At 40.3% G+C, this 260,326-nt stretch overlaps 3 protein-coding genes and 1 non-coding gene across 7 annotated transcripts in view; 2 read left to right on the plus strand and 2 right to left on the minus strand.

The window, feature by feature from the left end:
• The window catches only part of cdc45 (CDC45 cell division cycle 45 homolog (S. cerevisiae)), a 50,239-nt gene extending 8,385 nt beyond the window's left edge, over positions 1–41,854 (plus strand). The window contains exons 4-18 of one of the 2 annotated variants that reach the window (XM_048611461.1): positions 4,765–4,902; positions 7,904–8,050; positions 10,442–10,500; positions 11,664–11,712; positions 15,420–15,481; positions 15,647–15,697; positions 16,597–16,716; positions 17,879–18,010; positions 20,734–20,832; positions 24,474–24,632; positions 29,701–29,839; positions 34,042–34,125; positions 35,891–36,009; positions 38,767–38,843; positions 40,328–41,854. In XM_048611461.1, the coding sequence (XP_048467418.1) occupies positions 4,765–4,902; positions 7,904–8,050; positions 10,442–10,500; positions 11,664–11,712; positions 15,420–15,481; positions 15,647–15,697; positions 16,597–16,716; positions 17,879–18,010; positions 20,734–20,832; positions 24,474–24,632; positions 29,701–29,839; positions 34,042–34,125; positions 35,891–36,009; positions 38,767–38,843; positions 40,328–40,392 (1,500 nt within the window). In that variant the 3' untranslated portion in view covers positions 40,393–41,854. The remainder of the gene's footprint in view (positions 1–4,764; positions 4,903–7,903; positions 8,051–10,441; positions 10,501–11,663; positions 11,713–15,419; positions 15,482–15,646; positions 15,698–16,596; positions 16,717–17,878; positions 18,011–20,733; positions 20,833–24,473; positions 24,633–29,700; positions 29,840–34,041; positions 34,126–35,890; positions 36,010–38,766; positions 38,844–40,327) is intronic. The other variant, XM_048611462.1, reaches the window with a different exon arrangement.
• A 39,734-nt stretch (positions 41,855–81,588) lies between these two features.
• cldn5a (claudin 5a) lies at positions 81,589–85,714 on the minus strand. The gene has a single exon (XM_020537409.2). The coding sequence runs from the start codon at positions 85,577–85,579 to the stop codon at positions 84,929–84,931; it is 651 nt and encodes a 216-aa protein (XP_020392998.1). The 5' UTR covers positions 85,580–85,714; the 3' UTR covers positions 81,589–84,928.
• A 2,774-nt stretch (positions 85,715–88,488) lies between these two features.
• trnaf-aaa lies at positions 88,489–88,561 on the minus strand. Its single transcript has one exon. It is a non-coding gene; the product is annotated as a tRNA-Phe (tRNA).
• Positions 88,562–119,824: 31,263 nt separating this feature from the next.
• On the plus strand, positions 119,825–242,203 carry zgc:63587 (uncharacterized protein LOC393431 homolog). 3 transcript variants are annotated; one of them, XM_048611242.1, is made up of 15 exons: positions 119,825–119,943; positions 128,069–128,231; positions 130,354–130,405; positions 134,587–134,667; positions 142,394–142,493; positions 145,476–145,562; positions 147,285–147,408; positions 173,294–173,428; positions 176,382–176,499; positions 194,296–194,397; positions 195,375–195,520; positions 205,600–205,683; positions 216,684–216,741; positions 234,482–234,592; positions 239,535–242,203. In XM_048611242.1, exons 3-14 carry the CDS (start codon positions 130,385–130,387, stop codon positions 234,560–234,562), a joined length of 1,137 nt encoding a protein of 378 aa, XP_048467199.1. In that variant the 5' UTR covers positions 119,825–119,943; positions 128,069–128,231; positions 130,354–130,384; the 3' UTR covers positions 234,563–234,592; positions 239,535–242,203. The 3 variants fall into 3 exon arrangements, with proteins under 3 accessions (XP_048467199.1, XP_048467198.1, XP_048467200.1); XM_048611241.1 differs by having other exon boundaries at positions 119,844–120,010; XM_048611243.1 differs by lacking the exon at positions 134,587–134,667 and having other exon boundaries at positions 119,849–120,010.
• The last annotated feature ends 18,123 nt before the right edge of the window (positions 242,204–260,326 follow it).

Below are 260,326 nucleotides of genomic sequence, written 5' to 3' on the forward strand. Positions count from 1 at the left end.
CTTATATCACCTTGGAAGAGATAATTAACGATTACATTTTGGAAAGTTCCTTAGGCTATGGTTAGTGTGATAGCAAGTTAAGGTATTTTAATACAGTAGTTCTCTTATAGTGTGAACGTGGATTATTTTGGAATAACTTCTAGAGAATAGTTTTTTTTAATGTAAAAGGCTTTATAGTCCTACTTAATATACTCTAGTGTATGTTATAATTTAGTATATTAGTAGGAAATAAATATGTAGTGCAACAGGACATCACATAAGAATAGATTCCCTCCATTGTGGAAGCAAGCTATTTGGCCTATCGAGTCCACACCAACCCTCCAAAGAGCATCCTCTTCCCCAAATCCCTGTAACCCTGTATTTTCCATGGCTACCACATCAAACCTGCACAAAAACAAAGTTGCTGGAAAAGCTCAGCAGGTCTGGCAGCATCTGTGAAGGAAAAAACAGAGTTAACGTTTCAGGTCCAGTGACCCTTCCTCAGAACTCGGAGGAACCTGAGACCATCAAAACTGCACATCCCTGCACACTGCGGTCAATTTAGCATGGCCATCCAGTTCCCCTGCACATCTTTGGACTGTGGGAGGAAACCTGAGCACCCCGAGGAAGCCACACATACATGGAGAGAGTATGCAAATTCCACGCAGGTTGTTTGAGGCTAGAATCGAACTGGGTCTCAGGCACTTTGCGGTAGGAGTGCTAACCACTAAGCCACCGTGCCGTCCCAAACTGGGAGCTTTATTCTAGTAAAGAGTGATGTCGCTTGTCCTATGTTATGCTAGCTCATTGTAGGCTAAGGCTGATGAGTGGCAAATCATATATGTACGATGAAAATGTCAAGTATTGACCATCACCAATAAGACAAAATCTGATCGTGTCCCTTTGATATTGCCACAAAATCACCATTGTTAAATTCCCAACCATCATCATTCTGAGTGTTTTCCTTGTCCAGAAGCTAAATCACACACAAATATTGTGGTTAGAAAAGCATTTTAGATGCTGGGAATTCTGCAGGAAGTCACCTACCTTCTGTTTCTGCAAGACCTGCCCACCAACGTCTAAATGAGTCAGGAGTGTAATGTAATACTATCCACTTACTGAATGGGTACATCTGCATCAATGTTTGAGAGGTTCAGCACTCAAAACAAAACACCCTGTTGATCAACATTCCACACACTACCTTAAACAATCAATACCTCCATCACCAACAAACAATGACAAGTGGGTATTATCAAAAAAAAGTGCACAATAGCAACTGGCCAGAATTTTTTGAATGGTACCTTCCAAACCTTGACCTCTGCCACTTAAGCAAAGAGGAACAGGCAGATAGGAATATCACTACCTGCAAAGACCCCCTCCAAGTCCCATGACATCATGGAATTATATTTCCATTCCGCCACTGTTGCTGAATCAATACACTGGTACTCTACCTAACATCATTGAATCTGTATATAATAGTAGCTCAAGTCTAATCTACCTTAAAGGTAATAAGCATTGGACTTTCCAGTGACAATTTTTTTTAAATTCTCACAGGTAATTTGTAAAAATTAACATAATTCTAATTGTAAAAACCAAGAGAACTGTGGATGTTCGAAATCAGAAACAAAAACAAAAATTGCTGGAAAAGCTCAGCAAGTCTGGCAGCATCTGTGGAGAGCAACTGAGTTCTGAGGAAGATTTATTGGACATGAAACATTAACTCTGATTTCTCTTCGCAGCTGCTGCCAGACCTGCTGAGCTTTTCCAGCAGTTTGTTTTTAAATCTAATTATATGCTATTTTGTTCTACCCCTACTGACGGTCTAAATTGAGACAGTATTTCAGCTTCAGATATATTGTTACTTCTTTATATTATGATTTTCAAGATAACTTTAATGAGATGAGTCATAAACTTATAGTTCTAAAATAACTGCATTCTGTTGCTTGGAAATCTTAACAAATAATGAATGTCTCATCACCTGGTATCTATCTTTCATATATATTTGATCTCAATTTCTGATATTGTTTCTATTTCTGTTTCTCTAAGGGCTTTTCGAAGGTCTGATGTTACTTTATCAATGCCTGTAACTTTATCTGTATTTAACATTTCAAAGCATTTATTTTAGGACCCCTTTCAGGCATTTTTAATTTTCTTTTCAATTTAACTACACGCAAGCATGGTTCTTTTCTCTCCCCTTTCTACCATCTGTAAACAAGAATGTTAACACATGCTTTGTAAATTATGAACCAATGTTTGATATGTGTTTATCACCAAATGCTAATAGATGTGCTGTTAAAATGTGACTTCGACAGTAGGGATGTAAGATTTACCCAGTATCTATATTGGGACCAAATAGTGGGCACCAGGCTAGAAGATGGATAAGCAGGTATGTTTCAAGTGAAAGAGGAATATGACAAATCTGTGTACTGTCTCCTAAATTATTCAGTCTGTGTGCATTGAAGAACTATTCAGTAGGTCAGATGTGCCTTCACAAGAAGCAAGAACATAAAAAAGTGCAGTACGTTGATGATATAGCAGTACTTGCAAAATCAGGACAGACCTTATAAAATATCTTGGGTCAAGTAAAATCCAGAAGCTGAGAATATAAATTTTGAGTATAAACACCAAAAGGACAAAAAAAATTTGTTCAAAAGGAACATATTAGAAGAAACTAAGAATGGAAGTTGATGGTCTTACTGTAGATCAAGTAGTTAGTTTTTTCGACATAGGATAAATAATAACAAAAGATCGGAGCTGTGATGTTGATGTCAGAAGAAAGGTAAAGATAACCAGAGTAATTTCATGAAGATTAAGGATGGGTTAGAGAAGAAAACCCAAGCTCGAGAAGGAGTAAGAACTCTTAAAGTGCAACATTTCTTTTCTCTATGCCTCAGAAAGCGGAACAATAAATAAAAGTCTGCGAAAGAAAACAGAGGGTTATGAAATGTGGCTTAAAATTCCATGTATAGACTATAAGACCAATGAAAAGGTGCTTGAAGTTGCAAGACCAAAATAAATATCTTAGTGATATTAGAAAAGAAAGTCAACCATTTGATAAGAGCTGAAAAACAACCCCCACCCCCTCCCCAGGTCAAATTTGAGGGTAGCAGAAAGAGGGGTAGACTGGATGTCAAAGTGGATGTGTGAGAATGGTTCAGGACAAATCATAATCGCAGATCATGCAAAGCAGGGCAGGAGGATACTATTCTGTGAACTACAGTCACCAAGAGCAAGTTAGGTGAAAGGGATTAAAGGACAGAGCTTAGATTGTCCTCCTGAAATCTGTCACTCTTTCGTTGTGGGGACTTCACAGTCAACAAGTGGGTAACCTGTCTTCCCATCAAGGTCTGATACAGGAATAGAGCTTATGATTAAAATTGCAGCCTACCATTCAAATCTCACACTGAATAACGGTTTTGATCAGAGGCATAGAAGTTGCCTCATTAATTGAAACGACTCTTCTGAAATAAGCCCTTCGCGTGACCAAAATTCCTGGTCTTCAAGAGCTCGAATTGTACATTTCTGAATATTTCCCTTAGTTTGCTAGCAATTTTTCTACTTTCGACATCAAGTCAGTCTGCTAAGCATCTAAATGGTGACGCTATGAACTGATTTCAGGCTTAGCCATGTTTGCCTTGAGTCCGAGTAAACCTCTCAACCTTATTTTGAAAGAAACATTGTACTTGATCTGAAAATTAGACAACTTATAAGATTAGACTATTCCTACATCAGTCTCATCAATTGCTACACCTTCTTCAACTTTAAAGGAATCCTGCAACTCCTGAATTAGCTAACTGAACTCCTCTGAATCTGAGCAGTTAGAGAAAAGAGCCTTCACTGGATATTATGTGACTTAATATCCATATCTTTAGATTTTTAAAAAAAATTCATAATTGTAAACTTTTTTCTTTTTTCTTCTTGTATGCATCTGCGTGCGTGTGTCTGTCTGTCTATCTCCTGGATGGTTTCTTTATACAGGGAATGCAAAGTAGATTTTAATAACTGGAGTATGTAACAAAGTAAATAACAGCTTGTATTTATATAGAACCTTTAACTTTGATAAACTATTCCAAGGCACTTAACAGATTGATGTAGAGATACTGGTGCTGGACTGGGGTGGACAAAAGCAGAAGTCACATGACACCAGGTTATTAGTCCTACATGTTTATTTAAAATCACAAGCTTTCGAAGTGCTGCCCCAAAAGCGTATGATCTTAAATAAACCTGTTGGACTATAACTTGATATCATGTGACTTTCTGACTTGGCAGGAATGTAATTGGACAAAAACTCACCAAACTGAAATTAAGACACGAGGACAAGTGACTAATGGTTGTTGGAAGAAAACATTTTTGGATGCGTATTTAAAAATGGATAGCAAGGAGAAGAGTTTTATGGAGGAAATCTGCATTCCTTAAGGAATTTGGGGAATTGTAGGTTCCTGCAGAGCTGGAAATGTCATTAGTTTTGTGAACGTCTTTGGATTGTTTTAAGCTGAGAGATGTATAAACTGATTTATATGTGCAAGTCATTGGACGTTGAATAGAATTTTGCTTCCTGTCCTACCATGTACGTTTGCTTTTTATTGTTTGAGTTTTTGACAAAGTTGAGCGTGTTATGTAGTATGGGTAGGTAAGAACTGGCATAGGGAATAAGAAGTGTAGTTTCTCAAAAAAATAGTTTACTTCCAGATGTAGTTGTGTAAATTTTGTACCGTGCTTCTGGCACCAAATCCACCTTTGCCTGCAGAATCTAGTTATTTTAGTCAGTTATTTTCTTATTTGCAGTTCAAGTACCTTGTGTTAATTAATTGTGGTGCTAATCTGGATTTACTGGAGACACTGCAACCTGATGAGGATACTATCTTCTACATCTGTGACACCCATAGACCCATTGACATTGTTAATGTCTATAATGATACACAGGTATGTCTGCCAATAAATTCATATCTTAACCATGTTATATACTGATTTCTACGTGTAAGTAATTGGACTTGGAATTGAATTTCACTCTCTGCTCTACCTCTGTTTAATGTTTTCTTTTAGTCGTTTACTGAGCTTTATCAAAGTTAAGAATGTTGCTTTTGTTTCCACGTTCTGCAGTAAGAAATTGCAGGTGAGGAATATTTTGGCTCAGGTGCAAGATGAAACCTTTCTCTGTTGACCCATAGAAATGTTCTTTAACCCCAGTAATAGTCATAGAGATCTGCAGCACAGAAAAAGGCCCTTAAACCCACTGTGTCTGTACCAGTTCAAAACAGCCACCTAACCATTCTAATCCCATTTTCCAGCGCTTGGCCCAAAACCTTGTATGCATTGGCATTGCAAGTGCACATCCAAATACTACATAAATGTTATTAGGATTTCTATCTTGTATCATCCATGACGACAGTAAGTTCCAGATTTCCATTACCCTTAGGTGAAAATATATAACCTCCCATCTCTTCCAAACCATCTACCCCTTACTGTAAATCTTTGCCTCCCTGGAAATCTTGGATAAACATCTCAATTTAGTTGATGTTTTGTACATTTTATGCACTGATCTTTCCATTGCAATTTCCAATTCTTGAGTGTTGTTGAGAAAGATACATTTTGTCAAAGCTTTTCATAGTCATACAGCATGGAAACAGACCCTTTGGCCCAACCTGTCCGTGCCAAACATAATCCCAAACTAAACTAGTCCCACCTGCCTGCTCCTGGCCCATATCCCTCCAACCCTTTATCTTGTGCTCAGGCAATTCCCAAGCGTACAAATTTAGAAGGAAACAACCCAGTGTCCCGTCTGTCTCAGTTTACCCTGGAGACAAAGGTAATAAGACTATAAGAAATAGGAACAGGAGTAGGCTGTTTGACCCATTGAGCCTGCTTCACCATTCAATAGGATCATGGCTGATCTGACTTTCCTCAAGTTCACTTTCCTGCATTTTCCCCATGACCCTTGATTCTCCTGCTGATAAAGAATTAAATATACACAAGGACACTGTCCCTACAGCTCTCTGTGGTAAGGACTTCCAAAGACCCTGAATTGTTTGAGAGAAGAAATTAGCTGGTTTGTTGCACAGGGCAATATTCTGAACAGTCAGAGTCAACCTGTCTGGTTTAAAATTTAACCAAGCCTGACAGTTAACTATTGATCAGCATTAATACATTCTTCATGACAATGCCTCTACCAATCAGGGGCCAACAAATTGGTACACTCACAATATAAATGTTGTTTTTTTCCCTTGCATTGTTATTCTTGTAAATTGTCTTGATGAGTGCCAGATGGAAAGCCTCGCAAATATATTTTTTAAGCAGTACTCAAGTTATGTATTACAAAATGTATTACAATATTCCTACACAGCTGTAAGGCTTTAGGTAGCTTGATGTGTTCAGAGAAGCCAGAAAAGGAGTACAAATTGGAATTGTGCACGCAACAAAGGGAATGTGGCCAAAAAGCTCTGCTCACATAGTGCACCCATCTGCATTCACTCATCGAGGGTATTTCCAGCATCAGTCCAAACCAACTTCCTGTGAATTGAGTCCATGTCTGCACTAATATCTGTCAATGATATTGTAAATGCAATGCCCTGGCCAGCATAATCATTTTAAAATGAAAGTTGTGGAAATGTGATTTGTCAAATTTGTCTTGGATATACAAACTGCTCTACTTTTGCTACATTATTCAGAATAACTGAGACAATTGCTCTAAATCTATGAAAGCTAAATATGCCAAACACTAAACACGCAGTTGCTAGTTGTTGCTAGGGAGACATTGTAAACTAACTGTGAACTGTCACTGTAAACTCACTTGCATTGGATTGTATTAAATAGGTGCCAGCTGGGAGCCTAATTTTAGAATGCAAGCACTTAACTGTTGTATGATGACCATCTAATTGAATATGACGTGGCATCATTTTCATTGTTGAATTTTACCTTTTATCTTTAAAATTTGCAGCTTGGATACCCTTTCAGTAGGGCATCCAGGGTAACAGACCGAACAACTTTTCTGTTAATTGTTTTCAGTTGCTGAAGTGTCTGCATGGGTTCTCTCCTTTACAAGAACAATCATGACACTCTGTCACTTGAGCTCCCAGTCATGCGTGTTGATTCTTCTTGGCACATTGACCCCTTCCTCACTGTATTGCCTTCTATCACTCCCACTGCTTACTGCCTCTCCCTCCAGCTGCTCTGTGTCCCTTTTACTTTCTGCGTGTGACTCTCTCACTCTTTGCAGAGTCCTTTTTATATACAATGTGTTTGTTTTCTTCTTGACGATGAATTACCCTGTTCTCTTGGAGTCGTTGAACAAATTTGCAATAGCTACAGATTCATAAATATTTTGGAAAACTGTTGCTGAGACTTCCTGGCTTTTGAATAATTTGATTTACATTTGAAATTACTGGCTGCCATACATATAACTGAAAAAAAACAGTTCAAAAATAGCTTGGCTGCTTCCTTAGAGTTTTGCACACAACCAAAGGAAACTCAATATTAATAGCTCTCAGATTCCAGTCCCCCACCTATCCATTCCTACAGCATTATTAGTATAGAGTTAGGTTTATCCTAATATTCTATTGATAGCTTTTGTCTTGGGTAGTGACACTAATTTTACAAGCAAGGCCTGCTTTATAATCCCATTGACAGCAGTGGAATGGGATATTAACCAGTCTGGGACTTCCTAAGAAGCATTTCTCCCTCTTTTTGTGCAGTGTGATTGGATTTCAAGGGACAACCAAAAAACAAGCAAAATAATTTTTGACACCGGATGATCCTCCTGTTGAGTTGTCCAAATTCCTAAATTAGGAAGAATTCAGGATAACAAACTGGACACAATTTGCTTCTAAAACATAGCCTGTGCACCTCTTATTTTGGGATGGAATTCAATGTTGCCTGACTTATTAACCATTCTAACTGCTGTAAAATTCATATGTTGGGTGTCCTTTAGGTTAAACTGCTGATTAAACAGGATGATGATCTTGGTGTTCCTGCCTATGATGACCTCTTTAGGGATGAAGAAGATGAGAATTCAGAGGATTCAGGAAATGAAAGTGAAGGGTCAGAACCTTCTGAAAAGCGCAGGCGATTTGATGAGGTGAGTGGATATTAGGCATTGTGTGTTTACCACAGAGGTTGTTGTGAGAATATATTGTGCTTTAGTTTAATTGCTAGGGCAAATGAAATGTTTACAACCAGACTGAATTTGGGGTTGTTCTGAAGCTTCAAAAGAAACCGGAGGGATCATGCACAGATATGCATTTTTCAAAGGATATTTAGCCTACCTGACACTTGGCTTGTATTTGTTATGATAAACACAAACATTACAGTTTACTAATCCCAAGTGGAACATATCGTAACATAACATGCACGTAAATTGCCAATGTTGACTCGCAGGCAAGCTTTAATAACATTCAAGAATCCCAACGTTATTATCTAAGGCAAAGCAGTCTCCTAGATTGACAGTCCATACACCACTTTAGGCCTTCCCTCCCTCCAGTGCTGGTGACTATGGTTGTAGTGTATGCCATCTACAAGCTGCACTGCAGCGACTCACTAAGGGTTTCTTCAACAACACTTCCCCAACTCTCTCACCTCGGACATGAGCAGCAGTTGCTTGGGAACACTACCACCTACCTATGAGAAAGTTGTGCACTTTCCTGTTGAAAACATATTCACATTAATTTGTTGTATATTGGTCAAAAGCTTGGCCAAAATGCCTCAAAACACTACATGGCCGACAGTGGTCCAAGGAGGTGGCTCATCACCATCTTTTGAAGGGGCAATTGGGGGTGGGCAATAAATACTGACAACTAATGATGCTTTCATTCTATAAACAAATTTTTAAAAACTGTCAGTCTCATATTTTCAAAATTTTCATATTTTTGCACACCAGCATCTCACTTCTGTTCAGTCACCAGACATTGATTCTTTTTTTTTTTGCCATCAATTTGGTTTGATTTGAATTGAACTGATGTTTATGGAGTTGCTGTCAGAGATTCTCTGCTCCTTTGTATCATGCGCTGATGATTTCTTGCAGACGTGAATCAATTTGAGAACAATTATTAGACGCATGAACCTTTTCGTTTATAATGCTGTTAATCTTGCTGTAAAAAAACTCAGAAGTCTATGTCTGTTCAGTGAGGAAAGTGGCAGTCTTGTGCTGCAAATTATAGTGTCCCTGCCTCTGAGCGAGAAGTTTCAGGTTCAAAGTTCAGCCTAAGTTTCGCATAACCGTTGACCAGAAATTGAACTGGAACCAAGGGTTATGGGGAAAAGGAAGGAAACTGGAGTTGAGTTATTAGATCATTGCTATTGCAGGATACTGGGGATTGATATAACTGGTACCAGAGTAGAATTAACATTAGATAATTGTACAGGTCAGTGGCAAATACTGTCACTTCTCAACTGTCTGCAAAATCAGGCTATTGAATATCCTCTCTACCACCTGGAGTTTCAGAAGCTCCTGCAGTTTCCAGTCTCCATCTGTACCTTCATTAATACACGGAGGAAAATTTGCTGTGTCCTGACTTCCTGTGGACAACACCATCAAAGATCCACTTGGAGATAAAAAAAATGTCCAAAGCAGTAAAGCCCATTTTTGAGCTGCACAATCTAAGCTGTACTGCCTAATAGATCCTCTATATGGGCCTCTATGTGTGCCAGGTAACCAGCTTTGGATGAGCAGGAATTGGAGTGTAACAATTAGCTTCAGCATTTATCTGGAGAGAACACAAGTCAACAAGGATTTTTACTGAGGAATTGAGTATTTACTGCAGAAGTTGTTGTGAGAATATATTGTGCTGTAATTGAATTGCTAGGGCAAATGAAATGTTTACAACTAGACTGAAATTGAGATTGATCTGAAGTGAAAAACCTCAAAAGAAATCGGAGGGATCATACAGCACTATTCATTTTTCACAGGACATTCAGCCTGCCTGACTCTTGGCTTGTGTCTGTAATGTTTGTGCTTGTCAGCACAGTTTACTAATCCCAGTTGGGACATATCAACATGCACATAAGTTGCCAGTGTTGACTCATAGACACAGGACCTATTAAAGATCGGGATCAATCAGATTGGCTATGTTGTTATTTCCTAAACAATGCAAGAGCATTTTAATTCTGGTTATGTCACAAAGAATAATTATTTGAGTGAGTTTCAGAACACTCCTGATTCCTTTTAACAAATTTAAACCCACCAAGACTCAGAGTAAAGCTCATGGAAAAATTAGTAACTGAAATGGAAATTCTGGTTCATAAGCATTCATGAATGCTTATATACATGAAAAAACTCTTCTGCACAGTTTGATCATGACCTGCACACTGAAGCATGGAGAACATTGGGTTCATTCCACTTCTGTAATCAATTAGTTGATGTACCTTTATGAAATTCTTCTGAGTCAGAGGGAGTTGAGCCCTTCTAAATGTCTGCCGATTAGTTTGTACTGCTGACTGTGTTCCATTTCAGAAAATTTATACTGTCTCCTAGGCAGCCTTGGAGAGGAGAATAGATCGAAGACGTCAGCGGCGGGAATGGGAGGAGCGCAGGTATTGATTACTGTGTTTGACTTCATATATCTCTGATGGAATTGTTCAATAGTATGTTCTGTGCATATAGAAGTAAAGAAGTTAAGCTGGAACAGCTTATTCTTTGCTGTCCCCAAAACACGGAGAAAATGGAGATAATTGAGTCGATGACAAGTCACAGTAAACACTGATAGGATTCCTGGGAACACAATCTGGACATAATCTTATGAGGAATTACATTGAATTTTCAACTGCTTTTCTTTTCAGCCTTTCCTTTTTAAGTTTAGGTCTGCATTACCCACTCCATGTTGATAGCTAGTGTTACGCAAATCTTATTATCCAGTGTAACACAGAGATACAGTATCTTCTGCAATCAACTTTTGAAATGATTCTCTAATTCTCATTGTTTTATTTTTGGTAATGTTCACTTGGTTCAGCTGTATAAGGAGTTCCCAGCTGTACTAAGGACTTCTGACCAGTAGTTTATGTAGTTTCCTACTTTGCCGAACTCCGCAGACAGGTGAGTTGGTCTGTGCTAACAAACAAATCCTTTATTCTTATAAAAGGAAAATGAATACTTCAGAGGGCTCTCGTGATATTGAACTACTCCCAACATGAGCCCGGTGGTGCACTGTTGTTCGAGACATTCAGGAGAATTTACTATTGTATAGGAATAAGCGATAGTTTAGAGAAATGATTAACTTTAACAATAACTTCGGAGAAATTGTGGAACTTCCTCTCATGTATATAATGCACGACATTTATGGAACAGTGTACTTAAGGTGATGGGGATATAGGATATACAACATTCATTTTGATATGTGGCTGAGCTTTCTAATTCAAATATCTGGACCTATACTCAGAAAACACACATTTGTTCAATTATGTGGGCCAACATAATGATCATTCGTTGGTTAACTTGAAATTATGTATTGATTTAATGCTTCTCTTTGAAATTTCAAATGACTAGTACTTTATTTGAGCTTCCAATTTGTCACATTGAAGTACAGTCTGGTGGAAAATGGGGCTATGGTTGCGAGTGCAAGTTGTAATGGTGGGGTGAGCATACCGATTTTAGAGTGGCAAAATTAAAGTACATATGCATGTGAGAGAGAGAGATTTAGAGGTGGGAGTAGGGGATAAAGATGTACAGATTGCCAATGATCTGTTTGCTTCTTTTGCAGGAGGGAGATTTTGTTTGAATATGAACAATATGAATACCATGGAACTTCAGTATGTATCTGTAGCTAGTCTGGAAAATATTTTTATGTTTATTGGAACATACTGCTATGAAACAGGAATCTTCTTTCATGCATGTGTGTTATAATCTAACCTTTTCCATCTGAAGCTTGTATATTGGGTAGAATTTGAAAGGGTGCTTTTTGTCTCACTGAATCAACAACAATTTGAATCAATATGGTCTGAAGTTGGAGGCAGAATTGCCTTGTTGAGTTAGCATCATAGATCCGTGTATTTAGTGAAGTTGGTCCTTTTCAGAAAAATGTAACTGAGGCTTGGAGTAATGTCTGGTGTTATGTCACTTTGCTGAAGTCAGTAAGGGGAAAGTGATAAACATATATTTAATCTCAGACTTCCTTTTTCCTTTCATACCTCAGTACATGCTGGTACACTTCATCCGGTTACTGCATGGAAGCCTAACTACTGGAATATATTGTGCTTTACCCTTCATTGTTGTCCTAAAGCATAGCTCAGGGAGTAAACGTTCATGGAAGGAAGTAAATGCTTAACAGTGAAAATTTTTTAGAGAGTTAATTATTTTTCTGTCTTTGACTTGGTAAATCAACTCTGAACTGCTTCTTCTTGGTCTCTGAATTGATTATCAACAGGATGGCACAGTGGCTCAGCGGTTAGCACTGCTGCCTCAAAGTGCCAGGGACCCGGGTTCGATTCCACCCTCTGGTGACTGTTTGTGTGGAGTTTGCATGTTCTCCCTCTGTCTGTGTGGGTCTCCTCCTGGTGTTCTGATTTCCTCCCACAGTCCAAAGCTGTGCAGGTTAGGCCGATTGGCTAAATTGCCCCATAGTGTTCAGGGATGTGCAGAGTGGGTGGGTTAGCCATGGGAAATACAGGGATAGGGTAGCGAGTGGGTATGGGTGGTGTGTTTTTCGGAGGGGCGGTGGGGGCATGATGGACTGAATGGCCTGCTTCCACACTGTAGGGATTCTATGAATTTTGCATCTTAGAGAAGGCTATTAGCTGCTATACTTGCAGGAATTATTAACTTTGATTCACTGGTCATTAATAAAATCTGTTCTTTGTAGTTTATGGTGTGCACTAACCTTGTCTCCTGTGCTTTAGGAGTTGTAGTCAGAATGTATTTAATCATAATAGTTGAATTTCAAATATCATCAAGATAACCTGTGAGCAAGCAAACACACTCTGTTGAAAGGTGAAAGGAATTTGAACTAGCGCTCTATCAGTCTTAGTCTGCCCTGGAACATGTGTGGAGCAGGCACTGTATCCCAAAATTTAAATTATTTTGGGTGGCTAATGAATTTCTTTACTGATTCATCTGAAAGACTTGGTTGAGGCTCTTTCACATCTAATAATTTCCGCAGTTCTTTGTTTGTTGTTTGCAAGAAACTTCCAACATGTTACATTGGAAATAATTTACTGTCAAATCAGGGTTAAATAAAACTTTTTGGAATAACCAAAAACCCTGTCAACTGAGTCTTTCAGGCTTGGTCAACAGTTTGTAAATTCTTAGTTCTCTGTGATTAGCCAATGGTGAAACTGCAGTATTGTTACTATAGACAACTAGAAAACAATGTAAACCCATATTTGCTTACGTTTTTCTTTAAATTATAGCCCCTGAACATCAAAGCTATGTAAAAACCACCAAAGCAATGTATGGACTCTTTAAATTTATATACAGCAAGCTCCTACAAATTGCAGTGTAATAATGTCCAGATAATTTACTTTTCTTTGAGGATTAAATATTAGCCAGGATGTGGGATAAGACTTGAAAGTAAAGTTATGGGACCTTTTGTGTTCACATGTGAAAGCAGATGGGAGTCACTGCACTCGAAACGTTAACCCTGCTTTCTCTCCACAGATGCTGCCAGACATGCTGAGTTTCTCCAGAAATTTCTGTTTTTGTTTAAAGCAGATGGGATCTCTGTTTAATGTCTCAACATCTCATCTGAAAGGCAGCACCTTCAACAGTGCAACACTCCCTCAGTGCTGCTCTGGGGTGTCAACCCAGCTTTGTGTTTTCAAGTCTTGGGAATTGCCTTGAACCCACAACCTTCTAACTCAAGGTGAAAGTGCTATTAACTTGGCTACAGCTGACGCCATTGTAGCCAAGAATTTCCACTTGAGGTCAGTGATTCAGACACAGCTTTTTTTTGTTAGTATTTGTTTTGTTGCTGAGTTTTCTGCTGAAATATATTTGTGTATCAGTGAATATAAAATTTTCCATGGACCAGTGCAATCTGGCAGCATTTTTGGGATCTAATCTTAATAAGAAATTTAAAAGTTTGGGGCAGCATCTAGATAAGAAATAGGAATCATTCTATTGGTGCCCTTTTGCCCAGATTAGAACAGTATTACTTTTAAAAATTTCCTTGAATGGCCATGAATGGTTGCAGTAAATGGAAAAACAGTGATGATTAATACATACAGAGGAGAGATTGATTTTGTTGTGAAGCTGATTTCTAGCACATTGCTTTCTAAAATTGAGCATGTCTTTGCCCACACACTCAGCTTGTTCAGATCATCCTGCAGCCTCCTAGCATCCTCATGTCAACTCACAATCCCAACTAATTTTCATCGGCAAATTTGAAAATATTTCATTTGGTCGCCTCGTTTATGTCAAATATGTCTATTGTGAAATAACTGGCCTAAACACTGATCCTTGCTTTATACCACTAGCCACTGCCTGCCACCCAGAAAAAGCCCATTTATTCCTACTCTCTTTTCATTCCGTCAACTAATTCTCAATCTGCGTCATCATATTATGCCCAATTCCAGTTGCCTTAATTTTATGGCCTGTTATGTGCGACCATATCCAAAGTCTTCTTGACATTTAAATCCACCACATTGACTTATTCTCCCTTATCTATTCTACAAGTTACATCCTCAAAAAAAAACTCCAGTAGATAAGTTGAATATGATTTCTTTTTCCCACATCGACAAGATCTTGATTTAGTGTCTCGCCTGACAGTGCAGCACTTCCTTCAAACAGCGATGAAGTGTCAACCTGAATTCCAGATGGAGTTCAAATCCACAAACTTCTGAGTTACCAATGAGGGCACTATAAGGGAACGGAGCTGATATTCCAGAGAGTGCAGCATTGTTAGAAGTGGCATTCTTTGGAAGAAACATTAAACTCAAGTGCTCAATAATTTGAATCAGAGATAGTAGGAACTGCAGATGCTGGAGAATCCGAGACAACAAGGTGCAGGGCTGGATGAATACAGCAGGCCAAGCAGCATCATAGGAGCAGGAAGGCTGACGTTTCAGGCCTAGACCCTTCATCAGAAAAGCTCAATAATTTGTTCTGTTAAGTATGAAAGTAGTCTTTCCGAGTTATTCAAGAAAGAGCAAGGAATTTGAATGAGCATTGCTCTAATTCTAGCAATTGCACATTCTGTTGTTTGTGAAGTGCAGAATCGTTGCCATGTTTGCTCGTATAATCATCAGTTTACTTCAACATGATTATTTCTGTGAAGCACTTTTGTGATGTTATTGTGTAACATACTATATGACTGCAAAATTGCACGTGTTCTGAAATATGTTTGGCAGTGCTAACGGTTCTTTGTTTCCAAGTAGTATTGTGGGCTACCTTAAATTGCTTAATCAGAGCTTAATGGTGTATATTATATTTGAGATGATGCAAGCCTGAATTCTTCTCAGGTCCTTTACTGACTCTGAGTATCGAGTGCTGATAAATTAGTAATTCTGTTTCTTTCCTCCAGTCTGCCATGGTGATATTTGAGCTGGCCTGGATCATGTCTAAGGATTCAAATGACATGTTGTGGTGAGACATTCCTTCACATAAGATTTATTTAATAGGGCACAATTTTTATTCAATTTCCACATTTCTTGTTACAATTTCCAGAGCTAGGCATTAGAAACTAAGCCATTTGCCCTAGTCCCTCTTGTAATTCTGTGCTTACATATGCATGCATGTCTCAATTTCTAGGTGGGCTATTGTTGGTTTGACGGATCAGTGGGTTCACGACAAAATCACACAGTAAGTGTTCTTGACTACTTCTGTACTTTATCACATCACGGTCAATAGGGAACACTCATAGGTTAAATATAGTATTTATCAAATGCAACATATCGTGACTCTAAGCTGAAAAAAGAATTTCCAACTTCAGTGAAATTTCTATTTCATTCATTTAAATTGTCTTTCTTGATGTTTTGAGCCAGATTGCTAACCTACACTTACTCAGACCTTTGTCAAGTCGTATGCAAAATCTTTCAACCCATCAGACTGCATAGAATTATAACTCAGATGTCAGCAAAGGGTTAATTGTATCTCTTGTTGATCAAATTTCTTTGAATCTAGATCCCTCAGTTTGAACCTTCTTAACGTTTTCTGTTTGAACTTTGCAACAAAGAAAATGTGTATCAATCTACTTTCATGCATTCATGAGAAAATTAGCTGAAGAAATGAGGATGATATAGGATTAATGTTCTGGAAGATACGAAGTTACCAGCACATTTTTTTGTAATCTTTTAAGGGATCCATCTTTTAATTCTGATCATTTAATCCAATTTCAAAATGGATGGTCAAGAAAGTCCATTATTTTGAAAATACTATAGGTAGAGAAAAAGACAACAGAAAGATCACCTGCAATTGCTCATGATTGTGATATGATGCCTCCACATCAGATTCCTCCAGCTCTGGCCTCTTTGTGCATTCCAGTTTGCTTCACCCCATTATTTTAGTGGCCATGCCTTCAATGTCAAGGCTTTGATCTCTGAAATTTCCTCTCTTTACCCTATACCTCTCTATCCCTCTCTCTTAATTATGCTTCCTTAAAGTGTGTTGTGATGATTTACTACATTAAAATTCTAGATAAAGATGAAATTGACTTTTGTTCCTGTTGATCATAGAGCTCAGCACATCTTCTTATATTACAGCATAAAGTATGTAACTGATGTTGGCATTGTGCAGCGACATGTATCCCGACACAACCATCGCAATGAGGATGAGGAGAATACACTTTCTATTGACTGCATGAGGATCTCTTTTGACTATGAGTATCCTTTAATCACAGAATGGAACAAAGCAATTAAATGAAGATAACAAAATTTTTACCATAAGCTATCGTGCAGTGAACATGACAAAAGTATTCCTAATTCAGTAACTGTGCTTTCTTAAGATAGATTCGCTCCATTGCTAAATTAAACATTATTATTTCAGTAGGAATGAAAATCAAACTATTTTGGTTTTCAGTACAGTCAAGAAACATGCATCTTACCTTGGGTTGCAACAAAAGATTGTGTGCCACAATGTGAGCTGATGCTCATGTTATGAAGTTTAATATCTCTTTAATTATTCAGTATTTTTCATTCAAAAGATGCCATCCTTGTTTTCTTAATGTAAGTTGTCCTCAGCATCTCAACTAGTGCAAAGGACAGTACCAAGTAGGATTGGTCTTTTTTTAATAAAGATTTTTGGAATTCACGATGCAAGAATTAATAAGAGCTCATGAGCTAAGTTGTCTGGCTTCTTTGGACTGAAGTGTTCCTTTACAGGAAGTCAGTTGGTGAAGGATGAGCTAGTATCAATCTTGAGACACTTGTTATGTTTATTTACAGATTTACACTTCCAAGCATAAACCACCCAACCCAACAGCTGTAGTTTTAGTTTCTGTTTATGGGATTGATCCCCAGTTAATGCACATCAGTCGGATACAATTAAACAATAACTACACGTTTACATAGAAGATGTATTAGAATTTAGAGCACAGCAAAAAAGAGAACATAGCTGACTGAGAAAAGAAGCTTTCCCCTGTTGGCTACTACACAATGTAATGCCTATAATGATAGATGATACCAATGGATGACATGTAATCTTAAGGACCATTTCTTGGTAGACGCTGTGATAATCCATGGTTCTTTTTCTGACTTTGCATGCTTAGAGCGCGAGAGTGTTCAATGGATGCTCATCATATAATTTATTAATTCTGGGTTTGAATTACAAAGTTTTGGTCAGAGCAAAATTACTTTACACTCATACTGCAACTAAAGCATGAATGCAGCATTCATCTTGCTGAGATACTTCACAGATTTTGTCATTCTACTCTCATTCCAATTCTTTAGTGGGAGATTTTGAGATCTCAGTTTGTAATCCTTTCATTATGAACTAATTTTTCTAAAGGTTAGGATTTTTTTTTCTTTAACTTTAAGCTTGTTGAAGCCTGCGCCTGGCTCTGTATCAGCATTGGTCGCTCTATGAAAGTATGTGCAACTCCAGCTATACCTATTCCAATCTCAAGCTATGGTCCATTCAGGGCTTGAAGAGGTTGCAGGAGTTTCTTGCAGATATGGGGTATGTGAATCCTTCAAATTTCCTTATGCAATTGCGTACTATCCTTTTGCAATTCATCTAGTAATAAACCCAGAATCCGCTGCATCTCTTGGCCATCTCTCTCCATTGAAATAATATGTTTTTTATTCTTCCTGATAAAATTGACTGTTTAACATTTACCACATTGCCAATTGTCAGATCTTTGCCCACTGACCCAATCTATCTATATCCTATGATAGGCTCCTTATATCCTGTTTGCAGCTTGTTTTTCTATCGATAATAAAACAAAGAACTATAAACGATGGAGATCTGAAACAAAAACAAAGCACAGGAGAAACTCAGCAGGTCTGGTAGCATCTGTGGAGAGAAAGACCGAGTTAACATTTTGAGTCAGATCACTGGAGCTCTCAATGATTGCCACCCAGTGAAAGCCATCCCACCACTACTTACCTCTAGCCTGGATCGTGCCATGATTCTAGACCTCCAAAAGGTGTATTTCCCATGATGCCCACCACCTCCTTGATGGCACTGCGAGCAAAAGAGCTGCCAGCCTCAAATTGACTGATTTGTCATGGCAGACAAGAAACAAACATACTCACCACCCTGTCAGGTTTTTGATCTTCTGGAAGGTCTATCAATAGGCTATTAGTTGCTTGATTGGCTCATTATTCAACAGGCCTTCCCCAAAGTCACAACATGGACCTCTTACCAATTTGTCAGCTGACGTTTGACAGTCTGCAAGGGTAAAGCTAGGTTAAAGGGGTCACAGAATTTTGGCAGGAGTATAATGTGGAAAACTGGGATCTTGAATTCTGGCATGTAAAAGAGAAAATCATAATATTATTTAAATTAGCAACAGAAGATTTATTATGGAGATGTGTATTCTACTGGTTGCAAAGTTAGACTAAGCTGTTTCCCACCCAAAATTGCTAATAACATCATTATGTCACATGGTCACGCTCTTAAAGTGACAATCCATCATACTTTTACAAATGCACAACAGAAAGATACTACACAAATCTGTGGTGCAGAAGGATTTGAGTGCCCAGGTGCATGATACGCTAACATGCTGTTACATCAACCTTTAGTTGCCTTGAAAGAAAAAGAAATGAAATATGAAAGTAGGGAAGTGTAGTGCCTTAGTGAGACGACATCTGTAGAATTGTGTGATTAATTAAGAAATGAATCAATTAAGAATTAAGGCCTCCCCATTTATGAGACATTTAAGTCTACTGGAAGCAATTCTGAGTTGGTTCAGTCAGCTGATTCCTTGGATGGAGGAGGAAAGGTTGAAGTTTAGACAGATGAGCAATGATAGTATTGAGGAGACTGATAGAGTAAATGCTTGCTGTTAAGGCAACTAGAATTAGGGGACATAGCCTGAAAATAAGGGATTTCCCAACTAAGACTGAGATGAGGAGCATTTTTTTTTTCATTGCAAGTTGTTAGCGTATATAATTCTCTTCTATGGAGTTTGGGTCATTGAATATATTTAACGTTGAATTGGACAGATTTTTGACTTACAAGAGATACTGACATAAGAGGCAGTCCAGAGAAGGTTCACCAAGTGATTCCAGGTTTGGAAGGATTTTATTATGAGGAGAGGGTTGAGTAGGTTGGGTTTGTACTCATTGGTGCTCAGAAGAATGAGTGGTGACCTTATTGAAACATAAGATCCTTAGAAGCGCTGATAGATTAGATGTAAAAAAAGCTGTTTTCCCCTTGTGGAATAGACTAGGACCTCAGTAAGAGTTATCCATTTTAGGACCAAGATGAGGAGAATTTCTTCCCTCAAAGGTAGTGAATCCGTGGAATGCTTTACAGCAAAAGACTGTAGAGGCTATATTGTTAAGTATATTCAAGGCTGAGATAGACAGATTTTTAATTAGTAGGGGAATTGACTGTTATGGGGAAAAAAAGCAGAAAAGTGGAGTTGATAATATCAGATCAACCATGATCTAATTGAATGGCAGAGTAGACTTGATGCATTGAAAGGCCTACTTCTGCTCCTATGTCTTGTGGCCTTGAAGCAGCCAGGTTATGAAGGGAGGACAGAAAAGTGGAGTTATGGTCACAGTGAGGTCAACCATGATCTTATTGAATGGTGGAGCAGGCTTAAGAGGCTAAACAACTTGTTCCTGCTCTCTAGGACATTATGATATTAACCAATTCAAAACTAAATGAATTGCTAAATCCCAATTTCTTGGTTACAATGTTATTACAATAGAACATTTATCCAAGAAAGATCTCACTTCATAATTAAAATTGATATTCCTAGTATCATGGGTAGTATAAAAGTGCTTGTATAACTTAATTTGAAAACTGAGTAATTCCTAGTTAACCAATTTCAAGGAGATTGGTTGCAAATTTCCAGCATTTCAAAATTCCCAGGGTTCTGAAGAAGGCTCATTGAAACGTTAACTTTACTTACTCTCTACAGATGCTGCCGGACCTGCTAAGTTTTTTTTTTTTTTTTCCCTGTTTTGTTGTTTCTGATTTCAAGCATGTGCAGTTCTTTGGGGGTTTTTTGGTTGATGTTTGAACTATTGCAAAGGTTACAGTTCTTAATTGGTTGAAATCTCAGATTATTCTTTGGTCTGTGTAGCACACTTATTACATGCCTTTGCTAAGAGAGTCAGTGATGTTGTAGTCATTACCCTGTTTATGTTGTGAAGTCCACGTTATTTTAGGTGCTGGATTTATCTAATTAAACCTGACTCTCTGTTTTCTCATTTATGTCATAGGCTCCCTCTGAAAGAAGTCAGGCAGAAGTTTAACTCCATGGACATGTCACTGAAGGAGAATTTACAGGAAATGATTGAGGAATCAGCTAATAAGTTTGGGTATGAACCAGAAAAATCATAAATTTACAGTTATCAGATTACTCTTGCCCAATTTTATAGAAACCAAAGTGACAGCAAATTCCTCGGAAGAACAGAAATTATCCACGTCTCGCTATGGGCAGGTAGTTTCAGAAAGCACAAGTGTGTATCTGTGTTATCTTTGGAATAAAAGACAAGGAGGATTAAAATTTTGATGATCAGTTTGAAGAATGCCTTTTTGAGAGAAGGGTGGATATAATTAGTTCTATAAATAGTCAGAGACTTTGAGTTTTGATTATTTAAGCCATTGCTGAACTGCATACATGATCAGAAACAGAGCTTCTTCATCCTACTCCCATCCTGATGTTAAGGGTCATGATAATCAGAGTAACTTTAAGAGTTGATAATTGTAGGTTAACTGTTGTGGCTACTGTTCTTGATTGATCTTATACTCACTTTTTCCTTGTGTAGTATCTTACTACTTGTATTTTTTTTTATATATTATTTCTTGGCACATGGGTCATTAGCAAGGGCACCATTTATCACCCATCCCCTGATGCTAATGAGAAGGTAATGTCAGCCTTTTTTCTTAAATTAATGGTATCCCTGTGACAATGAAGGAATTAATCTGTACTTTAAGCGAGAATGGTGTATAACATAGAATTGACGGTGTTGCCATGAATTTGCTGTCCTTAACCTCTACCTTTTTAGAATGATGTGTCTGAAACTTTGAGAGGTGCCTTTTGAAGGGTCAGTTACTTAATTGTCAGGTTGGTTTAATTCATAGCACTTAGAATCATAGAGTAATTCAGAAGGAAACAGACCCTTCTGTCCAAATCCTCTATGCTGACCATGTTTTCCAAGCTAAGCTAGTCCTAGTTGCCTGCATCTGGCCCATATTCCTCTAAACCAGGGGTGGGGAAACCTGCGATCTAATGGCTGCATGCGGCCTTTTTGGATACTAGTTGCGGCCTTCTGCTCATTTGTCTGCAAATAGTAAATCCACCTTTTTAAATCTGTGTACCATTTTTAAAATTTTTGCTGGTAACCCAGTCATGTCAAAAACTAAGAAAAGAGCATTAAAGGAAAAGAACAGAGTATTCAATGAAGAATGAGAATTGCAGTATTACGTAGTTGCAGTGAAAGAGAAAATGATGTGTTTGGTCTGCGACTCCATAATTACAACAGTGAAGAAATACAATGCATATCAGCATTTTGTAACTCATAAGGACTGCATATATATGCTAAACTGGAAGGAGACCCCCGAAAGTCTGCACTTAAGAAAATGAAAGATCAAAAGTAGCAGCAGCGGCAAGTATTTAAAACGATGTCAGGACAAGGGACTGATATCACTGAAACAACTAACAAAGTACTTGGAAAAAGAGGTAAGCCATTTAGCGATGTGGAAATCATAACGGAATGCATTGTTGAAGTTGTAGGATGTTTAGATTCAGATTAGGTTAATAAGTACAAACAACTACCTCTTTCAAGAAGGATCCTAACTGATCGGCAACATGAATTAGCCCTCAATGTAACAGAACAACTTCATACAATATGCCAGAGGGAAGGCATTTATTATTCAATTGCCTTGGATGAATTCACTGACATTACTGATTCACTGCAGGTGTTATTTTTTATTCATGTTATAACTGCGGGTTTTCATTGTCACGAGGAGTTACTGGCTTTGGGTAACCTTACGGTGAGGACACATGGAATTGACGTCTTTACTATCTTCAAAGAAAAATGTCGTGAAGCGAAACTGAATTTATGCAGTTTTATAAATGTATGCACAGACAGTGCGCCTTCCATGACAGGAAAACATGAAGGATTTGTTGTGTTACTACAAAAAGAATTGCCAGATCCAGATACTTTGATTTCCTTTCATTGTATTTTGCATCAACAGAATCTCTGTGCCAAACATACTGTTTTAAGTGACACATTAAATAAAGTTGTAGATATTTTAACCTACATTCAGGCAAATGCATCACGGCATCGCCAATTTCGCAACATGCTTCAGCTTGATGACAAAACATTGTGTGGATCTGCCATATCATTCTAAAGTGTGCTGGCTGTCTCAAGGATAAATACTTGTGATCCGTTTTCGCAAAGATAAAAGTTTTACAAGATATTTTGAGGAACTGAATGAACCATGTGAATTGTCAAGAGGATTTCTACAGAAATGCTGTGTTTTTATGTGATATAATGTCAATGCAAAATGATTTGAATTTTGTTTTTGCAAGTTAAAGCTAAACCTATATGTGATACGTGGCTAACCATCCAGGCATTTTTGGAAAAAGCTGACCTTTTTCAAAACTCTACTTACCTGATCGGAACTTTCAGCTGCATACTATCCTGAGCTGGCAAAGGTAATTAATGAAAAGTATACTAGCCAATCATTAATGAAATGCGACGTGAGAGAATACATAGCTGTTCTAAACTCCTTGATTGAAGAATATGATCTCACACTGAAAAACTAGCTTTTCAACCACACCTGGTTGATGTCTCCAAAGCACCTGATGACTTACAGATGGAATTGATTGAGCTCTCAGAAGATAATATTCTGAAGTCTCTATTTGACGCTAAGAAGGATCCCATTGAAATATGGGAAAAATGCCATTGAATAACCACGTGTATCTCAACATGCTCGTCGAATGCTGTCTTGTTTTGGCACAACCTGCTGTTGTGGATCAACATTTTCATACGTGACACAAAACGCGCTTGAGATCTCGGATGACGGATATTCACCTGGAGGACCAATTAAAACTACGGTCAACAAAGTTGGAACCAGATATCCGATTCCTATCTCACAATAAGCAATCACAAAAAAGTCATTAAATGGTTTGTTGTCTACATTTTTCACTTATTAGTTATATTGTCAACTTTGCCAAACAAATAAATGTGTCTGCTGAATTTTTATTTTGTTTAAAGTCCTCATATAATAGCAGGCTTTAATGAAAATTTGTAAATATGTCAACAAAAATATGACATTTTGTTGTATATGTTAGCTTGTCAGCATTTAGCCTAATAGGATCTTGGTTAAATAAAATGTGGCCTTCCAATGTAAAAAGATTCCCCACCCCTGCTCTAAACCTTTCCTATTCATGTATCTGTGCAAATGTCTTTTAAATGTTGTAACTGTACCTGCATCTACCATCTCCAACCTCTGGCAGTTCATTCCGCATACTAACTGCCATCTGTGTGAAAGGTTGCCCCTCCGGTCCCTTTTTAAATCTTTCTCCTCACACCTTAAAATTATGCCCTGTAGCTTTGAACGCCCCTGCCCTAGGGAAAAGACCTTTACTATTCACCTTACCAAAGTTGAAAGATTGTGGCTTGTAGCCTCATAACAGACTTCAGCACAGAGTTGGGCTGATAGGTGCTACGTTATTAGAAGTGCAGTCCGTGGGATGGTGCAATATACAAGTAAGCTCTTTCTGTGCCAACGCAAGGTATTCGTTTAAAGAATGCTTCCCTTTTAGACAGGCTTGTACCATGACTGTAAACTGGGTCGTCCAATAGAGGTCATGTTAGAATTGATAGCAAATAGCAAAAGCAGCATTCGATGCTTTGGAGTAATTGTTCTCTGTCATAGTCATTAGCTGGTTGATAAAAATGACTTGTGATTGTCTCAATGTTGATGAAGGCGTTGTTTTTGTTTTCAGAATGAAGGATATCCGAATGCAGACTTTCAGTGTGCATTTTGGGTTTAAAAACAAGTTCCTTGCCAGTGATGTTGTCTACTCAGCAGCTTCTCTGCTCGAGAATTTAGAGAAAGACAATGGGAATGAAAACTTCATCGAAGCCTTAGACAGTCTTTCCAGGTATTGCTTCTCTTTATTTATGGGCAGGATTTCAGTTGCATTGCAGATACTACTGGGATAGGATGGAACATGTTACTGGAGCAGATTGCTGTTTCTACCAAAAATCAATATGAAATAATTTTCAGGATTTTGTGTTCAATGTAATTGTTTGTCTAGAATATATGGGCAGAGCTTTATGTTCTGAAGAAGAGTCATGTTGGACTCAAAGCATTAACTGTTTTTCTCTCTTCACAGATCTACTGAGTATTTCCAGCAGCATTGTTTCTATGGCAGATTTTCCTGTTCTCTTTCAGCAGCTGTTATATTGTCTGAGCACTGAGAAAACAGGGAAATTTTGCTGAAGTAGAGTTCACAACTGTAAAGGGACCCACCTGACATTGCCTGTATTTGAATTGATGGACTGAATATCGAATAAGTTCTGTTTACGTTGTGCACTTCTCCCAGCCTGATTGTTTCATGCCCTTGCTGTACCCAGAAAGTCAAATGGATCCAGGCACAGAAACAGGTAAAATTGGTGACACCACCCCACCCCCTCCCAGTGTGCGTCATGTTGTTTTGTAGCAGACGTGATGAATTTACAAATAACACTGATTCCATCTGCAACTAGCAGACACAGACTTGGTGGCTAATGCTTCCAGCAAAGGTAGAAAAAATTGGTCTTAGTAAGTAAACATTACAATTACCAAATGTGTGGGAATTTTGCAACCGAGCAGTTGTGATGACAGTTGTTTAAGGTGACAATGTCATATAGTATGAAGTAAGGTGAAGATAAATCGCCAGACCATTAAGCTGCTCTCCCATTAAACTGGTGATGGTTTAACCTGTGGGCACCATGTCTCAGGTAGGAGAGAAGTTGACGGGGTGAACCCTTTGGGTAATCTCAGCCAGTGCAGAATCGAACCCACACTGTTGTATAGCTGAGACAAACAGAACATGTTCAGCATCAGGAAAAATATTCTGAGGTGAATTTACTCTAATTTGGATCCATCCCCAAACAAAGTGAGACTATCATGCTTTTCATTGGAAAAGTTCCCTCAGAAATGCAAGGGAATCAGACAAAAGTAGCATTTTTAGCTGATGAAGGGGAGTTTGAGGGGTAACTAGATGCTTGGTCAAAGAATAGGATTTTAGGAAGCCTGTTAAAGGAGGATAGGTGGAGAATATTAGAGAGAAAATTACAGGGTGTGAATCCAGCACAGTTGTAGATCTGGCTGCAAATGGCGGAGTGCAGTGGTGCACAAGATGCTAGAGCAGATGAAATGTAGAGTTTTAGGAGTTCAAAGGTTGAAGGAGATTAAATGCTTTGAGGCAATTGCAGCATGAAGGCAGGGCTTCCCAAACTGAGAGTTTTGAGATTTGGCAGTGTGAGCTCCCTTGTTAATGGCTTATAGATTATACACCCCTATTCCACAGCTTCACCCATTTTTTTACAGCTCTGTGTCCCCTCTCCTGAGTCCCACACAACTCTCATTGTGGGACCATGAAAATTCAAGCCAATGAGAAAATGTTTGGGAAGCTCTACATGAAAGTAGTTATTTTAAATTGAAGGCATTTGAAATTTGAGGCATAACTTTTCAGAGAAATCTGAAATCAAAAGCAAACTGTCAGTAACTCTGCAAGCTTTTCACATTTTATTTTCAGATAGTGATTTTTCCATATTTAAGATGTATATAACTGTCTCAAGAATAGAAGTGGAGGTTGCTTAATAAGAGTTCAGGTGTTTCATTTGATACCTATGGTTGCTGAGCTATTTGAATGAATAGCTATCTGTTTGAATGAGCAAGCCTGACAGTGAGATAGGCACTCAGTAAAATAATGTTTTATTTTAAGTGTGAGATTTTTTTTTCTTTGTTCTTTCATGGCTGTGGACATCGCTGGCAAAGCCAACATTTCTTGCCCATTCCCTGGTTGCCCATTTAATCTGAGTGGCTTGCTAAGCCATTTCAAAGTCAACTAAGTTGCTCTGTGCCTGAAATCATGTGTAGATCAAACTGGATATGGGTGCCAAAGTCAGATTTCCTTCCTAAAAGGACATTGGTGAACAAAATGAGTTTTTACAACAATAGATAATAGTAGCCATGGTCATCATTGCTGTAACCAGCTTTATATTTCAGATTTATTAATTGAAATTAAATTTCACCATATGACATTATGGGATTTGAACCCATACCCCAGGACTCTAGGCTGGGACAGTGGATTACTATCCTATGACACTACCTGCATAAGATCTCCCTCTAAATATATTAATGAACATTTCTTCTGAAATACTCATTCCTCGTTTTCCACAGAAAAATTGGAACAAAAATGAGATTGAATGGCTGGAAAAGACTAGTCTGTCAAGGCTACCCCAATCTCCTAACCTCTTTCCCCCAGTCCCTCAATCCTATAACTGTAAAATCTCCTGGGAAGTACATATATCTGTGTTACGCATTCATGTCAGTAAGTAATAGAAAATAGTTTATTCTTCAGCCTCAAATTGCAGTCACTATCCCATCTATAGTGGTGTGTTTCAGCAACAATTTCCACTTTTCCCTGGCAAATCTATTTTTTGAGATGGCAGAATAAATTCATGGTTACGACAACAATTTTATGATACCTTGTGCACCTCCATCATAGATGAGCAAGAAAGTTCAACACCTGTGAAATGCTTAACTGTCACACAATTTATGTTGGCTCAGGACAATCCAGTGTAGTGGGAAATCTAGCAAAGGGAGAACATGGTGCAGTGCTGTAATGCCCTGTTTAGCCACCAGATGCTGTCCTCATACTTGCAGATTTTTTAAAAAACTCAACCTGTTCAGACATGTTTTTGTACATCTCTACGGCAGGTGAAACTTGAACCCAGACCTTCTGGCCCTGAGGTACTACTGCCACACCACAACACCCTTTTAAGAGGAAGGTGATACCACTATACCACAGAAACATAGCACTATCCATTTACTTGAACCCTTCTCTAAAAGATGGTGCAGTGATCTTTGAGGTTATCAATCTCCAACCAGGTTGTCATGTGATGCCGTATCCTATCATCTCTTGTGCTTTCAAAAAGAAACCTTCTGATTTCTCCAGATCAGATCATGACTTTGCTTCTTTTAAGAGTCAGTTGTTGGTTTTGCCTGCCATGTACAGCTAGTTTGGTTGGAAAAAAACTACTTGAGAACAGAATTTGTGCATAATTTACATACTACCTATTTGTTGCAACTGACAATACAAGAAATTAGGAATTGACCTTGTAGGAACTTCTTTTCTCTACAATTTTGTTTTGTTGCTTTAAGCACGAGTCGATATAGACATAAGTAGGAACAGCCACAGATCAGCTTCAATCTAATATTGCACAAACCAATGTGAATACTTGGGCAAAATATGCGAGTTTTGTTCATTATGATTAAACAATTCTTCGTTATTGAGTTAATTCACCATTAGAAGTCTGAAATATCATTCTTCATAATCGAGTGTGCTTAGAATTGTGGCTTACTCAAAACTTTGTACCGATTATACCTTTGATCTCTTCATTCCATGGATATCACTGTTAAATCAGACAGTATCAAAAGATGCAAAATGTGACACATAGATCAACATGATATATCTCAATCTATCCCTGTTATCATAACTATAGAGTCTACTTAAACCTTTCAATTGCTTTATCAGTAAAAAGCAAGTGACCACCAGAATAGATGCATGCTCATCACATAATCTGTCAGCTCCACATCCTTGTGCTTAGGCTTCCTTCAGCAAAACTGAAATCTGTTTTAACTCCGTGTATGTCAATCCCACCAGTACTTGAGGTACACAGTGTTAACCCATATTCCACAGAATCCCTATAGTGTGGAAGCAGGCCGTTCAGCCCATCGATCCTCCAAAGAGCATCACACCCAGACCTAGACCCTACCCTGTAACCCTGCATTTCCCATGAGCAATCCACCTAACCGACACATCTTTGGACTGTGGGAGGAAACCCACGCAGACACTGGGAGAATGTGTAAACTCCACACAGACAGTTGCCCAAGGCTGGAATCAGACCTGGGTTCCTGGCACTGTGAGGCAGCAGTACTAACCACTGTGCCGTTCTGATAACTGAGAGGTTTCATGTTGCAATACCTCGCGTTATTATGTTTAAGTGTTATCCATCTGCCAAGTTCTCCTTATAAAGCATTGAGTCTACATGTACTTCAAAACAACATTGTGCAAAAATGAATGGATTCTACAAATAATGAAGTTATGAATCGAGTCCAAACCACCACCACCACCCCCCTACACACACACACACACACACACAATCTGCTCAGATATTGAGTTGGAAATTCTGTGCACTTCTCACCTGTGGGAGACTGTTGTGAAATAATCATTTGGCCTTTTGTCTAGAAGTTCTGTTGGCCTTCCCCTGAGCTTTTAATACAGGACGAGACCAAAAACCGTCCAGAGTTTCACTGCTTATAGCTTTATGTAAATCTCTCTGGCTTCACGTGCCATCACAAGTTGAGAGTAGGATAGAGTAAATTTCAGGCAGCCAATGGGGTGATATTGTGAGATGGTTTTCCATTCATCTGCTGTAACTTGAGTGAGAGAGCTGTGGGTTTCCAATTACATCTCTCTTAAAACACTCTCAACCTTGTTTTCATATCCGTGGTTGTGTCACTCCCTTTCTCTTGAACTTCCTCCAGCTCTGTCATCTTTGTGCTCCAAATGACTGTGCTTTTGCGTGTTCTTCGTTTTACAACTGCTGAACAATTGCTTGATGCCTTCAACTGCCTGGTCCATAAGTTCTAAAATTCCTTCTTGAAGACTCTCTGCTTCTTTACCTCACTGCCCTTTAAGACACTGTTTCAAACCTGTCTCTTTGTCTGCCTTAAAGCTTTGTTTATCTAATAATCCTTTGGTGAAGTGCTTTGGGATGTTTTACTCCATAATAGGGACTATATAATTCTAAGTTGTTGACAGAGTTTGAATTGAATAACCTACAGAAATTCCACCCACCTCACTACCCAGTCCACACAAAATGAGTGTCTATACCTAGAAAAGAATTTATAATGAAGGTGTTGACTACTTTGTGTTACCTCTTTTGGCTGTTTAGGAGTAACCCGGATAAGCTACAACAAGGTTTGGAACTAGCCAAGCAGCAGCTCCGAGCCATTCACCAAACAGTTGCTAGCTGCATTTGCACTAATCTCATCGTCTCGCAAGGACCCTTCCTCTATTGTTATTTACAAGAGGTAAGGATCAACGTGGGACAAACTTGGACATTATTAGGGAATTTGAACTTAAAGTGCAGACTGACTGGAATGTAAACTAAATAACCGGGGAAGTAAAATCAGACTTGGATAAACATATTTTACAATGGGTTCAGCGTCTGGAACAGGATAATGCCACTTTTACAAGGGAGGTATCCTGAGAAGCCAAGGTTTCCCACAGGCCATAACGTAATATATTGAGGGCACTTCCTGTAAAATGAGCACCCGTAAATAAATTAAAGACTATTAAATTTGCAGGGTTTTTTCACCTTTTTTATTCAGGAATAAAAAGCAGCACTGACAAGACTATATTTATTGCCCATCCCAAGATGCTCCGAGTGTCTGTCTTGGTACATTCCTTTCCCTAATCATCATAGAATCCCCACAGTGTGGAAACAGGCTCTTCAGCTCAACAAGTCCACACCAAACCTCAGAGCACCCAGCCAGACCCATCCCCCTATAACCGACCTAATCTACACATCCCTGAACACTATGGGCAATTTAGCATGGCCAACCACCTCGCCTGCACATCTTTGGACTGTGGGTGGAAACCGGAGCACCTAGAGAAAACTGACGTATGCACGGGAGAATGTGCAAACTCTACACAGACAGTCGCCCGAGGGTAGTATCAAACCCGGATCCCTAGCACTGTGAGGCAGCAGTGCTAACCACTGAGCCACCATGCTGACCCATGTTACTTCATTTTCTGTATTTTATTGTGTTTATTCCCCCCCCACCCCGTTGCATCTTATTTCTTTCTCACCTAGTTATTACTTTGCTTTGCTGTAGTTTCTTGTCCCATGTACCACAGTAACAATCATCTGACGCCAAAGATCCATTGCAGAACACTAGAATAGTTATACAATTTAACTGCATATAAAGCTATATACAAGTAAACTATTTACATATCCAATTTGTGTCAGATCCTACAATGTCTTCCATCACTTCAATAGTGAAAATCTCAATTCCAAATCATTTGTTTACTTGGAAAGAACGAACAAAAGCTCAGTAACTAGGCAGAATTCCCCTATAATTACAAGACTGTATATTTATAAAAAATATATGCAGCTATATCAAATAATTAAAAGGGAGTTACATTTTTCCAGTAGAGGTATTAACTTTGCCTTTTTCAAATATTGCTATAATTTACTTTATTCAGATTTACACAATAATTTCCACCAGACATCCTTTTGCACACGCCACCTTCAAAAGGATCAGCCTAAAGATCTAAAGATAAAATCTGGTTTATCAAATGGCTTTGTTTAGTGTGTTTCCCTTGCAAGATGAGATAATCACTTAAACAAACAAATGGAAACTAGGAGATTGTGGTGCCATTTGGTCCTGCGACAGAAGTACAGCCTGTTTTAAAATAAATTATTTCTCCTAAGTTTAACATGCAGCTGAAGATAAAGATGATTTGTGGAATTTTGACACTGACTACAAGCCTGGGAAAATGACATCTGACACTTGTAATTGTCAAAGTTGCATGGCACATGTTATAAAAGAATTACTCGGCAATTTGTTGCCACTGTTTTAAAATCAAAAGGATTGGCATCATTTTACATAGCTCAGTATATTACTTGCACCTTGATCAGTATCAAGCAGCAGATCAAAACTGCTTCAATTACAAGGCCTTGCTAGGAGCAGCATCGGGGACACCTGAGAATAAACTACAAAGCGAATGAGGTTACTGCTACAGCTAGACTAAACACTAAAAGCAGCAGACTACAGATGGTGCTAAATAGTCCCACAATAAATGAATCCAAGCAAGTTGCATCTAGTCAGGACTGCTAGTTCAAAAGTAATCAGAAATGCCATCTCTGTGTGTGTGTGTGTGTGTCAAAAGTGCAAAATCTTGGCTTTTATTGTGCTTCTTTCTGAAAGCCCCACTGTCATAGATGTATATCTTATCAATTGATGCTAAGAACAGTAGGTGGGGAAAGGCTGGGTCCTGTTGATGGCTAATGCCCCAGGATCCAAGTACGTACTGCCAACAAAACTAGAGTTTTCTCTGGCAATCACTACTGATTAAATTGCACAATTTATCTTGGTTATGGAAGCACCAGGCTCTCAGAAATTCAGTGACTCAAGAGAAAAACCTACCACAACTTTAGGGCAACTAGAGATGGACACCAAACCATCATCTCCCAAACCATCCACAACCTCATCACCTCAGGTGACCTCCCGCCCACAGCCTCTAACCTCATTGTCCCCCAACCCCGCACTGCCCGCTTCTATCTCCTTCCCAAAATCTACAAACCTGACTGCCCTGGTCGACCCATTGTCTCCGCCTGCTCCTGCCCCACCGAACTTATCTCCACCTATCTCGACTCCATTTTCTCCCCCTTGGTCCAGGAACTCCCCACCTATGTCCGTGACACCACCCACGCCCTCCACCACCTCCAAAACTTCCAATTCCCTGGTCCCCAACACCTCATCTTTACCATGGACGTCCAGTCCCTATACACCTGCGTTCCCCATGAGATGGCCTAAAGGCCGTCCGCTTCTTCCTGTCCCGCAGGCCTGACCAGTCTCCCTCCACTGACACCCTCATCTGCTTAGCCGAACTCGTCCTCACCCTCAACAACTTCTCTTTCAATTCCTCCCACTTCCTACAGACAAAGGGGGTGGCCATGGGTACCTGCATGGGCCCAAGCTATGCCTGCCTCTTTGTAGGTTACGTGGAACAATCCCTCTTCCGAAGCTACACTGGCACTAAACCCCACCTCTTCGTCCGTTACATTGATGATTGTATCGGCGCCGCCTCCTGCTCGCACGAGGAGCTCGAACAGTTCATCCACTTCACCAACACCTTCCACCCCAACTTTAAGTTCACCTGGACCATCTCTGATACCTCTCTCTCCTTCCTGGACCTCTCTGTTGCCATCTCTGGCAACCACCTGGAAACTGACATCCATTTCAAGCCCACCGACTCCCACAGCTACCTAGAATACACCACCTCCCAGCCACCTTCCTGCAAAAATGCCATCCCCTATTCCGAATTCCTTCGCCTCCGCCGTATCTGCTCCCAGGAAGCAGGAAGTGCTACACCTGCCCCTACACCTCCCCCCTCACCCCCATCCCAGGCCCCAAGAAGACTTTCCACATCAAGCAGATGTTCACCTGCACATCTGCTAATATGGTATACTGTATCCGCTGTTCCCATTGGGGCCTCCTCTACATCGAGGAAACCAAGCGGAGGCTTGGGGACCGCTTTGCGGAACACCTACGCTCAGTTCGCACTAAACAACTGCACCTCCCAGTCGTGAACCATTTCAACTCCCCCTCCCATTCCTCAGACGACATGTCCATCCTGGGCCTCCTGCAGTGCCACAACGATGCCACCCGAAGGTTGCAGGAACAGCACCTCCTATTTCGCTCGGGAACCCTGCAGCCCAATGGTATCAATGTGGACTTCACATGCTTCAAAATCTCCCCTCCCCCTACCGCATCCCAAAACCAGCCCAGCTTGTCTCCGCCTCCCTAACCTGTCCTTCCTCCCACCTCAAACCCCACCCCCATCTCCTACCTACTAGCCTCATCCTGCCTCCTTGACCTGTCCGTCCTCCCTGGACTGACCTATCCCCTCCCTAACTCCCCACCTACACTCACCTTTACTGGCTCCATCCCCGCCTCCTTTGACCTGTCTGTCTCCTCTGCACCTATCTTTTCTCCTCTGTCCATCTTCTATCTGCCTCCCCCTCTCTCCCTATTTATTTCAGAACCCCCTTCCCCTCCCCCATTTCTGAAGAAGGGTCTAGGCCCGAAACGTCAGTCTTCCTGCTCCTCTGATGCTGCTTGGCCTGCTGTGTTCATCCAGCTCTACACCTTGTTATCTCTTGATGGACAAAAAGTGCAGCCTTGTCATGATCACTCTGAGGAATAATATTTTAAAAGCAAGGAGCAAAACAGATATCAGATTTCACAGTATATACCAAACATTATCTAAAGCAGAAATCAAAGAGGTTGTAAGTACTCAACAGGGTCAAGCAATATCTATGGAGGAAACAAACATTGTGCTTTCAGCCTTGACCCCTTTTCCAGACCATATAGATTTGATACACAAAGTTGCCATCTGTTTAATTTCCTTCACTTTAAAGCATTCTTAACCAAGAATTGATTTAGCTAACTTGTACAATCCAGTAATTGTGTTCTTTTGAGTAATTCATTTCTTTCATCTGCAGGGGACCCCAGATGTAAAGATCTATTCAAAGCCCATTTGTTTGAAACTTCTGTGCAAACACTTGCTGAAGTGCTTTGTCCGTTCGGTATGTACGTATTCTAGTCAAAAGGGACACACGTAGAGAGACAGAGACACACGCACTGGCAGACCCAGCTCACAGGGCCCACCTGAGATGGGTGAGGGGAATTTGAGGAAAAATCTTTCTCACCCAGATGGTGGCAGGTGCCTGGAATGCATAGCCCTGAAGGATAGTTGAAGCCAGAAACCTCAACGTTTAAGAAGTAATTAGATGAGCACTTGAAATGTCTTAACATTCAAGGCTATGGGCCTAGTGCAGGAAACTGGAACTAGTGTAGGTAGTGGATTTTTTTTGACAGTCCAGACTTGATAGGCCAAAAGGCAACTTTTGCACTGTATCATTCAGTGATCTCTGACCAGGTTTCTTGCAACATGTCCAAAATAGGGGCTGTTAAGGTGCTCAAGTGACCAGTTATTAGCCATTTAGGAGTTTCAATAGGCTGATAGATGAGTGGATTGCCTAGAACCTCCACTGCCCAAACCAAAATGGGATGCAGGTTGGGACAGGCAGATGAGGCTATGCGCTGCATCTCTCAGCATCTTCAACGCGCCTGTATGGACTGTAAAATTCTGCCTAGTGTTACTGTGGATTAATTAATTATTTTTATTTGTGTTTTTTTAATTCATTCATGGGATGTGGATGTCACTGGCTGGACCAGCCTTTATTGCCCATCCTGAATTGCCCAGAGGACAGTTAAGCGTCAGCCACATTGCTGGGGATCTGGAGCCATATATAGGTAAAGATGGTAGATATCCTTCCCTGAAGGGCATTTGTGAACCAGATGGGCTTTTCCTGGCAATCGGCAATGATTTCATGGTCATCAATGGACTCTTATTTCCAGATTTTTATTGAATTCGAACTTAACTACCCAGAAAAATATCTGGGTCCCTGGATTAATAGTCGATGACTAATATCACTAGGCCATTGCCTGCTCGGATAGTTTGATGCTTTCATCTTATCCTCTTCTCCCACCTCACGTTCTTGTCCTCGTCCTTGTTCTCCTCCTTCAGCCCTCTTCTCTTTTTGGTGTTCTCCTCTCTCTCTCTCTCTCTTCCCCCCCCCTCCTCTCAGCTCTCTCTTACATTCTCTCCCTCCTCATTTTGGTTTCTTGCTGACTCTTGTGTGTGTGTTTCTTGCTCTCTTGTTCTCTCGCGCTCTCTCTTTCTCTATCTCCCCCTCCTCATTCTCTCCTGCAATCCCAATAATCCACTGTAAACAAGTTTTGATCTAAGCACTGCTCTTGACATTGATATCCTGCAAGCAGTGCTGCACGTAATTGACTTGTATTTGAGTGGACGTGTCTTTTCTGGCTGTCCCTTGACAAATGGTTCAGCAGTAACTGCTGGCAATTCTGTACATGGGAAGGCGATAGCCTAGTGGTATTATTTGGTTAATGCAGAGACCCAGATAATGTTCTGGAAAGCTAGGTTCAAATCCCGCCATGGCAAATGATGAAATTTGAATTCAGTATGAAAAAATGTGAAATTAAGAGTTTAATGATGTTCATGAATCCATTGCTGATTGTTGGAAAAGCCCAGCTGGTTCACTAGTGCCCTTGTAGGGAAGGAAACTGCCATCCTTACCCCGTCTGGACTACATGTGATTCTGGACCCACAGCAATATGGTTGACTCTAAACTGCCCTCTGGGCAATAAATGCTGGCCTAGCCAGTAACGCCCTCATCCCATAAATGAATAAGAAAAAGAAACATTGTGTTGTAGGAGAGTATTGAATGAGCAGTGTCTTCTTATCACATCTGTTCTTCTCTGCAGACCAAAAATAAACGATGTAAGGTGCTCCCGCTGGTCATTGCAGCACCAATGGACCTGGAGAAGGGAACAGTGATTGTGATTGGAATCCCACCAGAAACTGAAAGCTCAGACAAAAAAAAGTGAGTGCGTAACTAAGCTCCATGTCTATGGTGTACAAATGAAAGCTCCATTATTTCCCTTGGTGATTATGAAAGCAGCAACTGCTGTTGTACTAAGCCAGGCAGAGGCAGCAGGTTACAAGTTTGATCCTCAACTCTGCTGAATTTGCTGATCTCGGTGGGAGCAGTGTTTCCAATGAATGCAGTTTTTTTTTTTAAAAAAGGCCAAATAGAAAACTGAATAATGTTTTCTTCTTCATATTGTATTTTTTAATTCACCATTAGCTAGAAGAAAGTGCAAGGGAGATTTGCTGTAATGGTAGCAGGAACAAAGCTCTTCATGAGGAAGATGGTGGTGTTGTTGAAATATCACTAGATTAGTAATCCTGAGGCCCAGATTCATGCTGTGGGACACTGGTTCAAATCTCACCAGGACGGTCATGAGAATTTAAACTTGATGAATAAAATCTGGAATTGAAAGCTAGTCTCTTTTACGGTGACTATGAAAATACCGTTAATTGTCAGAAAAATCCATTTGGTTCAGCTTTCCCCTTTCGGGAAGCAAATCTCGTCTTGACTACGTGCAACTCCAGACCCACAGTAATATGGTTGACTCTCAACTGTCGTCTGAAATGCCACTTAATTGAAGGGCCATTAGGAATGGTCAATGAATGCTGGCCTTGCCAGCAATGTCCACGTCCTTTTGAAAGAATAATTGTTTTAAAAATGTACACGTAGAGAGCGTAGAAGCTGAAATTGCTGTCCTTGCAGCAGAAAAGGTTTGGAAACATCTTAGAGATTTTCAAAATCATGAATGATCAGCCAGAATAAGTAGGGAGATCTTTTTCCAGTACCTTAGGTGCCATTAACCAGAGGACATGGATTTAAAGTAATTATGAAATAATTTTGTTTTTAAGCAGCAATTTATGATCTATAATGCTGTACAAATCTGGAATGTGAATGAAGCGGATTAAATAGTAATGTTCAAGAAAGGCAAATACTGGAATGAGAAAGATTTCTGGGGATGTGGTCTCGAAAGATAGCTAAGAACCAGAATTGAGAACTAGGACTGAATGGCTGCCTTCTGTGTGGCACCATTTTAGCATTTAATGAAGAGCTCTATAACAAAAGAAACATAAAATAAAAAGGACTAGGATTTTTAAAATTCCTGAGAATGTTCCTTTGTATAATTTAGTCTTTTTGTACGAATAACACAAATTATGTAAAGCAAAGTAGTTATGCATTGACCTTAGAACATAGAACATAGAACATTAGAGCGCAGTACAGGCCCTTCGGCCCTCGATGTTGCGCCGACCTGTGAAACCAATCTGAAGCCCATCTAACCTAAACTATTCCATTATCATCCATATGTTTATCCAATGACCATTTAAATGCCCTTAAAGTTGGCGAGTCTACTATTTTTGCAGGCAGGGCATTCCACGCCCTTACTACTCTCTGAGTAAAGAACTTACCTCTGACATCTGACCTATATCTATCACCCCTCAATTTAAAGCTATGTCCCCTCGTGCTAGCCATCACCATCCGAGGAAAAAGGCTCCCACTGTCCACCCTATCTAATCCTCTGATCATCTTGTATGTCTCTATCAAGTCACCTCTTAACCTTCTTCTCTCTAACGAAAACAGCCTCAAGACCCTCAGCCTTTCCTCATAAGACCTTCCCTCCATACCAGGCAACATCCTGGTAAATCTCCTCTGCACCCTTTCCAATGCTTCCACATCCTTCCTATAATGCGATGACCAGAACTGTACGCAATACTCCAAGTGCGGCCGCACCAGAGTTTTGTACAGCTGCAACATGACCTCATGGCTCCGAAACTCAATCCCTCTACCAATAAAACCTAACATACCGTACGCCTTCTTAACAACGCTATCAACCTGGGTGGCAACTTTCAGTGATCTATGCACATGGACACCGAGATCTTTCTGCTCATCCACACTACGAAGAATCTTACCATTAGCCCAGTACTCTGTATTCCTGTTACTCCTTCCAAAGTGAATCACCTCACACTTTTCCACATTAAACTCCATTTGCCACCTCTCAGCCCAGCTCTGCAGCTTATCTATGTCCCTCTGTAACCTGCAACATCCTTCCGCACTATCCACAACTCCACCAACTTTGGTGTCATCCGCAAATTTACTAACCCATCCTTCTATGCCCTCATCCAGGTCATTTATAAAAATGACAAACAGCAGTGGCCCCAAAACAGATCCTTGAGGTACACCACTAGTAACTGAAATGTGAATTCAACTTCACCCAAGATTATTGAGATGAAAGCTTTTTCTCACTGTTTTCTACATGATATGGATCTAAATATTGAGCATGGGTTATGAACCAAAACAACCAGCGACAATATTCAATCTTACATCAACAAGTTGTAGGAAGCCAAGATGAGACTAATTGTGAAAATTGCAGTATAACTCTGAAGTTGGTACAGAGCTGAATATGCATTACTCACGTAGCTGCAAGACCATTTGAACATTCATTGCTGCTACTGAATAACAAAATGGCAAGAGTTTGGTACTAACACACTTAACCTTTTAATAAGCACAACATTCACACGAGGGAAATATTTTAAGTGGAATTCCGATGCAGCTGCTGTATAACCAGAACCAGTTGGTTTGCAAGCCAGTCATGGTGTTGTGATCATTTCTGTAACTTCAGGTAGAGTGCTATTACTTCACATTCAGAAGGAGTATGTAAAATTGCTGGTGAGACTGGTGCTTGAAGTTCCGTAAATAATCATTACTCTCTTCCAGCTTCTTTGGTAAAGCATTTGAGAAAGCAGCAGAAAATACAAGCTCAAGGACTCTGCATGATCACTTTGATACTTCCAGTAAGTAACCTTTAAGATAGCTATGGTGCTGTGAGATTGAATTTAGCAATAATGTTAGTGACTCTCCCCAAAGGCCAGTTTGAGGACGAATCTTTCTTCATTTTCCTGTGTAATTGTGATTGATTGCAGGGAGGTAGCCCTTTGAAGCGTGTATGTGAGGAATACGTGTCAAAGATTTTGTGCATCGCTTTGGCCAATTGTTTTAGGACTTCCTTATAATACAGAAGCGGGAAATCATTCCATTCACGAGTATTACAGGATGGAGTTTGTGTGCTAACTAAGTGGGGGAAAGTGCTGAAGTAATTTTAGAAAGGTCAAATTCAATATATAAAGAGTATTCTCGGTAGCTGGTGGTGTGTGATAAATAAAGAGCATATCCTGATAAGTTTTTGATCCCCTAGTGTCTGACATGATGCCTGATATTGTGTTCTTTCGAGATAACATCACTATCTATTGGCATAGTATGAGGTTGTTGACTTGCTCGCCGAGCTGTGTGGTTATAGTTCAGACGTTTCATCACCATGCTAGGTAACATCATCAGTGCGGCCTCCGATGAAACGATATGGTTCTACTCTGCTTAGTAATTATATGATCCGAACTGTTGAGGTGTTTTGTGTCATTTTCGGTTCTTTTCTTCAAGGGTTTGTATGTGGGGTCTAATTCCACATATTTATTGATAGCAATACGGGTGGAGAACCAGGCCTCTAGGAATTCCTGTGCATGTCTGTGGTTGGTTTGAGCTAGGATGGTCACGTCATCCCAGTTAAATTGATGGCCTATGTTGTCTGAGTGTACTGAAATGAGGGAAAGTTCGTCGTGTTGTTTCACAGCTAGCTGGCATTCGCGTATCCTGTTGGCTAGTTTCCTTCCTGTCTGGCTGATGTAATGTTTTTGGCAGTCCTTGCATGGTATTTTCTACATTAGTTGGTTCTACATGTCGTGGGTTTGGGGTCTTTGGTCCTTGAGTGTTTGTCGTAGTGTGGCTGTAGGTTTGTGTGGTATCCTGATTCCTAGTGGTCGCAGGAGTCTGGTCGTCAGTTCCGATATGTTCTTGTGTCTGGCCGAAGAGGCCGCACTGATGATATTACCTAGCATGGTGACGAGACATCTGAACTACAACTAGCCAGCTCGGCAAGCAAGTCAACAACCTCACCTGCACCCTGAGCTACAAATCTTCGCAAGAACCTTTAAATTGGGATATTGTTTGAACTTCAAAACAGCGTTTCCTGAGGAAACACTTCACAACAGCTACGTTTCAGTGGTAATATCTTTACCCACTTACATCTTATGTATATTGACTTATTCCATCCTCCCACAATCGGTGCATCCCTTCCACTGATCATCTGTTTTGAGCTCAAACTGGTTGCCGCAGTTCTTTCGGTTTTTACTTTGGTACAAGTATTAGGGTACTTTAAGGTGTTGGCCAGCCCTGTACACATGCTTAGTGGCAAGATTCCAATTAATTAATCATCTTTTCATTACAGTAATTGAACTGAAAACTGAGGATCGTAGTAAATTTCTGGATGCACTGATCTCTCTGCTGTCATAAATGTGAGTGCAATGTGAAGCTGGAGTACCCAATGTTTCTGGTCTTTCATGGCGATGACACTTCAGAAAACATACTTGGAAAGTCTGACTCCATTTTAGGAATTTTATGACTCGGGTGTTCATGTTGTGCCCGACAAAAGTACAAATACATTTTTGAAGTGGAACAATTTTTGAAACTGGGGGCAGATTACTGGTTGTGAACCTGTCAACTATTCTGTCTCCCTATGACCACGGCACCTGAATGGCAGCTAAAATAAAGTCTAATTTTAAATAGATCCAGTAAATGTACAACAGAATAAAACATATGCACATGAGTTTTATTGCTTAGGAACAATGCAGAATTCAGAGGGGAATAGGAAAGCAAACGGTGAAAAGTTTTGCAATACCTATAGTATGCTGTAGGCCTGATCAAATGGACGTATATAGACTACAAGCAGATGTTTATAATGTAGATGTTTCCCCAGTACTGATTTGTTATGGTCATATAATTGTTGTTGGCCATCCTTTGATGTGAGAGTAGCATCTACTAGTCTTCATGTGACTGAGCAGGCTGATTCTCAACCCTCCGAAAGATCTTTAGGTTTGTGGGATCCTGAGTACAGAATTTGCTTCCTTTCCTTTCTTTCTCTGTTGCTGCTCTACCTCATCAATATGGTGATTGAACATGAGTTGGACAAAAATTAGCATGATGCAATTTTGGTGGACACATTGTCACTATTTGAATGATTGGTAACAAGCTCCTCCTAATAATTTATAGCAATGTTGCTGCACTTCAGCGAAGAGCTTCAGAATGTTTTTGCAGCATTTTTATCCTCCCCTGACGCTGTACAGGCAAGCAATGTGACACTGAAATGACTGTTAGTGTTTTGACATTTTTATTGCAGTTTACAATAAATCTTTTTACGGTGCTCTTTATTTCAAACCCATGTTGTAAGAATGAGGGATCTTTTAGCCTGTTCATCACTTGCAGCTACCTGATTATCCATGAGCATTTTTATGATTCTATTTGGGAACCATTCCCATTCAGTGGTGTTATTAGTATCCTGGTGTAGGAATGGAAGGTCAAACAGTTGCACCTAAAACTGATTTTCTTGTCCGTTCTTCTGAAGAAGCATGCTGTTTTGTAAAAGCAGTGAACTCTAAAACAACATGTTTGAGAGGCTTGATATTTCTTTTAACTAGTGTGTCATTCTGAATTCTTGTTGCCCAAACAAGTATTGTGTAATTTTTACTGTATATTAGCTCCCTTAATCTTATGATGTTCAACTAAAATTTTGTTTCTCATTCTTCGGAAGCATGCCTAGTGATTTTTCACTTTGTAAGAAGATGCAAGATTGTTCTTGTGTATTTAGTTTTGTATTGTGTAAAATGTGTAAATTATCTCCCTGTCATGTTGTCATTTACTGGCTTTTATATTGAGTATTGTAAATTGTATAATAATGTAGGCATGCTATTTACCCAAATTTTACTGCCATATATTTTAAATAAAATCAGTACCAATTTTTCATGACTGAATTGTTGCATGATTTTACCTTGTATATTTCATCTGATTTGAAAGTGCCTAATCGTTGCCTATTCCGAGAGAACACTGAATTTTATTGGTGGAAAGAAAGAAGGTATGGGCAAAGTAGGGCAGGAGGCACAACCAAAGGGCTCCGTTCCACAGTTCCGCTGCCAGGGAATTTCACAGGAAGCAGACCAGAGTGTGGATTGATTATCTACTCCAGAAGTGGCTGGTTGATTGCTTAATGAAAGCTCAAATGGGGCCATGAACCAGAGAGCTGGTTTGTTGCTTGTGACCGTGCAGACTGGCAGGGTCCATTTCAATAAATGTAACACTCAGTAGAAAAAAAAATTGGAATTGAACTCTCACTCCACACCGTTGTCATTAATCTATTAATTAGGAGGCTGCATCCAGTCAAATTGCTGAGGCAGTCAGCTGCTGGGAAGTGCAGGCTCAGGACCTCTATTGGACTCCCTGCTGGGGTCCCAAAGCCAACATCATCACTTTTTGGGTCTGTTATTGAAGTTCCTGCACCTTTCTTTTTTTTTTAAAAGAAACTGTCTGTTGGTGTTGGATAGACATTTTTAAAAAAAAAAGTACAAGCAAATGTGACAGCTTGGACCAACTTGTGGTTTCATTTATGTTATTGATCATTTTCCTCCTGTGTCTTGATCCCTACACTTTACTGATTTCAAGTTGTGGAAAGTTTGCAATACAGGGCTCCATTAAGCCCATCAAGTCTCTGCCAGTTCTTTTCAAGAATAGTTTCCCTGAATATGCCAGTATAGTCTTTCAACAATTTGATATAAATGCTCAATACCTGATTTAAAGAATGAGAACAAAGCTGTAATTCCTTTTGCATCACTGGTAGTGAATATTGCTGAGAATTTTGAAGCACTATTAAGGAACCTGGTGACTGTGTGAAAGACGTGCTCCTGTTCCTATGACAACAAACAATGCCATTTTTTAACACAGTAAGAGGCTTCACAACAAAAAAGTATTGTCAATTATATATGTCTGTGCACCAACCCCACCCCGCAACCTGTTCAGCAAACTTGTCTTTATTGAGGAAAGGTTTTTCCTTCCAAAGGGAATTTGGCACTGCTGATCCCATTTCATCTATCTGCCTTGGCTTTCCACTTCTGTGCTTGTAGTCCTGCATGTTACTGGCACGTAAAGTAGTTGTACAAAATATTCCCGGTTGCTGAGTGTGGAAACAGAAGCTCCCAGACATCTAATTCTCTGCCTCACTCTTTTCAAAGCAGTTTATGCACTGTATAATGGAACTTGACCTTTCACATTTTGTTTTATAAACAATAGACCCATTCTTAGACAGTAGTACCATTTTCCATACGTTTGCCTAGACATGGTGTCATTTTCTGGAATCTAAAAGAAATTTAATGTCCAATTTAGGCAGATGTGAGGGCACCTTAATTCTTCCATAGTATTACCTATAAAAAGGGAACATGGACTGTTGCTATGAAAGGTATATCTAACTAGGCATCATTGAGATAAACCTACCCAGTCTTAAGTTCTTATTGTCACGTGCCCAGACTACAGTTACTAGCAACAAAATACAGATTGTAAGTAATTAGCAAAGCTTAGGAGGTGGAAGTTCAAAATACTTTGCAGTAGCTGGGGACATCCAAATTCAATTAATTAATAAAATCTTGAATTAAGTAACTCATCTCTGTAATGATAATGAAACTACTGGATTGTTGTAAAACCCCATCTGGTTCTCTAATATCCTCAGGCAAATGAATCTGCCATCTCTGTCCATTTTAAGCTCAGTTTGAAAAATAGCAAATCATATTTCTGCCAGGTAATGACCATTTCCTCTTGATCACACCATTAACATACTGGGCTTACCATTGACTATAACTGGATCAGCAGTATAAATACGATGACTACAGGAGCAGGTGCCAGAGACAGAGCGTATGATGAAGACTGACTCTTTCCCTTTGATTTCCCCAAAGCTTGTTCATGCCTACAAGAGGAGAATGATGACATGCTTCCTGCTTGCCTGAATGAGCATTGCTCCAACTGGACTCAAACTCCACACCATCCCGACAAAATAACCTGCTTGATCTGTATCCCTTTTTTGTATTCAACAATAAATGCTGCCTCTAGCCAGTGGTGCTTCCATACCCATGGATTAATATAAATAAATCGTTTTTTTTGCAACCTCCAGGTCTCGAATTTTATGTAACAATGTAATTTTTCTTAAAACATTTAATTCTTCATCTATTTATCCAGAAGGGAAGCAGTCTTCCTTGTTGATGCAATTTAAATGTGCCAACATTTTCTTAAGAACTTCAAAGAGGTGGGAGGACATTTAATGACTTCAAACTACATCAAATTGTGCAGCTGTTTCCTGACTTCCTGATAAGTGGCAGTATGGCAAGCTAATATTCATTTGTGCCGTACAATCTACATTCAGTGTTAACTGAATGTTGAGAATAGATATTCCAATTGCATTGGGCCTTCACACAGTCACTTGACTTGGTGCCCAGAAACGTCTGTACTGTTGAACAGAAGAAATTTAACTCTTTCCACAGACAACTTCAGAGACTTTAGCCTAACCACTTCAGGTAGTACGAATCCATATCAAATTAGACCCATTCTGGATATTTTCACGTGGGGTTAGAAATACAGTTTTGTAAACTTGTTTTGTACTGGAGATGTACAAGTTTGAATTTTATTAGGTGGATTTCTGATTTGTGTTGAGATCCTTGTTGGTATGTGTGGTATTTGAAACACTGCAACAGGCCTCACTATCCTTCGGAAAAATGTGATCCAATGGCTGTCTTGTATGAATCAGGGGCAGGACCAGACTTGGCTGTGAAGCCTCAGTGTTAAACAGCCTGTTAGGGCTCACACAGAGGTTTTTCACTTGAGTGGCCAACCTGGAGTGTGATCAGCACTCGACGAATTATAGTCCAGCTAAAGTCAACACCTTCAACAAGGAAGAGGAAGGATGTCATTTTTATGGGATTTGTTACTATTGATCCAGGAACAAAAGGAACATGTGACAAAAAGGGTCATTCACCCCGTCCCTACCCTTTGCCAAACCTTTATCTTTCATGAACCATATGCAAGTACAGAGAATTTTGCTGCTCAACACATCAGTCTTGTATATTACCTTGGTCTCTGTTGCAATTCTTAATTCAACAACAGCGATGTGTATTTATATGGGAGCTTTAATATAATCAAACCTCCCAAAGCACATCAGAGGGCCATGATGGAACAAAATTTGACATTGAGCCACAAAAGATCAAGACTATATGTTTATGTAATGACTTTAATGCAATAAACTGTTCAAATGTGCTTCATAAACACATTTATAAAAGGAAACATTAGTTCTGAAAGCAAAAATGACTTGCTCTTTTCACGATCCCAGGATGGCCCAAAACCTTTTTGCAGCAATGAAATATTCTTGAAATGTAATCACAATTGTAGGAGCCAATTTGCACAAACAGCAATGTGACAGTAATTTGTTTTGGTGATGTTGATTAAGGAATCAGTACCTTGGCGAGCTCCCCCGCTCCTCTTTAAAACAGTGTTGTGGACTCTTTTGTGTTTACCTAAGAGGGAACACAGGGTTTTGATTTAAATTCTCAGCTGAAAAATGGCACCTCCGCCAATGAAGCACTGCTTCCAAATTGCACTGATTCAGATTTTTCATCAGATTGTAGATCATCATAGATCATAGAATCCCTCCATTGTGGAAACAGGCCCTTCAGCCCAACAAGTCCACACCACCCTCAGAGTATCCCGCCCAGATCCATCCCTCATAATGCACCTAATCTACACATCCCTGAGCATTATGGGCAATTTATGGCCAATCCACCTAACCTGCACATCTTTGGACTGAGAGGAAACCCGCGCAGACACAAGGAGACTGTGCAAACTCTACACTGACAGTTGCCCAAGGGTGGAATCAAACCTGGGTCCCTGGTTCTGTGAGGCAACAGTGCTAACCACTGAGCCACTCATTTTTGGTGAGGTCCTAGAGCTGGAAGATCACCGAGTGCTGGCTCCTCCCATCTAAATCTAACTCTGTCAAGGTCACTACAAACTTGATCAAGGAGATAAATATTAAGGAATGGTTTAAGAGATTTTATTTTATTTTATTTATTATTGTCACTTGTACCTTTACAGTGAAAAGTTTTGTTTTGCGTGCAGCACAGGCAGATCATAACATCCAAATATCAAAAAGTGATTGAACAGAGCAAGTTATGCAAAGTTGTGGCTGCAAAGAAGACACAGAAAAAGCAAGATCAACATTAGATTTGAAATTTGAGAGGTCCATTCAGGAGTCTGATAACAGCAGGGAAGAAGCTGTTCTTGAACCTTTTGGTACGTGTGTTTAAGCTTTTATATCTTCTGCCTGACGGAAGAGGTTGGAAGAGATTATAAGCAGAGTTGGAGGGGTCTTTGATGATGCTGACTGCCTTTCCAAGGCATCAAGAAGTGTAAATAGAGTCAATGGGTGGAATGTTGGCTTGCGTCCTGGGCAGAGCAGTTGCAGCACCAAGTTGTGATGCATCCAGATAGAATGCTTTCTAAGGTGTCACTAAAGAGGTTGGTGAGAATCCTTATGGACATGCTGCATTTGCTTAGCTTCCTGAGGCAGAAGAGGCTTTGTTGTGTCTTCTTGACCGTCCCATCAATGTAGGTGATCCAGGACAGATTGTTGGTGAAGGGAGATGGAGAGCTAGAGTGAGGTAATAGCAGAGTTTATGGTGCTGCTGTCAAAGCTAGAGGGATTGATATCAGGAATGCTCAATAGAAGAATATAGAGGTCTCAAGCAATTGCAGGGCTAGGTCCTGGGATAAGGGATTTGACTTCATAACATCCTTACAGTGTGGAAACAGGCCATTCAACCCAACAAGCCCATACCAACTCTCCAAAGAGCATCCCACTCAGATTAACCCCCATTTTACCCTGCATTTCCATGGCTAATCCACACAGCTGACATAACCCTGGACACTAAAGGGCAATTTAGCATGGCCAATCCACCTAACTGCACATCTTTGGACTGTGGGAGGAAATCAGAACACCAGGAGGAGACCCACACAGACACAGGGAGAATGTGCAAACTCCACACCAGCACTTATCTGAGGCTGGAATTGAACTTGGGTCCCTGGCAATATGAGGCAGCAGTGCTAACCACCGTGCCACGTGTGAGGAAAGACTGTGCTCAATGAGTTTTTCAAGGATTGTAGGTGATCTTATTGAAACAGTTCCACTCACTTAGCAATCTGGAACGAGGGGACACAGCTGAGAAAGGAGTCTTCCATTGAAGGTGGAGAGGAATTTCTTTCTCTAATCAGGTCATTAGTGCTTGGAATTCTCTTTGCCAGAGAGCCCTGGTTATTGAATATATCCTCAGTTCTAAGGAAGGGTCACTGGACCCAAAACATCAACTCTGATTTCTCTCCACAGATATTGCCAGACCTCTGAGCTTTTCCAGCAATTTCTGTTTTTGTTCAAGCCTGAGTTGGACAGATTTTTGACTGACAAAGTAGTCAAAGGTTGTGGCTGAGTGTTCAGGATACAGGCAGAAAAGTGACATTCGGGAGGTCACAATGAAATCAGTCAATATTATTATCTCATTGAATGGCAGAGTAAATTGAGGGTGTCAATTGGCCTACTCCTGCTCCTTTTTATTATGTTCTTATGATCTATAGGATATTTCTTTTCAGGCAAAATAGCGATAGGGAAGCCGTGAAAGAATTTTAAATTTGAGGCAGAGCTTGACTTGCAAATATATAATTATTCATTGACTGTAATTGGATCAAAAGGTTGTGTTGGTGACACCAAGGAACGTCTGTATTGGCAGCAATATCTGTTATAAATATGTTACAATTATTTACAAATACCAATTAATTATACTATTTTAATGAAAGAGTATATTGTGTCTCAGGAATAAACTGGAAAACAAGGTAAAACTTTTATTTCACATTTCAAACATCAGCTTAGTATTGTGCATATGTATGTGCAAATGAGTAGAAAGCAGTGAATAAGTTACAAAATCAACTTAATTCCATTATTTTGATAAAGCAGTATATTTTAGAGTGGTCACATAAATAAAATGTGAAACAAAGTATAGCTTTTCTTTCATAATCACCGTAACATGTGCACATGCAGGATGGTGTCAGTGGGATTGGAGTCAGCAGCATATCCAGGTCATAGAGTAATACAGCATGTAAACAGTTCCTTTGGCTCAAACTAGTCCATGCTGACCGTGGTGCCCACTCAGCTAGTTCCAACTGCCCACATTTGGTCCATATCCCTCTAAACCCTTCTCATCAATGTAACTATCCAAATGTTTTTGAAATGTTGCTGTTGTACCTGCCTCAACCACTTTCTCCAGCAGCCCATTCTGTATATGCACCACTCTCTGCGTGAAGAAGTTGCCCCTGAGGTCCTTCTTAAATCTATCCCCTCTCACTTCAAACCTATGCCCTTTAGTTTTCAATTCCCTATCCCTGGGAAAAAGACTATATGCATTCATCCTATCTGTGCCCCTCAATAAGGCCACCCCTCATTCTCCTATGTTCCACGGAATAAAGTCCTGTCCTAACTTTTCCTATAACTTAGGCCTACTAGTCCTGGCAACATCCTTGTAACTTTTCTTTGCACACTTTCCAGCTTAACTATATCTTTCCTATAACAGGGTGACCAAAACTGTACACAATACTCAAAGTGCAGCCTCACCAACAACTTATACATCTGTAACATAACATCCCAACTCCTATACTCAATGCCTTGACTGATGAAGGCCAGCGTGCTCAACGCCTTCTTCACCACCCTGTCCACCTGTGAAGTCGCTTTCAATGAACTATATGCTTGTACTCCTAGGTCCCTCTGTTCCACAACACTCCTCAGGACCTTATCATTTACTGTATAAATCATAGCTTGGTTTGACTTTCCAAAGTGTAACACCTCACACTTATCTGTATTGAATTGCATTTGCCAATCCTCAGCCCACTTCCCATCTAATCAAAATCTCTCTGTAATTTTTGATAACATTCTTCATTATCAATGATACCTCCTAATTTTGGATCATCTGCAAAATTACTAATCATGCCTTATACATTCACATGCAGATCATTTATGTACATAACAAATAACTAAGGTCCCAACACTGACCCCTGTGGCACACCACTAGTCACAGGCTTCCAGTCCAAGGAACAACATTCAACCATCACCCTCTGCTTCCTACCATCGAACCAATTTTGAATCCAATTAACTAGCTTTCCCTGGATCCCACGCAACCTAGCTTTCATGACTAGCCTGCTGTGCGGGACCTTGTCAAAGGCTTTACTAAAGTCTATATAGACAACATCCACTGCCCTACCCTCATCTATCCTCTTGGTTACTTCTTGAAAAACTGTAAAAGATTTGTCAGACATGACTTCCTGCGCACAAATCCATGCTGACTATCCCTAATCAGACGTTGACTATCCAAATCCTGGATGATCCAGTCCCATCAGTATCCTCTCCAATAACTTGCCTACCACTGAGATCAGGCTTACTGGCCTGTAGTTCCCTGGCTGTCTTTGCTAACTTTCTTAAACAATGGAACAACATTAGCCACCTTCCAGTCATCCGGAACTTCATCAGTGGCTAAAGATGAAGCAAAAATCTCTGCAAGGGCCTCTGCAATTTCTTCACTAGCCTCCCACAATACCCGAGGATGAACTTGACAAGGCCCAGGGGATTTATCCACCTTAATGCACTTTGAGGCGGTAAACACCTTTTCTCTGGTAACGTGTATGCGGCCCATTACATCCACTTATTCCCCTTATTTCCTTTGCATCCATGATTCTCTCCTCTGTAAACACTGAGAAGAAATGTTCATTAAAAATCTCCCCCATCTCCTGTGGCTCCACACATGGACGGCCGTGCTGATCTTTAAGGGGACCTATTCTCTCCCTAGCCGCCATTTTACTCTTAATATAGCTAATAAACCTTTTGGGATTGTCTTTAACCTTATCTGCCAGATCAATCTCATACCCACTTTTTGCTCTTCTGATTGTCCTTTTGAGTGTGCTACTACACTTTCTAGTCATCTAGGGATTCACTTCAGCTCGATAGCTTAAACCCAATGTATAAAAACCAAAAGAACTGCGGATGCTGTAAATCAGGAACAAAAACAGAAGTCGCTGGAAAAGCTCTGCAGGTCTGGCAGCATTTGTGAAGAAAAAAATCAAAGTTAACGTTTCAGGTCTGGCGACCCTTCCTCAGAACTGGGAGAACTTCCCCAGTTCTGAGGAAGGGTCACCACACTCAAAACGTTAACTCTGATTTTTTTCTTCACAGATGCTGCCAGACCTGCAGAGCTTTTCCAGCAACTTCTGTTTTTAAACCCAATGTACGCCTTCTCCTTTTTCCTCACCAGAGCCTCAATACCCCTCGTCAGCCAGGGATCCCTAAACCTGCCAGCTTTTCCCTTCACCCTAACAGGGACATACTGCCCTTGGTCTCTTGATATCACACTCTTAAAAGCCTCCCATTTGCCAGTCATTCCTTTTCCTTCAAATTGACTCACCCAATCAACCTCTGCTAGATCCTGCCTAATGACTCCAAAGTTGGCCCTGCTCTAGTGCAGCACCTTAACCTGTGGACCTGTCCTAGCCTTTTCCATAACTATGTTAAAACTAAGATAGTTATGGTCACTGGGCCCAAAGCACTCTCTGACTGACACTTCATTCATTTGCCCAACTTTGTTTCCTAAGAGGAGGTCCAGTGTTGCACCTTGCCAAGTAGGGCCATCTACATATTGATTTAGGAAACTTTCTTGGAGACATTTAACAAATTCCACCCCATCCAGGTCTTTTTCACCGTTTTTCACAGGGGAAATTAAAATCTCCAACCAAAACTACTCTGTTATTCCTACAGGTATCTGTAATCTTTCTACACATCTGCTCCTCTAGTACCTGTTGGCTATTTGGGGATGTATAATACAGACCCGACAGAGTGACCATCCCCTTCTTGTTTCCAAGTTCTAACCATAAGCCTCATTTGATCACACTTCAAGAATATCCTCTCTAAACACTGTTGTTGTGCCCTCCCTTATCAAAAGGGCAACTCCCCCTCCTCACTTACTTGTACTTCTGTCATGCCTATAGCATCTGTATCCTGGAACACTGAGCTGCCGGTCCTATCCTCCTCTCAGCCATGTTTCTGTTATGGCTATAATATCCCATTCCACAGAGCCAGTCCATGCTCTGAGCTCATCTTCTTTACTAGTCAGGCCTCGTGTGTTGAAATAAATGCACTTTAAACCAGCAGTCTTTTTGTTCCCTTTAGGTCATAAAACCATAAAACTCCCACCCTAACAGCATGCTCTCTGTACCTATGCCATATTGACTGCAGCAATTCAGTCTCAGGGTTGGCTAGGGAAAGGCAACAAACACTGGCCTAGCCAGTAGTGCTCACATCCCATGAACAAATAACTTTAGAAAGGATGCCAGCCATTCAATTAGAAAATTTAGTTGAGGAGTTGAAAGAATGGTGGAAGAGAGGTAGGGCTATGTTATCATCTGGATACATGTAGAAACTGAAGCAATATTTTTGGAGGTTGACCCAATATGAAGCATGTAATTAGCAAAAAGGGGTCAGACGAAGATAGATTCTTGGGGAATACCACAGGAATGAAGTGAGAATGGATCCCTTCCCTGGTGATTCTCTGGCTATGATGGAATAGTTACAAGTGAAAGCAAACCACGTTGACTCACCAAGCTGGATAATGAAGGAGAGGTCTTCAAGTAAAATTTTGCAGTCAACACTGCCAAGGCAGCAGATAAGTTAAGATTGATAGTTTGTTTTAATTCATTCATGGGATGGGGCCATGATTAGCTGGGTCAGCATTTATTGCCCATTCCTATTTTCCCTTGAGAAGGTGGGAGTGAGCTGCCTTTTTAAACTGCTACAGTCCATGTGATGTGGGTACACCTACAATGCCACTGGGGAAGAAGTTCCAGGATTTTGACCCAGTGACGCTGAAGGAATGGCAGTACATTTCTAAGTCAGGATGGTGAGAGGATTGGAGGGGAATCTGCACGTGGTGTTAGTCCCATGCACCTGCTGCTCTAGTCTTTCTAGATGGTAGTTTGCATTTGTCCTGGTCAGCTAAGATGCCATTTGTAACCTTGATAGGAGCAGCATTGTACTATCAAAAGATAGAACCCTAAAAGATTGATGGGATCAGATAAGGAGATCCAAAAAAGATGGATACAGATTTGGGAGGTAACAGCATATTCAAGAGATCTGGGGTGGAGAGATAATGTGAAGTTTGGGAAGGTTTTGTTGGTTTGCAACATCACAACGGTACAAGGTTAGTATTTCAAGAAAAATTGCGATGATAGCCTTGCAGGAATAGGGCACAATCTGAAGGGAGAGATTGTCAGTGATATTAGCTAACATAGGGGCTAGGAAGGGAAGTCAGAAGATAATTGCTGTTGCTTAATGTTGGAATAGTGTTACCTCTGAGGTCAATGGGATTAATACAACTATGGGTATTTGTGCCAAGTTAATAGTTAGATCTGTTGCAAGTTTATTTCAGCAGATACCGGCATGTACAAGACATAAGCTTGTCATTCCATTCTCTTTCCTCCTATCACAATTATTTTATTGGAAATGCCACTCTGGTGGTCCACTGAAATTTCTTACACTGATCTGATGTGAAATAGAGTCAGAAAGTCAGACAGAACGGAAACAGACCCTTCAGTCCATCTCATCCAACTCGTCCATGCTGACCAAGTTTCCCAAACTAAATTAACCCCATTTGCCTCCACATTTAGCTTCCCAAATTCTAGTCTCTTTACCTATGCTGTGATATGTCCCTCATTGCTTGAAGTAGAAACATTGAACACATTGATTTCACATTGGGAACTCTGAACCCAAAATTCAGTAAGAAATCACTTGGGAAATTCTTCATTGTTTAGAGCATCTGACATGATTCATCAGGCTGTGGTCCTTCACCTTTCCTATTTGCTTAATGAGTTCTTTTTAATTCATCTGGTGGATGTGGGTGTTGCTGTCTAGCCGAGCATTTATTGCCCATCACTAAGTGCCCTTGAGAAGGTGATGGTTAAGCCACTTTTAGTGATGCTGTAGTCTGTGAGGATTGGAATATACACAGTGCTGTTAGGAAGACATTCCTAGGATTTAGACCCAGTGAAGGCACTATTATATAATTCCAAGTCAGAAGGCTCAGAGAGATGGTAATGTATTTTAAGGACCTGCTGCCCTTATTCTTCTAGGTTGGAGAGGTCACGGCTTTGGAACGTGCTACTTAAGGAACCAAGGAAAATTGTTGTGGTACATCTTGTATAGATTATACACTCTGATGTCATTATGTATCGGACATGAATATTACTTATCAGTCAACCTTGAATGTTGTCTGTCTGTTTTGTTGTATACTTCATTGATCTAGTGTTGGTTCCCTGGTTTGATAATAAATCATAGATCATAGAATCCCTACAGTGTGGAAACAGGCTATTCGGCCCAACAAGTCCACACCCACCCTCAGAGCATCCCACCCAGACCAATCCCCCCTTTCACCCTCCTAATCTAGGCATCCCTGAACATCACAGGCAATTTAGCACGGCCAATCCACGTAACCTGCACATCTTTGGACTGTGGGAGGAAACTGGAGCAGCCAGAGGAAACCCACGTAGACAGTCGCCCAAGGGTGGAATCAAACCCGGGTCCCTAGCGCTGTGAGGCAGCAGTGCTAATCACTGAGCCACCGTGCCGCCCCAAATGATAGAATGAGGGATGTGACAGCCCATGAGATTAAAGCTGTTGGTGGAACACTTTCTGCTGCTGATGATGATCCATGTCACTTTATGGATGCCCAGTTTCCTTAGAGATGCTAAAGCTGTTCTATCCCATATCAGATGGTGGTAGTGACATACTGCATGATATTGGAAAGTTTACCATGTGAAAGTGGGGTTCTATCTCTAGAAGGACTGCACAGTGGTCACTCCTGCCCAAGTAAGTTGACAAAGTCAAAGTCAACTGTGTTTTTCCCATTATTCCAGTGATTTGAGCCAAGACTGGGGAAATGATTATGGGAAAATCAGGAAATGGCAGAGGAGTTCAATAAATACTTTGTATTACTCTTCACATTAGAGGACATGAACAACATTTCAAAAACACTCAAGAATCAATGGCCTAAAGTACAGGAGGAAATAAACACAATAACTATCACTGGAGAAAAACGTACTAGGGAAAATAAAACAGCTAAAGGCTGCTAAATTCCCACTACCTGATGGCATGCATCCTGGGAGATTAAAAGAAGTTGCCATAAAGATAATGGATACACTGTAGAAATCTTCAAAGAATCCTTAGATTCTAGAAAAATCCCAGAGAACTGGAAAACTGCCAATGTAACTCCATTATTCAAATGGAGAGAGACTGAAAAATGGGTAACTACAGGCCAATTAACTTAATGACGATTACTAGGGAGATGCTAGAATCCATTACAAAGATGTAGTAGCAGAGCATTTAAAAATACATAATATGATCAAGTACAGTCAGCATGGCTTTGAAAAGGGGAAATCATGTCTGACACATTTATTATAGTCCTTTGAGAAGGTAACAAACAGGATAGATAAGGGAACCAGTAGAAATAATATATTTGGATTTCCAAATGGTGCCTGTTAAGGTATAATATGTAAGGCTACTTAATAAGGTAAGGACACATAACGTTTGGATTAGTAAAGTAGCATGGATAGAGCATTGGCTGACTAAGGGAAGACCGTGAATTCGGGTAAAGGGGCATTTTCAAGATGGCAACCTCTAACTAGTGGTGTGACATGGGATTCAGTGCTGGGGCCACATTTATTAACATTTTATGTCAATGCCTTGGATGAGGAAAGTGAATGTGCTTTCGACAAGTTTGCAGATGACACAAAAATAGATGAGAAGTCAAGTGGTGAGGATGACACACAGAGTCTACTGAGGAAAATTGACAGGTTAAATGATTGGGTAAAAACTTGAGAGATGGAATATAATGTATAAAAATGTGTAGTTATGCACTTTGGCGGGAAGAAAAGAAGAACTGGGTACTATTTAAATAGGAAAGACTACAGCACAGAGAGATTTGGAATCATTATGCATAAATCTCAAAATGCTAGCATTCCAGATCAGCAGGTATAGGAATAGGAAATGGAATGTTGGCCTTTATTGCAAAGGGAATGGGCTATAAAAGTAAAGAATTTTTACCAAAACTATACAAGTCATTAGTCACACCACAGCTGTAAATTGTGAACAGTTTTGGTCCTCTTATCTAAGGTAAGACATACTAGCATTGGAAATAGTTCAGAAAAGGTTTACTAGACTATTAACTGGAATAAACAGATTGCCTTATGAGAAAAGGCTAGACAGGTAGGCCTGTATCTTTTGAGGTTTATAAGAGTCAGAGGTAACATAATTGAAACATAAAAGATCTTAAGTGAACTTGACTGGATTGATGTTTAAAGGATGTTTCCTCTTGTTAGAGGATCTAGAACCAGAGGTCGTAGATTAAAAATATGCGGTCCCATTTAAAGCAGAGATGAGGAAATATTTTTTCTGTCAGAGGGTTGTGAGTTTTTGGAATTCACCTTCCTCAAAAGGCAGTGGATGCAGAATTTTTAAATACTTTTAAAGCAGAGTTAGATGGATTCCTTATTCCCGAGGGGATGAAAGATTATTGGGGATATACAGGAATGTAGAATTAAAATCAGATCAACCATGATCTTATTGAATGGAGAAGCAGGATCAAAGGGGTGAGTGGCCTCCTCGAGTTCCTTGTTGATATGTTTGTCGAACGCTGTCAGGGACGTTGATGGAGGAGATTAGGTTGTTAGTTCAAAGAGATGGACTGTGAGAATAACTATATCCGGTTATTGTGTAACTCCTCTGTGGGGCAGTTCTCCTAAATTTGGTAAAATGTCCCAGTTGTTACTGAGGAAGATTTGGCAAGGTTCAAGAGACTGGATATACCTCTACCATGTCCAACATCCGGGTTCGTGATAGGTAATCCTTTCTCTTTCATGTGAGGCATTTTCATAGCAGCTCCTGCATTTCCACAACCTGTTCCAGCATTGTGACTCCCCCTGTGTTCGTCAGTGTTTCCTCTTTTTATACCTGCCGTCTTCCATTTACTCTCCCATTAGCAACTGACCCTTCAGTTGTCCCTTTGCTTGTCTACCCCACCTCATCAGAACAGATCTTTTCAACTAACCTTTTGTCACATTTCCTAATTCACCCATCTGTTTTCTCTCTGTGCTCTGTATGATGCCATGTTTTCTCCATGGAAGATACTACGCAAAAGGAAATTGCTGCTGTTTATTCTTTCAAAACTTGTTCAAATTCCATTCCCTTAACCATGCTTCATTAAACTTCTCCTGTTGTTCTCCGACTGCTAGTACACATTCCATTCTTTAAAGCGCTTTGCCGTCTTTACATTATTGACACCATGTGAATGGTCATGGATGAAGGAGTCAAGGTTTCATGAACTTCAAGGGGCTGTGATATGAGAGCATCTTAGAGTTTCAATAATTCTGTATTAAGAAGAGTTGCCTTAACGGTGCTGTGAAGGCATGTGATTTAACCTATTAAGCTCTTCAGTAAGGAATGCGTAATGTCTAATTTCCAATACGAGTGAGAAGCTAATGAGTAGATGGCATCTGGAAAGGACATAGTTCAGGGTAATAGCAAAACAGGATAAAGCTCAACAATAGGGGATTGGAATAATGGTTTCAGCAGGAAGGATCATTTTGTAGTATTATTTTGTTTTTTCTAGGTGTGGGAGAGTGAAAGATATACAGCTGAACCAGCATCATTTTGCATGAAATTAGAAACATATTATTGCAGATTTAGGTCAGGATGTCAGTATGTTCAGACCCAAGAGTGTAAAGATTTAATGTTATTGCCCAGTCAGATCCAATGTAATTCCAGATGCTTCAATAATCTATTGTCTAAGGAGGCTGACCACAGCAGACTTTATACAATTTTGGGTAATCCTAGTTATTTATAATAGTGTTTAATAGTTAATCAAAATATTTTTGTTAAACTGAATTGTTAACATTGTAGTCCAACAGAACACAGGGATCTAATCAAGCCCATTCAAATTCCTAAATATCTGGTGCAATTTACTGGGACTACAACAGAGACTGCAATATCTCATAACTACAAAATGGCTTAGAGATCAAGGTGATGAGAGATGAGCAAAGTTCCCAGCTACTTTTTTCCACTGATTTCTGTTAGAAAAGACACCAGTACGTGGTGAGTGAGGGCAATGTTGTGTTTGCTAATGGAGCCTGCCATATTTGAACAGTTTTATTTTTAAAAATATATTTGTTCATGGGATGTGAGCATGGCTGGAAAAGTCAGGAGGCACAGCAGACAATTATTCCCAAGGAAGAAAAGACAAATGAAGCAGAGGATGAGACAACCCATCATTGACAAAGGAAGTCAGGAACAGCGTAAAAGCAAAAGAAAAAGCATACAATGTGATGAACGTTAATGGAAAAGGATTGAGAGGCCTTTAAAAACTGACAGAGGTCACCTATAAAAGCAATAAGGAGGGGCGGGGGAGGGAGATGAAATATGAGGAGAAGCTAGCTAGTAATATTAAAGAAGATTGCAAGTGCTTGTTTAGATGTATAAAAAGTAAGAAACAAGAGTGGACATTGGACCACAGGAAAATGAGCCTAGAAAAGTAGTAAGGGGCATCAAAGAAGTGATGGAGGAACTGAAAAGGTACTTTGCATCCATTTTCACAGTGGAAGACATCAGTAGCATACCAGAATGTCAAGGGAATTAGTGGGCAGAGATGAGTGTACTGGAGGAGAAGGTGTTGGTGAAGTTGAAAGGTCTGAAGGTCGATAAATCACCAGGACTAGGTGGACTGCACTCCACAGTTCTGAAGGAGCTGAGGAGATTATAGAGGCATTGGTGGTGATCCATCAGGAATCACTGGACTCAGGGAGGGTCCCAGAAGACTGGAAAATGGTTAATGTAACACCCCATTTTAAGAAGGGAGGGAAGGAGTTAGAAGACAGGAAACTATAGGCTAGTTAGCCTGACCTCACTTGTTGATAAGATTTTAGAGTCGATTATGAAGGATGACATTGCAAAGTATTTGGAAAACCATGGTAAAATAGGGCTGACTTAGTATGGCTTTGAGTTGGCGAGGTCATGCCTGACAATCTGTTAGAATTCTTTGAGGAAGTAACAACCAAGTTAGACAAAGGAGATCCAGTCCATGTGATCTATTTGGGTTTCTGGAAGGCCTTTGACAAGGGGCTGCACAGGAAGCTGCTAAATAAGATAACAGCCTATAGTGTTAGGGGAAAAGTACTGGCACGGATAGAGGATTGGCTGACTGGCAGAAGGCAGAGAGTGGGGATAAAGGTATCTTTTTCAGGATGGCAGCCAGTGACCAGTGGAGTTCCACAGTGGTCTGTGTTAGGAGCAGAAATATTCATGTCATACTTTAACGATCTGGATGAAGAAACTGAGGGCATTGTTGGTAAGTTTGCAAATGACACAAAGATAGGTGGAGGGACAGGTAGTATCGAGGAGGTAGGGCGGCTGCAGAAGGACTGGGACAGGCTAAGAGAGTTGGTAAACAAGTGGCAAATGGAACACAATGTGGGAAAGTGTGAGGTTATGCACTTTGGTAGGAAGAATAGAGGTGTAGACTATTTTCTCAATGGGGAAAGGCTTTGGAAATCTGAAGCACAAAGGGACATACGAGTCCTAGTTCAGGATTCTCTTAAGGTTAACATGCAGGTTCAGTTGGCAGTTTGGAAGGCAAATGCAATTAGCATTCATTTCAAGAGTGCTGGAATACAAGAGCAGAGATGTACTGCTGAGGCTGTATAAGGCTCTGGTCAGGCTGCATTTGGAATATTGTGAGCAGTTTCGGGCCCTGTATCTAAGGAAGGATGTGCTGGCATAGAAGCAGATCCAGAGGAGGTTTACAAGATTGATGTTGGGGATGAAGGGCTTGTCATATGAGGAGCGGTTCAGAACTCTGAGTCTGTACTCGATGGAGTTTAGAAGTTTATGATGGGAGAATCTGATTGAAGTTTACAGTGTACTGAGTGACCTGGATAGAGTGGATGTGGAGAAGACGTTTCCTCTAGTAAGAGAGGGAAGGACCTGAGGGTACATCAGAGTGAATGGACAACCCTTTAGAACTGAGATAAGGAGGAATTTCTTCAGCCAGAGAGTGGACTTTGTGGAATTTATTGCCACACAGAGCACTGGAGGCCAAGTCACTGAGTGTATTTAAGACAGCGACAGATAGGTCCCTGATTCATAAGGGGATCAAGGCTGACGGGGAGAAGGCAGGCAAACGATGTCCAGAAACATATCAGCCATGATCAAATAGGGGAGCAGACTTGATGGGCTGAATGGCCTAATTCTACTCCTCTTTCTTATGACCTTATGGTCTTGTTGCACATTTCTAAATAAAGTTGAGATTGTGTGTGAGTCGCCCTCATGAATTGTTGTATTCCAAGTGGTCCAGGTACACACAGAGTCCTGTTAGGGAAAGAGTTTGAGGATTTTGAATCAGTAACAGTGAAGGAATGAAGGATGAGTGAAGGATCTCACCTGTACACTCTCTCTGTTATCCATTATCTGGCCACATTGACCATCCCATGCACATCTTTCTTGGACTTTCAGGTAACCATTAGAGAGTAACCATTATTCACTTGTGGCCCTGTCATGTCCTCAGACTATAAATGCAATTGTATTTTAAGTAAAAAGGATACATCTTCAAGAGAAACTTGCCAATTTAGAATTCTTAGCCCTTTCTTGAGTTTCACTTGAAAGAATACAGATAGCAAACTGTCGTTATTTTAAATTCATTCACAGGATGTGGGTGTGACTGGCTGGGGTAGTGCGCAACCCAAACTCCAAGAAGGCAATAAACAGTGAACCAGATTACTATGGATCTGGAGTCACAAATAGGCCAGACTGTGTGAGGACAACAGTTTCCTTCACTGAAGGGGATTAGTGAACCAGATAGGTTTCCTTCCCCAAAACAATCAACAATAGTTTCACAATCACCATAAGACTCATAATTCCAGATTTGCTGCTGAATTCAAATGCCAGCATCTGCTGTGATGGGATTCAAACCTGGGTCTATAGTACATTATGTGGGTTTCTGGATTAATAGTCTAGTGATAATGCCACTAAGCCATCACTGCCTCTTCATTCATATCATAGAATCCCTACAGTGTGGAAATAGGCCCTTCAACCCAACAAGTCCACACCAAACCTCAGAGCACCCCACCCAGCCCCATCCTCCTATAACCCACCTAATCTACACATCCCTGAACACTATGAGCAATTTAACATGGCCAATCCACCTTAGCCTGCACATCTTTGGACTGTGGGAGGAAACCAGAGCACCTGGAGGAAACCCACGCAGACACAGGGAGAATGTGCAAACTCCACACAGTTGCACAAGGGAGAATTGAACCTGGGTCCCTAGCAATATGAGGCAGTAGTGCTAACCACTGTGCCACCATGATTTAAATTACTCTCGAATGTTTTATTCCAGTTGAATTCAGAAAATGGTGGTATGATTTTCCTGCCTCTCTTCTGTTCTCATTACCTTTTACAAATCTTATCAATTTCCATTTGATCACATTCATGACAAGGCACTTTGCTGTCTAATGTTATCGTCATAATATTGTTAAGCCAAAGATCAACATTTCCACCCATATTTAAAACATTCTGTTTATGTATTCTTTATTTAATAATTTCAATGTGATCCCAACTTTGAAAGACAGTATTTTTGTCACTGACAGGTTTTAACAATCCTTGAGATAAAATTGAGCATTGATGTTAAATGGCAGTGAAAAAAAAAATCTTTTGGATTTGAGATCATATTGAAATTATAAAATAAATAATAAATAAACAGTCTATTATGAAACCTAGGGCTACGTGGAAATGTTAATAGGTGTTTTAACAATTTATGAGGTCACATCTTAGTTGCTAATATTTTCAAGGTTAAATTCATGCAAGGAAATGCAATGACAATAAAAATTGAGGCAATTCTCTACTATTGTAGTACTGCGAAGATCAACAATTTGTCATGCCCTTAGGCAGCAATTCACAATTCAAACCATTCACCATAAAGATACTGGGTGAAGAAGTACATGTTGTTCCTTTTCATTCACTTCTCTTCCACAGAGAATGCAGCAGATTTGGCAGCATCTGCGGAGAGAGAAACAGGGGTTAATGTTACAAATCTGCTATGACTCTATTTAAGAACATTTCTTAATGTAAGGTATTTAAGAAATCACCCAATATTGCAAAGCAAGGCAGGCAACCTTAATGGTGGAGGATTAGCAGTTTGCAATTAAAAACATTCCAAAAAAATAATATGCTTTAAGTTTACATTTGCAATTTTTAAATGTACTTTTGGGTTCATCTTGTGGTTACTTGTGACCTGCTTGAAGAATTTCTTGTGAAAGTTACATAGATCTATAGTTCTATAGTTGCATAGAACTGGTTCAAGAAATGATTCATTAAGTTAAGTTCCAGCATCTCCTGTGCTAAGGTCAATTCACTAAGACAGTATAAACAGTGCTAACAACTCATTGCTGCTGCTAACCTGAGTTTCTAAATTAATATCTGTTTTTCAGGAAGTGTGGTCATTCATACCAATTTATCCATTCAAACAGTCTAGGTTCACCCCTCAAACAGCTCTATTTCTAAGATTACATATGCTATAAATAAATTAATTAACTAGTAGAGATTGCTGGGCAGGTGATTTCCTGTAGCTGTATGATGTGGGAGCTGATAGATCTCATTGCAAGCTGCAGTGACCACATCTGCAGCAAGTGTTGGTTGCTGGAGGAATTTTGGCTCAGAATTGATCAGCTGGTGTCCGAGCTTCGGCCACTGCAGCACATCTGGGAGGGGGACAGTTACCCAGACGCTTTGTTTCAGGAGATGGTCATGCCCAGTAGATTAAGTACTTCAAATTCGGTCAGTTGTGTTGGATAGCAGGGTGTGACTGCAAGTGAGTCAGGTAGAGGGATCTTGTATTCAGGAACAGAGGAGCCTCAGCTCTTGACCTTGTCCAACAGGTGCTTGGTCCCTGTGTGGATGAGGAAAAGGGGTGCAGGGAGGATGAGCCAAGTGACCACAGCACCGTGACACAGAAGCCTATTCAAGAGGGGGAAGCAAAAAGACAAGTAGTAGTTGTAGGGGATTCTATAATTAGGGGAATAGATTGCAACGTTTATAAGCAGGATCTAGAGTCCCGCATGGTATGTTACCTGCCCAGTGCCAGGGTGAAGGACATCTCTGACTGGCTTGTAAGGATGTTGGAGAGGGGGAGGAAGGGTCACCGGACAATAAACATTAACTTTGATTTCTCTTCACAGATGCTGCCAAACCTGCTGAGCTTTACCAGCAACTTCTGTTTTTTTTTTCTGATTTACAGGATCCGTAGTTCTTTCCGTTTTTACTTGGGAGGATTCAGTTGTTGTGGTCCACATTGGGACAAAGAACAAAGGCAAGACGAGGAAAGAGAACCTGTTTGGGGATTATCAGGAACTAGGAACTAAATTAAAGAACAGGTTCTCAAGGGTTATAGTCTTGGATTACTACCTGAGCCATGTGCAAATTGATACAGGGACGCGAGAATAAGGGAAGTAAACACGTGGCTAAAGGAGTGGTGCGGAAAAGAGGGTTTCCATTTCATGGGGCACAGGTATCAGTATTGGAACAGGAGGGATCTGTACCATTGGGATGGTCTCCACATGAACTGAGCTGGGACCAATGTTCTGGTGAAAAGGGTAAATAGTGTGGTCAACAGGACTTTAAACTAGAAAGTGGGGTGAAGGGAAACAAAGCAGCAGGTTAGCATGTGATTCAATTACATGGAAAAATATGAGAACAATGAAAGGAAAGGAGAACTCAAGCGGGGTTTTTAGAGTCTCCAGAACACAAAATAGGATAGAATGTTTGGAAAGCGTTAGGAATCTAACTTCAAGCACATCAGATAAAGGGATGACAATGAGAAGAGGGAGGGTAAAATACAGGACTGAAGGTTTTGTATCTGAATGCACTCAGTATATGAAATAAGGTAAATGAGCTTGTGGTGCAGATTGAAATTGGCAGGTACGATGTGGTGGGCATCACAGAGATGTGGCTGCAAGAGGATCAGGACTGGGAACTAAATATCCAAGGTTATTCATCCTATTGAAAAGACAGGCAGGTGGGCAGAGGGCGTGGGGTTGCCTTATTAGTAAGAAATAGAATTAAGTCGATAGCAAGAAACGACATAGGGTCAGATGATGTTGAATCTGAATCGGTAGAGTTGAGGAACCGCAAAGGTTAAAAAAACCATAATGGGAGTTATGTACAGGCCTTCAAATTGTAGTCAGGATGCAAGGCACAAGATATACCAGGAGGTAGAAAAGGCACATAAGAAAGACAAGGCTACAGCGATCATGGGGGATTTCAATATGCAGGTGGACTGGAAAAATTAGGTTGGTACTGGATTGCAAGAAAAGGAATTTGGAGATGACTCTTTGGAGAAGCTTGTGGTGGAGCCCACCAGGGAATAGACAATTCTGGATTTAGTGGCGTGCAGTGAGGCAGACTAGATAAGGGACCTTAAAGTGAAGGACTATAATATGATAGAATTTACTCTGCTATTTGGGAGGGAGAAGCTGGAATCAGATGTAACAGTATTATAGTTGAATGAAGGCAACTACAGCAGCATGAGGGAGGAGCTGGCCAGAATTGACTGGGAGAGGAGCTTAACAGGGAAGACAGTGGAACAGCAATGGCAGGCATTTCTGGGAGTAATTTAGGAGACATAACAAAAATCCATCCCTAGGAAAAAGGGAGGACAAGGCAACCATGGCTGACATGGGAAGTCAGGGACAGCATAAAAGCAAAAGACAAAGTATGTAATGCGACAAAGGGCAGTGGGAAACCAGGGGATTGGGCAGCCTACAAAGACCAACAGAAGACAACTAAAAAAGAAATAAGGAGGGAGAAGATTAAATATGAGGGTAAGCTAGCCAGTAACATAAAAGAAGATTGCAAGAGTTTCTTTATATATATAAAGGGTATAAGAGAGGCAAAAGTGGACATTGGGTCGCTGGAAAATGACGCTGGAAAAGTAGTAATGGGGAACAAATAAATGACAGAAGAACTGAGCAAATACTTTTAGTCAGTCTTCACGGTGGAAGACATGAGTAACATTCCCAAAATTGAAGAGAGTCAGAGGTGGGGTTGGGGGATCAGAGGTGAGTGTGGTGGCCATCACCCCAGGAGAAGGTGCTGGAAAAACTGAAAAGTCTGAAGGTAGACAAACCACCTGAATCAGATGGACTACACCCCAGAGTTCTGAAGGAGATCGCTAAAGAGATAGTCAAAGTGTTGGTGGTGATCTTTCAGGAATCACTGGAGTCAGGGAGGGTCTCAGAGGACTGAAAAATCGCTAATGTAACTTCCCTGCTTAAAAAGGGAGTGAGAAAAAGATAGGAAATCATAGGTCAATTAGCCTCACCTCGTCATTGATAACATTTTGGAGTCCCTTATCAAGGATGAGATTTCTGAATACTTGGAAGTGCATGGTAAAATAGGGCAAATAGGGCAAATAGGACAAAGATGGTTTCATCAAGGGAGGTCATGCCTGACAAGTCTGTTAGAATTCTTTGAGGAGGTGATGAGCAGGTTAGACAAAAGAGAGCCAATGGATGTTATCTACTTGGCCTTCCAGAAGGCCTTTGACAAGGTGTCACACAGGAGGCTGCTGAGTAAGATAAGGGCCCATAGTGTTAGAGGCAAGGTGCTAGCATGGATAGAAGATTGGCTCTCTGGCAGAAGGCAGAGAGTGGGGTTAAAAGGGTCTTTCTCAGGATGGCAGCCAGTGAATAGTGGAGTTCTGCAAGGGTCAGTACTGGGACCACAACTTTTCACTTTATACATTAATGATCTAGATGAAGGAACTGAGGGCATTCTGACTGAGTTTGCAGATGATACAATGATTGGCAGAGGGACATGTAGTATTGAGGAGGTGGGGAGGCTCCAGAAGGATTTAGACAGGTGAGGAGAGTAGGCAAAGAAGTGTCAGACAGAATACAACGTGGGAAAGTGTGAGGGGTCATGCACTTCTGTAGGAAGAATAGAGGCATAGACTATTTTCTAAATGGGAGAAAATTCAGAAATCTGAAGTGCAAAGGGACTTTGGAGCCCAGGATTCTCTTAAGGTAAACTTTCAGGTTGAGTCGGTAGTTAGGAAGGCAAATGCAATGTTGGCATTTATTTCAGCCGCAATGTTATTGAATAGAGGAGCAGGCTAAAAGGGCTGAATACTCCTTATTAGTTTGTTTGTATTGGAGTTGTCATTGGGTACGAATTCCTGCGTTCAATGTAGGTTTTGGGATATGATATCTCAAATCCGTAATGGTAACTTGGAAAAGGTGTAATAAAACAAAGAACTGTGGTTGCTGAAGATCTGAAACAAAATCAAATATTGCTGGAAAAACTTAGCAGGTCTAGCAGCATCTGTGAACAGAAAGCAGAGCTAATGTTTTGAATCGAGTTCTGAAGAAAGGTTAGTGGACCTGAAACATTAACTCTGCTTTCTCCCCATAGATGCTGCAGCAATTTCTGTTTTTGTTGAAACAGATGTAACTTCACTGTCACATAGGTAAAGAAAAGGTGAAGCGATCATTATTTTTACTGCCAGTTCTTCGGCATTTTGAATCAGTATTTGTGTGGCTGTAGGCTGGTATGAGGCATTGTGCCTGTATTCCATTTTGTTTGCTTTACCAAATTCTCTGCAATTATTTCTTGCTTGCTCAGTAACCCATGTTTCCTTTCAGGGCCCCTGTTAAACTTTACTTTCCACTCTCTGAATCTTTGGAATTCCCCTCTTGTTTATTAAAACATTTACAGCAGGTCAGCAGAAAAGAAAGAAATCAAAGAAATTCTGCAATGGGCTGAAATTCAACACACTGGGGGGTATTGAACTACCCTGGCATTGAAAATGACGATTCTTCCCGTCAGCAAGGTTCGCACTGGGTCCTATAGACAGACCTCTACAAGGAGACCCTGTAAAATTATTGCATGAAGTTCAATCCACAATACTACACAGCTAAACCTCTTAATTTATTCATTCATGGGACGTAAGCATCACTGACTGGTTCAGCATTTATTGCTGACCGTAATTGCCTTTGAGAAGGAGGTGGTGAGCTGCTTTTTTTTAACATTCACTCACAGGATGTTGGTGTCGCTGGCTAGGCAGCATTTATTGCCCAGCCCTAAATTCCCAGAGGGCAGTTATGAGTCAACCACATTGCTGCGGGTCTGAAGTCAAATGTAGGCCAGATTAGGCAAGGATGGCAGCTTCCTTCCCTAAAGGACATTAGTGAACCACATGGGTTTTTCCTCCAACAGTGGTTTCATGGCCATTGTTAGACTCTTGCTACCAGGGTTTTTTATTAAATTCACAGTCCACCATCTGCCTTGGCAGGATTTGACCTTGCGTCCCCAGAACATTAACTGACTTTCTGAATTGATAGTCTAGTGGTTATACCACCAGGCCATTGCTGCTCCATTGCTGTGTCATTTAGGCATCTAGATTGTTATTAGAAATGAAGTCCAGGTTTTTGATCCAGTAATACTGAAGGAACATACAAACAGTTCCAAGGCAGGCTTTTGCTGTCCGTGTCCTCCTTGGTCGGATAGAGGACATGGATTGAAAATATACAGTCATCACCCCTACAGAAGCCTTGATAAGTTGCTACAATGCACCTTGAGGATAGTAAATACTGTATGGTAGCAGGGGAGGAAGAGAATATGTAAGGCTCTGGGTGGAGTGCTAATCAAACAGGTTGGTTTGTCTTGCCTGGTGTTGAGTTTCTTGAGTTTTGTCAATGCTGCACTAATCCAGTCAAGAGGAGAGTATTCCATCACACTCTTACCTTGTAGATGGTGGTCATGCTTTAGTGAGTCAGGAGGTGAGTCACACATTGTAGAACTCTCAGCTCCTGATCTGATCTTTCGGCCAGGATGGTTACATGACTGCTCCAGTTGCACTTCTGCTCAATGGTCACCTCCAGCATGTCATCCATGAGAGAATTAATTGATGGCAATGATGTTCAACATTAAGGGTAGATGGCTAGATTCTCTCTCATTGGAGATGCTCAGTTATGTGGCACGAATTTTACTTGCAACCATTGGCCCAAGACTGACTGTTATCCAGAACTTGCTACATGCAGATGTGGATTATTTCAGTGTCTGAGAAGTCATGAATGGTGCTGAACATTGTGTAATCATCAGTGAACATCCCCACTTCTGACGTTACGGTACAGAGAAGACCATTGATGAAGCAGCTGAACATGGTTGGACCTAGGACTGAAGACTCCACTGAAGAACTCCTGCACAAATGTCCTGCAGCTGAGATGACTGATGACCAATAATTCCAATTATCTTCCTTTATGCTAAGTATAACTCTAACCAACAGAGTGTTTTCCCCTAATTCTCATTGATTTAAATTTTGAAATGACTTTTTGGTGCCACACTCACTCAAATGCTGCCTTGATACCCAAAGCAGTCACTGTCCCCTCACCTCTTGAATTCAGCTGTTTTGTTCATATTTGGATCTAGGCTGTAATAAGCCGAGAAGCTGAGGGCCCCAATAGAATCTAAACACAGCATCAGTGAACAGATTTTTTTCTTAGTAGGAGCAACTTGATAGCACTCCTATTGACATGTGCCATCATTTTGTTAATGATTAAGGCAAGACTGATGGGGTGGTAATTGATTTGTCTTCCTTTCTCTGGACAGGACATTGCTGGACAATTTCCCAGCGGTTTGATGCCAATGCTGTAGCTGCACTGGAACAATTTGGCTAGGAGTGCAGCTATGAAGTGCAGTGCAGAGACACCCGAGTTGCCATTCAGGGGAGAGTTCCATGTGTTTGACCGAATGATGATGAAGGAATGGGAATAAATTTTCAAAGTAGGATGGTGTGTAACTTGGTGGGAAACCTGTAGGTGGCATTGTTCCCAAGTGTCTTTGCCATTTAACTTCTCCTCAACAGACACACAGGTTTAGAAGATGAGGGCCATATCATTTTAGTTGTATGGGAGATAATGGGAATAATTAAAACTAGTGCAAGTGGGTCAGCTGCCTGTTATACAGTGTTCCAAATTATTATTTCATTAGAGCAGCCGTAGTGTTGTATAGGAGCAGGCTGAGGCTAGACAGAATAGTTCTTTCTGTTTAATTACATTTCAGATACATTATGCTAAACTTATGCACACATTTATATATGAATATGAATATATACATGGTCAGTGCAGAGGATGTTTGTCAAGCATTTCAAAATAGGCACAGCATGCCCTGGTCACCTCAACAGAGACAATTCAGTCACAGGGGCAGCTCAGTGGTTAACACTGTTGCCTCATAGCACCAGGGACCCGGGTTCAATTCCACCCTTTGAAGACTGTCTGTGTGGAGTTTGCATGTTCTCCCCGTGTCTGTGTGGGTTTCCTTTGGGTGCTTTGGTTTCCTTCCACAGTCCAAAGATGCGCAGGCTAGGTGGATTGGTCATGCTCGGTTGCCCATAATGTTTAGGGATGTGTAGATTAGGTGTGTTATAGTGGGATGGGTCTGGGTGGGATGCTCTGAGGGTTGGTGTGGACTTGTTGGGCCAAATGGCCTGTTTCCACATTGTAAGGATTCTATGATATTAGACAATGGTCATGAGAGGCTGAATGATTTTCCGAAGTGCTAAGTTTCCAAGATCCAAGTGACATTATTCTTGGTAACTGAAAAAATATCTATTCTCACCAGATATATTGGCTTTAAAACACATAGTTGAGCATGGTCTTATTAATTTCAACTACGGTAGCCTTGAGATATGGTAGTCAAGAGGCTTTGTCAACTGACTAAAGCAGAATTTTCAAAATCATTGAAAGATTTGGACAGAATATATAGGAAGAAATCATCCTCATTGGCACAAAGGTACAGAATGCAGTATGAAACATTCATAACAAAATGGGTGAATTGTTAGCACAGATAGAAATAAATATGAATTATAGCCATTACAGGAGATATAGTTGCAAGGTGACCAGGGCTGGTCCCTAACTATTGAGGGAAATCTGACATGATGAAATTACAGAAAGCTAGGAAAAGTTGATGAGGTAATCCTGTTAATTAATGATGCTAATTGTACAGCAGTGAGGGATTAATTGTGTTCAAAGGAGCAAGATGTAGAATCAGTTTGGTAGAAATAAGGATTAGGAAAAATAAAAGGCTATGTGTAGAAACAGTTTATAGGGCCCAAACAGTAGTTACACTGTAGGACACATTTTACATGAAGAAATGAATGGGCTATGTAAGAAGGATACCACCATAATAATCATAGACAACTTCAATCGACATGTAGATGGCGCAAACCAGACCAGCAAATGTAATCTAGAAAATGAGTTCATAGAACGCATTTGAGACATTTCTTAGAGCAGTACATTGTAGAACCAACCAGAGAATAGGCTATTTTGGTCTTGGTAATGTGCAATGAGGCAAGATTAATAGCTTCATGGTAATGAAGCCTGCAGTTAACAATTATCATAATATGGTTGAAATTCAAAGTGCAGAAACTTGGGTTTAAGACTAGCATTTTAAATGTAACTTTAATGGTAGGAAAGCAAAACTGGTTAAAATGGAAAGGGAATTCAGGCTAAAAGGCAGGATAGTAAATAAGCAGTTGCAGACCTTTAAAGAAATATTTAACTCTCTTTGGAAGGATGAATCAACTATGGCTAAATAATGAAATTAAGGATAGTATCAATTTTGTGAGGGGTAGAAGTGGGTCAAAAGATTGAACAGATTTTTAGGAACAGCAAAGAATGACTCAAAAATAAAGGTTTGAGAGACAATTAGCAAATAATATGAAAACAGGTTTGAGTTTCTACAAGTATTTAAACAGGAAAAGAGTAACTAAAGCCAGTGTTAGTCTTCTAGTGTGTGAAGTCTGGGGAACTGAAAATCAGGAAACTGCAAAAGTGTTGGACAGGTATTTTCATAGAATCATAGAATCCCTACAGTGTGGAAACAGGCCCTTCGGCCCACAAGTCCACACCACCCCTCGGACCATCCCACCCAGAATCTGTCTGTTTTCTCTGTAGAAGTCTTAGAAACCTTCCTAACGATATTTGAAATTCAAGAAATAAAGGAAAAGGAGGCACTTAAAACAATCACCATCAACAGAGAAAATGTTCTCGGAAAACCATTAGAACACAATCTTGCAAATCCCCAGCATTAAGGGGCCTGCATCCTATGATTATTAAGAAGTAGATGCAGAGGTAGTGGGGGCATTGATTATAATTTCCCAAATCCCTAAGATTCTGGAAATGACTCAGAGAATGGTAAAGTAGCTAATTTAACAGTATTATTCAAGAAAGGAAGTAGACAGAATATGGGAAACCATAGGCCTTTTGGCCTAACATCTGTTACAGGAAAATTGTTAAAATCTATTATTAAGGAAGTTATTACAGGATACTTAGAAAATGAAAACATGATCAAACAGAGTCAATGCAGTTTTGTGAAAGGGAAATTGTGTTTAAGTAAAGGATCAGAGGTTTGTTCTTGAGAAACTGACACACAAAGCAGATAAAAAGTCACCTGTGGGTTTGTTGTACTTAAATTTCCAAAAATCATTTGGTAAACTGCCACATCAAATATGAAAAAACAAAATAAACACTTACAGTGTGTGGGGTAACATATTAGGATGGACAAAGGCCTGGTTCACCAACAGGAAGCAAAAAGCAGGGACAAATAGGCCTTTTTCCAGTTTGCAAGCTGTAATTAGTGGAAAGTCACAGGGATCAGTGCTGGGACCTCAACCACTTAAAATCTACATTCATGACTTGGATGTAGAGATAGCTACATTTGCTGATGACACCAAGATGGGTAAGAAAATAAGTTGTCAACAGGAATATGGAAAGGGATTTAGATAAGTTTGGTGAGAGGGCAGAAATTTGGGTTTGGGAGTATAATGTGGGAAAATGTGAACTTTTCTGCTTTTACAGGAAAGTTGGAAAAGTAGAATGATATTTAAATGGAGAGAGATTGCAGAACCTTGATAGTGCAGAGAAATCTGGGTTTACTGGTACTTTAATATCAAAATGTTAGTTTGCACATACAGCAAGTGATGAGGAAGGCAAATTGTGTTTATTGCAAGAAGTAGTGTAATATAAAAGAGTAGGTTTTTTTGCAGTTGTACACGGCCTCGGTGAGATTGCATCTGCAGTACTATGTGCAATTTTGGTCCCCTGTAATTGTGTGAAAAACAGTTTAGAAAAGATTCACCCAACTCATTCCCGGAATGAAGAAAAGTGTAACAGGCTGGGCCATTGGATTTGAGAAGAATGAGAGGTGATCTTATTGAAACCTGACGGGACTCACCTTGGTGGATTCTGAGAGGATGTTTCACCTTGTAGAAGAAACCAGAACCAGCGGATGCAGTTTAAGATTAAAAGGACGTCTATTTAAGCAAGAGGTGACAATTTCTTTTTTCTCTTACAGGGTTGTAAATCTGTGCACTTTTGTTCCCCAGAAATTAGTGAAGGCTGAGTCATTGAATTTAATCAAACTTGAGCTAGGTTGATTATTTTTGGGCAGGACTAGATAGTTAGGTGGAATTGAGACCACACCCAGATCAGCCATGATTTAATTGAAGAGCAGAGCATCTGTCAGGGGCCAAATGGCCTCCTGCTCCTAGGTCATTTCTTTCTAATGTAACCAGAGGAGTCCAATTTAAGGATATTTGCAAAAGCCAAAAGAGGGAAACTTCATCATACAGTGAGTGGTTAGGATCTGGAATGTGTTGTCCAAGAGTGTGGTATAGGCTGACTCAGTGGAGCCCACAAAGCAGGAGTGGGTCAAACATCAAAAGAAAATAAATTGTAGAGTTATTGGGAAAGAGCAGGTGAGTGGGAGAATTGCATTGGCAAATGCAAAAGCGACATGATGGGCCAAATGGCCTCCTTCTGAGCTGGAATTCAATGATACCATGAAGGTGCTTTCTGGACATTTCAGCTGATAATGTGAATTGAATTCCTCAAGCCATGTTGGTGTAAGGGATGAGGAATGTGCTTGACTCGAAGATAGATATGTGTTCTTCAGGCGGTTCATATTTTTTCCTGTGCATTATGTTTCGTGACTGCATCAGCCTGAGAGTTATTCTGCAATGAGCTGGTTTTAAGCTGTTTAGGGAAGAAACCAGACACAGCCACCAAACTAATTCTGAACAGCAACCATTGTAATTTCCAGAAGCTGCTGCTAATTTATGGGTAGCAAGTACCCACAAAAAAAAATTATGATAAATGAGCAGGAAATCTTATTTTGGTTGTGACTTTGGTTGAGAAATATTGATTAGAGCACTGGGCAAACTCCAACACTGGATCGTTTAGGTACAGTTGAGGAGGGAAAGGCAGGATTTTTGTACAGCGTTCTAAGAAGATGAGGAGCTGCCTCGGCGCTGCAGTGAAAGGGCAGCTGGCGTTAGAGGGCAGACTGATCACTGCTGTAATCTCAGAGGTGACAGTGTTACAGACAACCAGTGGTACCATCTTCTCACGTAGAACACATTCAATTACTCACCGCGATAACAAGGTGTAGAGCTGGATGAACACAGCAGGCCAAGCAGCATCAGAGGAGCAGGAAAGCTGACGTGACCGGCTCCTCTGATGCTGCTCGGCTTGCTGTGTTCACCCAGCTCTACACCTTGTTATCTCAGATTCTCCAGCATCGGCAGTCCCTACTATCTCTGAATCAATTACTCACCGCCACCATTTTCATCTGAAAATGGCTTACTACGTGAATAAATGTGCTTGGTCTTTTAGTCCATTAGGAATTCAAGTTGTATTAGTCAGCAGCTAAAATACCCTGGGCATAGTGTAGATTCCAGAACTAACCAAAAGCAAAATTCTATTGTTTGTCCGCTGCACTTTACTGTGCACACAATTCTCACCAGTTCGTGCGAAATACGGAATCACCTGTGGGAGCCGGCTTTTGTATTCACCACAACGGAATGTTTCTGGGGTGGGGTGGGATGGTGCGCCAGACTCCTGGCTCCGTTACAATGTGCGCAGGGATTATTTTAATGGTGCTGTGACCTTAAAACTGTCTCGTCGCTTTGTTAATGCGGTGGTGGGGTTATTTTTTTTCATTAACTTGTGATCCAGAGGGCATGTGGACCCCGAGTGGCAGGTTTACACCGACACACCCCAACCCTACAGTGAGTAAGATCTCCCCGCTTCGATTGTCCGTGGATTCCATTTTTAATTAGCGATTGTTCCAGATAATCCCCTCCCCCGCTGAGCCTTGGCTACAGTTACACACGAGATAGACATGTAATGGAAGAATATGAAATAGTCAAGTTAGCAAACTCTTACATCACACCTTGTTTCTTTTTATTTGCAATTTAACGGTGCCTTTTATGCTGTTGCAAACTCAACTTCTTGAGTTTAAAATCCTGTCTTTCTGCGTTAACACGGTCGGTGTCTTCCAATGAAGTCATCTCTATATCATTAACAGCCCTCGCATTTGCTGCTTCCTCCCACAAAATCATGCGTTGCAGATGACTGACGCGGTGGAATTAGCGATGGCGATTTATCATTCACCGGATAGACACAAGAAAACACTGGGAAACTTGCGAGGCTGTGTTTGAATAGACTTGTGAAACTGCATTTAAAGCCCTTGTGCTCCCGAGGACCATGTGGGAGAATGATGACAAGGGGAGATTTTTGGTGGAGTTTTTTTCCCCATAAATTCTCCTACATTCCGTATTATGTATCATTGCCCCCCGTCCCTGTTCTCCTTATACATTTCTCATTTTTTATGCCTTTAGCTCTTCCTCCTCTTGTTTACTCCTCTGTCTCTTTCCTAGAATCTACTGTCTTTCACCTCTTTATCCTCTAATGTCCTCTTTCTCTCTATCACTTCCCTTGACTTTTTTTTTAGAAAAAGAGAGATAATTGGCGAACGGGGCTCACTGACTAATCCGCGATCTCTTTGTTCTGATGAAGCCACTTCTACCTTTGCCCTGGGCCTCCTCAGAAGCCACCACGCTGTCATCTGCAGCTGGTATTTCACACCCTTGTAATCGACTTCCCTCTTTCTTTGAGCCTTATTAACTGATATATATATATATAAAAAATTAAATCTAAATGCTTCGCGAAGGTGGTTGGGAACCGATACTCTGATTCTAGCTCAAGTAACTGTTACCCATTTTCTTGACAGTACAATCCGCCAGGTCATGTAGGAACTGACACTTGGAAAATGCATCTGTGAGCAAACTATAAAGCGCTCCCAGTCTCCAGGCAACGGGGCAAGTCTCTACGGTTGTCATGGCATCTCTCCATTTCAATGACGTTTTGAATGAAGTGTTTCTTTATCTCGCTGGAGCCTGAAAAGCTTTTTTAGAAATTGCAGCTTTCAGTGAATCTGGACTGAACCTGACGGAGTGCCAAATTCTCCTTCCCCGGGATAATCCCTCTCTCTTTCTAAAGCCTCCTCCGCTTTACAGCAACCCCCAACCCCCAACGCCATCCCTCCCACCCCCAGCCCAGTTACGGCCAATTCTTTGTCCAGTACATCAGAACTGACACCAATTCAATTTCAGAAGTCACTAGGCGACCGGTGCATGCAAATATCGATTCGGTAATTAACAAGACGCAGCAAAAAAATCCTATTGCAAAAGCAAAATACTCGGACTGCTGGACGTCTGTAATTAAACAGAAAATCGTTCAGCGGGTCTGGGACCATCTGTGGAGCGAGAAATAGAGTTAACTTTCTGAGTTCTGTGATCTTTTAACACAACTGGGAGAAGTTAGGGATGTACAGTCAGAGTCAGACAACTTGGAAACAGACCCTTCGGTCCAACTAGTCCACGCCGACCAGGTTCCCAAACTTAAACTAGTCCCACCTGCCTGCGTTTGGCGCTCTAAACCTTTCGTATTCTTGTACTTATCCAAATATCTTATAAACATTATAACTGTACCTGCATTCATTACCTCGTTTGGCAGTTCATTCCACTCACGAACCACTCTCTGGATAAAAAATAGTTGCCCCTCGTGTCCTTTTTAAATCTTTCACCTGTCATCTTAAATATATGACCTTCTAGTTTTGAATTCCCCCACCTTAAGGAAAAGACCTTTGCCATTCATCTTATCTATGCCCCTCATAATTTTATAAACCTATATAAGGTCACCCCTCAACCTCCTACCCTCCAGTGAAAAATGTCCCAGTTTATCCATCCTATTTTTACGACTCAAATCTTCGATTCCCGGCAACATCTTGGTAAATCTTTTCTGAACCCTCTCTGGCTCAATAATAACCTTCCTACAACAGGGCTACCAGAACTGGACACAGTACTCCAGAAGTGGCCTTGCCAACGTCCTGCGCAACCTCAACATGACATGCCAACTCCTGTGTTCAAAGGCCTAAGCACTGAAGACAAGCATGCCAAACACCTTCTTAACCACCCTGCCTATTTGTGACACAAATTTCAAAGAATTATGTACCTGAACCCCTAGGTCGCTCTGTTCTACAATACTACCCAGGGCCCTACTATTAATTATATAAGTCCTGCCCTTCTTTGACCCAATTGATCAAGATCCCTTTGTAATCTTAGATAACCTCCTTCATTGTTCACTACACCACCAATTTTAATGTCACCCGCAAACTTACTAACCATGCCTCCTATATTTTTGTCCAGATAATTTATATAAATGACAAACAAAACACCCTCTGTTTCCTACATTAAAGCCAATTTTGTATTCAATTGGCAAGCTGACCCTGAATCCCACGTGATCTAACTTCACTAACCAGCCTATCATGCGGAACCTTATCAAAGGCTTTTCCAAATTCCAAGTAAACAACATCTAACACTGTGTTCTCATCATTCTTACTTGCTCAAGAAACTCAAACAAGTTAGTGAGACACAATTTCCCTCTCACAAAGCCACGCTGAATATCCGCAATCATTCCTTGCCTCTCCAAATGCATGTAAATCCTATCTTTCAGAATCACCTCCTACAACTTACCAACATCAGACTCAGGGGTCTATCGTTCCCAGGTTTCTCCTTACAAGCCTTATGATAGGTTGTAAGGAAATACAAAGGTACAGAAAGACAGGAGAGGAGGAAAAGCAAACAGGATAGGGTGGAATGCGAGAGAGATTGATGACGCAAGGCAAAGAAAAGAAGGTAACTGAATAAGGAGGGAATAAAGGATGGGTGTGGACCAGATGGAATTGAGAATAGTGATATCTCCAATGTAGCCAGTCGGGAAACAAATGAGCGCGTTAGCTTTGATTTGGGAATGATCTTTGATCTTAAGTATGAACACGTATTGCATGCTCTTTCTCGCCTCACGACTATCCCTGCATTTTTACACTCAGAACAAAAGGGTGTCGAAATATATCGGAACAAGCATTTCCCCAGAATTTACTTACTAATCAATCTATTCAGAGATGCTATTACACACCAGTGGAACAAGTGGGACTGGAGCCTAGGTCTCCCAGCTCACAGGTAGGGGCACTACCACTGCGCTACAAGTGGCCCTAAGTAGGTCAGGTATTCGGTGCGGGTGATGTTTTTATCTCTCTTCCACCGCCACACATCCCCGTCCAGCTCCTACAGGTTCCTGAAGATATTGACTAATCAGCTGGACCTTGGAAAGATTCGAATGTAAAAGCCGAGTTTCAACTTATTTTTCGCTGCTTGTAAAGAGGAAAATACGACTGCACGCAAACGAAATTTGAACAACTTAACAAACGGTGTTTTTTTAAATCGACTGGCACAGAATCGATGGGCCGAAGGGTCTTTTTCTTTGCTGTCAACCCCTATGACTTTATAATGAGGTTAATAAAGGGAATTAAATAAGTCCCACCTTGAGACTAAATACCATCTGATCCCTCAACTCTAGAGTAGCGCGGTTACCTCAAACAAAGTCAGGCATCATACGCCTAAGTAAACAGTCCAGGGCGACCAAGACTCATAATGCCATAACCTGGGTGATCGTCAGGAACTCTATTAGTATGCGGTATCATAGGGATTCTAAATAAAAAACAACAAAGTGCTGGGGAAGCTCAGTATGTTTGGCAGGATTGCTCGGCAGAGAAGCAGAGTTAACGCTTCGAGTCCAAAATGACTCGTCTTCCTATACGGTATTGTATTCCTTTTACCACCATGGGCTTTTCCAACAAAAATGTGCTCTTTTCAATGTCAACATTACGCTGTCGACATGCATCTATATCTTTTTTCAATATTTAGGTTTCCGGGTAATTTACAATAACAGCTCATTGCTTCAACAGAAAAGCAAAATACGGCATATCCCAGAAATGTGAATTAAAAACAGAAAACCCTGAAAATGCCCAACAGGTCTGGCAGAATCTGTGGAGAGAGAAACACAGTCAACCAATACTGTCAAATACAATATTATGACTAACACTTACAAATTATGTTGATCTTCCGAATTTTGTTTAAGTGGTCAACTCATTTTTTTTTTCTGTTTTGTCTGACGGAAACTTTGTACCTTCTTCCAAAATATGTTATACTGTGCCTGAACTCACATCGTTTCTTCAATGTTATCTCAGCTCCAAAAAACAGCAATGTTGGACTTACTGGTCTTCTCAACGTTTAATTTTACACTGAAATATACCTTTTTCACTTGATACATTACCTTGGGTAGGAACCACTTAAAATGACTTTTAGTCAGAGTCATAAAACGCGGAAACAGACCTTTCTGATCAACCAGTCCATGCCGAATATAATCCCAAACTAAACAAGTCCCACCTGTCTGCTTCTGGCCCATATCACTCCAAACCTTTCCTATTCACGTACCTATCCAAGTATCTTTTAAACGTTGTCATTGTACATACATTCATCATTTCCTCAGGATGTTCATTCCACGTGCAAAGGACCTTCTGCGTTACAAAAGCGTATTCTCTTGAAATCTTAAGGTAACTTATCCTCGACACAGTAGCTTATCTCAATGTATCTTATCATTTTCAATTTCACATTGCCAGAGGATTCCTGACTTAGTTTGATATCAGGGATAAAAGCGTTTATGATTAATTTTGGAGGCCGTTATTATACGTCTTTCCAGTTGTGTTGTTTGTCTTGAGGTTAACAAATATTCCTGAATGGGTTTAAAGGATCTCTAAAAGACAACGCATCTCAAATCCAAATCATTGTTCTGTTGTTGATGTGCTAGTTAATTCTTTGAGTGTGTAAAACTTCTCCACTCCTATTCACCAGCTTTTTTCAAAGGTCATTTTTTAATCCTGTGTAGCAATTCTTGCATCAAATAATTAGCTTTGATTCCCTTAGGCTTGGGGAGTTAGAGTTTGATGGAGAAGGTAACAATTCTTTCAATGGCTTCAGCTGATGCAAGGTGACTGGTTGTGATATCACAAGAATGGACCTCCCAGACCCAATGGTTAGTATGTGGGTGATGGTTTGACAATAGGCACAATTTAAGGTATTCCCTTGTGTTCCACTCGTGGAGGAAGTGGTCACATCTCTTTTCTGTTATGGAATCAGGTTTGCCCTGACTTTCCCCCGAGGGTTAAAAAGTCGGACATCATGACTCAGTCAGTTATCAGGCCTTGGTTGCTGATGTTTACTGCCACCCACCAGACGTACCATCAAGAGCTGAAGTTATTAACTGTATGTAGCGTGTGGACTGTGACCTAATAAGATAAGTGTAGATTATTTTTCTAAGAATTTAAAAACTGCTAATTCATAGAATCCTTACACTGTGGAAGTAGGACACTCGGCCCATCGAGTCCATACTGACACTCCGAAGAGTATCCCAGCCAGACCCACCCATTTCCGGTGGTTAATTCACCTATCCTGCACACTGTAACACGGCCAGTCCACCTAACCTGCACATATTTGGACTGTGAAAGGAAACCGGAGCCACCGTGATGCTCCATTCTCGGGTGTAAGTTTGTGTGTCTGGAACTGGAGACCCCTGCACAGTTTCCAGTAATTAGAATTTCGATGGACACGATGGAAGTTGGATTTTCACAATTTAGTGGGTTAGTTAACCTCAATACTTCCAAATTAATTAAAAGCATTTTTAAAAATAACTAGAGATAATACAGAACAGAATTAACGATCAAAGTAGCACGTCCTTGTGAAAAAAAATTAGCAAATGATAGCATTTTTCTTTGCGTTCTTTGTTTTGTTCCTTTCTTTCAGCAGGAGGAGAAAACACGAACTAAATCGTTGCAATATTCTTACACTGAGATAACAAGGTGTAGAGCTGGATGAACACAGCAGGCCAAGCAACATTAGAGGAGCAGGAAACCTGACGTTTCTGAAGAAGAGCCTTCTTCAGAAACGTCAGCTTTCCTGCTCCTCTGATGCTGATTGGCCTGCTGTGTTCATCGAGCTCTACACCTTGTTATCTCAGATTCTCCAGCATCGGCAGTTCCTACTATCTCTGAATATTCTTACACTGATCTTTTTTCTCTAAACGAATCTGTATTTGAAAACATTGACCTGCAGCTTGTGATCACAGAGAAGGAATTGAATCTTACACCTCTTCTTTAATTCCATTTAGTGCTTTTGCTCTTAAAACCAATTTACAGCCAATTTTTTAAAAGAATTCCTATTTAACCACATTTGGAAAACAGTCAATTGCAACTAAGACTTACTGGGTTACCTTTCAAACAGATTAATGTAATCAATTTGTAACTTCTCCATTGGCTGTGATATGGCTAGAGGGTATTTCAACACTTAGACCAATAACCTACTGCACATATACCACTCAAAGTGAATGAATTGTTTTGTCATCGTTGTTGTAGTGGCTAAGGTGCAACCAGTTTGCCCACAGCAAGGACCTATAGACAGAAATGAGACGAATTACAACTTAATCCATTTTGTTTTGGGCGGCGGTGGTTGAAAGTTAAATCAAATTCAGTTCTTCCATTGCTGTAATGAATGATTAAATCTACAGAGCTAATAGAACAAGGGATCTCACTTTACTTCTTCATGAAAAAAAGTTCCCTTCACAATATTGCATTCACCAGGTCAGTAATATATTGAAGCATTTTATTAGAGTACGTATTCACACTCATTGGGTGCCTTTTAATGACATAATTTTGCAACCACCGAGCGACATCAGCAATTGAGAGAAAGGGGAGCAAACAGTAATATTTTTAAAAAAGTTGGTATGTGGCTGAAGAAGACTAATTCGGTAGGACGTAGGATGCTTTTGAAGGCGACAACTGGAAATTGATCAGTCTTATGTTATCCTAGGAGCAGAATTTCCCCATCTCCTTTAATGCCGCGATGTGAACTAGGGGCAGAGGTAATCTGCAAGTTTTTAAGAGACACATAAAACATCAGAAATTATTCCTTCCGGCCAAAGTAATTAACTGAATGAAACGTATTAACTCATTTGGTAAGCTCCCTTCAGCACAGTAACAAAACAAGCTTGACAGAAAGCAAACCATAGCGATGTCCTTTCAGGAGTGATGTTGGTATCACATTACACTGGAGTTCGGTACCGGGTCCACCTTCCTTTGTCATTTGTATAAACGTTTCGGATAAGAATGTAGGAGGAATGGCAGGAAGTTTGCAGATGACACCAAAATTGGTGGTATAATGGACTGTGAAGGAGGTTATCAAAGATTATAAGGCGATCGTGATCAATTGGGTTAGTGGCAGATGGGGTTTAATTTGGATAAATGCGAGATACAGCATTTTGGCAAAACAAACAAGGGCAGGACTTATACAATTCATGGGTAGTATTGTAGATCATAGAGGCATAGGGGCTCAGGTACATAATTCTTTGAAATTTGCGTCACAGGTAAACAGAAGGTATTTAGCACGCTTGTCTTCATTGCTCAGACATTTGAGTATAGGAGTTGGGACGTCATATTGAGGTTGTATAGGACGTTGGAGTACTGTGTGAAGTTCTGGTCGCCCTGCTATAGGAAGGATATTATAAAATTGGAGAGTGTTCAGAAAAGATTTGCCAGTATGCTGCCGGGAAGGGAGGGTTTGAGTTATAAAGGTAGGCTGAATAGGCTGGGACTTTTTTCACTGCAGCATAGGAGTTTGAGGGGTGACCTTACAGAGGTTTATAAAGTCATGACAGGCATAGATAAGGTGGATAGCGAGAGTCTTTCCCTAGGGTGGAGTATTTCAAAACTAGAGGGCATACTTTTTAAGGTGAGAGGAGAAAGTTTTAAAAAGGACATGGTGGGCAATGTGATCACATAGAGAATGGTTCGTGTGTAGAATGAACTGCCAGAGGAAGTGACGGATGTGGGTACAGTCACAGCATTTAAAGGACGTTTGGATAAGTATATGAATAGGAAAGGTTTGAAGGGATATGGGCCAAACCCAGGCAAATGGGACTAGTTTAGTTTGGGAACATGGTCGGTGTGGACTAGTTGGACCGAAGGGTCTGTTTTCATGCTGTCTGACTCTATGATACTAAACAGAAAATGTAACAATCTCCTGTCTCTTGACGTTTTTGTCAAAACTGCTTCCGTCTCAACCTTTCCAAATGACAGCGCTATGAGCAGGGAACAGTTTTGACGGGGAGATGAAAGGCGTTCAGCGGTTTCTCAACAAACTAAGCAGACAGGCTAAGGAATAGCAATGATTTGTTTTAATGTATATATTGTGAGATTGTACACAGTGGCATAGAAAACATCGAACCTGTACATTAGTCGATCAGCGTCCATTAGCAAAAGTGCAAACGGTGAAGGCAGAGGGTTGCAATTAATTATTAGCCATGTTGCTATAAGGCAGTGTAAAGTTGTTATCGTTGGGTTTAGTGAAGCACCGAGATGCATCTGACCGGGCAACTTCAAGGTGCATACAGGTCATTTTAAACGTTTACAACTCAGTATGACAACGTCCTGCTCAATGTTGGAACCCTACCTTCGAAGTGACATGAATTCATTGGCCCAGGATCAATTCTGTCACTTAATTAGGAAGGAAAACGTAGAGGGTGAATATCTTTTTCAAGTCCCCATTCCCATGTACAGATGATGAAAAATGTAGAAGCACAAATATTCCATCTATATATAAAATAAAGCAAAGGTTCACACCGGCAGGTTTGGTTTTTTCCAGTCTGGTGAACACTCCCACACAGTACAGGCGACCTGTAGCAACAGAATTTTGGTTTGTGGGATGGAATTTACGACCAGCCTGGGAGCGCAATCCAGAAACACATTCTGCAGCAGAATCTCAGCGGCTAGGAGAATTATGTTGGATCAACTTATTTAACCATGAGATGAGACAGCTCTGGAGTAGGAGGGACTTGAGGACGCATCTTCTGGCTCGGAAGTAGGGACACGACTGCGGCGCCTCATGCATTCTAATGGGTTAGGACAGCGCAAATTTACTTAATTTATCGTTGACTTTTTCTCCTCCAGTTTCCCTGAGGAAGATTCCATTACTCGGATAAACATGCCTAACGGTGGAGAGACAGCAATAATTTAATGGCTCCTCGTGCCCCGCATAAATGGACCATCCTGCTACTGAAATAAGGGCAACTCAGTTGGGAGTAAGGGATAATGTAAGACAGATATGATAAAAGAGCCTTGGTGGAGGGTATTTGTTAGCGTCTGGTTTAGGTGGGCAATGTAGGACTTTAGTTGAATAACTTATTCAAATATGTTCTGAAGAAGGGTCAATGGACCTGAAACGTTAATTCTGATTTGTCTCCAAAGATGCTGCCAGACCTGCTGAGCTTTTCCAGCAATTTCTGTTTTTGTGTCTGATTTTCAGCAGCCACAGTTCTCTCAGCTTTTATTGGAATAATTTAATTGGGTACGAGGATTGGCGGCAGGCAAATTGCAACCGCACTTGGGAAAGTGGATTTGGAGCGGTTTGCCGGGACAGGTAGGGATGCCTTGTGTCATATAGAAATTGCATTATTAATGCTAAACCCCTTAAATGGCTGTCTTTAATTTTGGGGCGGCGCTGTACAACGATCGAAAAAGAATTGGCTCCTCTTGCGTACTTTCTTTCTCATTCAGTGCCGTGAGGACAAAATTTGGGCGCTGCTGTATTTGGCTGCCAATTCTGCATGTCCCGCTTTGCACCCGACGTTAAAATGCAGCCCCGAGTCTCAGATGGGAAACTCCGAACGAACCCAAAGCCGGGTTGATGCAGGGGGACAGGATATCTCGGTGGCGGTTCACTCAAGTGCTGCTGGAGCTCGGGGTTTGGATGCGAAGCCGGTTTGCTGGATTGGGCTGGACTGAGCCGGTTCCGGGGCTTCCCTAGTGAGAATTGGCGTCGCTGCTAACCATGGTGACAAGCCCCCGGCGAGCCACTCACTTGGCCACTTCTGCTGGCCATTGTCTGAAGTTGAGTCAAAGACCGAAGCTGCCGGAGGGTGGCTCGTGTAGATGTAGGGAGCCTAATCGAGTAGAATGAGGACGATGGTAGCGCCTTCTCAGCCTCCAGCTCGCAGAGGCAGTGTAAGCGATCATTATTGGAACGGAGATAACAAGGTGTAGAGCTGGATGAACACAGCAGGCCAAGCAGCATCAGAGGAGCAGGAAGGCTGACGTTTCAGGCCTAGACCCTTCATCAGAAAATTATTGGAACGGGGTGGCCGAAACCTTTAGAAAACTGGGGTTTAAAAAAATGTGTCGACGTGGCGCGGTGGCAATGTCCCAAGCCCTAGATCAGAAGGCCCAGGTTCAAGCCCCGCCCCTCCCCCGCTCCAGAGGTGTGTAATAACATCTCTTGAACGGGTTGATTACGAAAAAAAAGGTTATTAATCGCGACATTAAAATTGCTCCAACCATCAACACTTATTTGTCATCTCTCACTCAATGATGACTACAGTCCCAGTATGAACGCCGCCAGCAATAATGACTGTCTCCACCACATTCACTGCCTTGGGAATTTGTCACATCCTCAACATATTCTGCATGTGCCACAGTGCGCTAATGTCGCTCAATGAATAATACTGTCTACATTAATACTGTTCAGGCACCACTACTGGCTACATCTCAAGTTTTGTCTCCATCGCCCATTCTCTCTCTTTCTCGTTAATATTGAGCTCGCCATCTGCAGAGAGAGCTGCTCACTCCGGATTGACCCCAGCCGACAGATGGGTATCTGAAAAAAGGAATCACATATGGGGAGGGAAGTGAATCTGTGAAAATAAACAGCAGCCAGCTCCTTGCTCCGAGGCGGCAAAGAGAAGGGTCGGTGGAATGGATCGCCTAGAAATTGGATTGCGAAATCTAACTGGGACAATCTGACACCAAGCAGCCGCATAAACCAGATGGCGAGCTCACTCTGCGCCGAAATTTGTCTCTTAATGAATGATAAGCCTAACTGCACTCAGCAACCAGCGGACAGTACGAACTGAGTACAGCTAGGTTTAGCAATAAGAGACAGATCTCTACACTTAGTCTGGTTAAAGTGTGAAGAGGAGGGCGGAATGGGAGACCTACATCTATGATCTGATGCCAGGTTTGGGTTGAAGCTGTGATGACCGATAGCTAAAGGCGGTGACGGAGACGCATTCTGTCCCTTTCCACATCGAAACATGCGCATGAATCCAGCCTAAACCCCGCACCTTGCACCCCGCCCCCCACTCCGGCCCAGAATGCGGTCCGGAACCTAGGGAGGGCAGAGGCTCGCTCGCACTTTTCACTCAAGACTTGCTGACAGATAGCCCCATTTGCAAATCAAACCGTACAAAGTCCAAGCGACTGCTCCGACGTTTGTTTTTAACATCTAACTTGTTGCAAAGTCTCTGGGAGGTGCGCGTCTCCAAAGATTAAACCAAAGCTGCAGATGCATAAAGAATACCAGTTTTTGTTTTTTCTCTCTCTCGTTTACAATACAAATCCATTAAATAAAAAAAAGACTGCTTGAAATCAGCAGGAGTAAGGAATCGGGTTGGGAGCTCAGGTTTCCCCTGGTTGTCCGATGCTGGTCTCCCCAGGTCATCTGCGTTTTCACACATAATTCCTCTTGTCGTAGTCCCCGTTCGCCGATGCTCTCCTCGGGGCCGTGTACTTGACGGCGAACGATGACTGGTCTTGCTTCGGGGGGCAGGAGCAACAGAGCAGCGAGCCCCCGATGAAGAGGAGAGCGCTGGCCGTCCAGCCAACATAGAGGGCGGCCCCCATCTCCCGTTTCTTGGAGACCGGCACGACCGGGTCATAGAAATCGCGGACGATGGTGTTGGCCATCCAGCAGACTGGAATGAGGGCGAGAAGGCCGGCCACGATGAAGATAGCCCCCCCGCTGATGACAATCCGGGCTTTGGTGGTGATCCCCTCGGTGCAGTTGGTGCACTGGGCGCCCAGGATAGTGACCAGTAAACCGATGAGGCCCAGGATGGAGGCGATGACTGTCAGCGCCCGGGCGGCCTGTTGATCCTGCTCCAGGGCGAGCAGCGAGTTGTAGACCTTGCACTGCATCTGGCCGGTGCTCTGCACCACGCAGTTCATCCACAGCCCTTCCCAGACGGTCTGAGCCACCACGATATTGCTCTCGATGAAAGCCGTGACTTTCCACATGGGCAGCCCGCACGCCAGCATCACCCCGAGCCAGCCCAGGACGCACAGTCCCAGGCCCACAATCTCCAAGCCGGCCGATGGCATCCCTGCGGGCGACTGAGAGGGTTCCAGGCGAAGGCTGCTCAGTGCCGGCGGCTCTCCGCGCCTCCGCTGCGCTCCTGGTGAATGATGGGCATCGCTCCCGCGCTCCTCAGCAACCTCCCGTCCGTCCCTCCCTCCCTCTCGGCTTCACACTGAGACCCCGCGCCCCCCAGCAACTGGACAAGAAAAGCCAAGAGGGCGGGCCGAGCTCACCAATCGCAGCCAAGCCCCGAGCCCCAGTAACCAATCCATGACCAGAAAACACGGAGCGATGCTGACCGCTGCACAGGGACTGTGAGGAAACGGCACCAAATGCAGCACCAAAACCAGGAGAGAGGTCAGAATTCACACCACTCCCCCCTTACCCCGCCCAAATCAAACTCCGATTGTGAAATTTAAATAAAAATGCAAAGACACGTCCATGGAAAAATCTGTGACGATGAAAACAAAGATCAGCCACTGCAAAAAGACAGGACAATGAGCTGGTGTCATGAGGATGACTCTATCCCCCAATGGGCACTGAGTTAAACCCCGTTCTCCGTTATATACAGCCCCAATGGGCACTGCGTTAAACCCCATTCTCGGTTATATACAGCTCCAATAGGCGCTGCGTTAAATCCCATTCTTGGTTATATACAACTGTCTCGCTTGAGCGTCAAGTTAGCGGGGCCGGATATGTTCAGCTGTCTCGTTTGGATGTGAACATAGAGTGAGCAGAGCATCCGTGGGCAGAAGGGCCAACAATGTACATTTATCTAGCGCAGATGTAGCGCTCGGATAAAAGTCTCATGGCGCTTTACAGAGGAGTAGGGGTGGCCGAGCCACAGGGCAGGAATTTCGGAGGGGCGGTTAACAATCAAAGTGTTTCTTAAAGGAGGAGAGGAAAAGAAGGCACGAACGCTGCCTGATCTGCTCAGCGTTTCTAGTGTGCAGTTTTGCTTTAAATTTTCAATACCCATACGTGTATTCTTCTTGTGTTTATTTATTAATTGACAATGATAGAGAGGGGGTTGGAATCATAAGAGGGGGATCAAAAAGGTGAGCAATTTCAGGTCAGTCAGAAAGTAGCCACAGAAGGAAATAAGTGATAAGAATCTATCTATCGAAATGGATTAACGGTGAGATTGCGCACGCAATCACATACATACAGTCACGTACACATTCTCTCACACACACCTTCATTCATTCACTCACTCAGTTACGCACACTCAGTTACATACACAAACTCCTTCATTTACTCACACACAATTACATACACTCATTCACTCACTCTCATACTATTCGTTCACGCATTCACGCACTCATTCATTCTTACACACATTCACGCACACACTCCTTCATTCACACTCATTTACTCTCAAAATCACACTCTCATTCACTCACTCTACAGCCATTCATTGGCACACACTCAATCATGTTCTTTCGCACACGCACACTCAATCACACCCATTCACTCACTCAAAGACACTCAATCACACAAAGGGGAAAATGATATGAATTCACACTTTACTGAGAGAGATAGCAAACCAGAACACGCACTGACCCCCAGGGGATGAGAGCTGACACCGTACATATTTTAAGAAGAATCAATGATAGGAACATGGATATGGGGAAAGTGACGATGGGGGTGCATTGTTATATGGAGAACAGTGAAAAACAAAACCATTTGGAAATGTTCAAGGTAAAAATTATCAGAATTACCAGAAGCCCTACATTCAAGGTCCAAACATTTGTGTGCGCTGTCTTCAGCACTGCATCTAACAGGATTAGATAAATTCTTGCTAGGGCTACTTTGACGCCATGGCAATACTTTTAGCGCCCAGGGAGAGGTAACTCAAGACAATTACTTCACGTGGAGGAGAAAGCGCCGTGTGCGCTTCTGTTTGAAGCCTTGATTACTACTGGTTAAACTTCGGACTTGGGTGCCTTCCCAAAGAGCGATTACCAAGAATCTGCGCGAACTTTATTCGCCTCCCTTGTTTCCACTTTAACAGGGACCAAATGAGGGAAAAAAAGTAAGGAAACCAGAAATCCCCGCTCCCGGAGAACGAACAGAAACTGGAAACGGAACGGCGCTTCCGGAACTTCACAGCGGCTGCTTGTAATTCTGGTGAAGGAAATCCAAGCGGTGCAGACTGATTCCTGTAACTAAAACAGAAATCTGCTGGAAATACATATTAGGAATGACGAGACCCCCAGCCCCAACCCCTGCTCGCCTCCCAGCTTCAGTCTTTTCTTTGTCAGTGTAGGAACCCGGAGTGAGGTCGAGCAGAAGCCGGCAGTGTCAAAAAAGAGAACACGCTGTAGCTTTATTTTGTTCATTATTAAATAAATCCAGCATAAATTTGTCCCTCTGTGAAGTGGATAGTTAGGATATCCTGCAAAGGCCCTGAGGGTTTTGTGTTTTGCTGACGAGGCGACTTAGTGGACAACAGCGACCATAGTGTAGGGCAAGGTCAATGATTCAGAATTTCCTACAGCGTGGAAGCAGTCCATTCGGCCCATCGATTCCACACTGACCCTCCGAAGACCATCCCACCCCGACCCACCCTATCCCTATAGCCCTGCATTTCCCATGGCTAATCTACTTAGCCAGCACATCCCTGGACACTACTGGTCAAATTAGCATGGGCCTGTCCACCTAATCTGCACATCATAAAAACCGAAAGAACGGCGGGTGCGGTAAATCAGAAACAAAACTAGAAATTGCACGGATACTGCCAGACCTCCTGAGCTATTCCAGCAATTTCTGTTTTTGTTTAACCTGCACATTTTTGGACCGTGGGAGGAAACCGACGCAGACACTGGGAGTATGTGCAAACTCCACACGGACAATCGCTTGAGGCTGTAATCGAACTCGGGTCCCCGTGAGGTAGCAGTGCTAACCACTGAGCCACCCAAAAGGCCTCACCTGCCGAAACCTGGCATTGAACCAGGTACCGTTAGATTTTTAGTCTAATGCTCTCCCAACTGAACTACTTCGGCATTCACCGAAGGAAGATCACTGGACCTGAAAGACACTGTTTCTCTCTCTCCATGACGCTGCCAGACTTGCTGAGTTTCTCCAGCAAATTGTGCTTTTGTGGTCAATGGGGGCAGAAGTTGCTGTGTACAGTTGGGGTCTGGGCCGTTACTCAGACCAAGCTCTTCTGCACATTGCCTTTCACGGCACCATCTCCACACCAACAGCTGGATTTTACGATCCGTCCCATAGTCTAGCCCCCTCCCAATTTCTCCCTCATCCATGCAGCCGTATTTTATGCCTGACCTTCTCGGCCTCTGCCCCAAAACCCTGGAACTGACTCGTGATTACCTTCCCTTCCGGGTTCTTTTGTTTTAAAATCCCTCTTTTTGACGAAATTTCCGCGTTTTGGGGCTTTGTGTCATTATCGTTTGATTGCATTCCTCTGAACCCCTTGGAACATTTTCTGAGGAAGGGTCACTGGACCCGAAACGTTAGTTCTGATTTCTCTCCGCAGATGCTGCCAGACCTGCTGAGCTTTTCCAGCAATTTTTGTTTTTGTTTGGAACATTTTACTATGTTAATTTGCTATATAAATACAAGATGCTGCTTGGCCTGCTGTGTTCATCCAGCTCTACACCTTGTTATCCTATATAAATACAAGCCGGCTTTGCTATTGAATCTGGCGATTTCCCTTGCCATTTTAGCCAATAGGCCGAGGAAAAGGAAATCTATGTCTATAACAGATGCCCAAAATATAAAAAACAGCTCCGAGCTGGGGTAGTGAGAGTAAAACTACGGGCAAAATGTTAAGTCAGCATCAGAGGAGCAGGAAAGTTGACGTTTCGGGTCGGGACCCGTATTCAGAAATGGGGGAGGGGGAAGGGAGCTCAGAAATAAATAGAGGAGGTGTGGAGCTAGGGAAGGTAGGTGGAATGGTGATAGGTGAGTGCAGGTAGGGAGTGGTGGGGATCGGTCACTGAGATGGGAGGAGTGGATAGGTGGGAGAGAAGATGGACAGGTTGTGTCAGGTCAAGGAGGCGAGGATGAGAGGGAGGGTTGGTCATGGGATGAGGCCGGGGGTGGGGAGATTTTGAAACTGGCAATCTCCACCACTCCCTCCTCCAAAAGAATTCTAAACGGAGCTATTAACCACTCAATGCTATAAAAGCTAATACTTTAACTGCTGGTGTCACTGGCTTCATGAGCAAGCGTAAGCAAAACTACTCCCACACTGTTGGATACTGTGTTGAATTATAATCATGATCAGGTTTGTTATTCAGATTGAAGTTTGTGAGTTGCAGTAATCTACGTCTGGTGGACTTCGTTTTTACAATGGAACATCTATGAAATGGTTTTGGCTTCGAGAACATGAACGAAACATTTTATTGCCGAACAACATTTGCAAGTTAGAATTAAATTCGTAACGAAACCAATGTAGAACGCCCTCAAAATAACACCCTCTACCTATAAAGGTGAAGTCGCCGTAGTCCCAGTCTCTCATTAGAGAGAAAGGGCTCGGGAGAGGAGGTGTGGAAACTGGTGATAATTGAATTCGAGGGTCACCACGTGTCAGGCGAGGGTAGAGTCCTGCAATGATAACTCAGCCGGTAGGGGAATTATTGGCGTCAGTCTATGTTGCGGACCATCTGTGATCATCCATGCATCCAACTGAGCTCACCAACCTCTATCCTCTACCTATATATATGAATGGATAGAGAGGTAGGGAAAGGTGTAGAGAGACATCGTTTCCATGATGTTGCAACACATTTCTGTCCACAGAAAGATAAACAGTTCGAAAAACAGCTAGTAGAAGTTCGTTTGAAATTCGTGATACGTTGCCTTATTCAAAATTTCACTTGGGGTAGGGAAGGAAATCGAGTGCACGGTTTGATGAGACCGGAAGTTCCGGTTTAACTAACGTGAATACAAATAACACCATGGAAGTCATTGTTTGATTAATGATACAGATCAGTGCAATATTTCGAGGTTATTGTTTCAAATGTTTCTGAGAACCAGTGGCTGAGTGAGATGCAGTTATTGAGAAACAATTATCCAGTCAGGGGACCGCAAAGTTAGACTCAATCACAGCGACGTCATTAAGACATAAGAGTGGAACCTAATGATCAAGGCATCTTTCGGGAGTAATGGCAACAAAACAAATAGTGAGAGGAGCCGTGAAAATATGATTAGGCAAAGTTACTGGCGTGTGATTTTCGTGCTAGTCAGCGAAGTAACGCTCTCCAGCCAAAGTCATTTCATGGCAACTATGTTCACAGGATTTTCCAAACCTTTCCAAATATTGCTTTTGACGTGCGGCAAGGTTACATTATGAATCCTTTTACAGTTATCAGCTGCAGGATGCACGTGCGGAACGGGGCAGAAAATATCTGGAGGGTCTTTTCATGTTCAACAACGAAATCGTTGTCTCAAATGCAGATGTGAAGCAAATCTCCTCTTCAACAAATTGGCAGGTGACTAGTAAATATGAAGACGGAACAAAATAAGAAGCCAAAAGGCAAAGTTATCCAGATTAAACCATTAGTTGTATAGTATTTGTTTTGAAAAGCGTAAAATACATGAAATATGAACGTACTAGAACATCGAAATCTTTCTAGCATAAGACATGTGAAATTACAAAACGTCCTTTTATGCATAGTGACCAATTATTGATCAGCACAATAAAAAAAATACATGTTTTCAGCTGTAATCAGACACACCGTTTCACATACCTCTGGAAGATCCAGTGCTCAATTCTTTGTCTCTGCAGCTTTAGTTGGTCTAAGCTACCTGTGGCCTCAGTAGAGGTGAAATTCAACGTTAAAGGGAGGACGAATGAGTGGAAACAGATCGATTCGGCGAAGGAAACATATGGACTGGAAAATGACATGAAGCCAACAAAGGGCAACAGATCCACCGCTCTTTGTCACCTTCTCACAGAGCGTCCTAAATCTTTGGAAGTCTCTTGCTTCAAAGGCAGTGGACGCAAAGTCTTTGAATATTTCTGAGGCAGAGATAGATAAATCCCTGATGGGGAAGTGGATGAAAGATTATGTGGAGTGGGTAGGCAGGATTGGGAAGTCATCAGATCAATACTGGTGTTATTGCATGGTGGAACAGGTTCGAAGGATCGAGTGATCTGTTCCATGAATACGGACGTCTGTGAGAGACAAAATAAAAATCAAGCGTTTTGCCTTTGACCAGCGATAACAATCGAATAAAAAAAAGATAATTTGTGACTCTCAGAATGAAATCGACCATTTACACTTCATACAATGTTACACGACAAGCTTGTCGCAGTTCACTGCGCATTGGAATGTTTGCAATGGAATGTGAGGATAACATTCTCACCCGTTTTGATGAAAAGGTGCCTGAAAAATGTCACCCGGCCTGGAACAGCTTCGTGCGAGATGTGGATGCAGAGAAGGGTCAGGAAGCGATTTAAATATGGCGAGAGAAATATTTCGGTCAGATGTGGAACATTGAACAAGTCGTTAGCAATGACTAGCCATTCTGTAATACACCTACATCTCCGGTGTTTGCTAAAACTTTTGAACATTGTGTGGGTTGGCCATTTGTTTTTCAAAATTGAAGATCAGCAGCAGAGAATCGAGGGCTCCGGTTCAGGAGCAGAGTGCAAAAGTAGACTGTGTCTGCAGACATTAGACAACTCTGCATGCGTTTTATTTTTCTGTTGCAATGCACAGTGAACAGGTGCTGTACCTAGAGTGCCACGTGATTGTTTTATTCACTCACCGGATGTCGACGTTACTCTCCGGGCCAGCAATTATTATCCATCCCAACGTGTCCTTGAGAAGGTGGTCGGGAGTCGCCTTCTTGAACCGCTACAATCCACTGTGTGTCCACAATATTGTGAGGAAGGAGTTAAAAGATTTTGACTCAGCAACACTGAATGATTGGAGATATATTTCCAAGTCAGGATAGTGAATGGCTGAGAGAGGAACTTGCAGGTCGTGGTGTTCCCGTGTATCTGCTGCTCTTGTCTTTCTAGCTGGTAGTGGTCATGACTTTGTGAGGTGCTGCCTGAGGAGCCTTGGTGAATTTCTGCAGTGCATTTTGTAGATGGTACACGTTGCTGCTACTGAATGTTGGCAGTGGAGAAATTGCATGCTTGTGGATATGGTGCTAATCAAGCAGCTGCTTTGTCCAGGATGGTGTCAAGGTTCTTAAGTGAGGTTGGTGGCACTCTCTCAGGTAAGTGAGGAGTATTCCATTGAACTCCTGACTTGTGCCTTCGGGAGCTGAGTTACATGCTGCAGGAATCTTAGCCTCTGACCTACGTTTGTAGCCATTGTACTTGTATGACTGGCTAAGTTCAGTTTCTGGTCAATGTTAACCCTCAGGATGTTGATAATGGAGGATTCTTTGATGGTAATATTATTGAATCTCAAGGGACAATGGTTAGATTCTCTCTTGTTGGAATTGGTCAATGCCTTGTGCTGTGTGGCACAGATATTACTTGCTAGTTGTCAGCCCAAGCCTCAATATTGTCCAAATCATATTGCATTTGAACATGGACTGCTTCAGTATTTGAGGAGCTGCAAATGGTGCTAAACATTATGTAGACATCAACAAACATTTCCATTTTAGAACTTTTGATGGAGGGAAGATCACTGATGAAGCATCTGAAGATGGTTGGGCTATGGCGTGAACACTTGAATTCCTGAAAAATTCCAGCAGAGATATCCTGGAGTTTCAACTACCACAATCATCTTCCTTTGTGCCAGACGTGATTTCAACCAGCAGTAAGTTTCACCCCCAATTCCCACTTACTCCAGTTTGCTAAAGGCCCTTGATTCCACATTCGGTCAAATGTAGCCTTCAGTTCAAGGGCATTCCCTCTCATCTCACTTCTGGAGTCCAACTCTTTTGTCCATGATCAAACAAAGGCTGTACGGAGGTCAGAAACGGAGTAACTCTGGAGCCCAAAGTGAATGTCAGTGAGGAGGTTATTGTTCAGCAACTGCTGCTTGATAACTGTTGATGACACTTTCCATCACTTTGATGATCAAGATTAGCCTGATGGGGCAGTTATTGCTTGTGTTAAGTTTTTCCTGCTTTTTGTATACAGGACGTACCTGGGTATTTTACCCACATTGTTGGGTAGATGCCAGTGTTGTAGCTTTACTGGAACAGCTTGGCTAGGGGTGTGGAACGTTCTGGAGTATAGGCTTCAATATTATTTATTAGTATTGGAATGATGTCAGTGCCCATAGCCTTTGCAGTATTCAGTGCCTCAAACCATTTCTTGATATGTAGAGCGAATCAAATTTGCTGAAGACAAGTATTGGTGACACTGGGACCTTAGAAGGAGGCAGAGATGGATTATTTAATTGATATTTCTGGCTGAAAGTTGTTGTGAATGATTCTGCCTTACCTTTTGCACTGATGTGCTGGGTTCCCCACCATCAAAGATGAGTATGTTCGTGGAGCCTCCTCCTCCAGTGAGTTGTTTCTTTATCCATCACCACTCACAATTGAATGTGGCACAACTGCAGAGCCTGCATTTGATCTTTCAGTTGCAGAATTATTTAGCTCTATCTCTTGCTGCTTACTTTGCTTGGTTTGCAAGTAGTCCTGTTCTGTAGCTTCACTAGGTTGACACCTCAATATTAGGTTCATCTGCTCCTGGTATGCCCTCCTGCACTCTTCATTGGACAAGGGTTGATACCCGGCTTGATGGTAAAGACAGACTGGGGGATATGCTGGGCTATGAAGTTGCATATCGTGTTGGAGTACAATTTGGCTGCTGATGATGGCCCACAGTGCCTCATGGATAGCCAGCTCTGTGTTGCTAAATCTATTTGATGTCTATCCCTTTTAGCACAGTGATAGTGCCACTCAACACAATGGAGTGTATTCTCAGTGTGAAGATGGGACTATGTCTTTGTTACGCGTTATAGTTGCGGTGTATATTATGCTGGAAGAGAAAAGTCACATGACCACTGGTGAGTCATCAGCCAGGTTCCCGGGCTTCTGCAGACTGGTCTTGCGCTTTTGAAGAGTACATATCCACAAAATAAAACATTCCATTTCAGTTGCAGCCAATGCACTTTGGAGCCTAGTTATGTGCAGTTTAGAATAGTCTCCATAAGAACTATGCGGTGGTCACTCTTAACAATACAGTAATGGATTGACAATCTGTGACAAGCAGATTGGCAAGGATGAGGTCAACTACATTGTTTCCTCTTGTTGGTTCCCTCACCTTCTACCACAGACCCAATCAGCTTATTCAATTGTGCTTCTACTAAGCCACTCATGGTGACATTCTGTGTGCTTGCCAGCCTCATTGCTTCCTTCAAGTGGAGTTGAACATGGCAGAGTACATTTCCAACAGCAGCCGTTTGGGAGGTGGGGTGTCAAGCAGGGTCAACAAGAGGATTCCTTGGCCATATTTCACTGATGCCATGACTCTATATGATCTGGAAGCAACATGGAGGACTCTTAGGGCAGCCCCACTCATTTCTTATACAGTTCTCATCCTACTCATTTTGATTACTATGAAATAAAATAATTTATGAATCAAAACAATTATTAGGGTGTCTATGTTTGCTTGCTGCTTCTTCTGAGGGAGTGAAGTAATACGCACAACTAAGACACACAGAGAGGCTTCCCTGTTCCAGTCCTAGTTTTCTTCACTGCATTAGAATGTGTAGAACAGTCAAGGCCTAAGGGAAGCAGGTGACCAGACCCTTTAAGGGAGAAACTGACACCAATACATTCAGATAGATATTAGCGGGATACCTGAATTTTAACCCAGATATGTGTATAACTGTAGCCCATCCTGTACCTGAGGAAAAGATAAATGGGAGCGGGGAACTGGTGAGAAAAAAAGTGCCCAAGTAGACTCTTTTTAGACATCTCATTCTTATTTGTATGAGGCACTTTCTATTTTCCTTGCTTTTCTCACACTTATTTAAAAAAAGCCTCTCACAACATGGGCTTCAATGGTAAGGCCCTATTTGTCATTGAAGAATTGGTGATGTGTCTTCATCAGTGTCAGGAGATGGAAGTGCTCCTCCAGTGCTATTAGGGATGGCTGCTGGATTCAATGACCCAGCAACCATGAAGATATTATGTATTCAAATCGGGATGATATGTAACTTGTATGTGAACATGTGAGGGGGTGCTGTCCTTGCTCATAAAACTGATGGATATTGCAGGATTGGGAGATAATGTTAAAGAGGCCTCAGCCAGTTGCTGCAGTGCATCTTGCAGATAGTGTCTCCTATACCTACAGTGTACTGGTACAGCTACTCAACCAAGTGAATGATATCCTTCTCACATATTTGCCTAATTATTTTTGTTCATGTTCGGCAGTCATTTGCAGAGGCTCAGTTTTGGATTTAAGACGGAGATGGATAATTGCAGGATATTAAAGATATCAAGAGGTATGGGTATCATGTGGAAAAATAGCAGAATCAGTCATGATTGTACTAAATGGTGTCATAGAGTTCAACAGCACAGAAAAAGACCCTTCTACCCATCAAGTCTGTGCTGATCAAAATAAAATGCCGAACTATTCTAATCCCATTTTCTAGCATTTGACCTATAGCCTTGTGTGCCTTGATATTTCAAGTGCACATCTAAATACTTTTTACATGTTATGAGGGTTTCTGCCTCAACATCCTTACAGGCAGTGAGTTTCAGATTCCCACCAGCCTTTGGGTGCAAAAGCTTTACCTCACGTTTCCTCTAAATCTACAGCCCCTTTCCTTAAATCCATGTTCCCAGTCATTGATCCATTCACCAAGGGGGAAAAGTATCTTCCTGTCTACCTTATCTACAACTCTCATAATTTTATACATTTCAATCACGTCTCCCCTCAGTCCTCTCTGCTCCAAGGAAAACAACCCTAGAATAACAAATTTCTCTCCATAACAAACTCTCCAGCATCATCCTGGAAAATCTCCTCTGCACCCTCTCCAATGCAATCACATCCATTCTACAATGTGCATTCCAGAAGTACACACAATTAGCAGTGATCTAACCAATGTTTTATACAGTTTTTACGTAATCTCCCTGCTCTCAAACTTCATGCCTCAGCCAATAAAGGAAAATTTCCTTCTTAACCAGATCATCTACCTGTCTCTCTACCTTAAGGGACTGGTGGACATGCACACTAAGGTTTCTTTGATCCTTGATCATTGCCATCCAATGTCCTACTGTTATCATGTATTCCCTTGCTCGTTTGTCCTGCCCACTTCACACTTAGCTGGACTGAATCCCACTTTTCGTTGATCAGCCCATTGACTAGTCCGTCTATATCCTCCTATAGTCTAAGGTTATTCTCCTCACTATGTACCACCCCACCAATTTTTGTATCATCTGCAAACTTACAAATAACGTGCCTAGAATCAAGTCTAAATCATCTTTTTATACCATAAATAGCAAGGGCCTCAGCATTGATCCCTGTGGAACACCACTGGAAACAGGGTTCCAGGTAGACTGGGCTCAAAGCCTACTCAGTTTTCTATGATCATATTTTATTGCAATGCACCCATGGTTTTAAAAGCAACTTTGAAAAAAGAACAAATCACTGACTTTGCAAAACTTACCAATTTTTGTCTTTTTTTGTTTTGTTAGCTAATAGCTACAATGGCTAGCGAAAAAAGCACTAGGGGAAACCAATAAGGCTAAAGACCTACACGTTCCCTGGGCCTGATGGGGTGTTTCCTAGGATATTAAAGGAAGCAACTACAGTGATAGTGGATCCACTTCAAGGAATCTTCCAGAAATACTTGGAATGCGGAAAAGTCCCACAGGATTAAAAAGTTGCCAATGTAACATCTTTATTTAAAAAAAGATGGAGACAAAAAATGTAACTGTAGGCCAGTTAGCTTAGCATATGTTTTGGGAAAATGTTCAAGCCTATTATAAATAATCTAATAGCTGAGGATTTAAAAATACATAAAAAATGATTAAGCAGAGTCAATATGGCTTCATGATGTAAAATCATGTCTGACAAATTTACTACAATTCTTTGAGGAGTTAACAAGCAGGTAACAATTAGATAAAGGGGAAGCAGTGGATGTAATATATTTGGATTTTTGAAAGGTGTTTGTTAAGGCACCACACATTAGGTTACTTAATAAGCGTAAGAGCCCATGGTATTGGAAGTAGTATATTAGCATAGACAGAGGATTGGCTAACTAATAGAAAACAAGGAATCGTGATGGGGGTGGGGGGTACATTTTCAGGATGGCAACATGTAACTACTGATATACCACAGAAATCAGTGCCGGGGCCACAACTATTTTCAATATATATTAATGATTCAGTTGAGCAGGGTGAATGTACTATGGCCAAGTTTGCAGATGACACAAAAAACAGGTGGGAAGGCAAGTGCTGACGATGACACAAAGAGCATGCAGAGGAAAATTGACAGGTTAAGTGAGTGGACAAAAGCTTGACGGATGAAATATAATGAAGGAAAATGTGTGGTAATGCACTTTGTCAGAAAGAACAGAAGGCCTCAATATTATTTAAATGGAAAAACAAAGTTGTTGGAAAAGCTCAACAGGTCCGGCATCATCTGTGAAGGAGAAAACAGAGTTAACATTTTGGGTCCAGTGACCCTTCCTCAGAACTCAGATAGATATTCCGGCATTGGAGGCAGTCTAGAAGGTTCGCTCGGCTGATATTAGATTTGGAGGGACTGTCTTATGTGGAGAGATAGAATAGACTGGGCCTATAGTTATTTCAATATAGAAGAATGAAAGGCAACCTTATTGAAACATGCAAGATTTTTCGGGGATTTGACAGGGTAGATGTGGAAAGGTTATTTCCCCTTATGAGAGTCCAGGATCAGATGGCATCATCTCAGAATAAGCAGTCATACATTTAAGACAGAGATGAGGAAGATTTTCTTTTCTCAGAAGGTAGTGACTGTATGGAATTCCTTGTCATGGAGGGCTCTTGAAGCTGGGTTATTAAGTATATTGAAGGCTGAGATAGACAGATTTTTAATCTGTAAGGGACTCAAGGGTGCTGTTTTATTCATTAATTTATTGCTCATCCTTAAATGCTCAGGGGGCAGTTAAGGGTCAACCACCTTACTGTGGGTCTGGAGTCATATGTAGGCCAGACTGGGTAAGGTGGCAGATTACTTTTCTAAAGGGCATTAGTGAACCAAATGGGGTTTTCCTGGCAATTGACTACAGTTTCATTCTGGTCATCATTAGACTCTTACTTCCAGAGTTTTATTGAATTCAAATTCCACTTTGGCTGGATTTGAACCTGGTCCCCCAGAACATTTCATGAGTCACTGGATCAGTAATCTAATGATAATACCACTGGACCTTCGCGTCTGCCTAATTGTTATGGGGAAAAGATAGGAAAGTGGAGTTCAGGCTTTTCGATCAGCCATAATGTCATTGAATGGTGCAGCAGATTTGTTGGGCTGAATGGCCTGTTTCTGCTTCTACATTTTATTACTTACCCTCTCAAATGGTTTTATAAAATCTTTAGTGAGTCACCATTAGCTTTTTCTGTTTAATAATGAATCCCAATTTCTTTAGCATTTCTTCTTAAATCTTATTCCTTGCATTTTGCCAATGAATTTCTATGCTATTTATAGATCTAATATACTTCCAATAATGACATACACAGTACTATGTGGAATATTTTAGATGAGACTAAATGAATGCTTTACATATGTTCAATGTGACTTCCTTGCTTTAATAAGACATAGAATTCTGTTTAGAATTTGATGGGCTGCTCCAGCTGTTCTTCCAGCTTTAAGGAAATTTTTACATCTGCATTCTTCCATCTCTTTGATCTTTTCACTTATAGCACACGTCCTATTATTGTTCCTTTTCTGTACCATGTATTACTTGACATTCCACCACCATCCCGTCATCTACACACACTATAATTCCCTCAAAAGGTTCAATTAAATTAATCAAGCTTGATATGCTCTTTATAAAACCACGCTGACTCTCTCTGATTAGCCCATACTTTTCTAAGTGTTCACCAATTTCATCCTGTACAACAGATTGTGGAAATCCACCCACAACAAAATTGACACTAGTTGGCCTAAAGGTTTTCAGCTTCTCTTTTCTGAATAGAAAAATGAGTTGACATCAAGTGTGAGTCAAGCTATTTGAAACAACATTTCATTGATCATAGCTTACATCTGCGACTTTGGTGGAAGTTTGCCCAATTATTTTAATGAAGGCTGTGAACCTCAAATGCATTCCAAATTCAAGCCTACATACTTCCCAGGGCCAGTCTGGCAGTATTTGACCTTTCTACATTAGCAAATGGGGAATGCTGCAGGCTTGAAAAATAGGTGTGCAGTGTCCACAAGGAGCAGCCCACAACTGATTGAGAATATACATTTATACCACTGAGAAGATACAGGATTTGATATCCAGTCATGGCTGATCAACTGGGAGAGCAGTAAAGGAAGTCTTGTAGTGCCTTTCTAAGGTATCTCAAGGTGCTTCACAGCCAATGCAATAATATTGAAATGTTTTAATATTGGAAATACAGCAGTCATTTCCCACAACTTAAATGTGATCATGACCTGCTAAAATTTTAGTGATGTTGGTTTGAGCTATAAATAAATAGCTATGTCACCAGAGAAAACCAATTTGCTCTTCTTCTTCTTCAAAAAACTCACAATTATATTTTGGTACAAATGTGCCAAATGCCCTAAGGCTCAATTGGGGAAAAATCCAGGCTTCTCGCTCCTGATGCTGCATGCCATGGTGACATCAAGTAGACAATTATAATATTAATTGCCCATGCATTTAAATCTTTTGCTCACCCTCACAAATGCAGGACAGGCACTTGCTGAGTACCAGGTTAATGATTGCCTGTAATAAATAGAACTCAGGATGCACCAATGTCTGCAGGAGGGTAGAAATAAAAAAAAAATGTTTCAATTGTATCCATAATCACATTGTTTTATAAAAAGGTGATCTTTTAATTTCCAGTGCGAGGGCTTCCAGGTTAAGCCATGTGCTGTGCTGGGTGTATGCTGCATATCTGCAATTGGAAATGTTGTCCAGTATCAACAACAGAGGAAAATAAGACAAATAAACACAAGAAAATTTTAACATTGTACAAGTACAATTCTTTTAAAAATTGCAGTGAGTTTGTCAAAATTTTACTAGGGAAGATCTTTATATGACATCAAGTGTGAGTCAAGCTATTTGAAACAACATTTCAATGATCATAGCTTACATCTGCGACTTTGGTGGAAGTTTGCCCAATTATTTTAATGAAGCCTGTGAACCTCAAATGCATTCCAAATTCAAGCCTACATACTTCCCAGTTTGATGTTTTGGAAGACATTTTGAACAAACAAAAAGTGTCAGCCAAATTGAACAACCATTCCACTTTACAAATATGAAAACACCTGCAGCACATTTCTGGCATTTTCTCTTCAGGTTCCCAGCATTAGCAGGTTTTCACTTTTATCTTACAAAGACACATTTTAATGTAAAAAATACACAATCTCCAGAAATGTTCAATTGAGACCAACCACAATCTTACAAAGTACAAGGAAAGCAAACAAAATGTTTCCGAGGTCTTTCTGAAATAATCCATCCATTTCAGAAGGACAGCCTATCCAAATGAGCTAATAAAACTAGAATCTGAGCATCCCCTCACTAATTCATCGCCTGACAAGTTAGAAAGGGCTGGCTCTCCTGACTTCAATAGTGTTAATGTTTCAAAAATGTCCCTTGTCTCAAAAGACCGGACGGGGAGGGTGGGGGGAAGAGATAAATATGAAGAAAGAAATTTCCTTAAAGGATGGAAGACAAAAGCTAGCTCCACAAAGGAGTCTGTCACTATTTCACTATGTTCTTTCCAATCAATTCTATAGTGACTGAAGAGGAATGCAGAAAGCTTTGTCACTATCTATCTGCACTCTAAAGCTTTTCTTTTGCTCAACACAGATTCTGTTGTATATTGCAAGACATTGTTGGGACCATAGTTAGTTTTAAGTCACTCTTGTAGCAGGCCATGCAGCATTTGTAGCTCAAGAGTCATCAGGCTCATTTTAGGGATATAGCACCATTTAAAACCTAAGGATGCCTCAAAGCTTTTTACTGCCATAAAAAAGTACTTTTGAAATGTAATTGCTGCTGTAAAAAAGGAAACACAGCAGTTAATTTGTGCATTTCAAAGACCCATAGACAGAATTTTTTCTTGAGTTATGTTGATTCAGGGATAACTAATCATCAGTGTACTGGGAGAATTATGCTGAGGGAGCGGATATGGATTGTAGTTAGTTGAGGCATTTCTGGAGAATGGAATCATCTAGTATTCACGTTTTTAATTGCTGTCCATAGTGGCCTGTTCATGGAGACAGGATGGTGACAGAATCAGGCTCAGTTGCAAGGCCCCAAACTCACTATCAAATGATCTTTTTGTTATCTCCCTGTGCTGTTTGTCAGTTGTGTTCCAGTGAGAATACCTGGCCATGGACAATAAAAGTCCAGGATTATGCCTAATAGATCTGGATTCACAGTTTGGTTCCATGAATGGGGAAGAAAATAGATTAATTTTCTCCATGCAATGTTAGTATTTGCATTTTGTCCTGAAATATTCCCCTTAGACTCTAATATCATCTGGTTGTGAAGTTTGGGGTGATAGTGTACATAGCAATATCAAAACCACAAATGATTCAGATTTTTTATATTGTGTTTTACAACCTTAATCAACGCCTTCGAAATTCCCAGCCAATTATATAATTATTATCATTGATGTAATTTGGGAATTTTGCTTTAATTTGTCATACTTTAAATGCCAAGTATTCAAATGCCCAGTTGATGGATTTAATCAGAACCCAAATCCAATTTGTGATATTTTATTCAGGCTGCACTGATTCTTTTAAAAGAATGATTCCAGACTGGGTGCATTTGGATTCAACAATTAGCTCTTAGGAATTTGCAGAATACTTAGAGAATATTATTGCAGGTTGTTCCTCTGCAGCTCAGAATGCACTTCCATCTCCCTCAGTGATCACCTGTTCTGACGTGGCAGTCTCTTGGCACGGCATGGTGGTCTTTCCACGGTCCATTTTGGTCCTTTGGCCTGGCAAAGCCTCAGTGTGGACTGCTGGCCTTGAGGTGATTCCAGAATGGTTTTCCAGCCTTGACAATCTCATAGGTGAAGCCCGGCACGGTCTGGAGTCAAGGCCTGGTGCAGACGGGAGGTTAGGTGCCAACATGGACTGGTTTGGAAGGACCATTGTTTTGAACTTTTTATTTCTCTACTTTCTAATTTATTCCTACAAGCTGCAATGCTGGATGTTTGATTTATTTTCTACCTTTTTTCCCCTAAGAACTTGAACTGAAGAATCTGTACCTAGGTACCCTTGTAAGTTGGGAGACTTGTAAACTTTTCACTGTACTCATCCAAGTACATGTGACAATAAAGCTAATTCATTAATTAATTCATTCATCTGTAGGCTGTAGAATTGTACCATCAAGAAGTGGAAGTTTAGACAAAGAAAACCAGGACTGGGGAGGTGGCAATGATGAAGAAGGGTTCAGAACTGGGGTAGGAATATAAATTGAAAAGGGAGTTCTTTATGAGAGTGCAAGCGGGCAGTAAGTAAACCAGGAAGAGCTTGCAGATCTGGGGTGATCAAATGTAGATCAAGACAGGTAAAACTCAGGAGGAAGAATGAAATGAAGCGGAAAGCAGAATTGTGGAGAAAGTGCACTGTTTGAAAGAAATTGAGAATTTGAATGGAGATGTGCATGTAGTCTAAGAAACAAAAGTTCAGCCAAATGGTGGCTAGTTGTGTGGGTAAGAAAATTTACAAGAAAGAAACCAAAGGTTAAAGAAGGACAATTTTTAACTTGCTTGTAAATGTCACAGTCATCTTGAAGCTGCATTGATTCCTCCTTCCCTGTGCAGACTCAGGATTTGGCGAGGGGGTGAAGGGTGGATACAGGTTTGAGTTGACTGTGAGTTTGGGGTTCAGAGATCCCTCCTTACTGATCTTTGAACAAAATGTTCCTGTGTAGTTTTACACAATATCCCATGTTCTTTATCCATATTTGGCTTTAAATTAGCTGCACTTTAAAAGTGTTTTTTTTAATCTAAGTGTCAGAAGTGTAGCCAATATACAACTCTTGTACTGCATTTCAATAAGAGTCCTGACTGGCTTCCTTGTTGATGTTGTTGCCAGCATTCACAAATGAATTGTGTGAGAAGGCAGCTTGATATGCAACCAACTTGCATTTTTGTTATTACTGTAAGTGCTTTCATAGCCTGGGGGATGCGGACAAATTCATGAAGCAGACTTTTTCTGCTGACTTTTGAAAGTGGTCAGGGAGGCAGGTGCGGGAAACACACTCCATGGAAATGCATTTGTCCTGTTGCATTACTGGTAGTTGAGTGGGGAAGAGATCAGTTGTGTTAGAAATTTCAAGCTTCAGCCAACTGATATTCACTTTAATATTAATTTGGGACCATGCCAGGCATTGAAGTGACCGCAAATCAAAAAGTTTGGACATTAAAAACAGCAGTGTAACTTGTTGACCAGCATTGCTAAATGATCGTTAGAAAGTTTTTTGTACCATGATATTTTTTCTCTCCTGCTCTCCTCGCTGTTACAGACCTTCCCTTTTGTTGTCCCTTCTCCTTTCATTTGCATAAAACCCATTACACTTCTATCTTCGGAGATAGTAGGAACTGCAGATGCTGGAGAATCTGAGATAACAAGGTGTAGAGCTGGATGAAAACAGCAGGCCAAGCAGCATCAGAGGAGCAGGAAGGCTGACGTTTCGGGCCTAGACCCTTCTTCAGAAATCATTTCTGAAGAAGGTTCTAGGCCTGAAACATCAGCTTTCCTGCTCCTCTGATGCTGTTTGGCCTGCTATGTTCATCCAGCTCTACACCTTGTTATCACACTTATATCTTCCTTCAGTTCTGAGGAAAAGCCCTTGACCTGAAATGTTAACTCTTTCTTCCCGCAGATGGTGCCAGATCTACTAAATATATCCAGTATTTTATAACTAAATGCTGGTAACCATTCAATGAAAGAACAAAGCAATATAAAATATGCACAGGTTATTACCATCTTCAAACATTTCTGTTGTGTTTTTTTTAAATCTTGGAATTCTTTGTGCTAATTAATGTAAATAATTTGTTTATCTTCTGCCCCATGGGTTTCCCCACCTGGAATATTGGAAGTCAGAGGATCTGTAGGATATCAGGTCGTTCTGGTGTACAAGATGTTCCATGCTTTCCCACCATCTGCATCTGCCAGTGTGTGGCAGGTGGGGTATCCATGAAGGCTTCTCTCCCCAAATGAGGAGCTAGAAGGCCACTAACAGAAGCACAGAGATATGTGGATTGTTGACAAATCATATTGTTGAATCCTAATTCAGGAGCAGTTCAAATGCAGCATGTTATGACTTCAACAGTGCTGCATTAAAACATGCATGGAAAATGAGGAAGATTGTACCACAGGATAGTTAAACAAAAGCCTGATATAGTTTGCTCACAGAAACATAGCTTTCAGGTGAATTCCCCAAACCTCTTCATCAGTATCTGTGGATATTTGCTGTCCCAGGATAAGATGGGCAGCACAGCAGTCAGGATGGATTGGCCCTGCAAGTCCTCCTTATTTACTCCAGACCTCCAAATCTATAACACTGGAATCTGCCTGAGGATGTAGAAAACTTGCCTAAGTATGTCCTATCCTGAAAAAAACAGGAAAAAATTTGTCCCAATCAATAACTGCCTCAGCAGTTAACTGTTAACCATCAACAAAGTGAAAAAGGTGTTACTTACAGGGTTAACAGGCCATACTTACTCACCCAAGCAAAACGCAATGCTATCCATGCTCTCAAGACCAATCGCAACATTGTCACCAAACCAGCAGACAAAAGAGAAGCCATCATCATACAGAATAGAATGGACTACTGCAAGGATGTATACAGACAACTGAACAACCAGGAACACTACAGACAACTATCTGCCAATCCGACCAAAGAACTTACCTGTGAACTCAACAGACCGATCAAGCCTTTTGTAGAGTGCCCTACAAACTCTCATACATACTTTTCATGTAGGGGACTTTCTATTACCTTCCAAAGATACACAAAGCCAACACACCTGGATGTCTCATTGTATCAGGCAATGGGACACCTGTGTGAGAACCTCTTTGGCTATGTCGAGGGCATCTTGAAGCCCATTGTTCAGGGAACCCTCCCCCAGCTTCTGTCATGACACTACACGTTTCAGCACCCATGGACCAATTGAACCAGGAACATTCTCGTCTCAATGGACATTTTGGCACTCTACACCAGCATCCCCCATGATGACAGCATCGTTGCAACAGCCTCAATGCTCAATACCAACAACTGTCAATTTCCAGACACCATCCTACAACTCATCCACTTCATCCTCAACCACAATGTGTTCAGCTTCAACAACCAGTTCTTCATCCAGACACACAGAACAGCCATGGGAACCAGATTTGCATCCCATCATGTCAACATTGTCATGCACAAGTTCAAACAAGACTTCTTTGCTGCACAGGACCTCCAACCAATGCTATACACCAAATACATTGACGACATTTTCTTCCTTTGGACTCATGGCGAGGAATTACTGAAACACGACACAGTGATATCAACAAGTTTCATCCCACCATCAGACTTACCATGGACTACTCTTTAGAATCAGTCTCATTTTTTAAATTCATTTGTGAGATTTGGGCGTCGCTGGCTGGCCAGCATTTCTTGCCCATCCCTAGTTGCCCTTGAGAACGTGGTGGTGAGCTGTCTTTTTGAACCGCTGCAGTCCTCCTGTTGTGGGTTGACCCACAATGCTTTTCGGGAGGGAATTCCAGGATTTTGACCCAGCGACAGTGAAGGAATGGCGATATATTTCCAAGTCAGGATGGTGAGTGACTTGGAGAGGAACTTGGAGGTGATGGTGTTCCCATATATCTGCTGCCCTTGTCCTTCTAGATGGAAGTGGTCGTGGGTTTGGAAGATGCTGGCTGAGGATCTTTGGTGAATTTCTGCAGTGCATTTTGCAGATAGTACACACTGCTGCTACTGAGCGTTGGTGGTGGAGGGAATGGATGCTTGTGGATGTAGTGCCAATCAAGCGGGCTGCTTTGTCCTGGATGGTGTCAAACTTCTTGAGTGTTGTTGGGGCTGCACTCATCCAGGCAAGTGGGGAGTATTCCATCACACTCCTGACTTGTGCCTTGTAGATGGTGGACAGACTTTGAGGAGTCAGGAGGTGAGTTACTTGCCGCAGTATTCCCAGCTTCTGGCCTGCTCTTGTAGCCACTCTGTTAATGCGGTGAGTCCAGTTGAGTTACTGGTCAATAGTAACCCCCAGGATGTTGATAGTGGGGGATTCAGTGATGGTAACACCATTGAATGTCAAGGGGCGGTGGTTAGATTTTCTGTTATTGGTGATGGTCATAGCCTGGCATTTGTGTGGCGCAAATGTCACTTGCCACTTGTCAGCCCAAGCCTGAATATTGTCCAGATCTTGTTGCATGTGAACATGGACTGCTTCAGTATCTGAGGAGTCATGCATGGTGCTGAACATTGTGCAATCATTGGCGAACATCCCCACTTCTGACCTTATGATGGAGGGAAGGTCATTGATGAAGCAGCTGAAGATGGTTGGGCCTAGGACACCACCCTGAGGAACTCCTGCAGAGATATTCTGGAGCTGAGATGACTGACCTCCCACAACCACAACCATCTTCCGGTGTGTCAGGTATGACTCCAACCACTGGAGTGTTTGCCCCCGATACCCATTGATTCCAGTTTTGCCAGGGCTCCTTGATGCCACACTTGGTCGAATGCAGCCTTGATATCAAGGGCTGTCACTCTCACCTCACCTCTGGAATTCAGCTCTTTTGTTCAAGTTTGAACCAAGGCTGTCATGAGATCAGGAGCTGAGTGGCCCTGGCGGAACCCAAACTAGGCATTGCTGAGCAGGTTATTGCTGAGCAGGTGCTGCCTGATAGCACTGTTGATGACACCTTCCGTCACTTTACTGATGATCGAGAAGAGACTGATGGGGCGGTAATTGGCTGGGTTGGATTTGTCCTGCTTTTTGCGCACAGGACATACTTGGGCAATTTTCCACATTACCGGGTAGATACCAGTGTTGTAACTGTACTGGAACAGCTTGGCTAGGGGTGCGGCAAGTTCTGAAGCACAAGTCTTCAGTACTATTGCTGGAATGTGGTAATCAGCAGGAGGTTTCCTTGCCCATGCTTAACCTGAAGCCATGAGACTTCATGGGCTCCAGAGTCAGTGTTGAGGACTCCTAAAGCAACTCCCTCCCAAATGTATACCACTGTACCACCCCTCTTTGCTGGGTCTGTCCTGCCGGTGAGACAGGACATACCCAGGGATGGTGATGGTGGTGTCTGGAACATTGTCTGTAAGGTATGATTCTGTGAGTATGACTATGTCAGACTGTTGCTTGACTAGTCTGTGAGACAGCTCTCCCAATTTTGGCACTAACCCCCAGATGTTAGTGAGGAGAACTTTGCATGGTTGACAGGGCTGTTTCTGCCATTGCCTTTTCAGGTGCCTAGGTCGATGCCAGATGATCCGTCCAGTTCCATTTCTTTGAGTCTTTGTAGCGATTGGTACATCTGAGTGGCTTGCTAAGCCATTTCAGAGGGCAATTGAGAGTCAACCACATTACTGTGGGTCAGGAGTAACATGTAGGCCAGACCAGGTGAGGGTGGCAGATTTCCTCCACTGAAGGACATTAGTGAACCAGATGGGTTTTTCTGACAATCGGCAATGATTTCATGGTGATCAGTAGGTTCTTAATTCCAGACTTCTTTTTCTTTTTGAATTCCAATTCCACTATCTGCCGTGGTGGGATTTGAACCCGGGTCCCCAGAACATCAGCTGGGTTTGTGGATTAATAGCCTAGCGATAATACCACTAGGCCATCGCCTGCCAACACCCCCACCCCCACCCCCACCCCCTCCCCCTCCCCGGGTACATCACGGACACACGCATCTCCATCAAGGATGTACACCTCAATACTCGCTTTACTGCAAGCATACAGATAACCTCATGATGTTGCACTTCTCTAGCTTCCACCCTAAACATATTAAAAAAGCCAATCCTTACAGACAAGGTCTACACATACACAGGATCTGTTTCAATAAGGAGGAACGCGACTGACACCTGAAGGATGCCCTCAAAAGAACAGGATACAATGCTCAACTCATCAATCACCAGTTCCAACATGCCACAACGAAAAACTATACTGGTCTCCTCAGAAGACAAACAAGGGATACAACCAATAGGGTACCATTTGTTATCAAGTACGTCCCTGAAGCAAAGAAACAACTTCATGTTCTTTGCAGCCTTCAGCACACCGTCAATGACAATGAGCACCTCACCAAGATCTTCCCCACGCCTCCACTTCTCACCTTCAAAAAAACCGCCAAACCTTAAACAGACCATCATTCGCAGCAAACTCCCCAGCTTTCAGGACAACATCGAACACAACACCATCAACCCTGTCATGGCAACCTCTGCAAGACATGTTAGATCATCGACATGGATACTACCATCACATGGGGGAACACTACCCACCATGTACACAGCAGATACTCATGTGACTTAGCCAAAATTGTCTATCTCATACGCTGCAGGCAAGGATGTCCCAAGGCATGGTATCTCGATGAAACTATGCAGATGGTATGACAACGGATGAACGTACACTGTGCAACAATCACCAGACAGGGTTGTTCCCTCCCAGTAGGGGAGCACTTCAGTGGTCAAGGACATTTGGCCTTGGGTTTTCGGGTAAACGTCCTCCAAGGCGGACTTCGAGATACACAACAACAGAGTCACCGAGCAGAGGCTGATAGCCAAGTTCAGTACCTATGAGGATGGCCTCAACCAGGATCTTGGGTTCATGTCGCACTACAGGTGAACCCACCACAGTATGCTGTCTCAGACACACACTCACACATACATATACACACACTCTCTCATACAAACATACTCAGAGAGACCCTCTCCCATACACATGCTCTCTCTCACACACTCTCTCTCTCTCTCAAGCACGCACACACACACACATTCTCTCTCTGTCTTACACACACAGAAACACACACGCGTGCACACGCGCACGCACATGTGTGCACACATGCACACACACACACACTTCAGAAAATTATCCAGTTCTCTTTTGAATAGCTGAATGAATCTGCCTCCATCATGCTCTGATTGCAGATCCTCATCATTCGTTACATAAGAAGTTTTTCCTCATGTCAGCACACACACACGCACATACACATATAAATCTATGGGGTGAATTTGCATTTGCAGATTTGTGATTACAGATACATTCTATGTTGTTGAAAAAGCACACAATTATTCCAGTTATTCCAGCAGTAAGGTTGTTATTGTTGTTGATGAAACAATCTGTATCGGTCTGGATCAGTTTGTATAAGACGTGCCTGAGCGAGAAGGTTGGTTAAAGCCCTATTCCAAATCTTGAGCACATAACCTACATTGGCACTCCACTAAAGGAGTTATGCATTATTGAATGATGCCAACCTTAGACTGATAGATATTAAACTGATGCCGTTTATGCCTGTTTTATTAGTTCAGGTAGATATTATAGATGCTGTAGTAAATTCTATAAGTATTTATATTTAAGTAATTTCTTCAAACCACCTTATTTAAAACAGGTAGGCATGTTCTATTGCTTTGGAACCAGCTTATTTGATGATCCTTCAAATTGTCACCTCGAGTACCATGAGTAGATGCCCAATATTCAGCTTTGGAAGAGTTTAACCCTCTTGGAGAGTTAAACATTGGGAAGGCTAAATGCATCATTTTTGGCCCAAGTTCTGTTCCCTAGTCAATCTAAGTGTGAACCAGTTTGCAGACTCCATGTTCTTTTGGGCTCTGATCAGTACATTTCCTGTACTACCTCCCACCTAGACCGCTTACAGTCACGTCCACAATAATTCTGAACTCTGCCTTTACTCCTGAGGCCCTAATCATATCACTTTTCTCCACTTCTTCTTGCAGGCCACCTTTACCAACTCCATGAACTCCAACTTCTCCAAAACTCTGCTGCACATCTCTCCCTCAGTACTTACTGTTTATCCATCACCTCCATTCTCACTAACCTATAGTATTAGTTCCTTAGCACTCAAAACAAAATCCTCATTTTTACATCATGCCTGAATCATGGCATTCCCAGCATTGGCAACATAATTTTCAAATAATGGAGTTCTACTCTCTAGAGTTTCTTCCCAAAACACCTGAAAATATATAACTGATAAAGTAATGGATCATCCTCCTAATCTCCACTTTTCTGGGTTGGCACTAGTATTCTATTAGCATATCTCAAGAATGTATTATAACTTTTTATAGTTGTAGCATTTTATAAGGTATTTTAATCCACTACATAGCATGGTACTGAATTAATTCAGTTAAGATGAAAAAGGTTGAAAATCTGCATCAGTCATTGAAATCACGTTCCTGCGTTGTTAACATGTTGCAAATAGTATTGAGTTTATTGTGGGGAAGTTTGTTTGATACAGGAGGGAAGACATTAATTCATATTTGCGAGATTTGTTCAGATTGGCAGGTTTTTGAATATTAAGAAAACAAAAATAATTACTTATGAAAATTGTTTTGTTGTAGCAGAGTTGTGATGTATATTCATTTTCTATCATTTTAAAGCTTAATTCCTATTTTAAAAATATATTTAATTATTCTTTTGCCGGAGATAAATTTGTATCACAGTCAAAACTGTGACATATCAAGATAGTGGGCTACCACCATCACTTGCTATGTGCGCAATTTGATACAACTGAGCATATTGTTAGGCCTGTTCAGAGGGCAGTTAAGAGGTGTGAGTGTAATTATACAAAGCACAGCAGGTTTCTTTCCCTGAAAAGGATATCATGGACATGTTGGATTTTTTTGACAATCCAATAGCTTCACCTGAGCCCTGACAGTTTTTCCAACAGAATTCAAAATCCAAAATTATCGTGCTGAGATTTCAATTCATGTCATGTGAACTTTTAATTCAGATCTTTGAAGTACCTGTGCAGTAGCATAATCATTGCAACTGGAACATTTTATAGCTGCTGCAGCTTGGGATCAGTTAAGTGAAGATTCTTCCTGCTCTGGGTTTTCACACTGGTTTACTGGTTAAGTCATTGAGGATGTCCTGTTTTATTCAACATACACTTTTCAAAGATAAACAGTGATTCAAATTAACTTTGAACAAAGATGTTTGAAGATGTGGTATAAAGCAACGGTTAATTCTGGCAATGGAGTGAGATTAGGGTGTGGTTAAGAACTGCATTATTTGAATTATATCTCTGAATCATTAATCACTAGCAGAATTTATATAAATCAGGGACATTTTATTTTCTTACCACTTTTTTTCCCAGAAGTGTGGGTGAAGAGTGAAGGTCAGTGCAAAAAGGGAGGTTCCCTGTTAGTTCAGCAAATTTATGCATTAAGTAGCTGAGCAGATACTCCAGGGTGGTCCCCACTTTAGTTCCCTGTTTGTGCTGAGTTAACTGACCTCAGCAAGGTTGGTGGGGAGGCACTAGAATTGTCCACAATACCCTTGGGGCTATTATGGTAAATTAGAGTCTGTTAGAGGACTGGACTTTCCGCAACTGATTTCCAAATTTTCTGCCACAACTTTGGCAGGACATTGGCAAAAAATGGCTGTTATGTCATTTCTTTGGAGATTAATAATGAACTGGAATCACAATTACAGCAGATTGAAGAAGCCCTGCAGAAGTTCAAGGCCACTGGATGAAGCTGTTATACTACGATGTTGAGCTGGTGAGGACAGGTTTGAATTACTTGCAATTGTCCAGTTGAAACAAATTAATAATATTCATTTTAGGAGCAACAGGAAACATTGGAACATAGAAAAGATAGTAGGCCAAAAAACCCTCAGATCTGCCCTTCCATTTGAGATAATGGCTGATCATCTACCTCCATCTGTGCTATCTCCATATCCGTTGTTATTAATATCTAGAAATCTATCCACCTCTTTCTTGAACTACTCAATTGAGCTTCCATTGTCCTGCATTCTAAAGACTCCCTGCCATCTGAGATAAGAAATTGCTCCTTATCTCAATCCTAAATGGTTTTCCCCTTGTTCTGAAATTGTGTCCCCAGTTGTCACACGGCAGGAGAAACATCTTCTTCTATCCACCCTGTATAGTCTTTTAAGAATTTTGTAAGATTCAATGAAATCACCTACTGCTCCTACTTTATATGTTTCAATGGCTTCCGATTCACCGGCATCTCAATTTTATAATTCTCTTTTCCCACAGTCTCACCTCTTCCCACTTCTGCACCTCCTCCAGCCACACAGCTCTCAGAAAACTCAGATTATTCTAAATATAAACGTAGCCTCTTATGTATCATTCATTTCTTTTATTCCAAAGTGAAGTGACCAATTCATTATCACGTAAACTCTAAGCACTTGAATTTTGTCCCAAACTCTCTCTGTATGTCTCTCTTCATTTAAGATGCTGCTTGAAACCTACTACTTTGAAGAAGTTGTTTATTACCTTTCCTAAAATGTTGTCATTAGGCTCAATTTCATTTTTTGTCATGTGATACGCTTTTGAACTTCTACTTTGTTAAAGGCACAAGATAAATGGAAATTGTAACTGTGGTAAATCATAAACCAATTACTGGATGAAATCAGGTTTGAGTTTTAAATACCATATAGTGGATTGTAGGAGAAAATGGAAACTGAAAGAGTTAAATAACTTCAGTTGGAAAGAATGAGTTAAGTAGATGATGTGATGTTTCTTCATTCCAATACAATGTAATGTAAACTCTCAAAGATTTTGTGGATCATTCTACTTTCATCGTTGAAAAAAATGTTTATCTTGCATTCACCAACAATGGTGTAATTCTGTTATTTTTCCTCAAGGTTTCATCTGAAAATCATGGTCTCTTCAAAGATTTCTCATTATAAGCCTCAGATATTGAACCAACTATTGTAGCACATGTGGTAAGAGGCAACAGTGCCTTTGCAACTGGATGAAAATGGTGAATGGATGGCAACAGATAGATTGTTGGATGGATCCTGCTAGAAACAATACAACCTGAAATAGTAACAATAAAGAGCAGTGGAATCTGTGAGGAAAATGCACATTCACCCTGAAGTTGGAAAACAAGATGCTTGTGACAGTGTTTCGTTTTCTAATCTCTTTCTTGGTTTGTTATTTTACTGCTGACTGTTATCGCTATTTTGTTTCCTGACTAAGACACAGAGTTACTTTCATTCCACTGTTTTTTTCCGTCTTGATCTCTTCCTTCTGCTCAAACAGCTTTTTGGAAATTGTCTGCTTTTAATATTTTCGCTACTTCATGTTTTCCTCCGATCTCAGGATCGGGGGTTTCTGCACTTGCTGCCACGAAGCAGAGATGAAATGTATGTAAAGCGATGTCTACCCCCCTCCCCACAATTCACATTTGCAAGAATCATGCTGGCATACAGCTTATAAATTGCTGGATATCAGCCAGATCTTGTCCAAATATTAACCTTCAAGCACAAGACCAAGGAGTAAATGTCATTAAGCTCTTTGTCTTGCTGATATAGAGGATACAAGGGAAGCAAATGGGGAGGGGGAGGGGGGTGGAAAAGCTAAGAATTATCCTTTCCTTTTCCTTTTCCTTTTCATCAATTGTCTGATAATTTCTTGCAGAGAGCAATGGATGTTGTTTACTGATCAAGGGAAACAAAGGCTAAGTTTTACTTGCCACCTAAAGTTTGGTTGTCAGGACCCAATGCACCTTCAGATCATCAGTTAAAAATAGCCCTAACTGCCTGCTCATCTGAGATCAATAGAATATTCAAGTAATAAAGGTACCTCCTGGTTAAAATTGTTGCACCACATTTGTTGCATATGCTCAGGTTCTAACTTCTAACTTGCCAGATCCAATGTAATAGTTGGACCGCTGGCTGTGTCTATTGCACTTCTTTTTTGTATTAACACATATTTAAAATGGCAAAGTTCTAAGGAGGATATGAGTTTCAAGAGTTGCTGGGAAAATGGACAAATTGGTTTCTCATCAAAACCAAAATCACTGGAAAATCCAATAGTTGACAGCAATATTTTCAAAATGAGCTAACTGTCACAAGTTATTCATTATCTGCTAAATGACAAAATCACCATTCTTTTAATGTTGCCCTTGTAAGTAATCTTACAAATCCCTAGTCTCTATTCTATTAGTCCTCGGACTGTTCTAATTTATTGATATAAAAGACTTAGACGTACATGCTTGCTGTAATTATGTTTTTGATACAATTTTGTTTCAATTTTTCTTATGCCGACGTTAATAATCATGTTTCCTGTGCAATTTAGTCACACTGTAATGTCTAACTTGTGGTGCTGCAGTGATCCTCAGTATTGAATGCCACAGATCCTTAGCCTCCCTTGTAGGGATACTGCAATGACTCATTCATGTACTTCGCAAATTCCTGATAAAGCTTTGCTGTTTAGTGATACTTTGTTTATCTAAGAAGTCTTAAAAGAAATCAAAGTAGTATAAAGAAAAGGACAGATGTATAACTTCAAAATTGGAGCAGAGATGCTCACTGATCAATTGGCCTTGTTTAATTTGTCTTGACACCATATGAGATCTGCTACCATAGGCAAAACATTAGTGGTCAAAATTAAATAATGCAGTTCAAATAGCATGATGATCCATATGTCTCTAACACAACTGTACTTAAAAACTGGTCCGCAAGCTGGACCAAAATGCAAGCAACTGATATGCAACGGCACAGCTGAGGCCATAGAAGTGATCAGCTAGAACCCTCATCACAAATCACTCACAGATATCACAGAACTAGACTGGTTCCTATGTGTGCAGCACAAGTTGTCATAAGTGCAAGCAACAACATAGTTTTATATGCATGACAAACGTTACCGTTACAACACGCAACTGTAAATTTGCTTGTGAGGCAGTTATATTGCACTCAGAGGATAATGGGAATCTGGAACTCACTGCCTGTAAGAGAGGAAGAGGCAGAAAACCTCATAACGTTTAAGAAGTATTTAGATGTTCACTTGTGATAGGCACAGAGGGCTATGGGCCAAGTGCCGGCGAATAGGAATAGGATATTTTTGTCTGGCACAGACGTGATGGCCCAAATGGCCTCTTTCTGTTCTGTAGACCTCTATGACTCTACAGGCTGGAAACAAAGAACAGGAACCAGGTGAACGTGGCAAACAACATAACATTGAAGCTTTCCAGCTCAGAACTAGGCATCAGCTCAATAGGGTCTGATTAAAGTCGTGGGACTCTTTCCATTCATTCTGATGAACATTTTGTGGAGGCAAGCCAAAGTGCATGTGCTAGTACCAATAATTCTTTCCTTGCACCTATTGTCCTGCTTAAGTGATGCACAGATGAAAACGTTTGAGAATCCTATTTATATAGCACATATGACATAAAACATTCTCAAAAATTTTACAGGGAAATTACAAATCAAACTTTGTCATTGAGCCACATTAAGAGAAATTAAGGCAGATGACAAAAGCTTGGTCAAAGAGGTAGGTATTAAGGAATGTCATGCACAGGGAAAGACAGGTAGAGAGATAGTGAGGTTTCCGGAAGAATTCCTACAGTTTAAGGCTTTGGCAGCCGAAGCACAGCCAACAATGGTGAACTGATGAAAATTAGGGATGTTCAATATTGGGCCGGAGGGATTATAACGATTGCAATGAATAAGGGCTTGAAAACCAGAATAAGAGTTTTAAAATCAAGGTATTGCCAATGTAGGAAAAAGTACAGGACTGATGAGTGAACAGGACTTGATGCAAATTAGGACATAAGCAGCAAAATCTTGTGCCATCTCAACAAGTCACGAGAAATGATAATGAATTGTTTTATAAGCTATACTTTCTTGCTTAAGTTTTAAAATGGACTTTACTGGGCTAGAACATGATCACTGCCAATCACATGATGCAAACTGATGACAATTTCAGGAAAATTCCAAACAGAGTTACCAGGAAAAAGCTAAAACCACTATCCTCCTGAAATCTCACAAACGTTCCAATGAATGGATATTGCAGTCAAACCAACACTAAAGAGCAATGGACTTATATCTCCCCTTCAGGGACTGAAAACAAATGAAAATTATTAAAACTCATCATACCTGAAGCGGAGCTAACGGCTCACCATTTATCTCAGGCAACAAACAGTGTGTTTAGACTGGGGGAATAGAATCTTTACTTTAGCATAGTCGTGGAGGTGCTAATGATTCACTTATCACTTAAGATGAATACTAGATACATGATCAAAGCGGTAGAAACCAATGGTTTTGAGTTTGCTGCTAACATTGAGTCTGCTTGCAAAGCCCTATACAGAAAATCAGATTCCAAGCTGAGCCACATCTGCCTCAAGTTCAATACCTGCTCAGTCTAGTTCTCTGGAAGATTCCAGTAATTGCAGGAACAGTGGATTAAGTCTGTAAACCATGATCTTGCTGTTTCTTTGTCAAATTCAAAAGGAATTTTGAAACTTCAGCCAACTGCACCGACTTGAATACAAACACCTACAGAAAATAACCTTCACTGGGCAATCACTTTCTCAAATCATAAAAAGTCACATGAACTAACATACATATATTTGATTTATGTTATTCTTAATTGTAATCTTTCCCTTTCCTTTTTATTTCTTACTTGTCTGCGTTTATATGTTGTGACAATCATCCACCAATTTTGAATGCATGAATAAATGATACTTCTGTTGTAAATCTTAATAAGAGTTTGTTGCACGTCATTTAAAAAATTGAACTTCACAATCAGAGGGTTTCGGAGAAACAAAGAACACCCTATTTCAAAGGGAACTGAATGATTTTTAAAAAAAAATTCAACTTACAGACATATCAGAAGAAAAATGAAATAATGCAAATAATCACCTTTGCCCTTTCCTTAACTATTGGTTGACCGCAGCTTCCAGAAATTAGAATGCAGTTGGCTGGCCATGATTCTATTGGAATTGTCAAGTCCAGAGGCAACAAAAGTATGGAATATGGTTTCAGTAATATGCAGCACCATGCAATATTATTAAGATGGAAAAAAATGACACATGGCATGAGGCCAGAAGCTAATTTTTAGGTCAAATATGACACCAAGGCTGCAAGCAGTCTGATTCACCTTCAAACATAAGCCAGAAAGAGAGATGGACTCAAGTGACTACAGAATAGAGTCTATGGCATGTGCTGAAGTCTTCCCAACATTTACCTGTGAAAAAAGTTCTGCTTATCCTGTGCAGAAGGCTGACAACTTAGAGAGCATGGAAGAGTCCAAAGAAGAGATGGCAAGACAGAGTTGGCTGCTCAGTGTCTGTACGGAAACTGATGCTGATGTTTCAAGATAAGAAATAAGAGGGAGCCAAGCATGGATCCTTAGAGGATACCAAAAGGTAATGGTGCAAGAGAAGCAGTGAATCTCTACGATTAGATAAGAATGGAATCGATTGTTATAGTTGCACGAAGCTGCATGATGATGTATAGAGGTTTAAAGTACTGGCAGAGATCTATAGCTCGGGTTGTGGATGAAGTTGTTGACTTGCTCGCCGAGCTGGCTTGTTTTTGTTCAAACGTTTCATCACCATGCTAGGTGACATTATCAGTAGAGCCTCTGATGAAGCAATGTTAGTCTACTCCGCTGGAAATTTATACACTCCGGTCTGTTATGGTGAGTACCGTCATTTCTGGTTTTCATCTGTATAGGTTTATATATGGGGTCCAATTCTGTATGTTTGTTAATTGAAATATGAGTGGCGAACCATGCCTCTAGGAATTCCTGTACATATCTATGTTTGGCTTGGGATATTATGGTTATTTTGTCCCAGTTAAACTGATGGCCTTCATTGTCTGAGCGTACTAATATTAAGGAGAGTTCATCATGCTGTTTTGCTCCTAGCTGATGTTCGTATACACAATATAAATTCCAAGCTGAGTAGAATAACATCGCTTCATCGGAGGCTCCACTGATGATGTCACCTAGCATGGTGACGAAACGTCTGAACAAACGGCTCAGTCAGCAAGTCAACAATCGATGTGTAGAGGTGTTTGGGGAGGATGTTGTAGTGACCATGGTCAAAGGCTGCTGACAGATCAAGAATGGAAAGTTTGCTTTTGTCATCATTTAGAATATATTTTGTGACTTTGAAAAGTCATTTCACTAGTGGCAGGTCAGAAATCTGATTGGATGAATTCAGAGGTAGCGTTCCAGGTAAAAGCAGCATGGAGTTAAGAGGTGATAAAACATTCAAAAACCCTGGAGTGGAAAGAAAGTTTGAAGGGTGGTGCTACATGTCGCAAAGATAGAGATTTTTTGTTAAGGAAAGCAGTGATGGCAGAAAATTTGAAAGAAGAGTAAAGTACCTGAGGAAGGTCAATCAACCATATCTGCCAGCGTGAGAGTCAGAAAAGGGAGTTGGTTGTCAGTAATTTAAATGGATGAAGGCAAGTGGTAGGAGTAGGGTTCCACAGATAAGGTGAGTTTGGAGAAAGTGTTACGGGAGACAGGAGAGAGACTCAAGAACGATGCAATTTAAGGACCAGGGTATTGAACGATTTTCAGGGAAGTTTGACCTGGTGAGGTTGAAAAGAGAGGACACTGCCAGCATCAGCCAGTTGGCAGTCCCAAACATAGTGATAAAAATATCCATGAGCTCCTCTCACTTATAGATGGAGACAAGGTTCAAGAACATGGAATGTTTGAATTTCGTTCCCAAAGAGAAAATAAGACAGGATTACCTTTGCTATCCAAGATAATCCAGGAAAAGTGTGCTTCCTTGGCAAACAAGTGTAGGTCTACATAGTATATTATGTATTCCAGCCTTATGCGGTGATGAATGGCTAAGCCAGTTGTCCAGCAATGCATCTGGTCATAGTGCAAAGGATTTCAGCATTTTACCACCTGCCTCCCATACACTCAACCTGTTAAACATCCATTTTTGTATACCATAACCATAAGAGCATGCAAATAAATAAATATAACGCACTTTTGAATGACACTATGAATTTCAAATTGAGTTATTTGAAGTAATATCCTGGTGATTATTGTATTGTTCCAGAGTAATGGGCTTGGTTTTTCGAGTATGGTACGCCTCTCTCCTGTAATTGGAAATACTTTCTGATTTAAGAAGACAGAGGGGGAAGTGATTCACCTCAGACACAGATCTAAAAGGGTGAGCAATCCAAAATAGAATATGTCACCATACAACCAATAGCTACTGCCGTGAGGGCTTTCGGGACACTGGATGAATGATGGCGTGGGGAGTATCGGGATTGTGGAGGAGCGCCGGCGCAGAGACTGACGGGATATCAGCTGAGTGTCCGATAATTCGGCTCCTTTCTCCGAGTGAGTTTATTGTGTGGCCTCAGCGAAACGAGTTACATAGAGCTGAAGGGACTGACTTAACTGTTGGGTATGTACTTTGTAGCGTCGTCGGTTGCGAAGGCGTGGAGTTATCTTGAGGCTATGACATGAACGGCTGAACACTACACAGGGAGCCATAGGATAAAGAACCTACCCGCCTGAGAGAGGAATGTGGGAGGGATTGGAGTGCGGAGGGATGGGTGGGGGAGTACAGGAAGAGGGGGAAGGAAAGAGCTAACGTCAGAAAGAAAGAATGGCTTAAGGTGAGGAACGGGAAAGAGAAACTACAGAATAGAGTGAAACAAGGAAGTTCCTACTAACTTCATCCTTCATCACCTCTCTTCTGTGTTTCATCTGTACATCACTATCTTCCCTCGTTCCACTCCTGTCTTTCCGAAACAATCAGCATTACCCCTCCATCAGCTTGTATGACATTGTAGTCATCTCTGTTACCTCTTTGTGGTGGTGGTTTGTATTACGTGAGGATGATATCCAATTCAGCTCAACTGTACCTGTGACTGTGCCCAAATGCTAGTGGACATCAAATTCTGGAACTCAACGTCAGCAAGACTAAAATAAACCTCTTTTGTACCCTTCAATGTGCGTCTTTGGTGCTAATTCTTATGGTCTTCTCACCTGTTTGCTCAGACTAATGCCAACTCTGGTTCATATGAAAGAGAGACCTCCATTTGTAGAGCACTATTTACATCTTCCAGATGTCCCATGCATTTCATAGCAGTTCAGGAACTTTAAAATGCAGGAACTAGAGATAGATTGCTAACTTTCATTTCCAGACAATGAACAGCCTATAATGCTTACTCAGTCAAGAGTGATCTTTTGTCACATATAAGAACAGTTTCTCCATTGAAAGCCTTCAATTGTTTTCTGAGCTTCTTCATATGTGAGGTTGAATCCATTTGGAATTCTGCTGTTTGTGCACTGATCTGCATACGCATTCCTGTGTGCACTCCACTGGTTTCCTGAGCCCAGCATTTGGTTTCAAGATGTTCACATTCATTTTTAAATATCTTTGGAGATTTGCTCTGCCTGCTTTCTCAAATCATTTACTCTAATCAGTTGTGCATTTATCCACTCTGAACAATGGTAGAGGTTTTAACTAACCCATCCCAGTATGTGGACCTTCCTCTTAACAATGTTGATCTCGTAATTGTCTCTATCAGTCTTTGAAAGCCTTCTGAAAATTCAAACTCTGAATATGCCATTATCCACTTCCCGTAAGTTCTGATTTTATTCCTGCTTGATGTTCAACTCTCTTTTATAATGAGCCTTTGTATGTGAAATGAAGGGTAGTGCCTGAATGAGACTTGTTCATAAGTGCAGCTATCACGAACTGTGGAGAAAACGGTACGTATATATTTTGGAAAACTGAGTAGATATAACTATAGCAATAGCAAAGTAAGCCTGGCTACAGATGACTTTTCAGTAGCAGATGCAATGCAGAAAAGTTGAGAGGAAACAGTCAAATTTTAATCTGGAGCCATGTTTTCAGTAGCCCAGTTTTAGGTAACGATCAAGATATTTTGTCAGTAATTTGCACCTTTGTCACAGGACAAGGAATGTTAAGATCAAAATGAGTTGAGCACTTGGCTTTGATTTTGATTTTCTTCTCTTTGTTTTCTTACTGTAGAGTGAACTTTGAATAAACTTCAGAAACACTTTCAGAAAATCTCAGGAGCAGGCTATACACAGATTATATTGTGGACTATATTGATGGACTATATTGTGCTAAGGCTGGTAGTAGGCTATAAGTTTGGTTCTGTGTCTTTCTGTAACGAATGCATTAGATACAATATGGAAAACACTGGTCAGAAAAAAAACAATAAATAAGGCTGTCTCATGTAATATGTAGAAAATAAACATATCTGCATTTTTCTATGGGAAAGACATTGTTTTCCTTAATGCTTATATGGTTTTATGTAAACAAGATACTTTCAAAGCAACAAGTCATGAAGGTTAAGCTGAACAGGAATGCATAGTGTAGTTATTGACTTATTTTATTCTTTTTGAATTGGATATAATTCTTTGAATCATAGCAGCTATCTGCAATCTATTATCTATTGCTCTAAATATTCTGTTCTGAAGATTGTGACTTTCGCTAGCGTACAGTTCTGTGAACAGCTGTCCAATACCTTGCATGAGCAGCTATTCTTTCTTGATCTGCCTTGACAGGGAGTGTCAGCGTGCTACTCCATCACTGACAGACATCACAATTTAACTCTTAACCTTGCACTTCCCGGGTGGGATCACCAGATCCTGATTGTGATTAGATTCCTTGCCACATCATTCCGTTTTTGTGCCCAGGGGTACTAGGCCAGTATTTGCATCCAACTGCTTTCCAGGCTGAGATCAACTATTTTAGCAGAGACTTGCCAACAAACTTGTAGCTATCTGGTTTGTAAGGAAGATGTCTTACTGGTTCATTTATCTGCTGGGCCTTTAGCTGACATAGCATTATGGGGTTTAGTGAATCCAGATGACTTCAATAGATAGTGAAATGATTGGTCAGTCATCTTGCACAGTATTTTATGGTTATCCCTATATCTTTTGTACTGACCGAGTCATGTTGGCACAGATCAGGTCAGGCTGAATTTGTAGAATTGACAACGTGCTGAGTGAGGCTGGAATTTGCTGGAGCCCGTCACTTAAAAGATCACAAGGCAGGTGATTCAGAAATATGAGAGGCTTAAAGTTTAGTTTTTGGAAAAGAGGCAAATAACCCAGTTCAAAAGTTTAATTTTCTGTACATCTGAGATGTGGAACTGATTCTGTGTAATTTTTGTCTCATTGACTATGATAAATTAGTATTCATCTCAGAAAAGTTTAAATCCTAGCCTATTTATTGTATCACTACGTTTTCCTGATATTTGACATAGGGTGTTTGTAGGTCAAATCAAGTTCCATAGGAATGTTGGCTTTCCCAAAGCTTTGCTTAACGCACATTTGTGGGTGGGCCCCCTACAATTTGACTCAATGTGATTTTATTGTACTTTATTGTATAATAGTGAGATTTGGGCAGGAGGAATTGATGTGCAGAACATGTCTTAAATGATGAGGGGATTGGCAAACTTTGATATCCAATGTGACCTGCGTGTCCTCATAATAGATCAGTGGGAGCTAATCTACATGTGCATCAGGCAATTAGGAAGGCAGGTGGCATGATGGCCTCTATTGCTACAGGACTTGAGTTGGCGATGTCTTGCTTCACTCGAATAGAGCGCTGGTGAAATACATCTGGAATGTTGAGGATGATTCAGTCTCTTTACTCAAGGAAGGATATATCTTCTGTAGACGGGGTGCAATGGAAGTTCACCAGGCTAATTCCTGGGATTGTGGGACTGTCCTGGAAAGAGATATTGATGACATTGGACCTCCATTCTCTGAAATTCAGAAGAATGAGAAGTAATCTAATTGAAACTTGCAAAATTCTTAAAGGACTGCATAGGATGGCTCCAGAAAGGATGTTTGCATAACTATAGGGTTCTAGAACCAGGGATCAATGTCTCAGAATAAAGGGCAAGCTATTTTTGATTGAGTTAAGAAAGAATTTCTTGGCTGAGAGGGTAGAATCTTTTGGAATTCTCTAAGCAAACGGCTACGAAATCTGAGTCATTGGGTACATTAGGACAGAGATCAATAGATTTCTAGATACTAATGCTATCAAGGGATATGGAAATAGACAATACCGGCATCTACTTGACTATGTGAAAAATTGTCCAGCTGTGTCCTGTACGCAAAAAGGAGGACAAATCAAACTGCCTCATCAGTCTACTCTCAAATCATCAGGCAAGTGATAGTAGATGTTATCGGCAGTGCTACCAAGCAGCATCTGCTTAACAATAACCTGCTCAGCGATGTTCAGTTTGGGTTCCCTCAGGGCTACTTGGCTCCTGACCTGAGTATAGTCTTGGTTCAAACACGGACAAAACAACTGAATTCCAGCGGTGAGATGAGAGTGACAGCCCTTGACATCAAGGTTGTATTTGATTAAGTGCGGTATCGAGGAGCTCCAGCAAAACTGGAATCAGTGGGAATTGGGGGAAACTTTCTCCTGGTTAGGATCATACTGACACATAGGAAGATGGGTGTGTTGTTGGAAGTCAGTCATTTCAGCTCCAGGACATCTCTGCAGGAGTTCCTCAGGGTACAGTTCTTGGCCCAACCATCAATGACCTTCCCTCCATCATAAAGTCAGAAATGCGGATGTTTGATGATTGCACAGTGTTCAGCACCATTCGCGACTCCTCCGATGCTGAAGCAATCCATTTTCAAATGCAAAAAGATTGGACAACAGCTGGTTTGAACGGAAAAGTAACAAGTAATGTTTGCGCCACACAAATGCCAGGCAATGAGAATCTCCAATCAGAGACAACCCGACCACTTCCCCATGATATTCAATGGTGTTACCATCGCAATGGTGTTACCACCCCGTCTACAGAAGATATATCCTTCCTTGAGTAAAGAGACTGAATCATCCTCAACATTCCAGATGTATTTCACCAGCGCTCTATTCGAGTGAAGCAAGACATCGCCAACTCAAGTCCTGTAGCAATAGAGGCCATCATGCCACCTGCCTTCCTAATTGCCTGATGCACATGTAGATTAGCTCCCACTGATCTATCATGAGGACACGCAGGTCACATTGGATATCAAAGTTTGCCAATCCCCTCATCATTTAAGACATGTTCTGCACATCAATTCCTCCTGCCCAAATCTCACTATTATACAATAAAGTACAATAAAATCACATTGAGTCAAATTGTAGGGGGCCCACCCACAGTGTTGCCACTGACAAGGAAATCAACTGGACTTGCTGTATGCATACAGTGGCTGCAAGAATGGGTCAGAGGCTAGGAATACTGCTTCAGTTAACTCACCAATTCGCAAAGCCTGTCTACCATCTACAAGGCGCAAGTCAGGAGTGTGATGGAATACTCTCCACTTGCCTGGATAGATGCAGCTCCAACAATACTCAAGAAGCTTGACACCATCAAAGCTTGTTTGGCAGCACATGCGCAAACATCTACCCCCTCTACCATTAGTGTTCAATAGCAGTAGTGTACAAGATGTGCTGCAGAAATTCACAAGATTCTTAGACAGCACCTTTCAAACCCATGATCACTTCCGTCTAGAAGGACAAGGGCAGCAGATTCTCCTGCGGGTTCCCCTCTAAGCCATTCACCATCCTGACTCAGAATTTATCACTATTCCTTCACTATCCTTGGGTGAAAATCCTGGAATTGTGGATTTACCTACAATTCATCGACTGCAGCAGTTCAAGGAGGTAGCTCACCACCATCACCTCAAGCACAATTAGGGATGGACAATAAATATGGGCATTGGCCAGCCAGCAATGTCCCACGAGTGGATTAAAAAAAAAGGAGTAAGATCAGTCATAATCTGGATTGGCAGAACGTGGCTGAATGGCCTGAAGATGGATCCTCAATATCGTCTTCTGAAGGGTAAGCATGGAAGATGACCTAGTCAATGACGCCAACATTCTTTGAGGTAACATTAATAAAGTAAATGGTATCCCAAGTTACTTGAGTTCCCAAAAGCTATCTCTCAATCTATAATCTGCAGTTGCTGGATTTCAAACAAAATTAAAAAGATGTACAGAGGTGGGAAGGAGATTGAAATGCAACATCAAAACTATCTTCTTGAAATGTTTGAATTTTAATTATATAAAATTTTATTTGGAAATATAACTGTTTCTATTCCCATAATTTTTTGAAGATATTGTGTATCTTGATGCAAAACCCGGTTTCTTAGATTACTTTTGTGAATACAAACCAACAGTAGTTGCGTCTAATTTCACTTTTTTTTTGTCCCCATTGCTCCTTTTATCCGATGATACATTTGTGATCAGCACCCCTTTAGGGAACTGAGCATATAAACGTGGGATCTCACTCCATTCTGCAGTATGCTTGATGTTTTGATGTTTTGATGTTTCAAAATTGCTTTTATTGAATTTTAATAACCACAGTTGTTTCATTGGCTTCATTTTGGAAGAGCATTTGGTAGGCAGTAGGTAAACAGATTTTGTTTATTATTCAATCTGTCAAGGGGAAGGACAAACAATGATAACCATTGTTATTAATATACTAGATATTAACCACAATTCTCAAAAAAAAAACACTTTTTGAAACCAGCAATTCTATTGGACAGTGGCAAAAACAAACCTTACATTGCTATTTGACGAAGGGGTAAACGGCAAGACTGAAATGGCATGCAAATTAGTCTTACCCATGTATTGGGTTCTTCTAGAGTCTGTATAATAGACTGAAATTAGTGAATTGTTAATGGTGTGGCCTAACCACTGATCAAGAGCAAGGATTTGTTACAAATAGGTCACGTCTAACTTAATTGGTGTAATTTTCCAAGCATGGACTTTGTACTGGGATCATTTCTCTTGGTGTTTTTGTTTAAAGAACAGTGCATTGACTCCGAGGCCGATGCCTTCATGCAGTCATGAGGTACATGCTGTCTTTTGGGTAAGATTTTAAACTGAAGGCCTTTTCATTGTTTTGACTGATGTTTATCCCTCAAACAACGTCACGAGAACAAATTGTCTACATAACTGTGCACGCATTGGAGGCTGTGTTTCCCTCTGTTACAATAATGATAGTAATTCACAAATACTTCATTGACTGTGAAGCACTTTGGGACATTCTGAGATATTGAGAGTTATTATGTAAATGCAAATTTTTTTTTACTGCATGTTGTCCTAGGCAACCCATTAAGGCATTCTAATATCCTTCAAATAATGGTACATTGTTAATGATACTGGAGAAAGACAATAGGCAAGAACAGAGAATGTTAAATTGTAATCAGGATTTTTCAAATTTGAGCATTTTTAAGAACGTGAATAATGCAAGCTTGTTTCCACAGGTTGGCAAATCAAAATCTGGGTAAAATCCAGGGTTGCCTATGGAACAAAAGAGTTGAACATTGGAAGGAGTGCTGTGACAGATGCTCATTAGACCATAAATGCTTTACCACAAGCAGCGCTGAGCTGAGCTGAGACTAATAATATTGTTTAAAAAGGAATTAGTTAAGTTTTTGAAAAGGCAGAGCTTTGAAGAAGTCAAAGGAAGAGCAGGAAAATGGCATTAAATCAGTTAATTTCAATTAAAGAGCAAGCAGTGGTATATCTATAGTGGACTGCAAAGCTTGACTCAATACTGTAATCTCAATGGTTATAACTTCAATTTGAGTTTCTTTCTGAGCTAACAGTGTTGGTGACCTTGGAAGCTGGAAGCCAATAAATTGCATGAAGCTATTTAGTGATGTGACAAACCAGTGATGTATCTGTACACCGCAGTGATGTGCTGGTTCTGAAGACTTTTAATGTTGGGTGGACTGTTCTCTTTGGCACCAGTTCAGCTCATGGTGGCACCATGCCTGTGACTCATGAATTGTATAAGCATTTGATATTTAAAAGTGCTAGGATATGGGGTTGTTACATGATTTAATGACTGCTCTTTTGCACGTAGATGTTAAATGCGTCTTTAAATGTATAACTGTGTCGCTGAGCTACTTGAATCCCAGTGGGCTGACTTCCAGGTCTCCATTGTGTTGTTTCTCTGGGTGACATTGTAGCACAACACAGGTTCTTGCATTCCTGCATTAAAATGAATAACAGCCATTAGTCCTGGGAAAATAGTTGTGTTTTTCAGGACTGCTTTGGCATAAACAGTCAAATACATTTGAATGTGTATTCTGACCTCAGTATAGAAGGAAAATGCTCTGGATATATTGTATGTGTTGATTTAAGCAGAAAGACTGAATGCAATTGTGGGTATTTCAAGTTGGACAGAATTTTCTTATTTATCTAAGACAATATTTGACTTCCTTTATTGATTGAGTCTCCAGTTATTCACCTTGAGTGATATTCAGTCAAGTGGAACAAAATATTGGGTGGGAAGTACAACTGTTGGTCCATATGTTAACTTGTATTTAATGCTACTATTAAAAATGAATTTCTACCTTTAGATTTGCTTATATGGTAGGACCCGTAATACAGTGTGCCTGCATTGAGTAGTAGTAACAAACTATATTTCTTTTTCCCCTTTTTTTCCACTTCAAGGTTGCTAAGGCCAACTGAGTAACCTGACTTCCATCACTTGACTCAGTAACGACTGGGAATCAGATCTAGAAGCTGCCTGAAGTCTGTTAACTACTGCAGAATATTTGTCAACCAACTGGGAAATTTTGCTTCAGTCTTTGCAGTGAACAACAAAGTATCAGAGGTACAAGAAAAACTAATAGACAACAAAAGGAAAGAAAATTAGCTGAAATAATCTATTTTTTAAAATTACAAATATCTACCGTGTGCACTTCCTGTTAACTTTCTCGTAATGAATTCCTGTGGCCAAATTATAAATTAACCAATGTAAAGCTTTTCAGATTGGGGAGACAACAGAATTACATCTCCCAGCTTTGTCCCAGGGTTGAAATGCTGGTCCAAGCACTACCGGGATGGTGGTATTACCATGTGACAAGTTTACAAAGTCTGCCTCTGCTACAAATATGGGTGCAGGGATTTGTAAAGGAAATATAAAAGTAGGCATGGCATGTGTAACTCTATAAAATGGGGATTGAATTTGCACTCCAATCCAACTTTTCCTGGCTCCTAAGCCAGTTTCACCAGAAGACTGAACTTAGTTATTGCACAACTTTGTGTAAGAAGCACCTAATGTTTCTCTTATTATAAATCTCCCCTTCACATTTAAAAATGAGGCAATTTTATAGTTTTTGCTTTGAAAGTGCTGTCCACGGACTGCCTCAGAATAATTTTGTGAAATGCACCATATAACTAAATGTCAATTGTTTTAAGTACGTCTATGCTGTACATGAGCTCTATGTGATGGTGAAATCCACTGAGCCTTGGAGCTCAATTAGCATGATCTAGTTTGGAGGTTATGCTAGGTAATTACTGACAGAGCCACACGTTCAACAATGTATTGTTCTCAACAGGTTTACGTGAAGCACGAAATATTATATAGAAGGTCATATATTCCATATACAGTCATTCCTCTGTATCTGCGAGGGTTCCATTCCTGAGAACCCCTGGAAATGATGAAATTCATGAGTGTGGAGCTCGTTTAAAAATAGGTTAAAAATCATGGATATGGGATGTTACCCACGGATATTAGCTTGTTATTTTTTGGCATGGGTAGGTGAATTCACAGTTCATGATTTCGCGGATACAGAGAATTTACTGTGGACACCTCTAATTGTGTCTACGCGCCAAATTGCTTTTCTTAGTTACTGAACTGTTGCCACTATTTTCACTCTCAGATACAGTAGAGTTTAATCTTCCATGCTGATTATGTGAGGCAGCCAGTAGGATTTTGCTTCAACTTAGCAGTTGTCAGGAATGAAAATGTTGTAGTTTTTTTTTTATTTCTAGTATGCTGTGGAATGAGGAAATTCCAGGATGGTTGTGGAGCTGGACCAGCATGGAAAGCACTTTTTACAGAACCACAAGCCTATACAATGTAGGGCCTCCTGTGCTTTTCACAGTCTGAGTATGCAGCAGGTGTTCTTTGCTGCGATCAGCTTCTCAAAATACCCTATATTTGCTTTGTGATAAAGAATAACTTCTATGCTTGTTGATATGCAACAAGATATAATCCATAATCACCAATGTAAAAGATGAAATTAAATCTCTCTCGTTCATATTATTCTCCCTCATTATTCACTTGCATGTGGTTAGCTGTGCAAAAAATGAAAAAAAGCACCGTTGTTTTATTCCAAGGAGATGAACAGATTAGTCATGCCAGTACCAAATGTTGTGTCAAAACATTTGCGGTGATATCAATCAGCAGTGACTACATATTCAAGTCATAGAGCATCATCTGACCCTTATTCCAATCTGCAAAGAGAAATGTTATTCTATATTTCCCTCTGCCAGCTCAGCTATGCTGTAAGTTCTGAGCTTTTGTGCTGTCAAGCCCTGCCTAATGTTCTTGGAGCAGTTTGAGCCTCTCATCATTGTTGATGTGTTGCATGCTCCTTCCCCAGTCTAGAGTATGCTGAGATGTGCTTTTATTACACTCTAATTGTAGTTCTGGTCTGAAGTCTTGCTTTGGGGGTGCAGCTGGTGCGTTTGGTGAACAGAACGGCTGTCAGTTCCATTTCTGTGCAATGACCTATAGCTGTCAGTGATTTAACTGTACTATTGTTTGTACTGAATTGGAAATAACATCGTGTCTAAACATGTAATTGAGTCAGAAATTGCCTTGTGACTCTAGTTTGCTTCTGTGCTCTATTCTCAAGATGTGCTTAATCCATTTTATGAATGCCAAGATCCTTGATCTATCTCATATCTTGTGTGTTTTTATATTGTATTTTGTTTTGTTTGTACAGGTTGTTGTGATCTGTGAAATTAACAGCCAATATGTCAACTGAAAAGGCAAAGGTGAGTTAGTTTATTGTGTAGCTATATAGTTGAACTTTCCAGGAGGAAAACAGTAACAATTTCAATATTGCACAGGGATTATTTTTACATGTTAAATGCTCTAGGGTGACTACTGAAGAATGATCGTTGCACTGTGTTAATGTGGCACGGTTTGGCAAAACTGGTGTTTATGTATGAGGGGATTACAATATGTTTAGTTTACAGTTTATCATACACAGGTAACATAACAGGAAGGGTTGGGGCAGATGGCATATTATAAATAATGATCTTGAGCTTAATGTTGCATGTAACAGTAGAAGAGGCATGCATTGCCAACAGTCATTCTTGTGCTTAATCACCTCATTTAGAGAGTTAGAGAATTGTATTCCAATTTTGGGTTGATGGGAGGGAGATTAAAGATCAGTGCTACTGCTCCCATAACAGTTTATCATACGATAAATACTGAGCTCTGAATTGCACATCCACACAGTCCGTTTCCATTTGACTTATTTCACTGTTAACTTTTTTAACAAACAAAAGGTTGTGAAGAGTGAGCTGCAATCTATCTTTGATCCCCTAATGTTAATGTTTAGGATGTCCTTTCTCATGTGTATAATATGTTTGAGTGAGATTATCCAAAACTGGACCATGATGAGACAATATTTTATTTGTTCAAACCCCACAAACAGAATAAAAGAAGTTGACAGTCCAGACTAGTTATCGCTCAGTGCAAGTGAACCTGTTCGCTGGTTCCATATACTCTTCTATATCATGAACTTGAATCCAAACCCCTCCATGCTTTTTAAAAAAGTGCAGAAAATACTAGAAATTCAGGTTAGGCAGCATCTGTAAAGAGAGAGACAGTGTGAACCTTTATGTAAATGGGTTTCGAGGACAGCTACGCTTGCTGATAAGAGTGCATGTGTGCGCTATGCCCTGCTTAAACATGTGCGCAGGGGAGGGGAGAAGGAGGGTAGGGGAAAGCTTCCCAGGCTTGTTCTTCCCATCACCTCCCCGGCTTTTTCCCTCCCCCTTCAGCACCTGTACTCTTCCATCACGACTCCCTACCTCAGCCTCTCTAGAGTAGGTAAGTAAATATAAGAGGAAAAATTGAAACAAGCCACAGAAAAGAAGCAAAATGGACAGAATAGGCTCTGAAACTGTTGAACATAATGCTGATTCTGAAAGACTGTCAAGTGCCTAATTGAGAAATGGAGGTGCTTTTCCTCATTTCTGTGTTGAACTTGACTGGAACAAAGTGAAGTTTGGCTGAGGACAGAACTATCAGCATGAGATCAAGGCAGGGAATTAATATGACTGACCATCAGAATCTTAGTCAAGCTTGTGGACTGAATTGAGGTATGTCGCCCAGTCAGTTGTCTCTGCTATTTGGTTTTTTTTTGCTGTATCTTTTCTGTTATAAAACACTTGCTCATTTCTGCTTCACCCAAAAATATCTATGCAGGAGTTGCAAACAATACACGAGATTTTTGAACAACAGTAAGCCCAATATAAGATCCCATATATGAGTCTGACTGTGAGCTATGTCAAAGCTGGAAAATGCATCAGCAACTGTGGAATAACCTGGGAGGTTTTGTTTAGATTAATCGGGTTCATTCAACAGTGGACACAATTAGTTTCTCTTCAATTGTATCTGAGCTAACACGATTAATGACCATTTTTAAACATCTTTCTCGGCTGAGATTCCACTTCTTCTGTAGAACATTGTGTTCACTGTTACTAAGGAATTAAATAAGCAAAGTTTTTGATGTACTTGGAGCATTTTGAAAATTTTTTTTAATAGTAATTTGTTAGTTCAGTGTTCTTCAGATCTCTACTCACTGGTGAGAATTCCAACTCTGGAAGGATTCTCCTGTGTAACCTCTAGGATTGGGAGTCGTTGCATCATTGTTGATTTGGCTGTTATACTTGAACTGCAGTCAATTCCATAAACTAGTTCTAAATTAGACTCGGCAGCTGCAGTATGTGGATATTTTATCAAATCTTCACTTAGTGAGCAATTTTGGTAATTCTTTCCTTCTAAAAGACATTCAGCAACACTTCAAGTCTTGGATAAATAAAAAAAAAAATCTATTTATGAGCAGAGCAAAAGATCGTGAATCATATGAGGCCCTGATGTAGCATATTGTAAGGGCTTTGGTCAGCCATTCTTTAGCTTGCATTTGCCTGACTGACCTCAGAAACATTCTTAAGGTACATTTACTTTTTACCACGAACAACTTCATTTCACACACACTTTTGGAAATTGGTTATACATTATGACAACCACTAACCTGGGAGCAGAACAGTAAGGAAATTTGCAGTATTCAAAACATGTCTGTGGAATGCATAGTGTTTTTAAACATATTTTTTTAAATGCAGTTTTAATTTACTTGGATAGAAAGTAATTGTCCATGCAATTAAGCAGCCCTTGACTTGGAGGCAGTACCAAGGAGAAAAAGATAAGTTATGAAGGTTTTCTATTTGATTTGGCTCAAAAAGCTGGAAGCAGAAGATAATTAACATATGGATGCTGAAGCTCTCGGAGGCACAATATGAGTGGGCTAAAAGAAATCTGATGTTAGGAAAGCTGTGAACATAGTTTGGAGATATTTAAAGGCTAAGTGGTTTACCAAGAATGACCAAGTAGTGAATTTGGTGTTCTGTGTTGGTCGGTTAGAATGACATTCCGGAGGGCTATGCCTTCAGACAGTTGTGATCCTAGGGTGGAGAATTTGTAGAAATGTGCATTGCTGCGCATAAATGTGAAATTCACGGTCAAAAGCAGTTGCGACTAGGACTCCTAACCTATCCTGTGTCAGTGACGAATAACATTGTGGAGCTATTTAGCTACATATTGTCATCCCCAAGCATTGTCCTCTAGTGTGTTTGTTTAATTTGTATCTTTGCTGTAGTGACTATTTAAAGTGAAATTTGCAATACAACAGCAACTACACACCTTATCAAACAAATTATTTGTTTTTGGAGCTATTAGTAACTCTCTACAGTGAACTATAAGGCTTAAATCTTGACATGAGGGGAGCAGTTCTACCTAAACATTCTCACCCTGATCACTGAGGTTCCCTCCATTGTGTATAACAGGAATAAATCTGAGGATCTTTGATCACCTGTCCTGATGGTTTTTAGTATTTGAGGGTAAACCCTGGACTCATGAATTCAGTTTTCTGTGTTTTTATGGTGAATTTATATCTTGGGTCAAAATATCTTTTAGAAGCTATTACAAGGTGCAAGATATTAGTTCAGAAATTTTCTTTTGTAAGTGATGAATGACGTATGTCTATCATTTGGCATTTTCAGTGAAAAGCAAAATCCTTCTTTGGGTGCATATTACTCAATATGTCACAGCCAAATATGTAAATGATATGACAAGATTAGAGAAACTGGGATCACTTGCTCTGTGTGTTCTCCATCAGCTGTGGCTCAATTGATTGCACCTCTAAGTCAGGAGTTTGTTGTGTTCCATTTCCTCCACATGACTTGAGGACAAAATCGATGGGCTGACGTTGCATGTCAGAAGTGCTATCTTTTGGGTGAGATGTTAAACCAAGGTCGACCTGCACCACCCCCACTCCCACACCAAAAAAGCGACACAACTTCAAAGACAACCAGGGAGCTTATTGATGATATCAGTTTCTGATGATTACTTTGTCTATGCAACCCCAAACTGGCTGCTGCCTTTGCTACATTACAGCAACATCTGCATTTAAAATATTTCATTGACTATGAAGTGCTTTCAGACATCCTGAGGTCATGAAAGAAGCTAGACAGAATGCATCTCTTCCATTTTCCCACCTTCCATCTTGACACAACATATGGAGCAAATTTCCCAAGCAAAATCCCCCAGCTGATGTCTGTTGGATCAAGGAATGGGAAACATGGGAATTGACCAACTGGTTCACCCTCAATGAAAATAGTCCTTGCTAAATGGGTTCAGGACAATCCAGGGCCTCAGGTACTAACTGTATGCATTAGTGGAGAGATAGAAACAGTGCAGTGATATCTGAAATCTGCAATATCAAAGTGAAATATCTGAAGTATTTTTTACCTGTTAATTCATGAGTGACTGTATTATTTCTAATTCCTGTTAAAATGAAAGTTACAAAGAGTGAAATCTTGTTGTTAATTTCTTCTTTGGGGGTCACAAAGTAAATTTGGTTATCTTGATTTATGGTTTCCCCCAGGACGATTCTAACAGCATTCTCGAGAAAAAAGTACGTTTGTACGGTACATCAAACATGAGTGGATTGTGTTCAGCTTTTCTGGTAAACAACAGTTAAAATCATATTTTTGTGTTTTTGTTTTTTTTCCAAGTTGGTGGAAAATTTCTGTCTCGTGTGTTTTGTTGTCACTTAATAGCATTAAATGAAGGCACATGGTCAAGCATTCACCAGTTTCAGAAGTTGTAAGTATGTGGGTAGTATGTTGTACACAGGTGTTAACTTGGGGCCAAAAGTAGGTGAGGACTGGCTTTCCATAAGGTGATATTATACTTAAACCTCTAAGTATTATCATTGCTATCTCTTGCAGTGGACTGTGTCAGTTCTATTTATTTCCCAACCATATACAGTGGAGTAATATAACAACTACACTTGATGCCAACTAGAACTAAGTGCCATGTTTGATGGCAAAGCTGTGATTCTTCTCCATAGCAGAGATACTTCGAGAAATGGGGACGATTAGATGTTTGACCAAAACGGCCTGCTCTATTTTCTTTAATGACCATGGTACAAGACCATGTCATGGTCCAAGCTTGACCAAGATGTTTTTTTCACATTGGATCATGGAATAGTACAATACAGAAAGAGGCCATCTACTTCATTGCTGTTTAAAAGAGCTAGCCAAGACTCAATCCATTTAATCATTTTTTTTAAATTTCTCTTTATATCCTTTTGCAATTTTGCTATGTTTGAGTATTTAGTCAATTGTTTTCATTTTTGAAAGCTAATCTCAGTAAACAAGATAGTGAACAAGGCGTTTGGTATGCTTGCCTTTTATTGGTTAGCGCTTTAAGTATAGGAGTTGGTAGGTCATGTTGTGGCTGTACAGGACATAGGTTAGACCACATTTGGAATACAGCATTTAATTCTGGTTTCCCTGCTATGGGAAGCATGTTGTGAAACTTGAAAGGGTTCAGAAAAGATTTAAAAGGATGGTTCCAGGATTGGACGGTATGAGCTATAGGGAGAGGCTGAATAGGCTGCATCTATTTTGCCTAGAGCGTCGGAGGCTGAGGGATGACCTTGCAGACGTTTATAAAATCCTGAAGGGCATAGATAGGGTGAATAGCTGAGGTCTTTTCCCCAGAGTGGGGAAGCCCAAAACTAGAGGGCATGTTTTAAAGTGAGATGGGGAGGATTTAAAAGGGATCTAAGGAGCAACTTTTTCCACGCGGAGCGTTGTGTGTGTAAATGGAATGAGCTATCAGAGGAACTGGTGGAAGCTGGTACAATCACAACATTTAAAAGGCACCTGGATGGTATATGAATATATGAATAGGAAGGGGTTAGAGGGATATGGGCCAAATGCTGGCAAATAGGACTAGATTAATTTAGGATATCTGGTCAGCATGGACGAGTTGAACCGAAGGGTCAGTTTCCATGCTGTACATCTATCTCTGCCTTAAATATGTAACTACAACCCTATCAGGCAGTTCAATCCAAATCCTGACCACATTGTTTGGGAAAAGGTTTCCCCCTTGTTGCTTTGGTTCTTTTTCTGATCTCTGGATATTAGCCCTTCAGCTTTTGGAAACAATATGTATTTACTGTATCTAATTGGACATAGCTGGAGTTGTAGTTTCTAGTTAGCCCAAGATATGTAGAAGTGGACTGTGCTCTTCACCCTGTTTGAGGACCCTATGGTGCAGAAATAGTATTCCTATCTCTGAACCAGGAAGCAGAATTCAAATACCAAGTGTGCAATAACATCTTTGTGCAGGTTTATGAGAAAATATCAACAAGTGCACTTGACGTTCATGCAGATCAAAACCTGCAGGAGTTGAATGACATAGCTTCATGAGTTTTGTACTATATGCCGTATTTATAAAACCCAGGATCCCATGTTCTTTAATAATTGGCACCGTAACATATCCTGCCACCTTCAGAGATTAGTAACAGAAATACCCCCAGCGATCTATTATTACTTCTCCTTTTAAAATTGTGCCATTTAGCATGCATTGTGACCCCTTGTTTTTCTCCCCAATATGTATTATCTTAAATTTTCTTGCATTGAATTTCATGTAGCATATGTCTCCCCTTAGCTTCAGCCAGTTTAAGTTTTTGACTTCAAAGGGAACAATCTTCCTTGATGTGTGTAACACTTGCAAATTTGTCAAATAAAAGAAAAATACTGCAGATGCTGGAGATTTGAAATAAAAGCAGAAAGTGTCGATGAGACTGAGCAGATTTGGCAGCATATTGCAAATTTCTCAATTTGTATACTGCTCCCCCAAGTCCTCGAGGATCAGAAACAGTAGTGGGTTTAGTGCTGAAACTTGGAGAAGACTGTATAAACCTCCAAGTCTGTAAGTACCTAATTACCCTAACCAATATTTCTTCAAAGCTGAGTGGCTGTGCAGCCACTCTGAAGGTCCATGCAGGATGATCAGCATGCCAATAGTGTACCCATCATTGTCTTCAATTTCAGATGTTGCTGCCATGTGTGGATCTTGTAGGTCCAAAAAGATGAAGAAAACGGTTAGAGGGATTGTAAACCACAACCCCTGTTTTCTGTCCCTTAGTCAGTTTTGTATCTCTGCTTTGCAACTAATTACTCTACTAATAAATTTGATATGGACTTTTAGAAAACATATGTGGAATGTCAACTAAGCACACATTTTACTTTTTCTGAAGAAGGGTCTCGACCCGAAATGTCAGCTTTCCTGCTCCTCTGATGCTGCTTGGCCTGCTGTGTTCATCCAGCTCTACACCTTGTTATCACACATTTTACCCTCTGTTACTTCATCAAAATTCAAAGGCAATTTGCTCTTAAATCCATGCTAGCTCTCTTTTATTAGTGCATGCTTGTCCAAGTGGCAGTTAGTTTTCTTCAGAGCTGAAGTGGCGGGTAACGCTATTAGAAACTAACTGACATGTAATTTGCCAGATTTAATTTTTTTCCCTTATTTTGAAAAAGTGTAGAACATTTCAGTTCTCTGATGTTCTCTTGTAACTAAAGCTAATGAAAAACACACCATTCTACTTGCCTGTCGAATCCCTCCTATTTGATTTTGCCTATAGTGTATGTGGTGTAGAATGGTGAAGCTGTGTCAGAAGGTAAATAGCTAATCCCTTTCACAAGACATGTATTGAAATTATATGATTTTATGATTGATAAGATCAAACTAATGTTTCCTAAGACTTGTATGAAAAATTATAAATTAGTTTATTAAGAAGTAAGGTTGATAACAGCAAGATTAAAGCAAGCATCACATTTTGCTGTATTTTAATACATTGCAAAAAACAATTTTTTAGAAACACAATCTCTTTAAATATGTGGATCTCATATATTTTGGAGAAATCCTTTTCAATGCAAAATTAACCATTTAAGTTTTCCATTAGCCATCATTATCTAGTGCTCGACCTTAGTTTCTATGGTACTGGATGGTCAGAAATAGTGAATAAATCGATCAAAGTAAATTGATTGTAAAAGAGTGAAAAACTAAGTTCATAGGTATTGGGACAATCGCCTCAAAAGCAGAAAAAACATTCATACAACTTCAAAGTAGCAAAATTGAGCATCTTGTTCAAAGGATTTGCTACTCGGCCACATGCAATGACCATAAACAGAAATACATGTGACTAGTATCATGTTGATTAGTATTAATTCTTTCCATTACCTAAAAAACTTTGTTTCCTAACACTAACCAATCCCCACAAACAAATGTCCAAGCACTTCTTTTGAAGTGGTGTCTGGATTCCTGAATTTTCTTGACCTTGATATTAGATACTGAGCTGTAAATGCAGTACGTTCCGTATGGTAATAGCAGGGAATTCCTTCTTAGAAAATAGAAATTCACTGGACTAGTTTTCAAACAAAAGAAAATCAACTAAAATTGTTGAAACTGGTTGCTAGATTTGATCTCAGCAGAAAACCAGCCTGACCAAGCCAGATGGATGTCTGCAAGTGCGGAGAAGAGTGCTTCTCCTATGTATTTCATCTGTTTGCTTTCAATGTTGTTGAAATAGAGGAAAGAAAGTATCATGTCAATAGAAGCAGTGTTTGTATAGTGCACGTTCATTTTAACTTGTAAATTTAGAAGCAGTACATGTTTACATGGCTGGACACTGACTTGTGCGGAGTAATTTGTCTTGTTCTGAGCTGATAACTATCTGTTAAGGGTGGGAGAGGAGAAGAAAGAGGTTATTGCACTTATGCTCAATAGACAGCATTTCTTTTTGTGTGACACTTCTAGTTTTCTTTTACTCCCTAGTTTTGATTTATTGTCCTAGTTGTGACCTAACAAGTGATTATGGGCAACTGTTTGTTCAGATTTTTGTCCAAGCCCTGTATCTTTCTATCTCTGTAACAATGTTTTCCCTGGCTAAATTGTTGGATTTGCTGTTGCCCCATCAGTGTGTGTGTTTTTACTAGAACTGAGATTTATGATCTCGATGAATAAGTGGGAAAAACCTTTAATTTTATGAGGGGGGGAGGTTTGGCTATTCATATAGTTGCATGTTATTTTCATAGACATAGTTAATTTGATGGAATGTCTGTTTTCATAGAATCTTAGAATCCCTACAGTGTGGAAACAGGCCCTTCAGCCCAACAAGTCCATACCGAACCTCAGAGCATCCCACCCGGACCCATCCCCCTATAACCCAACTAATCTACACATCCCTGAACACTACAGGCAATTTAACATGGCCAATCCACCTAGCCTGCACATCTTTGGACTGTGGGAGGAAACCGGAGCACCCGGAGGAAACCCACACAGACATGGGGAGGACGTGCAAGTTCCACACAGACAGTCGCCCGAGGCTGGAAGCGAACCCGGGTCCCTGCGGCTGTGAGGCAGCAGTGCTAACCACTGTGCCACCGTGCCGCCCACCCTCGTTTTCTTGTGCTGGGAATTGGTTTAGCTGTTGCTAAGGCATCTCCTATTCATTGTGGTGCTCATTATGATGCTGACTGCTTGTTCTGTTTTATCACTGAGGGAATGTGGAGTGCTGCAGCACAGCAACCAAAAGTGGACTGACCTTGTTATAGTCAAACAAGATTGTGTTAAATATTCTGACTGTTTTTCTTCTATACTTTTGATCCACGTAAATGAATATCACTGTTGTTGAGAAGTTGGAATTAATGTAGAGAAATATCTTGTCAACCTTAAAGACATACAGTGTTTCTGGAAGCTAAGTCAAGTCTCATCAGCACAGTGTGTGTAACACTAGCATGAAGTGAACGTAATGCTTGCATGTAGTCATGTGGTCCTTTGTTGTTTTGGAAATTGGAGGCTAAATGCATGGTTGCAAAGATATTTTGGAATGGCAGAGGATTTGTGAATGTGACTCTATATTAAATGTGAGTCCCAGAGGATGTATTTAAGGTGCAATATGCTTAAACAAACCTTTTGTTGAGTTTCAGATGAAGGAGGTTTTAGTGATTGCAGAATCATTGTTTTTCTGCAGTTTTTGATTTATTTCCTAAAACTCTCAATGATGGGAATCATAGCATATGCTCACATGGAAAGGAAACCATTTTTGTAGGTAAATAAACCAGGAATCACTTTGTCGAAGTACTTGTTAAGCTCCTGTTCTACAGCTAAGCAGTTGGCAACTTACACACAAGTACCCCTGAAAGTGAGATTCTCAAAGGAGTTCAAACAATAGGTTTCGATCTCTTCAGCAGAATTATCAACATACTTTCAGACGAAAGAAAATTATCAAAGATGGTCACAGAATCAGTACATTATATGTGTATATTAGAATTGTTATTGTTGGTGGAGAGCCTTCCTTTATTAATTGACAAAGGTTTGTGTTGGTACCTAGAAATCAAGCTGCTTGAAGTAACAACTTGGTCTGAATCTGCTTCAAACTAAGTATAGAAGGAACCTGTGAAGAAGCTATTTGATGCTTACCATTTTGAGACAAGATACACAACACAACGATCATGTTCTGGGGCTGTTGAAACATGTTAAGGCAAGGTCTGATGGCCCTCCTGAGAAAGTAGTAGGACAATGGTATACAAGCAAAATACTGCAGATGCTTTAAATCTATAAAAATCACAGAAAATATTGGAGAAACTCAACAGGTCTGGCAGCATCTATAAAGAGGGAAAGAGTTAATTTTTTTGTGAATCCAATATGACCACCTTCAGAATCTTTCTGAAGTTTTGGAATTCAGTATTGAGTGCCAGATGCTGTAAAATACTGTAGCAGAAAATGAGGTGGTGTTCTTCGAACTTGTGTTGTGCTTCATTGGAACATTGCAGTAGACCCAAGACAAATAGCATGAGAGCAACTGGAAGGTTGGAGTCATTCCTATGGACCGAGCAGAGGTGTTCAAAGAATGGTCACCTAGTCTGTGTTTAGTCTTGCCAGTGTAAATGAGACCTCATTGTGAGCAGCAGGTATAGTAGTCTAGATTGAATGAAATATAGGTAAGACATTGGTTCACCGGGAAACTATGGTTGGAGCCTTGGACAGTGAGGAGGTGAATAGGCAAGTACTGCACTTTGTGATTTCATAGGAAGGTGCTGTGGGAGAGTGAAGACATGTTGGGGGCGATACAGGATTGAAACAGCGTGTTGTGGAGTGAATGGTTTCTGCTGAATGCTCACAGTAGAGAGAAGATGTGTTTGCTGGTGGCATCCTGCTGCCGGTGGTGGGCTGGTGCAGAAATACCAGAGGACGATTCTTTGAATGTGAAGGCCCCAAGGGGGAAAATGAGGACAAGAGAAACCATGTTGTTCTGGGAAGGGGTTAGGGGTGAGGGCAGAAATGTGGGAACTAGGCCGAACACTACTAAGTGTGCTGTTCACTGAAGTCAGGTGGTGGGGTGGAATCCTCAGTTGAGGAAAAAGAACATCATGCCAGAGGCACCTTGGTGGAAGGTGCCATAATTGGAATAGTTGCAACAGAGGCTGAGAAACTGGGAGAGTGGAGTGGAATAGAATGCTTGCAAGAAGTAGGATGTAAGGAGGTGTAGTTGAGGTAATTTGTGGAAGTTGGTGGGCTTGTAATGGATGTTAGAAGTGGACAGCCTATCCCCAAAAATGGAAACAGAAGGTGAGAAAGCCGAGGAATGAGTTTAATGGGCCAAGTGAAAGTGTTGTGGCTGTGAAAGCTGGTTTTGGCGATATACCTTACCAAATATTAGGAAGTAAATAGAAAACAACAAAGATGAACAAGCTGAAAAACTAAAACAGAATTTGAACTGAAGAGTGATATCTGTCTCAAAATTTTAACACTCTTTCTCTGTCCCCTGATGCTGCCAGATCTACTGAGTTTCCCCAGCATTTTTTTTCGTTTGTTTGTAGTTGGACAGTAGAGTTGTATTGATTGGTGTTTGCTATTGGAGGCACTTTATCATTGTTAGTAAAACTGGCATCAGTCTGCAATAACTAAGGTCAAAATGGCATAATGAGGGACTACAAAATCAAAGCTCCTTTGAGTATTGCTGGTGGAGTCAAGATGCCGTAGCCACCGGCCTAAAGTATACTCGAGGAATACCATCAATGATAAACTTCTGCAACGTTTTATGCAACCAGTTTAATGATCAATGAAAAGCTTCCATTGGCTTCTGTACAGTCGGGTTGGAATGTTACGGTGGGCAGTGGATATTTGTAGTGTGTTTGGAATCTAGCTCTCTAAGTTGGGAAATAGGAAGTGAATGCATTGGGTTGTTTCAAGATGAGAGGCGAAAGAAGAGGCAGACTTAGACTCTGAAGAGACGGAAAGGAAAATTTCTTGTGCTGCTGTACAATTTGCTGTGATTCTATTCCAGTTTGCCTAGATAATTGAAGATTGAAATTCTTCTGTTTCTACAGTTTCCAGATGTTACTGGGTACGTGGGATTTGCAAACCTCCCCAATCAGGTCCATCGAAAATCAGTGAAGAAAGGATTTGAATTCACGCTGATGGTAGTTGGTATGTTACATTGCCTGTTGAGGATATAAGTATGGACATCATTGTACAGTCTATTTAATTATCGTTGCTGAGTACTGTTTGAAATAATGACTATGCCTATTAACTCTCAAATGCTTGACATCTAAAAATGCACTTTTTATTTTTGTTGTTGTACTTCCCACAGCAACAAACCAGGCAGTGGTTTCAATGTTGTCTTGAATGGAGATCGCTTGAAGTGGTGACCTTAAGAGTGTATGAGTTTAAAACTGAAATCAATTTTTATATGAATGTATAAGTTGCATTGAAAGCAGTATTTTTATACTGTAGTAAGAAATCATTTTATTTGTTTCATTTTGCATGTTGAACTAGAATGAAAATAAAATTGTTATTGTTACGCCTCACTGGGTAGTGTACTGCAAATCATCACAAATGTTAAATTTGTTTTAAAAAGTATGCAGAATCCCCCAATTTACTTGTATTTTCAACTCAGGTTGACAGCGTGGCTCAGGCTTCTGTACTTAAGGGTTACTAATTATTATAAATTAACAGATTCTAACTGGAGATAAACAATTATGAACCATCAATTTAAAAAAAACTGATTAAAACTCCAACTCTGTTCTAAATTTCCCCTTACACACACGCAGACACAGACAGGCAAAACAAAAATTGCATGTTAAGAGTGCTAGGCCCGAAACGTCAGCCTTCCTGCTCCTCTGATGCTGCTTGGCCTGCTGTGTTCATCCAGCTCTACACCTTGTTAAGAGTGGAGATTGAACTGCCTTCCCAGCTGATGGTCTCTGCTCACAGGGTTCCTTTGATCCTCTTGGCTCCCCAGGATGTGCTTTTGTGTGACCCTCCTCCCCGTCTCCCCCTCCTCTCCTTTATTTGCAGGAGGTACAGGTTGGTTGGTTCACACTTATAAAGTTCTAGCTTAGTAGTTAAGAGCCGTAGCTTACAGCAACTGCAGAGACAAGAGTCTGGTCCTAACCTCGTGGAGATCTGATGGCTTCTGCCAAATATTCACACTGTCAAACTGTTCTCTGTCTGGGACCAATTACATAATTGTTTACAAGTCTCTTGTGCAGTCGTAGTTATTCTACCTCTGAGCCAAGAAGTCTGGGTTGAAATTCCACCTGCTCCAGCGGTGTGTAATAGCATCCCTGAATGGCTTGATTAGAAAATAACCCCATAATTGCATGCAGGCTGAAGGCCTTGGTCATTGCTCTGAAGTAGTGTGACCTGTCATCAATCAGTGCTTGTTACTGACCGAAGCTTTATTTATATCCACCCTTTGGCTTCAGCAAACGAAGCTTCCACTATTCCTTGAATAGCAGCCATGCAAACAGCGCTTACAATGGGTATTAGGTTACTTGCTTTTTAAAATTGTAGCAATCCTTGATTTTTAAAACAGTTCTTTTCCCACTTCAGTCCACAATCAAACATACAGTCTTTACATGATAGATTGGTGAGGCTGTGACACGTCTACATAGTACATTGAAATGTGTATTACATATATAGTCTATTAGCACTTGGCATTACTCCTATGCAAGTCTGGTAGCAACTGCTGGCATCTGCACATGCCCAGCTGAATGCTGCAGTCACTACTACACTGCTCTTTCAATGTGCAAATTGTTGCTATCGAATAGAATAATTATTAATCACTAATTTGTTCTGAACTTCTACTTGTCACTCATTTTTGTGTTGATGAAAGTTTAAACCTTGTTCAACCAAGAACTTATGAAGTTTTAATTGGGCATTAATGCCATAATTACTGTTGAACAAGCTCTGGCCCTGACAAATTAATTTTAATGACTTTTTATTCTTTTAGAGAATGTGTAAAAACTACAATTTCCTAAGAAATTACTTCCATATGTGTGCTATAATTTAGTTCATGTTCAGTAGTGATTTAACTGTGAATTTGTATTCCTTATATTTAATTTGATTGTAGCAGTTAAAAAACACGGCACACCAAAAGCTTTTCAAAGGCGTTTAGGGATAGGTAATGAATGCTGGCCTTGCTAATAACACCAGCATCACCGTAAAGAATAAATCAAAACTTTCTGCTTTGCTGTTTCTGAGAGTACCTCAGTCTGATTGCCAATCAGTCCGTGGAGTTGGGCAACATGTCTGCTTTCTGTTGTGGTGTTAGGTGACAAAGGCAATTAAATTGAAACTCACATGGAAAAAAGAAATTCGATGCCCTGGACTTCACTAAAAATCTTTGGTAGCTTTGCTTGTCAGCAGTGAGCATCATTGTCTTGACGCTAACTGCAAAATCCAGGCAATAATTGACAGTTGGGCATGAAACTCCTGTTCTATCTGCAAATTTTAATTTACCTTGTTGAGATTTTAACACATACTTTATCTCTGTAAATTGTTATATCAACATTGTTATCAACAATTTTATGTTGACTGTGGTTTCATTCTAGTTGCAAATCTGTGGCTGTGTGGTGTGAGTTTGAGAGGTCTCTTCCTGGTTAGCTATCTTGCATTTATGAAAAGAGAACGTTCAAAGGCTGTGTTTAATGCCATGCACATTTTAGTAGTAGTTGAAAAATATGATTTATTAGTGATCTTTTTAGCTAATATCAGGTTCTGTGTAAGACAGCAAAAGTGATCCTGACTTTGAAGTACTGTTTGGACTGCTACAAAGTGTCTGTGACTTGCTTTTAACTCTGGCTGAGAGCAAACTGAGAAAATTGTATTCGGTTAGCCATGTATACTTGAACCGTTGTAATTTGAAAGATTTACATTAGTCAGATTGTTCTAGCTCAGTATCTGCAGTGTAATGGAGGAGATCTTCATCTGGGATAAAATCTTTTTAAGTTACCAGAATACCATTTCTGACATTCTGGAAAATAAATTGAACAGTACCGATTGTTCCTTTCTGCTCATTTCTTTTCTTTTTTAATTAAATGCCTCCTTCTTCGTATTTTTAGCTTGTGTATGATTTCACTTCCCTTGCATTTCATCGCTATTATTTTACCACATTTATTTTCTCAGGGGAGTCTGGTCTTGGAAAGTCGACATTAATTAACAGCCTGTTCCTTACTGACCTCTACCCTGAGCGCTATGTACCTGGGGCTGCAGGTGAGTCAGTTATTGGAGAGATTCATCAAATTATAACTCTCAGGAGCATGCGTATGGTATCACAATAACAATAATTTTCATATCCATATGCAGCATAAAGTGTTAAGATTTAATCGCTGGTTTCTGTTGAGTTAGTGTAAATTGGAACAGAAGTTCAGATGTTTTAGTTGGACCTCCTGAAATAGGGAGGGAAAGATTGTGTGTGGTTTGTGCCCCTTATAGATATCTAGATGATCCATCCTGGAATGTGTTTGTGTATGGATATTTGATAAGAGTTGCATGACAGTCCATACTTAAATAACCAACCTGCACATGCAGTCTAGGTTCACATTGACAGAATTGATGTTTGACACTGGAGGGCTACAGGTGAAATTAAGCCTGCATGCCGGAAACACATTTTCTCCATCCATGAAGGAGAAGTGAAAAGATAGAATAATTTTGCTGTGGGGAGAGGTTTACAACTGCAGTGCATTTGGAACTGCTGTTTGTGGTTTGCATAATGTGTTTCAGCCTTGTTTGGATTTACAGGTCAAGGCTGATGAGCTGTCTGTCACACTGAAATCCTGTTGCTGAGTGTAATGTGATAACTATAGTACTGGTTATCAAAACTTCTCCATGTGTTTGGAATTAATGTGATCTTTTCAAAATATCATTGTTTTTCTCAGATAATTTGATAATTTCCTGCAGCAAAGGCATTGTGAGCTAGTGTCAAGTTAACTAAACATTTATGTTGGAGCCTTTTGCCATATTTTTTAAACTTAACTCCCTCCCCAAAAAATAAAATAAATGTTGAACATATAATAAACAACAAACATGGAGTCAGGTGGGAATAACATATTCTGCAGAGTCGTGTGATCTACATGTGCACAGATTGATGTGATGATTCAGATAATGCATTGCCTTGAATTTGGCTTGTTATGGCCCCTGATTCCTTTCACCACACCCTGACTGGTTATATGAATGTTTTGCAAGTTGCAAGTTTTGAGGGATATAGGGTTGAAAGGAACATGTTTACATTCATGAGGCCCATGGTAATTTGTAGGTTGCATGAGTCATAATGGCACCTCTCTTTTGTAATCTCATGTTAACCACAGAGCCGACACTTGGCAGGAGAGAGACCATTTTTTTCCCACTCATTTCTTCCTTTCCACAATGCATGTGTACCAGGCTGCCCCACCAAATGATTTGAGGATTTGGACAGAGTCTGATATACAATATAGGGATCAGTGTAACAAAATAGGATCATGGTATACTGACTTTCCTAAAGTGATCATATTTCTGGCTGTCACCAAAAATGTATCAGGACCCTGAAAACTGCTGCTTGTGGCTATATCTTTTTTCCTTCAGAATTGAAAAGGAAATAAGCCATAAGTATTTAAGAACAGATAAATCCCACCTATAGTTCAACCAGCTATAAATAGACCAAGAAGGTCTATTTATAGGTGATAAATGTTTTTTAAAAAAAAAAGTTTCAAAAGTGAAAGAATTACGGGGCAATTCATTGCTAAAATAGATGACTATATATAATTTTTTAATGTATTTCAAGGTATATTTACATATTAAAATTATAAATCAAACTTTTTGTTTAAAGTCTTTGCTGGTGTGGTTTCCAGAATCTGTTGACTTTGGGAGTTACGTATTGATATCATTAGCTATTTTGAGTAAACTTGGAATGGATTATGTCCAAACTGATGAATTTAGTCTGAACTATTATTTTCATAGAAAAGATTGAAAGAACAGTCCAAATTGAAGCTTCGACAGTGGAAATTGAGGAGAGGGGTGTGAAACTTCGTCTGACAGTTGTGGACACACCAGGATATGGCGATGCCATTAACAGCCAAGATTGGTAAGTTGCCAGTTACCGAAATAAGGTCAGTTAATGATCGAGTCATTTTTTGCTCTCCCTTGTTTGTGGATGTACTTGTTAAGCAGCTGAACATTCACACTTAAATTTAATTCAGTGGAGGAGTTGATACCAGCAATGATATCCTGGAATTGTATTACAAAACTTTTAAATGCAGTGAAGATTGCATTGCAATAAGCTGAACCACGTAGTCAATTGGTTGTGTGAGAAGTTGTTGATTTTTGTAATGTACTTCTTGTTGTTTAGCACCAAAATTGGATGTGGAACTACTTACTATTTAATGTTTTGAACAATTGAATCATAGAAACTTACAGTACTGAAAGTAGCCATTTAGGTCACTGTGTGTCTGTGAATGTTGAAAAAAAAATTATCCAGCCTTATCTCACCTTCCAGTTCTTGGTTTATAGCTCACTTTCAGGCAGTAAGTACTAGATCCCCATCTCTCAGTGAAAACATCTCTCCTCGACTATCCTCTAATCCTTTTATAAAGTATTCTATGATCCCTGGTTACTGATCACTCTGCTGAACGAAATGGGTCTTTCACATCTACCCTTTCTTGGTTCCTTATAATTTAATGTGCCTCAAATTTTCTCTCTACCTCGTCTGTTCGAAATTACTTTAATTTATTTAATCATGCCCCTTTAGTAAAAATTCTTCATTCCTGGCAATATTCTTGTCAATCTCTTTACCTTCTCCAGTGCAATCACATTCTTCCCGGCATTACGTTGAGCAGAACTGTATGTAGTACACAGGGGGAGGCAATGGCCTAGTGGTATTGCTGGACTGTTAATACAGAGACACCGATAACATTCTGGGAACCCAGGTTCGAATCCTGCCTTGGCAGACGGTGGAATTTGAATTCAATAAAATATCTGGAATTAAGAATCTAGTGATGACCATGAATTAATTGCCGATTGTCAGAAAAACCCACCTGGTTCACTAATGTCCTTTTAGGGAAGGAAACTGCTATCCATGCCTGGTCTGGCCTACATGTGACTCCAGACCCACAGCAATGCGGTTGACTCTGAACTGCCCTTTGATAATCGGGGATGGACAATAAATGCTGCCTAGCCAATGATGTCCTCTCCCGTTAATGAATAAACAAAAATTAAGCTGTAGACTACCTAGTGTTTTAAACTTCTGGTATAAAAGTCTCTGCTGTTATACTCTGTCTTAGCTCACAAAGAAATTTATCCAATATGCCATGTAATCACCTGCAGAGATCTGTGGTCATGCACTCTTAAACATCTTACTGTCCCACCAGTTGTTTTATATTCCATTGTCTGTTATTCCCAAGATACCCATTCCCTTCCATTTCTTCAGATTGCTTTCCATTTCCCAGATCTCTGCCCATAGAAACAGCACATTGCTTGACCGCAGAAGATAACAACAACAAATTCATCTTTTATGTTATGTGCAAACCATCTTAAACCAGCCCCCAATATAATCACTGAGATATACTTGACTTCTGAGGTACCCTACTGGAAACTATTGCCTTGCTTTTCGCCACCAAAGTAATTTTGGAACACATTGTTTTTACTTGCCCTTGGATCCAGTTTTAACTTTTCAAGATAATTTGGTAGAAAAGCTTAGACAAAATCCAAATTGATTCCTTTTAAATGTGCCACCCTCACTGACTTTCCTTATTAAATCCCTCAAAAGTTCAATCAAGTTAGTCAGATGTGATTTTTCCTCAAGTTATGGTGATTGCTTTCCTAAGTGCTGATGATTACTGCCCCTCAAATTTTTAAAAACATTAGCAGTGTTTTGATATCACATCTGAAGCAAGAGAGGATTAAAAATGAACCTCTGCTGTTTCCTCCCTTGCTGCCATTAAGAGCATGGCGTAGATGACCATTGTCATCCTTCTCTAAGAAATTAATTTTGTAATAGACCAGAAAAATAACTTATTGTATCCTGCAAATTTAAGAGATGCCCCAAGTGGGGAAACCTTTTGTACATCAGAATCCAGTTGTATTTTGTAGGAGGAAATTAATTTGAAAGGAAGGTTTGAAGGCAGACATGTGATTGACTTAACATAATACAGTGACATGTTAATCCATTGAACACAAAATTCAGGTATCTTTTATGACATGTAATTGGTTTACACTCAGATGACAGATGAACATCAAGTGTAAATGTGTTGGAAGCTAATGGGTCCTATTTCTCATTCATTCTATCTGTGAATGCAACAAACTTGTAATTGGTTTCTACAATCAGGTCATTTATGTAGATGAGAGCTAAAGACCCAAAATTCAATCCTTCAGATCTTCTCTGCATCTCTTTGACTTCTGCTGTGTCTTTGCTGAGGACAGTTGGGTCTCTGCATTATTTTGTACAGGCTTGTCTTATTCCCATCAGTTTAATTTAAATTGTCCTTTTTTGTCAGTTGTTGTCTTTAACATTTTGAAACATGTGATAAACCAAATATTGGGACTTTCGCTATCTATTTTCGTAATGATGCGTTCAAAAGTGTCAGGGGGATATGTCAAGCAGTGTCTTTTCCCCATCTAAATATGTGCTTATATTGTTTATTAAACTATCGGAAGCTTGAGTTAACTATTTCCCTAAGCCATTCCTCATAGTTTCATTGGCAGAGAATTTCTACGAATGACGTTCTGTGGCATATCACATTGAATCCAGCATTGTACAAATTCCGCTTGCTCTAGAGGTGTGCAACAATATCTCTAAACAGATTGGATGGAAATGTGTAAATATTCCACCAAATAATTTATGTATGTTAATTATACTATTATTTATGTCGTTCCATAGTTTTCAGTGACTTTGCACCACCTTCCTTGTCGTAACCATGATCAATTAATTATGACAACTCCGCCCTGTTGAGGCAAATGTCTATCCACCATTTCCAATGCACAAATGAGGGGTGGAATGGAATATTTTCGCTTGCCTGCATGAATATAGGTCCAACAACACTCAAGAAACTCAACATCACCCAGGAAAAAGCAGCTTGGCCAGCCCCCTTCCACAACTGAAGCATTCACCACGAATAAATAGTGGCCATTGTGAATTTATAACTCAAGACTGCACGGACTGTACTTTCCAACCCACAACCTCTAACACCCATAAGGGCAAGGGCAGCTGATACATTGAAATGCCATCATATACAAGTTTCTCTCCTAGCTATACGCCAGCCTGACTTGGAACTTTATCTCCATTTCTTTACTGTAGCTGAGTCAAAACCCTGGCATTTTCTTAACAACAGCAGATTGACTGTGGTAGTTCAAGGATGTGGTTCAACGCAATTTCTCAAGGGCAGTTAGGGATAGGCAACAAGCAGGCCTTGCCAGTCAGGCCCGTATCCCATGAAAAAATACAAAATAAAATGAGAAAGGATGGGTGAAGACTCCTTTGAAGTTATTAGGCCAAATGGCCTGATCTTGTGCTCTCTGTCCTATGTCGTCGTGTGTAATCTTTTCATAACCACTGCTGTCTCAAAGTCCTTTGTATTCAAAAACAGATGTGGCAAGTGGTTTTTTTTTTTGCACCAGAAGTTTCGACAGTAAATGAGCTGATTCACCAGTCAGTTGACAGTACAAATTCGAAAAGGAGAAACAATTTATGTTGAGAGAGACAGGATGCTGATCGGTTAACAAAGAGACTTTGCTCAAAGAATTGCCATGATGCAGGGAAAAGCAAAGCTACCGAAGCTGTTTACGTATAGTTTTTTTAGCATCTTTTCAGTTAAACAGAAGCTCGGGGTTCACTGCTCCCAAGGGGAAGTTGTCATAGCATGTGTTGACCAATTGTACAGCCTAGATGCCTGACATCTCACAGTACTGAAATGCAGATAACACTTTAATCATGTGCATATGCAGTGCCTGGTTCTCTGCAGGCCAACTGCATTTGTCCATGCTGTGTGCTTTTCCAGTTAAAGGCTAAAAGGGACATTGTTCCCTGGAATATTCCCCATTACACATTTTAACAAATTGGAGAAGATTTACTTTTTCTTTTAATTTAAACAAAATGTTCAGAGTAACTGTTCCCTGGTGCACATTCCAAGACAAACCTTGAACGAATCAAATCTACTTGTTAGCCAATTGCAACTTGTTGTTATGCAGTATAAATGGTTGGATTCTCTTGAAATTTAGTATTCTTCCATCTGTGATTAAAAAGTGCAAAGCAAAAGTACTTTTTTAAAAACAATTTAGGTTAATTTATTTTGTTTTGAGTAATAAGAAACATCGTTTGCCAAGACAACTGTCTCTCTCCAAGTAGTGACACCTGATCATTGATAGGGCCTTGGTGTAATGTTTAACTCTACTACACCTCCAACAATGTAGAATTCCCTTAGGCTGGCTCATTTTGCAGTCCTAAAATTTGTGCTTTAAGATGTGTGTTAAGTATGAGGTGTTAAGACTTTAGTTGATTTGAATTTGCAGAGAGAAAGAAAGGACCTAAAAATAATATTGGAAATACTAATTTCAATATTAGACAATGAGACAGTACAACTAAAAACAGACTTCTGTCACATATACCCAGAACAGTGGTGGTATCCAGAGATGATACTGGAATATTGCAGTATATCAGGCAGACCACACTCAAACTGTCTTCTCTTCCAGTCATCACACTGTGAGACACATTGGAGTCAATGCAGAGAGGAGCAGCTAGACTGGTTCAATGGACAACAGGGTGAGGATGAGGAAAAGTTTGATAATCTCAGCCTTAGAAGAAAACATCTGTGGAGTAAGGATTTGAAAATATAATTAGTGCTCCAGTGGACTTGTAGTGTACGTTCATTGTGAAGAATTGGCCCCTTAAACCTGTAGGTTTCCAAGTCAGCGTTCTGAGATTACATGGCTTCAATACCAGAACATCTGCAGGAACACTTAATTGGCCACTGAATAATGAATGTGAGGTCCATGCACGTGCAGAATAATAAAAGCTGATTGTGAATTACAACCTTGTTTACATTCTTGGGTGGGTTTTGGATCCATGATGTTTGTTCAGTTTAGTGTCGGACTCCGTGAAGTCGGATGATGAGAATATACAAGGTTCAGTGCCTTGCAGGCAGCGTTCAATGAATTATGAATTTTGCCTTTCCAAATCTAAACTGTGTTTGAGATTATTTTACTGTATGAAATTTTGATGGTTACAGGACTGCCACTTTTAATGGTAACAGTTTTAGTTTATGAATTTAGAAGTATTATTTATGCTAGCTGTGTTTTCTATGCAGTGTACTAATATACAGATGTTTGATAGTACAGAATGTGTGCTTTGCTGAAAAAAGGCGTTTGCTGAAGCTTTTCATCTTGCAATCTTCAGGACATTTGTAAGAATACCAATGTAAAGGGAAACATTTTATACTCTGATTTTTAGAACATGGACTCTGGTAGATGTCCTACTATCTCCTCTGGTAGATAGAATAGAATAGAATCCCTACAGTGTGGAAACAGGTCCTTCGGCCCAACAAGTCCACACTGACCCTCACAGCACGCATCCAAACCCGTCCCCCCATTACCCACCTAATCTACACATCCCTGAACACTACGGGCAATTTAGCACAGCCAATGCACCTAGTCTGCACGTCTTTGAACTGTGGGAGGAAACCCATGCAGACATGGGGAGGATGTGCAAACTCCACAACGACAGTTACCCGAGGGTGGAATTGAACCTGGGTCTCTCGCGCTGTGAGGCAGCAGTGCTAACCACTGAGCCACCCAGTTAAAGAACTGAGGGATACTGGTTTTAAGGTCAGGTTGGAGAAACTGAAGTTGTTCCGCACAGTGCGAAGGAGGTTGATATGACATTTGATAAAGGGGATGATAACACAGTGTGGAGTTGGAGGAAAATTTTCTGAGGAAGGGTCTGGTCCCAAAATGTCAACTTTCTTCCACCTCTCATGCTGCCTGGCCTGCTGTGTTCCTCCAGCTTCACACTGTGTTATCTCAGACTCCAGCATCTGCAGTTCTTGCTTTCTCTGATTTGATAAAGGTGTCTCGGTTTATGATAGGTTGAAATTAGGTAGATAAAGAGCAGCCGTTCCTCTTCACTGACAGTAAAACTGTAAGGTACACAGATTTAAGATATTGGGCAATAGTTACTGGGAGATGTAAGGAAGGAATTTTTAGATGTGTTGTCATTCCCCAAGTTAGATGGTGATTGACAATTAACTATCAGGTGTTGCTTAAATTTAAACCTGGCAGTTTAACTCTGTTAATCAAGGCATTAGCCTGAGGAATGAACTGTCGATTTGACGTTAAAGCAGTTACAATCTGTAAATTATTTCTGTCTGCAAAGGGCCCTTTTTACTAATATACATAGCTTTCAGTGTGTGCAAGTATGCTACATTGAGAGTCTGACCAGCAATCTTAATTTGGTTGTTAGCTGTAGCTTGTTTAAGAAAGAGGTCTACAGCATGGAAACAGGCCCTTTGGCCTAACTTGCCCATGCTGCCCATGTTCAACTGCAGAATAACGTCGAATCACCGGCTGATTGAACATACCCAATACCTTGCCTGTTGCAAATAGCTAGAATGATATAGTGTTTAATGTGATCCGCTGGTCTTTGGGGCATATAGCCTACCAAATGGTGTAGTAGATTGAATGTCCTTTAGGCTGGTAACACCACTAGTTTTGCTACTGCATAGTAGCAGTATGCAACAGCTAGCATAAAACAGCTAATTTAGTCTATTGCTAAATTATTTGGAGATACCTTACCTTACCTTACCTTACCTTACCTTACCTTACCTTACCTTACCTTACCTTACCATTTTCAGTATAATCTGAGTTAACTGAGTTAGCAATTTTCAAGACCAAAAGGGGCACGTTCGTCTTGTTCATGAGTTTGTGCGATGTGCAGCAAGAAATGGCTGATCAGGCTACCCATTAATTCATTGGAAGGCTTTAATGCCCCCAATTTCAGCATCAAGTTTGCATGGTAAAGTCCATTTCCTGATGTGCTAGTTGAGAAATTTGCCAGGGGTTCTCCACAACTGTCTACCAGAAGCCTACATTCATTGGTCAGTGGATACATTGGGATACCTACAGTTCCATGTTTAAGGTTTTAGCAAAGATTTGTACCTTGAGTTGTGGGTGAGGTCGTTGAATTGCTCGCCACGCTGGCTTGTTTTCGTTCAGACGTTTTGTCACCATGCTAGGTAACATCATCAGTGAGGCCTCTGATAAAGCGATGTTGTTCTACTCCGCTTGGAATTTATACTGTCCAGTCCGTTATGATGAGTAGTGTCATTTCTGGTTTTGTTCCTTATGGGTTTGTATATTGGGTCCAATTCCATATGTTTGTTGATTGCATTACAGGTTGAGAACCATGCCTCTAGGAATTCCTGTACATGTCTATGTTTGGCTTGGGCTGCTTTAGTTACGTTGTCCCAGTTAAACTGATGGCCTTCATTGTCCGAGTGTACTGATATTAGGGAAAGTTCGTTGCGTTGTTTTGCTGCTAGCTGATGTAGCCGAAGCCAAACATAGGAACGCACGGGAATTTCTAGAGGCATGGTTCTCCACTTGTAATGCAATCAGCAAACATATAGAATTGGACCCCGTGTACAAACCCATACAGAACAAAACTGGAAATGACACTACTCGCCATAACAGACTAGATAGTATAAATTCCAAATGGAGTAAAACAGCGTCGTTTCATCGGAGGCCTCACTGATGGTGTTACCTAGCATGGTGACGCAATGTCTGAACGAAAACAAGCCAGCTTGGCGAGGAAGTCAACAACCTCACAGTTTCATGTGCTATAAGATTGGCTTTATCAGCAAGCTGGTAAATAGGACCTGAGCTATTTGCTCACAATTGAAGCTCGATGCTGCAACGGCCTTGGCAAAGGCATTCTGAGAGACAATTGGCAACTCTGATCACATAATTTCACAGAATATCTCTGAAATCCTTGAACTGATCTCACACCTCCACTTTCAGTTTTGAAATTTTATCAGTCTACCTCAAATGAACCTATCTCAAAAATGTGCAGTAACATAGATGATTTTGCTTTTCAGCGCCCCCTTTCCCAAGCAACACTGCTAGCAGCAAAATAACAAATCAACTTGCTGCTTGTGAAATTGTACTATGCAGAAATTGTTGATGTAACTAATTGCTATGAAGGATTTGGGATGTTTTGAGGGTAAAATTGAATGCTACATGAATGTAACCATGAGTCCTTCATTTTCAATGGAGACTTGGCCTGCTTAACTTGTCCAAATTATTACAGCCTTGATCTTCTGAGGGGGAATGTTATTGAAACGTATAAAATTATGAAGGGAATAGATAAGATCAAAGCAGGGCAGTTGCTTCCACTGGCAGGTGAAACTAGAACTGGGGGGCTTAGCCTCAAAATAACGGGGAGCAGATTTAAGACTGAGTTGAGGAGGGACTTCTTCACCCAAAGGGTTGTGAATCTGTGGAATTCCCTGCCCAGTGAAGCAGTTGAGACTACCTTGTTGACTGGTTTTTAGGCAAAAATAGATTTTTGAACGGTAAAGGAATTAACTATGGTGAGTGGGCAGTGGGGCTCAGTCCACGAAAAGATCAGCCATGATCTTATTGAATGGTGGAGCAGGCTCAAGGGGCCAGATGGCCTACTCCTGCTCCCATTTCTTTCAGGGTCATGGAGTCATACAGCACAGAAACAGACCCTTTGGTCCAACCAGTCCACGCCAGACATAATCCCTAACTAAACTAGAACCATTTGCCTGCTCCTGGCCCATATGCCTTCAAGCCTTTCCTATTCACGTACTTATCCAAATGTCGTTTAAACATTGTAATTGTGCCCACATCCACCACTTCCTCTGGAAGTTCATTCCACATGCGAAGCACCCTGTGTAAACAAGTTGCCCCTTATGTCTTTATTAAATTTCTCTCCTCTCACCTTAAAATGTGACCCCAGTCTTGAAATCCCCATCCCAGGGAAAAGACAACCACCATTAACTCTATCTATACCCCTCATATGTTCATAATGTTCTGGTCTACAGTCTGGACATACTCTAGAATTTGTGTGTTGAGACTTTCAATTGGTCCAGTGTACTGACTACATAGTAAATGCACAAGAAGTTGGTACTTCTAAGGGACAATTAGCCAACACCTAGAAACCTCTGCCAAAGTCTGCAACTCCGAGTTAGACAGACAGTAAGCGTGAAATGTGAACGGGAAAGTAAGTAAGGCTAGAGTCAGAAATCTAGGAGGTTCTGATTTATTTACCTGAATAATTAACTGGAAAAATTAGAGGAATTAATATCTGCTCTAATTCCTGTCTGTGAAACCAACCCCACTAACACACTCAGTATGCCCACCACCTAACCCCAACACACATTCATGTGCATACACACACATCCTCTCACTCCACTGCAGACCTTGACCTGACTCCCCTTCCCCAACTACCTCTGACCAAGCCTGCCTGACAGATCCTGACTCATTATTTTCATAACCTCTTTTTCCCTCTGCCAAACTGTGACATACCTTAAGCACTGCACACTTGCCTGGCACCTTACTTACTTTCCCGCTTACATTTCATGCTTACTGCTTCTCAGCTTCTATCAGAGTCTTGAGGGTTTGGAAATCTTGGAATCTGTCACAGCTCCACTGCTAGTTGCATGGATTCCTTGCTTGGACGAGGCTGCTTCTGCTGGGAAGGCCTCTGGGCCTATGTATTTATATCCATTGCCAAATTCATAGAGTTTAAAGTAGGATTCTAGCAGATTATTAAAACCCCCACCCAATATACTAACTGTTAAGTTATTTTTCAGTTTGAACAATTTGATTTGACATTGTTGTTTCTAGTATCCATAGCTTTTCTGAAGCAAGGTCTGGAGTTTAGGAAATGGAATCACCATACAATTCCAGATATGGTATGGATGTGTGATGTTTGGGATTCTCCCAAGGTTTGTGTATAATTGTTCAGATATTGGGTCGTCTGATTGTGAAAATCCTTTGCATGAAAGGGAATTGAAATACGTTTGTTAGATTGCAACATGATGCTAAATTTATCATCCATGATTAAATCCACATCTTCCCCTGATTCTGACCAATGCAAATTAAACCCAGATGAAGCTTTTGTTTGGATAGCATTTGACACAAGCATGTCATATTGAGACAACTGACTTCACTTCAATATTTCAGGATCATTTGCCCATAAAATTCTGGAATGATTTCATTCATTGGAGTCTGATAGGGTAGTAGCTACTAAGCTCCCACTCACTGCCAGGATCACAGGCTGAGGGCAGTAACAGGTTTAATTGCCAGCTCAGTTGTCAATCACTGGGCAAAGAGAGCTGGGGGAGGATCAGAGGGTTAGGTCCTTAACTACTTGTCTAGCTGGGATACAAGAACTGTCTGCAAAACTTGGAAAGGAAGCAGGTGGGGATCACTTTCTGAGTTTGAAGCCAGTCAATTTAGCTGTTCCTGATTTTAACTTGAGAAATATGTATTGAATTGAAATTTACTGAAAGCTGTTTCCTTCATTGAATCAAATGTAAATTAAACCAGCTTGTTGGTTTATTATTAACCTTAGGTCACTAGAGTACTTATCAGGCAACCTTCTGGAAGTTGGGTCAAATGCAGTTAAAAATGTGTGTGACTAAGGATTTCACTGTTCTGACCCCAGATTGTATTATCGGGGATGAATGGATATTGAACAGCAGAGGATTGTGAAGAACACTGGAGAATTTCTTAACACTGAGGTTGAGAATGTCTAGTGCTATTCAGAAGTTTGTGATATATACCTACAAGGATTATTGTCTAGCACCCAATAAAGCAAGATGCCAACTCCAAATAATGTTGTCTTACCTTCCAGTATCCCAGTTTTAGCACTCCATGTGCATGATCTTTGCTATATTTGATTCTTTTTTTGTTATAGTTCTCCCTAACCAAGGTAGGTAGGCCCATACCATTAGTATGTTTCTTTCTGTGGAAGGATTTCCTGATGTCTAGCTCTTTTTCTCCCTCCAGATTTTCATTAAAAATAGAGAAAAATGTCTAGAGAAGTGGTATGTTCTGTTCTATACTCCTGTGTATTTTTGTTTTAAAAGGATGTATTTGTTAATTTTTTTTTTGGAAGTTAGATTTAAAATTTGCAGTCCCAACAGAGAACAGCATATCAGGTTTCAAGCCAGAGCAACTGCAGTGATATTTCCTCCCCCAGTTTCAGGGAGGTTAAATGTTTGATCATTAAGAGAGTGAATCTGAAGCTGCCTATGCCAGAATTCTCCTGGTATTGAACATGCACCAGAATGTGGCTGTTAACATATGTTTTGAGTTTGGGTGTGTCTGAATTACTGCCAGAACATGATAAAAAATGTGACCTCACTCCACACAAAACTGATCAAAGCTGCTTCAGGATACAGGTGGCTCCTTCCCCATTGGTGTTTTTGGTGGCAGTACTCCAGTGGAACTCAAAGTGGTGGCCTGTATTAGCTCAGTAAATTTGTTTTTATTTTCAAACACAGTCTCCCTTTGCTCCATGTTTTCCCAGCAGCACTTTTTTCTTTTTGTTGGGATTCAGTTCCACAGATGCTGGAGACCCTCCAGTACATTGCTCAAATAACTGTGTGAGCTTCTAATAGACATGAACTGACTGTGGAATATGGGTGGAATATTGCAATTGAATCTGATCGGATCGATGTGTGAGATATGCACGTGTGCACAAATGTTCTTTTGAGGATAGCTTACTAAATAGTAAGCAAGAATCTGTGCCTTTTTTTGAATCCAACTGTTGCTGCTTGTTGAGATTAGTGAAATATGAAGTGTTGTATTTTGTTATATCCTGACCATTTTCCCATAGATATTGAAAAATATTATATGCTTTCTTTTTTTTAAAAAAAAAAATTCTCATTGCCTACTGGTAGAAAGTGTGGTGTATCCATTATTTTATATTCTATATTTAGGTAAATCTGCTGTTGATCTTTATGTTCAGACATGACGATTTGTGTCAGAATGCAAATAGGACTTAAAGGGTGAAAGTCAAGTTGCACAAATGTGATTTCCATTCTTGAGATTCCAAGGTATTCGGTGACCTACCTGAGATGTTTAACATGGTGAAATGATTTGATCAGTTATGTACAGAAAAACCCTGCACTTTGCTTTATTCTGGAAAACCTCATCAATGCAATCAGAAAATTGGAACCATCTTTCGGAAGTGAAATCAGTAGACTGTGTTCCTCACTTTGTGGAAATGTGAAATTCTTTCCCCTAATAGCGAGCTGGAACAACTGAAATGTCCATGACTGATTGCAGCAAAGTTTTTATTCCGTAACGGTATTGAGGAATATAGACCAAAAGGTGCCTAAATATACTTGAGGTACAGATCAACCATGATCTGATTGAATGACAGAACTTAATAGCTTATTTTGTTAAGATGGGCACAGTTTACTTTATGCCATGATTAGGTGTTGAGTTACTAATTGGGTGCACTGCATCAGATACTTTAGGTAAACAAATTAATAAATTCTTTTGCCAGCATGTTACGTTCTTTTGCTCCCCCTCAGTGAAGACAGTTTATATCCAAACATCTTCCCACAGAGTATTTGGTGTTGCTTTTGGCAGTCATCTGAAGTCAAGCTCTCCACTAGAAATTTCACCATGAATTGTAGTGATCACTCAAGCTTTATGAAGATTGCTGAACTTGAATTTACAGTTTAACTGTATTTTATGCTCACTGGGCTGCTGAGAAAGCAATATCAATGGAGGAATCCATGATTTACAACACTGCTTTCCCCGTTGTATTATGTTGGTGATTTGTCTTGATGTGGTTGTAAACCAGCCCTGTATTCCACTACCTTTTGTGGATGGCTGCACAAACGTTCAAGGGAGTATCAGAGACCAAGTTTGCATCCTTTGTACTATATTTGTATTGTAGACTTCTGGTAGTAGCCAGCTGTTGGCCATGGTTCAGTGATAGTGCTCACACTTCTGAGTTTAAAGGAAGCATGTGGGCATCAGACTGACTTCAACGCACAATCTAGGCTGACTGTCCATGTTGAGATGAGTGAATGCCACATACTGAGTGCTGGTTTTCCCGTAAAATATTAAACTGAGTAACTGTCTCCCCCTCAGCTGAATATAAAGTTCTTAGGGTGTGATTTTAAAGAAAAGTGAGGGATTTCTTCTCTGGCCAATATTTACTCTTCAATAATATCATAAAACTGACTAACGTGCAGTTATCTTATTTGTTTGTTGGAGCATGCTGTGCTTAAATTGGCTGCCATGTTTCCTACATTAAAATAGTGATTACACTTCCAAGATACTTAAGTAGCTACAATTCACTTTGGGATATCCTGTGAGTCTTGACTGTTGTTGTAAAAATGCAAGTTACTTATTTTTGTGGTGATGTACTCATTCTGCCAGCAATGAATTTCCAAGGTCAAGTTTGAGATGATCTGATAATTAAACATCCATTCAGAAAGAATTCAATGTTGAGGATCAAATTGCAAAATTGTGCTGTTGCAAGTGTTAGCTGCTGGATATACAATATTGTGACGCATCCTCCTTTTTGTGAATATTCTTATTGTGTTGCAGAAGTCAGCATTCTGTGAGATTATAATATTCAAGGAGTTGTCTGGCTGCTGCAAAGTATTATTTACATGCAATTCTGCCTAGAAATGGGACAGGGCTAGTTCCAAATTTTCCATTAGGTCACGCAGGGCAGTTCAAGGATCACTGAAGTGGAATTCAAAGGTGACTGGATTGAACATAGAGATCAGTATGTGCATGAGCATTTCTGTGTGTTGTGTGTGAGAGAGTAAGTAGACTTGTGTACTGCTGGGAAGACAACTGAATTGAACGGGTTCCGTGTAGGGGACCCATTAAAAGTCCCAATGCAGTAGCATATCTGTGCTGTCAGAATTCTGGCAGAAGTTTTAAGAGTTAATAGACTGCTAGGTGTTAGCGTCAGCAGTGTGGAAAAGTCCTTGGAACTGTGGTGGCTTATGAGTAGTGGTTGAAATGCCCACAAGCATTACTTGCTTGATGCAACTGAGAAAGTTTAGTGTTCAGGGACAAAACGACAGAGGGGGACATGGACCCAGGGGAGGAGGATGTTCAGTCAGAATAGAAGCAGTCATTAAGACAGTCCATGACAGAATATCTCTTCCAAGAGGGTTTCAAGGCCAGGTTAGCAAAAGTAAAGAACTGTAATTCCATGTGAACTTTAATGAGATTTGAAAATCCACCATGTCTTTAATATCCAGGGGGGAATGCTGATCAATCTATGTGATATGTCTTGATTAAATAGCAAATGCAATGTGTGTTGTGGGTGTTTAATTAGTCTATTAAACATATCTCCTTCATTTACCACATTCTGGGTGTTAGAATAGGAATTATACTTCTATTGTAGATTGTACAAATATTCTAACTTGTGTAGGAATGTTTTGTTTGTACAACTTGTGAAACCTTATAGTTTTATTCTTTCAGTAGTCTCCTGGATCTCTCTCATTGTCTACTTTTAACAAAAAAAATTTACTGATCCCTAATCAGATTATAACAAATTTAGCTGTGCAGTCTAGGATCATAGCTGTATGTAAATCATGTACTCTCAACTTTAAGGGAAAACCTTACAAAAGCTGCTGAAGGTGCAAAATCTCATCACCTCAGAGTGCACTGCAGGAAATCCTATTTTACTTATAAATTTTGAGGCTATTAATTTCAGTGGATGGAAAAGTGTGGAATATGTGTACTTCAACAATAAAGGCTCCAATCCAGAAGTACTAATCAGAATTGTTCCCCTTTCATATCAAAACTACATTTCTCTTGCTATATTTTGTACCTCTGTTGTCTGGTCGGATGTCCATTGGATGCTTGGAAAGTATTGGAAACTTGGCAGTGAATTTGCACATAACAAGCTGTCAGGAGCAATCGCAATCTAAATGATAATCTCTTTTATACTGTGCTGAGTCGGGGAGTAAATATTGGGGAGAGTTCTCCTTAATTTTACCAGTTTCTGTTCAATGTTAAAACAGGAGTGTTTCTATTCTGATCATGAGTCTCAGTGTTAGAAATAGCCCTAAATATTGACATACAAGAACCAGCCAGGGACTGTTGACCTGTGGAGCGACAGCCATAGCCATAGCTCCAAGGCTAGACTTATTAAAATAAGCTGATTTCTAAGTTCTGTCTGGAGTTGAGTTTATCATCTAACGTAAGTGTGCTTGCACTTGGTCTTTGTAGGGCTATAACTAGCTAAGTCCCAACTGACTCTTGGTGAACTTGGGCTAACTGTGCTAGTTGAGGGTGAAGTGGTAAATTAACCTACTTGATTTATTAGTTTGGAACTAATTCAGTCAGTGATTTTAATCCTAGACTTGATAAGAGTAAGATCTTGGTAGGCAGATTGACTACTGTTTGTTCCTGGACTGCTGTTTTAAAAGTCAGTCGAAGGCTGTAGTTGCAGTGACAATTCTTGCATGTTTCTCATTGTCAACATATATAGCTTCAGTGACTATGCTGTTGAAATGAGCAAACTTAGCCACTGCCGGCTGGTTCTGGTTGTAGACTGAAAGCTTTGCATTATGGTAGGGCCCTTCTGGAGCAGGCAAATACATTACTTCTGTTTCTTTCATGCAGATTGTAAGGTAAAAATTGATGTCTGCATTGGAGTGCAAGTCCATGCTATGATGCATGTCCCAGCTCTGAACTGGCAATTCATGAATGGTCATCAGCAAACACAAAATCACTGTGTCCTTGGGGACATAGGGTCCTGGAGTCCTCTTAGATTGAGCAGCTTCCTGACCATGCAATATCCAATTTTGTTTCCACAATCACTGTTATGGGAAGCACTGGGGAGAATTGTAGATAAAAATAGGCTGAAGAGGTTGATGCAGCCCAACTTACCTCCAATCAGGACTGGAAATGGGTCCAAAACGCCTCATAACCCAGGACATACACAAACATGCTGGCATGGTATTGTTGTGATCAGTTGGTTAGGGCAACCAAGTTTCTCCATTACCTAAATGCAAACACCTATCAGATGCTCTTTGGGCTTTTTCTGAAAACACGGAGTCTCTCATAGCAGGTCCTGGTCGAGATGTTGCTGTAAGCAGTTTGGAATGTCTCTGAAATTTTGCTGGCAACAGAGAGAGAGACACCAAATTACTCTGTAATTGTCAATAAGGTGTGAAGCTGGAGGAACACAGCAGGTCAGGCAGCATCAGTGGAGCAAGAAAGACGATGTTTCGGGTTTACACCCTTCAACAGGACTCATGAAGGGTGTAAATCCGAAACGTCGACTTTCCTGCACCTTTGATGCTGCTGGACCTGCTGTGTTCCTCCAGCTCTATACTGTTTTGACTCTGACTCCAGCATCTGCAGTTCTTGCTATCTCCTGTTCTGTATTTGTCACCAGTTTGGTAAGTTGCTTTTCACTGGTGCAGGAAGTCAGTGGAGGGGTCTTTATAATTGCTGATTAGTTTCTAGCTCCTAGCTCCTAGCTCCTAGCTCCTATGTAGACTGAAAAGAAAGCAGTGGACTTCTTGATCAAGCATTGATCTACAGCCTCTAATACGTCAGCTAGGATAGCATCAGTTCATGGATCTTTGCTATCATACAGGAGTTTGATGGCATTTGTTGTTTTAATGCATTGGGGGAATGTTGTCAATAGAATAGTTGATGGCAACCTATTGATGAAGCCCAGTTTGAAGATGTGTCAAAAGAACACTGCCCACCTCTAGAACTTATGCTTATTCTGTGAACAGTTTTGACTCATTGGAGCTGAGGATTGATGAACCAGTAAACCTGGAACTGCGGACAGAATACAGAACATCATAGAATCTGTTTCAGTAGTTGCAAATGATTTAGGTTTGTCTACTTTGTGATTCAGCTAAGTATTTTGCATCTCTGTGATATTCTCTCTCATTTCTCTACATGGAATTTCATCTGCCAGGTGTCTGTCCGTTTGGCTAACTTGTCAAAGCTCCTCTGAAGTCGCTCAGCATCATCCTCACAATTCACTATTCTCCTTGCATGTGCAAATTTAGAGATTTTTGCCCTCAATATCCATCCTAAATCGTTTGTTAATCAGAAAAAGCAAGGTTCCTAACACCGATCCCAAGTATACAACAGCCACACCACTACCTCATCCACTACCTTTGTCACCTCATCAAAGAACTTGGTTAAATTTGTCAGACATGACCTGCCCTTGACAAAGTTATGTTGACTGTTTAGTATTACCTTATTTTTCTGTGTATATTTACCTTGTCCTGTATTATGGCATCCATCAGTTGACCAACTTTTGATATCAAGCTTAAGAGGAAGGGTCTAGGCCTGAAACGTCAGCCTTCCTGCTCCTCTGATGCTGCTTGGCCTGCTGTGTTCATCCAGCTCTACACCTTATCTCAGATTCTCCAGCATCTGCAGTTCCTACTATCTTTGATATCAAGCTGACAGGTCTGTAGTTTCTTGGGATATCCTTTGCCCCTTTCATAAACAACAGCATTACATTTACATTTCTGCAGTCCTCCGGGATGAATCTTCTATTTAGAGAGGCCTGGAAAATTCCTGCCAACGGCTCTGCAATATGCTGCCTTATCTCTCTCAGCAAACTGGGATGCATCTCATTCGTGCCTGGCGACTTCTCTACCTGGAGTGCTGCCTGCATTTTTAGCACCTGTTTGTTATCTATCTCCAAACTGCTTAACTACTCAACACTGACATTTTCAACTGGGCCATTGTTACCATTTTCTATTTGGTAAAGACACGTGTGAAGTACTCAGCTCATATCTCTGCCATACCCTTTGCTTTAGTGAGCAGCTTATCCTGCTTGTTCCTTAAGAGCTCCACTCTATCCTTCACTAATCTTTAACTATTAATATGTTTGAAGAACATTTTACTCTTGGTTTAGCGCAGCCTGCTATCTTTCCCTCGTGCTTCCCTATTCCTTTTTTATTTCAGCCTTAGCTTTCCTTCTGCATCTAGGTAACATCATCAGTGAGGCCTCCGATGAAACAATGTTGTTCTATTCCGCTTGGAATTTATACTGACTGGTCCGTCATAATGAGTAGTGTCATTTCCAGTTTTGTTCTGTATTGGCTTATATAGGGGGGTCCAATTCTATATGTTTGTTGATTGCATTACAAGTTGAGAACCATGCCTCTAGAAATTCCCGTGCGTGACTACGATTGGCTCAGGCTACTATAGTTACGTCACCCCAGTTAAAATGATGACCTTCATTGTCCGAGTGTACTGACATTAAGGAAAGTTCGTTGTGTTGTTTTGCTGCTACCTGATGTTCATGTATTCTGATGGCGAGTTTCCCTCCTGAAATGGTCTTCCTAATTTCTGTTGCAATTATTGTTCTGGTATGCACCATATGCCTCCTTTTTCTTCCTTATTTTCTCATCAATCTCCTTAGTCATCCAGGGTACTCCAGCTGTGGATACCCCATGAGGTTGTTGACTTGCTTGCTGAGCTGGCCTGTTTTCGTTCAGATGTTTCGTCGCCGTGCAAGGTAACATCATCAGTGAGGCCTCTGATGAAGCGATGTTGTTCTACTCCACTTGGAATCTATACTGTCTGGTCTGCTATAGTGGGTACTGTCATTTCTGGTTTTGAATACTCATCAACAATGTATTCGTCGGCACTAAATTTACAAGAGAAGAAGAAAACAACAATCAGCTTCCGTTTCTGGATGTCAGAGTTGAGCGTATGACCATCAGGGAGTTCCAAATTTCAGTATACAGGAAAGTAACCCACACTAACCAAATCCTCAACTTCCACAGCAACCACCCCAACATCCACAAACAAAGCTATATTAGGACACTATTTAAACAGGCCACGACTCACTGCAACACTCCAGAACTACGTAGGAAAGAGGAATAGCACCTATACAAAATCTTCGCTATGAATGGATATCCCCGCAACTTCATCCACAGGTGCCTACTAAATAGACAACAACAATAGGACTTAATATGCCGTAACACACTGGCCACACTGCCGTATATCAAGAACATATCAGAACTAACAACGAGACTCCTGAGACCACTTGGAATCATGGTAGCACACAAGCCCACAGCCACTCTACAACCAACACTCACATGGATTAAAGATCTTATTCCCACAACATGCAGAACCAACATCGTGTACAAAATACCATGCAACAACTGCCACAAACATTACATCGGACAAACAGGAAGGAAACTCGCCATCAGAATACATGATCGTCAGGTAGCAGCAAAACAACACAACGAACTTTCCTTAAGGTCAGTACACTCGGACAATGAAGGCCATCATTTTAACTGGGGTGATGTAACTATAGTAGCCTGAGCCAATCGTAGTCACGCACGGGAATTTCTAGAGGCATGGTTCTCAACTTGTAATGCAATCAACAAACATATAGAATTGGACCCCCCTATACAAACCAATACAGAACAAAACTGGAAATGACACTACTCATTATAATGGACCAGACAGTATAAATTCCAAGCGGAATAGAACAACATCGTTTCATCGGAGGCCTCACTGATGATGTTACCTAGCATGGTGACGAAATGGCTGAATGAAAACAAACCAGCTTGGCGGACAAGTCAATGACCTCACCAGCAGCCTGAGCTACAAATCTTTGCTAAAACTGTGGATACCCCATATTTAGTTCTCATGGGTATGTTTCTAGCTTGCGCCCTGTTCACCTGTCTTTTGAAAGTCTCTGATTTTTGATCCACTGTTTTATTCACCAAAATGTGTTTATAATCAACCTGCTCCCGTTCAACTTTTAGACCCTTAAAATCTGCATGTTTCCTGTCTGGGATCTTGATCCTTGGCTGATTTTTATCATCTTCCAACTTAATGTTGAATCTTTATTATACCATGATTGCTATTTCCCAAATCCTCCCCTACTTTGACAATTTCCACTTAGCCTGCCTCATTTCCTAGGTCCAGATACAACACAGCTCCCTCCCTGGTAGGACTGAAAACTTCCAGAAAGTTCCTCTGCACACATTGCAGAAATTTCTCCCTTTCTGTGCCCTACTCTCTACCTTTTTCTCAGTCTCCCTTGGATAATTGAAATCATGAACTATGACAATCCTGCTTTGTGTTGCAGATTTCCATAATCTGCCTACAAATGCTCTCTTTTACTTCCTACCCACTGTTTGGAGGTCTGTGATGAATACCCAACAAAGTCACTGTTCCCTTCCTGTTTATCACCTCCAACCACACAGATTCTAATTCAGGAACTGCATCTTGTTCTAGGGCAATGACACAATCTTTGACTAAGTCTCCTTCCTTTTATCCCACTCTGTTTCTACTAAAAGCCTTATAATCTGGGACGTTAAATGCCCAGTCCTGTACTGGCTTGAGCCACGGTTCTTTCAATGCGATTGTCATATGCTCCTAGAGCAATTTCTGTTTCCAGTTCCATAGTTTTGTTCACTATACTCCATGCATTTATATACACACAATTCAACGCTGCCCTTATCACTCCCTTTCCTATGGAAAGGCGACCATTTATTTGTCCACTGTCAATGCTCAAGCCTTGCCTCACTTCTTTTTCCCCATTTACCAGCTTCTCTTTTTTTTCCCCTGTCTTGTACTTCCAAAACTAGGCCCCTCAGTGAACTCACCCCTGTATTATAAGTTTAAATCCACTCCCAACTACACTATTCACTCTGTCAGCCAGGAGGTTAGCTCCCCCTTCTGCTCAGGTGAAGCCTATCTCTTCTGAACAGCTTCTCATTTCCCAGAATTGATCCCAATGTGCCCCAAATCCCTCCCTTCTACACCATCCCTCAAGCCCATGTATGTACCTCCCTGATGTGCCTTTGCCTAAATGTGGTGAAGCTTGTGGCACAGGTAGTCTTTCTGAGATTACTACGCTGGAACTCCTGATATTCCTGAAATTGATCCTGTAAGTATGACACTGAGTAGACTGGGATTATACTCATTGGAATTCAGAAGAATGAGGGGAGATCTTATAGAAACGTTTATAAGATTATGAAGGGCATAGATAAGGTGGAGGCAGGGAGGTTGTTTCCGCTAGCAGGTGAAACTAGGACTAGAAGGCATCGCCTCAAAATAAAGGGAAGCAGATGTAGGACTGAGGTCAGGAGGAACTTCTTCACCCAAAGGGTTGTGAATCTGTGGAATTCCCTGCCCAGTGAAGCGGTTGAAGCTACCTTGCTGAATGTTTTTAGGGCAAGGCTACATAAATTTTTGAACAGTAAAGGAATTAAGGGTTATGGTGAGTGGGTGGGTAAGTGGAGCTGAGTCTCAAAAAGATCAGCCATGATCTTATTAAATGGCGGGGCAGGCTCGAGGGGCCAGATGGCCTACTCCTGCTCCTAGTTATTATGTTCTTTTGTAAGTCGTCCAAGCTGTCATTGGTTCCCAATCAGCTAAGTCTATGTCCATCTCTCTTTATAATCCCTTTCCAGAACTTTATCCAGATGTTCTGTTATGTCCTGAACTCTTGCGGTGGAGGTTAGATAGACCTTAGGTTTCAGGTAAAAGTTCAGCACAACATCGTGGGCCGAAGGGCCTGCACTGTGCTGTACTGTTCTATGTTCGCTGTACCCAGGAGGCATCAGATCACATGGGACTCTCAATCTCGGCTACAAGCTAGACCGGCTATCCCTCGAACTATTGACTAACCCAGGACAGCCAATTTTCTAATCTGCGTACCAGCTTGCCCCTCTTTTCCCAGAGTAGCCTCCTGCACCATGATACTGTTTTCCCAGGAGTCATCCATCCCTAACTCGCGCATCTAAGATTTCATGCCTGTTCAACAGCTCCAAGGAGCCCTGGATTTTCGGGACCTGAAAGCAGTAAATGGGATTTTGTGAATGCAACTATATTAAAATCGCAGATATGTACCACAGACTTGTGAAACATTTATCATTATTAGAAATATTGTTGACAACTTGGTGACAAAACAATGAAGAGAATGTGACTATCATCATTAGTAATTCTGCCGCACATTTCTGTTGAAGTTTCCTTTCATTTGCAGAATTTTCGATGATTTTGTAAATTATTTGCAAGAGTACTCTGTTATGATTTTGTCTGATTTAAGAGTGCACTGTGTAATTTCTTTAAATGCAATGTCATCACTTGCATGATGTATTTTAATTTTGGGGTGACAGCGAGGGATCTTGCAGTGCAAATTTTTAGAGAGATCTAATATTTGGGAAAAGCAACTTATCTGAATTCCCAGCTAAGCGGGTTTGGGTTGCTTTTGTGCATATTTAGAAACAAAAGAGTTTGTAGCAATTTTTATTGCAAGCATAACTCATTGTCACTTGTACCAATTGTTTTCTTTGATGTGCTCCCGTGAGGAAACCATGCTGGTGAGTGAACCAGTGCAAATTCACATGCATTATCCTGAATACTTGTGTCCAGGATTTTGTCCGGTATCACGTTGGAATCCTGTCATTCTCAGTCAAATGTCCTGTGTTGTCAATTTGAGAAATAGTGGTTAGTCTCCTGATTCAAACTGTGTTGGATACAAGAGACGGGCCTATTGATGTTCGCCACTCAGTCTGGAAGTATTTCAGTAGACTGCTGTAACTGCTGCATTGCTACATTCTAAGGCCCAGTCTGTGTCTACCTTTTTACTTTGACCCTATTGAATTTTCCCGGTGCGTTTCCTCCCATGGGACTGTTAACTCAGCAGAGTGAGTAAGTCATCACAATGGCTTCTCTTCCTTTCAATTGTGCTGCCCTATAGAAATTTTCACCAAGGGGTGTGTATCACTTCATTTCATATATAAAGCATAAACCTGAGGAGCAATGAAGTCATTGTGGCCTTTATCATTTGCTGTGACTGTGGGACCTTGTAACATACATTTGCACTGTGAATGTGAAGTTGGTGGTCACGGGATTGGAATGTTCTTGTTCCCAGGTTACTCAGTGGCATTTTCCATGAATTCATTTCCACCAAAGGGAATGGGAATTGAAAAGAAAGCATTTATGAGAATGTTGGGGGATTGTTCCTGCATTTTGAGAAAGAACATCACACCGTAGTTTCCTACTGATTGATATCCTGTAATAATGGAGGCCATTTGGCCCATTGTGCCTGGACATATTCTTAGAGCTAACAAGGTGTAGAGCTGGATGAACACAGCAGGCCAAGCAGCATCAGAGGAGCAGGAAGGCTGACGTTTCGGGCCTAACCCTTCTTCAGAAAATATTCTTAGAGCTGTCCAATTAGTCTAATTTACCCACTGTTTTTCCACAGCCCTGCAAATCATTTCATTCAAATCTTTGTCCAACATTCTGTAAAATCAAACATTATCCTCTCTAAGCCTAGTGATATCTCAGTTACTTTCTATTAGTCATTACCATGGCACTGAACTGTAGGGTTAAAATAATTTCTTTGCCAATTTGACAGCTTGGCTGACAGTGAAGTGAAATTGGCTTAATTTTAATTGGCTTAATAAATATTAGGCCAGCATTTATTGCCCACCCCTTTTGCCCTTCAGAAGGTGGTGGTGAGCTGCTTCCTTGAAACGCTGCAGTCCACATGCTGCAGGGAGACCGACAATGCTGTTAGGGAGGGAATTCCAGTTTTTTGACCCAGCAACAGTGAAGGAATTGTGATAAATTTCCACATCAGGATGGTGAGTGGCCTGGAGGGGAGCTTTCAGGTGGTGGCGTCCCATCTATCTGCTGCCGCTGTCCTCCAAGATGGTCATGGTGTTGTCTAAGTATCGTTGGTGAATTTTTACAATGCATTTTGTAGGTAGTATGCACTGCTGTTACTGAGTGTCAATGGTGGAGCGACTGAAATGTTTGTGGATGTGGTGCCAATTGAGTGGGCTTTGTCTTGGTGTCGGCAGGACATTACCAAATAAGATGTAGAAGAAATATTTAAACAATCAGCCAAGTCCATGTCCATCTCTCTGGATATTGATTTCTGGGTACGGTAGCAGACTAGCTACAAATTGCATGACTTACTAAGGTTTCTTCAACAGCGCGTGCTAAACCCACAGCTTCTACCACTGAGAAAAGGGTTTGGCATACTTTCTTTTAATCTGAAGAGCCTTTTGAAAAGTATTTGCCTAAAGTAAAGATCGTTGGATTCTCAAAGACAAAAAATTTGGGAGTTCTAAACCAAATATTTGACAAGCGTCTCTGCTAGGATGCATAATTTATGCATATAATGAAATGTAATCAATTTATGTATGAACACAAAACAAATGTCAGATATACCTATTTCAGAATTATCACAATTTTTGACTTTTTAATAATTTTATCAGTAGGTTCATCTTCAAAACAAACTTTAATTTGTGATGAACAAAATTAAGACAGTTTATTGGGCTTTGGATTCTCATGACTAAATATAAGCTTCTAATAGAACATTCAGAACAAATTATCATCGCAGCTATCCTCAAAATAATCAGCATATTTTACAGTTACGATCATCCAACCAAAGGCATTATCTCTGATTCATTAGTGCGGTTGCAGCAGTCAAACAACTTTATTCCGAAGTGTTTTTGGTTAAAATAGTCTTTTGAAACAATAAACAGAAGCATAATAATTAATCTTTAATCTCCACAGTAAATCACTGGTCATATTTTTCTTGACTTGCATTTTTTCAGGTTTTTGTCACGACATTACAATCCAACAGGAAAACTTTGGGAGGTGCAGTTGGGATGTGCTGCAGGTTGCAGACCCCTGACCTAGAAGGAAATAAGGCAGCAGACATGAGGAGCATCACATTACCTCCAAGTCTCTCGCCATCCTGAGTTGATTACCTTCGCTTCACTGTTGCTGGGTCCAAATGCTGGAACTCATCAATAGCATTATTGGAATATTTGCAGACAAATTGTAGCAGTTCAAGAATGTGGTCCAACACAAACCCCTTGAGTGCAATTTGGCAGGGGAAATAACTATTTGCCAATGATACCACAGGCTGAATGAAGGATATTTCTTTTTAGAAAAAACGGTATCTATTGAGTGTCATGCCTGTTATTCATGCACAAACCCCAACTTTTACTATCGGCAACAAAAACGAAAGCAGAAATTACTGGGAAAACTCCAGGTCTGGCAGCGTCCGTGGAGAGAAATCAGAGTTAGCATTTTGGGTCCAGTGATCCTCCATCAGAGCCGCCTTTTATAGCAGTTTTTGTTTCTAACTTCCAGTATCTGTGGTTCTTTCAGTTTGTTGTTTAGTATTGGCAAGTTGATTCGCGTGTGTGTGGCATGGGGTGGTGTGAGGAGTGGGGGGTAGAGAGAGAGAGAGAGAGAGAGATGGTGGTGTCTGGCCTGAGTGTTGGAATTAATTTTTACTGTGTGGCTTCAAAGATCCTTAATGGGTTACACGTAAATAGTTTTGCTTTTCTATTTTACCTTCATCACTTTTGCATAACAAATTTCTATCTTGTTCTTAGACCTGAATCTGTAGCGTTGTATGTTTGTATTTCAGTGAGAGGTCACCTCATTAAAACCAAAACAAAAACACAAAACTTAAACTATCAAGCCAGATTTCCACCTCCTGATCTGATTTGTCCAGTAATAACATCAGCTGGGATCATGACAATGGTAATCAAATTGATTTGAAGGACATTTGGAATATGCTGCCAATATGCAAGCTGCTCGCTGTTTCTTACTAGTAAATGCAATGTTATTCTTAAAAATATACTAAAGTTAATTGTGTAGTGAGATCTGAAGGATCTGAACTCTCACTGCAGCAATTTCCAGAAGAGCATATCCAAGATTGCCGTTGGTTTGTAATATAATTGATGTATCAGCATAGATTCTAGACTCTCATGAATATTTTCTAATCAACCCTTACGGACATTTTGTTACACATCTTTGAGCATGTGGGACTTGAACCCGGGCTTCTTGGTGAGACTCCGCTATAGATAACGGTATTTAGTTGGAAGTTAGTTGGTCAGTATTAAGGGATCTAATAATCAGATTTCGGCATAGCGTGATGATTGATACCATTGTTTCTACCCTCTCTTTCTCTGCAGCTTCAGACCAATCATTCAATATATTGACAATCAGTTTGAAAGATACCTTCATGATGAGAGTGGCCTGAATAGACGACATATTGTAGACAACAGAGTCCATTGTTGTTTCTACTTCATCTCTCCTTTTGGCCATGGGTAAGAATCATTTCTCATTCTACAAGGTATATGATTAAAAAATGCTTGTCTATATACCCATCATAGTTGCTGTGACATTAGAACTTGCATAACGAAGGTGCCCAACAATGCTGTAAATTGCTGTGCCAATTTTGAGTGAAGAAGGTCATCTCTTTGTTCAGGTCAGAATGGAATTTGAGCAAGAGCAACTTGAGTCTTTTTTTAACCCTCTTTTGAAGCTTCTTTGTAGAACTTCTGGATAGATACTTTTTTGATTTTTAAAGACTACTCTTTCACTTTGAAGTTCTCCTTTCTCATTCGTGCTAACTCCTTTTACTAGGAGTTTCATGGTGACAGTACCTTCTGGATTTGCATTGAATCTTCTTCAGAGAGATGAGAGAGCACATATATCAAATATTGGATGAATACATAGTCAATCTTTAACTTGGAATCTGAGTGTGGTTTGAATCTGGCATGAACTATATAGTGGAGAAAGATTCAGTCAAGGCATTCAAGATGCTTTTGTATGATTATTTAAATACAAACAGTATGCTGGGTTATGGGCTAAGAATGGGAGAATGGCATTAAATCATCATGCTCATCTGGAAGCTAGTGCAGACATGATGGGTTGAATGTCCATCTTCTGCACCTTTTAACAGTTGTGTGATTCTGTGGTAAATGGGGTGTTTTTGTTCATTTGTAATAAATAAATTTCCCATATTCTTCCTCCAGAATGAAATCCTGTGCATATTATAATCAGCCCCATTTCCTCGCTTATAAAATATCCACACAGTTATTCCAGGACAGCCAGTTGATCTTTTACAAAAACGTCATCAAACGAACCTGGAAGAAAATACCTTTCTTTTGGATCATCAATACTTTTTATGAACTGTTTGATGTTTGTTCAGTCAGTTCCCCGATGATGAGGTTTTAGTTTGAGAAACCTATGCAGAATCTGTTTGCTATAACTTTAGAACATGACCATCAACAGTCTTGTCTAGTCATCTTTTGGAGGGAGTTTGAATTTCTCTTCGTTGAAGTTAAATTTGAGCTCAGCAGTTTTTGAAACATAAAATTCACGGTTGTGCATATGTAGATGAGTTTCAAAGACATGACAAAAACTTCTATTATTCAAAAACTTGATTGCTCCCTAAAGAGAAATGTAACACCCAATTGTAATTGGCTGCATCAAGACTGTCTCGTCAACATTCCAGCCCCTCATCCCAGTCCAATTACCCATCTGGAGATTCAAACCCTGCTTCTCTTCCTGCTTGGTTGCCCCCTGTTGGGTGCTCAAAATTCGCCTTTATGAATAGCCCACTGTTCCAGCCTCCTGAACCTCTGGAGTGGCTGGAGTGACTCTCCAGCTCGATCAATCATAGATACCCTCCCACCTGCCCGTGCAGTTCCTACCATCTCAGATTCTGTCTCTTGAGTAGAAAGTGGTTTGAGCAGCTGGAGAGACAGAAACTCTGATCAGAAATAATAACAACTGAGAAATACTGTCTCCCACATTTCTTGATCTCTTGTCATCATTTGAAATGTTTGATTTCTAGTACCTGTGTTTTCAGATCTCTTCCAAGCATTCCTCATTGGATGGTTTCACTTTATTTCTTCAGATGAGATTATTTGTGATACTCTTGGATGGGATTTCAGGTCCTTAAAATAGAAAGTAGTTCATATGCAGCAGATGTAAGCAATTTATTTAATTTGGTCCAGGACATGTACAAATTCAGAGCCTTAATTACTGTGTTGTATTTGTGAATGAGGCTTTCAGAAAAGGTACTGAATTTATAGGTAATTTCAAATAAACTGCATTGACATTTGTTGAGCAGAGGAGTTGAAGGTTACAGCGATGTTCTTGAATGTTGAGCTTTATTGCCCCAGACTTGCATTGGGCAGTACCTGCAGTGGTGCCACACTATTGCAACTTGTCATCTTTGGAGCTATTTATTTCTGTTATAGTGCTTGGGTGAATTCAGATGGCTGTAGCATTCTGTGGGAGAGGGGCAGGTGAATGCTTGATATTGCACTTGGGAGTTCAAGTATGTACTGTTGGAAGTGTTATATTTTCTTTAAAATAGTTTCCTTTTTTTCTTCTATGAAGTTGTTTCTTCAGATCTCTAATTACACGATCCTATTTAATAAACAACACCTGCTTCCCCTGTGTGTTGTCTTCCAGTACTCTGGTTTGCTAATATATTTACTTGCAATTTTTTCTCATTGCCCAGTTGCACCTCTCAGTATGATTGTTCATTCTGGGCCATTGTTTAGAAGATGCCAAAGGCCTCTGTACATGGTCCTTTATGACCATTCTCATGGAGACTTAGTCATAGAATCCCTATGGTGCAGAAAGAGGCCATTTTGGCCCATTGAGTCTGCTGCACCTAACCTGCACTACTTTGGAGGGAGGAAATGGAGCATTTGGCTGAAACCCACACAGACACTGGGAGAATGTGCAGAGTCCACACAGACAGTCATCCGAGACTAGAATCGGACCCTGGTCCCTGGTGCTGTGAGGCAGCAGTGCTAACCATTGAGCCACTGTGCCGCCCTTTGAATTAAAGCAGGAACCCTTTCTGGAGAGGAGTGTATAGTGAACTGCCATGTGGTGAATGTATCCCTATAGGTCAGTAGCATAAAGCTTCTTTACTTCTGTATTTCAAAAGTACAAATGTTACTTCTAAAGTGTCTACAGCAAGGAGATTACTGTATTCTACATTATTGATGTCTGTTGAATTAGCAAGTGCTCTTGAAATCTGGAGCCTGCTCTGGCGCAAGCCGCAACCAAGTTTACAAAGCCAAAAGCGAGGCTAATCCAATATTCCAAAAAATTTCAAGTGATTGAGGACTTTAGTGTTCCAGAATGATTGTCAATTTTCTTTGGAATATTGCGTTCTGCTTCTGAAGTTCGGATGTGCCAATGAATTAGGGGAAGTGTGTGCTATTCTTAACTGTTTATTGTCTTGTGCAGCCTGAAACCTCTAGATGTAGAGTTTATGAAGACCATTCACAGCAAAGTAAATATTGTGCCAGTGATTGCCAAGGCAGACACACTGACGCTGAGGGAGAGAGAGCGACTGAAGCGCAGAGTAAGTAGTTCTCATTGTGATCTTTGCAAAGACTTGGGAGACAGCAGTGTCATGAACCTGAATGAAGTCTCAACTTTATTAAATTTCTTTGTGTTCTTTCTTACCATTTATCAAAGATAAATCTCAACCATAAATGTTAGTTACTTTCACTGGTAATTGGTGATGAGTATCCAAAAGGGATTTTCTGACCCTTTCCTGTCACGTTGGGTACAATTCTGCATGGAGTGGGTAGTGAAATCACAACCTTGTAGCATTGTAATGTTGCTCCAGAACCTGTTTTCTGTGTTTCTTTGTAATATTCTTCCCAATATTATAAGGGATGTTAGATACCATTCTGCCCACATCTCGTAATTATTCCTGCACAGCACACCAGTAGCTGTTTTCAGGCTGAGTGTCATGTGTTGAACTGAAGTTTTTGTATCCATCCAGTTGTGACAGTAGTTTTATGGAATAGTGGAAAAATCTGTGGCTAACTTTTCTTCCTGCTGCTTTTTGTTTCCAGCGCAGAGTTGCTTGAGTGTGCTTTTTTTCTCTCTCTCAATATGCATTTGTTTGGGCTTGAAGGTTGGAAAGTTTTATCATTGTGAACGGATTTCGTGGTGGCATTTGTTTCTGGAGGAAGTCTTTGTTTTAACGGCCTTTGCAGCGTAGTAGGTGGGCCACTCAGTACACAAATTGTAATTGATTGTTGTAATAGTTTCAAGGAAATATAAAAGTCTTTATCAGTGAACGAAGTTGTTTGCAGAGACTGTAGACTGTAGACTGCAGACCCAGCCATTTCAGTGTCTCTGTTGGTTGCATGCAACCAACAATGAAGACTTCAGTGCAAGCCTCACCTTTTATCAAGTATTGAGGCTTTTTCTGCAACAAGTTACAAACCTATGAAAAAACATACCTTTCCATCATGGCTTTTGGAAAAGAAGTCAGCATGAATATAGCCTCTTTTCACAAGTGTTTCTTTTAAAGGCTAATTTTGATTTACTGCAGCCTACTTGAAAAGTACAGGTTGTTAGCCTATTATTCTTTTGTTTTTGGCTTGTGTTAGACTATGCATCCTGTGAAGGAGCCTCGCAAATATTTGTACCGAAACCCATTCAATGACTCACTCAACAACTGAGCAGAAGTAAAAGACCAAACTGGCCTCTGCGATTATTATCATAAAATCGCAACGTTTTGCTAGACCAGAGGAGACCATTCAGTCCAGTACATCTATGCTGCGTCTGAAAGTGCTAAATCCTTAGTCTCTTTGACAAACATTTATTTTTTCAAATGTACATCAGCTTCCCTTTTGTTTTTTGTTTACAGACAAATGTACTCGTTCTGTTCAATGTAAACACATTCTACATCAGGCAGGGTGATCCAGAAATATGTCACATTCATGGAAAGATTTTGCCTTTTGTACAGCTCTTTGGAATATAGGCAATGTTTTCTGTTTCTTCATGGAGCAGTTAATGTGTCAATCTAACTCTTTTGATAGCAGTCCTGCATTGAGGCAGATGTTTATGGGTTCAAGCTTAAGCTTTACATGTAAATTTTAGCATGTAAACCAGATTGAAAATTTAGTGTAACATTGAAGGAGAGATTTATTGTTAAAGGTGCTGTCTTTTAAAGGAGTTGTAAAACAACAGTCTCTATTTACCTTTTCAGTTGGGAGTAAAAGAAAAGCAGAAAATTCTCCCAATTTCATTTATTTCTCAAAGTACCACCTGTTTCAAATCAATTTATTTGTTCATTGCTATTGATTGTGAGACTATTTTAGCACATTGACCATTTTTGTATGCACATGGTGACTATGCTTCATAGGAATTCTTTGGAGTGCTCTTGGTTGCCCTGCTGATGTGTGTCTCTTTAAAATGCAAGTTCTTTCTTTAATGTTATATTGGTAAAATGCTTTCAAAAATGATGCAGTTTAGCCTAGAACAAAATTGAAGACTGGGGATGAGCTTTTTTTTTTGCACCATATCAACTCTCCGACTTTGGGATACTTTGTGTTCTTTCCAGTAACGTTTTTTTCTTTATTTCATTAACGCGGGATGAGGGCGTCACTAGCTAGGCAGCATTTATTGTCCATTCCTAATTGCCCAGAGGGCAGTTGAGCCAACCACATTGCTGTGGGTCTGGAGTCATATGTAGGCCAGACCAGGTAAGGATGGCAGTTTCCTTCCCTAAAGGACATTAGTGAACCAGATGAGTTTTTCTGACAATCGACAATGGATTCACGATCATCATTGGATTCTTAATTCCAGATATTTTATTGAATTCAAATTCCACCATCTGCTGTGGCGGGATTCAAACCCAGGTCCCCAGAATGTTATCTGGGTCTTTGGATTAATAATCCAGCGATTATACCACCAGGCTATCGCCTTCTCTTTTTTGACAGAAAAGTTGGATTGCATCTGAGTTCCTGAAACTGGCAAATGAAAAAGTCAAATACTCAAGTTCCTGAAGCAAGGTCAAACACACTAAAATGCAAATTGCAGAATTGTCACCTTGAGATCCATAGTGGAGAAACATTGTTGCCGTGTCCTATAAAGGAAGCAGTTAGATTATGATTAATAAATCAGCAAGGTAGATTTTCTGTTTTGGGTGTAATTAGCAAATTGCGCACACAAACATTCTCAATTATGTCTCTGCTAAAATCTTTAGCATTATCGCAAACAAAATCTTCAGTTAATTAACACAAATTTAACATAACTAATTCTCTCTTTCATTCCATTGACAAGAATTCTTTAATGTATTAAAGAGTGGTAAAGTGGTGCAGTTTTGGCTATCAGCATAAATAAACATTTTTTATATAGGGTGTTTAGATCTCTATCTGTAGGTACCCTGCTTAAAAGCGTTGCAAATGTCTTAAAGTATGTAAATGTTTAATAGTTTTTAATTAAGTTAAAATTCTTTTGATTATAAAAGTCATTGAAACATGCTGCTTGGCGAGATTAGGATATTTTAGCTCTCTTGTAGCAAATTCACAGTGGGATAAATGTCTTTCTTCTGTGCCTTAAGCTTGAATAATTTATAGTACATGTAAACCTAAGACTGAGTACAATTCTAGAAGCAGCAGAATGTTGCCATTTCGACAAAGGTTTGTATCCAGTTTTGGTGGGCTGGGGTGGGCCTGATTTGGACAAACTGAAGCCTGAACTAGTGGAAAAGCTTGTGAAAAACAGTGTAGTATTTATGGGCATAACTTTCTTTTTTTCTTTATGCTCTTCAACATTTAAGCTGGTTTAGCTGAGTGTACTGTAAGTTCAAGTACAAAACTAGTAGAAATTCTACCCCAATAATTTTTAGATTGCATGGATATATAAAAAGTAGGTTCTGTCAGTGATTGTTTTTGACATTCTTGGAAAATGTGCCCTAAATTGGTAGCTGTTGGATTCCTCATCAAAAGACAATGACTTACAAGGGACCTGAAGACACTCTAGGATAAAGAAGTGTGTTATGTGTGAATTTAAGCATTGGTTAGAGGATGTAGAGCATGCAGTGTCATTTAGAAGTGGCCAATTCATATCTTGCAAGTCACTTGTGGGAAAATTTGATGTATCCAATGTTTGTTCAGGTGGCCAGCTAAAATACTTTATCCTAAGCCATAGATACAGAAAAAAGAAAACAAATCTGTCAATTCAGTAGAGACGACAAGGTGTAGAGCTGGATGAACATAGCAGACCAAGCGGCAACAGAGGAGCAGGAAAGCTGATGTTTCAGGTCTAGACCCTTCTTCAGAAAGGTAGTTTTGCTTCCATTTTGATTCAACTAAGCTGTTTTCAAAAAAAAAATTGCTGCAAGAAACTCCCATCTCAGGATGGCAAGCCAAACAGATAGTAAGAAATTTGTAAAAGAGATAATGGTGAACCTTTTATAAAGGATTGGTTTTAGCCCTAGCTTAAGTAACTGTCCAATTCTGGCCTGTGCACTTTAGGAAGGATGTGGAGGAATCAGAGGGGCTGCAGAAAAGTGTAGGACTGAGGACTTGAGTAGAGGGATAGCTTGGATAAGTTGGGGCTGTTCTCTTCAGAGAAGATGATGTTGAGAGGAAATTTGTTAGAGGTGTTCCAAATCATTTATTCGTTAACGAGATGAGGGCATCACTGGCTAGGCAGCATTTATTGTCTACCCTTAATTGTCGAGAGTCAACCACATTGCTGTGGGTCTAGGGTCACATGTAGTCCAGACCAGGTAAGGATGGCAGTTTCCTCCCTAAAGGACACTAGTGAACCAGATGGGTTTTTCTGACAATCGGCAATGGACTCATGGTCATCATTGGATTCTTAATTCCAGATATTTATTGAATTCAAATTCCACCATCTACCATGGCGGGATTTGAATCCAGGTCCTCAGAACTTTTTTGGGTCTTTTGGATTAACAGTCCAGCGATAATACCCTGAGGCCCTTGCCTCCCCCTAATCAATTCAGCTATCGATTTATATATGGAATCCATTTCTGGAATGTGCTCGGGTGAGATCAAATGGTGACTTTCAAAAGGAAATTGGATAATTATTTGACATAAAATAAATTGGTGTGTTATGATGTTATGGTGTAAAGGTGGCACAGTGGGACTAGGTGAGTTGCACTTGCAGAGAGCTAGCATGACCGTCTAGGGCAGAATGTCATCTTATGCTGAATACATTCTATGTTTTGCAACGGAGTTCTGCCATTTTCTATGTGCAGTTGATATCCAATGTAAATTGTATTTCTTCATTGGAAGATGACTACTTCACTTTCTCAAAAGGCCTTTCTTTGCTTTACTACAAACACTTAAAAACTGAAATGAAAGTAGAAAACAATGCAAATATTCAACAGGTGATATGTGGAAAAAGAAGCGCAATTAAAGTTTCAGATTGTTAACCTACTAACAGTATTTCATTTGCATTGAGAGTACTGTATTTAGTGCTCCTCCAATTGTGACTATTAAATATAAATCGCAGATTCTACAGTTGTCTCAGTGAAATGAAAAATGGAACTATGTGAAAAGCACAAGCCCACCCAGCTGTGAATGTTGTGTTTGTATCTTGTTACCACCCACCCTTCCAGAAAGATGTAAACGAAAACACTCACCGATGGAGAGTTCCTTTCCAGCCAATCCCTTATTACCACATCTCCTCCCCACCCCCCAATTTAATCGGAACATTTCTTGCCTGTCTGACTGATGCCAATACCCACTTTTTAATCTCTTAAACTGCTGCGTTCCTTCACTCCAATCTCTTGCACATCAAAAATGTTTATGAATCAGCCATTGGATAGTTAGGGCCTATGCAGCTGAAGGCCTAAATTCTGAAATTCTCCAGACATCTTCCAATTTTCTCCTCCTGTGTGCTTAAGATATTCTGTAAACAAACCTCTGTAATAAAGTTTTGGTTTCCCACTCTACTGTCTCATGTTACTTTCTGTCCAATTTTGTTTAGTAATGCTCTTATGAAGTACCTAGGGACGTTTTTACTGCATTAATGGTACTATACAAATACAAGTTGTTTCCCCTCCCTATGTCTTCATTGTAAAAATTAACAATTCTTTGACTCTTTTAAATCAAATTGTATGAACTCCTTACCACCTTCAGCCTAGCAGCAATCTTTATTGAAAGAACTTGAATTTTATATCACCTAATTGTATTTTCCAGATTAATCTAATCTTATTTAGTTCTTTTAAGGCTTAATGTTTTCCTATATTATTCACCTGTACCCTGTTTTCTCAAATAAAGAAAATCCCTCAGTCATGGGACTTCTGGATCCTGGTGTGCTTAAGTAGGAATGTGTTAAAGCATGTGACTGTAGCTGCCTCTTCTTACAATGTGGAATGGGGGAGACACGCAGGCATGTTTTTGAATAAACATACACAGCATGAACATTTACAAAGAAATTGTCAACATTTGTTTCACAGCCATTCTGCAGCAAAAGCTTTGTTTTCTGTAAACTAATATTTGAACTTATTGTTTCTCATGAGAAACTTAATTGTGAGAAGTCAGACTTTTGGGAGGAACAGGACTGAATTAAATAGACTCATTCGGAAAGAGAATGACAAGCTTTCTTGTGTTGTAAATCTACATTTCCACAGGAAAGCTGAAGGCAGATACCGCAGTAATAAATATTTCAACAGCCCTAGTTGGGGTTTTCCCTGCATTGTTTCACTTAGTGTTATCTGAAGGATCATTGCTACAACAACGATTTAATGCTTTTTTTCTTGGGAAAGCTGTCAGTTGCTGGAATGGGATATAGTTGGAGTGAATGTCACAATTGCTTAACATCTAACAAGCATTTTTTTCTTCATCGGGAACAGAAATTTGTAATAGTTAACTGGCTGCTCTCTTTTAGCCTAGTGGCTATGCTGTTACAGTACTGTAATAAATGGACTACACCCCGAGCAGTTGAAATTCAGAGGCCTACTATCAATTTATTTTGTTACTGCACATGGAATGTTGCAGAAGAGGGATGCTCATTTTGGGGTAGAAAGTGGCACTGTTCAGTGAGTTACAACACTGTCTCTATTGGTAGCATCATCCCTGCAGTTCTTTTTTTGTCTCTGTCCTAGAATATTACAATACGTGTGACATCGCCTGAAGGTAAGTTACGCAATTGTAACACAGGCCTCTCAGTAAGATAACGTGACACTCTTGTTTTTAACAGGAAGAAATTGAGATAACTTCTGCACTTCATCCTTGCCACTTGCTTATTTGTAACAAGATCTACTTTACAGAAGGAGAGTTTCAAACTTTTTAAGTTGTTACTTTATATGATAGACATAAGCAGACATTCTGGTAAGTTTTTAATATTAAAGGAAAGAATCAATGTTTATTTACACAACACCTGAAATGTGTTTTTTAAAAAAAACACTTTCTTGAGCACAAATGGTAATACTGAATAAAAGATGAGCTCTTGAGAAGATATTTACACTTAGATTATTGACAGTAACGAAAAACATTCAACATGTTGTTAATCAGTCTTTTTAAGATGAAAGTGTTGCACATTAGAAGGGTTTCCCTCTCCTGGATCTTTGAAGCTAACTGAAGTTTGAAAGTTTCTGGGTTTTCGTATGAAATTTTGGATGAGCTTCTATACAGAGAGAATATACTCTTGGGATTGAAAATGAATATTCCTGTCTGCTCACTACCTAAATTGACTGTCTGTTTAGGCAGGATTCCTTTCTTCATGCTGGTGATCCTTCTATCTGAGTAGTTCCAGATTGAATTGATCTGGCTTCGTCTTGGATAAGGTGTTATCCCAAGCCAGCTTCAGTCATGTGACCACATAATCAATACTCTGTTATCCACACAAATGGTCTGCTCTCACAAGCCATTGACGCAAAAGGGGAATGAGTGGCAGCTGTTCACAGCTGCTTGTGATAAAATGGTTTCTCCACAACTCTCTTTGTTAGTTTTCGATTTTTTAGACAATAAGCCTGCAGTGAATTTCTGTAAAAATCCAGACAATAGGATGTGTAAATTCCACATATGATAAATGTCCCTTCAAGGGAAGAACCTCCACATTATCTCCTGCCTGTACAAAAGTCAGCAAAAAGTCACTTGACCCCTTGGACTGCATGTTGGGTCAAGGTAAGTCATCCATATTCCATGGTGCTTTTCAAAAAAAAGCATTCATGTGTTCACCAACATATGAGAACTTGTTATGCACTTAGATGTGATTGTCTTAAAGTTATTGCAGGACTTTCTTTAAGTTTTTTTTGTAAGTTGGCACCTTTCCATGTTGGTTCTATTTTCATATCACTATGGTAACAAGTACTCACTATAGCATTGATAACTTTTATTACTTACAACTTCTCGGGTAGTTCAACTTAAATGTAATAAACTAAGCACTTTGCACATACTACTTGGATCTTCAACATGTATTCTTCTTAGCATTAAACTTGTCATGGCAGTGGTTGAGTCCAGTATTTTCATACTTCTCATTCAGTCACGGAGTTCACAGCTGCTTTATTAGCTATATGTGCAGGTTGCTGTGGAGTAAGTTAATGTTCTGGACCTTGTGTTGCTGCATCTCAAATAATCCTTCTTGTCCAAACTGAATTAATTACCTGAAAACCAATGTTAATTTTACACTTTACATTGCAAAATGTATAAAGCAGAGATCTGTGATAATCTGCAAAATTATTTGCTCTTGACAGCTAGATTTTCACTTTGAAGATAGGCATTTTGTTTTTTTTATAGAACCTTTTGTCCCTGTTTCAAGATGTACTTTGATAGCATGAAAGCCTTTCCTGAACTGGCTACATTCTTTGCGTTGGCAGCGTTTCTCCGAGTCATGACGGTTAAGTGTGAAAGTATTATCAGTGATGCTTATTGAAATATTCTTATGTCCACAGGACACATTCTGCCAAAATTCTAACTTTGACATTCAAGCTGAGCATTTGTGAGCAATTTTAAACAATGCTTTTAAGAGCATCTAGTTCAAAAAGTTGGTTCAAAATGTGTTTTGGAGTCTATGTCCATTTTCACTAAAATCTGAATTTTACCAGCTTTGGGCAATGTGAAAATGGTATTCGCAACTCTGTGACTCTATGAAGTTATCTCACCAACATATGGTTTGATAATCAAGGAAGAGACCAGCTGAGGCCAACTGTGTCATAACCTTCAAACAATGGCATAACACCGAAGATATTGGAAATCTGAAATAGAAACAGAAAATATTGGAGAAACACAACAGGTCTGGCACCATCTGTGGAGAGAGAAAGTGTTAACATTTTAAGTGTGATATGACTGTTATTCAGAATGCTTCTTCTTCTGAAGAGTCCTGTCGGTCTTGAAATGTTAACTGAAAGCTGAAAAAACTGTGAATGCTGTAAATCAAAAACAAAAACAGAAATTGTTAGAAAAGCCCAGCGGGTCTGGCAGCATCTGTGAAGAGAAATCAGAGTTAATATTTCGGGTTCAGTGACCATTCCTTAGAACCAGTTCTGAAGAAGAGTCACTCGACCCGAAACGTTAAATCTGATTTTTCTTCATAGATGCTGTCAGACTTGCTGAGCTTTTCCAGCAATTTCTGTTGAATTGTTAACTCTTTCTCTCTCTACAAATCCTGCCAGATCTGGTGAGATTCTTCAGCATTTTCTGTTATTATGTCATAACTCTGTCCGTTGATGCCAGTGTAAGTTATTTAAATCAAATGCAGTATTATGCTATATCTCTGGAAAAATAACTTTTTAGATAATCCATACAGATCCAGAAGTGTAAAATCCTATTGAAACTCTTGATCTTTCGAAGGAATTTATGATCTATATGGGCCGTGGAAACCATTTTGGCACCCTGAACCCTCACCCCTTCAAGGTTTTTAACCTTTTAGTGACCTCAGGTGGGAATTAGCTATTGTTTAATAAGTCAGTCAAATGAGCCTTCCTACCCCACAGATGCTGGTGTTGCACAGTCAGAAAATATAAGTGATTGGAACAGTTTGCCATACTAAATTCTAGGATAACATCTATCCCAGCAAGTTATAACAGAAGGGATTACGTACATTTGTTTACAGCAAGTCCAAAATTTACTACAATACTGTTTTGATGACTGTACGTAAGAAAAGTTCCAAAGGATGACCCATCACCCATGGTTAACTTCAAGTTAAGAATGGTGTCAAAATTAAAGAAAAAAAAATGTAATTGTGCAAAGGTGACATGTCAAAAGATTGGTCAGAATACTTGATAAAGCAAAGAGCGTTTAATTTTTCCTGCATTAAGATTTTAAAGTATGAGAGCTTGCTCACTAGAAATATTAAAAGCAGTAAAATTTTCTATATTTTAATGATGAGTTAACAATGTGAGCCATGATGCTATAGTCTGTAAAATTAATAATGGAAAATACAGAAATGACAGATAAATTGAACAGGTATTTTGCATCAGCCTTCACTCCTGAGAATAAAGTAATGTCCTCAAAGCAGCTAGAAATCAGGAATTAGATGGGAAGGAAGAACTCAAGGAAATTACAGTTGTTAGAGAACTGGAACTGAGTAAATTGAAGCAGTTTCAGGCTGACAAATGTCCCGATCCTGATGGCCTTCATTCTAAATCTCCCTGTATTCAGCGAAGATCTTATGGTAGCAAATTTGACTCCTATATTCATAAAGGAAAAGAGACCAAAAGCTTGAAACTACAGGCTAATCGTTAGAAGCTAGTCTTAATTAAGTAATAGGGCACTTGCATAAATTCAGGGTAATCAGGCTGAGTCAACATGGTTTTGAGTAAGAGAAACCAATTCTTTAATCCACCTCTTGGAGTTCTTTGCAAAAGTGCCACTACTGTGGATAAAGGTGAACTGCTGAACATACTGTACTTAGATTTCTAGAAGGTATTCGATGAAGTGCCAGGTGAAAGGTTATTATGGAAATTTAAAGTTCATGGTGTTGGTGGGTAGCGTATTCGCATGGATAGAAAATTGGTTGGGTCATGGAAAACGTAAATAAATCTTTAGATTGGCAAAATGTAAAAAATGGTGTTCCACGATCAGTCTGAAGCCTCAGCTGCTTACATTTATATAAATAATTTGGATGAAGTGATGGAAAGTGTGGTTATCAAATATGCCAGTGAAACAAAGATAGATTGGAAGTTAGTTGTGAAGAGAACATGAGACTACAAAAACATACTAATACTTGAAATGAGTGGGCAACGATGTGGGAAAATGTGAACTTGTCCATTTTGGCGAAAGAATAAAAAGGAAGTCTATTAAATGGTGAGAGATTGCAAAACGAGTTGGACCGAAGGGTCTGTTTCCATGATGTACAGCTCTTTGACGCTATAACTCTGAGATGCAGAAAAATCTAGATGTCCTTATTCGCGAACTGAAAACACATTAGTGCAACAAGTAATTAGGGAATCTAATAATCACTTATTGTGAAGGGAATTGAATACGTTACGATCAATTTAAACAGGGCACTGGTGAGACCGCATCTGTAGTATGTATACCGTGATGGTCACCTTATTTGAGAAGGTAAATGTATTGGAAGCAGTTCAGAAAAAATTAAATTTAGCTATTAAGCTGTTACAGATTAATATCTTAAATGGCTAAGTTGTCTTACGAAGTTGTCTTACTAGCTGGTATTCTGAGTTTACAAGTGTTAGAGGTGACTTGATTGAAAAGTAGATTGTCCTGAGGCATCTTGACCTGTAGATGTGGAGAGGATAGTTCCTCTTAGGAAAGAATCTAGAACTGGATGTCACCGTTTTAAAAATAAGGGGCTGCCCATTTAAAACATTTGAGGCAAAAAACCGTCTATCTTAAAGAGCCATGTAACTTTAGCACACTCCTAATGAAAAGGTGGAGGAAGCAGAGTATTTAAATATTTGTATGGCAGAGGTAGAGAGATTCTTGGGAAGTAAAGGTGTGTGAAGCATTTTCTGAGTAGACAGGAATCTGAGTTTGAGGTTACAGTCAGATCAACCATGATCATCATAATAGCAGAGTAATTTTCAGGGCCTGAACAGCCTACACTTGCATCTTTTTTGTACATTATTTAAAAAAGAATTATTCCTGTCATCAGAGGGTTGAATTCCAAAGAGGCTGGAGAAACTTGGGCATGCGTAGTTTTAATGGGAAACAATTGATATAACCTTTTATAGTTACATGAAAATATAAATGATATGGAAACAGTGAACTGAAATATTATTTACAAATAGAAAGTTAAACCTAAGATAAAGAACAAAGGGTCAAACTCAAAAGGCCAGTTTAGGATTGAGGCCAGATTGTTATTCAGTTAAAGAGAAACTGATTTCCAGGAAGAGTAGTCAAGGCATGTACTCCTGAATCCTTTTAATAAACAATGGAAGGGTAGACCAAGTTGAGTCCGATGGCTTTCCTCATTTGTATTTATAACCTGACTTGAATGACAGGCATTCCCATAAACAGCCCATGACTCACTTCATTTTTCATAAAATTTAATGGAAAGACAAGTTTTTGCTAGCTGAATATTCTCATTGCACAATGGCTCACTTTAACTGCTTGAACTGTAAACTTCTTCAGTCTCTGCATTCAAAGCAAGATAAGAAATGTCTTTAAAGGTGTAAACGATTATGCAACAACTTTCCAAACAAAAGTGGACCTGTCTGTACTTTGTGTAAAAGTGACTGTGTTTTATTGGTTTGTCTTGTAATTTATGTTACCAATGTTCCAGTGTGTTTATTGGTACTCATCAGTCTTTCCTTGTTCTTGTTTATGCTTCTAAGCTGTCAGCGAATATTTTTATGCACAAATACATGTGTTTAGGGTGGGAGAAGAATAAAATTAATACTTACACCAGCTTCTCGCTGGCCCTGTTTTCTGTTTCCCTATCCAAGTTTGCTGTGATGAGAGTTTTAAAATTAATATTTCTTAAATATGAAACAAAAAATTTGCTTTCAGACATAACTGAGAAATAGAGGACAGACACATGACTGAGTAGAGGGCTGAAAATTGGAACTAAGTAGACAAACTGGCAGTTTATATCAGCTGTGATCAAATTTATTGATGGTTTGTGTAATGAACCCTCAAGGTTTGGATCCTGCCAGTTGGAAGAACAATCTTGGAGTGGAGATTTTGGAAGCATATGGACAATAGGATGTTCAGTTTTACAATGAATCTGATCCATTTACTTAAAATGAGGCATTGCACACTGAATCATTTGACTAAGTTAGCAGAGTTGTTCAGTATTGTCCTGTGCAAGAAGACCAATGGCAGATTATCTTTTACTACTTTATAAAATAGCTGCTGAAACTTATTGTCAAAACGAACAGCTACAATTCTAATTGTTTCAAGGTCATCTGCTGTGTTGGCAACACTCTGTACATAGTTTCTGTACATAACATTGTAGCAGGCTGTGCTGAATCTAGTGCAAAAACAGGAAAAAGATTGTTTTACACTGATAGCAGATGTCAAGTATAGGACATGGACATCACTGTCTTTCTCGGCTTCGGTGTGCTGGTGGTCTGTCTCATCTTGGATGTGTTAATTGTATAATTACAGCAATAGTTGAAACTGCTATGTAGCTGGTGTGAATCGATGCTGAGCAGGGATTATCAACTGGAATGAGACAGGAGACAGTGTCCCAGTGAGAGCCCCATGGTATGTTTACATATATGGTGTGGGAGGTGAGTAAGATCCATATTCAGCACAAGGAAAGATAAGGAGCACCAGAGAGCACTCCAGCAGGGTCTAATCCAAACATTTCGGACTTGAGGAGTACCTATCTGTATTGATAACCTATGCCTTGATGCAGCCACTGATAAATTCCTGCTGCTTGTCATCTTTGACTTATGGGAATTTTAATGTCACTTGACTACTGGAAAAATAAATTTCAGACTGTCTCCTGTCTGAGTGGTGGTGGTATCCATCAAAACATTCATGTGCATCCTAAAGGGGATGAAAAATCAGCACGTAGACTGATCGCCGAGTCCAAGGTCTTTTAAATGTTTCAGTAAAACCGAACCCTAAACTAAACTTCAGAAGCAGTGCATTTGAGGAAAGACCTGATTAATTCTATCCATTTTTCTGCTACTTTTTCTGAAGATAATTTCAGCACGCATGCAACATACCAATAGAATTTTACAGACTGCTTTTCAGGCAGGAAACAAGAAGGTGGGCCCGTAAGTGAGAATACTGACATTTCATGTCTTACCATCAGCCGCCCTCACTGTTGCAATTTTAAAGATATTGGGGAGATGGCTGATATGGTGTCCACCCATGCACTAATTAGGCCCCTTAAGTGGGCAGTTAATTCCCAATTAAGGGTCTCATCCCACTGTAGCTGTGATTCAGTGTGTTGGAGAAACTTGTGCACACGGTTTGGCCTGGTAAACTTTTTAAAATTTCCTGTGTCTACCTTCTTCCTCCTGTCAATTCCCGCCCCCAACTCTACTTGCTGGGCCTGGAGGTATCTATGGCTTTCCTTCCTCCAGGGCCTCCTGCAATACTGCTAGTGATCTCCGATCCTGAGAGGCAGGAGAGACATGACTGGAAGTCCCTCCTGGTAATAATTAAAGGGTGGTCACCTTAAAAATTAATGTAGCGTGATCCAGCTAAGTGGAGGTGATAGACCTACAAAATCTATGTTGGGCTGAAGGCAAACTGATATGGTATGGAATAAGGTAGGCATATCAAGTTCAGAAGAAGTTCAGTTGGATCCTGTACATTAGTTTAAAATATTTAACCTTAAATTCAACTCGAGTTGAGTGGTTTGTTATTTTTGCTGATATCTAGTTTTGAATGACATACGTGTTTTTTTTTTCAGTTGAAGTACATTCTTGATCCTTTTCCTAGATCAGTTATCTTTGCTGTTTTCCATCTGGAACTGGAATCTAAATGCTGCCTTGCAACTTCCAGTTACTATCGTGACACATCCAGTAAACTTTCTTGTGCTTTTGAATGGTCAAGTTATATTTGGCTGTAAACAGAGTAAAATGGCAATGTCCAATGTTTCTGTTTAGAATGAAGTCTTTTCCCTGACATGGATTAGTCTTAATTAATAGACAGTGTAAGTGCCATACACATTAGTTGGGCCAAATGCTGTGTGTTCTACTTTCATATATTTCCCTCCTTGATCACATTAATCCAGGATTTCAGGCTTCCTCCACATAATCATAGCTCTGAGTTGATGAAGAACATTCAGACTCCAGCTATTCGTTGAGGAAGTACAACATTATCAAAGTAAATATGAATTTTGCTGACCATATCCACAGTAATTGTGAAATGTTTACACCATTGGGTAATGTATTTTATCTGAAGACAGTTTAGATATGTATTCAAACTGGAAATTGTTTTCGCTGCTTCACCATGCTTCTTGGACTGTTCACTTCTATTTTGGGGAAAATCTCAGTTAAAATATTATTTTACAAAATTTATTTTCAGCATAATGGAGTGTTCTGACTATATATTCTTCCATCTCTGCTGACATTTGCTGCTTTCTTTTTGAGTATGAGTTGCATTGGTCAGGAGGGTGCCTACAAGTCTTCATCGTTCCATTTTCTGTCAGTACATCTGCTACATGTATATCACACCTAGCCCGCCAGACCTGCTCAGATTGGAATTGTTCTCACTTTTTTCCACGGATGCTGTTTCTTTTCTGGTGTATCTTTTGGCAGTTTTGCCTCAAAGACAGAAGGTCTGTCGGCCACATTTCTCACCATTAAATCTATGCTAATACTATGATGTATGACTGGCTGAGCATTGCAATATTGGAAGTGCTACCTCACTTCAGGTGTACTTTAGTGTTCATGTGGGACCTTTTTTTGCAAGGAAGATCAGAGTTCTCTATTTGCCTTGATCAATCTATCGTTATTGACTGCCAAAAAAAATTAACTGTTATTTGAGATCTTGATACTTGCAATATGTTTTGGTAACCAGAGCTAAACAAATTCATTTGTTCCTTTTTAGTCCAACCAAAGATGTCACAGCTGTATAAATGCAGTTCTTCTTTCCTTCTGTCAACATTATGTAATAATTGTAACTGTTTGAAACCCAAGGCACTGGCACTTTCAATACAATTGTTTTATCTCTTCTAAAAACAAAATGTCCTCTGCACGGCAGCGGGGCTGAGTTGATTGCATTTGCCAAGACTTATAAGGAAGATAATGAAATGTATTTGCATTTGGTGGTTTCATATGCTTTCATATTGCTTTCAGTTGCTTTCATATGCACCACTGTGCATTATACTGGTTATTAAATTAGTCTGAAATACCAATAATTTTTGAACTTTTTTTCTTCTCCTAACAGGAGCAGGCCATCCAGTCCCTCAAGCCTGTTATGCCATTCAGTGAGATCATTTCTGATCTGTGACTTAACTCCATATCCCTGCCTTTGGCCCATTATCCTTTAACACCTTTGTGTGACAAAAAATTACCTGAAATTTTGAAATTTAATATACCATACACATTCAAAAAAGATTATTATTCACATTTTGAAATTTATTGTAACCCTCCTTATAGTTATCATGTGCTCTGAAATAGAGATTTTGCTGATTTGAAAAATGTGACGTTAAGAAGCTTGTAGCTGAATATCAGGTCATGTTCACTGCAGAAAATGGCCTTCCTATTTGTGGCCACTATAAAGTGGAAATTTAAAAATTTAAAATTCTGAAAGAGAAACACAGCCCATCTCAGTTTCTGGTTTTAACAGATGCAGGATAAGGGGTAGATGACCAATCCAGTCTGAGATATTTACAGTCATTTCAGAACTTTGTGAAACTGTGAGCCTTTGATTTTACACTGGTTCCATTTTCAGCAGTCAGCTGTGTTTCCCTCTCTTTGGAAATACAGCAAGCAGACTCCCCTCCTACCACCCCCAAATCAGGCATGAAACTTAGAGAGAAAGGTGAAAAGATACCCTGCAGTTACTGCATGATATTTGGGGACCCTTACCTCTAGCTGTCCTGCTTCTAAGTCTGCCCTTCATTGCTGCCACCAGCAGACCCACCTAAAGACATGCGAAATACATTCTAAAAATAGGCCCAGGGCTAGTTTTCCAGTTGAGATCTAACCAGTGATTTATGAAGGTTGAGCATAAAGCCCTTGCTAGTGTAGGAACATTTGGTTTACTGTTTTAGATAGGCTAAGTTTTTGCCCAGGATTTTCCATGACCAGTTAGGTTAGATACATGAGTAAGGAAGGAGGGTTATAAGTTGACTCCATTTTTACACAGAGAATTGGCTTGTAAGATTTTAGTAGATCTGTCTCCTCGTTCCCAGGAATGTGAGATGCAGAAAGAGAAAAAGTGGAAAAATAATGGAAAAACAAAACAAAACAAAACTTCTTGAAAGAAATAATATTGTAAATATTTTTACAATTTTTTAAAAAAATTCCCTCATGGGACTTGAGTGTCACTGACTGGCCAGCATTTATTACCCATCCCTAGTTGCCCATGAGAGAGTAGTATTGAGTTGCCTGTGTGCAGCCAAAAGAATTAAATGCAGACATTTTAACTAGTGACTAGTTTAGAAAGCTTTCAGTATCAATTTGTTCTGTTCTGTAATGGTTGTCATGTGCTCCTATTTGTGACCATAAGGAGGTCTACAGAAACATTCAAAATATGAATAATAATTTTTTGAATGTGTATGGTATATTAAATTTCAAAATCTCAGGTAATTTTTTGTTACACAAAGGTATTAACAGTAATGCCCACCTGAGACATTTTGAGCTGTCAAAATTATCCCCATTGTGTCCAATTCTGGACATCCCATTTTATGATTTCAAAGACTTGGTGAAGTGGCAGAGTAGATGAATATAAGATGAATAGTACTTCACTTGTGTAATGTGATCGAAGAAGGTCAGTTTGGATTCTCCTTTTAACATAGGAAACGTTATAGGTAGATTTAATAAAGGTATTCAAAAGTTGGGTCCTTATTTAAAATAAATAAAAGGAAACTTTCCATTGGTAAAAGGGCCATTGATAACCAGATTGGACAGTTAAAATAATTGGTAAAAGTACCAAAGAGGAGATGAGAATTTTAGTTACGTAGTAAGGTTATGATGATCTCTGATACGTTGGTGGATGCAGATTCAGTTGTAACTTTCAAAAGGTAATTGGATAAACACTTCAAGTACAAAAATCTGCAGGGTTATGTGGAAAGAGTAAGGCGTGAGACAAATTAGAAACTGTTTCAAATTGCCACCAAGATGGGTTGAATGATATCATTCTGTGCTGTATGATTCTAGGATTATTGTCATCTCACCTAGCCTGCCTAGTATCCCTTATGTGTAGCAGTAAACTTTTTTACTGTTCAACTTCTCCAACTGCAGCTCTCTGTAGTTAAATAATGAAGTAATCTGCATAACAATTGAAATTTGCAACCTGCTTATTAGGCTCATCGCTGGAATTTCTATTTGTAATTTGTTTCTTAGATCCTCGATGAGATCACTGAACATGGGATCAGAATCTACCAGCTTCCAGATGCAGATTCTGATGAAGATGAGGAATTCAAGGAGCAGACCATGATTCTGAAGGTGAGATACTAATAAATTGGTAGCAGCTAACTACTGCATTGTAGAAGCAGAGCAGACCAGGCAAGGTGGTTGTGAGAAACAAGTTTAAGTGAAGTGGAGTGAAATTCCATTTGAATATAGAGAATAGAGTCTTTGGGGGGAAGTTCAGAGCTGCATTTTTGAGTTGGTTCCACTGAGGCAAGCAGATCCTTAAATTGTGTTGCCGATTCCACACGGAAATGGAATCAACTCTCCTCTAGAGAGCAGTTTACAGAGGTTCAATCAAGCTCCGGTTTGACAGTTGAAATCCTTTCAGTCAAAAAAACCTTGTCATTCCTTAGCTTTTCTCTTTAGTTTTCATATACATAGTCTGAAAACTGAAAATCCCCTTCTGTTAGGTGTGAGTTATGCATTTCATGCTGAACATTTCAAACCAAGGGAGAAGTAGAAAGATTTAGGTGTCCAAGTACCAAAGTCATGAAAAGCTCGTAAATGGATGCAAAATTTTAAAACAGTAGTGGATTGCTTTGCTATTATGTCAAAGGAAATGAAATATAAATATTTGAAAGTTATGCCAGAGTTGTAGAAAGGTCTTCTCTAGATCAGGTCTAAGTACTGCAACCTGTTCTATGCACTACATCTTAGAAAGCTGCATGAGGGAGTGCAATACAGGTACAACAGAGAGGTATGAGGATTTAAAGCATTAACTTATAAGGACATGTTTAATAAACTAGACTTCTATTCCCTTGAGTTTAGGAAAGTTAAGGGGTGATCTAATTGGTGTTGTAGGTGATTAGAGGCTTTGATATGGTCAGAGGATTTGCTCTGGTAGGGTATTTCAAAACAAGCAAGCAAAATCTTGAGTGTTGAATGAGTGTTGCAGAACCAAGACTGTTAATTGATCAGTCATAGTCTAATTCATGAGAACAGTTGCAAGGGACTGAATGGCCTGATCTTGTTTGAATGCCCACCAGATCAAAAGTTCCCTTTCCTTCTAGGCCAGTGTCCCCTTTGCTGTGATTGGCTCCAACCAACTGATTGAAGTGAAAGGTAAAAAGATCCGAGGTCGCCTTTATCCATGGGGAGTGGTTGAAGTGGAAAACCCAGAACACAACGACTTTCTCAAACTACGCACAATGTTGGTGTAAGTATCTGTCACTAAAACAAATTGCATTTTGCACCGTAACTACCAGTAGGATCACAGAGTCATACAGCACAGAAACACACACTTTGGCCCAAGTCGTCCATGCCAACCAAGTTTCCCAAACTAAACTAGTCCCACTTGCCTGCGTTTGGCCCATATCCCTTTAAACCTTTCCTGTATCTGTATCTGTATCTGTCCAAATGTGTGTTAAATATTGTCACTGTACCTGCATCTATCATTTCCTCTGGCAGTTCATTCCACACACGAACCACCCTCTGTGTGAAAAAGTTGCCCCTCAGGTCCCTTTTTAAATCTTCCTTCTTTCACCTTAAAAATATACCCTCTAGTTTTGAACTCCCCAACCGTAGGGAAAAGACCTTTGCTATTCACCTTCTCTATGCCCTTCATGATTTTATACACCTTTATAAGGTCACTTCTCAACTTTCTGTGGTCCGTCCAGGCTATGCTGCCTCTCCTTAAGTAAAATCCTCCAGAGCCCCAGCAACATCCTTGTAAATCTTTTCTGAACCCTCTCCATTTTAATAATATCCTCCTTATAGCAGGGTGACCGGAACTATACACAGTGCTCCAAAAGTGGCCTCACCAACATCCTGTACAATTTCAACATGACATTCCAACCATGATACTCAGTGGTGTGAGCAATGAAGGCGAACGTGCTAAATGCCTTCTTAACCACCCTGTCTGCTTGTGATGCAACTTTCAAAGAACTGTGTACTGAAACCCTTTGGTCTCTGTTTGAAAACACCCACCCAGGGCCCTGCCATTAACTGTATAAGTCCTGCCCTTGTTTGCTTTACCAAAATGCAACACTTCACGTTTTATTCAAATTAAACTCTATCTGCCACTCCTTAGCCCATTGGCCCAATTGATTAAGATTCCTTTGTATTCTTAGATAACCTCCTTCACTGTCCACTATACCACTAATTTTGGTGTCATTCACAAACTTACTAACCGTGCCTCCTAAATTCTCATCCAAATCATTTATATGAATGACAAACAACAGTGGACCCAGCACTGATCCCTGTGGAACACCGCTGGTCTTTGCCCTCCAGTCTGAAAAACAACCCTCCATCACCACCCTCTGTCTCATACCATTCAAGCCAATCTTGTATCCAATTGGCAAGCTCTTCCGAATCCCATGTGATCTAACTTTACTAAACAGTCTACTATACGCATCCTTGTTAAAGGCTTTATTCGAATCCATCGTCTACCTCTCTGCCCTCATCTATCTTTTTGGTCACATCCTCAAAAAACTGAATCAAGTTTGAGAGACACGATTTCCCACGCACAGGCTGTCTGTCCTTAATCAGCCTTGCCTCTCCAAATGCATGTAAGTCCAATATCTCAGAATCCCCAGTATGCAACCACAGAACCTATGATAAAGCTTTCTTAAATGAATTATTTCAGCTGCAGAAACATGTATGATAGTAAGTAGGATCCTGCTAGAGCAACTTGCTTTGCAGTATTGGTAAAGTATTGAAGTGCTGCTGCATAGAACCATAGAATTCTGGTTACTGCTTCGAGTTCCAGTTCGCATTTTGACAAGACACATTTTTGAATGAGCCATTAGCATATCTGCTGTTTTGTTTCCTGAATTGTATGGCACTTGAGCCATGTTACAATATATGTGATGAAGGAGGCACTGCCAGTGGTGTCTTCTGGTTCGTCGCAAGGAAACGATCCTCGTGCAGATGGAGCACAGAGAGAGAGAGAGACAGCCAGCATGGAAAATGTAATGTTTCTGAAATCTTGAATATACATTTGCATGATTGCTTGCATGATGCACTGCAATTGTGACTTCAGTCTCTTTGCATTATCAAGATAAAAGCTGTTCGCCGTTTGCTTCAAACCAAATAAGCCATTCTTTTAAAGCATTTGATGTTCAGATTTTACAGCCTGAATTCCAACAGATTGTAATTGAGTTGAATTTGTTGAATAGTGCTTCTTCTTAAACAGCTAATTTTTAGCATAATACCATCATTCAAACTGTCAAGGCCAACTTTTCACAGCTGGATGATTCGATCAAAAAACGCATTTCTGTATTCTTGTATGTATTTCTACTTTGATTTAATAGTTGCATAGAAACTTCATGTTACACTTCCATGATTGCTACCTTTCATTTAACATATTTCCTTTCTTTGTCCATGTGATTTGAATAATATCACCTTTCCTTGCTCTGTATTATTCAGTCAATGGGTCAGATTTTGGAAGTTTTCTAGCCTATATGCTTTTTTCACTTACTTGATGCTCTATGCCAAAACACTCTTAAGTTACTCTCTTCTTCATACTCTCTCACACATGTATACTCTTTATATGCATATACTAAACATATGCGTGCTAAGTTTATTAATTTCTAGACTATTGCTAATTCATCCATAATGTTTCTCTTAACGAATTTCTAATCAATTTAAGTAATATATAGCACAAATGAAGATGGTTTTTGTCATTCAAGGTCAATCATCCCAGTCTGAGATATCACTACGGGTGTTCTCAGAATGGTGTCCAATTTCAGGCGTCTTCAGCTGCTTCATTATTTACTTTTTGTTCATCATAAGATCAGAAGTGGGATGTTCGCTAATAGTTACACAATAATGTTCAGCACCATTTGCAATCATCGGATACTAAAGTAGCCCATGCCCAGATGCAGCAGTACCTGGACAAGGTCTAGATTTGGGCTGATAAGTTGTAAGTAACATTCATGTCCCACAAGTGTCAGGCAATGACCATCTCCAGAAGGGAGACTTTACCCATCTTCCTTTGACATTCAATGGCAGTACCATTGCTGAATCACCCACTATCAGCATCATGGGCATTACCATTGACTGAACCAGGACAAAACAGCTTGTTTTATTAACACCTCATCCAGAAACATAGTCCCTCCACCGCCACCACTCAGCAGCAGTGTGTTCCATCTGTAAGATGTACGGCAGAAAGTCACCAAGCCTTCTAAGCACTTTCCAAACCCATAAACACTGACATAGGAGATAAGGTCAGTCGACATATGGAAACGCCACCACCTGCAAGTTCCCTTCCAAATCACTGGCCATCCTGACTTGGAAATTCATTATCATTCCTTCAGGGTTTCTGGGTCAAAATACTGAAACTCCTGCTCTATAGCATTGTGTGTTTGCCTACACAAATTGAACTGCAATGGTTCAAGAAGCAGCTCGCCACCATTTCTCAAGGGCAACTAGAGATAGGCACTAAATGCTAGCCTAGCCAGTGATGCCAGCATCCCATGAATGAATTTTTTTTAAAAATCCACAAAAAATGAAGAAAAGATATGAGCAAAAAAGAACAACATAGTGCAGCTGCCCTAAAATCAAAATGAATGAAGGAAGTAATTTTCAAGTTGAATTATGCAAACTTTAGCTTCAGAAAGAAATTTACAGTCGGCTAGCTGTGGATCAGTTATATGTGCATTTTAAAAGGGCAAATTGAATGCCAGGAATACAGCTTGGGTGAGGCTTTGAAATTTGACATTGTGCCTATTTTGAATGATTTACTCCAGGTAATCGCGATCTGCATTCACTGGTAATGCAGCCTTCTCTTGTGTACCAAAAGCTTTGGATGCATAACTCATTTTGCTGTGAGCTAGGTATTCAGTTGCCCAGCTGATTTTTGAGCATAACGTATTCGTTACGTTTGGAGCCTTGTAAAATTAATGTTATGCTTTAATCCTTATGAAAAATGAGATATGTTAGTGCTTGTTAACGGAGTCCACACCACCTAACCCATGCAAATTATGGGAAATTGCTGAAATTAACTAAATACTGCTAATGGTTTGCCATTACTGTGGGAGTCAGTTATCAAGAGAGTTCTTATGTTGCATTGTGCATGTTAGCTTTTTGGGCCTATTTTATTCCCCATACTCAACCGTTTGACACTTCTGATTTCAGCCAATGCCAGCTCTTCAAACAGTTTCAATCTGGGTCTCACACTTCGTTAAATTGAGATTAGTTTAACAGAGAGGCTTTTTTCTTAAAAACATGAAGGTTAATTTCAAAACAGTTTCTTCTGCAGCATCTTGGTATGCCTCATTACATTTGCTATAAATATTGTGAATATTAACTAATTGTCAAATAAACAGCCTGATTTTTATTGATAAATTTCTTGAGGTAACTGCTAAAAGTTAAAGAAAATGCCAAGTGAAATGTCTTGCTTTTGAAGAATATGTTGGTTACTTACCTTTTTGCCTTTACTGCATATATTGGGTAAATTGCATCAACTCCAGCACGTCCACCTTGATCACTGAAGTCTCTTAATATAAGGACTCCAGGAAAATATGCAGCAGTACATTTCAAGGTTGCCCCACGTGTTGCAGATCAGTTGACATGAACTTTTATTCTTGGATTGTGGGAGAAACTGACATTTGTTGTGACCTTGTACCCAATAGCCATCCTCTATCATGAAGAAGAGAATGGGTATCAGATTGAAGTCATGGTGCTGCTGTGACAATGCAGGAAAGAATTACAATGTTGCAACTTCAGCTTTATCTAGAATGTTATTCCTTGAGATGTATCTATCTTTCGTACAGTAGGCTCATTTCACAAACTTTTCTAGTGAGTAGCAGAATCATGAAACTAGCAAATTCCTGATTTGATCTTGCATTTATAATTAATTAATTAATATCAGCCAGGGTAGCATTTAGACCTCATTGTCCTCTGTGCCTTTGCTGTGGGGTTGAAAATATGATCAGGATTCCCTTTCTTAGTTGTTATCCAGTACCCTTGCTAGAAATACACATAAGGAAATTAGGTGAGAATACTAGCCCCTATAATCCCTTCTAGGTAAAAATAGCCTGAAAAGGACTTGCTGTCTCTTGGGCATAAGTGTAAACAAAGCAAACAGTATAAGAACTAACCAGGAGACAATCCTTTAGGGTAGAAAATGGACAAAAGAAGTGTTATTTCTTTGTTTCTGCACCATCATTGATAAAGAAATGTGTTCATGAAAGTTATTTGCATTTTAAATAGTCAGATCTCTTGTAGGATTTGAAGGAAGTCATATTTTGCGATGCATTCCTAAATTTTTCAATTGAAGATTAATCAACCATCTCACAATTTCTGTGGTGAATCAGTACACTCTGTCGGTAGTGAGTGTAACTATGGAGCAGCAAGTGCTACTTTGATCAGCTTCTGCCTGCAACTAAGGTGCCAACTTTAGTGCAGGAATGAACTGTGCAGGCAGTTGGGGCCAATCGTGTACTCACTTTTCTTAGAAGTGTTTTCTTCCAACTATACTTCAAGGCTTGATTGGACAATTTGACAGAGGCCTCAATAGTGAGATTGGCATAAGATCAGTGAGTGCCTTTCAATCCATGTTGACATGCTTAGTTCTAGGAAATCTATTTTATTGCCTTGGAACAAATTCAGTGATCCTCAGTGGGGCTGTGACTACCAATAAAACTTGCAGGTAAGCCAAAGCTTAGTACTTTGAGTCATATTAAGTGTTGCTGTGAAATTGCTGGAAGAGCTTCTTCTTCTCCATTTCTAGCATTCAGAAGTGAATTGTTGGATTAGCTGGCCCCCTGGTGGCCGACAGGATTGCAGTGATCAATGTACTCAGGACAAGAACTCAAGGAAGTGCCTGAGTTAGGCAGATAGCTAAAGATAACTTTTAAACAGTAAATTTAAAACAATATATTTTTCAAGGGATGTTGGCCAGGCCAGCATTTATTGCCCATCTCCAGTTGCTGTGAAGATGGTGGTTGTGAGCTGCCACCTTGAGTTGTTGTAGTCCTTGAGATTTAGGGACGGTCACTATGCTGGTAAGGTGGTAATGATCCAGTGACGGTGAAAGAACAGCAGCGTCATTCTAAATCTAGAAGGTTTGTCCGTTGGAGGGGAACATAGAGGTGATGATTTTCCCGTTGAATTTGCTGCCTTTGCTCTTCTGTGGGTTAGTGGTCTCAGTAGAGCATGCTGTGAAGAAGCCTTGGTGAGATACTATAGCTTGTATTGTTAATGGTATACACTCCTCCTGAGTCTCAATGGCAAAGAAAGGGTATGTTGAAGATGGTGGATGGGGTGTCAGTCAAGTGGCTGCTTTAACTGGCATAGTGTTGACCACCTTGAGTATTAATGGAACACCACTCATCTAGACAAATGGAACATATTCACACTTGGAGGGAAGTTTTGACAGTGATGATGTCACTGGACTAGTAATCCCAAGCCAAGGCTAATGTTCTGGAGATCTAGCAGGTTATGACATTTGTATTCAGTAAAAGTCTGAAATAAAAAAAATCTAAGCTGCTCTGACCATGTAAACGTAGTTGATTGTTGGTTTTAAAAAAAAACCCATTTGGTTAACGAAGGGTAGGAAATCTGCCATCCTTACCTGATCTGATCCACATGTGACGCCACATACACAACAATGTAGTTCACTCTTTACTGCCCTCTGATGTGGGTGCCACTGGCCAGCATTTATTGCCCATCCCTAACTGCCCTGGGCAATAAATGCTGGCCAGTGACACCCCCATCATATCAACTTTTTTTAAATTGTGCCTTGCAGGATAGATATTGGAGAGTCAGGGAGTGAGTTACTTGCCACAGAATTCCCAGCTTGCAACCTGATCTTCTACCCACGGTATTTACAGATATTTTCTAACCAATCAATTTAGAGATGGTCTTACACACCTCTGGAGCAGGTGGGACTTGGAACCTGGGCCTCCTGGCACAGACGTATAGACACTACCATTGTGCCATATGAGCCCTCATAACAACATTTATAAAGCTGGTCCAAGTCACTTCCTGATAAATGGTAACCCTCACAATGTTGACTCACCAACTGTATCTAAATTCTTCACAGTTACATTCAGATTTTCATCATTAAGATACTTGCAATTTTAGAAGTTGCAGATGTTTGAAACTGTTTGAAGCCTCAAATTTGATTTGGGTTTCGCAGGACAAGTGGCTAATCCAGAGTAAGAAGTTACTAAATAACTTGGCGTTAATAATGGGTTTGCTCAATGTTTTCTATGCTCCTCTGTAATTGGGTTTATAGTAACAGTATTTGCCTGATATAGGGTCTGTGGATGCTTAATCAGTGGAGGTTTTACTATCCTCATTTTTCTAGTACTTTATAGTCTTGTAAAGATATTTTTCAATGTTTTTTCTTTTTATTGTGTTCCCATTTGGTGCATTTACCAATGCAATTCTTACTGTGCACCAACAGTGTTATTGAGAAGGAGGGGTAACTCTTATGGATGGATACTGTTGGCTTGAGATTTATGTAGGAGTTCTGGAAGATTTATGAAACTATTTGGGGTACCTTGTGGTTTCATGTTCTGAATTTTGTTATTTTGGAGTAACAGGTCAGCTAATGGAATAAGTAGGAACACAATAAAAGGGACTTAAATGAGTTCTGAGTTGTAAAGAGACTTTTAGGAAAGTGAAAGTGGGATGTGTGATGTAAGCACTGCTAGGGGTGGGGGTGTTGTGTAGACCAACACACTCTGAAGGGAAATCTACCCTTGCTGCTGGAGTTTGTTGTCTTGACTAGTTTTACGCAGCAATTATGAAATGCATGATCTAATCAGGTGCCTCTAAGAAAATTATAGCTTGAAAGGAGGTTATTTGGTTCATCCTGTATCTGCTGTTGTATCTCCCCATGACTCTACCACAGGGTTCAAACATATGTTAAGCTTCCTGTATACAGGCACAAGAAATAGTAACAGCAATCGGCCATTTGGCCCCTCAGATGTGCTCCGTCATTCAACGATGCCATGGTTGATTTTCAGCCTTGCCTCAACCCTACTTTCCCCTCTGAGCCCCATGTCCATTATTTCCTTTAGAGTCAAAAAACCTGTCAAAATCAGTCTTGAATACATTTTATAGACCTGCATTTACAGCGCACTATAGTAGAGAATTTCAAAGATCCGCGTATCTGAAGAAATTTCTTCTCCTCAATCCTAAATGGCTAATGAAGATGATGCCTTCTAATTTTTGATTTGTCAACTATGGGATCTCACTGTCTATCTTGTCAATACCTCGAACCTGGATATTTCAATGAAATCTCCCCTTATTCTTATCTCCAGGGTGCATCGGCATGATCTATGCAGTCTCTCCTCACTGATAACTCTCATTCCAATAATCAATCAAGTGAACCATTTCAATGCAGAAACTAAAACCGTTAGTGTATTTTGGGTACGGTGTCAGCAAAGCAACTACAGCAAGATTTTCTTACTCTCCTATTCCAAGCAACTTGGAATAAAGTCCAATGTATGGTTTGTCTTCCTAAACGCTTGCTGTACTTGCATAGTTTTATACATGGGCCCTCTAATTCCTGAGAGTGCCAATGTTTAATGGTTGCCTACCACTTAAAACATATTTATCCAATTTTGAGATTATTTTAATATCATGCCTTCATTTTCCCACATTACTTCATGTGCCTCCACCCTGCCGTCTCACCTATTCTATCGATTATATCTATGCAGACTCTCTGTTTCACAGCTTAGTTTCCCAATGTGCTTTGTAATCTCAACAGCTGGGATCCATTTACGATCTAACATTTCAAGTCTGGTGACCAAGAATCACTCAACTTGAAATGTTAATTCTTTTCTCTCTCCACAGATGCTGCCAGACCTGTTGAGTTTTGCAAGCGATTTGTTTCGTTTCAGATCTCAGTGTCCACAGTTCTTTGTTTCATTTATGCATTACAATTGGTCTCTCTTCATCTAAATCACTAATGTATATATAGTAAATAGTAGAATTGTCAGCATTGATGCTTGTAGCATCCCAGTAGTAAAAATTTACCGGTATAAATATGATGCATTTATGTTTTCTGATGAAGGGTCTAGGCCCGAAACGTCAGCCTCTCTGCTCCTATGATGCTGCTTGGCCTGCTGTGTTCATCCAGCCCTGCACCTTGTTGCCTCGGATTCTCCAGCATCTGCAGTTCCTACTATCTCTGCATTTATGTTTGCTCACTTTTCTGATCATTAACAATTCCTCAATCTATGCTATTACTCTTAGTCCCAACAGCCCTTATACTATTTATAATATGAACTCTTGTGCTGTAAATTTTCATGTGATGTCCTATTGACCGGTTTTTGACAGTCCAAACATACTGCATCTTGTAGTACCCTGCTATTTACACTTAAAGAAAAGATTTGTCAAATACCATAAACTCTGCTGATTCTTTCTAATCATATTATTATGATTTTCTAAGTGCCCTTTTACCATTTCCTTAAGTAATGGGATTCATCATTTTAAAAGGTACAGTGGCCTTGATCTCAGCCACCCCTGTCACAAAGCATTGGTATTTTTAACAACACTCAGCACAAGAAAATCATTTTACCTCTCCTTGCTCTGATAATTTTAAATTACAGCTTGCTTATCACTAGCTTCCGTACACTGTTAAATCTCCTCTTTAATTACCCATGTACCATGTGAATAATTCAATATCTAGACTCTTTGTCAAGAAACAACAAGGTGCAGAGCTGGATGAACACAGCAGGCCAAGCAGCATCATAGGAGCAGTAAGGCTTGTACTCTCTTTGTCAAAAAATTTGGTTTTGCCTCTCTGGTAATCATCCTAGTGAATCTACTGCGCTGAGTCTTTGAATTGAGGCTTCCACAACATTACCTGCGACTGAGCTATTGCTTTGAAGAAATACAATTATTCTAGTGCTATCCCTAGCTATAATATGTTCTGACTATCCACATTAGGTCATGGCACAGCTATCTCCTCAGCAACATGACACTCTTTTGCTGATTTCATGCAATGTGGCAGTACAGCTGGCCTTGCTGGATCAAGACAGGGAAAGAATCAGCTAGAGTTCTTATTATTTTGACCACTATTTAATGACTCTTTCTAGAAAGTGGCAACTTGTGGGCATCGGAAATGGGCAGAGTTGGACCCTCAACAATTGTATGGCTCCTAAACCCTGTAGTTTCACATGATGATGACAATGTGGGTTCATGTATTTAAGTGATAGTGTGCCCAGGAGACTTTATTTGCAGAAGGGATGGTTGAAAATATGAAAGCAGTAGAGAGGAAGGGGAACAAATAACTTTGTTGAATTGTATCTTTAAGCATTTTCTGTGTTCTTTCAGGACGCACATGCAGGATCTACAGGAGGTCACCCAGGATTTGCACTACGAAAATTTCCGCTCTGAACGGTTGAAGCGTGTTGGCAGGTCAGTTACAACATCTCTAGCACCCCTTCTCTTAAGCAAATGTATCTTTCTGCAATAAATTCTTTACTACTTTAACAAGTACGTTTTTCTGCATGTGTGGTGTCTAGTAATGTCACTGGACTAGTAATCCTGAGGCCCAGGCTCATGCTTTGGGGCTATGGATTCAAATCCCTGTGGGTGGACTTTAAGACCAGTTAATAAAATCTGGAACCATGAAACTGTCATCAATTGTCATAAAGGACATTGCTGAAGGAGATGGGTATTTAAAAGAATGAAATCTGGCATCCTTGCTCAATATGACCTCTGTGACTCCAGGTTTGCAGCAATGTGGTTGACTCTTAATTGCCCACTGAAATGGCCTGACAACCATTCAGTTCAAGAGCAGTTAAGGAGGAGCAACAAAGGTTGTCCACATCCCATGAATAATTACTTAGATGAATGCTTTAAATTCAATGATTGCAGTATCTTGATGGTGTAAGTAGGTACGTCAAATTGTAAGCATCGCATTTCCCCTCCTGTGTCTGTGTTGCATTAACTATTTGAGCTGAGATGTTGGATTGTGCTCCAGTCACCAGCCAGACTTTTAGTCTGCAAGTACACCCTATTCAGATAAAGTATGTCTTCTTGAATGATGCAGTAGAGAACTATTGCTGCAGTGACATGAAACATAACCACTAGATTTTGAGCTGGGCCCTGGGGTAATGGCAAGGAATCATCCTAAGGAAAGGAATTAATGTAGGTAAATGCATGCTAGAAATTAATAATACCTCCAACAGTAGCCTGTTATTTTCTGAATGATGAATAATGTACAGCTTTAAAGGAGCAATGAATTTGGATGGTCAGGCACACAAATTACCAGATGTTGGTGCAAAAAGTAACCAGAAAGGCCAAAGAAATGTTGGCCTCTATTTCAAGAGAGTTGAATACAGAGGGGAGGTAGTAGTGCCAGAGCTGTACAGGTAATATTGCTATAATGCATATTTTGTTAATGCGAATTCGCTGTAATGCGATTGATGAATAGTGGACGCTGATGGATAATGCGAACTTTCTGCTGTACAAGTATAGCAATTTTCTGTAGCAATCTCCCTAAAACGCTATTTTAAAAGGCGATTTCCTATACCGCGAGGTCATACAGGAACACCACTATCGTGTTATAGGAGAACTACCTGTATAGAGTCTTTGCCTGTTTTAAATTCCATTGAGATTAGAAGACTGAAAGGAGATCTGGTTGGGGTGTTTAAAAGGGTAATTGATTCAGTGGGAGAGAAATGGACAAACCGTGTCCTCCAGCAGTGGAAATCTCAAATAAGAGTATATTATCCTGAAATAAGAGCTAGGCCATTTGCGACAGAGTGCAATTTTTTTTCTCTCATTTTAGTAGAAATTAAGGTGTTTCTTCCCATGCGGCTATGGATGGTGGGCCTGTTGTAATTTTTGTTGGGAAAGAATATCGAAGGATATAGAGTTCAGGTGCAGAGTAGTCATGATCTGCTCAAATGGTAGAATAAGCTTGATGAGCTGATTGGCTGACTTCTCGGCACTTTATTCCAATGTGTGCCAATTGCCTATTATATCCAAAGTTTGACTTGAAGCTTTGATTTCATGAGGGAACACTGGGGCTCCCACCATTGCATAATGAATTCCTAAGGTGTACACACAAGGAAGGAGACAGGCTTGACTCTTGGATATTGCTGTGTTTCTTAATCTGCTTGTATAGAGCACTAATTGGCCCCATGGTTATCTTTCCAAAGACAGAATTTAACTTGGGTATGATGTCCATGTGGTTGCCTGTCCCTGTTTACTATCAGAGCTGCCAGATGAATAGTTCTACCTGATAAAATGCCCCAAAGTAAATACCACATTAATAACGATGTACTCAATTTATGATAAGAGGTACGCAATCAATGGCAGGACTCTAGAAAGCCCAGAGGAACAGAAGGATCTCGGGTGCTAATCCACGGGTCACTGAAGGTGGCCAGTGTCCCATGTAGAAGACATACAGGGCACTTACCTTTATCAGTTGTGGCATAGACTATAAGAACATGGTGTTACGTTGGGGCTATACAGAACTTAGTTAGGCCACAGTTCTGTACTGCACACAGTTCTGATTGCCCCAATATAGGAAGGATATGACTGCGCTGGAGGAGGTGCAGAGGAGTTTCATCAGGATTTTGTCTGCAATGGAGCATTTTAACTATGAAGAAAGTCCGAACAAGTTCAGGTTGCTCTCTCCAGAGCAGAGAGGGGGAAGGAATTGACCTAATTGAGGTGTATAAGATTGAGGGACATGGACAGGTTGGGTAAAAAGCAGCTGTTTGCCTTAGTTGAAAAGTCAATTACAAGGGGCCATAGTTTAAAAATGAAAAGGGAAAAGATTTGAAGAGGATTTAAGGGAAGATTTTTTCACCCGCAGGGTGGCTGGAATCTGGAATGCAGTGCTTTAGAAGGTAGCCGAGGTGGAAAACCTGAAATCTTTAAAAAGTACTTGAATGAGCGCTTGAAATATCATTAATGTTCAAAGCAATGGGCTTTGGAAAGTGGGGCTAGTGTAGATCTAGAGTAGCTTAGTTGGTGCAGACTTGATGGGCTGAAGGGCCTCTTCTGTACTGTATGATTCTATCAGTATCATGACAGCGGAGAAACCAAAGGGTATCTTTCAGGGTACATAGAGGATTACATGTGTAACATTTTGCCTCATAGTGATGCAACCCTTTGTGAGCTACTGAACTTTTCTTAAATTGTGGAGTTGAACTGGTTTTCATTGGGGAGAAGTTTAGGAAACCACATTCCTTTGTTTTCAATTGGCGTTTTTGTATGCTTGCTGGTCATCAAAGGGTGCAAATTAAGTGGGTTACTTTATCAAGCTCTTTGAGAGTTGGAAATGCACTCCTGGCATGTGGAGGGGATTCTGTCGGAACCCTTGACTTCTGTTTTGGGGATTGTGGAAAGGCTATGGGGAATCAGGAGTTGAGTTACTCCTCTGCTGTTGTCAAGCAGAGTAATTATGCACCTGGTGGAATGCACTTGGAATTTTCCAACATAGAACTGGGCTATTTGACTCATCAGATCTATACTGTTACCTCTGAGGGTCACTTGGTTTAATCCTGCTTTCCTGCTTGCATCCCAAATCCTCTCAAAATCTCTGCTTCTCCGGACAACTATTCTATAGGGAAGAATTTTGCATTCTATCCATTCTGTGGAAATTGATATTTTAGTTTTTTGTATCCGCAACTTGATTCTTTTTGTGACCACGTAAGTGCTGGTTGTCTAGTACCACATCATCGATCAGTGAAATTAATGTGACACTATATCCACTCTCATAACATGTCACAATGACCAGAGCATGTGTGCACTTAAATCTCTGTTGCTTTAATTCAATTATAACCTCACTTCTGAATATTTCATTCCATTATTTTCAACTTTAACCTGTATCTGATAGCAACCTGTTCATCCTGCTCGTGTACTACCTGTAGTCTTCCATAAACTTTGTTCGAATTTGTTGTTGTCCAGACTTGGTTGCATACTTTTATATTGTTCCATTAATCTTATGTGAAATTACAATATATAATGTAAACTGGAATGACCCAAACATAGACCCCTCTGGAACAACACTCCCTGCACATTTCCCACTATCGTTTTCTTTTTTTGAACTCTGGCATTAACTTTCTGCTTGCCATAATTTACCTTGCAATAAAACTTGATTGTTGTATTCCTTATCGGAATGCATTTCTATTTCAATGTTTTCTTATTGTTAATTTATGGTTGCTGCCCATTGTTCTGCATGGAACTGGAGAAACTAAGTCCAAGTCTGTGTAAGTTTATTTACAGTTATAACCATTTAACCCAGACAAGGTTCTTTTCTTGTTCAAGTTTGTTTTTCTTTATCAGTCAAGTACTTTTTTAAAAAAAAAAAAAATCTCTTTCTGTCACCTTGGGTGGAACTGTGGCTCAGTAGTTAGCACTACTGCCTCTCAGCACCAGAGATCTGGGTTCGATTCCAGCCTCAGACGACTGTCTGTGTTGGAGATTGCATGTTCTCCCTATGTCTGTGTCCAGTTTCCTCCCACAGTTCAAAGATGTGCACATTAGGTGGATTGGTCATACTAAATTCCGCATAGTGTCCAGGGATGAGCAGGCTAGGTAGATTAGCCATGGGAAATGCAAAGTTATAGAGGTAGTGATTAGGACTGGGCGGGATGCTCTTCAGAGGGTTGGTGTGGATTTGATAGGCCAGATGGTCTACTTGCATACTGTAAGGATTCTTTGATTCTGTGGTTAAACGGAACATAAATATATTGTGAGCACCATATCTCAAATGTTCGTCATAGGTCACCTCCTTGCTCCACTTCAATTATGCAGTCCAGGCTGATTAGTGTGAACATATCACTATCAAACAGCAGCCTTGCCTTCACTGTTTCCATGACTTTAGTTACTTGGAATGTCCTCTTGAGCAAAACCTGAATGTATCGTTGTTAAAGCCTCAGGTCAGACTCATAAATATGACTCATTGACTTAGCTGCTTAGTAATCTTGAATATGGTGCCCAAGTCATTATGTAGTGCAGAAGATTGTGAAATGTACGCATAACATAGCTATTATATTGTTCCAGACCCTTGAGCAAAACTCAGAATAAAGTGGCATCCCTCATTATAATGCAGTTTATTTGGGATATTTAGAAACAGCTACAAGATAATCCAGTTAATATTGTGCATCAAAATATAGATGAGAAGTCTGGCCAGCCAGGGCCCCATGGAGAGATCAAAACGAGAACAAAAACATAATATCCACCCAAGGAGGGAATGTGTTGACGCATGTCTTGGCTTTGGTGAAATATGTTTTCTGACTTACTCTTTAGTAACCCTGCAGCTGTCAGCCTCTGCTCTAAGCATTTTTATTGTTCTACTCAGCAGAAATAACAAGCTGAAATATAGCTGTATGTCCCTCGGTCCAAATTCAAATGAGCTTCACAATTCAGTGCTTATGGATTGGTTGAAATGGCCTAATTTATGTTTTAAAATGGTATCACTAATATGTTGTAGATTGAACATCTAGGAAGACATCTCAACGTTGCTCATGAGTGCACATTATCTCCGGTTATCCTTCAGTAAAAATCTGTTTCCATAACTAGAAAAGCTGGTAATTTTTCAGTGTTTCTGTGCTTATTCCATGCCCTTCCAAATCCATTCAATTGCAAGACTTCAATTTAAGAATAAAATTTAGGTTTCTATGCATTGAATAAAGGATTTATTGCAAATTTACAAGTTGCTCAATTAAATGTAACTTACTAGGTTCAGGCCAATAACCTCCATCTGGACCACATCTGAATTGGAGATTTACAAGAGCTTCAGTCAAGGTCTCCCAACTCCTAAATCTTTCTTTATTTGACACACTGTTACACGAAATATCTCTTGTTCAGAACTATATGATCTGTGCCATACACTGAAAAGCAGAGGGCAGTATTTATCCATTCTGGCATTCAGATGATCACGTGATTAAATCCAGGTTTATCATAGAGTACAGTCGAATTAGAAAAATCACAGAACCATTGGATATCAGTTAATTCATATTTTTTAGAAAAATCACCTTTCTGTCGAGGAGAATTTTTGAGGGTGTAGGACAATGCCACTTTTCTTTTAATATGTTAATGGAATGAGGGCGTCAGTGGCTAGGCCAGCATTTACTGCCCAACCCTAATTGCTCAGAGGCCAGTTACAGGTCAACCACATTGCAGTGGGTCTGGAGTTATTTCTTTTCAGCACCGTACAGGCCCTTCGGCCCATGATGTTGTGCCAACCTATTATCCTACTGAGATCAAACTACCCTGCATACTCTACGTTTTACTCTCATCCATGTGCCTATCCAAGAGTGGCTTAAAAGTCTCTCAAAGTATCGGATTCCACACACCCACCACTCTCTGTGCAAAGAACCTACATCTGACAACTCCCCTATACCTTCCACCAATCACCTTCGAATTATGCCCCCTCATAGTAGTCATTTCTGCCTGGGAAAAAGTCTCTGACTATCCACTCTATCTATGCCTCTCTTCATCTTGTACACCTCTATCAAGTCACCTCTCCTCCTTTTTGCTCCAATGAGAAAAAACCTAGCTCCCTCAACCTTTCCTCAAAGACCTACCCTCCAGTCCAGGCTGCATCCTGGTAAATCTCTTCTGCACCCTCTCCAAAGCTTCCACATCCTTCTGATAATGAGGCAACCAGAACTGAACACGATATTCCAATTGTCATCTAACCAGGGTTTTATAGAGCTGCAGCATAATCTCGCGGCTCTTAAACTCAATTCCCATGCCAATGAAAGCCAACATGCCATACGCCTTCTTTACAACCCTGTCAACTTGGGTAGCAACTTTGAGGGGTATGTAGAAAAAATCAGATAAGGATGAGTTTCCTTACCTAAACGATGTTGGTGAACCAGATGGATTTTTCCGACAATCGATGAATTCATGGTCATCATTAAACACTCCATTCCAGATTTTTTAAAATTAAAATCAAATTCTATAATCTACCGTAGTCTGATTCAAACCCAGTTCCCAGAACATGTTTAATCCAGAGAACCTGTTAGTCTAGCGATAATACCACTAGGCCAAGCCTCCCATTCCATGCTGTTCTTTGCCTGATACCTAACAACTCAGAAGAGATATTGTAACTGTCTAATGTGTTTGCTTGTTGGGCAGAAAATGGAGGTCAGCAGCTGAACACATGTTCAGGTTGGGAAGGAGCTCATGTCTATTCATGAGTATGAGTTATGAGTTCATGTTTGCGATTGTCCGGTCCCTGGCAACTGTAGTGAGCATAGCGCAAAGATGTAAGACTGTGTGCAATTAGAGATTAAATCCCTCATTGTTCACTCACACAACATTATATATGCATGGTGGCAGATGCTTTACAAGACAAAGGGATTCAGATTCATGGAGTAGATTTTGTTTATTTATTCATGGGACATGAGCTGGCCAGCATTATTCCCTGTTTCTTGTTGCCCTTGAGAAGGTCGTAGTGAGCTGCCTACCGAACCCTGCAGTCCAAGTGGTGTATGCTGACTCACAGTGCTGTTAGGGAGTAAGTTCCAGGATTTTGACCCAATAACAGTGAAAGAACTGTGATATGTTTGCAAGTCAGGATGGTGAGCGGCTTGGAGGGAAATTGCAGGTGGTGGTGTTTCTGTGTATCTGCTCCCCTTGTCCTTCTAGCTAGAAGAGGTCGTGGCTGAGAAGATGCTGTCTGAGGATCTTTGTTTAATTTCTGCAGTGCATCTCATAGAGAACGCTGCTGCCACTCAACGTCAGTGGTGGAGGGAGTGGATGCTTGTGGATGTAGTGCCAATCAAGCGGGCTGCTTTGTCCTGGTTGGTGTCAAGCTTCTTGAGTGTTGTTGAAGCTGCACTTATCCAGGCAAGTGGGGAGTATTCCATCACACTCTTGACTTGTGCCTTGTAGATGGTGGACCGGCTCTGGTGAGCCAGGAGGTAAGTTACTCCCAGAGTTTTCCTAATCTCTGACGTGCTCTTGCAGCCGCTGTACTTACGTGGGGAGTCCAGTTGATTTTCTGTTTAGTGGTAACCCAAAAGATATTGATAGTGGGACATTCAGTAATAGTAACAACAGTGAATGTCAAGAGGCGTGGTTGGAGTGTCTCTTACTGGACATGACCATTGCCTGGCATTTATGTGGAACGAATGCTACTTGTCAGCCCAAGCCTGGACATTGTCCAGATCTTGTTGCATTTGAACGTGGACTGCTTCAGTATCTGAGGAGTTGCAAATGGTGCACAACATTGTGCAGTCATTGGGGAACATCCACACTTCTGACCCTATGGGAGAGATTTCAGTTTATTTGCATTGGGTAAAGGAAAGAGATTAAGCAATATACAGTAATGACAAAGAAACAGTCCTGGGGAAGCAAGCTTTCGGAAATCTAGGTATGCAAACTGAAATGAAATAATATTAATGAATGGCAAACAGGAAAGGTAATTATGACTCTGAAAATAGAAAATCATGTGGCAATAGCATTGCCTGAGCTTTGACTGCAACTGCGTTGATTTTAAAGTGTTCTTGATATAAACCCTCAGGAAGCATAGTTACAGAAAAATGTGAGCGAGGGTTGCTATCTTAATTAGAGACTGTATTATATTACGTGCATGAGAGGATTTAAATGGAGAAGTAGCCTAAAGAGGTTCCTTTGGAATTGAGCTAAATAAAGTGAGAGGATTGGATGTGGCTCTAAGTATATTCTAACTCATCAAGAGGGGAAAATAAATTGAAAATGTAATTTCCAGAGAATGTAGAGGGGCATATTAATAATAGAGATGTAATTGTGGTAACTTTTAATCATATACAAGGCTAGACAGAGAGGAAAAATTTTTGTGATGAAAAGGGAGAGGTTTGTTTGCAATGCATTTGCTATTATTTTCTAAAATGATCTGTTGCAGCTCTTAAAAAGGAGGCGTGCACTCCTTAAATAAAAATAGAAAATACTGGATATAGATGTTGCCAGCCTCTGGTGAGAGAAAGAGTCAATAAAACCTGTTTTCTGGGGAGACTCTGGCATTGTGGTAATGTCACTGGACAAGTTATCCAGAGGCCCAGGTTAATGTTGTGGGGTCATAGACTCAAATCCCACCATGGCAACTGCTGAAATTTAAATGAATTAAACTGGAAAGTTAATCTCAGTAATGACCATGATCGCTATTGTCAATTGACATAAAAATCCATACAGTTCACCAACATCCTTAGGCAAGTATATCTGCCATCCTTCCCAAGTCTGGCCTACATGTGACTCAGCACCCTCAGTAATGTGGTTAACTCTTAATTGTATTCAAGGGCAATTTGAGTTGGGCAACAAATGCTGACCCTCTCAATATCACCCAGTTTCCATGAAAGAATAAGGAGAAAATCCGATCTCATGGATCATCACCCTGAAACGACTCAGTTTCTCCCTCCACAGAGGCTGCCAGAACTGCTGAATGTTTCCATCATTTTCAAAGTTTATTTCAGATTTCCAGTACCCACAGTTCTTTTCTTTTTCTTTTGCAGTAATTGCCCTATTAAAGTATTTAAGCAGAGCCACTCAGATGACTTGAAAGGGTGAGAGTATCTGAGAAGCAACGACCACAATATAATAAGTCAATGTATGAATAGAAGAGGGAACTGTTGAACACAAGGAATTTGACTGGAGAATCATTACTTTTCAATTTGCTATAAATTACTTTGCCCAGATAAAATGTAAGGCATGGCAAAGGGAAGGAATTGCCAAATATGGCCATAACCTGTCATAGATAACAGAAACATTCTAACAGGAAATAGAAAATGCCAAAATCTGGCATATTCCAATCGAGGGGAAAAGAAGAACAGGGTCAAATTTTAAACTTGAAACAATAAAAAAAAAATTCAAGTCAGCCAGTCCAAATATAGGGAATATCTCAGAAAACTGCAGGAAATTAGATTAAAAAGACAGAAAGGGACGTTGAGAGAAACACCTGAGTAGCAGGAAGTTGAGGACGATAGACAAGGGGTATTTTTCTGACTAAGCTTGTGTTCAGTGAGATTCTGCAAGGATCAACGTTGGGCTCTCGCCGTTTGTTGTATACAATTTAGACATGAATATAGGAGGTCGGTCAGTAAGTTTGCGAATGGTACAAAAATTGGTGGGGTGCTAAATATGGAGGCGGATAGCCTCAGATTGCAGCAGGATATAAGTGGGCTGGTTGGCTGGGCTGATCTGCGGCAAATGGAATTCAATCTGGATAATTGAGGTGATGTGCTTGGGCAGGCCAAACAAGGTAAGGGAATATATGAGGAGTGGTAGGGAAGCACCAAGCATCAGAGGGATCTTGGTCTGCAAGTCCCACTAGTCCCTTAGGCAGTGAGACAGGTAGATGAAGTGGTTAAGAAGGCATAATGGATACTTGGCTTTGCTAGTCAAGGCATTGAGTTTAAGAACAAGGAGATTATGCTGGAACTATATAAAATGTTAGTTAGGCCACAGCTAGAGCATTGTTTGCAGTTTTGGAATTTACATTACAGGAGGGGGTCCAGAGCAGATTTACCAGGATGTTGCCTGGGCTGGAGAGCTTTTGTTGTGAAGAGAGATTGGCTAGACGGGTTGTTTTCTTTGGGCAAGAGGAGGCAGCATGTGATTGTGATGTATAAAATTGAGGGACATGGGTAGGGTAGACAGGAAGGAACTTTTCCACTTGGTGGAGGGATCCGTGACGAGGGAACACAGATTTAAGGTAAGGGGCAGGAGGTTTAGTGGAGATGTGAGGACATTTATTTTTCACCCGGAGGGTGGTGGGATTCTGGTACTTGCTTTCTATAAGGGTAGTAGAGGCAGAAACTGTCAACATTTAAGAAGTGTTTAGATGTGCCAAGATATGCAAGGCCTTTGGCCAAGTGCTGGAAAATGGGATTAGCATACTAGGTGCTTGTTTTTGTCATGTCCTCTGATGTCACACTCAGGATCATCCTTTCTAGCGGTATTTCTGGCAGGAAAATGTAACAATCCTTCTTTTATAGGGACCTGATGATCGGGTTGGTACAAGTCATGTATTAAATATACCCGTATATTCTGCATGTGTATTAATTAAATATAAGAACAGTTGACATCTGGAGCTTTCAAACTGTTAATACTAAAAGAAACCCCATGATAAAAATCCTCAAACTGCTATTGGAATGGCTTTTGGACGTAGTATATTCTTTAATAATACAATTCAGTGCTTTCTTCCATTAGGATGGCTCAGTTCTGTTTGAATTCAGGTTGTCATGTCACTATTTCCACCATTTTTTAATAGATGCAGATTGACAGTACGTGATTGTATGTGAGATGATTTTGGATGCATTTGTGTGGGTTTCCCTGCAAATAATTTCCAATTGCACCTAATTGACATACTTACCCAAGGAAGAATCCAGCACAGGGAGGAGGTCACCATGAGGGATGGGCAGCGACCTTGAGTTAGACAAGTTTCTGATTTTCTCTCTCTGTATCACCAGGGACGTGGAGGATGAAACAGTTGACAAGGACAAGATTTTGCTGCAGAAGGAGGCTGAAGTGAGTATCAGTTTCTAACAGCCAAACGTGCAGAGAGATCAATGAAAACATCTTTATCACGAATATTTTCAGTACTTAAAGCATAGACTCCAAAGCAGCATCTGGAAAAAAAATGTTTTTTTCTGTTTCTGAATAATTTATAAATAGCAAAACAGGAAGCAGTGCTGAATTCGGTGGGTTTCTTTACTTACAGCTGCCTTAATTGTTGTTGTCGTTGTCATCATCAAACTTAGTCTTTCAGTATGTGACTTTTGCCAGGATATGTACAAAACTGAACAGCTCTATTCAAACCCTGGTAACTGATGGTTGTGCAACGTGCAACTGTTTGGTGGAGGCAGTTGGAAAGGAGTTTGGAGCAGGAATAAGGATCGAAATGAGGGAGGGGGAACAGTGGGGTAGCCTGGGAGAGGCAGAACAGAGACAATGGTCATCGAGGGGAACAGGGAGGGGGGTTTGATAGAAGGGAGAATTGGGTCAGGGTGTTGCAGAGGGGGTGCAGAGAAAGGAGTGGCCAAGGTGGAGGGAACGGGGGAGAATGAGGGGACTAAGTGGCAGAGGGAAGGAAGTGGAGGGGTAGCAGAGGGAGAGGGAAGGAGATGGCAGAGGAAAGGAAAGGGACAGGAGTGTGGGTGAAGGAGGGGTTGGGGAAGAGTGGAGGGCTTAGGACAGGGAAGGGAACCATAAAGCAAGGAGAAGTGAATGCAGGAGGCAGGAGAGGGAAGAGAATAGAGAAAGAATGAAGAAAATGGAGGGAATGAGAGAGTGGTGAAGGGGGAAAGAAATAGTGGAGAAGATAGGTGGTAGTAGGGAAGAAAGGAACAGCGTGAGGAATGAACTTGTAAAGAGGAGGAGGAGTTGGCTAGCAGAAAATAGGAAAGTCAAGGCTGGAAGATCATGTTTATTTTTTATGAATCACATTGCTCTCAAGGGCAAGGCTGTCTTTTGTTCCTCAAAATGAATTCTGCTTGAGAAGCTGATACTGAGCTGCCTTGTTGAAGTCCTAATGTTTGTGTGTTGTCAGTGCAGTTAGGGAAGGATCTCTGGTTCGGGTGTTTGGAGGGAATGTTCAGGTGGTGGCATTCCATGTATGTTTTCCTTTGCTCATCTGCAATAGAGATTGCATGGTTGGAAGGAGCTGTTGAAGAAGGCTTGGCAAGTTGCTGCAGTGCACCTTGAATATAGTACACACTGCTGTCCCTCAGCATTGGCAGTGGAGGGATTGAATGTTTAAGGTGGTGGATGAGGCACCAGTCAAGCAAGCTACTTTGTTGAGCTACTTGAGTGTTATTCGAGTTGCACTCATTCAGGCAACTAAAAAGTATTCCTTCACATTATTGACTAGGCACAAGCCAGCAGTGAACAAAACTCTGGTGCGGCCGCACTTGGAGTATTGCGTACAGTTCTGGTCACCGCATTATAGGAAGGATGTGGAAGCATTGGAAAGGGTGCAGAGGAGATTTACAAGGATGTTGCCTGGTATGGAGGGAAGGTCTTATGAGGAAAGGCTGAGGGTCTTGAGGCTGTTTTCGTTAGAGAGAAGAAGGTTAAGAAGTGACTTGATAGAGACATACAAGATGATCAGAGGATTAGATAGGGTGGACAGTGGGAGCCTTTTTCCTCGGATGGTGATGGCTAGCACGAGGGGACGAAGCTTTAAATTGAGGAGTGATAGATATAGGACAGATGTCAGAGGTAGGCTCTTTACTCAGAGTGTAGTAAGGGCATGGAATGCCCTGCCTGCAAAAGTAGTAGACTCGCCCACTTTAAGGGCATTTAAATGGTCATTGGATAAACATATGGATGATAATGGAATAGTTTAGGTTAGATGGGCTTCAGATTGGTTTCACAGGTCGGCGCAACATCGAGGGCCGAAGGGCCTGTACTGTGCTGTAATGTTCTATGTTCTATGTTCTGTGTTCTGTGTTCTATGTTCTGTGTTCTGTGTTCTATGTTCTATGTTCTATCAGGATTTGTCAAGTCAGGAGGTAAATTAAATGCTGTAGAATTCCCAACCTCTTGACCTGTTGTTGTTGCTGCTGTGTTTTTATGGCTGGTCCAGTTAAGTTTTAGGTTAGTGGTAACTGCCAGGATGTTGGCAAGGTTTTCTGCAACGGTAACGCCATTGAACATGGAGATATTGTTGGATTCTGTCTTGTTGATGGTGGCCACCGCATGGCACTTGTATGGTACAGGTGTTATTTATCAACCACTTATCAGCCCAAGGTTGAATGTTGTCCAGGTTTAGAAGAGAGGAGGCAGCAAAAGAGAAGGGGGTGGAAAGTATATGTTGAGTCAAAATATTAGATATGGATATTTAATTAGTGGAGCAGAGCTGAGGTATCCTGTGGTCTATGCCTGTTTCAGTTTCTTCTCGTAGTTTTAAGTATTTTCCCAAAACATTGCAATTTCATTACATACGCAGCTATCAATGCTGTTTTGATACATTGTGATTTAGAAAAGATGGATATTTGTGAGGTGTTAGAGTTGCATGATCCCATCCACCAGTGCACCTTAACAATTAGAGTAGCTGGAATATCTAGTAAGAAAAAATCCTGCAAAGTTTGTTAAAAGCACCAATGCTCTCTGCTGCCTATTCAAATAGATATAGTTTGCTTCTCCTAAAAGTGTGCAGTCCCCTACTTTAAAGTCAGGATTAGAGAGGGTTATCTGTTTCATTTAAAACAATAGGTAAGTTATGCAATTCATGCCATTAAATACTTTACGCATAAATCCCTCCCAAGACTGGATAGTGACAGTTAAATAAAATGAGTGCAATTTCACTCTAATGCATTATGATAGAACATGACTGCTGACTTTTCACAATGTTCACTTGAGAGAGTGGAGGAACCCGCAGGGTTTAATATCTCATCTGAAAGAGAGCAACTTCAGCACTACAGTGTCATCTCGAATTTTGTATCCTGTCCTGCAGTGGGATTTGACCTAGGAACCCCGTGAGCTGGAGGTGACAACACTACCAACTAAATCACAATAGCCATACAATACTGGAGAGAGAAAGTGAGCTATAATGGTGTAGAGGGAGCAGGTAAATTGTGGCCAATGTCGCTTAATCAGGTTCACTGGTTTTCCAAATCAAAGAAGAAGAATGTCCTCTCGCTGAGCTCTTCAGTTGGTTACTGCCATCCAGTCAAACAGTTACACTCGGAATTAATCCGTTGTTTTCTGCATGCATCCATTCTAATCTAATTACTCTCTGCCCTGGGATGCGCATTGTTTGCATGGCTTGGCATGTTGCCACGTGATAGTTAGACTTTAGCTGCAAAGCAATTGTGTGTGTATGTGTGTGGCTATGAGGAGTGCTCATATTTATCTAATCGCATGCATACAAGCTGTTTACTTCCTTGGGGAGCAAGAGCCTGACGATATTGCAGGGGTACAGTTAAAGCAGGTATCAAGATGAAGACTGCCTTCTAACCACCCTAATCCTCTGAACTTTAGTGCGCCTGTGAAATACTTTAGATTGTGATGTTCATTCAGTTAAAAGACTGCAATGAGCTGTTTTTCTGGTTCAGTTCATTTTTTCATAACCAGAAATATGTGGGAAGTGTGAATGGGTTTGCTGCTGTCCTTTTCATTTCAGAGACCTAGTTCCAATCTGATTCAGACTGATAGGGTGAATGCTTTTCTGTGTTGACTGTAAAAGCTCCATGTGAAGCCAATTTGATGACATCTCAAAGCATTTTCCGTTGGGTCCTTTCACAATAGAAAAATATCCTTAATTCTGAGCAAATTTACAGACAATCACTGTCTTGCTCAGAGGACAAGCAGAATAGCTTGTGCACTAAATAAAGTGGTGCGGAGGGCACGTTTGAGATTTAAATTTAGCTATCAATGTACAATGGGGGTAGTTGGAAGAGTTGTTGGGTGCTGCGTGGAGCAACACTATAAATACATTAGCAATGCTATAAATATATTAGTATGTTTAGTATTTTTGCACAAAGTGACCAGAGTGATACTTCCTGGTGTTGAAGTTGAGATTTTGTGTTCTTGTTTCTCTTTTGCAACATGTTCACTAAGAGTTCTGAATGTTGGATGGAAAAAGCAGTATTTATGGGTCTTCAGTTAAGAACGCTGCAATTACACCACCCACATACGTAACACATGAATGCATGTGGCCATTTGTAATTAATTTGTGCCTTTTTCCCCTCCTTTTATATAATAAACTACACACAAAATGTTTTGCACTTGGCAAAACAACAGTTAGTTGAGCAAATCAAATCCTCCAGAAATCTTTATTTTCAAAGCTACGTTTTTAGTGGAAGACTATGTATTCTTTCATTGAAGCGAGCGGATATTGGCAAGGTCGTTATTGTTTTTATTTTCCCACAATGGAACTCTAATTATGCTTAGCTGACATATCTAGCAGTCTCACCTAGTGGAAGGAAAGTAACTGCATTTATATAAGGTGCTGTCTTTAATTTAATTGCTTCACACTGTGAGGACCTCAAAGTTGCATCTTTCAGCTGTTGTGAAATGTGCCTTTATCAGCAGAACACTTTGTGGATGGACTGGGAGGAAATCAGCTGACAGTCTGCGGCTTCTGGGAAATTCTTGAAAAAACAAACTCTTTCTTCCTTTCCTGAGAAGTTCCTGGGTTTCTGGAATAAATGGCCTGTCATGATGTGCTGGCAGAAAAATTACTGCCATACAGCATGAATTAGACGATCACTTAGCTAATTATTTTGATCCAAATTTCAGCTTCAGATTTTAAGGGGTAGGTTTTTAAGTGGTTTACATAATATGCAGCATTTATTGAGAATGAAGCTTTACCTTTAGGCAGCAAACTGACAATCCATCCCTTTATAGTTTTCTACTCTGAGCAACAGCTGTTGCTCAATGTGTGCAAGCTAAAAGAAAAAGGAAACATTGGCACAATTTGTACTGCCTTTGCTTATTTCTGTGCTGAATGTGGCCTGTACTCATGCAGACCACATCACTACCAGTGAGACTGTGTGCACTTGAAAAAGTTTTGGTGACTCTGGAAGGCAACCTTGAGATGCTGTGGCTGATAAGATGACACAACTTGAAGAAAACTTAGAGCATCCACTCTACAAACCCAACCATTAAAAGGAAGGTTTTAATTCACTAAATGCTTAACTTGGTAAAGTAGGGTACGTTAGTGCTTTAAAAAGCAAAACGTGTACTAATTTGGAGGCCAACATCAAAATAAAAAGCGGGAATGAGCACACCAAGGTTATTAACAGTGAGATGAGAATTGAAAAGAAAAGAGATGGAGGGAAGGCGATGGCCTAGTAGTATTACCGCTGGACTGTTTATCCAGAGACCCACATAACGTTCTGGGGACCCAGATTCGAATCCTGCCACGGCAGATGGTGGAATTTGAATTCAATAAATATCTCGAATTAAGAGTCTAATGATGACCATAAATCCATTGCCAATTGTCAGGAAAAACACATCTGGTTCACTAATGACCTTTAGGGAAGGAAACTGCCATCCTTACCTGGTCTGGCCTATATGTGACTCCAGAACCACAGCAAGCTTAACTGCCCTCTGGGCAATTAGGGATGGGCAATAAATGCTGCCTAGCCAATGACGCCCTCATCCTATGAATGAATAAGGGGAAAAAAAATTTGAATCCATTTTGGATTTTGTGTTGGCAGGACTTGATTTGTCTGATAATCTCCCTCTATACAAAATCTGACATACTTCTGCAGTAATGACATGGGTTGCAACATAGACACTCACTGCAACCATCCCTAGAATGGAACCATACAATCTTCTATCACAGGAGACAGCCATTCAGCCATCATGTGGTGGCATACTAACAAGGAACAAGAGCAGGCCACTTGGACCTCCAAAGCCTGCTCTGTCATTCAATAAAATCATGGCTGATTTTAATCTCAACTGTACATTCTTGCATATCCCCAAGAATTTTTCATCTCCTTGGTAATCAAGAATCTGTCAAAAATATTTAAAGATACTGTGCCTGTTGCCTTTTGAGGAAGGCAAGTTAAAAGACTTAACCCTCAGAAAACAATATGTGTCTCATTGAAAAAAGCCATCAAATGTAGGCCTACAACTCCACTTCTTATTATCTATAACTTCTGTTATTGATGTAGGTGCCATGTTGGGTGACTTAAGTTTTCACTGTATTCTTCATGTAAAAGTACATATGATAAATTTCTATTCTATTCTATACTTTTTCTTAAAAACTCAGAAAATTACCCCTCCTCAAATATATATTCAGCTGCTTTTAAAAAGTTGCCATGGAATCTGACACCACCATGTTTTCATGTTCAAAATCAGTGTCTTAAGTTTTTAAAAAATACTTGTTTCCTTTCTTATAGATTTAAAACAATTAAAATAATGACCTATCATGACTGATTCCAATTACAAAAGGAAGTAGTTTCTCTATATGTGTACAATCAAAGGTACAAGGATGCTACCAGAAATGCGAAATTAAACGTCTCTTCTCCTGACCTAACTGAGGCATTTTAAATTGTGAAAAATTTTTTTATAAAATAGGCACAGTGAATATTATTTGTGATCTGCAAGGCGAGAGGTGATCAAAATAAAATTGTTAACTGAAAATCAATTTGAGAACTCAAAAGAAAATTTCACCAGTGTGATATAGCAGGAAGTTACAGGAATGGTGGGCTGTGGAGACAGTGAGGCCCTGGAGGAATTGAACGAACTTAAACATTGCCAGGATTCGATGTAGGTCAGTGACAACAGGGATGAAGGATAAACTGGACTTATTGTGTGGGTAAATAGGTTTATGTGGAATGAAAGTTGGGATATTGGCCTAGAGAGCATTGGAATAGTCAATTCTTGAGATAAAGCAATGGATCAAAGTTTCAATAGCAATTGAGCTAAAATGGAAGTAAGTGCAGAGTCAGACACTATTATGTAATTGGAAGAAGACAGTCATTTTGTTGGAAAATCATCTGTACTCAAAGACCGCACAACATTTACAAAAGAATTGCTTCTGTATGAGGCAATCAAACAGGAAGAAGGATGCAGTCAGTGACTTTTTACTAGCGTTTATTTAGAAAATATTGCTTACCTGGTGTCCACTGCAGGATGAACAGAAATGTGACAAATTAGAGACAGCTGAAGAGGTCAAGGGAGATGGTGAGGTAGAGTTGGTGACCAAGAAAGCACTGAAACTACAAAGCTGTAATGCTGCAGGGAAGATTAGTTATAGTCCATTCACTGGTAACTATCAAGTAACCATCAAAGAAAATGAGCAGTTTCTGGTAAACAGACTTTATAGCACATAGAGCAAGCCTGAGAGGCTGCTTTGTTTCTGTCATTCAATTAGACCATGGCTGATCTGAACCCTCATTTCATTTGCCTGTCTTAGCTGCATGTTTCTTGATACTCTATATTCTGCTTCAGTAATTGTAACAGCTGCTTGCCTGATGTATGGATTGTGACCAAGATCCTGTCACAAGTCGAACACTTTGATGAAAAGAGTGAGGGAAATGGACAAGTGCTTTGACATTTTATCTAGGTGCTTTCTTATAGGCAAAGTCAAAAGTCACATGATGCCCGGTTATAGTTCCACAGGTTTATTTGAAATCACAAGCTTTTAGAGCATTGCCCCTTCGTCAGGTGAAATATAGGCATGTAGCAAAATCAAATGGGATATAAATGCTGCATCTAGTTGCTCTTTCTTAAATGGAGGGGAACTAAGTAGTGATCCACACTCGTCAAAATCAATAACTTTATTTCTTATCATCCTCTTTGACTATTCTGGTCTTTGCACAACTGTTGTATCCTACTCATTGCTTCTCCAGTACTGTGACATTTGCACATTCCAGTGTACTAGGTTCAGCATCTATAAACTCTTCTTAGTCTCCTTGGACACTGCTGTGCACAAACTCTGTTGTTCAGCATTATATGCCTGCTTCCTGAGCTGCACTAATTTCTATTTGCTTATTACCCCGTGTCGGGATTTTGTACTTTATTTAAAACTTTTCTACCTACTGTATGCTGCACCAGTGTCAGGATAACAGATTTCTGTTCTCATTGCAAGGACAAAACCTGCAATATGTGCATTGAGATCAAACCTTCCTGCTGAAGATTAATGTTCGGCAGTGTTCCATACCTATTTAAAGATAATTAGCGAGAATCTTGGTTGATTTGTGTGAAATAAGCCCTCATTTAAGTTAATTCCCTACCTTGGCCTTGTGTTTAAGTGTTTGCAAAATATATTTTGGAGCTAGTTTTCTAAATATTTTTAAACAACAAAGTGCTTGCCACAGGGTAGCTTGCTTCTGAAAAAGGCAAATATCTTTTCAGAATTTCTGAGTTTGGGACATGAAAATATTATTTCCACCTTAAAGTCCATGTTAAGTATTGCCGGTAGCTTTCACAATGATTAATTTCTGTCACTTTTGCCCAAATGGAAGACCATTACTGTGTGATAGTTTTAAATGCAGATATCAGATAATGGTGTGATCTCTCAGAAGTTATCCATGTTTCAATTAGTGTAGAAAGCTGTTACCGAATATATTATTCACTTGAGGGAGCAGAGGGAGGAGAGGAGGTCCTAATTTTAGTTTTGTTTCTTTGGTTGTTAATGCTTCAGATCACAATACTAACTTCTATATAAAGCATCTGTAGAAGAGTGACTCCTTGTGATGCTTGCAGAGGCACATGCTGAAGTGAGAAACTTGCCTTGGATTTGCTTGGGACCTGGGAAATGGAATCTCTCTAAAACATTCTCATAAATGTGCTGAAGTAGAGAACATATTGAACACAGATAAGCTACAATTGGAATTTTTGTGTTACTTATTAGTTGTTTGTGAATTTGGAGAAATGTACGTTGTCCAGTAATATATGCCCATGACTTTTATTTTTTTTTCATGGAATATGTGCGTCAGTCTTTAAACCAGCATTTTTTGCCTACTTTCTTATTTTCCCTTGAGCAGGTAGTGATGAGCTGTCGTCTTCAACCACTGCAGTCCATCTGCTGCAGGTACACTCCAGTTCAACTGGAAAGTGGTTGCCATGATTTAGATTCCATGACGGTGAAGGAACAGCAATAAAGTTCTAAGTCCGCATGGGATTTGTGGCTTGCAAATGATGGTCTCCTGCAATTGCATCCCTTGTCCTTCTAGGTGAGGCTGTTGGTTTGGAAGGTGATGTTGAAGGTGCCGTAGTGAATTACTGTCATGCAATTTGTAGATGACCTTTACTGCTGTCAGCATACATCTATGGTGGAGGGAGTAAATGTAAGAACATAAATTGGAGCAGGAGTAGGCCATCTGACCCGTCGAATTTTTAAGGTGGTGGTTGGGGTGCTTTGCCCCGAATGATGTGGAGCTTTTTAAGTGTTGTTAGAGGTGCACTCATTCACGCAAATAGAGATTATTCCATCATACTCCTGACGTGTGCCTTGTAGATAATGGGCCAGCTTTGGGGAGTCAGAACATGAGTTGTTCATCGCACAATTCCCAACTTCTGACCTCCTGTCACCCTTGCACGGTTGATTTAGTGAGACTCCAGCAGCTCATCTGAAAAAACAAATGACTTGGGAACAATGCATGTTCAACACCATTTTTATTCAATTTTCTTATTTAAACATAGCATATTTGGCTTGCAGACATTTGTGTGGTATTAGTCGAAGCATTTTAGTGGGCTGTTTGGCTTACAGAAAATATTGCTTATGATGCAGGTAACTTGGCAACTTTGATTAGTTTGGGACTGACTTCCTCTGGTTAGGTGTTATTTTTAGAAAGGTACATTGCAGTCTCTTGCCCTTGTACACCCTGCTTTACTGCCTCAGGAACATGGAAATTGCAGCAGCCCTTATTACAGACCCATATTTGTTTTGGTTTGTGGAATGTCTAGGTTTTTATAAATGTTTCCATTGACAGAGCTGCTCTCTAGTGTCTAATGTGCTAAACCACGTCCTTTGAAAACAAGTGGAGATTTGAGGATGACTCTACAGGGAGTATTACCTCCCTGAAATTCTACATATTGAAAGCATCACAGGATATGCTGATAATGCACGAGAATATTATTAAAGTAGAAAATCATTGAATGGTGGAGCAGACTTGGAAGGTTGAATGGCCTACTCTGACTTCAGCTACTTTTTATTTATACTGTTCTTTTATGACATGGGACTTTTTTGACATTTATAAGCACTATATAAGTTCAAGTACTGAACAAATAGCATACCTAAATATTTGCATTTGTATAATGATTCTCACATCTTTAAGAATGTGCCAAAGAGCTTTACAACTGTTTTGGTGTATTTTGGAAATACAATAATTGTGGAAAATGTATTGACCAATTTCGGTGCAGCTAAATCCCACAACCGCAATAAGACAAACGACCAGGTCAACTGTGTTTTAAATGTAGGCTGATGCATAAATGGTAGTAAATATATGTAGAATTGAAATGCTTTATGAAGTGGAGTGAAACTGATTTATAGCTTTCCTTGTCATCCTTGTTCTAGACCAAAAAAAAAGGTGAAAGACTACTTGTCAACTTGTCATTAGTTTAACTTCAGTTATGACAAGTTGCAACTAAATCGGTATTTTCTGATTCTGGTAAATCTAATATGTTCATTTATGCTGATTAAAAATGACACTTTACTGAGGGTTCATGGGTAAGAACTGCATTTATATGCCCCATATTTTATGAACTTGTATAATGCATTGCGGCATGAAAACTGATGTGGCGCCTGAGTGCACTAAAATACTGAGTTACAAGCGCAAAACATGAAATGGGATGATCTAATTATTAATACAATCCTAACCGGGCAGCTGTCCTGCGTCTCTTGTGCGTACGTTTCCCTTTTGCAGTGAGCTTTACTTTTAGATGATGGGGGATGGCGGGACCTTCTTCATTTTGGTGTGTTTTCTGTGGAAACATCATTATCTGTTGTTGAAAATCTTTTGATTCATCCATTTAAAGTGGATCTGGGAAACTAGTAATGTGTTGGGGAATTGGCAATTCTCGAGAGCTCTGGGATGAATGTTAGGCTGCCCACAAGTTCCTGCCGAATGTTGTTCATGTGAATTGTGTACAATTTAGAAATTGAATTAGTGGTTGTGGGAGGCTAACATTGTGCCATCTGTTCCTTTTGAGTTACAAGCCAGCTGTGTCCTAAATGCCATTGTGAATGAAAAGTTGCGAAACAATGACCTGATCTTCGCTGAGTAAACCATAGCGACCTGGTTAATGCAGAGCCTGCCCATTGGGGACGCCCCCAACAGAAGACAGTAGATAAAAAATCTAATGAAATCCAGGCATGGTCCTATTTAGCAATACTTTATGCTTCTGTTAAAGGCTTGTTTTTGCAATTGCTGTGATCAATTATTCATAGAGAGGATGGTGAATTGCTGTTTGTGTGACTGGAAGCTGGTGTCCAGAGGCAGGGATCAGTGCTGGGTCCCTTATTGTTTGTGATATATATAAACAATGTTGATGAGAACGTGGAGGGGCTTGATAAGTAAGTTTGTGGATGATGTGAAGATTGGCTAGATGAATAATAGTGAGAAGGAAGGTCTTGGGTTACAGGAACATATAGATGGATTAGTCCGATTGTAGATCCCTAGCAGATGGAATGTAACCCTGAAAGGTGAGAGGTGATACACTTTGGAAGAAATAACAAGACAAGGGAGTACTCAGTGAATGACTGGACACTAGGAAGTGCAGAGAAGCAGAGGGATCTTGGGATGCTTGTCCAATGATCCCTGAAGGCATCAGGTCAGGTTCAAAGGGTGCTTGAGGTGGTGCATGGGATATTTGCTTTTATCAGTCATGACATAGATTATAAGAGCAGCAGGTTCTCTTGGAGCTGTGCAGAACTTTGGTCAAGCCACAGCTGGAGTACTGTGTGCAGTTCTGGTCACCACACTGAGAAAGAATATGATTGCACTGGAGGGGATGAGAGGAGATTCACTAGGATGTTGCAAAGGTGAGTATAATTTAACATAGAATATAGAACAGTAAAGCTCAGGAACAGGCCCTTCAGCCCGTCATGTGTGCACCAACCATTATGCCATTCTAAACTAAATGCATATGGTTGATATCCCTCTATTCCCTGCCTGTTTGTGAGTCTGTCTAAATGCCTCTTAAATGTTGCTGTCTTATCTGTTTCTACCACCTTCCCTGTCAGTGCATTTCAGGCATCAACCTCCCTCTGTAAAAATCTTGTTTTGCACGTCTCCTTTAAACTTTCTCCCTCTCATTTAAACCTGTGCCCCTAGTATTTGACATTTCCACCCTGGGAAAAGACTGACTATCCATTCCCCTCATAACTTTATATCAGGTCACCGCTCAGCCTCCAATGCTGTAGTGAAAACAATCTAAGTTTATCCAACCTCCTTATAGCTAATACACTCCAAGCCAGGCAATGTCCTGATAAATCTCTCCAAAGTCTTCACATTCTTCCTACGGTTTGGCAACCAGAACTGCATACATTACTCCAAATGTGGCCTGACTGAAGTTTTCTTACACAACAGCAATGTAACTTGCCAACTTTTATACTCCATGCTGCGAATGAAGGCAGACATGCCATACACTTCCTTTAGCACCTTATCTACTTTCAGGGAGCTATGGACATGCATGCCAAGATCCATCTGTATATCAATGCTACTAAGGGTTCTGCCGTTTACTATATACTTTCCTGTTGCATTTAACCTCCCAAAATGCATCACTTCACACTTGTCTGGATTACATTCCATCTGCCATTTCTCTGCCCAGCTTTCCAATTGATCTATAACTTGTTGTATCCTTTGACAACCTTCCTCACTATCTATAACTCCTCCAATTTTTGTGTCATCTGCAAACTTACTAATCAGACCACCAACACTTTTTCATTCAAACCTCTACTGTGAAGAGAGGCTGAATAGCCTCAGGTTGTTTTCTTTAGAAGGTTGAGAGGGGGACCTGATTGAGCTGTATAAGATTGAGTGGCATGGACAGGGTGGATAGAAAGCAGCTTTAGTTGGTTAGTAGCAAGCAGGCATAATTTTTAAGGTGAAAGGCAGGAGGTTTGGAGAGGATTTGAGGAAATTTTTTCATCCAGAGTGTGGGAATCTGGATTGCGCTGTTAAGTGGGTAGTTGAGGTGGGAAATGTCAACATTAAAAAATACTTTGAATGAGCACTTGAAATGTCATAACATGCAAGGCTATGGATCAAGTGCTGGAAAGTGGAATTAGTGTGGATCAGTTGGCACAGACTCGATGGACTGAAGGACCTCTTCTGTACTGTATGACTTTATGACTGTACTCTTCTCAGTTACTCTTTGAAATCCTTTACGACTGAAAGCAGTGTCTAGTCTTTAACATACTTGCATTTTGTACAGACATCTAAACTGTCAAATATCTCCTGCCCAGTGATGCTTTGTCTTGACTTGAGTCTGAACTGAGCTTCCAAATTTTCATCCTCTCCCATTTCTGATGGAGTATCCATTCTGTGATCTGGCCAATGGCCAACTCTACTTCTCCACTGCCAAAATTTTCACCTCAAGGTTTGACTTTTCAAATGGGTTTTGCTTAGCATTCTTCCAGTCCTATACTCTCAAAAATGTAACCCCAAGCTTCTGTCTCCATTTGCTCCTATCCAGCCCCTCCAGCTACCCATGCTTCTATGAGGCCCTCATTTTAACACTTTTTTCCAATACTTCCCACGGCTAATTTGAAGAATCATCAGCAGCTATATATCCTAATCCTAACCCACATTTCTTGTACTTACTATTGTTTTTCTAATCCTATAATGACAAATGGACCACATTAATGATGTTGCAAATATTGAAGAATTGTTTCTTAATGATGAAAAAAGCTCTGTATAGGCCAGTATTATGGAAAATACATTGTTGGCAAATCTGGCATCCTGATAGGTTGCTGCCAGACAGAAAATTGCAGATCTGACCTAAATATGGTTAATGGGTGTCCTGTACTTCACAAATAATTGGAGCTTTCTGTCAGAGGTATTGTGAAAAATCCTTGCCCAGAACAGATTTCTGTATCTCCAATAGCAAATGAGGGAGATCCTTGATGCAACAGGATTGCCTGTGGCGTTCAGCCACAGTGTTGAGGAGGCAATAGATTCACGTTACTTCAAGAGCTTTGTTCAGCACGCACATGGGTATGACACTGCATACAGCTTCAGGGTATACATGATTTGTTCTGTTATCTATAGGCCAATGACTGTGCAGCTGTATTGAGTTCAGCAAGGTTTTATATTGTACCTTTTTCTAACACCCACATCATGCACTACCAAAACTGTTGAGTTCTGTACTGTAAATGTACCGTTAAATCATTTATTGCAGGCTTTCTAAAATGGAATTCTTCTTTTATTATAACGGTTGCTTCAACTAAAAATAGACCTCTATGTGTTGATGACCTTTGGTGCTGTGGGCTGCTTGTATGCTAAAGGATTTTGAAATGTGGGTGGTGATAGATGAACAACGGCATAGGAACAATTTTGCTTAGACGCAGTGCGTTAAACTTGTGTTTGGAACTTCTCTTTCCCAAAGGATGGGGGAGGCTCATTCAGACCAATGAGAAACACATCAAAATCTTGCCCTATGCCTGTCTGCTGAACCTGCATGCAGAAGAAGGCAAGAGCATTTTGGGTTTCTTGCCTGTAATTGTTTCTTCATCTACATTTCAATATTGCAGCCATTACCTGAACTGTAAAGTAATTGCCTTATGCCATCTAATGGTATAGGCTGGCTCCTGCTGACTATAGATGTTGTCTGAATGTCTGGAAATAGTCCCATTACCTCCTGTGGTGTTTTTTGAAAGATTTCTTCCACATGTGCTCTGCAGGTGTATGTCTCTCTTTCACTTTTCAACCTCAAGCTTTTCTTTACTAACCTCACAGCATAGAAATTCTCTAATGAAGACAAAAACAACTCAAAAATTTGACTCCAGGTGTATGCAGCGATACTCTTGATCTAATTCTCATTTCCAGTGATCTCCATTTGAATTGCACAGAATGGCTGCAGTCAGTGGTCTGATCTAGTAATCCCTTGATACCTTGTGGACTGTGAATGTACTATTACCCTTATTTTTGTTCAAATATATTTAATATACTGTTATTTTAAATTATTTTTGGAGTAGGGCACAAGGGGAGAATACTTCAACTTCAGTTTAGTCACGTTAACCAGGTGTCAGAGCAGTGCAGTCAATATAATACAATACAATAATTGACCTATTGTAATGCAGAGTTTGTCACTATAATCAACCTATTATAGATAAAGGCTGTGATTTCCCCAGGGGCTTCTTGCCTGAGTCTAAATCATTTCTCTTATTACATAACGATTCTAATATCAGATGTTTATTTAAATAAGTAAGTGTTCCTCTCTTTTGAGGAGCAAATTCTGCACAAGCAGGAATGGCTGTTTCAAAATCAACAGATCCATAAAATCCAAAACAGAAAAAACTATGGCATAAGAGGTGTAAGAATGTGAGGTAGAGGCACAATACACGTAAATAGAATGCAGTTGCTAAGGCTTTGGGGATTAGATGGCCAGATCGAACCTACAGATACCTGATGGGGGATTAATTTGAAGACCCAGATTTTTACCTGATATTTGAATTGCAGACTGTGAAAAGTTCTTTGCATATCAGCTGTTCAAAGGGATTGTTTAAAGTAGGAAAGGATTAAACCTCATGGAACAAACCCTTGAGGACTTTGTTTCCCTTTATATATGCATTGCTTTTCCTTCAGTTTTGATTGTGTGATTTTTACGCTAATGCTGCAATCCCATGTGGTGCGAGCTCTTATTTGACATCTTGCTTGTTTGCGACCGTTTATTGTCTCCTCAGTAGCTTCTGATAATCATTCATTCTTGCTTTTTATTTTATAATTCAAAGCCTATCTAATCTGCCATTTCATCAACAAGAAATATTTCTAATCTGGCCCACTCTTTAATATTAGGCCTGATGAGCCCACCCGTTCCATTTTGTTTTTGTTCTGGCCCTTACAACGTGTAATTATTCAGAGAGCTTTTGCTGAGAACTGTTTTTTTTAAAATTCCTCACTGCTGTACAGGCTTGCCCGCTGAGGACAGAATTAAATATTCTCAGCCAGTGGTCTGGAATTTAATTTCATTGAGTGTGTTCAGCAACCCTACAAGAAGGGGGTGGGAATGTAGGGGGTTGGGGGAGATGGGTAGGAATGAGGAGCTCAAGTGATTGGTGGTGCTTGCCACTGGATGGCACAGTACTGTCAGAGTATGAATACTGAGGAAAGCTGGAGGCTGACCAGCACTGAGCAGATTCTCAATGATACTCAGTTATATGCATACAACAGTTACCTATTCCAGTGCAGTGAATTGAACTGTGAGCATCCATTCCATCTGAATACAGTTGCTAAAATATAGCGTGTAAGACTACATTCTTCAAGAAGCTCAGAAACAGCTGTTCTATCAGTGTATTATAATGGTCAAGACTGAGTCTGTTTGCAAGCACAGACAATTTCACTAATGCAGGCATGTACACGTCGCTCAAGATATGTTCAGTTCATCCGGGGCCCTTCTCATACAATGGCCAGTTGCTAAGACTCCACATAAATTGTTTCAGGCAAAGACTCTGATTTGTATTCACAAACTGGTTCTGAATCTCCACAGTATTGTTTAAACACAAAATGTTGGAATTTGTCTCTCAGGAATAAGTAGTCACTCATCAACAGAACATCACCAATCAATGATGAGCATAAGAAACTGTAAGCTAAATATGATGTTTAAAGTTTTTGAGAAGATTTGTAGCACGGGTTGTAGACATGCTTGCCGAACCTAGCAGGGTGACGAAGCGTTTGCAACCAAACCACCGTCTCGCCGAGCATGTCTACAACCTAAATACGATGTTTTAGAGAATGTCGCTTAAACTGAGGAATGCTTGAAGCGGTTCTGAAAATAAATGTTTTAACAGCATAAAGTCGCCTCAGTTAAAATGCCTAAATGCACCAAGGTCTTAGGGCTGCAGTTTTGCCATTCTGTAATCTACATACCTCTGCCTGAGGCAGGAGCTACAGAAGCTGCTTATCCAAATCCATGTGAACCGCTAATCTACTCCAGAGAGCTATTTTGAGCTCTTTAAAAGCATAGGCCATATACTCTTTCTGCTCAAGGTGCAGAGTGTTCAGATGCAGTATAAACTCATCTCTCCAAGTCTACATCCCTCTGCCCTACCATCCTTGTTGTAATGGCCTTTCGAAGCTTGTCGTTTTGCTTGCTTATCCTGAGTATTTGCATCAGTGAATAGCCATTAGATGGAGCATAAAATATATTTTGAAAATGTCAGGAGATAATGTGTGATAACAAGGTGTAGAGCTCGATGAGCACAGCAGGTCAAGCAGCATCAGAGGAGCAGGAAAGCTGACGTTTCGGGCCTAGCCCCTTCTGTTCTCACTGGGAGCCATTTATTGACGTCTGTTTTTAAGAGATAATGTTATAACTTAGACTGAAATGTACCACATTCATCGTTCATTAATTAGTGAAATAACTACCTAGTTAATAATGTATGTATCTGAACATGGAACGTAGCACGGTCCTGAAAACAAGTGTTTTTGGACTTGAAAGGTAGACTCTGTTTTTCTTTATTCATAGATGCTGCCAGACCTGCTGAGTTTCTCCAGCACTTTTTTTATTGCAGCACTTTAGCTGCTTGTTTTCAAATGGGTAGGGTGTTTTGATGTGGAATTGTTGAATCATAACCTTTATGTAAATGTTTATGTTAAGCTGTACAATAATATAATTTAAATATCTAATTATTATCTCCTCACAGTTGCGCCGAATGCAGGAGATGATTGCTCAGATGCAGGCACAAATGCGAATGAAGCCTGCAGATAATGGAGATGGACACTGAGTGATAAACCTGTTCTGATTCTATTTACAGGTAAGAGTTGTTGTTAATCTTAGTTCAACCCTAACTCTGGAATTGAAACTTTATCAGAATTGTGCAGTTAGATGTCAGGGTTTCATTTCAGTCATCTCTCACACACCTGAACACGGCTTCTGAGTGTCCATTCACTTAAACTATTTTCTCATGAAACTAGCTCTTGGGTCTCTACACAATTGAATTATCATTCTTTTAACCCAGCTGTCAGAATTTCATAAGCACAGATACATTTTATTTGTGTCCACTCTAGCTATAATCTGTTTCTCTAAGTATCCTCAAAATGTCTTGATGGAAATGCAAAAGGTGTGGAATGTCCACTGGGATTTTTCTGATCTCTCAACTCCAACAGGAAATGACTGGAACTCTCCAGAGATGGACATAAATGGTCATCTTTAGCTATCAGGCCAATTCCCTTGGGATCGGGAATTTCAGAACCATAGGGAACCGTTAAGGACCGTATCCATTTCTATATTGTGAAAAGACTGTTGACATCAAAGGGTTAATGTGGAGTGTTTTTCAACCAGAACAAAAAACACAATTGTGGAACACTTTGTCCTATTGTTGGCTGAATGAAGTATGATTGCAAAGTGCAATCAAAGAAGCAACAGCTGGAAAGCTGCTGTGAGAAATGATTTATTTTTTTCATAAATGTTTAGGATTGTGTAGTTCTACCGCAGAGTTTCTAATTTGGGACAGGAATGTATGTGAAAATATGAAACTTGGGAGAAAATGGGGAAACTCTGTCAGCTGCATTTTAAACAATACCCCAAAGAATCCTCCCACTGCTTCTGTTTAATTGCTTCCACCTCGGCATGTTTTTCATGCTATCCAATCAGACTGTTGTGTGGTTCTGTGGAATTTGAACCGTGGGGCTGGCCAGAGGTCACATGGACCCACAGATATGTCTGACTTTTTTTTCGTTGAAATTTTTTGGATGCGGGTTGGGGGCATGATGTTTACGTTTCAAAATGCACCACATTACAAATTCTTGATGGTCGTATCTCTGAACAGCTTCCTTGTGGTGTGGGTGATTTGTTATTTTATCTGCAGATAAATTACTAAACTTTTGACTGACAGTCCTCACTAAGCTAACTGTGTTGTTTTCCTTCAGATAAAAACTGCTGCAGTTTTCCCGTTATTCTCGGCTCTGGAATTGAAATTCCTGTAATTTTGGTCTTTTTTTGGAACTCATTGAATCATATGATACAGGAGTCCATTCAGTTCACTATGTCTTTGACAGAGCTCCAATTAGACCTTAAGACCATAAGAAATAAGACCAGGAGTAGACTGTTTGGCCATTCAGTAGGATTACAGCTGATCTGATTGGTAACCGTCCCCTGTGCTTTCACTCTAGCCCTGCTTTTTTTGTTCATTTTTACAGTATATTTCCAATTCTCTTTTGCTATTGAATCTATTCCCGACAAGCTTTCAGATACAGTGCTGGATTCCAGATTGTAATCATTTGCTGTGTAAATTTTCAAATCTTCACTTTCATAGAGTCAGAGTTATACAGCACGGAAACAGACCTTTGGTCCCGCTCGTGCATGCCAACCAGATAATCTAAATTAATCTAGTCCTGTTTGCCAGCATTTGGCCCCTATCCCTCTAAACCCTTTCTATTTACATAGCCATCCAGATGCCTTGTTCTTTCACCAGTTGGCCAAACGTGTGTCCTCTGGTTACCAACCTCGTACGAACGAAAATAATTTCTCGCTGACAGGTCTAATAATGCCCCTTTGAATTCTAAATGCCTCTATTAAAATCTCCGCTTTACATTCTCTGCCATGATGAGGATAATTCTGGTCATTCCACGTAAAAGAAATCTCTCACATTCTAGTTACAATTCTGGGAAATCTCCCTACACCCTGCCCATGTCCTTCGCAGACTATTTTTTTCTTTCACTTTCACTGGGCTCAATAATATGCAGCCAATCCACTTTGTTGATTTGCTGACCAATAGCCTAGAAGGAAGCCATCATAGAATAAAAGTTAGAGATATGCAGGCTGGTGACTAAGATGAATAATAGTGGAGTATAGTCATACAAATACTGTGGCTACAAGAACAGGTCAGAGACTAGGAATTCTGCAGCCTGGATGAGTGCAGCTCCAGTAACATTCAAACTTGACTCTATCCAGGACAAAGCAGCTGACATGTTTGGGACCCCATTCACAAATATTGACTCTTCACTTTGGACAACCATGGCAACAGTGGGTACCATCTACAAAATGTATGCAGTAATTCATGGAGGTGTTTGGTATGCTTGTCTTTATTGGTCAATGCATTGAGTATAGGAGTTGGAAGATCATGTTACAGCTGTACAAGACATAGGTTAGGCCACTTGTGGAATACTACATTCAGTTCTGGTCTCCCTACTATAGGAAGGATATTGTACAACTTGAGAGGTTTCAGAAAAGAGGTGTAAGGATATTGCCAGGTTCGGAGGGTTTGAGCTATAGGGAGAGGCTGAATAGGCTGAGGCTATTTTCCCTGGAGCTGGAGGCTGAGCGGTGACCTTCTTAGCGGTTTATAGAATCATGAGAGGCATAGATAGGGTAAATAGGCAAGGTCTTTTATCTGGGGTGGAGGAGTCCAAAACTAGAGAGTATAGGTTTAAGGTGAGAGGGGAAAGATTTAAAAGGGACGTGAGGGGCAGTTTTTTCATGCAGAGGGTGGTGCCAGAGGAAATGGTGGAGGCAGGTACAATTACAACATTTAAAAGGCATCTGGATGGTACATGAAAAGGAAGGGTTTGGAGGGACAGGGCTAAATGCTGGCAAATGGAACTAGATTAATTTAGGATGCCTGGTCAGCATAGACGAGTTGGGCCAAAGGTCTGTTTCCGTGCTGTATGACTCTTTGACTCTAAGCAGCCTTGAGAGCACATTCCAAACCCGCCGCTCACCTTCCTGACTTGGAACAATATCACCATTCCTTTAGAGTTACTGGGTCAAAATCCTGGAGCTCCCTCCCTACCAGCATTGTTGATCTTCTTACACCATGTGGATGGCAGCGGTTCAACGAGGCAGTTCACCATCACCTTCTTCAGGACATTTGAGAATGGGAAATAAATGCTGGCATTACCAGAGGTGCCTACATCCCATGAATGATTTTTTTTTTTTAAATCCTTGTGACTGGAGAGTTTTATATTTTAAATTCAAAGAATTTTTATTGAACTTGAAATATACTTTGTGTCTTACTTCAAACAGCACAGTAGATTTCCTTTCTTTTGTTCTTTAGGAAATAAATCCAATTACTCATTGCCCTGCTCCTGGCTCATAGCCCTTCAATTTTTTAACTTTCCAAATGTACATCCTATTCCATTTTAAAAGCTGCTATTGAATCTGTTGATACAGTCCTTTGAGGGAAGACATTTGAGGTCAACATAACTTGCTATATTTGGAAAAACATTCTCTCCTTTGTTTGTGCAAAGGTTTGGGGTTCATCCAGGCCATAATCCAAATCCTCCAAGGATACCTTAATCAATAATCCCAAAGTAGGAATCATTCCTCTAAACTAATGAACTTTCTAGTTCATGGACCCTGGAGCCTTGGCGGAAGGCAATATGAAACTAAAACCTCAGTGGTTCAGCCTCTAGTCTGTGCTGAATTTGCAGATATCAGTCAGGGATAATTCATCCTCTAGCTGTAGTGATGCCATATAAAACAATCTAGATGAATCTGAGATCCACTTTGCGACATTACCTCTTAAAAATGTATTGGACTCCTAGGAGCAGGTTCCTCTCCTGCTTCCTCTGGATATCCTCAAAACAAGTAAAAGACAAGATTGAACATGGAGTTCTGACCTAAAGCTTGATTGCTGAATGCACTTTTCAGTGTGGGACTGAAATATGGAAGTGTGAACCTCTGTGACTATTTTAAGTCAGTTGACCTCTGTCAGACCAATGGTAAGGGCATTACATATTTGCAACAGGAAATCGATTGGCATAGAACCATCTTTACGATTGCAGACTCCTGAATAAAAGGTGATGATAGGATCACCCTCACTTACAATGCTCACCGTGGAGGAAGAGCATTAATGGCATTCCCTATACAGACTCCAAGGAATGTTCAGGGAGGACAGATTGAACTATAGACTGATGTGATCTTCAGGAGTGGAAAACAGAGATTTTAAATAATAAAACATGGAATAGTGTTGCCTAGAAATGAGAATCCGAGTAGAATGCAGCAAAATCAAGATGGATGTGCATATTTTGCAGGAGTGTTTTTGACATTTTGTGACATCTGATTCAGAGAATCATTGAATAATACAGTATAAAAGGAGGCCTCTCAGCCCATCATATCTGTGCTGAACATTCCCCCCCTTGCCCATTGACCTGCATGATTTTCTCCCCATTTTAGCTAATTATCCAATTCCTTTTTGAATGCCAAGCCTGGTTCTGTTCCCTGCCATCTTAAAGCTTATGGCCTTCAGATATTGCCCTTTTGCTATTGGAAGCAGTTTCTTCGGATTCATTATGTCAAAATCCCTTCACACTTTTGAATATTGCTATCAAAGTTCTTCTTAACCTTCTCTGCAGTGAAGAGAGTTGCAGCTCCTCCAGTTTCACTGCCATCCTATCTGTGGAACTATTTTAGCAAATCCTCTCTTCATGTCCCCTGAGACTTTGACATTCTTTCTAATGTGCAGTGCCTAGCCAAGCCCCATAACTGATGAAAACTTTGAGAATTTTGTCCCCCTTGTTGTTCACACTAATTAATTGTTCAGTGACATTTTGGCATAAGATTAAAACCGCTGACACCGTAATAAACCTTCCAGCATTTGTACTTGTTCAGATAATAAAAAGATTACTTTTAACCAAATGTAATCGTTTTAATATATCAGTTGAGGTAGAGGATTGTATATGGTACCTGCGATGTATGTAAATGTACTATGGTAAGGCTGCTGGCTGTTAGTAACACCATTGTATTATTTTCTGTAGGGAAGTGCCATGGTTGCAAACACTCTTGATGTCCCTCAGATTCAATGCTGACTGTATGAGTTTATGGCAAAACAGAAGAGGAAACAATCTTCACAATCCTTGCATGGAATTTCTGTATCGCTCTTTTGTAATCACAAATATATTTTCTACCTTGCCTATTTGTATTGATGTTATTTGATTACAATGGGAATCTTTCTATGGTTTTTATATAGTTTGTAAACCTTCATATATAATTGCTCAGCATGCTGAAGCTTTCACAGCCATATAATCCCTTTCTTCCAACTGGCAGATTTTGGTCTGTTTCACTGAGTCCCTGTCTACGTCACTCAAATGATCATCACTGAGGTGAAACTATAGCTTATGGTGTAGCCCAGTGGAATCCCTGAAATAAAATAATCTTTCAGCACTGGGTTAAATTCAGCAAAAACAGTCAGTATACTACCCTGTCTTTAATTTTCCAATAAAGTAAAAATACACCGCTGACAAAGCTCCAAAATGCCAACTGAATTAATGACCATGTTCATTATCCTTTCCAGCTGATTGGCACAGTTGCTTTGTGTCACAAGTAATATTCCTGCTGACAAGTTCACTGCTAAGCGAAGATAGTTAATGGTGGTAATTCCCTTCCCCATCATTATTTTTTTAGACCTTGATGAAGGGCCAAAGTAAACCAATAGTTACCTATTTACTTGCCAAACTAAAACTGATGCAGCTTAAATGCTTACTTATGATCTGTTGTCAACGTAGACTATTGTCAGATTATTTTACATCAGGTTAATGCCTCCAAATCTTCGGACCAGCAATGCTGCTTTAGCAAAATTCAGTGGGCTGCAATTTGAAAGTCTGTAGTGAAACCTCATAATTTGGTAAATTCCAAGAATGAAATTCAAACACGTCACAGATTCCCTTAAAATGCTGGTTTACTGAAACATCAAGGTCTAGCTGTGCTGTGAGGTTATTAGCAATCCATACATGTATTAAATATGCATCTTCAGTCATTCCCTTCCACAATTTTGGTATCTTAAGGCTTGTCTTTTTTTAGGTTTGTGAAAGGTGCTTGTTCCTTTTGGTTCAGTTGATGGAAATCTTGCACAGAAGTCAGGAGGTTGTGAGTTCAAGTCGCAACACTCCAAGACTTGAGCCTTTAATCTATTGCTGATGCACTTAATAATATTGAGGGAAGACTGCATTATTGAAGATGCCACTGTTTGGAATAGATTTTGTTCTTTAGTGGCTCAGGTGAACAGGCATATTCCATTGCAAGAACAAGATATTCTCCCAGTGTCCTGCCAATGGTTTTCTGTCGATTAACACTAGCAATAACATATTACCTGTTTATTTACCTCACTCATGTTTGTAGCACCTTGTATTGTGCAAAGTGGCTACTATGATTGTTTACCTAACAGGTACTGCACTTCAAATTAATTAGTTGTTTGGGAAGCACATTGAGAGATGTAAGTGTCCCAGGTATTGCATAAATGTAAATCTATCTTTTTTTGAGCATATCCTAAGCCAAACTGCTTGCTTTATTAAAATTGGTGCGGAGTATTCCAGAATTTCTTTTATCAGTTTTTGAGAATAACATGGTACACAGTTTTTCCTTCCACAAAAACCAATACAATTCACTTACTTTGGTGTTTAAATCAATAAAATGATACAATTGGTAAATTCTGCTTTAAAAGAAACATTTAGATGCACTCTGAATCTGCAGCTCCATTGATTTTTTTTTGCACAATAAGTCCTCTGATATGGAAGTGTATAAGTGGACATGCATAAAATGTTCTGGATTTTTAAAGTACAAGATAATTAATTTTTACACCTGTATTTCCACCGCTGCTTTAATTTCAGTTGGAACGGTTAAAGCAAGTTCATTGCTTCTCTTCAGCTAACAAAACTGTTCAAGTGGAGCTGTAGATAGTGTGACATTATTGTCAGAGAAAGATCATTAACTTGATTAATACCTCATGCTGTGTGCAACTTTTAATGCAATTATTATTTGGTGAGAGCATAATAGTTATAGCGCAAGCTGTTTTAAGTGGATGGGTTTAACATTAAGGATCTTTTCAGCAGTCTAGCTGCTGCCTATAGAGGAACTGGGTGTTTCATGCCTATTTCCTGAGCCAGCTATTATATATCTTAGTTTTGAAAATGAAGGAGCTTCAGAAACACTAAATGACTGGTTAGTTTTTCAAGGACCAGTTGACCAAAGGGCACCACTGCCTCAGTTCTTTGCAGGTGGAAAACTCCGGACCTACAAAGATCCTGAGTATGGTCAAGATGCATTGTGTTGGCAAGAAAGTTGGTGCTGTAAGTAACCATGGCTTTGGCATATGTTTAGTTGCTGTGTTCATGGTGTATGAGTTGAGTATACTACATAACGAGTTGCATGCCATTTGCGCTAGGAGGGAAAATTTTGGATGCTTAGTTAAGTGTTAAATCGTATTGTTTTTGTAGGCACAGTTATGTTCACTAATTGCCTTATGATTGACGGTTATTTTACTTTCTTTTGGTAGGGAAATGGGATTGATTTTGTTTGGCTTGATGCCAATAATCTGCCTCTAGGAGCTTTTGTCTGTAATTTCAAACATATTCACAAAAAATGCTTTTATCTTTATACACTACGTTTGTTTTTGTATTAAGTAGTCAATAATAAACTGTACAGGACAGAACCAACTGAGTCTTTGATCATTTTCTTACATTTAACCTGCATTTTTGTTGAAGCTTCCATCAGCTAAGAGAACCAGGGCTTTGCTGCTCACTGGCTATTCAATAGATGCCAGGTGACTAGAAAGGACAAAACTGCCTACAGATGTTTTTGCTCCTTTGTTTTTGTGAAGCAGGGCATTTAATAATAGCCATAGGCAAGAAAGCTTATTAATAACGTCTGTGATATTAAGGCCTCAGATCTCTCCAAAAAAAGAAAGGTAACGAAGGATGTCTCCATTTATATTTTATTCACTACTAGGCTTGGTTGCCAGAGTAATCATTAAGATTTGTTGATACAAACTGAGTGAGTGAGATATATGTGCTCCAATATAACAAGATTCTGTGTAATGGATTGAAATATGGTTCCTTGTTTGCAGACTCTGCCCAGATAGTTACTCAATGATTTATTAAAGGAAGTTGTGTTGATATTTCCTCAATGGTCTTTGGGAGGTTAGCCAAAGTGAAGCTGAGGAAATCGCTTCCACTTAGCTCTTAGAAGCAGTTAGTTGGCTGTGCAGTGGATGTGTAAACAATCATTCAGTAACAATAGAATTTCAAACCATCAAATTACAGGAGATTTTTGCTAGTACAGCGTCTTGTCTGAATCAATTTCAAATGAGAGGGAAGTTTGACTCAGTCCAATTGCACAGTTTTAAGTATTTTCTTCTTGTGGGCACATCTAAGCAGCTGCTTAGTTTGAGAACCACTATTTTGAGACATCTCAACTGCATCTCATCTGACAGAGGCAGTCTGGTCTTAGATGCTTTTAAAATTGCATTGTGCTGAATAGTCGCAAAACAAACGCTACTTATGTGCTCAGTAGAAGGAAGGAAAAGATTAGAGGATAAGTTATTCGGAACCTTGAGGTTATTTGCAGAATGAGGTTGAGCAAGCCCTTGGAGCAGGTTGCCAGTCAGGAACTAAAAGAGAGAACACTAACAGTTTAAATAGGAAATGTGGGGTGTTATCAAGGGGGAGAATAGGGAAATATTAATGTGAAGCCTTTGTGTTTCTCTGTCAAATTTTCAACAAATATAAACAAGCAACATTTTGAACTGCACAAAAATTCCACTTAAAAGTTGTGCGTTCTGGAGCCATGTCTGCTGCCTCTTAATCTAATGTGCAAACTTATGTCATGTTTACTTAAATATCAATTAGGCTTTGTAGTCTTGAAGGGGAACACACAAACGTCAGTTGAAATATACATTCTGTTTTCAATCCTTTGTTTCATAAAACAATGCTCTCTCTGCACCAAAAAACAGAAATTGCTGGAGAAACTCAGCAGGTCTGGTGGCATGTGTGGAGAGAAAGCAGAGTTAACGTATCAAATGCAGTGACCCATCTTCAGAATGCTTTTTCTGAATTTGATAAAGCTGCACCCATCCAGGCAATTAGAAGATATTCCATCAGTCTCCTGACTCGTACCTGACAGTTGGTAGAGGTTTTGTGAAGTGAGGATTGGTCACTTGTCGCAGAATAACAGAACTCTAATCCACTGTTGTGTCACTGGCAGCCACGCAGTGTGAGATTCAGCAATTGCAACGTGACTTGTCATTGAGTGTCATTGGACTTACTTTGAGTACTACTACAGACGGCTCATTAGTGTTATAAAAATGTTACTTGTGCATGGATTTCATGTCACTGACAGTTACGACATTACACACTGACATAAACTGATATGAATCTTTGAAACATGTTTGTTAAAACCATAATTTATTTTTAAAAATAATGGGAGACATTGCAATTTACATTGTTTTTATCAAGAGCAGTGGTATTATGATTATATTCCTGGGCTGATAAGTCTATGAACTAGTGATTTGTTGTCACAAATTCAATCCCACCATGGTACCTGGAGAGTTTAACTTCAGTTAATTATATAAGACTGAAATAAAAAGCTAGCATTGGTAATAATAACGTTGACTTATTATCGTAAAAATCCACCCTAATTCATCCAAATCCTTTCAGGAATATATCTACCATCCTTGCACAAACTGGCCTGTATATATGATGCTCACAAGACAGGACTATTACCTGCCTTCAAATTGCCTAGTATGACACTCAGTTGTCGAGGGGTAGATATCCACCACCTTCCTGTGGGGAAATTCAGGGCGTTAACTTCAAAGTAAAGACCAGTAACACGAGAAACTCTTGCACAGCCAGTAGCTGGGATCAAAACAGCATGCAGTGTAAGTGGAGTCCAAAATGATTTTCAAAAGGCAATCAAATAAGCACATAAAGAAATTTCCATGGCTATGGTGTGGGGCGTGGAGAGAAGGTAGTGGGACTAGCGGAGCTGCTGTTGCACTGACCTGGCATGGACATGACTGATTGAATGGCCTCCCCTTGTGAGCTATAATTGATTTAGGATTTGCCACTGATACCCATGTCCTGTGAATGAGGAATAAATCTGCAAGCACTTGTTGGAAGTGGAGATCATGTCAACATTTATGGATAATTTAGATGTTTGGGGAAAAGTAGGGTCCAGGATAGGTGCATGTGATTAAACTGTACTGCACACAACAAGGATAAAGGATTTGGCATAGGTCACATGGTCTGTTAGAGTTTCTGATCTTCCCAAAACTAGATCAGGATTCTAATCTCTGAACAGAAATGAATAATGAATAGGCCATTCTAGTCTTTTACATGTGCATTAAACCTTGAAATCTTAAATGGTTGCACACCTCATTTATCTGTAGAGTTTAGCATACTATTATTTACTCTTATTTATTAACTGCTTCTTCTGACTTATTGTTAATCTATACAAAATAAGCATTAATCATGACTGAATTCAAGATTGATACACTTTAAAGATGGTACTTACAGTGGTTAACAGCTATTGTTGACAACTGTGATGTTCTTATTTAATCCTAGTGCAGTGTTATCTATGCAATTAGTGTGCGTCCCTAGTTCCCTTCAGAAGGTGGTGGTGAACTTCTGCAGTCCACTTGCTGTAGGTTTACTCTCAGTGCCCATTGAGAGGGAATTATAGGATTTTGACTCGGCAACCATGAAGGAATGGCGATACATTTGGTGAAAATGTACTATTAAACAATTTAACCCATTGAACAGATTGAGGATGGAGGTTCTGAAAAGATTTGCTTAAAAAATGGCTTGTATAATTTACAAAATAAAGCTCAACACATGCCCAAGATTTCTTTGAACTTTCACAAAATATTATGAAATTAAAACACCAGAAAAAGATCTCCTTCACAGATCTTTGTTCCGATGGATCAAAGAAAGAAAAATGACTATTATCAAAATATTAAAGTCATGGCTTTTTAAGGGCTAATTCCGTTTAATTGCTCTTTCATGCATTTTTAGTAGATTTATTAAATTATTTTCTGAAAAGTTTATAATTGCTAGCCAAATGGGATTTATCTTTAAAAACTATGACTTTAAAAAAACCTCACACTGTTGGTGCAAAAAGACAGTTCTTGTACTTTCAAAGGGATGGGGAGAAGGCTTCTTAGACGACTGATCATTTTTGTCACATCTGACATTTCAATATTTTACTCACTTACAAAGTTGTCTGGCAAGTGTCCCAGTTTTCTAAAGAAATCCAGTCCGTGACTTTGCATACTTTTGTCACCAGGGGAATTGCAATTGCTTCACTGGTGAAGTGCCCTTTTTGAGAAGGATAGCATAGTTGAAACAGCTTGTGCTCTAAGTTCTTCAAGAGAAGTCCATGTAATAACTTAGTTAGATTCTGTTCATCAGCCAAAGTTCTGTGGGAAGTTTTATTTTTATCAATGACATCTCCATAGCTCGAACCGGTCATATTCATGTTGTCCAATGTACACCAATGAAATAACCTGTCCAGTGGTGACAAACAGCTCAAGTTATTTTCCAAATGATACAATTGTCTCGTTCATCTCTTGCTCAGTTCAGACTTCTGTTTTAAAAAAAATATGAACAAAGGTAATTGAACTGCAATTTGATTGCGAACTGAAGGAGGCAGGTGGGTGGGGAAGAGCTGGAAAGGGGAAAGAACCTTTCAACAAAGGAACTATTAGCTAACTTTTTCATTGGAAAGTCTGAACTCACTGAGGTAATGAATATAAAGTCATAAAGTCATAGAGTCATACAGCAGAGAAACAGACCCTTCGGCCCAACTTTTCCATGCCAACCAGGTTTCCTAAACTGAACTACTTGCAAATGAATGTGGAGTCTCTAATATAATGCTGCAGATGTTCAGGAGACACCATGTAGAGGGGGAGAATGTAATGAATGCTTTTGCGCTGAATGTTTAAATTGGATAATTTAATCTGAGCAGTTTGCTTTTATAAATATTTACATTTGTGTTATCAGATTTTAAAGAATCTCACATACAGTGAATTACTTAAGATGTAGTTATTGTGTTAGAGGTGAATGTATGTAACTGCAACCTTACCAGCTCATGGAAGGTGAGATTACAGTGATGACTTTTTGGGTTTAGAAATGTGCGTCAGGCTTTTTTTAAAAAACAGGCTTCCGATGCTAACAGGACTGTTATCTTCAAACACTGGTGTCTAGGAAATTAATGTTTTTTTAAGGCTTTGTTTAATGCCACAGTGATGATGATTGAGGATATAGATGAATTCACCCACTCTGCTTCTGTATGAGTCCAAAGACCCCATATATCAACACAAATACAGAAAGTAATGTGAGTGCATCGTCTAATAAAGGAGATTGTGAGAATTTTAAAAAAAAGGCCCTAAAACTCAAAAGGCAGACCCAGAGAAATTCTCAACTGGAGCTCTGAAAACAAAATTATTTTAACCGGGCCCACATCCTGAAATGGCTTGTCCACTTTAGCTGCTGGTGTCATTTCTTTGCGCTTTTCTCCCGTAGCAAGAGATCAATGAAAAGCCCGTAGAGAGTTAGGGGCCCCGTGTGCAAACATTTTAAGCCCAATTACTACAAATTTCCATTTCTGTTCATCGACCGTCTGGCCAATCTGTGTCGCTGGGGGCAATGTAATGACATCAGAGAAATACAAAGCAGCCTTTCTTACCAGTCTTCTCCAATCTTCCCTCCCCTTGAGCAATTGCCTTGCAATAAACAAAAAAAAACAGCCTGCCAGGTGAGTGTTTGCATGTTCCTGTGGGGCTAGTAAACAACATAATTGGGTTTGGGGCATAGGGCACCTGGTATGTGTGAGACGTTCCCGAAGGGGATTATCTCTTTGCTTGGAGTGGGAAGCTCAGCAAATAATCAGGCAAATGACACCAGAGTGGGATCTGCGTCAAAGACAAGAGGTCATACCATTTACTATGTGGGCAAAAAAAACTACAAGAAGCACATACAGACGTCTTAGTTAAAGGCTCAGACATTGCTCTATTTTTAAATTAGTGACCTCTTTCATTTCTGTTACCTGACTTTGTAAATCACTACTTCTCAGCAGGGACCAGCTGTTAGCAGCTCCTGCTGACTTTGATGCATTTATATCTGTAAACTGATTTAATATTCTTCTTGATTATGCCATGTTAGGGATTAATTTTGGAAGTAACATGATTCCATTTTAGATTTCAAGTCTTGTTGTACATAACAGCCTTAAATTGCAGTACAGTTGCTAAACACTGGGAAAATGGAATGTTCGTCTGCTAATTTGGTGCTGCTTTGAAGATAATTTAAGATCTTGATTTGCAAAGTGAATATAAGATGATTTGTTTCTTGCAGGACCCATCATGAATGGAGGATGAGCCATATTTTGTTCTATTCCTGGTGGAATGAGCTGTTTCCTTTACGCTAGTGTGCTCTGCACAGTTCCTTAAATTTTGGTTTTTGGACCATGATGTGTACTTTAACATGTTGGGGGAGATTTGAGTCACCGTTTTAATCAGTTTCTCTTCAGGATCAAGCAAGAATTGAGCAGATTTGAGTAAAACAATGAACCGCTGAAGATCTGAAACAAAAACAGAAATTGCAGGAGCTCAGCAGCTCAGGCAGCATGTGTGGAGAGACAAACGGAGTTAAAGTTTTGGCCCTTCTTCAGAACTGATAGGAGCTAAGAAAAGGTGGTATTCCTGCTGATGGTGGGCGAATGCAGTGGTGCTGTGTGTGAAAGGATTGAGTGGGTAGGTGGAGATGTAGTCCAGAGAGAATCAAGCAGGTTTGAGCTCTCAACTGAAAGAAGCATCAGCCTGAAATTTCAGTCCAATTACCCCAGATACTAGAAATCAGAAATAAATTGTTTCAAACAGTGGGTCTGAAGGCAACGGTGGAGCATTAAATGTTCAGATTTATGTCCTTACAGTGAAGCCATTTAGAGCTATCGTGTTGAGTAGCATTTTTATTTCACACAGATAGTTGTGGTGAAGGAGCAGTCCACTGCACAAGGGATTGGATGATGGGCCCATTGACTTATCCATTTCCAGGTGTACCACCTCTATGAATGCTAAGACAATGAGCTGTCATAGTTTTTCCATTCCTTTGTTCACTGCACATTCTTCTCATTTCAGTTCTCTTCTCTGTAACTGATGAATGATTTGAGCCTATCTTCATTCTCACGTCCCTTCTTGTTTTCAAAGCCTTCCTTGAAGTGGTTTGGGTCCCTTTGTCATAATTTCCCCACCCCCAACCGTTGCAACAGTGCCCTTTGTTTTCTGTTCTCTATCATAAAATGCTTCACTTTCTACATTTCACAGTCACCATCAGAATGCGTGTTCAAACATGCTGGAATTTGATGCATCTTCTGAGATAACTGAGTTATCCCAAATTCATAGCCATATGTTAAGACAGATAAAGATAAGAATGTAGCACAGGTGGGTTTCAAACATTTCAAATAGTTAAGCAGAGAGCTGTAGGTGGATTATTTTTAAACATCAAGGAATGGATCAAATGTTGTCTTGGGCTCATTAGCCTCCCATGTCCACATTCCTGATATGCAGTCTGTGTTTGAAGATCCATAAAATGTCAACAGATGAGTAAAACTTGCCTAATCTTGTCCAGTGGTTGCCGAAGAAACTTCCTTCAGTTACTGCTAAAATGACCTGAATTGGTAACTGTTTTTGTCTCCACGGATGCTGTCAGATCAGCCAAGTCTTTCCAACAGCTTCAGTATTTATTTCTGACTACCCACATTTGCCGGGCTTTGCTTTTGTCTATAAGTGAAAAGTTTACGCACTAATTGAGAAGAAAACCTTCAGAATGGTTTAAAGTGAAGACAAGGGTTGATCAAATCTCCAACAAATGATAGTTTTGTTTTGCTGCATGTTCCCCACTCATTCTAATAATTTTACTATGACGTGCAAACTATAAAGAGGGTATAAAAAATGTTCTGATGAAGAGTCATCTAGACTCAATGTTAGCTTGCTGTCTCTCCATGGATGCTGCCTGACCTCCTCAGATTTCCAGATTTTTTTGTCTTCAGTACAAGAACTGTTGGCATGAATTAAGAGAAGGAAGTGCAGTTTGTTTGCATGTATTTTGTGTGGATTGAGTTAATTCCTTGACTGTCATGTTCTTAAGGAAATGTTAGAAAATATAGGGCAGGTATTTCAGTGCAATGGATGTGTGAAATATTGTATGTTAAATATAGTTGTTCTAATTCAGAGTCCAGGATTCCAGGATCTTGACTCAGCAACAGTGAAGAAATAGCAATAACACAGTGTTGTGGAGCTGGAGGAACACAGCATTCCAGGCAACATCAGAGGAGCAGGAAAGTTGACGTTTCAGGTGGGGACCCTTCTTTCGAAATCTGAAGAAGGGTCCCCACCCGAAACATCAACTTTCCTGCTCCTCTGATGTTGCCTGGAATGCTGTGTTCCTCCAGCTCCAAACAGTGTATTCTCTGACTCCAGCATCTGCAGTTCTTACTGTCTCTGAGTGAAGAAAAGTAACGTGTTTCCAAATCAGGCTGGTGAGTGGCTTGGAGGTGAGCTTGCAGATTGTGGTGTTCCCATGTAGCTGCTGCCCTTGTCTTTCTAGATGGAAGGTCATGGGTTTGGAAGGTGCTGTCTAAGAATCTTTGGAGAATTTCTGCAGTGCATCTTGTAGATAGTACACACTGCTGCTACTGAGCATCGGTGGCGGAGGGAGTGGATGTTTGTGGATGTGGTGCCAATCAAGCGACTGCTTTGTCCTGGATGATGTCAGGATTCTTGAGTGTTGTTGGAGCTGCACCCATCCAGGCAAATGGGGAGTATTCCATTGCACTTCTGACTTGTGCATTGTAGATGGTCAAGAGGTGAATTATTCGCTGCAGTATTCCTAGTCTCTGACCTGTGTTTGTAGCTATTGTGTTTGTGTTGAGTGCAGTTGAGTTTCTGGTCAATGGTAACCCCTCAGGAAGTTGATAGTGGGGGAATTCAATGTGGTAGATCCATTGAACGTTAAATGTTGGTGGCTAGAATGTCTCTTATTGGGGATGGTCATTGTCTGGCCCAAACCTGGCTATTATCTAGATCTTGCATTTGAATATGATATGCTTCAGTATCTGAGGACTCGTAAATGGTGCTGAACACTGTGTAATCATCAGCGAACATCCTATTTCTGACCTTATGATGAAGGGAAGGTCATTAATGTAGCAGCTGAAGATGGTTGGGCCTAGGACTCTACCCTGAGGAACTCCTGCAGAGATGTCCTGGAGCTGAGATTATCTTCCTATGTACCAGATATGACTCCAACCAGGAGAGAGTTTGCCGCCTGATTCCCATTGATTGCAGTTTTTCTAGGGCCCCTTGATGCCACACTCGATCAAATGCAGCCTTGATGTCAAGGACCATCTTATTGTGTCATAAGTTGTTCAGTGGAAAATTTGCACTTTTTTAAAAAAGATTATCAGTCTCTGTGAAGATTGTGATAGTGAACAAAATCTTATCCTGAGATGGTAGAACCTCAAGTTCTAAATTCTCCAGTCAGGGAAAATGGCCTCTAGCATTATTTAAAAACAAAATACCAAAAGCAAAAAGGAAAATGAATTCTGAAGAAGAGTCATATTGGACCCAAAATGGTATCTGTTTCTCTGTCCACAGATGCTGCTCAACCTGTTTCTGCAGCAATTTCTATTTTAATCCACGTTTTATTTTTTGTGTTTTGTCTTCATCACAGTTTACTCTTTGACACATTTTAATGGAGAAAAGCTATATGTGGAAATATTCCCTTTTGCCTACAAAGAACAGGATCCTGCATGTGAACAAATGCAGCTTGTATCACACAAAATGAATCATACAGTGTTCCTGACTCGTAATCTTAAATTGGTTTCCTGCCGAATTTATAACACAATGAGGATTATTTAGTAACTGTCCTCTGGTTGCAGGATCACACCTATTCTCAGACACAATGTGTGTGCTTGCAAGCGCATGCAGATTGACCACAGTTGACATGCTGTCTTTGCAGAGAAAGGAAGGAAGGTTTGACATCGTTTTCCATTTTTGAGACCATAAGCCCTACAATTATAGAAGCAAATTACTGCAGATGCTGGAATCTGAGCTTAAACAAAAAATGCTAGACATCACAATAGGTCAGGCAGCATCCATGGAGAGAAAGCAAGCTAATGTTTTGAGTCTAGATGACTCTCCAAGTCTAGAATGAGAGGTTCTACCTTTTCAGGATAAGATTTTGTTCACTATAACAGTCTTCATAGAGTGTTGAGAAAGCAAGCTAATGTTTCATGTCTAGATGACTCTTCATCGGAAAGTCATTTAGATTTGATGTTGGCTTGCTTTCTCTCCTTGGATGCTACCTGACCCGCTGTGATCTCCAGCATTTTTTGTTTCCACTACTGTTATAGACAGAATCTATCCTGCTCATCCCTATCATGATCAATCAGAATCAACCTACCTGGTTTGAATTGAATCTGCTAACTAAGACAGTTTACAGTTCTTGTTGCATCTCCCTGCCTACCATGGTCCGAGCTATAAGCTTTTCATACTGAATAAACTGTAACTCCTTTTCTAAAACTGGTGTTCTTGTGTCTCGGTCCTGATGAGGACAAGACTAAAAGCTTAGACTTCATGTTTCCTGTTAACAATATACAAGGAATTGTGATGGCATGATAAGAGGAGGTTAGAATAACAGGTGGGACTTCCTGAGGAAGTGGTGGATGTGAGCACAATCACTCTGTTTAAAAGACATTTGGATAAGTACATGAATAGAGGTTTGGAAGGATATGGGCCAGGAGCAGACAGGTGGGACTATTCTAGTTCGGGATTATGTTCGGCATGGACTGGTTTGACTGAAGGGCCTGTTTCCATGCTGTATAAGTCTACAACTATACAAATTTTTGTATGTTACAAATAATCTGTGCTGGAGCCCAACAGGGATGCAGGAACAAAATAATAGGAAATCAAATGTTTTTGCCATAGCTGTATCAGCCCCATCAAGAAAAAGTAGTCACACAGTGTTTCTCTTCACACTGTGCTTCTCAGTGGACTCATCCTGTCAGCACCAGAAACATGGTCTTTGGTGGGATATGGTCAATATAGCTTTTTAAGAGACAGTGACATCTTGGTAAGTCTGATTGAGCTCAACAAGCAAGACACAGTCCAATCGTTTTTGAATTTTCTGTGATCATCTAATAGTGACACAGAATGAGCAGCCTATTTTCCATCTGCTATGGTTCTAATGTCTAGTTAAAAAGAGAAAAATACAAGGAGGATATAAAATGGACTGTTGACTTGCTGTCAGTTGTCTCCTATAATTGCAGAAGTTCTGTGCTAGTGAGTGGATCGTGATGATCAGCATGAGGAATATAGTTTCAGTGACAGTGATGTAATGACCTTTTTCAGTAAGTGAACTGCACCTAGTCCCGAATCTTTGCTTGTTTTAATGATCCCCAGGCAATTCAAACAATAATGTCAAAAGGCGTGATGCCAGATAAACAGCAAGCAAGTGATTGACCACTAGAGTGTCGTAAAATTATCAAAAACTGTCAGTGGCTACGCTTCAAACAGTACTCAATAGGCTGTAAAGTGGTTTGAGATATCCATCTTCGTGAAAAGCACAAAATAAATACAAGTTCTTCTGTCCAGAACTAAGTCAGTGCATCAGTTGTGAAAACTGATTCATAAAATTCCTGCGCATGTTTCACTTAAATTTTTCCTTAATTCCTGGGGTGCTGCTCAATTGGTAATGGATGGTGGGTGGGGCAGACAAAGTAATAATAAAACAGTGCAATTCCTCAATAATCAATTTTAATTATCCCTGTCAAAAGTAATAATGGTCATCAAAACTTCTAACTGTGGTTGGTGGATTGTTTGCTTCTTAAATCTGGATATAGCTTAGTCAGACATTATTCAGACTAATTGAGCTGATGGCAATAGTCTTGCACAAACTGCCTTGTTCATCTTTCATAACATTGATGGAATTGTTGTCCTGGTGGTCTTCAAGGTTTACGACTGGCTTATGATCAGATAAGTTCTTAATGCTTAAGTTCAATCTCCATGCTAATGTTATCGATGGCTGTGGCTCGTGAGCCAAGAGGTTTATTCTGTACTTTTTCTTCAGGTTTGCATTCCACACAATACCATCACTGAAGTCTTCTAATACACGCTGTCTCTTAAATTCAATGTTAATCGTCACTTTCATAAATTTAATGTTATTGGAACATAGGTCTGCATTTAGCGGCAAATTACTTGTTCTTATAATGCGGTAGATGTTTAATTTCCTGACCAGTAAAAAAACTGGAGATGCTCATTATAGAATCTGTCAAGTTTCTATTTCCATCAGTCTGCAGCTTGCAGGTGACAAGTTGAAAAATGAGCTTGATCCCTCAATGTTTTCCTGTAGCCATCAGTACAGTTATCAAGAAATAGTGCAATTTGTAGGTGGTAAAATAATAAATGTAAAACAGTATAATATGTAAGAAAGCCAAATATACAAAGGGAAAAAGCAAGACACAGGAGCTGGAGTATGGCACTATAGAGATTAATGCACAGGAAATGCAGTGTTGATAGACTTAACAAAAATGTTAATATTTCCCTAGAGACATGGAAGGGAGAAGCAGTTCCCAGCATCTCCACTTAGAATAATAAGAGCTGTCTCTCTCAGTTCTAGCTCTGTCTTTTCCCAAATTTAATAATGTACCTTAAAATAAAGCATGAAGCCCTAGCTCAGTGCTAAAGAGAAAGGGGTCAGCCGGTGAAGCTCAGCAAATCTCATTTACACGGTCCCTTTTTATAATGATTATTTACAAATACTAAGTTTCTCTGAGACTCTCCAGGCCTGTACCACAAAGCGATGCCAAATTCATCTTTATCACCAAGTATTTGACTATTTCAAACTGTTTTAAATATTTTTACATTTTCACTTTTTTTCTTTAAATATGCCTTTTCTCTAAGATTTATTTCTCTTACTAAGTTGTAACAGTAAAATTTTTTAGCAAGGCCACAAGGATGGGAGGAGAAAAAATTACAGTAGTGAAGGCTGACATTCTAAATGAAATTCTTAGATCAGAGGAGAGCAAGGTTTAACCTCAGATGTGGCTATGTTAAACACAAAAAAAAGGTTGCGTATTGGCGTAGGCCCTGAAATTTGTACAATTCCTCCAACTTTAACGTCTAAAGGATACAATGATTCATCCTTACAAAGGAATATGCACTCTTCATTTCCCTGCTATTGATTTCATATGAATGTTTTACATTATTCCTTTTGAATCTCCTGTGTCTTTACACATTTGGCATGATGAACCCAGTTGATGTAATTACTAGACAAGTCGGATCCCAGACAGAAATCTGCCTTGACTGATTATATTTTCTTGTTTTATTTTGGTTTTAATGAGGTGCTCTTTTGCTGAGCCACAAACATGCAATGTTGCAGATTTGGCTTTGTAAATAAAACAAAAGTTTGTGATGTAAAAGGAATGAAGGAAAAATAGAATAAACCAAACAACTTGCATTAAACTTGTGACATAAGATGTCAAAACACATCGCAAACTACTATCCCATTAATCCTATTAGCACTCCTTTACAGTACTCGCACCAGAGAGAATTGCCTTCTCTATCACACCCATAGGGCTTCATTTAACTGTGCTTCAATTTCCAGTCTTGAGAACCTGCCAGCATCTTTTTTTTTGTTTCAGAGATAGTAGGAACTGCAGATGCTGGAGAATCTGAGATAACCAGGTGTAGAGCTGGATGAACACAGCAGGCCAAGCAGCATCAGAGGAGCAGGAAGGCTGATGTTTCGGGCCTAGACCCTTCTTCAGAAATGGGGGAGGGGAAGGGGGTTCTGAAATAAATAGGGAGAGGGGGAGGCGGATAGAAGATGGATAGAGGAGAAGATAGGGGGAGAGGAGACAGACAAGTCAAAGAGGCGGGGATGAAGCCAGTAAAGGTGAGTGTAGGTGGGGAGTTAGGGAGAGGATAGGTCAGTCCAGGGAGGATGGACAGGTCAAGGGGGCGGGATGAGGTTAGTAGGTAGGAGATGGGGGTGGGGCTTGAGGTGGGAGGAGGGGACAGGTGGGAGGAAGGACAGGTTAGGGAGGCGGGGACAAGCTGGGCTGGTTTTGGGATGCGGTAGGGGGAGGGGAGATTTTGAAGCTTGTGAAGTCCACATTGATACCATTGGGCTGCAGGGTTCCCAAGCGAAATATGAGGTGCTGTTCCTGCAACCTTCGGGTGGCATCATTGTGGCACTGCAGGAGGCCCAGGATGGACATGTCATCTGAGAAATGGGAGGGGGAGTTGAAATGGTTCGCGACTGGGAGGTGCAGTTGTTTAGTGCGAACCGAGCGTAGGTGTTCCACAAAGCGGTCCCCAAGCCTCCGCTTGGTTTCCCCGATGTAGAGGAGGCCACAACAGGAACAGCGGATACAGTATACCACATCAGCAGATGTGCAGGTGAACATCTGTTTGATGTGGAAAGTCTTCTTGGGGCCTGGGGTGGGGGTGAGGGGGGAGGTGTAGGGTCAGGTGTAGCACTTCCTGTGGTTGCAGGGAAAAGTGCTGGGTGTGGTGGGGCTGGAGGGGAGTGTGGAGCGGACAAGGGAGTCACGGAGAGAGTGGTCCCTCTGGAAAGCAGATAAGGGTAGGGAGGGAAAAATGTCTTTGGTGGTGGGGTCGGATTGCAGATGGCGGAAATGTCGGAGGATGATGCGTTGAATCCAGAGGTTGGTGGGGTGGTACGTGAGGACGAGGGGGATTCTGTTTTGGTTGTTATTGTGAGGGATGAGTTGCGGGAAATTCGGGAGAAACGATCAAAGGCATTGTCGACCACCGAGGGGGTGAAGTTGCGGTCCTTGAAAAATGAGGACATCTGAGATGATTGGGAGTGGAATCCCTCACCCTGGGAGCAGATGCGGCAGAGGCGAAGGAAATGGGAATAGGGGATGGCATTTTTGCAGGAAGGTGGGTGGGAGGAGGAGCATTCTAGGTAGCTGTGGGAGTCGGTGGGCTTGAAATGGATATCGGTTTCCAGGTGGTTGCCATAGATGGAACCTGTCCTTCCTCCCACCTCAAGCCCCACCCCCATCTCCTACCTACAGGCCTCATCCCACCCCCTTGACCTGTCCGTCCTCCCTGGACTGACCTATCCCCTCCCTAACTCCTCACCTACACTCACCTTTACTGGCTCCATCCCCGCCTCTTTGACCTGTCTGTCTCCACTCCACCTATCTTCTCCTCTATCCATCTTCTATCCACCTCCCCCTGTCTCCCTATTTATTTCAGAACCCCTTCCCCTCCCCCATTTCTGAAGAAGGGTCTCGGCCCAAAACGTCAGCCTTCCTGCTCCTCTGATGTTGCTTGGCCTGCTGTGTTCATCCAGCTCTATACCTTGTTATCTCAGCATCTTTTTTTTTATTCATTTATGAGATGTGGGCATTGCTGGCTAGGCCAGCATGTATTGCCCATCCCTAATTGCCCAGAGCGGAGTCAAGAGTCAATCACATTACTGTAGGCCTGGAGTCACATGTAGGCCAGACCAGATAAGGATGCCAGTTTCCATCCTGAAAGGACGTTAGTGAACCAGATGGATTTTTCAGACAATCGACAATGGATTCATGGTCAACATTAGACTCTTAATTCCAGATTTTTCCTTGAGTTTTAATATAACTGAGCTTAGACTTGCTCAGCTCCAAGTCACAGAGTTGTACAACATGGAACTAGACCCTTCTGTCCAACTAGTCCACGCCGACCACGTTCCCAAACTAAACCAGTTCCACTTGCCTGTGTTTGGCGTATAATCCCTCCAAACCTTGCCAGTAATGATCTCTTAAGGGTTTGAACCAAACATTGCTGATCTGGCACTTTGAAACTAAACTCTACACTGAGGTAATCTATTTCTTATCCATTCTAAACTACCCACTTTCCTCAGGTAAACCTTCTAATGGAAGTCTAATGCTCAGGACCTTTTATTTTATTTGCTCATGCAACTGTCTCAACTTAAACAAATTCTCTTCTACAAATGAACTCTTTTATACCATTCTTTTTAAATATCACCATTGCTATGGAAATACTTACAAGGTAATCATTAAACCTCTTCAGAGATGCAGATCAAACCCACATGGCACAACGTCAAAATTCAAACTCTAAAATAAATGAAATTTTTGTAAGCCTTACATCACCATTTTGTGTTTGGAGCCAAGATCCTTTATCAATGGTGAATTAAACAGGTTATTTTCAGACATAGTAGGAACTGCAGATGCTGGAGAATCTGAGATAACAAGGTGTAGAGCTGGATGAACACAGCAGACCAAACAGCATCAGAGGAGCAGGAAAGCTGCCGTTTTGGTCCTCGACCCTTCTTCAGAAAATGAAGAAGGGTCTAGACCCAAAACGTCAGATTTCCTGCTTGGCCTGCTGTGTTCATCCCCCTCTACCTTGTTATCTCAGGTTATTTTCATTTGTCATGTACCTCATGACCCGCAAGATCAGCTGCAAGCACATCAGAACATATATCCATTCCAAATGAATTCCAGTTAAATTATTGTTTGGTACAATATTACAATTCTATTCCAATGTGCACATTAGCTTGTCATAGTTATGTGACCTCCACTGCGATGTACTCAGTACACACATTCATTTTACAGCCATTTTATGTAAGATAGAGCACCAGCTCAACCACTATCCTGTGAGCTCTTAACACAGTGTCAGAGTTGAGCTCAATTGCATGTTGAAGAATGATATCAAGACATAGCTACTAAAAGAGGAACACGGTATTGTTTGGAAATACTGAAGGTTGTGAAAAGCTAAAGGAAGCCTTAGATAAGGAATCAGGAAGTGGATTACTGCTTAAAGTTTCAAGCACCACAAAATGGGTGGAGACTTTCCTGCAACCAGTCAAATTGAAAGATGATATTAAACAGAACTAGGAGATCTTTCACTCACAATGCAAAAATTAAATTGCAACAGATTTGATTAACAAAACAGAGGGGCTATGAGTAGCTACTCTTCTATCACAGGACACCCTCGTGATTGAATAAAGAAAAGAAAAGTTGGGGGAAACCGCTACAAAGTAGATTCCATCCTAAATCTCTCAATATAACAAAAAAAGACAGCAGATGTTTGAAAGCCTTGAAGATACATTTTGAAGTGTGTATATCTTATTAACAGTCTAGAGAGTCATAGAGCCATACAGAACAGAAACAGACCTTTTGGTCCAACCAGTCCATGCTGACCACGATCCTAAGCTAAACTGGTCCTACCTGTCTGCTCCTGGTCCAAATCCCTCCAAACCTTTCCTATTCATGTACTTATCCAAATATCTTTTAATCATTGTAACAGTACCCACATCCATCACTTCCTCTGGACATACATTCCACATATGAACCACTCTCTGTGTATAAAAATTTGCCCCTCATGTCTTTTTTATGACTGCATTAACATAGCCCACAGAATCCTGTGACTTTGCACAACTGAAAAATGATTTAATTAAAGCTAGCATTGTATAAGCCATAGGAGATCCTGCAGTGAGAGCACATCTACTGAGAGGGGAGAATTGTACTCTCCAGAAAGAGATCAACAAGCACAGAAATATTGAAGATGTAAATCAGCAGCTGGAGAATAATTGTGGCAGACCCTGCATTATCCTGTTAGAAATTCCAGGCCAAAAGGGCAGAGAGATGAACTGCAGACTGCAGATTTGCTGAGGACATCCCACACAGGAAAAGAAGGCATTCCCAGCATAGGGCAAGCAGTGTACTTACTGCAAGAAAGCAAATAATTAGAGTCATAGGATTGTATAGCATGGAGTCAGATCCTTTGGTCCAACTCGGCCATGCTGACCAGATATCCTAAATTAATCTAGTCCCATTTGTCAGCATTTTGGTCCATATCCCTCTAAACACTTCCTATTCATATACCAATCCAGATGTCTTTTAAATGTCATATTTGTAGCAGCTTCCAACATTTCCTCTGGCAGCTCATTCCATACACACACCACCCTCTGCATGAAAAAGTTGCCACTTAGGCCCCTTTTAAATCTTCTCCTCTCAACTTAAATCTATGTCCTCTAGTTTTAGACGCCCCCACCCAAGGGAAAAGACCTTGTCTTTTCACCCTATCCATACCCCTCATGATTTTATAAACCTCTATAAGATCACCCCTCAGCCTCCGACGCGCCAGAGAAAATAGCTCCAGCTTATTCAGCCTTCCCCCATAGCTCAAACCCTCCAACCCTGACAACATCCTTGTAAATCTTTTCTGAACTCTTTCAAGTTTCACAACATCCTTCCTTTAGTAGAGAGACCAGAATTGCATGCAGTCTTCCAATAGTGACCTAACCAATGTCCTGTACAGCCACAACATGACTTCCCAACTCCTACACTCAATGCCCTGACCCATAAAGGCAAATGTAACAAATGCTGCCTTCACTATCCCATCTACCTGTAACTCATTCATGCAAATATTTAGTTAGAAGGGAGCACATCCAGCAGGTGCACATGGCTGCTGGAGAGATAAGAGTCAAAGGTTCCCTCGACAGCATACAACAGGTTGGTTCGGTCAGGTCAATGGGCAATAAATGATTTCTGATTGTTTAAATGATGACTGCAGAAAGAGAACCTCAGGACAATGTCAAGTGTCATATAGATATCCTGAGGTTCACAGACCTGTGTGAAAGGACTTAACATGGTTATCCAAAACTGAAGCCCTCAGAAGTAAGAGATAACACAACGTGGAGCTGGAGGAACACAGCAGGCCAGGCAGCATCAGAGGGGCAGGAGAGTC

The sequence above is a fragment of the Rhincodon typus genome, chromosome 24 (genome assembly GCF_021869965.1).
Source record: "Rhincodon typus isolate 14 chromosome 24, sRhiTyp1.1, whole genome shotgun sequence".
NCBI classification, from domain to species: domain Eukaryota; kingdom Metazoa; phylum Chordata; class Chondrichthyes; order Orectolobiformes; family Rhincodontidae; genus Rhincodon; species Rhincodon typus.

Excerpts from the sequence above, each read along its gene's own strand:
- cldn5a (XM_020537409.2), bottom strand. The coding sequence starts at position 85,579 with ATGCCATCGGCCGGCTTGGAGATTGTGGGCCTGGGACTGTGCGTCCTG.
- zgc:63587 (XM_048611242.1), top strand. The coding sequence starts at position 130,385 with ATGTCAACTGAAAAGGCAAAG. Across the intron at positions 145,563-147,284 it reads CTATGTACCTGGGGCTGCAG|AAAAGATTGAAAGAACAGTC; the intron begins GTGAGTCAGTTA and ends TTATTTTCATAG. Across the intron at positions 173,429-176,381 it reads ATCTCTCCTTTTGGCCATGG|CCTGAAACCTCTAGATGTAG; the intron begins GTAAGAATCATT and ends TGTCTTGTGCAG.